Source organism: Lonchura striata, chromosome 1A (genome assembly GCF_050655825.1).
Source record: "Lonchura striata isolate lonStrDom1 chromosome 1A, ASM5065582v1, whole genome shotgun sequence".
Taxonomy (NCBI): domain Eukaryota; kingdom Metazoa; phylum Chordata; class Aves; order Passeriformes; family Estrildidae; genus Lonchura; species Lonchura striata.
In genome coordinates this window covers 20,851,290-21,102,544 of record NC_140741.1, presented here as the reverse complement: position 1 = coordinate 21,102,544, position 251,255 = coordinate 20,851,290, and the positions used below count along the sequence as shown (strand labels likewise).

At 40.3% G+C, this 251,255-nt stretch overlaps 2 protein-coding genes across 30 annotated transcripts; both read left to right on the top strand.

Moving 5' to 3' along the window:
• Window positions 1-20,613: 20,613 nt before the first annotated feature.
• RESF1 (retroelement silencing factor 1) lies at window positions 20,614-50,023 on the top strand. 18 transcript variants are annotated; one of them, XM_085569542.1, is made up of 7 exons: window positions 20,623-20,807; window positions 29,845-30,049; window positions 36,994-37,078; window positions 40,621-40,754; window positions 41,437-46,861; window positions 47,605-47,679; window positions 48,827-50,023. In XM_085569542.1, exons 5-7 carry the CDS (start codon window positions 41,476-41,478, stop codon window positions 48,967-48,969), a joined length of 5,604 nt encoding a protein of 1,867 aa, XP_085425668.1. In that variant the 5' UTR covers window positions 20,623-20,807; window positions 29,845-30,049; window positions 36,994-37,078; window positions 40,621-40,754; window positions 41,437-41,475; the 3' UTR covers window positions 48,970-50,023. The 18 variants fall into 18 exon arrangements, with proteins under 18 accessions (XP_021395673.3, XP_085425672.1, XP_085425668.1 ...); XM_085569536.1 differs by lacking the exon at window positions 40,621-40,754 and adding an exon at window positions 22,893-22,965 and having other exon boundaries at window positions 29,881-30,049; XM_085569534.1 differs by lacking the exon at window positions 40,621-40,754 and adding an exon at window positions 22,893-22,965.
• Window positions 50,024-75,167: 25,144 nt separating this feature from the next.
• On the top strand, window positions 75,168-242,544 carry BICD1 (BICD cargo adaptor 1). 12 transcript variants are annotated; one of them, XM_085568976.1, is made up of 10 exons: window positions 75,168-75,395; window positions 158,935-159,147; window positions 193,223-193,375; window positions 196,529-196,966; window positions 203,204-204,298; window positions 209,891-210,042; window positions 216,014-216,331; window positions 217,309-217,499; window positions 230,968-231,043; window positions 236,773-242,544. In XM_085568976.1, exons 1-10 carry the CDS (start codon window positions 75,183-75,185, stop codon window positions 236,858-236,860), a joined length of 2,937 nt encoding a protein of 978 aa, XP_085425102.1. In that variant the 5' UTR covers window positions 75,168-75,182; the 3' UTR covers window positions 236,861-242,544. The 12 variants fall into 12 exon arrangements, with proteins under 12 accessions (XP_085425102.1, XP_085425101.1, XP_021395680.1 ...); XM_085568975.1 differs by having other exon boundaries at window positions 196,496-196,966; XM_021540005.3 differs by lacking the exon at window positions 217,309-217,499 and having other exon boundaries at window positions 216,014-216,221.
• The last annotated feature ends 8,711 nt before the right edge of the window (window positions 242,545-251,255 follow it).

The window sequence follows — 251,255 nt, the reverse complement described above, 5'->3', positions numbered from 1 at the left end:
CTACTTAATCTATGTTTAAATTCTTGGGCTGCTTCTCCTTTACACCTGATATGACCAAATGGTGTTTGCAGGAGAAAAATGTTCAGCTATTGATCTGTATTATTTTGATAGAAGTGTCTCCCTAAATACATTCAGTGATAATATGTATCCAGGAAAAAAAAGGGATTTTGTCAGTTTGTTCCATGAGATGCAAGTAAATCACAGCTTCTGTGTGTGACCTTGCCTCCCCACCTTGCTTTTCATTTATCCAGGTAGAAGGGTTTACACTATATTTTAAGATATCATTTAAGTATGAATTAGCTTAGTTGTCCTTTAATGAGCTGGTTATATTCTGGCAAAAATATCAGCTATTCACTCCTGAGAGATCACAGCCTGGACGATTGCTGTCTTTAGCACTATAGAAAACAGGAGCTCCATCACAGAGCTGCCTCGGCACAGAGTGGTCCCACCAAATCCTTCGAATTCCTGTCTTTCCCCAGCAGATGATCTTGGACTGAGAGCCATGAGTACATTCAGAGAGTGAAAAAAATAAACAGTTTCAGAAAATTCCTTTAAATCATGCCATACATGTTTGGGATCTCAAAAGTCATTGGCAGCAAGCTTGCAGGTTTAATGTCCAAATTTCCCAGTGAGACACACAAACCACGATGGTCAAAATCAGGGTCTTACTTGACAGAATCAAATACAGGAATATGAATACACAAGAATACTCATTTTGCTGCCAGGCTCCTTAAAAATCATTGCTGGTTTTATGGATTAAGAGTTGCTGCTTGGTGTACATCCAAAATTCTGGTTATCCCAGAAGGTCAAGGTGACCTAAAGAATCAGTAAAGCATTCAAAAACATATCTAGGAGCAATGACTTTAAAAACCACCCTATAGATCTTGGCTTCGAAGCCCAACTTAAATCAAGAATATGAACTACATAATTAACTTCTTTGGTTCAAAACCAATGTCCTTAAAGAGGAAGAAATTCCAATCTGCAGGACCAGCTATTAGGTATTAGATAGGTATTAGATATTAGATAGGGAGAGAAAGGCAGATCCAAAGCATACAGTTATGCATATATTCTTCAGACAGAGGGTGTGCTAGCTTTGTGGAATTACCTCCTGGCTCCCAACCTGAGTCTTCAGTCTTGTAACTGGCACTCCAGCTCCTGTTTGATGGGGACCTGTTTGTCTGCAGCACCCAAGCTGAGAGCCCGGTTGCCACCTGATAAGGGTTTGATGATCAAGCCCATACACCCAGACCACTGATGTGGCTCACCTCACTTCTAGCTCCTCATTTCGTAACAACCGGAGTCAAGGTCCAATGTGTGGGATCCGAGAGACCTGCTCTGCTACCTTCTGCCAAATTATGGAGCCTTTTTAGACTTACTTGCTTTAACAGAAAAGGGCTCTTCATTTGGAAGCAGTGTTTGGGGCAGCATCAGCAGAGAATGCAGGTCCTGGGCTGAGTCAGGAGTAGTGGATGGCTGCTTGTCCTGGGAACAAAAGGGAGAATCATTCCCTTGAAAGGCCACTCAGGGCAGAGGCATCGAGCAGCTAACAGCACATTCAGCAAGCTAAAAGCTCCTTCTAGCTCCAGGTATTTGTGGTACCTCACCTGGAGGAGGAACTGCAGTGTCTAGAAAATTAGAACAAGGGAGAGTGAGCTCAAAATTTACGCTGCTGCTTAAAAAGTAATAGATTTGTGAGAATGAGAGTATTTTCTTGGAAAAGGTAGATTTGCTTTTGATTCAGGAACAGGAGTGTTAAGATCTACCAGAATGACATTAGTATTCCACTCCTGGAATAATGTTAGGGTCCAATAATTAAAAGATGCCTCTGCCTAAATGAAGGTACAAACAAGATCATTTTCCAAAGTCAATGGTGCAAATTTTACCTCACAATAAATATGAGGTAGAGACATAGAAATAGGAAGAGAAGCAGGGGAGAAAGAGAAAGAGAGAGGGACGGAGAAAGATTATAGTCATCTACAAATGAGTTCTTTCATGAAAACTTCTTGCATGGCAAGAGATATAAAATACCTTTCCACACCCTCCACACAAACCTCCACTTGCTCATCTACTCAGAATTTTGTGCCTAAATCTGTTCAAGTTATGTGGTTAAAACACATACTTTGTGGCTAAATTTATCTGCAACAAAACTCATAAGATTAATCAAATTATATAAAAGAACTCATCATAAATGTTCTGTATGATGTAATGTATGTGCACATGGTTCTAAAACACCGCAGAAGGGCAAGGAATTTACAGAAGCAGAAAGCTGGTTGTACTGGTCATAGCAGATAAGAGTTAATCCAACAGTCCTGAAAATCCTCCAAACAAGCACTAAATACCTACAGTCAGGAAAAAAAAGGCCCTAAACAAACCAGCACTAAATACCTATGCTAAAGGTAAAGGAAAGGAAAAAACCCACCAGAAACATCAATGGCCTAAGGCTTAATTAATCAGAAATGCCACAGCTTTAATGAGCCAATGAAGAATAAAGATTAAGTACCACAAAACCCAGGGTCTTCACCATGACTTTTGCATCACCCATGCAGGGTTCCTGCAAACTACAGCTAGGAGAAATAACTATTTGCTTGTCTTTGTTGATGTCATTAACCAACTAGATTGAAACTCTCCCAGAAAAGGGCAGTGTGGAGGTTTATGCCCTTCCATACCTGACAAAATACATGGTTTCCAGAGGAAGCCCTTTCATAAAATCCACTCATGCTTCAGGGAATTAGTTAAACTAATTTGTAAAAAGAGAGGTTATAAATCACATTTCATAGTACTAGAAGATTTTCAAGTTAATGGAGATGCAGAGAAATCAAATCAAACCATTGGAAAAACCTGAAAGGAAACAGTAACTGCAACATTTAAATCACCACAGATTCCAGAGACTGATCCTCTATAAAAGCTGGAGCCAAGCCTAGCCTGTCTGAATCAATGGTTAAATGGCAAAGGTACCCCCTTCAGAGCTGGGGTACTCCAGGCAACCTCAGACTCTTCTCTCAAGAGATCAATTTGCAAATAAACAGGGCTCCAAACTGGCCCTTGAAAGGCAGCATTCTGTTTAGCGTTTAGGTAGAAAGGAAGTGTGTTTAAAGAGTGTTTGTAGTCAGCAAAGGGACAGATCTCTGAATTACCTCTAAATTACCTCTAGCCCTGAACAGGCAAGGCATTACCAGTCTAGCTTTGGGATGAAATATTTCCATCAGACTATATAGTTACTGGGACTCTTGTGAAAATTATGGAAGCTCAAGAGACAAGTGGAATAAATGGTGGCTAGTGTTGTAATAAACCCTATCTCTGCAAGATAACCATCAGAACCCAAGAATCAAGGCCCCACTGCTGAGAAGTGAGAACAAGATAACACCATAAATCTCCTAAACAAGGAGATAACACTGGAACAAACTGTTGATAAGGTCAAAGAAGAATTTTGGTTGAACTTTTGCACTAATCTTTAGTTATTTGCATAGTAAAATAAACATCCATAAGCTGTAGTATTCCCTTACTCAATAAATAAGCCCCTTCCCCACAAAACATGCATGGTAAAATAAATTGTGTCGTGTCTTTACACGAAGGTGGGAAGATGTGCTTACATCTTGAATGAGGATGAAGACCCTTTTGTGTAGGGAAAATGTTTCTCTTGCATAGTCTTGAGGCAAGGGGGTTGGAAATCAAAGGTTATTGATCAAGAATAGCTGTTTAGAGGATGTATATTTGCTGTGCTTGTGAAGACAGGATGCTTTCAAAGTCAGGAGGAGAGAATGCAAGGATATTCTGATAAGAGAGGAACTGCTTGTAAAAGCAGGATAGAAGGAATGCCAGACTTGCAAGGCTATTGAGATAAGAGGGGCTCCTTCGATCCCAAACCTGCCTAAACTAGCTTTGTGGTTTGAACTGTGACCAAGAGACCAGAGAGCATGTGCAAGAAGAAAAGGTGAAAACCTCATCTCTGAAGAAGATGAGGAAAACCCCCGTAAGACCACTGGAGGACCACCAGAGCTCTGTGCAAGCACAGAGGGACTGATAAACTAATTATAATACGAAGTGGGTCTAGGCAGGACTAAGAAATGAATATGCATGGTTGTATTGTGAAACTTGATGAATATGTAACATTCTGGGGAATAAGTAGAGGGTTACATTTTTCTTCGGAAGGCACTCATGCCTTTCTGGAGATATCCCACTGGCGCGGCCAGGTGAAGGGAGCACACACCGATACGATGTAGGTTCCTAAACAAGCTCTGTTTATTAGCTGCTACACACGTTTATTTATACAGTATTTTACTTCCTTACACGCGATCATGCATAATATGATTGGATGGCCCACTTTGTGCACGAGGCATGCATGCGGCTTATCTAACTTATAATTGGTGCATTATTTTGGCAATGCAAAGCGTTCTGCGGGTTTTATACATCCTGTTTTTGTCTTAACATATAGCCAGCTTCCCTTTTTCATGTTCCACATTTCAGGGTCAAGGGTAGATCGTTCTTCATAGTTTATTATAAATTTGTCCCATAGCCCAGGCGCGGCCCCCAACATCCCACAGGCACCCAGTGCTGAATAAACACATACTTACTTTACAACTTTTATGAGTAGTGGAGTTTTTCCCTGTATCAGTCTGAAGCGTATAAAAGCAGGTAGCTGGACTACTGAGTGGGTGCTAGCTTTGGATTTACCATGTTGTACCCATTTCTGAGTAGACATGAAGTAAATATCTTGACCCTGTGAAAACTGGCTCCTTGCATGCTGGATAGAACCCATATTTGGGGCTGCACTGGGACTGTTGTAGCTGGCAGTCATGAGCTTGGTTTTGCTCTTGTTTTGTCACAAAATGCCCTGTAAGGTTTCAAGTTCTCTGCAGTGTTGTGCATGACACACACATACCCTCCAGAGCAGTGAAACAAGAAAACTGTAAGACTGCTTTTAGAGCATTTGGTACTGTTCTTAAGATACTACACAGTCCTGGATTGCTAGGCCTACAAATACTGCATATGCTATAACAATTTTTTAAACAGTGTATTAACCTATACTGAAAACATCCTTACTAAAAAGAACAACTGGAAAGCATAACAGACAATACACCTCAGAAGCAAAAAGCTTTCCTATGGTGACTCCAGCTAGAATTTGTTTGACAACAGAAGAGACAAATACAAATAGCAATTTAATGTATATACATGATATTAGTTTATACACGATTTATGGCTCTGAAATAGAAAGCAACTTGGAACCCTAATCTGCAAATGAACCTCTAACTTTTAGTTGGAACTTATGCAGACATTTGCGTCTTGAATACTCAGGCTGTTCTGGAAGAGAGAGTGGAAATGTGCTTGGGCAAGTGTAAACATGAGAAGAAACAGTAGAACAAGTACTAAAATAATGGCATATATAGTTATCTAAGGTCAGAAGTTCACCTAGATTACAGTACAACCTGTAATTGGTTTCGCTCAATGAGCAGAGAACAAGAAAATGAAACCATGAGATAAAATGACAGGAGGATGAAGGAGCTGGCCTGGAGCCAGAATAGAACTAGAAAAGGAAAACAAAAGCAAAACAATGACCCAGCAGTGTTGTCTGAGACTCATGTACAAGGAAATTAATACTGAGATCACAGTAATTGTTGACTCTCAAGGGCTAACCAAAAACAATTTGTTTTTAGCAATGAAGAGGAACTTAGGAAATGTAGACAGGATTCAGAATTGGCATGTCCTGTCCAACATGTTGTGCACAAACTGTAATGGCCAGATTAACTGGACATACACAAACTGATACTTCTGCTCGTGAAAGTAGGAGTAAAGAGTCAGCTGATTCATGAAACAGAAATCACTTTCTTTATCTGTAGGGTCTTGAACTGAGTTTTTTTTCATTAACTGCCTTATAAGTTGGCAGAGAATCCAAAGTGAGAAGGAAAGAAGAGATCTTTCCATGACTTCATTTTGTAGAAGGAAGTGGTTAGATCCATTCATTGAAAAAAGAAAGAAAAGGTAGGAACTACACACCTTGACTGATAATTTAGAACATTAAAAAATGATTTTTATGTAATCACTGGGTCTATTGATGCAGAAATTTGTGGTAGGAACACTGAGGTGGGCAAATACAAAATGTGTCTGAAAGCTCCAGCAGAAACAAGTAAAATAGCAGGGTTAAAAGAATTGTGACTGTTGGCAGCACAGAGACCAGATTGTTACCAAGACCCCAGAACATCAGTGAACATACTGGGAAAATGAAGGATGGAACTGAAGATGTGGAGAATAGCAGGAAGATGAAGAACTGTATTTGATCCATAAAATCTCCAGAGGGAGATACATGGAGGACTATGTCCGCAATAGTTCAAGAAGATTGGACAGGATAAAAAAAACAATTTTGCAATCACTGCCAACTCCAGAAGTAGCTTGAAGAGTGAAAAGTACATTCAAAAACCACTTGTTCTTCCCCAGTCAGAAAAGACACAATGACCACTCTTCAGCTGATATTCCCTTATCATATCCAAGTCATCTTGGGCAGACCACAGACTCTCTTAGTGATCGGGCCGAGACAAATGAAATATGAAAGACATTCTTAGTCGTTGCATGTTGGATGCTAGAAGACCATGAATGTGAGTTAAGTCAGTATTGTTTAAAACAAAAGCAGCCTCTCATTCTCATTTTGCTATATTAGCAGCAACACAGACTAAGTGGTGAATTACTGAATGAGGAAGATAAAAGCTCTGGGCGTTGGCTGATAATAAATAGGTTTAGAAACAAAAAAGAGAAAATAGAAATTGCGTGGTGGCACACCAACCTGAATATAACTGAAGAACAGGGATTGGTCATTGGACTGATGATGGCATGGCACACTGCACAGACCCTGTCCATGGTGAGGGTGGCCAGCTCTGTGGTCACCTGTGCACTCCTATAGTCAACACCTTGCTCACAATGTCTTCAGTCCCAATAGCAATCAGACTTGGGATGTGGACTTAGCTTTGGAAACTCCCTTGGCAATACATCTTAATATCCTTATTGCATTAATAATCATACAGTTCCTAGGAAGAAAAAAATGCAGCTGGTAATTAAAGACACGTGGTGTTTGCCACAGACAGAAAAATATGCTGCACATGATTAAACACATTGATAAATTACACAATTTTTAAATTACACATGTTAGGCTCATGAAAACCATGTGACCATTGCTAAATCCTAACATGTGCATTTAATGAGTGGGAATGGGTTCCTGTGGGGCTGCATCCTCACCCCTTTTTCTCTGGCCTGCTTGCATCTGGTCTATGATCTCAATAATTGTGGTCTTGGCCTTTGTGTAAGAGCTGAGCAGTGAAATGTCCCTTGATCATACAGGGGACCCTTGCAAGGCTGGAGGCAGCACTGACCCTACCAGGAACTGCTGCTGCCTGGCCAAGGTGGGAGAGGAGAGTGGGAATAATCAATCATCCCCTGTCAGCCCAGAAACACCCCTTATCTGAATTGTAGTCTGAGTGGATTAGAGTTTTGAAAATTTCAGTAATTGCCAGTCTTGGATTGCAGCCAGAAAATTTATTGGTGACTAAAGCAAACCATCTCATGACTCTATAAACTGCATTCCCGAGTAAGACCCTTTCAGCCCTTCTGAACTGCAGTGGGCTGCACCAGCATCTCCCTCTGACTGGGACCTCTCAGAGGTGTGAACTCCCAAGTTTGTGAAACTTGGAGGACCTTTGGCTGGTGATGGGACCTGGTCTAATATCCCAGCTGCTCGAGACTCAGCCTCTGCCATTGAGAAACACCAAAAGGCATTAAATGTGAGTGCTTCACTCATTCTTGAGGGAAATTTTTAATAGTTGTGCCTTTCTACATATACATATCTTTGTGTGTTTGTATTGATTTGAACATTCTACAGCAAATACATGTTATTATCTTGATTCCATAGCTGTCATTGTTGTCATGACTGTAATTGATTATTGGTTAATTTAACATTTAAGGGCTGCTAAATTCTTTAGACTTAAACTATTGACCAAGTCCAAGCCCAAGTTTGTCTCCAGCTGCACCCAGACTGCTCTCTGAGAAGGAGTTTAGGGAGTGTCACTCTTACCCTTTTCTGCTTTACCCCTTTTACGTCCCTGCCCTCCATATAAATTACTCTAAATTGGTTCTATTTTGCTTTTTGTTTATATGTCTTATGCATGTAATAAGTAATAGGGTGAACTTTGCCATCAAACTTTGTTGTGCTTTTACAAATTCATATTGACATCTGTTTTCACCAAATCCTTTGATGGTGATTTTTTAAGCAATTTAAACCACTCATTTTGTGACAGGTCCAAGAGAGGAAGAGGCTGTAAGACAATTGAAATTGGCAGCTTTTCAAGCTGAAAGATGAAACATGCCAGATTCAACCCATTCTTCTTAGCCACCATGCCAACTGCATTGCCAAAGGCAATAGTCTTGACACAAAAAAAAAAAAAAAAAAAAAAAAAAAAAAAAAAAAAAATCAGAAATCAAGCTGATCCCAGCTACAACCCCCAAAAAACCAATCAGCTGCAAATCATGTGATACAGTCCATGTTTGGAAATGTTTAAATAAAACAAATATTCCCAGTATATATGGTTAGAGATGCTGAAATCCCCTTAAGGCATAGCTTATCAGATTGACTGAGAGGAAAAAGTTTACTTGATTTGTATTTCCTGAACAAGGAAATACTCCTGAAAATTAATCTCTTGTCCCAAATGGTTGCATCCATATTACAACAGGTTTCAAGTGAAAGTAATGAGAGACAACACAAACCTCAGAGGTGTACTTGCCCTTACTAAGGTAAAACTGAAATAGACAGCATGATTATGGAATGGCAGTGATTGATTCTGCATACCTGATTCTGAGACAATGGTGCCTGTGCTATCAGTTTTTATTGTTATATTGGAGTTATAATTGTTACCCTGCTTGTGACATGTGGGCTTTGTTGCTGTTGTTCCAGTCTTAGGTGTACATCTAAAGATGGTTCCTGTTCTGATACCAGTCATAAGTTAGAAATGAGACACTTGACTCAGCCAATATATCAGGCAACAATTCAATTTATTAATTAATATGGCTACATATAAGCAAAGACAGCGCTGGATACAGTGGTGGGGGTTTTCCCCTCCAACTGCACACTGATTGTTGGGCTTGCTGGTATTTATTGATCATATTCATGCATATTCATAAGCTTTTCTCAGTGTCTGTGTGAGCTTTTGGCAGTTTCCATTTCTACCTTTTAACATCACAATTCTATACTTTAGGATCATAAATCTATGATGGTGATGTCTGGTTCCTTTCCAATTTCTATACTCTATTGTGTACATCCCAGGATGTGTGTCCAGGTGGTGGGGTCCAGCTTCTATTTTCTGGGATCATTAATCTATGGTAGTGATGTCCAACTTCCCCTTTGAAGTCATTTATCGACAATCTTGATGTCCATCTTCCTTCTCCAGGAGCTTGGGATAGGGTCGCTTCCCTTTCTGTTTAAATCCTTTATACATTCTAAAGCTACAGTTTAAAATCCTTAGTACTAAGCAACATTCTAAGGTTATAATTCAAAAGTTCTTATTGCAAAACAGCTTAAGACTTATAATTGTTATTTGCAAACAAAAGATTGGTTCAAAAGCCTTCTTCCATGCTTTCCTCAGTTGTTTATTAGAACTCATATTTATAACTGTCCCATGGCTGTGTTCCATACATTTCATAACCACAACTACACAGGTTGCCTTTATTTATCTGACACAAAATACAACTTTGTATTTCACACATATCCTCAACAGATCCTACTTGTGCTCGTGTTACAGGTCCCTTGTGCAATGTTTGAATTACAGGGTTGTGGTTTTCTTTGACATTGGGCTGCAACATGAACCATTTTTGTGGACCAAAGAACTATGTTCTGATGGTACAATTTATTGCTTGCGTATCTAGTGTCTTAACAGCAAGGCATTGCTGTCAGTCTGGTGACAATGGTAGCAACATGAATAGTTTAAATAATGTAATTTTTGTAGGAAAAGCCACATTAATTTGCAGTTAAAACAGCTGTATGGAAACTTACAGTAGCTCTATCTGTTCTCTGGTGTTAGAATCACCCTGCCAGTACCCCTCTGGCCCCAAAGGTTGACTGTGAAATAGGAGATTTGTTGGTGTCTCTTGTTCTTTGTTGGGAGAAATTTGATGCTGCTGGTGGAAACTTCCTCTCTTTAGGGTCTGTGCTTGGTTTTTTAAAAATATATTTTGTAACACGCACCACATCTTCCTCTTTCTTCATTGCTTCACAATTTATTATTATAACAAAATTCACTGTCTGTGGTTTATTTTATATTATGTTAGACACTTGCTTTTTGTTTTCTCCCTTTTTTTTTCTTCCCTTAAAACTGGTTTTATCCAGCTCCCAAGGCTACTTTCCTTTAGTGACCAATAACTGAGTGCCAGTAATTTGTTTATGATCCTGGGGTCTCTGGTATCATCATGTGCCTGGACTTTCAAGGCCTCTGCTATCATCCTGCACTCCTACTCTTCTAGGAAATTCTAGGCCACAGACACAGAATAATGACCTATTTTCACTAACCATAGTTTCATTTTAAAAATTCTATAACATTATAGTGTGCAATTGCACAAAGTTAACTAATGTCAAGACCAGTTAGATAATACTATGTGTAATCTGATTTTTAGGCAACTGCTGTTACAGCTAAACAAAAAAATGCAAAGCCCCTTGCAGGCCAAAACAAGCTCAGGCAAAACAACTCTTGGCAAATCTCAGCCTTGAAGCAGTACAACTAAGTACAGCCTCAGCCTCTGTACCAGCAAACACAACACCAATTTACCTGGGCTTCAAGGCTACATCATCAAAATACAGCGTCCTGGGAGCATTTTCATTTGTGTCTCCACGTGTTTTACATCTGCTGAGATACAATGTCTTGGCAGCATGGCTCATGTTTTCTCTGATGTAACTCGATGTACCTTAATATATGATAGCTTGATAGTTTTGTCTGGGTGTAGAGTTTTAATAGTCTTAGCTCACTCAACCTCCAAAATTCACTGTATTTATAAATGGTAATACAATAAAGGCATATAACACCTTTTTTTTTTTTTTTAACTGCTTCTCCTTAATATCTGTCTCATTATGGCATATTACTGGTATGAGTATAAATTCTATTCCATTCAGGTTATGACTCCATGCCTTTAGAAAGGAAAGACCAAAACAAGAATGCAGAACCACTGTGAAAGAATATCATGTGTGTAGAAGGCTTTGGAGCATGAATTTATAATTTCAGCACAAGCGAAATGTGCCTGGCTGTTGGAAGTTCAGTGTCAAGTGCATTGGATGTGCAGCTGTAAACTCCTGGGCAGATAATCCCAGAATGCAGGCTTGACAGTGATTTTAGAGGTCATGAGGTGAAAAAAGGATGAGCGGTTTGAGATTCAGGTTATTAAGTGCAGGGATTATGATTCTGGATATTTGCTTGAGCCAAAATGTGGTGGAGAGATGGGAAATGGGAAGATTATTTCAATAAGGATCCCTGTACAGAGATTGATAAATGGACAAATCAGTCTAGGAACTATTTGTGGATCAGATGTGAAAGCTCATCAGAGAAACAGGATTAGGAAACTGAATGAAAGAATGGTAAATATGTCTGACAGAGAGACTGCCAGCTTGAGATGTGTGATGTGGTCAGTAAAACCAAACATTGGTGCCCAACAGAAACAGGAAGATTAAAAAAACAGGAAACTGGAAATATACCCCACATGTGTGACTCTACAAGTTACTGACTCAGCTGGAGGCCCTGGCCTCAAGGTTTAGTGACCATGACCAGCCTCCAAGGTCTGAGGGTGAAGCAATTGTTGCAAGCATTGACCTTCAGCCATCCTGACTGCATAAGCGGTGTATGAAAACTGTTACTGAGTTGGTACAATGACAGTAGATGAGAGTAGGAAGAGCTGAAATTAGCAGTTATCCCTGATCTTGACAGTTTTAAGAAACTCAGGTTGTTGGCATTGGGGATTTAGTTCTTTGAAACCCTTTTCTGCAATGCAGATGCCATTCATTATGCACTCAACTTCACTAGAAATATCTTCAGAGTGAGATATTTTAACCTGGATAAAATGGTTAGAGATGCAAAATAAAATAGGAAAATTCAAGAATATAAATTATGGAGGTGGAGGTGCCCTTTTGAATATGCATATATGCAGCTTTGTGTTTGAATTTTTTGACAGAACTCAGTTTTCAGGATAAAGGTGAAGGTCCTGCTGTGACTATAAATAGGATGGGTTATCTGTCATATAAAATCAATGAAATGCCATAATGAAAAATGAGTACTTGCACCACAGTTAAAAGGGGTAGACTATTAAAAATATTCTGCTGGTTTATATCTCTTTGATAGCTGTGAAAAATGTGGTTCATTCTCCTGGTTAAATTTAGACGTTTAATAAAGGACAATAGGAGACAAAGATGATAAAGCGAAGTTTAATGGATGGGTGCTTGGCATTCAGCCAAGAACACACCTGCCCTTGAGACATCTTTTACATACCTTTTCTATTGCATCAGCCTATTGCATATTCATTAACAATTATGCATATTTAGACTTTTCACCAAACTAGTTTACATGTTCCAAGAACTGTTTAGCATGGCTCCTCCTCGGTCTGCCATTTTAGAGCATGAGTATTCCTTGGCTGTGGTTTTAGCCCATTCTTGTTATCACCTCCAGCTTGGGCTTTGGTCCATACTTTCTCAGATGGTGGGTGCTGATAGTTGGCATATCAGTAGCAGGGGTCTTCATCATATGTTCACTGGATGTTATCTAACCAGGCAGGCAGTTCAAGCATAATTATATAATTATATCAGCTATTTCACTACTATGTCTAATTTTGGTTAACGGCAGAAATAAAAACTATATCCTTATAACAAAGTTACTTTAACATTATACATATAGCATCCATTTTTTGTGAAAAGCCAATATTATAATGAGTATTTATAACAATAGCCATGTTATTCACTGCAAGGGGAGAACTTGGAAATGTTGGCAGGGAGTCAAGGACAGGGCTTGATGTGCACGACTCGGTCTCAGTTCACAAATGTGAACACCCTGCGCCTGCTGACAACCATCAGTTCACAGTGACCTCAGCTCCTAATTACTGCAACATTGAATTGGTTGATGTGCAGCTGTGTGGGTGTGATCATCTGCTGTCAAAAAGGAAGGAGTGTGTAGCTGGGGGCAGGGACAACACTGAGCTGAACCTCGGATGCCTTGCCCTGCTGTCTGCTTTTGCCATGGCCAGCGGGGCAGGGCTGGCTGCTGGGTTGGGCACAACGTCAAGGTGTCTCAGCAAGGGCCAGGGATGGACCCAAGTAGGGCTGTGATGTAGACAAAGGTAATAAAAAATGAATACTGTTTGACAGCATCTCCATAACTAGCGAAACACTGTTTCTTTCAGTGAAAACAGAATTTCCACCTATTATTAGTGAAGATCATGGAAACAACAAATGTGGGAGTATGTCTGGGAGTGTCATTATTCTGAGAATTATGTGTGCCTTTGCTATTCTGAGAATTACGGAAAGCCAGCGCAATATATCAGTAATGTGTTTTGGGTTTCAAGATACAGAGAATAATACTGTTAATGATGGTGGGTTTTGACTGGAATAAAATTTGTGTGGACTACAAATCATAGTGGCCTGACCAGTTTATTCAGACTCAATCTTGTCAAAAATTATAATGGAGAACAACTATAAATGGAATCTAAGCATGTAGATGAGCTGAAACACACAAATAAGACATGCCATGGACTGCATGTGAACCCAAGACAGAATGGATATTGAAACCAGAACATGTTTAGGCCATAGTACCTCCATTTTAAAATGCCACCATTGATAGTCACTACCAGTCCTAGTGCCAAACAATCCCATCCTTCTTTGGTTTTTACTTCGTATTATATCTAATTATTCATTTGCTCTTTTCACTGTCCCTGCACACACCTGCCTGCCTCTGCCCAAATTCCTCCCAAAAAAACCCAACACTCCCAATAGTAATTCTTTCTAATTTACCTTAATTTTGCTGCTCCTGATGTTCCTTCTCAACCTGGTGTTTCCAGCACTGTTACCTTGGCAATTTGGCCCAATGCAGTGTAATGCATATAATTGCTGGACTTGCATCAACCTTCAAGTAGAGCATCCTGACACCACCTTCCAATCATTAATTCATGGTGGTTATGTGCAAGTCCTGTAGAAACATGACACACCTAAGAGAATTGAGTCTGACAACAGCACCCATTTCAAAAACAGCCTTATCAACAACTAAGCCAGAAAACATAGTATCGAATAAATATATCCTATTCCCTATCATGCTCCAACTGCCAGCAAAGTTAAACAGCGCAACAGACTCCTTAAGACTACCCTAAAAGCACTTAGTAGAAGAACACTCAAAAACTGAAAAATTAACCTGGCAAAAGCAACTTAGATGGTCAACTCCCAAGGGTCCATCAACCAAGCTAGTTCTGCCCAGTCAAAACCCTTGGACACAGTAAATAGAGATAAAGTCCCTGTAGTACATATGAAAGATATTTTAAGAAAAACTGTTTAGATTAATCCTACCTCAGGCAATGACAAACCCATCCATAGGATTGTTTTTGCTCAAAGACCTAGTAACACTTAGTGAGTAATGCAAAAAGATGGGTAAACCCATTGTGTACCACAAGGAAACCTTGTCCTAAATGAGAACTAGGTATAAGATTTCATTTGATGCAGATAGAAATAGAATAATAATGTCCTGGTTTATAAGATAAGCATGTATTCTATTTGCCATCTGTTGGGGGTTGGGCAGTTTTCTTATCTCTTTCAAAAACAATGTCTCCCTCCGGGGAGATATCTTCTGTTAATAAGCCATTAAATGACTCACTGCATGACTAATAAAATTACATCATCCCATTGTGAGATACTCCACCCAGAGGGAGGAGCCAAGCATCTCTACCTACATAAAATCAGCATTTTTGGAGACATCAGAGCAGCCCCTTCCCTAGATTCCCCAAAGAGCAGCTTCTTCTCTACTAAATTCCCAAAAGAGCAGCTTCTTCTCTGCTGGATTCCCAGAGGAGCAGCTTTTTCCCTGCTTGATCCCCAGAGGAAGACCAGGCCCATCAACTCTAACAGCAGACCTTCAGAAAAAGCGACACCATTCCACAAATCACTGCTTCAGTAGCATTTCATCTGCCACTCCAGGAAAAGCAGCCACTATTTAACTGGACTATTACCAACACCCTAACTCCTCAGGGTTCAGATTTCTGACTCTATCAGTAATTTTGTTTGTACTAATTACATTTTTTAAATTTAGTTGTTTTTTCCCCCTAATAAAGAATTGATATTCCAATTCCCATATCTTTGCCTAAAAGCCTTTTAATTTTGAAATTGTAATAATTCAGAGAGAGGGGGCTTATCTTTTCCATTTCACAAAAAGCTCTTACCTTCCTTCACAAACTCCTATCTTTTCAAACCAAGATAATCAACCTTCAAGTAGAGCATCCTGACACCACCTTCCACTAATTAATTCATGGTGGTTATGTGTCATGGACTCCTTTACTTTTGCAGAGTGCTCTCCTGTCCACACTTCAGCCATGGCACACACCAGGGCTCAGTATACCTGATTCCTGTAGAGTACAAAGTGTAGGTTTCCATAAATCAAGCACACAGAGGGACAAAAATTATCTCTTTTACAAGGTAAAATTCACATGAACCCATGCATAATCTTTGCCTATCTAATGCATAATCTTTAGGGGACATGATCTTACACAATGCTTGAGTGATTTGGGTGAATCTTATCAGTTAAAAAAACCAAAGTTCTTCATTAAGCAACTTCCATTGTAAAGTTATCTGACAACATAGTTCCATTTACAAAAGGTGAGAAAATTCAGCATGGGGGGCAGATAACTTGACTCACAGAATGCTGGTCACAACTCAATGTATTCCCGTTCCTGTTTGCACATTCTTTACCAAGGAAAGGCCATGCCTGACAGTGGAGGAAAGGGCAGGGGTGCCACACCAACAGCACTAGGCTGGTAGGTATGCTCTGACACCTTGGAATCTGGAGAATGCAAAGGTCAAGGAAACCCAAAAGATCAGGCACTGGCTGGCAAGGAAACCATAAAGCCTTGGGAAACAAGTAAACCAATACACAATGAACATCCCACGTGCATCTGCTGCAACAGAATCCTGATATCTCTGCCGTGAAGTTGTGAAGTGCCTGTGAGGGTGTGGGTACGTGTGCAAGGGGTAGCATGATATTGAGACTCTTTTAATTCAGAAATACATTTTAATTCCTCATTTGCACGGGCTCTTGAAACCCATTTGGCATGCTGAAAAGGATATTCAACTTCGTGGCAGCTGATTTTCAGATGACAGAGTCATAGTATATCTCAAATTGGAAGGGACTCCTAAGGATCATCTAATTCAACTCTTTGCTCCTCACAGGATTTTCTAAAACCAGACCATATGACAAAGAGTGTTGCTCTTTGTCAGCTGCTCCTTGAATTCAGACAGACTTGTAGCCACAAGCAATTCCTTGGGAAGCTTGTTCATTGACTGGCCACCCTTTCCTATATGCAATTATATGCATTACACTGCATTGGGCCAAATTGCCAAAAGTGAAGAACCTTTTCCTAATGTCCAGTCTGGACTTCCCCTTACACAGCTTTGTTCAATTTCCCATTATTGGTCACCAGAGAGAGATCAGCACCTTCTCCTCCACTGCCCCTTTGGTGGTGCATTCCTCCTCTCCTCAGGCTGCTCTACAATCTCAGCAATTCTCTTTAGGACTAAGCCCTGAGGCATGATTTAGGCAATGAAGCTTCCCTCAGTCTTAACCAGAAACTCATGCATGACTATGGTGGGAAGGCACTGTCCTTAACAGAAAGTTCTGTTGCCTAACAAAGGACAAGAGATAATCAGCTATGCCCTGACAGCCCTGGAACATTACTTGCCTGAATCATCCTGGAGATTGACAGATGACTGAAGCCAAGCATTGTGCAACCCTGTAAGCAGCAGTCTTAAGAGAGTGTGAGAGCTGCCAGCTCTCACACTGACACTTGGAGGACTGTCTCTGAAAGCTGACAAGGGGGCCTGTGTTGATACACCACTCTTCAAGGCTCAGGCTGATGAGAGATGCAAAGGCATTCCACATGAGTATTTCACTGACCTCTTTGTACATGTTGACTTCTGTCTGTGTGTCTGAGCACCTGATTGGCTTTAGATACCCCGGAGCAAATACTGTATGAATAGTGCCAACTTAGATGTATGGTTCAGTTACTTTGCTTATAGCAAACTCTATTGAATAATTTTTTAAGAGTTAAAATAATGATTAAGTGCTCCTAAATCCTTTAGACATAAAATCCTTGAGTAAGCCTGAGGCTAAGTTTGGCAAGGGGATCTATCCTGAATATTGTGACCCAATGGGAATGCCTTCCTTACTCTTTAGCACTCTCATCCTTTTGTAACCCAAAGTCTGTGATAATTATTTTAAATATGTTCTGATCCAGGTTTTCTTTATATGCCTTATTCTACGTGGTAGCAAACTTTGCCACTGAACTTTGTTAAACCACCCTTTCTCAAATATTTATGAAAACCTCTTTTACTAATAACTTTGGTGATGATTCTTTAAGCAGCCAAAATACTCATTCATGACATCTGCCTCAAGGAAGTTGTAGACTGCCATGGGGACACCCCTCAGTCTTCTCCAAACTGAAGAAATCAAGTGGCCTCTGCCACTCTTCATAAGATTACAGCTGAGGCCATTCACCATCTTGGTCACTCTCTAGTAATTTGATGCTACTCTTACATTGAGGTGCCTAAAACTCACATACAACTCTCCCCACAGAGGCGAGGTTGCATCAGTACAGAGTAGAGCAGGACAATCACCTCCCTTAAACAGCTCAAAGTGCTGTGCTTGATATCCACCCCAGGACGTGGTTGGCCCTTTTTGCACCCTGGGCTTCTAGGTGGTGGGGTGATACTCATTCTTTTGGTGGTCCCACCTTTATACAGTCCAAGTTCTGAGTATCAATGAGGCGTGTTCCTAATTTACATGTGAAGTGAGGTCAGGTGTGCCTTCATAACATGCAAAAGTGAGAGAAGGCAAGGTCCTCTTTCTGAGAATGCTTCCTCCAAGGTTTTGAGGGGCTTTTGTTGGTTGCAGGTACCATCTGTCCATAATATGGGGTGATCTTTGTTTGACCAGTGATATGTGTACGAGTAGTCACTTTCTTCCACATACAGCTTGCCACAGCAGAAAATTTTGTCTGGATGCATTGACCAGGATGTGCTAACCAGATAAAGCCTCTACCAGACCTGGAATGGGAGCCTTCCTGTTGCAAATTCCTTCTTTTTGTGTTTATCTTATTGCAAATGCTTCCTTAGCCTTAACAGATAGGCAACTGTGTTTTTTAACTCCTTCAGTCCCCAGTTTGCACATATAAACAGGATTACCCTATCCCAGGTGATGAGTCCAGCACTTGCTCTTGATATATTCATAGAGATGGACAATTGCCAAAGCTTTCCTAATACCTCAGCCAGAGGGGACAGGAACACAGCAACATGCAGTCAGGAGTTTAGGATAAAAGGAGGCTGCACCCTCCAAAACCTTGAGAGACACTTCACTGGGGTATTGCCCAGTGCACTCTCTCCCTTTATTGGAATACATTTTCTGGAGTCCTCTCTCTCCTTTACACACACTGGCTTTTCACAGTGTGGCTTTTCTGCACAATGTCAATAAGCAGATGATTATTTATTTTGGTGCCAGGAGCACAGGGAATTACTCCTCCAAGCATGTCCTACTTAGTAAACAAAATCCATCAATTTGATATACTTTTCTGCTGGGTCATCGTTATGTAAATTCTTTAACATTTTATGTATAATATGCCTGCTCTTAAATTTAACCTTAACCATAACTCGTTTTGCTAGTATTATAAATGTTATAAATGCAAATTGATTCAGACAAATTAAAAGTAAAAATAAAGATTTTTATTTTTGCAATCAAATTCTATCTTAGCCAGCCACAAGGAAAGTACAGTGCCAAGCCCGGGATCGGCGCTGGGTGCGTGACAGGAAGGACGGATCTCGGCAGAGGTTCCCCTAGACACACACACCACCCTCTTGCACCCAGCAGTTCCTATAGGAAATTTTTCCCCCGAGGCTAGGATTTCGGCAATCCGCCTTTTCTTTCCATTCAAAGTCCCACATATTCATAAAGTTCCTTTTCTCCAGGTCGAGGCTGAACAATCCGAGTCCAGGTGCAGACAATTCTCCCTGATGGAATTACAGGAACCTTACGGGAACCGCGGCTTTCAGATGTATCAGCCTGGAGAACTCCAGCGATCCCAATCTCGGGTCGTTACCGGAATGATCAACGCTTAGGGTTCCAGTATCACCTCGCAGAACGAAGGAGGATCTCCGGGCGAGCCACATGTATTAAATTGTAAATGAGGCTTTGTCCAATAAACCGGGTTTTTGGTGTAACAGATATGTGTGTGTGTCGGGGGGTGGGGGTGGGGTGGAGGGGGTGGGGGCAGCTCTCATTGCTGGCGTGTTCTTTGCAATAAAATTATCCATATCAAATTGTAAGAGAAGGGTGACCTTTTTGTTCGATGCAGCTGCAGATGGTAATTTGTTTCAAGGATATAATGTAAGGAAGTTTGTTTTTACAGCGGTAATAGGCAATAGGCTGTGAATTGCTGGTAACACGCATTCCTAAGCTTTTACAGCAGTAGTAGGCAATAGGCTTTGCATTGCTTAACTGATAACACGCATTTCTAAGATAACACGTATTCTTGAGACTGTGAGAATCCCCAGATCAAAGGACACCTGTGAGGAAGACAACCAGCCTTCATCCCACGACCACCAGGAGGCAGAAAACGACCACCTAGCAACAGAATGCGACTGCGCAGAAGAAACGAGTGAACTAAGGAAGAAGATAAAAAGAGCGAACTAGGGCACCAGAAGCGCGGCAGTTTGGTGGAGCGGTAGCTCCCCTCTGTCGCCGCAGCGCTGCTTTGCTCTCATATACTCTATTAAATGAATTAAATAAATTCTGTTAATCGGATCAGATGACCTCTTGTGTTCAATCATAACAATATCATCTTTCCCTAAATCAAATACAACAATATTACATTGGCACAAATTATATCCAACATATCACTAGTTAAATAACTTCATCAATATTCCTACCCTAAGACAATCGGGGCATCTCTACTGATTGGAATCCCTAATATTCCAATCAAGGTAGGAAGGGTAGGAGGCTTCCAAGCAGCATAACTGCTCTGCATGATGGTCTCCAGAGCTTCTTGAACAAAACATAAGACATCCATTAGCTTCTTGGCGAGGTTTCTGCTGCATATTTTAAACACAGCGCTCCTGACATTCCTATACCTTACACTTCACAATTTTCTACTTGTAATCATAATCACCTCTTTTATGTTATTAAATCTATTATTTAATCAGAATATTTAAAACATCTCTTCTAAGTGAAGTCTCAATTGGTCGTCAGTTCGTGGAGGAATGTGAAATGACCGCTCTATTATTCTTAAAAAAATGTGACGCGCTCGAAGCAGGGAGCTGTGGGAGTTCTCCGGCGAGCTGAGAAGGCAGGAAGGGAGGCAGGGAGGAGGGGCTTAGCCTGGAGGGATCTGAGGACCAGGAGGCTCAATCTATCGCCGCTGTCCGCGGGTGAGCGGGCGGGGGCACGGCGCTCGCCTCGGCCGGCGGCCCCGACCCGCGCCGGGCGGGCAGGACGGACGCGCCGCCCCGAGCCGGGGACTCCTTCCGCCTCCCATCGGGGCTGCGGACGAGAGGCTGGCTGCGCTCGGTGAGGACGTGCGGCGGCGAGAAGGAAGGAAGGAAAGGAGGGAGGGAGCGAGCGAGCGGGGCGGGGGGCGGCGGGGGCCGTGCCGTCCTCTCCTCCCTTCCGCTCCGCCGCGGGGCCGGCACCGGCGGCTGCCCGGAGCCGCCGCCCGGAGCTGCCCCCGGAGCTGCCCCCGGAGCCGCTGCCCGGAGCCGCTGCCCGGAGCTGCCCCCGGAGCCGCTGCCCGGAGCTGCCCCCGGAGCCGCTGCCCGGAGCTGCCCCCGGAGCTGCCCCCGGAGCTGCCCCCGGAGCCGCTGCCCGGAGCTGCCCCCGGAGCCGCTGCCCGGAGCCGCTGCCCGGAGCTGCCCCCGGAGCCGCTGCCCGGAGCTGCCCCCGGAGCTGCCCCCGGAGCCGCCCCGCTGCCGAGGGCTCGGGCGGGCGGAGCCTTTCCGCGGCCGGGCCGGGAGCGGGGAGGCCGCGGCGGCGAGCGGGGCCCGGAGCGAGCGAGGCCCGGCAGCCCGTCCGCCGCTCGTCTCGCAGAACCAATTACCATCAATTAGCAAGGGTCCTGCGAGTGCCTGAACAAGGACAATGCGATGCGCAGGCTCCGGAACGCATCCTCCGCCCCGAGCACCTTAAGGACGCAGAGGTTTGCTTGCTGTGTTTCTCCGTAGGGTATGACAATACAGGGAGATGCGGTTACTAAAACACCCAAAGCAACAACAAACGAGGAAATCCCTCTCTCCCCCCACCCCCCCCCAAAACAAAACTGACAAGAGAAAGTAATCACTTGTCAGGTTGAAGACTGGGTGTTTTGAGTGTCCCGTGTTTAAATTTTGCGATGTAAGTCCAGCGTTAGTGATTTTTTTGCTTCAGCCTCTCAGATAGGCACCACAAGATGTGCGGTAAGGAGCCGGTGCTCTGCTTTGTGTAATGTGTAAGAGGGACACCTGCAGTCGTGTGGTGGAACGGATAAAACTGTTTATACTATTAAAGAAAAAAAAACCAAAACATATTTAAAGAGATAGAGGCTTGCTGTTTCTGCTTTGGGTTGTCTGAGTAGTGTAGCTGATAGAATTAACTTATTTATTCCATCTGCAGAGGCAGATGGAAATGTGAGGAAAAAAGTGCAAATACCCATCAATGTGTAACAACTTTCTTCTTGGGCTTTGGAAGATGTGCTTTGATTGTCCGTGGCATCAGTGAAAAATGCAGGCATTAGGTAGAACATGAGTAGATTTTCTGCTGGAGCTCAGGATGCGTTTCAGAAGCCCATAGAAATGTTGGCAGTTGTTTTCCTAGAAGTTTTTAGGAGGCTGACTCAACTCTTTCTAGGAGCTCTGTGGTAACTTTGGGCATTTCTGTGCTCTTAACTAGCCTCCTGGGAGGACTTAAAAATAGAATAAAACAAACCCAGCTTGTGACTCCTGGTAAATATTTTCTCCTGAGAAAATATTCATCGGAGAATGATGGGAGTAAAACTCGTTACAAACATCAAAACTCCTAACTGAGCTCTTATCTCCCTGTTCCCTTGAACTAGCCAAGTGATGTCCCAAAACATTCAAACAGATATTCCTGTCAGAGAAAACAGACTTGTGATAATGATTGCTTTTATATTACTGTCCACAAAATTAAATCCTTTACTCTTGATGCCTGTGCCAGCATAAAAGTTCCCCTGGGTCTCAAGGTGGAAAGTCTTGGAAAATTTACTGCGATGGTTCCCAAGATGCTTACCAGGACCCATTAGTTCAGTGTGTTTGTGTGGCTCACTGCAGTGAGTTGGGAGGCAGAGTTCAAGGATCCAGCTGTCTTTGTAGTTTAAGCTTAAACAGTATTTTTTTGCCAGGAAATAATATACTGTCCGATGTTTTGGCAGAAGACAAAAACCATTACAGCATGCTTTATGTCAAGTCTATGGGGTGTGTTGGTTTCCTTCTAAATAAAAGCTAAGACTCTCCAGCTCATTGGTCTGCTAGACTTTTTAGAAGTTTTATTTTTATTGTTATGATTCTGATTTCTATTTAAAACACAGATGCTTTTTTGCTCTTTCCCCTTTCCACTAATCCTCAGAAAAATAGTTGTAAATCAGTAAAATACTCTGATTTGCAGGAGGCTGTTCCTCAAACACAGACTCTTTAGAAGCCAACAAATTGCTGACTTGGCTTGTTTTCTGCAGTCTAAGGTATGTTGGTAGGAGAATATTTTTATATATTTCTAAAATTTACACAAATCAGCCTTTGCAACTGTTTTATTTGCCTTTTTTTTTGTTTGGTTTTATTTGCTGCAGCCATGAACAACATGGGTTGGGGATGTGAGACTGTCACAGCATTTGTGTCTTGTAATTGCATGGTCTTGTAATAATTAACCTGTTAGTTTGATGTTGAGCCTTTCTTCTTTGTGTTGAAGATTAACAGTTGTCAGATGTAGAGCAGTATTCCCCACCCCATAATTTAAAAGGCAGGGTGAAGACACAGCAAAATGAGTAAAAGAGGGAGCAGAAAGCCAAGAAGGTGCAGTTCAATTCTCTTGATTCCTAGAGGAGCTCGTGCTTTGCTAAGCATGGCCATGAAAACTTGTGAAAAACCTTAGAGCCTACTGGTGATTTGAAAGAAAAAAGAAAAGCACGAAAAAATGGTGAAAATACCTATTATGGTTTTTAGCATTAGGCAATGCTTATCTTTGGCTTTTTAAGCTGTTAAAGTGCACTGCTGAAAGGAGACTGGTGCTGTACAGGAAACTGGAATTCAAAATCTGCCAGGGGATCTTTTGATATATTACTGGTAATCAGGACATAGGAGGCTCTGGTGGTATTGTTGGTATGGGTCATTGCTCCTTTGGTAAAAGGAAAAGGTTAAAGCTCATGGACTGTTGTCCCTTCTAGGAGCCAAGACCAGTGAGGAACTCCTGTTCCTCCAGTGAGCACTCCATATCTGTCTGAAGACACACATGATATTGCTGAAGTGATTTTTTTTTAATGTGAAAATGTGGATGCCATTTTCTTGTCTAGTTTGGTTCATCCTGAAGCATCACAAGTGGCAGCATCAGTGCAACAAAGAGGTAGAAATGGGGAAGAAAATAGGGTTAAGGAAAATACAAACTTACCAACCTATCTTTGTTACTCTAAGCATTTCTAAGCCATTTTCAGTACCGTTACATGCAGTTTTTCAAAGAACTGTAGTGCTTTCCCATTGCTGACAGGGAATGGATTTTTATTTTTTCACATATTTGATTGCTAGACACTACTATCAGGCTTCTGACTATCATTTGTCTTTCTGATAAACACAAGCAATTCAAGTTCTCAGGAGTTTCAAAACTGTATAGGGTAGTAGAAATGTAGGAAATTATACTTGGAGGAATTTCAAGTGAGCTAATTTAATGGAAGGATTTATATTATAACTTATAGCAGGCAGGAAACTTCACCAATCAGAAGATTTTAAAAAAGACTTAAAAAACACTTCTGTAATTTTGAAGGTAGCACTACGCCTTCATGCTGGATATAAATGGTCTCCATAAAATGCAAATATGCCAAAGAGCTCTTCTAGTATGTCCTTATGAAAGATTTCAATGACTGAAATTCAATTAACTTCTAAATTTGCACTTCAGTCAGTATCCTGTACATAGATTGCAACTTGCCTCTAGTGAGTGGTCATTAGGTGTTGGATGATTGGGGAACAATACTTCTAAAAGGGGATATCTACAATTACTGGGGATGTAAGACAGTTCTTTAAATGTGCATTGAAACCTGAAAGGAATTTGGAAATTCCTCAGAGGCTTGAAGCATGTTCATGGTTTCTCTGCATTTCACTTGTTTCTGGGAAATACTGAGGCCTGAACGGCAGGCCCTGAGTTGAACTTGACTGTCAATGAACCTTCCAACCAAACATTGTATGATATTTGTATCCACTTGCTACTGAAAGATGCATGATCATTAGTGAAATGTGTAGTGTGATAACAATGTATTTCTTCCTGTGTTTGGGGGCCAGTCAGGGCCATGAAATCAGATACCTGGCCTTGTTTGGAGGTACATGGTCAAAACCAAACCCCTTGATTCCTCCTTGAGCCTCCAGGCTTCGGGTAGAACCCAGGAGGAGAATGAAACTAGATACTCCTGCATGAGAAGGTATGGAAGCTTGTTTATGCACCAGCATAAAAGCTGGACCCTCTCACAGCAAAGATGGAGACCTCACAAGCTGGTGGATGTACCTGAAGAATTTCCCAGTTACCAGGAGTGGCCCTCCAGTCCGTTGCTGTGGCTGGAGCTCCCCAGCTGAAATGAAGATCTGGAAGACAATAAAATATTAGGTGATTTACCTTTCTTAATTACTGTAGGCAATCTTCTGTAGTAGTGATTACGTGCATTGCTTAGTTTATCCTTCTGTAATTCTTTGCTGTTTTAAATTATAGTGAATTACACTTATTTCTTAAAGTTTGTGTCTTTTGTGCTGACCATGTCCACTGGCAGACCAGTGTGATGGTAAATAGAAATTTGCAGTTGAAGTGTAGGGGTGCAGGTATTTTCTAAAAAAAATGTTGTTCCATCTAAGAAAAGGCAGCTTAGGGGACTCCACCTTATCCTTAGCTGACCTTCTTCCATTGTGGTAATATTCAAAGCTAGAAAAGCATGAGCTATAGATTGATACGCAGTAATAACTCCACAACCAAGTAGGTAGGTATTTTATTCAGTGCTGGACACGGGGAGCAGAACCTTCCCAAATCCTGACTACCCCAGGTTCCTCAATCCCCTATTTATTCACAAAAGCTATGCATAATCTATAGCACCTATATATAATCAGTACCTATCCCTGCCCATTCACCACATGGTATGGGAATTAGCTGCGACTGCGTAGTTTCTTTTATCGAGTCAGTGGTCTCAAAAATGAGGCTGGGGTCTGGGACGAAGCTTCCATAGTCTTCCTCACTATTGAACTTTCAAACTTGGATGTCTTCGCATGCACAGTCGCCTTTTTGCTTCGCATTTTTAGCAAGCTCAGCAATCTTCATCAGGGGCTCCCCTTCTTTTTGCAGGCTCAGCATAATTTTAATGGGTAACAGATTTTCTTCAGAGGGTCCCCCTACGGGTAGAATAACGTACACCATGTGTTCATATATCCATTGCCTAAATCATTCTAAATTCCCTAGTAACCCTTAAATCCCCGGTTTCAAGATAATACTTGTAGCTATGTGTTTCAGTTATATACATGAACTTTTCTGCAGAGGCAAGGATATTCCTGTATAAAGGAGTCTGATGCTACCATTAGAAAAACTTTCATTTGTAGGATTTCAAATGAAATATTTGGTGATGTCAGTTTGTCTGATGAATCCAGTCCCTGTTAATGTATTTTCCCTGCAAATCTTTTATGTTGAAAATTGTTTTCTCAGGTTTACAGCTATTATTTGAAAGTGAACATTTTTTTCCTGTGAGGAGTGTAAGCAATAAATGTTTGGTTGATACAATGAAGCAATCGAATACAATCTTGAAGATTTAATTTTATTCTGGACAATGGCATTGCTTTTGCTGGTGTTGGTGTGTTGCTTGGTACCATGGAGAACTAGAATGTTAAAATTCCTTGTGAAGCATGGCTCCTCCAAATGCCTGGTGTGTCCATAATGCTTGTAGAAGAGTCACTTTTACATTTTAGAATAACCTCTTGGAGCTCAGTTTTGATGTTGCTTATGACAAATTGCAGGTTTTTTTCTGCATTTAGCGCTTCTGGTTGTTGATATGTGGAATGGTGCTTATCTGCATTAGCTCATTCATGGTGAGAAGAATGACTTCTTTATTCTTGACCCATTGACTGTGACCGCAGTTCCCATGACGCTTATGACAGTGTTGCTTGGTGCAGTTAGTAGCTTTAGGACAGTGGATTGGGACCACTGCCAGATGCCATGGCATGCCTTTTCCTTGATTTTCGAACCTGAATAAGTCCTAAAATGGAATGACATAATTGCAATTTCTCAGCTGCAGAATTTCTGGATTCCCACTAAGATTTAAGGCACATTCAGAGACTGATGCTTGTTTTGTTGTTTTTCTAAATTTGTTTTGCTGTGGGCAGCATCAGAGAAGACACAGATACCAACTTGAGGAATAAGGATAATTTAATATAATATGAAACTGCAAAGAATTACAAAAAGATAAGATAGGATAAACATCAGCTGGGGGAAGCCACTGTCACAGTTCCTGGTAACTGGGAAATCGTGCAGGCGTTTCCACCCACAGGAAACAAAGCTTCTGACTTAGCTGTGAGAGAGTCCCATTTTTATTCTGTTCAATGAACAAGTTACCATAACTTCTAGTGTGGGAACATCTGGTTTCTTTCTCATACTGGGCTTCTTCCAAAGCCTGGCCAGGGCTCAAGGATGAACCATGGGAGTTGTCTTTGATCCTGTACTCCCAACCAAGGCGAGATTTGGCCTTGCCTGTGTTCTCAATACTGAAACCATGTTTTGCCAATGAGCAGATACATATAACATTTGGTTGGAAGGTTCATCTAGAGGTCAACCTTGGTCCAAGGTCTGTTGTTCAGACCTTGGTACTTCAACGTTTCCCTGTTGTTATCATGAAATGTGGTAAGTAGAGATCTGCAGCTGTAGTCCTGCATCAAACATCCTTATTGAAACAGAATTTCAAAAAATTTTGACATAAATACTAAAATTGGAAAGTGGGGGTGAAACAGCTTGAACTTCACCCTGCTTGTAGAAATCACCAGTGATGGAGGGAGGGTGGACATGTTGTTTTTGATGTTGAAGAATGTCGAAATCAGCCTGACTGAAACACCTCAAAATTAAACAATATGAGGATGTGAAGAAACTGGTGTTTCCTGAAGGGAAGTGGCACTGACATGGATGTGGGAGACAGATGTTTCCTGATAAAAGGTAGTACTAACCATGTATTTTAAATGAATTATGTTCTGCTGAGCTAGCCTAGCAATGTAGGACTGACAATCAATCACATTATCCTATAAAAGCCCAAACTCTCTTTTTTATGGTAGAGGTTTCTAGCACACCCCTTCTAAGAGAGTGCGTGGAGATTCTTCCTTTAAGTGGGGACGCTTCTTGTGGAAACTCCTTGGGGCTGTGTGAAAGAGATTTGCCCACAGTCATGAGTGTGGTGTCCAAAACCAATCTCTTCTTGACAATTATTAAGCTAGTTTTGAAAATACCAATTTAATAAATAGTGCAATATAATAGCAGTTAGAGCCTTTTATACTGAGGAAGGTCATGGAGCAGATCATCTTAAATGACATCACATGGCACCTATAGGACAACCAGGGAATCAGGCCCAGCCAGCATGAACTTATGAAAGGCAGGTCCTGTTTGACCAACCTTGGTTTAAGACAATTTAGGGGAACACTCTAAAATGAGTTACTTCTCCTTAGTTTTAATCAATCCCTTTCCACCAATAAGGAGAAACAAGTACAGGAGATATAATTGGAAAAATAACAGTTCACTAAAAAAATCCCAAAACAGCAACAGGCAAAACATATCAGTAAGAGCACCAGTTTTTTTGGAAGTTGCTGAAATCTTCCAGACTCCTGGGGAGCAAAGAGAAGCTCAAAATGGTGAAGTGACGCCTGCCATGGGGGAGACAAAGGGAAAATGGTGGCAGCCCCCCTCCTCTCCCTTATCACTCTGGTGGTGGCGACTGGTGGCTGGGACATGGTCAAAGGCTAGAACTTGTGGAGGGACTTTGCCTTCTCCTTGGCAGAAGACAGCAAGGCAAAGCCTGTGGGCTGGTGTGACTTGGAGCCTTCTGGTCTCAGCCAGCACTGCTCGTGGGCTGGGGTCACCATGATGTTACAAATGGAGAGGGGAGTTTGAACCAGGCCCTTGACAGTAGACAGTAATCTAACTGGGGTGGCTAACACCCCAAAACTCACTCTTGTTTAGTAAGTTCTTAAAAATGGCCAATTAGGTCTATTACAAAATGAATTACTTATTGAATAGACCAAGGAAAGCAGACATAAGACTTAACTCTGACTTCTTACCATGCAGGATAAACAAAGTGACACTTCTAGTAGATGGAAATACAGCGTGATTGAGGTATCTCTATTACAGCTAGCAATGAAATAATATAGATTCGGATTCATGGATTTGATGGTTAGATACATTGAATCTTACATCAAATCTTTCCAGTCAATTTCTGGAAAGTATCTACAAAGATGTGTCCAAACTTCATAGGAGAAGCTGCCCTACATATTTCCAGGGAGTGTGTGAGAGGTTTCTACCTCTTTAATAATTTGTGTCACTTTTATAGTTGTAAAGAACAGTGTCTTTTGGTCAATGACATTTACTTTTCTTAGTTTCTTCCCACATCTTCTCTCCAGCCCAAGCTGTTGATTCTTAGTTGGAGATCTCAGCCCTTCTGGCACCAGTGATGAGCTCCTGCCAGGTCTTTGACTTTGCCTGGGTTATCTTTTCCATATGCACCATCCATCTGTTGTAGAGAGGGATGTCTTGCCACACACATGGAGCTGGGCTGCTCTGCTTTTCTGGGCACAGCATTCTGGCTGCAGACAGGTGTTGCAAAATTCACTCTGAAACAGTTTCTGACTGGGAAATGCAGCTTCTTGAGTTGCCACTGTTGACAGTAGAGCCAAAAGGCATGCCAAAGGCAAGAGAAAGCTCTGACTGAGCACCTCAGCTTTTAAAGACTGTGGAAATTAAGTGTATTCACTTAATGGCCAAACAAAAAGCCCCACTAACAAACTGAGAAATAGTTTATTCAGTAATTGGATAACACTGAATAAAATCACATTAAGAGTCCTGGTGTTGGGAGGAGGCAATGCTGAAAACAAAAAGGAATGCTGGGAAGGACAGCCTGATGCAACATAAAGCCTACAGGAATAAACATAACCATCCTATAAACATTTTACTGAAGTCCAAAAAGATTCATGTACTCACTTTCCTAGGTCAGCTAGGTGGGTTACCCTGTTGTAGAAGGAAATCAGGTGTGACAAGCTGACTTTCCCCTCATGAAGCCGTGCTGATTGTGACTGATGATTGTTGTCCACTGAGTGTTTTTCAATACCTTTGAGAAAAATGTTTTCCATGATTTTACCAGACATTGAAGTGACACTGACAGGCCTCTACTTGCCAGCGTCCTCCTTCTTGAAAACTGGGACAACGTTCGCCAGCTTCCAGTCAGCTGGGACTTCTCAAGATTCCCAAGATTCCTCAAAAACCATCAAGAGTGACTTTGCGATTACATCAGCAGCTCTTTAAAGACTATTGGATGAATCCCATCAGGATTTGTCAGAAATTGATAGGTAAAAGGGGGAAATACACTGTTGGAAGTGGTGGAATGGGAATTTGCAAAGAAAAGTGGCTACTAGTCTACTTATGCTTAAATTTACTGTAAGCATTCTGTGATTGATTGGCAATCTGAGATTAACGTAATTTCCAACAAATAATCTCCTATGTAACTGCAAAGAATTTTGGTGCAGGAAAACTCCTGTGTGCTGGTGCTGTTGTGACATCTAAAATGACACATCTGAAAAGTATCTAAAATACAGTTATAAAGAGAGGAAAATGAGAATTATGAATGTTTATGTAGTCCTTTGTGTGTGTTTAGTTCAGGCTGTTTCTCTATAACACCATAAATCAGATGTGCTTAATTAGATTTAAATACTTTAGGTTAAATGAGACATTCTGCTACAAGTCCAGAAGTAGAAACAGGAGAGCAAAGTTTTGCTGGCCTGCAGCTGAACTTTTGTCCTTTCAGTTCGTAGAATCTTCTGTTTGCTGAACTACGTTCTGCAGAGATACAAAATAGCTGTGATCACAGTGGCTGGCATTGAAATATGTATATTTATAGTTTTGGCTCTATTAAAGGGAGCTTTTAGCAGTGAAAAAGAATATTTTGGAGCTATTGTGAATGCCTCAGTTACACTTGTTGCAGAGGAGATTTAGACCACTTAGGAACCACTAGCACAGATGGCTGGAAACATAGTTTTATTGAAGTAAAATGATGTAAAAGTGAGGCTTAAGAAAGTGCCCAGACAAGGTTTAATCTTACTGTACAGATACAGTAACAGTAAGAATTCAAAAGTATTAATACATTATCCTAATGCCCTATGATACAAAGTTATGCACAATATCAATCACCTGAGATCTGCAGCTGGTAAAGGGTCTGTCAGCCTCAAGGAGAAACTTAGAGGTGACCCAGCTCAAGAAGAGTCTACAACCATGCAGCTGGGAGAGATCAAAAAAAAGCTCACCTGGGCTTTCATATTTGTGAATAAAGTGCTTGGCTCACAGTCAAATGCCATGGAAAAGGTAGGCATGAAATTCCTTGCACCCACAACTTCATTTTTTCCTTAGTAATTAGTTCTGGAAGAACTACCTGCTATTGATGTCTTATTCACTTGGCTGGTATTCCCAGCTCTTATGCATCAAAGCTCTTTGTGTCTCCCTGTTCCTATGTGGGTTTTCAAAGAACAGGTTGGAACTAGAAAAGTCCTTGACCTGGTCATGGCCTAGGCCTTTATTTCCTTGTGAGCCTGAGCCAAACTGTCAATAATTTGGTCAAAGAACTGAGCTCATTCCTATGACTACAGTCAATCCACTTTATTGACTCTAAGAGTGGTAGTACAGTTACCTCTTGCTTCTGTCATCAGTATGTGTTATATTGCACATAAGTGCTGAGAGTACAGTTATTTGGTGAGTTGCTTAGCTTAATAATGATAATGCTTATTAGATACCATTGCACAAACAGATATTCATATAATTGAATATTTTTAGGAGAAGGGTTGGAAGTGTTTGTGCCTCATACTCCAGTTCCAGGTGAAATGTGTGCACAGCAAGGAATAGAAAGATTAAGCCCAGCTGACTAAAACCTGGGCCTTTCATGATGAAAGTTTAGAACCTAGAAGACTTGATATTTGCATTTGGAGGAGGGAGTAGATTGGTTAAAGAAAAAAGACTGCAAGACACTTTCAGAAATACCTCTGGTACTGGCATGCAATAAGATTCCTGTAAAAACTACCCAGACACTTCACATTCTGGGCAGGACCCTGGCATTTACCAGTAAGATAAAAAATTCCTGGTGTTCTTTGAGGGTTGAAATTTGGAATCATAGCTTGTGTAAGAGTCCCATCTATATGTGCTAGGAAAGTCAGCAAGATAATGGTAATGAGAGACATCAGGTGTGTGAGAAATTTCAGCTAATACTGCTTGAGCTGCCTTAGCATCAATGGCAGGACTATAGCCATAGCCTGGAGGTAAATGAATAAAGGTATAATTAATGCCATTCCAAGTACAAGCAAAGTGAGCTTGGTAGGCCTAGTGGGTGGGACACTGGAGGAATGTCCAAACTGACTGTGCATAGATAAGAGGAAAGGTAGATGGCACTGATTGTTTTGGCAGCTTTTGTGACTGCAGTATGGGGGGGGGGGGTGGTGGAAATTTATGCCTAGGTAGCTGTCACAGGCAGAATGGAAGCTTCACACAAGGTTTATCACATGTACCCTCCTGTTGAGTCACAGGGTACAGAAAGGATGCCCTTGCTTTCTAAATTCCTCAGAGAGGTGTGGGTGGATCCAGTCCTAGCTCCAGACTTACTCAAAGGTTTATGTCTAAAGAATTCCACAGGTGTAGTTGAACCTTTATACAACTTCATCCCACAGGATAAAGGAAGGCAAACCAATACGAAAAAATTATTTATTTTTGTGGTGTTAATACTGATGATAATATTGATCATAATACTAGTTAGACTAAAGGACCTTAATCAGAATTAATTATTACACAATATAGAGAGTTAACTGTAATTACAGTGACAACAAAGCTGGCAAAATAATCAAGTAGAGATTGATATTGCTCACTCATACCAATGTCTGTGGGCATATCTCTTTAACTCAGCCTTGGGAAATAACCTTGGAGGTGTCCTCACTCAAAGAAAGAATTTCCACACACACTTCCAGAAGGGGGCATGTTAAGAGTGTTGGAAGCACATATAAAACAGTCAACCACAATAAAACAGTGAAGAAAATAGCAAAGTTCTATATGAGATGGGGCCCACACATCCAAGCATCACTGATCAGAGCAGACATGGAAACCTGATAGAGATTTTTGTTGCCATGGCATTGTGTAGGATTATAAAGTGGGAAAAAAGCAGTGCAGTCTCAATACCAGGAAATGTTTTGTACAACTGCTACCAGGTATACCCCTTACCAAGAAATACCATGTATGGCACAACCTCTAAGAACAGAAAATTTGACCACCCACAGCACTTTGCACAATAATGGCTAATAAGGTATAAAAGGACCCTGATTTTGTGTTTAGGTGAGGGATGAGAATTTGACATGAAAATTGTAGGGACATATTTTCCTTGCCCTCTGCAGAAAGGCCACCTTTTGGTAAGACTTGTCTCCTTGTGCTGATTTTTTTGACATGAGAAATTGAGCTTGTGATTGCCATTGTATTGTCAGGGCTATATTTAGCTGCTCTGCAGTTTATGCAGATACTTCTGGCACTTCAAAAGAGCAATGTCTGTTGGATTTAGTAAACCATAGTACTTGTGAACCTGGCTGGTTCTTTTGAATGCAAATAGACTATTGAAGCACCCAGTGTCAGGCCTTTAGTTATGTATTCATAACAAATCTCTGCTGTTAAAAATTGAGACTGGGTTTTTATAGTAATTCACTGTCAGTCAAATGCTTCTGGGCTGCTGTTTCAGCCCAGCACTCTTTAGCTCAGCAGTGTCAGGTAAATTAAAAATACTGTCACTTACTGTTGCTTTATGGTGAACTTTGTTACATTCTCACCTGTGCCAGTTTCTGCCAGGAAATATTGTTCCTCACATCCTCAGAATGTTCAGCTTTGGGATTATTGAACTAGGCTGGTCTCAGCATTGTTCTACACCAAGTGCAGCATGATCCCCTTTCTCCATCCATCACTGACAACTTTTACAATCAGGGTATTGTTCAAGCTGCTTTACCCCCATGGAGGCAGAGTGTCCTGCTCCAGTAGCCCTGGTGAGATGCCAGGACCCACTGGACTTGTGAGCTGAATGGCTGGGGCTGTTAAAAGGGGAAGGGGTGCAAGCAAATACTCACTATTTTTTCAGTGCTCTGAGAAGAGACATGATGAATTTTGGGGCTTGCAGGATCACAGAGTGTTTACCTGTGGTGGGTCACTGGAGGTAGGAAGGTGCTTTTCAGAGTCCCCAAAGTAGGAGGAAGTTTGATTCAGAAGTACCAGGAGATTGTACCTTCCCTGGAGCATCATGGAAGGTCTGATCTATGAGTGGCTCTGTCTGTGGAAGTAAAAAAAGTTAATGCCTCGTAGGCATTTGTAGGCCTTTCTAGTTAGAAATATCTGCAGCATGGCCTCACTAAGAGTGGCCAAATTATTGGAGTGGAATACTTGTAAAAGGATGTACCATCTAGAGCTTATCTGAAGCAATCTGTATGTTACCATTTTTGATGGTAGCTTACTTCATCTTGCTTATCTGACATGTACCTGTGGTCATGTGAAAAACAAGGCATGTAACACAGAGGTATATAAATATAAACTCTGTCACTGCCCCAGGTGGGCAAGGTTCAACTCAGCAGAGGCTGTTACTTGGCTGCTTTTTGTGGCGCATAGCTCTGCAGATACATGCACTGATAAACTGCTGCTGTGCAGACCTGAATAGAATTCTATAGGAGTTACTCCACAGCAGAGGTTAGAACTCTCAAAATCAGATCTTCAGGCTGGCTGGCTCTTAAGGAATTTGCACTTGACTGACCCTGGGAAGGGCTGAAGGGGCTTCTGTAACCTGTGGACTACTGCAGATGGTGAGAGAAGTGGTCCACTCCCTTATGATTAACTGAAGGCAGATTTTGACTGCCATGAGGACACACAGATGATGATGCCATTGATGGTGGCATCTACCTCCAAATGGGAAGTCTCTGTAAGGTGCACCCTCCATGGCACCTGAGAAGGATCATCCGGTTCTGTTTGGGTTGCTAACTGTATGTCTGATAAGTTTGGGTGACCAAGGGCTGGGGGGTTTCCAGCTGATGAAGTGATGGAAGGGGCACTAGGGCCCTTGCTCAAGCCCTGGTGGGAAAAGGTGCAGCATAGGGGTTTGTTGGCAAAAGCTGGTGAAACGAGTGTTGGGGCTCTGTGTGCCTGGGGAATACCTGGGGTAAAGAGGCTTTCAAGATTCCTTGGGTCAGGACCCTTTAGCACAGGCTTAAGGTGGTTTTCAACTACGCTGACACAAAGGGCATGCTGATAGGAGGCAGGATGACAGAACAAGCATAGCAGGAAAGAGTTGGTGTACATATAGGTAAAACCATATAAAAGAAAGGCCTCGTAAAACATGGCTTGGGCCTTGCTATTCTGGCTAAGCTGGCCTGTTGAGTTCTCATGAGAAAAGAATCATAAGAATGACAATCAGTTTGCATAAGAATTATTTTTGTGAGAGAACAGTTTGCACCCGCAAAAATAAGGAGTCTATCCTGTGAGAGTCTGTGAAGAAATAATGTAAACAGACCTAGAAAGAAAAAAATTTGATGGACATGTATGCTAGCCATTACCAAGCAATGAACTGAGTATCAATGATTTGTTGACCCATTAGATTCCAACATGGTGCCTTCTGTTAGAAATGAGAAGCTTGACTCAGCCAATATATCAGGCAGAAATTAAATTTATTAATTTATTAATTAATATGGTAACATATAAGCCAAGACAGCGCTGGATACAGTGGTGGGGGTTTTCCCATCCAACTCCACACCGATTGTTGAACTTGTTGGTATTTATTGATCATATTCATGCATATCCATAAGCTTTTCCCAGTAGTTTCTATTTCCCAGTTTTTACGCGAGCTTTCAGAAGTTTCTATTTCTACCTTTTGACATCACAATTCTATACATTAGGATAGTAAATCTATGATGGTGATGTCTGGTTCCTTTCCAATTTCTATACTCTGTTGTGATCTATTCCAGATTTCAGTATCCTAGGATGTACATCCCAGGATGTGTGTCCAGGTGGTGGGGTCCAGCTTCTATTTTCTGGGATCATTAATCTATGGTAGTGATGTCCAGCTTCACCTTTTGAAATCATTAATCAGCAATCATGATGTCCATCTTCCTTTTCCAGGAGCTTGGGATAGGGTCACTTCCCTTTCTGTTTAAATCCTTTATACATTCTAAAGTTACAGTTTAAAATCCTTAATACTAAGCAACATTCTAAAGTTATAATTTAAAAGTTCTTATTGCAAAACAGCTTAAGACTTATAATTGTTATTTGCAAATAAAAGATTGGTTCAAAAGCTTTCTTGCATGCTTTCCTTGATTGTTTATTAGAACTCATATTTATAACTGTCCCATGGCTATGTTCCAATTTCACAATTACAATTACACAGGTTGCCTTTATTTACCTGACACGAAACACAACTTTTTATTTCACACTCCTGATACCATATAAAATGAGCTGTGTGCAGTGAAGATTCAGCTATTCTGCTCAAAGAAACAAGTGTCTTGTCTGTCTCATTCCTATCTCTAACTCGAGGTCATAGCGACAAGTTGGGACTGTGTGGTGCTGGGCACCATGTTAGTGGGTTCTAAGTGGGCCAGGACTCTTTAACTAGTGGGTGCTGCTGGGCCTCAGATGGAAGACAAACTCACTGGACTTTAGCTGGCACATGGGCTACATCTAAAGAATGATTGATAACCATTCTACTTGTGTTTAATCCCAAATTTGTGGGACCACCCCAGGAAATAGTGAGGTTGAGGCTTGGTCATCTCAAGGCGTTTATCTTTGAGTTTATGTTAGTGTAGTTTATCTCAAAAAAAACAGACGATTCTTGGGGATGGTCCCGTGTGGTTCCTCTAATAGCAATTCCTGTAACACACAACTCAAATCATGGCTTACAAGAATTTCAAGGTATATCCATACCTCCACCCCTGGTCCTTTTGGGACAGGTTATAGGACTTAACACTGCAATGAATCCTTGTCTCCAGCCTGGCTTCAGCAAGGGATTCCTAATTTTTTTTTTTGGTCTTGACAGTGACAATGATTGGATTTTACTCTTAGTGAAGTTGTGTGCTGCATGTAGTCAAAGTTCCTCCTCTAGCAAGGGTTTTACAGTTACTAATGGTTGGTAGCTTAAGTCTTGTTTGCCTCTCTCACAGTTACATTCCCAGAAAATGTAAGTATCTTAAGATTCCTCAGTATTTGTCTAATTCAAGGATGTGATTTTATTTTATCTCCAATCATTTTTCAGGAAATACCCAGTGAAACATTAGCAGCCTGAAAGCTTTACCTTGGGTGCAAAAACCTGTTTTCTTCACTGAGATTCCTGCATTACTGTAAGTATTGCCTGGACACTGATGTTGATGTTTTTTATGGATTTCATATGCCACTTTATTTTCCTGTCTTCTTTTGTTATTGGTATCTTATGAGAGCAGAGAAAGTAAAAGAGTGAAGAAAGATAGAGCTGTCTTTGAATCTTAAAAACAACACCTACAAAATTATAACAGTGGGTCCTTTATTTTTATAGGCTAGATATGAGTGATACTTTTCATTCTCAAATTTGAAATCAGAAGAGTCTTAAAATCTAAAAGAGCCCATGAAGGGAAGTCAGGAGCCTTGTTGATTTGGGAGAAATGGCATGAAACATTTTGTTTAGAGACTGTCTAACACCCTGCACAAGGCAAGGTGTTTGTTCTGTGCTGGGTTTGATACTGAGAAGAGCTTGTCGAGATGCAGATAAACATTCATTCTTGTAGTTTGTCATGGGGGCTTTTGTGCTTTTTGTGCATTTTTGAAGGCTGAAATAGTGTTTGGCTTTGAAAACACAGTCTCTAAAAACTTTACAGAGTTACATGCTCACCCATTTGGGTTTGTTGGCTGTAGCAATGGGGGACAAGCGACATGGACCGCCTTATGGATCCGAATGAGATCAGTTTATTGTAGAAATCGCACCCTTTTTACACCTTTAATCACTACCTGACATAGCCGAAACTAAACCGAGACCTAACAGCACTTAACAGAAAGAAGGCACCCATTGGCTGGCTCAGCTGCAGCGCGTCCTCTCATCCAATCAGCTTCCTGCTCATACGCTGCCCACACATCCTATCATCCAATCAGCTTCCTGCTCATACACCGCCACGCGTTCCCCCAGCCAATCAGAACCTCACCCTGGCTGTCCTGCAGCTCCTGTGGCGCTGGTATCCGCAGGGCTTGGCCGTGCCCTGGGGGAGCTGCCACCCGCTGCTGCGGCCCTGCGCCTCGCAGGTGGTGCCAGTGGCCACAGCTCTGGCGGCTGCTCCGGGCGGATGGACCGTACAAATGTTCTGGTGGCAGCCACCGGGCCGGCTGCGCTGTTGTCACCGTGCCACGCTCCGTGTGTGACGTTGCTGTACCCGATGGGCTGGCAGTCCCTGATGTGCCTGTGGCTGTGCTGCCATGGGGGTAGGGCTGCAGCAGAGGCTTGCTTGAGGGGCTCCTGGAGCTGAGGACCACCTGCAGTGAGCTGAGGACCACCAATGTACCCACCAGGACTGTCCTGACCCCTGCTCACCCCAATCCCTGTCCTGGGGCCGGCCTGCTCGGACCCCTGCGTGCCTGTCTGGAACCCAGAAGTGTGCAGCTAAAGCTGCTGCCAGAGAGTTAATATTATAAGCAGCAGTTCCCACATCTTGGCATGCTCTAACCATATCAGCTATGTCACAAGTATGTGAATTATGAACAGCAAGCAGTGCTTTTCTACAATTCTCATTTGTATTTATGAAAACAAGCTGCTGCAACAGAATAGTTCTGGCCTCATAATTGTTGACTTGTTGGGAGAGCATGGTATGCAGTCTGTCCAGGAGCTGCACGAATGACTGCTGGACCCTGTAAAACCTTAGCAAAAGATTAGGATCGATACCCATCTCTGGAGTTGCTGCAGGGCCTGCAGGGCTGGGCGAGTGATGGTATCATGTACATCACACGGGTAACCTGCCTGTGCTGCAGGGACTGCGACAGCATTCTGTCTGCTCAGCTGTGCAATGGCGATTGGTGCATTTCTGTCCTGCAGCACTTGGGCTGTACACAGCTCTCGGTAATCGGTTAGCCAGACTGCAAACTGCATTGCTGTTGGGATAATATTCATTACACTTTTCCAGTCGTGGGGAGTGAGGATGTATGTGGTACTGATGGATTCTAGGTAACTTAGGGTGTGATGGGAGGATAAGCCACTTTGCTTTACTAGTGTCCCCAGTTCTTTAATTACTTTATAGTCTAGCTCTCGGTATGCTGGGTGCTGGTTTGGCACATATATTACTGGGCAGGCTGTAGTGACTGCCAATTCATCCTCCTTCATGGTGGCTTCCTGGCATTTTTGCCATTGCTAGACTACTGTGTCACCATTTTGGGCAGGGAGCGAGCCCGCTGCCCCCTCGTGATGTGGAAATTCCGCACTGAGGGGGCCAGCCATGCAGGGATTTTTATCAGGGTAAGGCAGTTCTGCAGGGCTTGGGTTAATCTTGGGATAAGGCAATTCTGCGGGGTTTGGGTCAATCCTGGGGTCATGTACAGGTTATGGTGGTGCTGAGGGTTCAGTGGAATCAGCTTCCAAAGCTGCATAGTGGCTGACACTCGTGTGACTTCCTTTAATGGCTGCCATGATTGTCCCCCATGTAGTGAGAAGTCTCTGTCCTACTGCTTGCCAGGTTTCTGATTGAAAGGGTCCATTAAAGGGAAAATCTTTAACGCGGTTAGACACCCAGTCCAGCAGGGTGCTTAGTTTCACATCAGCCATAATAACAGATTGCTGATGTAGGAGCCACTGTACCTGGCCCACACTTCTGCTTTGTTCCAGGGATATTCCACCTCCCATATTTGCTCCCACTGGTCTATTCACCATCCAGGTGAGGTGGGTGCACTTTTATATTCCTGAGTTCCTTCCTGAACTCTTCTCGGATCCTTCCCTGAATCCCTTTCCAGACTCTTCCTGGCTGGTTCCTTGACCTAGTGGGAGTTGCAACTGGGGCAGACTGCACACCCTGCACCACCTTATAGGTCCCAGTTTGGGCCAGCCATTTGTAGCAATGCAGCTGAAGGAGATCAGTTCATTGTAGAAATCACACCCTTTTTATACAATAAAGTGATACAAGCTCCCTTATGCAGCTGAAGGAGATCAGTTCATTGTAGAAATCACACCCTTTTTATACAATAAAGTGATACAGGCTCCCTTATGCAGCTGAAGGAGATCAGTTCATTGCAGAAGTCACACCCTTTTTATACCTTTAATAAAGTGATACAGGCTCCCTTATGCAGCTGAAGGAGATCAGTTCATTGCAGAAATCACACCCTTTTTATACCTTTAATAAAGTGATACAGGCTCCCTTATGCAGCTGAAGGAGATCAGTTCATTGCAGAAATCACACCCTTTTTATACCTTTAATAAAGTGATACAGACTCCCTTATGCAGCTGAAGGAGATCAGTTCATTGCAGAAATCACACCCTTTTTATACCTTTAATAAAGTGATACAGACTCCCTTATGCAGCTGAAGGAGATCAGTTCATTGCAGAAATCGCATCCTTTTTATACCTTTAGTCTCTACCTGCCATAACTGAAACCCAACCGACACCTAACAGAATTTAACAGAAAGAAGGCACCCATTGGCTGGCTCAGCTGCCATGTGCTCTCCATGTGTTCTACCATCCAATCAGCTTCCTGCTCGTATGCTGTCCATGCGTTCCTTCAGCTAATCAGCTTCCTGTTCCTATGCTGGGCACGTGCCCCCCCAGCCAATCAGAGTCTCGCTCCCGACTGCCATTCCCTGCGTCCCTGCTGGCTCCTGATTCCTCTCCCCACTGCCCTGGCTTCCAGCCATCGCTGCTGCAGCTGTGCCTGTCCTGCAGGGCCTGCTGGGGACCACAAGCCTTTACCACTTGGATAATTGCAGCCCCACGTCCTACAGCTGGTAATCCATGTGCATTCTGGAATCTAACACACGAAGACTTAGAGATATGTGAGTTTGTCAGCTCCTGAAGGTGTAAGTACTGCAGTAGTAGAAGTGTTGCTGTCGTCATCATGGTTCATTCCTTCTCCCAGCTAAGTTAATGCTACCAACAGAATTAGGGGCTCTTTGCTTGTAGCTCACTAGAGGCACAGTCATACTTCTCAAAATTAAACTAGTGGGCCACACTATTGTGAGAGATTTTTACTAAACTGAAATTAATTTTTCCATTTATGTTGTTGTATTTAAAGGTGAAATTGAAATTGAGTCTTATTGTCTGAAAACCCTGGCCTATATTTTATTCTGTTGGTGTTTCTTATGTTCAGCCCTTAAGTATTGTTTATTGTGTCATGTTATACACATGCCTTGGGATTTTCTTTCCATTGTTTTTGGATGAAAATGGTAAATAACAGCAATCTATTGTTAAATTAAAAGGCTGATAGAAATAGCAGAATAATGTGAAGGTTTTGTAAGTCATTAGATAGTCAATAAAGTTGTTAGTTGCTTTTTTTTTTTATACTTTAACTGTGTTCTGGGAAACAATTAATGCAACTTGACATTGACAGTATTGATGTCCATGGGTTGTGCTAGTGGGGATGCTCTCCTACCCAGCAATTTACGTTCAACAGTTCTGTTCATGATGCATTCTAAATCACTTCTTAGTAAGTAAAATAGGTCTTGATCAAAAGGTTGTAATTTTTGTAAATTTTTTTTTTAGCATTTTGGTTTTGCCTGAAGAAACAGAAAACAAGAAAAGATGGACTGGAATGTAAGGCCAGTCCAGAATATTGATGCAAATACAAACCTGCAAAGTGAAGGAGCATGTTTCACTCAGTTACCTCCTAATGGACATGCCTTTCCTCAGGCAAATGCCAACCCGTCTAAAAATGCATGCACTCATGCTGAAAATAACCAAATTGTGTATATGCCAACTATCAATGTTGCCTTCCCTGCTGTAAATGCTGAAGGATTCAAAACTTCAGATCAAATCTCACCAGGAGCATCTGTAACTGGTAATAATTTTTTTATGTCAAAATACTCAGTTAAAAGACATCAACAGATGTACATAACATCTCTAAAACCTCCCATTCAGAATTCACCTTTGCGGCCAGAAATGACTCCGACTTCTTGGCCAGTCTCTAATCCCTACAGTTATCCCTGCAGAAATGTACCCCCGCTGTCCTCTCAAATGAACACAGGAAATAATGTAAGGAACGTGCTTGGGGAGCCTCAGTACACCAATACCAATGCTTACGCCATGCAGCCAGAAATGCTGCAGCATAATTCTCTGAGACTTGGAACACTACATCAAGGTGGCATTCATCCCCAGAATAATTCTTTTCCTCTTGGTACTTCTGGGCAACATGTCCAACCCCCAATATTTAATTCCAATAATCAGTGTAAAGTTTTGTATCCAGTGAATCAAAATACTGGGACAAACGTACAGATGCCACAATTTCAGCAGAGTCAGACAGGACCTGCTTTAGGAGCAGAAGTTCTTAGAGGATGTTCTGCACCATCTTTGTTGCCTGCCAACTGTGTTTCAAGACCTGCTCCACAATCTTCAATGGGTGTACCACAGGAAATGCAAAATGTACCTAATGGATACAGCATTAACCAGCAGAGGTGCTCACTGGACCCAAAAAATGCTCCTGGGTTTAACAGTATTCAACAACACTGTCAGAAGCAGCAATCTGTAGAAGTCAGTCAATCTGTCAGGAATGTCTGTAATCCAAGTGGAAGTGTGACAGCAAATCGGTCTTTCAGTGAAAGTTCTGTGTCATCCCCTGGCATTCCCAAAGAGCTGCTTGATGTTGTGAAAGAAATAGAAGCTCTTTCTTCAAAGCCACTGAGTGATCCTGCTTCAGTTCCAGAGAGCCAGACTAGTAGTTTGATGAATGGGCCTGTTAATGCTCAGATTTCTTCAGCGGCAGCAACACATGGAGCAGGAATTACAAAGGAGAGACTAGCTTGGGAGGCTGAAAAGCTGAAATGTCTTAAAAAAAGGGTTGTCCTGCTTGAAACGGTTCATAATTATAAAAAAAAAATCTATAATGAAAAAAATGCTCTTCCTCTTCCTCCTCCTCCTAGTTATCCGTGTTCTCCTTCTAATTGTCTTCCATGTGTGTCCAAACAAAATGTACAACCTTCCCCATCTGAACCAGTGAGGACAGAGAGGCCCACACTCCTGGTTTCACATGAAGAAAGAAATGACAAAAACCTTGCCAGTGCTGATAACAGAAGATTGGAGGTGACTCAAAGTAACCCTCAGGTGAAGCAGGGAAGTCTTTCATCAAGCTTCACTCCTGTTCCCTCTCAGAGCAAAGTCCCAGCTCAATTTAATAATCCTGAGAGCACTGTGGAGCAAAGGGATGTGCATGCCTTGGCCTCTTCTCAAGGAACTGTGACTTCCTCAAGCAATGCTTTGTGTTTTACTCAAGCAGGGAGCTCTGTCAAGACTGCATCAAAGACTCTGCAAATTGGCCCTGAGAACTCATCTTTTCTTCAGTTCGTATTGAGCAGCACAAATGTGCTGAAAGAGAAGACAGCTGGTGCTACTGCTGATAAAATATTGACGGATCTCCTGTGCAGTGAAAAACCACTGCTCGATACATCTGTCTCAGGTGGAAGCTTGCTGAAAGACACTAGTGAGAAGAATGTAGAAAGTTTGAAAGGTGAGCAGGCATCTGTGGCTCACACAAAGTCTCCTGCATCAGAAACAACTGCATCTGGTGATGCTCAATTGCAGACTGAGGTAGCTCAGAAAACAACGCTGTTTACTGAAAATGCATCCTGTAGTCAGAGCAACTCTAGTTACTCTATGGAAGAGCTGGTTGCATGCCTGCGCTTGTGGGGGAAATATCCGCCAGCATCTGTAAGTGTGGAAAATAAACACTCAAATGAAAGCCCCACAGCAAATCAGGTTTTGCCCTCCAATCAAAGCACAAAGAAGGGAGAAAAAAAAGATGCTCTGGCTAGCATGGATGAGGCTGTTTTGCCTGTAACGACTACCTCTGTGGGACAAAAACTTGATACACTGACTTCCAATTTGATAAAAAATTTTGAACCTCAAGTTGCAGTTGTCTCTCCTTTAGTACTTTGTGAACAAAAAACACTAAGTGAGCAGGCAGGCAAGATCTCAACACCTGAAGGTAAAACCTATGCAGTGAGCAACTCAGGGAGCACGTGTAGCTTGCAAGAAGAGGGGGAAAATGGTTTAAGTGTGGCAAATACTGCTAAAGGAACAATAGAAAATACTTGGTCATCACCCAGTGATTGTGTTCTGGAAGAAAAAGTGGACTCAGATTTGCAACAAATCAAAGTAGGTGATGAAAACCAAAGGAAAGTTAGTCAATCTGCACAAGATGTAAGAAAAAATCTGCAGATTGGATTACAAAACAAGGCTTCTCTTCCTGAATCAGGCATAAATTTTTGTAGTCAAATCTCTCAAGAAGGTGAAGACAAGCAAGCTGTGTTAGAGGCAGGAGATACATCCACAGCTGTGCTGGAAAATGACATGTTTTGTATCTCTAGTGTATGCTCTCTTGTTGAAGGTGATAAATTTTATAACCCACAAATAGCAGGCATGTTCAAGTCAATTTATGAAACACAGGCACAGGCATCAGAAGGAAACGAGTCTGATGCAAGGCAAAAGGAACAAAATATGGACTTGAATAAAACTGAGCTGAGCAATAACACTGCCCAAAGAGAGAGCTTGCTGCTAAAGATGTTGGAAGAATCATCAAGTCATTTGGAGAATGAAAGCAGTGGCAAGCCTCTTAAAGCAGTTTCTACCTCTGAACAAAACACCTCATTCAAGGCATCTTTCAAGCATCCTGAAAATTCCTTAAAAAGTCTTGCTAATATAAATCAGAAGTTAGCTCAAAATTCACTGGATTCCTCTAGCAGCATAACTGCTAAAACAAATGCACCTGCTCTTCCAGGAGATCACAGTAAACAAAATTCCATGCCCAGTAAAAATAGCACAGAAAAGGAGGTGAACTTTTTTAGAGCACAACCTAGTAAGTATCTGAAAGATCAGCTGCTCGCTCTAGTGAAAGAGTTTCCATATGGCATTGAAGGTGCTGATATGCTAACAAAGGAAGCAGCACAAAATCGTTCAGTGGCTGAAGGGACAGAGAATCAGTCTCAAAAAGAGGTTAAAATTTGTGACAAGAATTCTCATTTGAAGGACCCAGTAAATCAGACTAAAATTGCAGCATTAAGATCGGATCAGGTTCAAGAATTGTCTCCTGGGCACAACCAGTCTCAAAAAGAGGTTAAAATTTGTGACAAGAATTCTCATTTGAAGGACCCAGTAAATCAGACTAAAATTGCAGCATTAAGATCTGATCAGGTTCAAGAATTGTCTCCTGGGCACAACCAGTGTCCCTCTAGTGACAGCAGGAGAGAAGTGAGTCAACAGTTAGAAAAGGCTTCAGCTGACAAGGATAACCTTGAAGGCAGTGTCCAGCCTAGTCAGGATCTATGTGAGAAGGAAAAAGCCCCACAAGAAACTTCTAACCCCAGTGAAAAAAGTGAAGATCGCTCTTCAGTGGGTGGTGTATCTGTAGCTTGTAAAACACCACATTGTCCCTCTCTATTAGAAACATCTGGTTCAGAGAAAAATGATTGTCAGCTTTCAAAAGCTGAAAATACCAACTCTGCAGAGACAGAAGAAAACAACCATCAATCTGATACCTTGAAAAAGGAAAACTGTGCAGTGGGACACCTGACAATATCTGAAAAAATCCCAGACAGTGTTAGCAAAAATAAAGATATTTGCAAATACACTTCTGAAATGAACAAAAAACCTAAGCTGAAGGTGGATAATGAAAACAAACTGCCTACAACACAGCAGGAAAAAGCTGGACGAGTTAATTCTTTTGAAAACCAGGATGCTGATAAATACATAAGCAGCAGTTCAAAGGAATGTCTGCAAATTGACAAAGGAACCCAAGTGTCAAGTAAAGAAATTAATTTTTTCAAAAAAGAGCGCCAGACAGCCTCCCAAGAGTTACCAGCAAAAACTGATCATACATATGCAGACAACATGGCAAAGTTGTCCATAAAGAAGGAGAGAGTTTTCAAAACTGAGTCCCTTTCAAAAGATACAAACAAACCAGGTTTGACCATGAAATCCAAAACAGACATTCACCAATCTGTGAAGTCAGAAAGAGTTGAAATTAAGCGCTCTGAAGTCAATCAAGGAGAAAAAATTAAAACTTGTGAAGAGAACTCGGCTGAAGAACAAAACTGTAAGGAACAAAAGGAGGTGCTTAAGCAAGACGTAGGAATTACTGTCAAAGAGCAAGTGAAATTACCACCAGAAATAAAACATATAAAATTGAGTAGTTACCAAGCTGATGCTGTAAAATTTTCAGATAGTGGCACTGTAGACTTCAAATCAAGACACATAAAATATTCTCAGCAAAAATCTGTTAAAGTTCATACTTTGCAGGAGCAGCCATTTAAACGGAAGATAAAGGAAAATGTGGCTGGGAAGAGAGAATTTAAGAAAGCAAAGCTGGAAGAGGAAAGACTGAAACAATCCGAAGGAAAGAGTTCTAAGCAGCTTGCACATAATTGCTTGCTAAATGCTGACAAAGCTAAAAAATTGAATGGAGAAAATGGTTGGAAACCAAGGAGTTCCTTAGCAGATTGCTCTGTGCGTAAACTGCAGAGAAAAAGGGCTCGGTCTTCTAGCATTTCTAAAAACTTCTTCTCTAGCAAAGAAAGGCATCTCGATGGTCAAAACAAAGACAAGAGCTCTGAGAAAATGTTTCCTGATAAAAATCTTCTGTACCTAAACCGAAGAAATAACAGACTAAAGCTGCATCTTCAAAAGGAACCCAAGAAACACTACCTGAACAGAGTGGCATTTAAACGTACAGCACAGGAGCGCATCTCTCTGACAAAATTAGAGACATCACCTGTCAGATCTGTCTGGCATAGAACCACCAAAGTGTCACAAAACAGCAACTCAAAAAAAGATGTGTCTGTCTCGACAGTTGAGAAATCATGCAAACAGGAAGTCCTTGAGTTCAAGCTGTGTCCAGAGATACTGTTCAGAAATCCAGCCCCTGGTGAAGAAAGCTTAGCTGCAGAGAATTCTCCAGAAAGAGATAAAGTCGTTGTAGAAGGTATGATGGTCTCTTAAATATTCATTTATAAGTAAAAACTATGTATTCATGTTTAAATTCATGTTGCATAAAACTACATACAGTGAAAACATGGGACTGTAGAGGCTGAAGGCTGAGATCTCTTAACTTGCTCTCTGACAGACCATAGCTGTATCTTCAGCTGAAAAAGAACATGGGAGTTTTCCTTCAATTTTCTGTAATTCTTAGAGAATGAAATTGGAATTCTTTAGAGCATGGCAGTTTCAAGTAACTTTGGGAGAAGGCTTTCTGCAGTACTTGTAGAAGTTAGCTTGGCTTGGTTGTAGAAAGCAGATTCCCTTGGTGTAGTTACCAAAGGTGATCTGATCTGTATTCACTGTTCACCTGGTTGTACATAGTCAGGCTGGGCAGAGGAGGGAGAGATCTTCTGTGGCATTGAGGAGTAGAGTAGGCTTAGGCCAGACATACCCCTGCCCATAGTAACTATAATCTTTGCCATCTTTGCTTTCAGCATCCATTTTTCCTTCTCTTCTTCCCTACCCCATTTTTCAATATATTACATGATGCATTCTGAAGCATATTTATGTCTAATGTTCTATTTTATTTTTCTTAAGCTGTATATATCAACCCTTGGAGTAATTTTCATACCCAAAGGAAATTTCCTTTTGTGTGTGCTAGTATATGTGTTAGAATTTAATGCTGAATAGAGGCCAAAACTTTTGATAAAGGAACCTCAGAAACATTTTTTGAAAATTTATTTTTAGGTGTCAAGAGTAAAAAAGAAGATTGGTTAAAATGTGAACCAGTGAAGCAAAAGAAACTGGAAGAGGTCTCTACAGGTGAAGTGACTTCTGAATGTCCCATTTGAAATGCAAGTTAAATCCTCTTTGCTTGGTTTTAGATGTTCCTTTACAGTAGTAAACCTTAATAAAGTATTTAAAAGTATTATTTACTCATTCTCCTGATTAAATGGATACCACAGAATAGACTTACAAGTCTCAAAGATTTGTGTAGCTTTTTATTGCTTTATGAATATGTTGTTGAAAATGTTGAAATTTTCCTGTGCCATTAACTTGGATGTAGCACTAGTAATAGCATTTAAATACAGTTTTAAATTGTGTATAAAGACTCTTTCATGCTTTAAAATATAGAAAGTGATGTAGCAGAATCTAGTGCAAAAACAGAAAGTGATTTTTAAAATAAATCTGGCTTTCACAGTACATTGCTGCTGTCCACATATAACACCTGTGCTCATAAGTTCCAGGACCTGTGTGTCCCAATAGTCTGGACAAGATAATCTGTATGACACCCAGAGGAAAAGTGGGGCCACTATTACATCTTCCTCATTTCTCTTGAATGGAAAATTGCTTTTTGGATGGTCTTTTATACCCTCTAGGAATCAACTGTCACAACAGTGGCAACTTCCATCTCAGGATCTTGTTTGTTCCATCTTTTGTAAATCTTGGGTGAGGTTACTCCCAGCTGTCCTTGTTTCTTTGCTTTAGGTACCTCTCTAGCTCTAGTTTTGTTCTTCTAGTGGTCTAACAGGAAACAAAATGCATTCTGTAGCCTTGTTGCTATCTGCTTCTTTAGAACAGAGGGCTTGCATGGTGGCACTTGTGTTGTGGTGTTGCAATTAACATAGTTTGCAGCCTTTGCATCTTTTGTTGCTGTTTGCCTGTGTCCTTGGGCTTTGGTCTGCCATCATTTTAGATCTTTATCTTTTGCTTCTTCTCTTCCTTTCACAAATGCATGTTTTCTTTCATACCTTTCTTAATACTCTCCAGAAATCTCTCCTGTGAAGACACCCAAATAGGCATTTTGTGCTTAAAGATGCATTGGAGATTGTTTTAAGTCTGGAGTGCCTGGTGCTTTAGGAAGGAAGTTTGTGGCATCCTTTTTGACACTGGAAGGTCTAAGGTACCACTTGCATAAGGAGTAGAGTCCTTTGAGACTCTTGCTTTAACATGCTTGTCTGTCTTGCAGCTGAGGAGAGTATTCCCCTTGATACAGCTATACAGATCCTGGAAGGAGATGGAGAGACTCTTCACATTCCTCTCAAAGACTCAAAAGAGATGTTTCAGACCTACAGGAAAATGTATCTGGAAAAAAAGATGCAAAAGTCTTGATACCACTCCTGTATCAAAGGTCTTACTATCACTGAGAAAAAAATGCCAACACTAAGATGATTTTTTTTCTGTTTACTTCATGTTGCTGAATAATTGTAAAAGCCCACAGTTTTCTGGTGGGTGTTGAAAATTTCCTTCCCTAATTCCTCATATTTGTGAATAATTGCCATCTTATTCTGTATTTATTGTCCAAATATTCTTTGGTGCTGTAAATGGTGATTTAAACATATTGTTTCTTTTGGCATTTTTGATTCTGGTTTTTTTTTAAGATAGAGTAGCTCATTGAATCTTGACCAAAAAAATAACAAACTCATTTAAACTGTCATAGCCTGTTTTCTTTCCTGATTCTCAAAAACTTCTGATTACTTTCCATTGCCGGCAGTGGAAAAATATTTCTGCTGCAAAGGGACTGCAGTGGATTCCCAAGCATTACACTTCTGTTTCCCACTTACAGCAGCCTGATGGTTTTGCTTCTTAGCAAGGCTTTCTGTTTTTGTAGAAACTTTTTTTTCCTAAACTGGGAATAGAAATAGAAACCCCTCAATGCAAGCGTACAGATCAGGGGCATTTATAAAGTATTTATGCTGCTACCCAGTTTCGTTGCATTTGTTTTTGTGGAGCTTGTATGGACTGAACTCTGAGTTCTTAGTTTGAACACAGTGCTGCAGACTGTTAGTTTACTGAAGACTTCCCGTGCTTTTCTTTCTTTCTTTCTTTGCACTTCTGTTGTTGAAGTGCTGGGAGTTCGAATTCACTCTTGTCTGAATTATGCTGTTGAGTTCAGCTAGACTGTAATTAATTTCATTGTTTTTTTATAAAGTGTTAGATAATGTTTGCTTACACATTCACTGTGACATAACAGTTGTGTTTGTCATTGGTTATCTTTTGTTTAAGTGCCTTTTCACTGTTATTCAAAATTTAAAATCAAATAGTATTTTTACAGAGATTTGGTACTTGATTCTTTCTATCTTATTAAACCTTTATGCTGAACAAAAAACTTGTAGATACGTTACTGAACAATTTTTATACTTGAAATAAACTTTTGAGGACTACACCTTGTCTTTTTTTTTTTTTTCTCCTAAAAATATGAAGTTGTGCTTATTGCAGTTAGTTAAATAGTCATTGATGATATTCCTGTAGAGGAAATGCAGCTTTAAAATAAGTGATGGATCTTCCTTGTTAAAAGGAGATAGTTGCAAGTTTATTAGTTTCTTTCTCTTTCTGCATGCCAAACTCTTAGTCTGTGGGGAATATTGCCACTAGAGGATTTTGTAATAATGTCAACTCTGAAAAGGTTTTTCATTTTCTTGAGAGTTTAGTTATGTGTATTATACTGCCTGCATGAAGGAAGATTTACTGCAGCCTTAAGTGTACCCAGTACAAACAACACAGAATTCCTGTCAGGAATTGATTCTGAGTTTTGTTCTGCACAATGATACATGAAGCTGACATAAATGCTTGAGAGAATTCTTTTCAATAGAAAATTATTCAATAGGAATTATTCATTGACCCATGATGTTTATGTTCTAAATATTTGGAGAGGTCTTCTCACTGATCTTGTGCATCCAATAATCAAGAACGTCAGTTTTGAGTCCCAGTGGATGCAGCTGTGTCTTCTTCCTCCCTTATACCAAGAAGTGCATCTTGATTCTGACAATGTTTACATGGTGATTTGTGCCTACACTGATTTGGTATGGATGGGATCTTTGGGATAGACTTTTTCCTGATATTGGAATCTCTCTGGTAAATTGCTGTGGCTCATAAGTTGGCCCTATCCTTTCAGACAGCTGCTGGAAGGAAAACATCTGTAAGGAGCAGTTTAGGCTGCAAGGAGTACCTACAGAGAAAAGCCTAGAGACCATCTGCTCCACAGAATGAGCACTGTGGATATGAGCATAAATGTCACATGTAAGCAGCAGACCTTGCCGTGGTCATGCTGGCTTGACAGACTGATACAGAGCAGGTACAACTGCCTCTAGCACTGCCTGTTTCACCTGTGGGCATCTCCAGCAACTACAAGATAAATGGGCAGTCACAAGAGCCAACAAGAAAAACTTTCCATAGGGGAGCCTGCTGCTGCATCTCAGCATTTCTGCTCTTCATCTCATGCAGCTAGCTATGGTTGAACATGTTCTGATGTGCAAGTACATCCTATGCAAATTTCATCCCTGAAAAGCCCTTAAACAGCTACAGACAAAATGCATGAGTCCCTAAACCTTAAATTTTAAAATGTTATGATAAAAAATATGCTTTTTATAGAAAGAGTATGGAAAGAGAGCACAGGACAAAATGGACATGTTTATTATTTGGAGGTGACTATTCAATACTCGTTAAGTTCTTAGGGTTTAATGGCTCTGTAAACTTCACTGATTTAGTGGACTTGTACTCATTTAGTACTGTGATGGTAAGTTTCCAATACACAGTGTAAAGAAAGGCTCTCAGGGATTAGAAAGTGCAGTAAGATGAGAAGCCACACTGCTGCCTGTGACAGAGGCAGTCTTCTGGGTTAGTGCAAGGGGCTTTCAGCTGTTCTGTACTCCTGGGAGGCTGTGTGGCAAGGGAGGTAAGAAACTGCAGAGAGCTGTTTGGCAGTGTTTTGACGAGAGCCTCACTCACTCCATTGTTCTGTGTTTTGGGAACAGGAGAAGGGCCAAATGCAGTTAATGAGGACTAGACATGGATGCTTTACCTGCAGATGTTGTTTTCTATATGGAGCTGGTTAGGGGTCTTCCTGGGATTCCAGCAGAAGAAATCCCTGGTGTTTTTTCATAGCCCCTCTCTGCCCATTGCCTCAATGAAAGAACTGAGTGTATTGCACCCTGCAGTGATTGCAAGAGGGGGAGGAGGGGTGTCTGGGGTGATGGAGTGAAGCTGGGCCTGGAATGGAAGAGAAAAAGAGCACCTGTGCATAAATATTTGTTTTTTAAGAAAACCCAAATCACTACTCAGATGTTTTGAATAATTGGAAATTAATTAAGTTAAATTCCCTGAGGCAAGTTTCACTGTATAGCACAATGCTCTGCCTGGTGGGAGTAAAACAATTCAAGCCTATTTGGAGAGCTGTTAGTGGTGAAGGCAGAACAGGGTCTCACGCTGCTTCCCCCCAAAAATCAGCTTAAGCACAAGTACCAAAGTAAGTATATCTACTTGCCTTACTTGGGAGACTTAGTCTGTGTGTCCATGATAAGATACAGAAGGAGAATTCTGTTCTGAAGTTAATGTTCTTCTCTCCTGACTTCTGTTACTCCAGTGGCTCTTTCAACAGGGACAGGTTTCTGTTAAAAGCTTGGTGACAGGGTGGATTAACTGTCATTTCCAAGAGAGTGGCTGCCTGTTAGGAAGGTCTAACAGAGACTTGATTTCTGGCAGTTGTTGTTAGCTCCTAATTCTTTGTCCTTTTTATGTCATGTCCTTCTTCACTTGCTTATCATAATTTGAATCAAAATTCTTGAAAATTATTGCAGAAGAAGCCAATCCAGGTTTCTCTAGAGAAGGTTGACTGATTCCTGCACTCCCAGCTGTTATTTAGGTGTCAGCCATGTATGTGGCAATGGGTTTCTTTCCCTGGTAGATCAATACTGTGGCCTGTGGAAGATACCTCTCCTTTTTTTTTTTTTTTTATTTTTCCATAGAGGCTCATTAAAATGATTATTAAACTGAAATTTTTTATTAAAAATAACTCATCCAATAGGTTTTTGGTAGAGCCTCTGGTATGAGTGCAGAAGCACAGATAAGAGAAAAGAAAAGCTGGTCTGGAGCGGGGTTTGTAAACTGTTAGACTGAAAGTTTAAAATTGCATTTCTCCTTTCTGCTGCATGTCAATAGCCTCATATCCTTTGTTTACAACTTCTGACAAATCCTTTTCCCTTCTCACTGAGTTTTTGTAAGAGAAGCTGCAGGCAGTGGAGGGTCACAGAAGAGGGACCGTTGAGCTGAGATGGGCTGGTGACAAAATTGCAAAGCAGCACAAACATATTTAGCATTTCTTCTGTAGGACTGAGACTGGTCAAATCACAGACTTACTAAAACTGCAAAATGGTGAGAGAATTGCTGACCTGGAGATAATATATTTAGCTAATTGCTGATTTAACATCTGGTGAGGCCATATAGGGTTGATGTTGCAAAATCCCAGTGCTCGAACCAGCTGCAGAGGGAGGGAGAAGGGATCAGTTGTCTCTGGGTGTGCCTGGGGAGCTGAGTCCTCAGGAAGGCAGCTGTGGAATGTGGATGGAGTGGGGGGCTGCCTCTGGGACAGAGCTAACTCCCTGGGAATGAGGAGCAATCTGGCTCCATAAAAGAGCAAGTACAGAAGGTCACAGGTCACTACAACCTAGAAGATGAAGGGGAAAATCAAATACCAAGAGGTAGGCTTTGCAAAATAAGGATCAGCATTAAAAATCCCACTGTCTGGGAATCCACAGCTACAAAGACAAAGACCTCCATGCCACCTTGACACACGGGGACACCTGTCATGAGCATGGGCCCAACAGCTGCATCGTGCAGACCCTCTCGAACTGGGACAACTCAGGATTTTGGGGTGCTTGTTATGCTCCACTTTGCTAATATTTACCATACCTGCATACTGCTAGGTTTATCGTAGTTCCATACTTGTTAGGTTTAGGCAAACATAACTGACATAATTGTGTTTTCCTTGTGTTTGTAGTACTTGAATTTATCTGGCAATTTCTCAGAGCTCGCAAGCTGTGGGGCTGGAGCCTGGAGAGGCAGAGGCACTGTGTGGCTACAGAGAACCAGTGTGTTCAGCCTGTAGAGCTGTCTTTGAAGCCTGGAGGGGTATCAGAGGGCACTTAGATTACTCATAATAAATTTCTTAAGGGCATTTATTCTGCTCTGCACACACAAGAAACATATTTCTACCATAATTTAAGGAAGAGTCTCCTAAAAGAAAGGGAAATACATTCTGCAGTTACTGGCTAGCAGTGGGGAAATAGCCTGCCTGGGAATTACAGTAACCCAAAGAAAAAGGCATTGTTGTATTAAAGGTTTAAAAGTATGAGAATAAAATTATTGTGAAAGAAGAATTCAGAAAGGAGAAATCCCACAAGAACTGGATGAGAAAAGGCAGAAAGTGTACAGAGAAAAAAAAGTTTAAGCTGCAGTTATGTTCAATGAAATTACAGTGTAGTATTAAACTGAGCTGTGGCTATCACCACTAAATCCACTAGATGACAGTGTGGAGACTGCATTCAGCGCTACAGCAGCATCTGTCTGCTCTTTAAGGGCCTGTTGCCACTTTCTCACTGCCAGGAACCCAAAGTTTGCAGTCTGCTGTCGCCCTGATTCTTAAGATTTTCTAAAGCCTTCTGAGTTTACATTCTGTTAGAAAACTTTCCCCCACATTTTCTATAAACAACACATTGTTTTGCATTCCTTCGTAGGGGTGGAGGAAGTTGATGTACTGGTGGTTTGTCCAATGTCTTCGGAGAGGTGGCCCATTCACTCTCCAATCCACTGTCACCTTTGGAAAAGTATAAAAGTTAGAGTCAGAAAATAAACCTTCTTCTTTTCTACCTTGCCATCGCAGTGGCTCGTGTTGTGCTTTCTCGTGTCCTATAGCAACAGTCTGCCTCTGCTCCCACCCAGGGGCTTCACCCCTGTCAGTGGAGAGAAGGTCACCTTGGTCAGCATTATAACACTGGCATGAAAGAATTGATCATCGTTTCTCTGGCACTGGCTGGTTTCTCTAGAGATCCAGGGATTTGGATATGGTAAAGGAAAGTGGTCTGAAGAATGGAGGGGCACCTGCCATCTCTCTGCTGTGCCTTGCAACCAGGCATGGTGGGGGATAGACTTTTTAGCAGAGCCTGTTGTGACAGGGCAAGGGGCAATGGTTTCAAAATAGGAGAGGCTAGATTCAGACAAGATAAAAGGAAAAGATAAGGGTGGTGAGACACTTACATAGGTTGCCCAAAGAGGTGGTGAATGCTCCATCCTTGGAAACATTCAAGGTCAGGTTGGATGGGGCTCTGAGACTCCTGGTCTTTGTGTGGTGGCCTACCCAGAGCAGGAATGTTGTGGGGGGCACACACTGGTTAGAGGGCACTAAACCATCTCATTGCTGGCAGTGAGGCTTAGCTGATCAGCCCTTCCCTTCTACTGGGTCTCTCCCCTCTTAAAAAAGATGCCTTAGTTAGGGAGACATGAAATATTAATCTGTTGTGCCATTTATTCTAGTGCAGTTTACCATGCACTGGAATCCCAAAGTGCCCTGAATTTTGTCTTAGCCTCTTACAGATGCCTTGAAACTGGCATTTGGCAGTTGTCCTGGTGATTTTATAACACCCAGGATTTTAGGATTTTTGATGCATATTCTGCATAAATTTGGCCTTATATAGGATAACATGAAATTCCACGAGTGAGAACAGATGAATTTTCTTTTGCTCTGCTTTTTCTTTCCATCTAAGGGAAGATTTGTCAGTCTAATTTTCCTTACTGCCTTTTCTGTGGCTAGAAAGAGGAAAAGAAATGCCATGAGTGATCTCACTTAATAACAACCAATCTTTCATAGCCTTTGTATCAGGCAGCTCAGTTGAAAAGGATTTAAAAATCAGCATGTCTGTGAATCTTTCTTTCCTTCTAAATTAACCATATATTGCAATTTCATAAACAATTATTTCAGTCTCTTTACTTCTCAAACACAGTGTTATTTATCATTAAAGGCTGCTTTGCACATAAAACTATTAGGATGCCCCTTATTAGAGTGGCTTACTGCAGCTCCCTTTCTAATGAATATTTTGCTTTATGACTTGCTGGCTGAGTTTGAGTTACTTTAAATCACACAATTGATTCAGTGTTCAAAGTCAGTTTATCAGACCGTATCTTCATGAAATTGCCTGCCAGCAGAGCAGCCAAGGCAATGAAAAATTAGGGTGGAAAACAAAGTAACCTTGTTTTTATAAATTGTCAAACGTTTGGGCTTTGCTTCTGCAACCCTTAAACTCAGAAGGGCGGGGAGCTTCTGACGCCGGCCCAATGAAGCCAAAAACAATCCTCTGGAGTGGCACTGCTTCCTTCTGGAAGGGACAATGGACAGCCTGGGACTGGGGCAGCTTCTCTGATGGGTTTGTCACGTGGCTGGCTCCCTTTTCCTAATTTTCCAGGGAGATGTCTGCAAATGCCTATGCTGTAAATTCATTTTGTCAGTGGAGTGCACAGGGAAGGTGTCAGGCCCCAGGAAAGCCATTGCTGATGCTACAAGCAGTGCATGTGAGTCTCCTTACCTGCCATATAAAACTGTGTAGCAGCAAAAGACAATTTACAAGATATCACAGTTGAAGTGATGATGAAAGTAGTCATTGGAGAGGATGAGGTTATGGTGGACACTTCAGGAAAACTGTCTTCTCTCAGCTAGCCTGATCTTAACTCGGTGAAGCAGAAATCAAGGGACACCATGAGGGAGACATTTAAAATTTTGCTGGGCACAGAGCTGGGGGTGGTTTGTACATCAGAGATCTGAAGTCACACAATCACAGCATCATTTAGGTTGGAAAAGACCTTTAAGATCATGGGCTCCAACCATTAACCAGCACTGCCAACCCACCACAAAGCCACGTCCCCAGGTGTCACATCTGCACATCTTTTAAATATCTCCAGGGATGGTGACCCAGGCACTTGCTTGGGTAGCTGGTTCCTAAAGTCATGGGCAAAAGCTCACTTGCCCAGGGATCAGACAAACATCTCATCACCTTGATGATCAAATTTATCTGCTTTCATTTTTCAGTGCATTGGTCACAGCAGCTCGGCTGGGCCAAGCTTGGTATTACACATACTTCAGTGGTTTGTAGGCAGGGACATAATCTGACCCTTTAACAGAAGAAAATTCCATTATGTGAAAACTCTTGGTATTTATGGATTAAGAATTACCATGGTAAGTACTTCCTGAATGTGCAAGTGCTTAATTTGGGTACTCGGACAAAAAAATTCTTGCACTGTGATGCAGTATAAACTTACAAATACTTGAGTGCACAATGCTGCCAAAATAATTAGTAATTGTCCAGCAGAACAAAGAGTTAAATAAGTAACCAGGAAAAATTCTGATTTTGAAAGAAATATCTCATTTGCCATTTCCTTTTCAGATAGCATTATTAATATTAAATATACATCAGATCTTTATACAAGGTTTAGTCACTTTTTAAAATAGAAATATGAAGTGTTTTCCCTTCAGGGTTTTGTTCTGGAAGTGCTAAAAATTTGCATAAAACAAAGTAGCTTGCAATTGAGCAAGGGAAACAGTTTGCTCTAACATCTCATGAAACTACAGTAACACAGACCAAATTTTGATTTTAAATGAGGTAGTGCAGCCCCACTTGGAGTCAATTTGTTATGACTGCTAGTAGAACTTGATTCTATAACCAATGAATGCTGCTCCACTGTGTAATAATCCTATTAATAACTTCATAGGACCAAGTCATATTATCTGAAAAATAGTTTTAATTTTTTAATTTTAAAAATACTTTGGAGTGATTTGTCACATGAAACTTTCCAACATTGTGCATTACATCTTGGATGTTGCTTTTGAATAACCTGATGATCAGTATAAAGCAGAATTTTCTGGTCAGACACATTTTCCATAACACTATCAAAATTCTGTGCTCCCACAATGAAACTTTCATGTTTTTTAAGTGAAGAATATGCTGAATTGTGTCAGGGAAACCAAGACATTAAGAAAGAATGGAGATTGACACTCTAATTTGTATCATGCAATTGGCATTTGCAGTTAATTGTAGAAGTCCTTCAGAATGAAACATTTTGGGTAACTTGGAAGAAGTTGAACTTGAACTTCAGTATATTCTTCATTGAGTACAATGAAAATAATATTTCAATTGTTCAAATTGTAAACAAAGTTTTCTTGGTGGAAAATTTTGATTCTGCAGAAGTTGTTTTTATATTTGGAAAGGAGCCAACTGTTTAATGCCAAAAAGACTTTTAATCAACTGTTCAGTAGAGGGTCCATATGGCAGAAAATAAGACCTGTAGTCTTTGATCTTATTTGGGTTTCATCACAAAGAGGGAAACACATGATCAAGACTACTCTGAACTGTAATTAAACGTTGTTCTCCTGTTGACCCAGTTATCAAAAGCTACTTCTTTATGTGAGCTGGAAAAATCCAAGTCAGATCGGTATGACAGAGTGATGCATCTGCGTTTGGAAACAAAGGATGGGCCAAAAAAAGGGCAGAAATGCATTAATTGGCACTTTGATGGTGCTTGATGAAAAATACATATAGCAAAAGCAGAAGGGGTTGTAATTAATTACTTTTTACTGGAACCTTAGATCTTTGGGTGTTGCTTTAATATTTTCTGTGGAGCAAATAAAGATCTAGTTAAATTAATCTGAATAACTTTGTCTCCACTCTGAGGAGCAGGTAACAAGCCTTGCAATACCTGGCAAGTCATGGAAACCCTCAAGGAAAGCCCTCTGGTAGAAGATGGCAGGGTTTTTAGGTGGAACAAAGCTGAAGCTGCCTGCCCAGAAGTTGAGGACTGGAGTCGTGGAATGTGGAAAAATGCTGAGGAATGGAATTGCTTGCAGTCCTTGCTGTTAGCAAGCCTTAGCTTTGTATAATTTCCTGATCAGTTTTTAGAGTAAATCTGGTGTTTAGATACTCCTCTGAAGGCTCTGTGAGGAACGTGCTCTATCACATCCCCTATGAACAAAAAAACCAGACCCAGCCCTGTGTTCACAGCCTGGGGCACCCTTGGGCTGTGCAGAAGCTGCAGGTAAGATGTGGATGAGCCAGGAGTTGCTTTCTAGGTCAGGCTAATGAAATACATCAAATTGGTGGCTACAGAGCATTTATTTGGCTTAGGAACTGAGAGCACTGGATCTGAAGGGCACAGGACTCATGAACAGACCCCTGTTAGCACAAGATACAAGAAAAAGGAAGTTTGGGCTCAGCGCTGTAACTTTTGCACATGAAGATTATCCAGGGGTTTACCAATTGGATTCAAGTTTCTGGTAAGAAATAGTGGGGTAGATGATAAATGGAGGAAGAGACAGGAAATGGCAAAGAACTATTAAAATCTGTAAATCATTATATGAGTACCTGTTCTGGATTTAAATGTGTTAATATAAATTAATTATGAACTTGCAATCAAAGGGAAGAGTGGATTATTTATGGAAGGGGTATGAAGTAGCATAATCTAAAAATAATGTAGTTTGGGCTGAATAAGAGAAGAAATGGGGCCAAAAAACTTCCAGTCATCTATCTCCAGCTTGCATTTGTTGATGATAATTTGTCTGAGTTTGTTCTCCAGTGCTGCAGAATATTACAAGATCAAAAAGGCTGACCCATATGGAAATTTCTGCTGGAAAATAAAAGCTATTCCTGCTGCTTTTCTGACATGAGTGAGGTCTGACAACAATGCAAATCACAGGAGTATGGAGAAATGCAGCTGAAAAATAAAATTTATAAGAACTTCTTCCTTTTCCAGTGAGTATATACATATACCCTTCTGTCTGGGCACAGACACCAAGATACAGATCTTTGAGAGCAAAAAAATCCCATGAAAAAAAGCTGATGGAATTTATTAATTTTTAAGACTATTCTCACTTAAAAGAAATAAAGGTATACATGACCCATCTCCCCAGAAAAAAAATCTGAAACATTTCAGTTGAAATATGCTGAAAGAAATTCAAATAAAATATTTACCCCTACGTCTAAATTTTAGACTCTGAAACGACTTAAAGATACACAGACATTAAAGGGAAGCAAAACTGTCCTTTATGTCTCTGACCAATTAACTTCATGTTGCATTGTATTGAGATACTACTTAGATCTTCATATCTGGTAATGTGATTTAATTTTCAGTAAGGTGTGTAATACCAAAAATTACAAATAATTGCCACCTTTGAACAACAACATTCTAAAGTTGCAAGACTCAGTGGGGATATAAGAATCTCTAAATGCACCTGAATAATTTGCAATAATTTTTAGGTTGAAATAATTAATCTAGCTGTCCTGTGATTGGAGATGAACATTATCATCTTTCCTGGGCATGTATAATTTGAAGAGTCTTTTCTCAAAATCTGCTAAAGAGGCACTGAGGTAACCAGTGCCTCCATTGCAGTAAAACCAGTTCATTATTATAGCTGAAGAAACAAATTTCTCTTCCAGCAATACTAATTTCATACAGTACCTATCTGCCAAGATGCTTCTAGTAATTATAGTCCCTTATCAAAATGGAAACCAGGTCTCTTGTTGATCAAATTCCTAATCTATCTTTGGCACTGGCTGGGATGTGAGCTGGAAGGAAATTAAATGCTGATGCTTAAGGCAACACTTTGATTTAAGCCTGTCTTAAATTCCTTGGCATCACCTTTAGAAACAATGTGAAGAAAAATGACTGATTGTACATGAGTGCTCCATTCTTTATTCTTCTTATTTCTCTGCATTTCCTAAGTTTATATGATTTGACTACCAAATTCTGAGTTCAGTCAGCTTTTGGAAAAAAAAGTCTCATTTTTCCTCCTACCCCTGATGAGGGAGAAAAATTATAGATATGCAAATGTCATCATTTATCCCTAAGGGCTCCTTGCAAAATCTAATTCTGCACATGAAAACAATGCTGCAAACAATTTCACAATTTCACTGGAGAGCAGATGTCAACCTCACAGGAAGTCTACTTCATTGTGTTCTCCATTTTTTCCTTCACTTGTATAAATTTCTATTGTTCTCATGTCTCCACTCTTCCAACTTTAAAAGTTTGTACTTTACGATTCAAGATACATAGATTTTCTTTAAGGGAGAAGTAGTGTTGTTTTTGTGTGTTTGATATAATTTTCCATTTCTGACTATATGTAACTTTTGTAAATAATCATTCTGATGAAATAGAAGACAAACAGCTGTACTATATACATATACCCCATCTGATGTGTTGTCTTTCTACTACAGCACTGATAGTAAAGAAAAAGTCATAAAACCAATCTTGGATTCATATTTTTTCCAAGATACTTCTCCAATTTCCAGCAAATTTTAGTTTAGAAACTTTCTCATCTGGAAATTGTATCTACGTAATGTTGTCTAACTGTCTCTAACAGACCTTTCCTTCTAGGAAGCCATCTAGTAGCTTTCAGAATTTATTTATACTTTGGGCATGCAAACAAACCAGGATTTTATAAAATAACAGGATGTTATGTCCTGCAATACAATTAGGCACTACATGTGCCTAATCATTCCCTCACTACCTGCTCCACATCAGTTATGTTTTTTTAGACCTCTAGCATGTCCTCAGTTCATCTCTATTTTCAAGATGAGGAAACCAAATATTTTTGATTTTTTTCTATAGCACAGATAAGTCAGAAATAGGAAACAATCTGACTCCCCTTATCTATATCCTTTCTAGTTGTAAAATCTCTTTTTTTGCAGTGGCCAGAGCCTCTCAGAAGATTGGGTACACCACAGCCTGATGGAGTACCAAAAGATAGTTTATATTCCCTTCCTGGTCTTTTTGCTGCTCAGGGGATAGAAAGCTTCATCTTGCAAACTCTGTCTGTGAACGCCTGGTGACAAAAGCTGTTGAGAACATAGAATTAAGGTCACTTCACCATGTGCACTGCTCTTCATTCATCTGTGCTGCTTTTCTCTTGCTGCTTTGTTAACTGGGCAGTCCTGCCAGATCTTTCTGTAACTCTTGGCTAGTGAGTTAAATACTGTCTCTCTGAAGCCTCCCAGATAAAAAACCCAAACTCTAAGTCTGCGTGATAAAAGCTTACATGCCACCTCTCTTTGAAGGTTTTTGTTTTGCTCTCCCTCTGCTTCCAGTTGTTCAGCACCCTAGAGTGAAAGAAAGAAAAATAAACAAAAGAATTATTTTTTTTTCCAACTTACTTTGCCTTCCAGATTTTCAGGCAAACCATTTCATTCAGCTATAAACTGAAGGCAGAGACTACAGGTAGGTTCCCTGACCTCCCTGTGGAGTCTTCATGAGCAAAATTTTCAAGACCAGGCTATAAAGACAGCTGCAAGAAATGTCAGAATAACTGCTGGGAGTGGGAGTTCTGTTTAAGAACTCCTCTGATGCTGCAACCAGAAAAGCCTGAGACATGGGATCAATTTATTCACATGGAGTCCTTGCTGGCTTTGGCACATTTCATTATACAGAGTGAACAATAATTGGTCTCATTGGTATATAGCTCTTTTATATGTGTTTTTAAGGATGGAGATACATCACATGTGTACTTTATCAGTGCTCTGTCAGCACATGGCAGCTGAACCCAGCAGCAATGACAGTATTATTTAGATTAGAGTTTATATATAGATATGCTGTGAATTTTCACTTTATTAGTATCTTTGCCAGACTTCTTGTCTTCTATGCAGCATAAATATGAAATTAAATAATGTAAAGAAGTGTAGCCTTTGTTGTACAACTCCGTAGTATCAGTGGAAGGGTGGCAGGAGAAACCTGAGGAAAGCAGAGAATATAAAGGGTAATGGAGAGAGGACAAAAAGAAGAGGAATATGTAGAACAGAGTGCTACATAGTGTTGAAGGTGGATTTAAAAGAAAAACCTACTCAAAGACCAAAAAATATTTTCTTGACTCCCAGGGAACTAATTGAAGCTTCTCGGGAACTACTGACATGCAAACCTGTGAGGAAGAACAGAGAGCAGAAATGTAAAACATCCATGTCTATGGCAAATAATTCTTACAGTAGGCATGAGCTGCCCCTGTCTGCTGCTCCCTGCTGTTCAGAAGTCTGCAAGTGATGCAGTAGGAAGTGCAGGAACACATCTGGAATGTACCACAGAAACCTGCCCTGGCCATTTGAGAGACCAAACACCCTGGGACACCCTGGGCACTGCACAGTTCTGCTGTCCCTGAACGTCAGTGTGGAGCTGTGTTAGTGGTTAAGGTGATGAAATAGTCTGTGGAGCAGGAAAATGTGATTTTCCACACGTATTGGTACATCTGCAACGTTCAGCATGAAGGATTGTTTAGAGATGTACTCATTTATTCCAGATCTCATTCCTATCTCAAGGAATAAACACCATTAATTCAGAGGCATTCACTGGAAACCCCAGATCTGCGTGACATGCAGAAAATGAAATAAAGGACTGCAGAGACCTTTATCTTTGAAGAGTTTTTTAAAATTCACACTGACAGTCAGTACCTCACGCTCCAAAGATTGCAGCATTTATTCATGTAGAGGTTAACTGCAGTCAGAGGAAGCGGTTTAGCCATGCTCAAACTAATCCAGAATTGGGACAGCCTGTCAGTTTACGTGGCAGGGTGTCTGGGGAGCTGTGCCTCGGGCATTGCCTGATCCCAGTGTCCCAGCAACCCCATCCTCCCAGCTCCCTGAGCCAGCCTGGCAGCTCTGATGTGAGCACTGAACAGGGTCAGGGAAGTAATCCACCAGCAAATTTTGGGCACCTGTAACACATTGTGCTTTTCTCTTAAGCAGATCACTGGTTAGAAGGAAAATCAGGAGTCTCAGAGAGGCTAATGTAACCTCTACCTACATTTATTGTATCCAATCATTACAAACACAGCTTATTAACAACAATAATTGAAAAGAAACTTTGCTTAATAGTGAGGTTTCTTTTCCCCTTAGGCTGCCAAAAGTTTTCCGTATATAATCTCATTTTTCAACATAGTTTCATCTATCAATCAGGCTGGCTATAATAAGTTTTTTACTTCATTTTTTAGTGCTTAATCACCCAAGGAAGTTTTTTTCTGATATTTTTATTCAAGCTCCTCTATCAAGACAGCAGAATCTGGAGCACACACAGAGCCAGACTGAAGAGAGAGCTGCACAGGGGAGCCAGCAGCTGGCTTGTCATCCCTAGCAGGTCCTTTCCTGACATCCATTTCCCATGAGTACAGCAGCAGCAGGGTACTGTTGGCTGTGTTTTCCGAAGGGACAGGAAGGGAGGACCCCTTTCACTCTGTGGTCATATCCCCAGACATTACTGACAAGGATCAGATGGCAGATTGCCATCTCTGAGGACAATTCCCTTCACCCTTGGTTCTGTCCCTGATCCACTGACAATTCTCAGCCAGTCACTGAAGTCTCACACATTTCCCATACACTTTCTGATTTTGTTTTTTTCTTATTGTCATATTGACAAAGAAATCCTTCCATTCCTCATTCTCTTTTTTCACCCCTATATTTCTAGTTCCCACCTACCACAGGTGAAAGAGAAACACCAATGTGATACTGTCAAGCTCAACCTACTTAGTTCCCCAAGCAGGGGACAGGCTGCACGGGAAAAAGCTGCACCTGCGGGGCTCACACATAGGAATTATCTGGGATCTTCACCATGCACAGTGAGCTGGCACAGCCAGTCCTGGAGGAACATGAAATTTCTCTGTCCAGTCTGTCTCTGTGTTGGGCGATGGGCAGCACCTCAGTGCCAACATATGATGGTTCCCCACCTGAAGAAATCTGCTTCCATGAGATGTTGGATGTTTTCAGAACAATGCCTCCCCTTAATCTCTGTTACTCTGTACTGCTCAGGGACTTCTGGCTTGATGTCAACATAGGCCACCAGCAAATTTCTCCATGATACCACCTTCCCAGCAGTTTCAGATACTGTTGTCCAGTGGCTTTTTAATCCATGGCCCATTACAAAGCTCACCTCACTATATTTGTATTATCCTATCAACCACAGCTCACAATGCTCAGTAACTCAGCCCTTGATCAAAGCAAAGTCATGATTCTCCTGTAATATCAGTATTTATAAACAAGTGTATAAATAAATGTGTGTCTGTGGGTGTTTAAATCTTGTTTTATATTTACTTAACACCATATCTCAGCTGATTTTTGTAAAAGACAATGTAAAAGTATTCTGCTTGACCTTCTCTTTGGATAACCCTGAAGTGTATGTGTGTGCATGTCTGTTCCAGCTTGCTGTGGATTGGTGTCCAAGGATGCCAGCTAAGGGCCACAGAAGTCATTCAAGAGATTTGACTACCCTGACCATTCCAATGTTCAAAACAATTCCCTCATCCTGCTAATTCATTTTCAAAACATGTTCCTACTCTGACATGACTCTCTCTTGCAGAGAGAATCTATGACAGACTTACAAATCAAACTTCCCCTCTGCATCTATCAGTAAATTGTCAAATCACTTAAAACGTAGCAGCTGCCATTTTCTCACATTATTAAGGAGAGGGATTGCTCTTAAAGAAAAGTAAGGGGGAGAGGAAGGTTAGTATTTGATTTTCTCCTTTTAGCCAGGAACTTGTGTTGTCTTCTCCATGGTGGTGAGTCTTCTTATGGAATGTGTTTCCTATTTCTTAAGTTACCTGTCAGTGACTGTTGGAACTCAAAATGTCTCTCAGACATTTTTAGAGGTTCCAGGCCTTGGTCAGAGGCATTTTAGATCCTGACAGGCAGCTGGAAACAGCTGTGATTTTGAGTTTGAGCCATGGAATGAGTTAGCAACTTTGGAGGTGGAACAAGCAGTCAAAAAAGGTTGGATAGTATAGTAAAAGTAGTTACAAAACAGAGGGGAAATTTTTTTAGTATTGTACAGGGGGGTTTTAGAACCTGTACAGGGGGGTTTTTACTTTGTACATGGGGGTCAGAAGTTCTAATATGGAGGAAAGTGGGCTGATCCTGTTCTTCCTCCTTCTTCTTCATTGCCTCCATGTTCTTGGTGATGTTGGCATTCACAGATTGGTTTAGAGTAGAAAAGCACTCTGTAATATAGGTAGTAGGTATTGGGGGGAAAACTGTAAACATGTAATACGTAATATATCATATAAAAGATAGCAGCAGCCCTGGGCGGGGGGAGAGAAGAAGAAGACAGCAGACAGAGAGGATGTCAGGGTGTGTGTGTGTCTGCCCGGGCTGCTGACCAAGCAGCCGCAGCCTGCGAACACAATCTTTTAGATAACTCACAATAACTGCCTTGAGACCAAACAACAAGAGCCTGTGGAGTTTTTCTTTGGAAGCACAGGATGGAGGAGAGACTTTACCACCACATGAGACCCCAGACCAAGCCCGGGGTTCTCACAAGTGACAGCTTTGGGTGATCTGCAGCTGACAGCACAGCAGCTGTCAGTCAGGAAGAAGCAGGAAGGCAATCAGGTGCCCACATTTATTTTTCTGTGGTTGTACTGAATGCTCCAGACCACCATCTTTCTTACAGGGAATTTGATGTCTCCGTGTTTGCAGACATTGTTCCATTCATATCCCATAGATAAATGTGATGATGCCTGTGTTCTCAGACAGCCTGAAAAGCAGAAAGATTCATGAACTTATTAATTTTAAAAGGAATAATAAATGATAGTTGTCAGGCATCAATGTTATGTAATATCAAGATACATTACCTCTGCTCATCAAAGCAGGCAAGAGTGAGAGGTGATCAGAGAGGATGTCAGTAGCAGAAGTGAGCTGTTCTGCAGGACTGTGCAGCCTGATACTGTGGCATTCACATTCTCTGAACGGAGAGACCTAATTCCCTCTCTCTCAGGATTTTTCCTGGAGAAGCACAGAGGGAAGGTTCAAAACAATCCTTATCTCATTTACTGTGCCTGTGTTTGTCCCCATGTGGAATGTGTTTGGAGATAGTTTACCCAAGGTGATTGCTTGATTGGATTCTGGTGATGGTTGTTTGGATTCATGGACCACTTGGATCCAACAGCTGTGTTGGGATGCTCAGCAGAGAGTCACAGGTTTTTCTAGTTAGTTATTGTTCTTGTTACTGTAATATAGTGTAATATAATTATAGTATAATATAGTTTAATAAAGGAATTACTTAGCCTTCTGCAATCATTGAAGTTCAGAGCTCATTCTTCCCAGGTACTGGGTCACTTTTGTGATATTCTACAACAGCTACTGCATGAGCTTCGAGTGGACTTCCCTTGCAGCCAGGTTTTCACAAGCTATTCTCACTGGCGTATTCAATGTGGGACACCAGGGAGCAGCTGCTTTGCATGCTGTCCTATATAACTGAGTTGCTTCAACTTTTCACAAGCCTATTTTGGGACTTACCAAGAGCTGAGCAGAAGGACAGCTTTCTTCTTGTAATGTCCCCTTCCACAAGCAGAGCTACTCTCTCTTCCATCTTCTCCCATGCAACCCACACTCACATTTGCCTCTCACAACTTGTTTCTGAAGCTTTTCCACACAGTGTCTCCAGCAGCTCATAAGGGGGAGCAGTAGCAGATGGGTTCCTTGCTATCAAAGGAATTACCATCTGTTACTTCTCTTCTCAATTTTGCACACTGCTGGCAAGAATTTGACTGTTTCTCCCATTCTCCCTTGATCCTCTGCTGCCCAGTTGGGCAAACAAAGGTAGGCAAATAGCAGCATCCCTCTTGCCTTTTCCCCCTGCTTGTACCAGGAACTGCTGTGAGCAAGGGTAGCACCCAGCACCCAAAGGTGGCTATATCCCCACTTCATATTCTCTCCATGCCAAGCTCCATCTGCTGTGCCTTCAAAAACTGCTGATCATTGAGAAGGAATAAAAAAAAGCCTAGCAAGAGAACCTCACAGAAACTTTAGCCCCCTCCCAAATGGTAGCACATATCAGGAAAGGCTCTGACATGATAGGATGGGTTTACTCTCATCTTACACTATATTAATATTTCCCAGCTAGATACATTCAGATAGTTACTGTTAAAATACAACAACAAGCTTCCTACATATCTGCATTGACGAGACTTTCTTTTGAAATAAAAGTGTTTCACCCAAAAAAACCTTACCATGTTCTCCTCCAGGAGACCTCTAGGAATTTAGTCATGTTTTGGGGACTGTAAGGTGAGCGTTGGAAACTGTTCCATGCTCGTGATGTTTTTCTAATTTAGAAAAATTAGAAAATTTTAGTTAGAGTCCATCTTTCCTGGAACTCAAAAGTCATGAGTTAATTCAATAATCTATTGGAGGCGTTTTTGTTTATTTGTTTTTGTTGGTTTTGTTTTGTTTTGTAAGAATAAAGCCCTTGATTGTAAGAAATCTAGGACAAAATACCAGCCAGTCTTGATCTAGCTCAGAAAGCATAAGGCAAATGAAAATAGCTCAAAATATTACAGCAAAACAAACCACACCTTTGAAAGTTTTGTTGGTTTCCATTTTTTTAAAAGGTTAGATTTCACAATACAGAATTCACAATAAATAATTTTATGCAGTATTGGTTTCAGCTATTGCAATCACTGTCTGTAGGTTGAATAATATATTACAAGAAAAAGCATTTATAGTATAAATGCAATTATTGAAAAAAAAGTTCTAGAGAGGATTTTGAAGTAGTTAAGTTTGCAGTACCCTGCTTTGTGGTAGAACAATCATTTAATCCAAGATGCACCAAAAGTGATAGGGAAAATTCCCACGGAAGTCAGTCTCCATTTTAAGATCTTAATCTCCTAATTGGACTTTGACTCCTCTCTTAGCTGAGGAAAATAATTGTAGCTTTGATCCAGATGCCTTCTTTGTAATCCATTGTTTTAGTGCTTTGAATACACACCACCCATTCCGTATTAGGTATTTTGATAAAAACCTAACAAAATCCAAGTTTATAGGATAGTGTCATAAACCTGGCATCTTTCCCAAATGCCACACTCACTTAATAGAAATATACTGTAGTTTTCTTTGTGTTGTGTGCTCTGCATTCATTGTAATGTGTGTTTAGAAGCTGAGTGATGAAATGTTAGCTTAGAGCTCTTGAAAAAAATCACTAAATCGTATGCTTTTTATAGTATCTGAATCAATTTTTCCTCACATTATCAACACAGCGTTACAATTAAATTCCACATAAAAATTTCAGTTTCTCTCTCAGTGATCACTGTCTGTAAATGTTTTGAGTCATTGATGCACAATAAGGAATGTAAGGCAAATGCTAGCTTTAGCTGAAATAAGTGCCTTTTGAAGCTATATTTAATAGGTGCACTGCAGATTCTAGGCTGTCAATATCAAGACAAGTCACATTGTTATACAGAAATTCCTTCTCCCACACTAATGACTTCTGAGGAGAAAAACTAGTCAAAATGGGATCATAATCTGCAGTCTAATTTTTATTTTACAGTCAGATCACATTTCAAATGTGTGATCTACCTATTATTCTGGTTTTGCCAGCTGCTTTTGCCCATGCTGTGGTGACCAGAGGAAGCTGAGGAACTGAGCAGCTCTGCACATCCACTCACTCCAAAGCTGTTGGCAGTGACTTGACATAATAAAAGGAAGAAGGAGATTGGAGGAATAATGTATAACCTCATTTCACTTCCCAGAAACACACTAAAGATGACTGAGAAATTGATTTGTGAGAGAATGGAAAAAACACAACAAACCAGAGGGTTTGAAAAGTGCCAGAATAGAACTGCCAAGAAAAGAAGGCATTGTGCTGTGCCTTTTGGCATTGAGGACAGCAGCTGGCTGGGGGATGTAAGCAGCTATGAGAGGCTTTGGGCATCTCTGCTGGAGCAAAAAGCCTCTGCTCTGTGTGTTAGTGTTCAGGAACTCATAATCACAGGATATGATTATATGCAGGTGCTTTTATTTGAAGAGCTCTGGGAATCAGGGGTACAGACCCAAATCTGACTCCAACATGGTTCCGAGTGGAACATGCCTTACATTCTATTGTTATATAACTACATATTAATTATTAAGCTTATATTGTTCTGTTGTATACATTGATCTCATCCAAGCATGGATTTCTTGTGATGCCCTCTCAAACCCCAGACATATTTTCTCATGATTCTTGTTATGATTAAACAATAATTATATCTAATTACTAAGCAATCATCACATCTAACAATCATACCATTTATCATATTACGATTACACAGGTGCCTTTTCACATGATCTAGTAAAGACAAGGCATAACATTTTCCCAGGGCCTACCAAGCCCAACTTTCCTTCCAACTCCCTGAATTCCCCATGATTTTAGAAACCTTTTACTATCATATGCAGGGACCAGGTGTTCCAGACAGAAAACACCCTTGGTCATCCCCACAGGTGCTGATTTATCTAGGCTAAATTGCTGACAAGTTGTTTGGACAAAGGATTCTTAGTGGGCATGTCTTCCTTGTGTCACAGGAAAGTGCACAGTAGATAAAATAGGCATAATAATCCTTTCTGTGTTCCTTTCAGCCATTTTTATTTGTGTTCTGAGTCTCTGCATAGAGTGGAAGAGCAGTGTCCTGGATCTTGAGCCTGGGGGCAATGCTGTCCATTAAAAGACTCAGCTTACATTTGTGGAGCTGAACCAAGACCCATGTGCAACACTTGCTGAAACAACACCATTTCAAGCTGAAATGATTTATTCAGTATAACAGTTATAATTCACATTCTTTGCTGCAGTCTGTAGGTTTTCTATATGCAAGTGTCAGTCGGCTGTTTAGTTATTGCTGACTGTATTTTCTAATGTTCTTACACTTAATTTTTTGTAGTTTTCTTGTAAAACTCATTTTTTATTCTCTAACCCCTGCTCACTACACAGAAAACATCCTGGCAACTATTTTTGAGAAACCCTTTCCCCTGATTTCCTTGTTGAAGTGTTCTGTTTTACTCCATTTTCCTTTCAGGTTCCATATGTTCTACACAAGTGGTTTTCAACCTCCAGCTTTTATGGAGCCCAAAATTATCCTGGTGAAATTACAGTTTCCTGTTTATCACATTTAAGTCCACCTGATAATAGGCTTAAAAAAATAAAATTATGTACATTTTCAGATCCTTTAAAGACAGTTTACAGAGGACTCATATAAGGACGCAGCTGTTTGAAAGCCTCTCTTCTGAATGCTGACACTCATTCATCAGAGAAAAATCATTACTTTTTATTATATGTATTATTGTTTATTAGTTCCTGTGTTTAGTTTCTCTTAACATTCTCCATAAATGAATTTTCTTAATACCTATTACCATTTCTATTGGACTAGGATCTCATAATATCTTTTTAAATTTCATTTTCTTCCCAGTGTCTCCCTTTTATCTCTAGCTGACCATTCATTACAAAGGTGGTGTTTATATTCAGTGCTGCAGAAAGATAAAGCTTTGGCAGTGTTAACAGCCACTTGTTTATTTCCAAACCAGACCCAGCACAGTTCCCATAGAGACTTCTCTCAGTGCTTTTCCCTTCTTTCCCCCTTCAGGAAATCAATGCCATTTTCACTAACAATGACAGATTGGTCCTCATAACTTTCTTTTTCTTGTTGTTGTTTTTCCCACTTCGGCCACTCTGGTGAGCCTGCCAAACAGTGCTAATTAGCAGTTGCTTAGATCTGGGCTCTGCTCTGGTGCTCTGAGATACTCCATAAAATGGACTCACAGGGATGTGTGTGCATGCTGCAGGTGCAGATTCAGCCTTCTGCCATACAGTACAGGCTGCTTTTACAGCTGCATTGTCACTAAGGCATAGAACCAATCAATCATTCACTTCGTACAGGTCATTAAATGCTTCTTAAATGGTCTGAAATTTAAATAATTCATTGTGTAAGATTTGATTTGTAACATTTTCCCTGTCCTTGAATATCTGAATTGTTAAAAGAATGTGTAATCAGTACTGGAACCTATTATCCTTGGTTTAGGAATCCACTTGTATCACGTGTCAGGAATTCAAAGGAATTCAGTTTCATGCCCATGAAATGGATGCAGTCAGAAGGAAGATTATTTTATGAAGGTATGTGGAATGGCATGTAAACTAAATTACTTGAAACTTGTTTGAAATATTCATGTGAAGGTGGTACACAAGGCAAAAAGAAGGAGATAACAATGCAGGGTGATATGCCAACCTTTAATAAGACCAGGGTATGCTTTTTGAGCTTGGGGAGGCAGAAAACCTAAAAGCATTGCAGCAGGACTTAAACCAATGTGAGGTGATCACACAAGGGCAGTAGAATTATTTAAAATGCCAATATCATTGTTTTAGGGCTATCTATACTGAGGAGTGAGCTCCTAAAGGTACCACAACTGTGACTGAGACCAGAGCTTTGCTGGCACCACTCTACAGAAACTTGAATCCATAGTTTATCATAGGCACTCCAGAAAGCCACAGATCTCCATCAGAGGTGGTCCCACTGCCTCTGTTACGAGATAATCCCTAGGGAATGACTACCTCTGGGTCATGCTGCAGCACCTCCTTCTTTAATGAAGACTTTGACTAAAACTTAGATACTATTTATATAATAAGATCATCCATCTTTTCTCACCTCCATAGAGTCAGGAAAAAGGCAAAACCAGAGCTCCTGGTAACAGGGAAAGGAACCTTGAATATTTTCCAGATCCATCAGTGACCTTAGTAGTCCATTATAAATACAGATGGAGAATTTTGACAACAGAATGTAGGTGCTGTTTTTTAGATCAAAGAAAAGATAGAGAAGTAAAAGGTGGGATTCACTCAATTAAATATATATGTCTGAAGGCATCCATGTGTGTGCTGCCCAGCCCAGGTGTAGTCAGTGCAGAGAAACTAACAACTGACAACAAAAATCCCCTGACATCTGAGAACTTTTCAAATAAGTCTTTTTAAGAAGTAGGTTTTTAAAACAAATACAAATGCCACCAAAGAATCCAGGTTGATATTGTTTACATTTTAGGAGGCAAGAATTGGGATAAGTGGGCACTAGTCACAGCAAATCATAGGCATCTTGGTGTTTTCAATTCAGAGTAGCTTGAGGACTTCACAGTCACTGTGCACTGCTGCACAGGGCACCACACCTGCCCTTTATACTGCATTTTTTTTTTTTTTGGGGGTGTTGCAGAAAAACTGACACACTGTAAAATGCCAGATTTCCCCTCTGGGGTGCAGATGTTGAGGAAAGGTGAGGTTGCCCTTGGCTTATGAGCGAGATTGTCAACCAAATGATGTTAAGTGGCGTCACACCAAGGCTTGATTAGCTGTAGGCATCCTGTTGTTTCAGCCAGTTTCCACACTATCCTTGACCCAAACACTCATTTTTAGCACTGGTCTCAAACATGTTTGTTTTCTGATCCATTCCCATGCTCAATAAACATTTCCATGCACAGTGGCCTAGGTGCAAAGCTGAGAAAGGCAACTAGACTAGAACTTCTAAAAGCTCTTGAGAGAACATTTTGCTTCTCTGAATTTTGAGCTTTTTTTTTTTTTTTCCCTTCTGATTTGTGGAATCTCTCATTGTCTTTGAAGAAAAGGGCATTGAGGTTAGCTATCTCATGGGAATTACAGGTGGGATACTGGTGTTCTCTCTTTTGGCATTCAGTCATCAAATAGAGCCACTCCCTCTTCTCATATATTAATATTCACACTTGTTTTTACAACAGAATTTATTAAAAATGTGCATTTTGGAAGTGGTTTTCAAGCTAAAGAAGGATAGAATGTCCATTACTTTAACTGCTTCTTCCATGAATGCCTTCTAGTCAATGAGAAGTGTTTGTGCAGGCTGCATTACGATGTATTAGTTATGTATGCATGCACATATATTTGTAAAATTTATATATGCCATATACATATATTGTGTAACTAGTGTTAGTGCTTCCATTTGCAGATCTCAAAGAACTTTGCTGAGCAGTCTAATAATTTTTACCTATTTCTTAGTAATGGGGAAGCCATGGTAGAAAGGGGATGTGACTTATTTAAAATCACATTATCAGGTCAATAAGAAAGGGAATCTCTGTCTTTAATTTCCAATACAGTGCTGCATTGGTGGGCAGTGACATCCATCTTCTTACAGGTAACTTCTATTTAAAATACCTCCATTTGGAAATTCTAATTCAGTTGTCAACCTCTAAAAGAGAACATTTAAAAAAAAAAAAAAAAGTCTGTAAAACGTGAAAAACAGGTCCTGCTAGTACTTAGAACAAAACTTGACCAATATCAATTCAAGTCTGTTTGCAGGCCATTAGTTTGAAGAAACAGTAAATTGGAGTCTAAAACTCCGAGTATTAAAAAAAAAAAAGGCTATGACATTGATCCAGGATGAACTCACTCTTCCAGTTCAAATATGTAAAATGCGCCTAATCCGGTGTGTTAACTTTTTGCTGGCAGGCTTTGGAAGAGATCAGCTACTGTCTGTCTGCACCACTCCAATTTCATGCTGGACAAGTAGCATCTGTCTTTCTGAAGTCAGCATAAAGCCAGCATAAAACTGACATAATCTATGCATCAGGTCCTCCGGTTAATTTGACAGAGAAACAATGGTGTGACCGCATCTGAGCTGAATCAGTTTTGTCCTGCTGTCTAATCAGTGGCACTGAGACCTTGTGTTAATGGTGATGGAAGAGCAGCCCTAGCCCAATGCCCCGACCCCGCTGCTATTTCGCATTCAGGTTGCCTTGACCGTACCCAAACGCCCTCATTCACCGGGGGCAGGGAAGAGAGCGGGTAACTCTGCTTTCCCAGTTTCCCGAAACAGCAGGGGGATACTTGCTGCCGCCCCCCCGCTCCCGCAGTTTGCTGGGCTGCATCTCTCCCTCTACTGATACCCGCACCGCCGCCGCTGCGGCCATGGCTGCAGCACGCTGAGCAGAGCCGAGCGGCGGACACGGCGGCGGAGGGGCGGGAGGGACCGGCAGCGAGGGGAGCGGCAGGGAGCAGCCCCGGGCGGGAGGGGAGCAGCCCCGGGCGGGAAGGGAGCAGCCCCGGGCGGGAGGGCAGCAGCCCCGGGCGGGAGGGCAGCAGCCCCGGGCGGGAGGGGAGCAGCCCCGGGCGGGAGGGCAGCAGCCCCGGGCGGGAGGGCAGCAGCCCCGGGCGGGAGGGCAGCAGCCCCGGGCGGGAGGGCAGCAGCCCCGGGCGGGCGGGCAGCAGCCCCGGGCGGGAAGGGAGCAGCCCCGGGCGGGAGGGGAGCAGCCCCGCGGGCGCAGCGCCGACATCCCGGCGCGCCGGGGCCGGCTGTGCACCGCTCCGGCAGCTCCGCCGCTGCCGCCGCGCCGCTTCCCCGCCCGCCCGGCGGCGATGCCAGACCTGAGGACGCTGTCATCTTAAAGAGCGCAGGGGAGGGACCGTGTGAAGGGAGGAGGCGGGGGCCCAGCAGCAGCATCTCCGCGGGAGCCGCCGCACGAAGGCGCGCTCCCGGCCGCCCCGCTCGCCGCCCCGGCCTCCAGCGCGCCGCCGCCTCCCCGGGCAGCGGGGCTCGGCAGCCCAGGCGCCGCCGCGGCGGGGGAGGAGGCGGCCGCGGCCGCGGCGGGGCGGACCGCGCTCGGCGGCGGCTGCCGCAGGCGGCCCCGGCCCCGGCCCCGCGCCCGCCGCCGCCCCCGGGCCGGCCGTGCCGGTGCCGCCCCTCGGCCGCGCCCGCCCCCCGGCTGCCTGCTCGGCGGCGCGGCAGAGCCGCCGGGGCTATGGCTGCGGAGGAGGTGCTGCAGGGCGCAGACCACTACAAGAGCGAGATCGAGCGGCTGACCCGGGAGCTCTCCGAGACGACCCACGAGAAGATCCAGGCGGCGGAGTATGGGCTGGTGGTGCTGGAGGAGAAGCTCACCCTCAAGCAGCAGTATGATGAGCTGGAGGCGGAGTATGACGGCCTCAAGCAGGAGCTGGAGCAGCTGAAGGAGGTGAGCCAGCCGGGGCTTTTGTCTCGCCCCGCCGCCGCCGGGGGCTGCGGGCAGGTGCGGGGCGCCCCACGCGTGTCCCCGCCCGGCCCCGCGCCAGCCGCTGCAGGTGGGCGAGCGGGGACGCGGTGCGGAGGAGGGGCTTCCCGGGGCCGAGGATCAGCCGGGATCCTGGCGCTTAAGGACGGATTACACGAGATCGCAGCCCCTTGCCCTGAGAAATTCCCCCGGCGCTCCGGCTCCTGCCGCCGGCAGCCTCAACTTGTGGGGACGGGCGTTTGCGGCAGGGGAGGGTCCCCCCGGTTCTACCTGCGCCGCATCGCCCAAGGCTTTTTTAGGAAGAGCAAAGGAAACAGTGGGATGAGAGCTGGGCCAGCGCAGTGCATACGGAGTCGGGATCTCTGTAAACAGCTGTCTGCAGTGCGTGAGGAGAGAGACAATTCCTTTTGAAGTTATTTATAGACCCGCTTTAGTCTGCCAGTAAGGGGAACCGCTGCCATTGGGGAGGGGGGCTGTACAACACTCGAGGTCACCCATCAGTGGAAATTAAACTTCTGCGTCATGCTGAAGGGGTGAAGTATTTGACTGGAGGAGTGATTTGGGGTTTTCTTTCAAATGTGTTTTTGTAACACTCAAAGTATGAAGTAGGTGGGTGTTACACCTTGCCTTTCAGCTCTGCTAAACATGACAGACTCCAAAAAATCATCACTGTCCCTATGTTCATCCTTAAGGGAAGCAACTTGAGGCCGCTAACAGTGCACGTAGGAAGGACTGTGTGTGCACACGTATGCAGCACTCACAGCTCTGCACTTCATGCTGTTTTTATACCATCTCAGAATGTAAATGACTAGGTTTTGTAAACAGAAGGTAGAGCATCAAACAGATATTCTCTCAAATTTACAATGTATCTTTTTGCCCTACAAAAAAAATACCCAAACCAAACCAAAAAAACCCTGCTATATAGAATGTGCAGAAATTCTGTTAGAGTTAATGACATTTCTATTAGAAACCATGAACATATTCCATATGGTGAAAATACACTTAAAAAACTTATTTATGTTTATATTCTTTAGAGTACTAACTGATGCCCTTTTAGTAGTGTTTTCAATAAAATAAAGGTTTCATTTTACTTGCAGGTAAATGAGTTATGCTACAGATGGTTCAGTGTCCAGAAGAGTTGAGAACATTTTTTTTTCAATATGAAGAATAAAAGCTGTTTTTCAGAAAAACTTACTGATCTCCTTAAACTTGATCTCTGCCTCCCTGCCCCCCTGAGCCTATGGAGTAGGCTCAGGACTTTTGAAACCAGTAATAACAGAGTGAGGGGTAGAGATACATAACTTGTCACTGGCATGAAGGCAGTGCTGTTTGAAATGACCTGACAGTAACAGAGGAACAGAATTAAAAAGGGAAAGTGCAATGCTGTTTCTAGGGAAAAAAAGAAGAAGAAGAAGATGAAGAAGGAGATAAGCCAGGCTGCAGCTAGCTGTTATTTCACCATAATCATGTACAAGAGAAGACTGGTGAGAAGCCAGGATGACACATGGGTGCACAGATAGAAGAGGTAGTGCAAAGAATTGAGTAATAATCAAAATTATGAAACTAGAGGGATTAATAAACGCAGTTAATTGAAATCAAAGATGGGCACAAACTCTCTTCCCATTTACCTCCCTTTGAAGTTAGTGGGGTTGCATGCTCTGCAGCCCAGAATATCTCCTGTGGGGCCATGCCTTCATGCTGTGCCAGCCACAGCATGGATACTGGGGGGATGTTCACAGAGGGAGGAACAGGAGAAATCCCTGATGCCAAGCAAGAGTGGAGCTTCTTCAGTTTCCAGTCCAGACCCAGGGCTCTCAATTCCAGACCTCTCCTTGGCAGCAGGTAGGGCGTTTCCATCCCTCACCTAGGCTGCAAGCAATTATTTCTTTGCTTTTAACCTTTATAGCAGAAACCACACTGATTCTTACTTCACATGCACTCTGCAGAGGAGAATTTTCTTTTAGCCCTTCCTCTTGCTGTAATCTGTCTTTTACGTCTGTGTTAACACATCCATGATGTCAGTTCCCTCAGCACAAGTCAGACTTGTAATGTTGAGACACAAGCAAATGGTGCCTCTGATACCACCAGTGAGGCAGAGTTCAAGTAGTGCAGGCAAATTGTCCTGTGGAGTGTAGATGTGGGGCTGTAGGGTTCTGTCTGAAAGCTCTTAAGGGGGCAGAGAAGTCCAAAGAAACATTTTTAGTTTAGTAAAGCACCATCCAAAATGTGTGGAGGAGGGTTTTTGTGTCCTTCCTCCAGCAGGTCCTTGCAAGAAGGTGCTGCCCAATGGTAGGAGATAGAATGCCAAGACTGACTGACTAACAGGAATCTCTCCTTTGCTCTTACTTCACTACATTTGCATCCTTTTTGAAGCCATTTTGGGGCATAGAAATCAGGCCTTAGGTTTGGGCTAGAACAAGGAGTTTGTCCATTCCCAAGGAGTAGTAGGTGCAAGAGGGTGGCCGGGATTATTTTAGGACAATTACTTCTTCTGCTGGACCTTTTCTGAACAGATTCAGTTACTGGGCTTGGCTTTTTTTGAGACAAGTCTTAATTTTTTAACAGTTTTATTAGTGATTTTTTGTGTTCTGCTGTTAGGACCTCATTGTATTTATTACTCAGTTGAAGAGATGCCTCTCACTTTACTCAGCCATGGTTTGACAGACTGGGATCTGAAGTCTTCTCCCATTCTCCTTGGCAATCCAAAACTCCAGTGGAGTTTAACAGTCCTTTTCCATGTAAATGGAAATACCTCAGCTATACAATAATTTCCATCATTGGAGAGTGAAATGGGAAACTAAGGCCATTATAGGATGTTGAAATAAAAGCAAATTACAATATATTACATTAAATATTAATACTTGTGTACAGGATATATGCTATCCACCCTGCAATATGAATTGTTTTAGTAACCTCTGATGTTTCTTTTGCTGTGTTCAGAGGTCTCTGCTTTAGCCCAAGATTTTGATGTTTTGGATCATGAGAGAAATTTATGTTGCAAACCTACTATTTTTATTTAATTTTCATAAGGTTTGGGTTGGTTGTTTTTTTTTTTCAGCTTGAAAATGATGTTTCTACAGTCAATTACATCTCAGTCTAATAGAATTTTGTTTTTTTGGTGAAACACTATAGTTTCAGGGCCCCTGTTACGAATGTTACTTTTGCTGATGTGCCTTTACAGTCCATAAAAATTCAGAGACTGGGACTTGTTGCTATTAGCCATGGGATTGAAGGTAGCTTGTTTTCATTGTCTTGCTCAGTTGGGAGTTTAATTACGATCATATTTTATGTAAAACATCTTCCAGTGATTTTATTATATCTGGTCTTACATGTTCGCATTGCATTTTCAGTAAGAATAATATGTGTTGTTAGTTTTATTTCTTTTAATGGAAGTGTAAAATGGCTTCATATTGATCTTCTTGCCTGTTCACTGTAGCTGTCTCCCTGCTTTAGCATGGGGGTCCCTTCCAACCTCAGCCATTCCATGATTCTCTGATCAGCCACTGGACACTGGTGGCTCATAAAGTTTTTAAAGCAGAGAAATATCAGTCACATCTGCTCATGATTAAATAGATATGGAAGGCTTTGGAGTCTACCTCTGCAAGAGTTAGACCTGGGAAATCCTAGCAGACATTTCTCTTTGGGAATCAAATCATGAACATGGCAGCTGTTGCTGCTTTAACTTCCTCTCTGACTGACTCATTTAGACAATATCTCACTTGGCTTCTTGGCTTTTATGTATTTCATTCTATGGAGACAAATTCTTCTGCTGGGTTGCACATAGCACTGGCTATCTGATTTCCAGGCAGTTTGGTGCTTGCTTTACTTAAAAGCAAATTATCCACAGTAAATACCTGGAAACCAGGCTAGTGGTGAGTAGCCCTGTCCTTGGCAGGTGTTTGTTTTCTTTACCTCACAGAAATGTTGTGTCAATGATTATGAAGTGCTTACTCAGTTTACTAATAGGGCTTCCAGAAATAATTCTTGGTCTGTGTCTGAAAGGGTTTTTTGAGGAGTAGAGCTGAGTAGAGCTCTGGCACCTTCTTTTGCACTATTTCAGCACAGGTGACTCAATCTCCATCTCTCCTCTTCTAAAGTGATGCTGCCCCTCCAGCTCCCCCACTGTTCTCCAAAACCTCTCGCCCTCCTGCTCCTTGAATCACCTCTGCCTCTTCCAGTGTACATTTGGTGAGACTTCTCTGGATCCAAAAAGGCTGGAGGAGAGGTAGACTCCTCCCAAAAAGTATCTCAAATACAGCTCTCTTAAATATGGATTCTTATACACACTTGTCTACATCATAGGATGCTTAGAAAAGTGTGAAGTGGCTCATAAATCCCACTGAGATGTTCCAAATTCTCCCCACAGCGGAATGTGTTCCACATATGGAGCTTGGGAGCTGTGAACTGCTGCCATCTCAGTATATCTTTACACCTCCTTCCAGTGACAGCGTCTGTGGGCTTGTGTTGGATGAGGTGAAACATTTTCAGTGCCTCATCCTGATCTCACCACTTTATGATCCTGATCTCACCGCTTGGTGCCTGCTCACATTGTGTCACTCAGAAAGGTTGTGCTGCCCAGCACCCAGCTCAGAGATGAGGAGTAATTCAGGCTGGGGACTGACTGACTGACTGACTGACTGACTGACTGACTGAGGATCAGGTCTGTGGCAAAGGATTTGGGAATCCTTGAGGACAATAAGCTGAATGTTGGACAGCGGTGTGTCCTGACACTGAGAATTCTAATGGCATCCTGGAGATTCAGTAGCAGAAGCAGAGCTGGTAAATTGAGAGAAGTGGTTTTCACTTTCAAAGTGGCAGTTGTTAAACCATATCTAGAAAACAGCATCCAGTTTGGGCTCCCTTAATATGAGAAAGACATGCATAAACTGGACTGCATTCAGCAAAGGACCACCAAGATGGTCAAGAACTGAAGCACTTGCCCTGTGAGGGAGGCTGAGGGGGCTGAGCTTCTTCAGCCTGGAAAAGAGAGGGCTGTGAGGGACCCAGCATCAGCTGTCCATACACACAACGTGCATTGAGATGTCAGAGCCAGGCTTTTTGCAAAGTGCCCTCTACCTCTCGTTGGAAGCCTGTCACTATGGGTGTCCCTCAGGGGTTGGTACTGAGCCCAGTATTGTTTAACTTACTCATTGGCGACTCAGATGAAGGGGCAGATGCCTCCTTATCAAGTTCACTGCTGGCACAAAGCTGGGAGGAGTGGCTGATATCCCAGAGGGCTGTGAGCCCTTCAGAAGGACCTCGATAGAGATGGGAAAGATGAGCACGGAAGAACTGTCGGAAATTCAGAAAAGGCAAGTGAAGGATCATGTACTTAGGGAGGGATAACACCATGCTCCTGGCTGGGTGCTGACATGCTGGGAAGCAGCTCTGTTGGACAACAAGCCATCCATGAGCCAGAAAAGTGTCCTTGTGGCAAAGAGGGCCAGTGGTGTCCTGGGGTGCATTGGGAAAAGCATTGCCAGCAGGTTGAGGGAGGGGATCCTGCCCCACTGCTCAGCCCTGGTGAGGCACATCTGGAGTGCAGTGTCCAGTTCTGGGATCCTCAGGACTAGACAGACAGAGCTCCTGGAGCAGGTCCAGCAGAGGGTGACAAAGATGAAGGGACAGGAGCATCTCTCTTACAAGGATAGGCTGAGGGAGCTGGGTCTGTTCAGCCTTGAGAAGAGACAAATGAGAGGGGACCTTAAGCAATGTCAGTATTATCTAAAGGAAGGGTGTCAAGAGGATGGACCAGGTTCTTCCAGATGGAGCTTGAATCACCTCTGCATCTTCCATATTTGAAGTGTACATTTAGTGAGATTTCTCTGGATCCAAAAAGGCTGGAGGAGGGGATTCCAAGAAGTATCCCAAATACAGCCCTCTTAAATGTGGATTCTTACACACACCTGTCTACAGGTAGTAGAGGCAATGGGCAGAAATTGTTGCACAACAAGTTCTACCTTAATGTGAGGGAGAACTTTACTGTGCAGGTGACCAAGCACTGGAAGAGGTTGCCTAGAATGGTTGTGGAATCTCCTTCCCTGGAGGAAGGGAGTTTAGACTAGCTGACCTCCAGTGGTCCCTTCCAACTGAAGTCGTTCTGTCATTCTGTGAAGAGTGGGAAGACAAGAGATAAATGACACAAATAAAAACTACAGAGGTTCAGACTGAATTTAAAGTAGATCTGTTAAAGTAGATCTGTTTCCCCATGAGCATGGGCAGTCCCACAGATTGCCCAGAGAAGTCATGCAGTCTCTTTCCATGGAACTTTTCAAGCCCCAGCTGGTTACAGCCCTGAGGAACCTGGTCTGAGTGCAGAGCTGGTCCTGCTGTGAGAGGAGTTTGCACTAGGATAGAAAGGGAGCAGACAGCAAGGGGCCTTGAGCAGCGCAAAGTCTCTTAAGGATGTCCACTGTGCACAGTGAAATTCGTGGGACGTGTTGCTGTTACCATACACACAGTCACGTTCTGCCTGGACACAGTGACTGCCAGCAGGCCCACAGCCTCACTTCGTGCTTGAATTTCATTTTCTTTTGCTTGTTACTAAGTCTGCTGTGACCCGGGGTTACTCAGGGCCGAGTTTGGTGTGCTCATCTCTCAGCAAGACAATCCTACATCTCCCTCTGCCATTCCTGCTCCTGTTCTGGCTCTCAGCTGTGCAACTGTTCATGCTGTCACAGCAGGGTAGGAAACCAGCCTCAGTTAAAAATAACTGAGGAAGGGTTGTTGGTCTGTAACCCAGATTGGTTTCCTCAGCTGATTCACAATACCTCCCAGGGAACTGTTTTACCTTTGCCTAAAAGTCAGCACCAGGAGAGGAATGCATGCAGAGGGAAGAGGGGGACGGGATGAGCTGCTAAAGTGGGTACTGATGTCAAGAGAGATGCTCATCAAATTACATTAGGATCACTTCCTCCAAGAGGAAATGAATCCTGTGCATTAGCCTACAGAAAACATAAGCAGCTGGAATCATGTTAGGGGAAATTAGGACTATTGTTGGAGCTTTGGCAGCATGCAAAGAAAAATGTAGTTGAAGCTTTTGGTTTTTTTTCCAGGAACCTGTATTCCCAGTTGCTCTCAGTAATTGTGTTGTATCCTTAGCAGGCAGTACAGAAGAACATGCAATATTAATCCTCCTGTAATAGCCAGGCCTTTAGCAGAGATGGTCAGCTTTCAACACTGGGGGCTCACATATTCACATTTTGTGAATATGTGAGCCCCCAGTTTGGGCACTCCAGTTTGTTTTTTTCCCAATAGTAAAATTATATTTTTAAAATTTTATTCTTTCATCAAATAAATCTCTTTGTAATCTGAGTGATTCTGATTGAATCAGTCCTCTGGGTTGAACTCCTCAGAGATAAATGGAAGTTACAACTAGATTTTATGCCATGGAAAAGTAAATTTTCCATAGATTTTCTAGGAAATACTGGATTAGTACCAACGCTAATATGACTGATTGAGGTGTTAATCCCTTTCAACTACTTCCTGTGTGAAGCTTATGAATGTAAAATTGGGGGTCACAGGAGAGATTTTAATCTGAAGGTCCACATCTGTTTGGAATTAGGCCTTTTTATAGTGGATTAGAAAATAACTAATTTGCTACCATCTTTTGACCTTCCTTTAGTTGAAATATTTTTTGCTTCCCTTCTGTACTGCCTAGTGGATTTTCTTTCTCAGGGTGTGTGTGTGTACAACAGCATTCAGGGCGAACACCTGGCTGTATTGAAAGTGCAAGAGGGGCAAAACAATGGTGGAGAACATGAGATTTGGCATAAAACAGTAATTTGTGAACATTCATCATGGTAAAATGAGGAGCATTTTCAAAGTCAAATAGAGTGAATTTGCACCTGGGCAACTTTTATATACCTTATGCAACTGGCACTTGGAGGAAAGTATATGCAAGATCATTTTCTGGCTGTATTGAGGGTTTCTAGAAGAAGAGCTTTCTTCTTGAGATTGAATGTGGTTTTTCTTCAGTACCTCGTTCTCTCTTATGTTTTTGCATCAGTGTTTTCTCCCTGTGGACAATGAGAGCAAAATCCAAATCAGCCCTTGCTCCTGCTTCCCTTTTGCCTCTGTTACAGATTTCCCTTCCCTCTTTGGCTGATACCTGAGGCGATAATGTTTAATTCAGTACAATTCTATACTGTACTTTTTTTTTTTTTTTTTTTGAGGGATGATTTTAAATTATAGTGGCAGAGGCTGAAAAGCATGCATTCATTTCTGCTGAACTGTCTTACATTCATTCCACGACTTTCATAGCCTTCTTCTTTCCTCATTTCCTTGAGAAATCAAAAATACTCATTTTATGTGGGAGGAGAGAGAGTATTTTCCTAATTTAGAGGAATTGACATAGTGTGTAGAGACATGAATGTGCCCTTTGTCCCTTTATCACTTGCATCTCTCATAGCAGATAATTATGAGGAGAAACCAGCAATTTTTTGTACTGTACTATGAATGTAGTCTGTGAGTACAGAGCAGCTACAGATGGAAATAGCTGGGACTAGTCAGAAGGTGAAAAATGTGCCTGAGCAAGGGCAAGTGCCTGAAGCTGAAGTAGGCAGGTAGAAATTAAGCTGGGTTGCAGATTAGATTTGTTGGTGTCTCTACTTCTCTGCAGAGGGTAGCATTAAAAATAATTTTGAGATTATAATATTTATGCTTCTGAATTTCTTTCACCATCAAAGTTTAATTAATTTGGTAGTTAAAAGAAGGAGCAGTCCACTGTCCTAAATCTATGGTTTTGGGACAGACCTATGAGACACCAAAAGGCTTTCACTAAGACTGAAATGCATCCAGTCCCATTTTCTTCATCTCTCTTGGGGTTCCTCTCTCTCTGTCTGCAGCTTGATTCTCATTCTTGCACAGTGCTTGTCTCCTGCTCATGCTGGCTTATGTACTTTTACATTTTTTTTTCAATCTTTGCCCTATATCTTAGCATTCACTTGCTGCTCTCTAAGGTATGGAACTGAGATTTTTATATTAAAGAGCTTTTTTTGTCATTGTGTGAATGTAAGAAATCTGGCCATTTTTGGCAGATTAGACCTTCCATAATATGCTCAGATATTGTAAGAACATGAGGGGTTCCTAGAAATACTTTGAAATGTTGTTTTAGCATTGACTGAAAATGAAACAACCAAGGATTTGTCCCCTCTGCTTTGTAGCAGCCTCACCATTAAATTCATCCTTGAAAAGATCACTTTTAGGGCAGCTTTCAAATTGGGTTGGCTGTGTGGATGTGAAGGAAGAAAACTCTTTTCCATAAGGCTTTAGGAAACTCAACCCTCTTTAAAAAAAAAACCAAAAAAAAAAACTGTATGGTTTCTGGAATTGTTTAAGCCCAGACAAGACTACTGACGCTCAGTGAGGTTAGATAATACACTCAGACCTTTTGATCAGCACTGGGAATAGGGCCCCATATCCACATGGTGCTGCCATACCTTCTCCACACCCTTGCTGCCCTGAGTCACACCTAAGTTCCCTCTGCATTGTCTTCAACCCATCTACACAGCCAGCAGTCCTCTAGCAGTGATGGAAACACTGTGCTGAGCCAAGAAGCATGAAAGACATCCTCAGTGAGCAGAGTTGGTCACCTTTCACTTCAATCACCTCTGGGGACATTCCAGCTAAATTATATAAACTTCACTTCCCTGTGGTTTGGGGTTTTTTTGGTCTGTGTTTGTTTGGTTTTGATTCTGTGATCTCTCAGAGCTCACAGGTGACACACAGGTAGCAGGGGCAGTGCTGTGCATTTGATTTGTACTCTGGGGAGTCTGTCAGCACCAAACAGGCTTTCCTTGGGTGCCTTAGTCACACTGGATGGATTCTCAGTGTACTGAGAATGAGCTGCACAGCGCTGTTTGTCATCACTAGCTGATGACTAATTCCCAAGGAGGGAAGCTGGAAGATGCTAATAGCTGCAGTTCTAACTTCTGTTTTGGATACTTAGTGGGGGAAGCCCAGCTCCTAGTAGTTGTAAATCTCAGATAGGAAGACAAAAGTAGATTTTTAAGGATAAAGATAGGAATTTGGGTCAGGCAAAGGGAACAGGTGGCTTGGTGAAATAATTAATTTATAAAAGCTTGGCTGTTGGCCAAACATGAACACAGCATGATTTGGATTTTGTCTTCTCAGGAGTGGAGTATTGTCTGCTCACACCCATGAGGCAAGGTGCAGGATGCCAAACTGCACTGAATCCTGGCCCTGCCCAGAAAGGCAGAATTCTCAGCCTTTTGGCATTTGAGTGTTCAGAGGACTGGAGCATTTGGCCTGGAGGCAGATGAAGAGTTCACAATTGGATTAAGGAGTCTGTGTAATCATTGCCTCTGGTTCTCAATTTAATGGCTAAGACAAGATACTTAACAACTGTATTGTCCAACTTGAATCTGTGATTCTTTTTATTAAATATGGGCTCTCAGTAGCTTGTGGTTCCTATAATAAATAGTATTAATAAAGACAAGCTTGTGAGGCTTTTTTTTTTTTTTTTTTTTAGGTGAGTAGGAAAAGTTTTGCTCATACCCTGAATACCTCATAGAGTTTTTACAAAGCATTAAAAGTTTCCTTGATTCTGGATAATTCCAGGTGACTGCACAGCAATGGCAAACATGCAGAGCTCACCTGAGTTAGTTGAAGGGATTGTCCTTTCTTTCTTTGGTAACTGCCTGTAATTCCCACCTACAGACAGTTAGGAAAGGTTGGATCTAAGCATCCCATGTGAATAATGCTATCTCTAACAATATACCCTCTATTCAGGGCTGTGCCTAAGGGTCATTTGTAGCAGGTATGACTCAAAGACCAATGCTGAAGTCCTGCCTCCATGGGTAAGTCAAAGATAATGGGGGCAATGATTTATTGTTGAATCTCTGCCTACCACCCACTGGCAAACAGCACTGTCATCAAGATGCAAGTGATAAATGTGTTACAAACTGAGAATTTAGTTTTCTTCCCATCAAAGTGGGGAAAAACTGGCATAATCATAATTATTGTCTCAAGCATGTGATCTTGTTCTTGCAGTTTAATGAGTTGTCATAACTCTGCTGAGCTTCTGTGACTGCTCATATGAATGAACTTGACCAGCCCCAAATGTAAGAACAAGGTGAAAAAACCCCACAGCCAAACACAGAACACAGCAGAAATCTGAAGGAAAGAGTTTTCAGCTGACATGGATCTTCCATCTGCAGTAAGCTAAAAATGTGCAGTAGATCAATTACTAATCCATAAAATCTAGGTCATAAATCTGGACCCTTGGTAACAAATTTTAAAGTAAATTGTAAGGATATGGTACCAAGGATTTCTCTGTGAAATAAACTGTATGATATACAACATTAGAGAAGAGGAACAGAATTTAGATGGAATATAATTGTCTGTGTATACCAATAAGGGAGATGGAGTCTTGTGGCATTGTTAGGAGTGCATTACTTTGGGCATTAGGTAATTCCATTTCTTGGGCATTAGGTAAGCCTTTCATTTCTCTGTCAGATAAGGGCTGATGGTTGCCACCTGATAATAACAAAACTTTCACTTAAGGTGCTGTAAGCTCAGCTGTGTAAAAATAGTAGCAAATCTGGAACAACACAGTTGAGGGACAACATTTTTTCCAAATATGCTGAATTTAATTTTACAGTTATGCTGTAAATTCTTAGATGCTTTCTATTCACAAAATAAAATCCACATTAAAGTAACAGAACTGAATTATCAACTTTAGATCAGATTTGGAAATTTGTCCCCAAAGTCTGTATTTCATTTGTATTGGAAAACATTGGGGTTGCTTTATTAAGCAGGCTGAACAACTTTGCATTGAAACCTATATGACTTATTTTTGGCCACATACTTTGAAATTACAGATCACATACCTGCGTGATTGATGTAATACACACATAGGCTCCTGGCTTTAAATACTTTTGCTGTAGTTATTTAATACTACATCATGATTTGCAATTTAAAGTGTTTTCTGTCTAATTGCTTGTGCAGAGATATTTATTCAAGAACAGAAAATGTGGTGATACATTGATTATAGTTTTAGCACTTGTGTTTGAAAAGTACTTTACTCACTGTTCAGTGGGCTGATGTTAGGGACCCTTAGAGTCATGCCTATGTTTTTATGGTTGTTGAATTTGCTTTTGTAGCAGATTAGACTGATGGGAAGACACTTAAAATGAACCTTGTTTGGATATAAATAACTATTTCTCTGGGTATAACAGGCAGAGTTGCAGGTGGAGACCATGCTGTGCTCACTTTTTATTCTATAAAGGTCTCTCAGTTGCAAGATGCCTTGAAATGTGGGCCTTGGTTTCTTAACCAGTGAGAGCCTGAGGTAGGTATGCCCAGACGATGCTGGGCTGGGTACTGAGCGTTGCTGCTTTGTTGCCATTACTCAAGGATGTGTTAAATATTCCAGTCTGAAGAAGAAGGTTTGGGGAAGAGGATCCTGAATTCTGCCCCAAAACCCAGCAGCAGAGATTCTTCTCCTGCTATCAGTTATTTTTGTAGCAGAAAGTAATCTACCCCTTGAAAAGGTGTCCAAAATCTGATAAGCAACACTTTCAGGAGCCTGCAGTCCTATCGTTTGTGCTGTCTGTGGCGGAAGGAATTGCATCTTTGCAAGTGACAGTGTAATGAATAGTCAAGCACTTACCAGAGCACTGGCACTGGATGGATGCAGGGAAAAGCCAGAGGGAGTGAGTCAGCATGACCTTGGCTGCTGCCAGAGGGATGAGTATCACATCCAGCCCTCCAGGGACACTGACACTGGTTGGGGTCTTTAGTGGAAAGAGACTCTGGTTATAGTAAAAATGTGATGAACCCTGGATGTGGGAAGAAATGATGATGTCTGCTCCAGATCAGAAGGATGAAGGATCTGCTTTATTAAAACTACACTGTATTTATTACATTCATATACTATTTAAAGAGATACTATACTATTCTACATACTTCTTACTTACCTATCTAATTAACTAACAAACTCGTGGCTCTCTGCTGAGAGTCCGAGGCACAGCCGGACCCAATTGGTCACTGAACCCAAACAACCTTCACCAGAATCCAATCCAGTAATCACTTCAGGTAAACAATCTCCATACCACATTCCACGTGGGGAAAACAAAGTAGAAGAGACAAAGATTGTTTTATTTTCTTCTCTCTGTGCTTCTCCTGAGAGACAGAATTATGTCTCTCTATCCAAAGAATGTGAATGTCACATCTGGTGAAATAAAATCTGCTGCAACAATTAACCACTGTTTGTGTCTGAAAAGCATCACTTGCACACAGAGTAGTGTGCAAAAAAAATCAGCTTAAGCCAGTTGTAGTTATTCAAAGGTAGTTTTGTTAGTAAGCAGGTCTAGTTCTTTATTATCCTGTGACAGCAGGGGCTGCACTCCAGGAAAGCAGAAACAGCCTGAAAATTTGGAGTGCTGTTGGTTCTGTGAGCTGCACACTGAATCCCAGCAGGGTGGGATAAATTGTTATTTATTGCATGACAGTAACACCTGGGGATTCTGCAGTGAGGCACAATGCATGTGTATAAATAGAAGAATAGAGATTTTACTGTGGAAGTAGGACTTTGTCAGGGATTTGGTATTAAGGAATAACAAAGGGAATTTATTGATAAGTAATAGAGGTCCAGAAACTGTGGTGGGATAGGTTGTTCAGCCATAATTTCAAAGGAAATTTGTGACTAAATCACAAGGAAAACATGGATTTTTCTCAGATTCAGTCCAATCATATATCTTCCAAATCCTTCCATTTAAAAAAGCTGGTCAACCAGAAAGCAAAAGCAATCAAGTGTCCTGTGCTCACTGACCAGGGTGTGCACCGACAGTGTCTCCCACTGGTGCCAGGGTGACAAGTAAGGTTATTTAGGAATGGTGTTGGGGTAGTTTTGCTACTTTATCACAATCAAAACTAAAGGAAAAACTAATTAAAAAAACTCAGATAAAACTCTTTGGTTTCCCAGTTCATGATTTGGCAGTGTCTCAGCGGCAAAAGCCCTTGTCCTTAGCAATCACCAGCAACTCATCAGAGCACCCTGTCCCCTCTGGGCTGTACCATTCCTTTGTGGTCCCCCTCCCACACACCCTGCTGATCCAGAGCACGTGTAAAGTACCTGGGGTCCTGGAATCCATCCCCATCTCTCACCCTGAGCTGCCCTTTCTGCTTTGCTCTTTCCCCCTTTGGAAGCTGACTGCTCCTGACTGCCATCCCACATTTTGTTACAGTCTTCCTACTCCTTCCCACTTATCTCTTCCTGAACCACAACTCTTCTCTGCTGGGACTGAGATTTTCACATCAGCATTTACTAATCCCAGCAGCTGGTTGAAACTCTTAATTTTTCCTTTGCTCTTTCCATACACCTAGTTGTTCATTGCTGGTGGGAGAAACCGAGTTCCAGCCACCTCTCCCTGCAAGGATTGCATCTCACCTCTCCTTGCCTGCGGTCTGTGGGTAGCCTCACACCACAAAGTACCCTTGTGCCTATTGCTGCATGGGGAAAAGTTAAGTGACAGGCTTTACTGTAGTGAGATCCAGCATGTGGGATGACCTCTACAATGGGAATACGTGGGAAATCTTAATGTAAATCTGTGAGATGTGGCTTTTGCAGTTCTTTGGGAATTCAGGCTGGCTAAAATCCTCCTGGGGTGTGTTGAGCACTAGATGAGGCTTCTTGCAGAGCTGGCAATGGCTAACGTGGAGCTTGGAGCAGGAGTTTGCAGAGGGTGAGGTCCTTAGGGCAAGGCCTGCCCTTGCCCTCCTGTTTGTACTGAATGAACACAGTGAGCCTCTATTCTTGGCTGGGACATTTAGATTCTATGGCAATATGAGTAATTAATAAAATGGGGCCTCTTCTGTGCATGGGCTGTTAGAAATAATTTCCTTCTGCCAGTTGCTTCTCTAGAATGTGGTTTTGAACTTTGAGATCCTGAAAGAGATAGTGGAAACACAAGCAGCTGTCACAAACCTTTAGCTCTGTTTGTGTAGGCAGTGGTGGAAAATCACAAAACTAAATTGTTGGATGGTTCACTGGTTTGTGCATCTTTTGTTGTAACATCAAGCTCTTATGCAATGGACCCCTGTTTGATTAAAGACTCTTCTCACAAAAAGTGGGTTTCAACTGGCCAGATTTTTAATAAGGTGAAAAGAAGCAAAACGAACAACTGATCTCCAGGTTGCTCTTCACCCAGTTCATGTATGGCACTGTGCTGTGCTGATCCAGCTGCTGCAGCTGCAAGAGGAAGGCTCCTGTTTCCAGGTGTGGTGGATCTGAACCCTGCCTTCACCATCTGGGGCTGAGAGGTGGGGTAAAGCATTTGGTTGCTTTGTCACATCACGGTCCTTCAACAGCTGCTCCTCATCCCTTGGCAGCAGGGGTGGCATCTGGCCATGGAGGTGGGCTTCTGAGTGCAAGGAGCAGTGTGACATGGATCCTCCTCTCCACATGGCTCATCCAGGGCTGAAGGCTCCTCCTGTTCATCTTCCAGATATCAAGGAAGCTGAACTGTAGAGGCCTTTGGAGGCTTCTTTCACAGTTTTCTTTTTATTCTTTGCCAGACCTCTGCCAAAAAAGATGGCAACGACTCTAAAATTTAAACTTAGGTATCCAAGGGTACGTTATTCCCCCAGATTTTTTACTATGACTAAAAGAACCTTCTTCCTCCAAAGCTGACATTTTCAGGAAGCTGACAGCTGGTGCCATGATGGTGAAGATGACTGACTGAGAATCTCACACTGTCAATCGTGATTCAGGGGTTTAGAGTACTGGGGCTTCTGCTAAGCAATGCAAGAATGCATTGTATCCTTGGTAGGTTGTATCTAATGAAGAAGATATTAATCCCTAAATTGTATTTTAAATCAGTGTTCTATTTCTACTCTGGTAACCATAGTAGTTGCACTGGGATTTTGTGTTTTAATATATTCATGCCCAAAATCTGTTCAGGTGGTCAGTGTATTTTTATAAAGATCATGTCATGGCCTGCAGCCGAAGCACTGGTGCTAACACAGATTGTCATTTTTATCTGTTCTCACTAGGTATGCAAAGCCAGTTATATTTTTTCAGATTGTTTTTTCAATAAGAATATTGAACTCTGTGACAGCACTGTGAATTATGATCTGAATTCTCTGCTGCAGCACCTCTCCTGAAATCAACAGAATTATGCTGGCAAAGAACTTGGTTCTTCATAGTGTCAAGTCATACAACTCTGACGGTGACTTCATTATGGCATTCCCAGAACTATAAGGTGTTTTGATGGGAAGATTTGGCAGCAGACTGGAAGCACCAGTGAGTCAGTGCACAGTGCTCTGCCTTCTGAGTCAAAAATGACCTGGTGTCCTGGCAGTGTAGTTTGTAGTTTGGTTTTCTTGTTGTTTTTATGAGATGCAAACCCCTCTGTTTCATGAAATTATTGCATATTACCTTTTGAAAAGGAAAACTAATATTTTTGCTGCTTTTTTTGGATGGGAGGAAATTTAATATCAAGATAGCTACTGTTGGCTATATGTTTTTACAGAGTTGGTAGGAGAGATTAATCATTTTGCAGTCTGTATCCTTTAGTCAAAATAATTTACCATCAAGGTGTTTCAAATCACACCATAGGAACCAGAATAAGATTTGCTCCTTGTTGCACTGGATAATTAGGCCTAAATTTGTGTTTCTGAACTTGGCTCACCTTCCATGCTGAAATGCAGATGACCTCCTGTCGTGGTTTGACATGGAAAAAGAATTTTTCTCGGAAGGAAAAGGTCAATTTGGATGTTGACCAATTGAAGGTGGACACGCCTCTGAGAACACAGAGGGTTAAAAGCAGAATTCCCAGGAGAACTCGCTCTCTTTGGTTCCGATCAGCCGCAGTGCAGCCTCTCCCCTGCCCGGCCGTGGCTGGTGGGGAGGGAAGGCCCATGGCCTGACTGAGGTGGGCAAAGGGTGGAGGGACTGGAACCCCTGCAGATGGAAGGGTGGAGAAATCTGGGATGTCTCCGTTCCCCCCCAGAGTCGAGAGAGAGAGAGAGAGAGAGAGAAAGAGACAGCAGCAGTTTTGTAAGCAGTTCACCACGGGGAAGGAGAAGAGCAGGGGGGCCACAAGGTGCCCAGCTGCCTGTGGGAGCTGGAGCCTGGGCATGGAGCCATCCTGGGAGTTTGGACTTTTAACCTTTCCTTGAGAAATGAAAGCTTTGTGAAGTTTTTTTTCCCCTCCTCGGTTTGAAAGAGAAGAAGAGGGACACCTTGGACCCTGGGATGTTAGAAGGAGGAATTCTAGATGGGAGGGGGACAAGGAGTGGCTTTTGGCTGGACTTTTCCATGTTGGCCACAAACTGAATCAATCTTCTCCTTCAAGAGAGACTGTATTTTAGGAGGATGCCAGTGAGTCAGGAGACCTGCTTCAGCTAAGAAAAGACAGAAGTGGAGTGAACAGAGAAAAGTTAGGGGGTTTGTGGTGGTGCCCCTGTCCTCAAAGAAGGAGAAGAGAAGAAGATCTCTGTTCTTGGACCCTCGGTCCCAGGGGAAAATGGGGGGGGACTGTGGTCCCAAAAAATGAAAAACTGAACTGTTGTTTTCTCCCCTCTTGGCAGGGCATCCTTGAAAGGGAAAATCCTAAAAGCAATCTGTCCATCCATGCATTGGTGGTGAGAGCACTGTGCATGGAAAGGAGAAGGGTCACCATGGCAAACTTTTTCTCTGGGCGGTGCCATGTGTGACATGGAAACACAGGATGTGGAGCTGTGTTTCTTGGGGGGTCTGTGGCACAGGAGAGACTCTGTCTCCCTTGATGGACTGAGTATCGATTGTCTGGAGGGTGGAAACCTGTTTGGGGTCCAGATTGTGTCTCACTGTGGTTTGTTGGGTGGTGGGAGGAGGAATGCTTTGCAAGGTTTTAATTTTGATCTTTGTGTGTTTTTTTTTTTTTCTTTCCTTTCTTTCTTTTATAGTAGTAGCTTAATAAAGTTTTTTTTCTGTTATTAAGCTTGGGCTTGCTTTGCTCTGTTCTTGATTCCATTTCACAGCATTCAGTTGAGAGATTACATTTTCATGGGGGCACTGGCATTGTGCCAGTGTCAAACCATGACACCTCCACAAGTCCTTTCCTCTTCAACTGTGGTGTGAGTCTGAGTAAAGGAGTTCTTAAAAGTGGCTTCAAAACTCACTGTCTACATGTGAAATCTATGGAGGATCTTTGCTTCTCTGTTTGAATTGAAGGTGAATTAAAGGAATGTAGAACAAGAACAGATTTATAAAAAGAGCATCTCATCAGACAAGGCTGCACACTTGATTGTTCCTAGCAAAGTTAACTTTTAATACCTGTGGAAGACCTCCTGAACTAGCTGGAACTGGGATACTGGTGTTAGAGGAATATAGTAAATTAAGTGGTTTTGTTTTTATGAACTCATTGCTAAAGGTTGGTTTAACCATATCTTTGATGGAGAATGCTGGGTGTGTCATTTTTCCTCGTTATGCAGTAAGGAATGTAATCTAAATATGAAGCTTGGACGTATGCAGGCCTCTTATCCTACAGGAACAAACAGCATTCAGAGGGCACATAGATACTCATGGACCAACAGGATCCCTAAAATCTCCATCCTACCCCCTGAGATACACAGGGCTGGATCTGCCGTGGCTGTAATTTGGGTTGTTCTGTGAGGACTGTGAACCACCAGGAGAGAAAATGGACAATGTTGCTTCTCTTTCCTTCAACAAGCAATAAATAAATAAATAAACAGCAACTCCCCTACCCTCTCTGTATCTATGCACACTGATGTATGGAAGTATATAAATGCCAGCAGGAACTGGACTGAGATGGCACCTCAAACAAATGTAAAAATCTTAGTTTGCAGCAATTGCTGTTGTATTTGTGGTCACAATAACTTTGGCTGTAATTTATGAGTTAGGCTTGCATCCATAACTGACTGAAATGAAACAGTTTCAAAATTAAAGCAATTTAAAATAAATTGTGGTTTTGCCTTTCAATTCCAAAGGAAGCCTTTTTTACTTCCCAGGCTGTATCAATTTTGTGTACATATACATGTCATTCAGAGTCAGTGGGTTTCTACCTTCTTTGTAATAGCAGTACAAAATACTTTGAAAAAATAAGGGGTGGGGAAAGGCTGCAGTAGGTATTAATTTTAAATTGAACTATTATTTGTGTCTTCTGCACCAGTTTTTATTTGTTTGTTTGGGTTTTTTTCAACATTTTGGGAATGTAACACATTCCCAAAATATTTCTCCTGTGTTTAAATAGAGAGTTTTGAAGGAAAGTGAACTGCATTGCAAGGCTATTTGCTAGAATAGTCTTCATCAGATGTGCAGGTGAACATGCTCTGTACTGGATGCAACAGAGGACAAGAAAGCAGCAGAAAAACAGCTGTAATTTACAGTTGGTAAATTGTGCTGCCTCTGTCAGCATCAAAAAAAGCTGGTTTGTTTCATATCTGCTAAAGTTCTCATCCATAATAATTAATCAGTTTCAGTCTGTATAATATTGACATTTTAGTGAAGCATTGCTCTGTAAACATCACATTTCTGTGCAATGCTGCATACCTGTAGAAATTACCACGGCTTAAAGAAGTCTGGTTCATAATTTATGAATGACACAGACGTTCCCACAAGTCCTGAGTGATAACATCTTTGATTTCAGCTATACACAGGCACGAAGAGGCTCATTTTGAATTCACAGGGATTCAGTACTGGGTGAGGTGACAGTTTTAGTGCCAAACATGCCATGAGACAGGAGAATTTGTGTACATGGGTTCATGAAATCTGCTGGTGGCTTCTGCTGCATTGCTGGGTGCCTTACTGGAGGTGAAACCATTTGTGTGCTGCTTCTGCATGCAAAAATAACTACAGAGACGTTGAATTTTGACAGCAGTTTTTCCAGGGAGAGCACCTCAGGATAGGAGGCTGGTTTGGAGTGTTTGAAGAAAACCAGGCTGACCCAGTTTTTCTGCACATTTGGTTTTTACAGAAATGAATTTACAGCAATTCAAAGAGACCAGGCAGTCTCACTCTCCCTGAAGTCCCGCCATGAGAACGCAGGAATAATTAAGCCTGCAGTCATACATGTTATTCCTGCTGTTGTTTTGCCAAAATAAGGGATTACTGCCTTTACTTACTCACCCTTACCTATGGAGGTCTTCCTCATTGCCCACTGCTCATTGTTCTTTAATGCAATTCTGGAAATACCATGTGAAAAGGAAAGTCTCCAGTTATTAACTAAAACTTTTCAGTAATATTGTGTGGAAAAGAGATATGTAGGGAATTTTTTTTTTTTTTAATGGCTTGGCAACAGGATCATCTGCAAAACAAAATAGGCTATAAAGGAGAAGAGAAAAGAGGTAGGTCTTGAGGGGCAGAGATGTCCTGTGGTTACAACAGAGAAGTCATGGGGATTCTGATTAAAAAGCTACAGACTGATCCTAAGTAATATTCAAAGAACTATTTCGCTGCCTTAGTTTTCACACCAGAGTTGGTAACTGCTGCTTTGATCTGTCTGTTTCCAGTGCCATGTAAAGCAGAGAGCAGCTGGGTTTGAAAGCTTCAGGCAGTCTGTCTGCTGCAGCTGTGTGTCCCTGAAGGCTGGGCCAGCTCAATGAGGGCCAGCTGACAGCACAAGAGCTGCGATCAGCCTTTGGCTCTGGGTCTGCTATGCTTATTCTGAAGGTTTCTGATGCTTCAGTGAGGTTGAAACAAATAAATAAACAACCCTGTGTTTGCAGTAAAGAAATGAGAGCATCTCCCCAGCTGCCTGCTCCTGCTTGGCCTCTGCCTGGCTGTGCTGGAGCAGTGCTCCTGGCTCCTGCTGCAGGTGGGAGTGGGCTCACTCTAACGAAGGGGGCTGTGATTCTGCTGTCCCGGGCAGAGCTCCTGGGGAGGTTGTGCTGCTTGGCTGTGCCTGTCCTGTGAGGACCCATTTCCCTGCCAGAGAAGAAGGGAGAGCACCAAAGGAGACTTGGCCTGGCTGAGCTTGCAGCTGGGTGAGTGGCAGAGCAGAGGGGTTTGGCTGGGCTGGGATACCTGGGGCGTCTTCTCAGGGCTGATTCCTGCTCACCTGGGGAAGAGATTCTGCATTTTTATCAATGTGTGTTTACCTGGCTTTGCATTCTTTCCTGTGTGCTCAGGAACACTGGCTGTGGGAGCTGCCTGGTTGTGTGTAGCCTTTCTCTTTGCTGTGAGTCTGTCTTGACTGTAAAATGTGCTGCTTCTGCTGGTGCCCCCCGAAAGGCATCAAAATCTTCTCAGCCCTGGATGGGTAAGCAAAGGCTTAAATAATGCTGTTTCTTCTGTCCTACAGCCTTAGTAGCTCAGCAGTGGAGCTGTAACTTGGAGGTGGTAACTGAGCTTCTGGAATCCTTTTTTTCTGAGGCTGTGTAGGAAGGGGCGAACTCTGTGACTTTCTTATCTGTTGGCAAGTGGTTGGGAATGGTATTTAGAGAAGTAATTTTTTTTTTTCTTGTTAGCGTTCCCATTAAATTCTAAGCATAGAATCCTAAAATGTCAAAGTTTTTATCTTCTTTTCTGAGAGAAAAAAAGACAACAGTGGAAGAGAAGACTTGGTAATATCAGCATAAAATTATGCTTTTATTTTGGCTGCAGTCTGAGTTGATCCTCTGGGCTAACCAAGTGTCAGATATGTGATAGAATTGAAATAGAGATTGACTTTCCTGCTTGTTAGCTAACAATTTAGTGATGTTTCTGTGTCAGGGAATGCAGGAATGTGAACATTTGTAGCCTGCTCTGCAGGAGTGAATGTATGAAATTAAGTATTTTGGTGGTGTTTCTTTTCCCTCCTGCATTCTCCTGCCTTAATCTGATGGATGGGGCTTCTGTGTTCTGTAAGGTGCTGGGTGGGTTGGTCAAGAGACTCGAGTTCAGTGTTAAGGGTTTTGTTGTGTACCTCCCCTTGCCTGAAGAAGTTGCTGGATGCAGCCCTCAGTTCATCATGGATGGGCTTCAAAGAGATTTTAACTAATAGTTTAGGGTGCAAAATTTGTTACAGACATAAAGTAGCCTGGTCTTTAGGCCTCAGCCTTTTACAATCTGTGACATTTGTTTCTGCCTACATGTATATATTAAATATGTAGGGTTTGCCTTCAGGATAACACAGGCTGTTAAGTGTATGATTATTTTTGTGAAATTAAACAGGGTTGAATGCTTACAAATATTTAGGGTTATTGCCCAGCAGCAAATCTCTGTGCTAGTGGCTCTGATTAAATGGAAGGTATACTGAAAAGAATGATCTTCTGCAGTCACATTAACACATTTTTTAATTAAAAAATTTCTTGATTAGGCAGGGTGTTCATAGTAGAAATCATACTGCCAGGTTATGGTTTTATTTTATTTTCCATTCATTAGACCTGTGTTTTAGGAGAGTCTATAGGGAAGCTTGAAATTCTAGTCTTGTCCTTACTACTTGCCTGGATAGATCAAACTACTAATAGAAACCTAAAATGCAATTGATGTTCCAAATTATTGTTTAGGTTTAAATGTCAGGGGGCACTATGGAGGCCACTAATACTGGAGGTATGAATTAAATGTAAATTCATACTGGTTTAATTTCTATTGTAGCAGATTTTTCTAAACACCAGCTAGCAGGCAGTTTTTCTCATTTTGGGCGTGACAGTATTTCAGTATTGTTTACTTCATTGTCTGAATTTTTTACTGCCTCTCAAAAGATGCGAGTTTGTATGCTCAGTGTCAGCTTAGCATTTTGTCATTCTTTTCAAGCTACAAATGTATTTTCAAGGACTCTAAGAAATGTGTGGATTTTTGTGGGTGTGAGATAGTCTGTTTTTTTGGTTTTTTTTTTTTTGTTTTGTTTTGTTTTTTTTTTTTCCCTAATTGTAGCTCTATTCCAAAGCTCAGGGACTGGAATTAAAGAGCTTTCCCTGCATGGATGCAGAAATGTGTCCTCAAAACAGGGGACTGTTAATAGAACTGAGCTTAATGGACATCTATAATTTTCATGTTTCAGACCTTGCTTCGTTTCACTTCCTGTGGCCAAAGATACCTCTAGCATGTTCCTTTTCAAACTTGTAATACCCTCCATCTGTCCTTTGAAATGATCTCTAAGGATCATATAAAACATGCTCCTTTCATGGTTTTAAATCACAAATAATTGCTGATACATGTGTGTTATCTGTCCTTTCTTCCTGCTGTTGTGCCACTTTAGTCTCTCTAATTTCCTGTTCTTTAGTGGCTTTATCCTCTTTTCCCAATTACTAGGATTTTCTTTCTCAAGTGTCTGGAGTAAATCTCTGGAAAACTGCATCATGCACAGCTGATTTTGATTTTCCAAAATATGTCTTTGGCTTGTATTAGATACTATTTAAGTGGCAAGTAAATTAATGGGATTTTATAAGAAGAAGAACATTTCTTCACTAGCTATTTTTACATATGTAAAGGGATATTTCAATTTTTGTGTTTGTCTTCCTGAGCTCTGATTGAAATCAGTAACCAATTCATGCTTTTGTCTTTAATAGTGTTACATCCTGCCATGAAAGCTTCTGTTCATCTTGCTCACCACCTTCACCCAAATGTTAAGTGAGGAGCCCTTGGGGCTGCCCCCTTACCTAATGGAAGTAGAGGGAGGGACAGACACTTGGGCTGCAAGAGGTCACTTCTGGAAGTGCTTCTGGCTTGTTTAGGGTGGGCAGCAAACTTTTAGATAAGGTCATGTTGGGGAAGATAAATCCCAGCTGAAGTACTTACAGCTGCACCATTCAGATTTGCTCTTGGCTGGGTGAACAAATTCATGGAGTGCAAGGGTTAAAAAGTGCTTAGGGCTTGTGTAGTCTGACCTGGGGAGTAAGAGCTGGAGTGTAACTCTGCTTTAGCTTTGTGCTGAGCCCTATGGTTTGCATTTGTCTTGTGGGCATGTTGTGAAAAGGCATCCAGTCTGCATGTGAAGAAATCTAAAGGAAGACTTAATTGTTTCCTTGGCAATTAATTTTAGTGTCTTACTCCCTCTGGTTCTGTACCTTATCTCAGATTTCAATGTGTTTGCTTTTAAATTTAAACTATAGCTGAAAATTTTCTTTTTATGTACTTTTCTTGAATAAAAAGCCTCAAGGACACTTAAATTTCTGCCTGAGGTGATTTTCTTCTTTCCTTTTTCTTTTTACTAGATGTTGTAGTCAAACCACCCAGCTATCAGCTTTCCTCTCTGAGACAGAGTGAGCTCCTTACCCTCCATGCTGATTTTTCATATAACCTTGAGACAGAATTGTAATTCTCTGCATCATCTCCTGATTTTTGGTGTCCTTTTTAAGTGAGTTGTTGGAACTCTTGGCTAATCTGACATCCGTGCAGTTGAAAATTTACTAGGGGAGAAGAATTGCATTCTTGCTTCCTAATTCCTTTCTGTACATCCAAGGATTATGTTGGCTCTTTCCTCATAAAGAATCACATAGAGACTTGTGCTGACTTGCTCATCCTCTGCTATGTCTCATTTTTCTCTTCAGACCTTTTGCAGCTGCTGGCATTATTCATAAAAATACTGAATAGCAGCAGATCTGTGCTTTGTTAATTAGGAACAGTCCCTGCAGCCTGTAGTCTTCAATAGGAAATGGTGGTGAAAGTTTAATGAAAAAGCATGTTTGACCCTGTGTTTCATCTCTTGTATATCATCTGCCTGCAGTTATGCAATTTTCCCTGGATAATACCATAAAATTGAGGAAAAATGAAGATTTTTGATAGCTAATTTCCAAGATCTTTTCGTTGTTCTTCAAAAGACTGAATTATTAAGAAAATAACTGCTTCATATCTGAGATATAATGGTATGAATCTTGCAGCAAAATCTTTCAAAGAGCAGCATGAAAAATACTGTTTCATATCTTCATTCTTCCTCATTCCATAGCTGCAGATAATGATTTTTAGATTTTTTTTAATAGTATTATAAAAAGGTTGTATGTTGTAGAGAATTCCAAGGTTGCAGAGTTTCTTTTGTAAAGCTACACAATGAATTAAAAACCACAGAAACCAACTCTGTAACCTCCTCCAAAATAGTGGTGTATTTATCTGCACCAGTATATCACTGACAGTCTATCACACTAAGTTACTTAACTAAGCTGAGAAGAGAAACAGCTTTTTGGGTACTAATGTACTTCTTAACCAAATCCCCTTTAGGATGGGGGTGGTGGTGTGTATCTAAATCTGTATGTTCATATAATGTCTTTGAATGTCAATCTAAAATAATGAACATTATCTGGGCTGTTTGGACAGAAGAATTCCATTTTGGGAATGCTGAAGCTTAAATCAGAACAAATCAGATTTCTGAGCAGTTAAATTTATTTAGCTGGGAGAGAAAATGTCAAATGAGCCAATGCTGTCATAGCTTCATCATTCCCAGGTGATCTGAAAGGTCTGGAGGGTTATACTTCAAAACTAAGCAAAGTGGCATTGCTATCCTCTTTCATTTTCTTTGTTTGTTTGTTGTTTTGTATTGTTTTTGTGGGTTTTTGGGGGTGGGAATTGCCTTTCACTGAGGAAGAGAAAAGATGGGCTGAGGATTGAAAGAAGTTCTGGTAGCTCTAATGAGCAACTTTGTGAAGAGCAGATGTCTCAGTGCTCTTAAGATGCAAAAGTAATTTTTCATTGGCACCGATCTGTTTCAAATCAAACCTGCCAATTAAAAAAATATGGTTATTTAATCACACTTTCTTAAGCAGACATTTTCTGTTTTTCTGAGAAGACATCAACAAGAGGACAAATTGCATTGTAGTTGCACTGAACTCTTTCAGTGCAATCTAACTTTTCAGTTTCCTCTAATTTTATCCCCAGCCAGCTTGAGTACTTCAAATCAATGGTTATGGTAACTCAGATGATTGTCAGGATTCTACCATAGGGTGAGTAGCATCTCACTGATCTAAACCCTGCACAGGCACAGGACTAGGAGATCATTCATGTCCTTGAGATCATAGAATGGTTTGGGTTGGGACTTTAAAGATCACCCAGTTCCAACTCCCTCTGGATCAGGTTGTTTAAAGCCCTTTACAGCCTGAAATATGCTTCCAGGGATGGGGCATTCACAGCTTCTCTGGGCAGGCTGTGCCAGGCCCTCACCACCCTCACAGGAGAGAATTTCTTCCTGACATCTAATCCAAACCTTCCTTCAGTTGAAAGCAGTCAACCCCTTGTCCTGTCACGCCACACCCCTGTAAAAATTCCCTCTCCATGTCTTGTAGCCCTTCAGGCACTGGAAGGTGCTCTAAGATCTCCCCAGAGCCTTCTCTTCTCCAGGCTGAACAACCCCAGCTGTCAGCCTGACTCCATGGCAGAGGTGCTCCAGCCCTCTGAGCATCTTTGTGATCCTCTTCTGGATTTGCTCCAGCAGCTCCATGTCTTTGTTAGGCTGGGGGCCTCAGAGCTGGATGTAGTGTCCCATGTGGGGCCTCACCAGGGTGGCTCTTCAAACTGTGAACCAATGGTGACACCGTTAATGGCTCAGGTTTTTTGTCTGAAAACACTTAAATTTTGTTGAAAGAGTTGGATAAACTGGAAGCTGAGAGGAATCTTACTTAAAGAGAAAAATGTGTTTTCATTTGGAAACAAATTCAAGTATAAATTTGATTTAGCAGCAGAGTAAGTATATTTTTACAGGCAAGCACACAGGTGTTAGGGTTGGAATTCTGTTGAAAAACCCTTTTCAAGCTGGTACTTTAGTTGCAATGTCACTGCTTAACCCTCACCAGCATCACTTTCCCTAGTCATAAGGTTTTCTCCCAAGAAGTGAATGGAGAGCTGCAGAGAATCACTTGTCCTTGCAGGTCATCAGAAATTAGTTTTTGTTTTGTTGTGAGAGGAATTTCATTGAGGCATCTGTCCTGTTTCACGAAAGTTTGTCTGGAGAGGGGCGTGTTAAGTTTGTGCTATCTACTTTGCATAGCACATTTTCTTATTTAAGTTTTTTAAGTATCAAATACAGAAGGAAGAAAGAGAGGGAAAATCTTGTGTAAGTTCAGAAGACAATTTTCCAGGGTAAAAGGCTTGTAGCCATCTTTATTCAAGGTGCAAGTGTACTTGGAGAAGGGGACAACAAGCTCAGTCTTTGTGGAATTCCCATTTGGATATAATGAAGGCATAACAATTCCATTGTGCTTTCTGTCAACGGACAGCACAGCTGGAAAGGAATGACAGGAATTATTTGGCTCAGCTTCTAGGGGAATTTTCCTGTAAGGGGATTGGGATGGAAAAATTAATTGGAAAGTGCCAAGAGCCCTTTGGGAAGATCTTTTCTAAGCGACTGTTTGCACAGGAGCAGTTGCTTCACTGCCTGAGTTGTAGAAGGGGTAGAAGCAGAAATAAATCTGTAGAGTTTATGAACTCCTCATTCTTTACCCATTTGAGTACTGGTTGTTCTGTACTGGGATAGCTCGGGTTTGACAGTGCAACCCAATAAATTTATATGCAGGTGCAATTTAGCCTGTGAGTCTAAAGATAACTACCTGATTTGTTAACACAGTGTGAAAACCCTGGGATGTTTTGAGCTCTGGAGCTAATGAGCTTTGCAATCAGACCATAATTTAAGTCACATAAATATGTTTTCTTGTGGGTATTGTTGTGGGATTTTTTTTGTTTGGTTGTTTTTTTTAAGCCTAGCATTCAAATCTGTCATTAATTTAAGCATAGCATGTTGACTAGAACACTGCTCTGTGTAGCCTGTAAATGGTTATTTGCTAAAACAAGATAAAAATATTGCAGTTATTTTGCTTCAGTAAGGATGTAAACAGTCTAATTGGAAACTAATTAGTTACTTACTAGTTTCTGGTGTGATTTGTTGTTGATCAGTTAGTGATCCAAGTGCTGCTATTTCTCTATAGTTTGGTTGCTTGCTGATGTCCTGGAGATTAATGCAGGTGACCCAGGGTACACCTTTTTGCACCAGTAGAAACAATATGTCCATTGTTTCTAAAATATCTTTTACAGGTGAGTGCTGCATACATACATTAATAAAAAAAATAATGTTGAGTGGAAAAGTACTCTTCGTGTATGTGGGTTTTGGTGAAGAGGTTTGATGTACAACAGATTTTCAAAGGATTTCACTGGCCACACAAAGAGGAGATGTTGATATGTTTGCAACTCCTTTGTTGTGACAAACAAGAGGTACATTAGCTTCTTCAGTTGAGTTTACCTCAAATGGAAGCAGCACACTTGTTGTTTTTGTTTGGTTCAGCTACAGCAAAAGGAGGTTTCACCTTGGCTGGTTTAAAACTTCAGAATATTTTAATTTGCTTTTTATTTTAGGGGATGGAATGGTTTGCCAGTACTAACAGGCTGCTTTCTGTCATACTCTTAAAATAACAGGATTATTTAAATGACTAATAGCATTGCACAGTCTGTTAGAGTGATAACACTGGACCACATGATAATAGTTTATATTTTTATTCTGCAGTTTCAATGTTTTTGTTTGTAATTATTTTTCCTTTCAATTTTCTTTTATGGAGACATATGTTGCTTATTAAGCAATCTGCGATGCAGTTAAGTACAGAACTTGTTTATTTGCCAGATTTTCATCAGCAAGGCTGATGTTACAAATACTTGTTAGGCAAAGCTACTATTCTTGCTACCCTGCTTTAACAAAATGAATTCAGTAGCATTGCGAAAACCTCCACAAAGAGCTGCAAGCTCTTCTGTTGGGACTGTTTATGTGCTTAAAGGTGGGCTTTTATTGAAATTCATGATGGATATACTTGAGGCAGAATATAAGCTGTTATGAAAATAAAGTATTAAAGCAACTGCATGCCAGACTGTATACTGTAAGTTAATACAAAAAGAGTCTGCAGAGCAAATGGAGATTTTGGTACTGTGAAAGGAGAGAATCACAAAAGCAATCACACATAGGTGTAGTGGTGGCAGCACCTAAATAAACAGGTTTGTACATAACTCCAGACCTTCCTTCTTCAGGCTTTAGCCAAACTCAAAGCTCTTAGCCTGTGAGGACCATGCCATCATCATTTAGGTGAGAGTCTTTGTCAGCACCAGGAAAGACTCGGGTCTGTGAGGCTGTTCAGTGACTCTATTTTGAAGGGTGGTGTGAATGAAGCTGAGTGGAAGATAACAAAACTGAGTGAGAAATGCTTTAAAAAGTTCATTTTTTTTTTTTTTTAATCAAGACGGATGATAAAGATGCTCTTTTTTGTGCATGGGTGATATTGTATTATTTCTATGCTGGAAGCTCTCATGCATCCAGGCAGAGGAAATGGGCTCTAATGAGTCCATCTCCAGTCAGACACTGGCTTAATGGCTCATAATGGGAATTGAGTGCTTCAGATTTCTTATGGAAAAGGCAGAATCCGTAACAGCTGTTCTTTGAAATACAGTTTTTCCTTCCAGCAAGATATGAAAGAGATGAAGAAACGAATGGGTGGAATCAATCCCTGCCAGTTCAGTTTCCTCCCTTATTGTAGTTTATTCTGCATTGAACACCTTTCAGTGGATGGTTTATTTCTCCACCATAGCTGCACTCTTGCATTTCCTCCCCAAGACTGCTCCTCTCTGCATCTCCTCTGTGGAAGCATCTCCCCTTTCTATCTGTAGCCATGTAAATGCTACTGGAGGGATCAGTCAGGAGGAATGCCTGAATTGATGGGAGAAAAGTCTGCTTACAACTCCTTTAATCAAACAGCAGATGGTTGTGTGATGCTGGAGCCAGTGGTTCTGTGTGTCTGCATGAGGCTGCGGAAATGGAGGAAGGTAAAGCAGTCATGGCAGCCTACCCTGGCAGTAGGTTTTCTATTTCTGTGTTTCCTACATAATTAACTAGCTCTGCCTGGATCCCTGCTCAGCATCTGAACGGCTGATTTCCTGAAAATGCTTCCAGTTTTGTTCCAGACACCTCCAGCTCTCTTGCTTAGATGTTTCTGGAAAGGAGCCCTACCCCAAGCAAGCACTTTAGAATTAACCAGAGTGGTGGTGGTGGCTTCCTGCTGGCACTGGAGTCCTCAGTGGTGACTCCTTGCTTCCCACACTTTCAGCAAGCCTTTGCCAGACAAAGGGACAGCTCCGTAACGCTGCAAACCAGATCCAAGTTTTAGTCTGGAGCAGAGCAGTTACTCTGGTCTTCAATGCCAGCTGAGCCAGTCACAGGGTTACATGAAGGAAAAAAAGCAGCTTCTGTCTCATGGCAGCAGCTTGTTCCATAAAGCACGTGCCTTCTGCTTTTTTACTGGCTTGTGGAAAGAAGGAGAATTCAGCAATAACTGCCTTGTTTACCAAAAAGTATTAGTGTATCCAGTTGTTTAAGCCATTTAGACTCAATCTGGTGAATGAGTTGCTTGAAGGAGGATGATGAATATATGTAAACCACATGGTCCAGCTGAAACTTGTTTACCACACTGAAATGTCAACATTATTTTCTGCTGCTGTCTTGAATTGTTAGTATTTCTGTCTTCAGACAATGCAGCATTGATGGAATACCAATGAGGAATCAGAGGACTCTGAAGCTTGTAAGTCCTTATATAAATCCATGTGTAAAATTCACTTCATACCTGTCATTTTGGGAAATAATGAGATTTTGGTGCATGTTTATCAAAATGGGATTTTCTCTTCACTATTTCAAGTGTCTTTATCCACATAAGAAAGAGTAAAAAACTTTATGGAACTTGTAATTAGTTCTTAAACAATGGATACTAGGATGTGACTATGACATTTATGTGGGAAAATAGCATGTTTTTTTAAAATAATAGATACTGTCAGAAGTGTTTAGAGTCTTAAGTGATGGTGCTGTATGTAAAACAGATTTTGTGGTGTGGAACAAGCCAATAGTTACACACCGGAGAGAAACATGGATTATTTATCTCAGAGTTGTGCAATCCAAGGTGCTTGGTGGAATTCAGCTATCAAAATGTTTTACTACTTTTACATTTTAGCAAGGAAAGAGCAGTAATTATTAGGAGAGCTATGTAACTTGTAGCCAATGAACACTAATTCATCTCACGTATGGGTTAATGATTCTCTTGCTTCTCGTGCTGATTAGTCCAGGTGCTCAGTCTTTCAGACCTCTTGGGTTGGTGGTCCTGTTCTCCTCCTGCTGGAATTACCTTTTGCCCAGTTGCAGCTAATTTGGGATTGATTTTTTTGGAGCACAGTTGTTCTCTTAGGTTTATCAGTTTCTTCTTTATCTTGAGCATCCTGCCTAAAGTCTTTGTGGCCTATAAATTCAGCATTCTTCATGTCCACTATCAGTGGTCCTCCTTCTTGCCAAGGTTTGTTAACCTACCCCTAGGTCTGAGGTCACTGAAGCATAGCAAGCCTTGAACTTTAGCAAGGCAATTCTTCCAACAGGTAACTTGGTTTTTTTAACACATGGAAGTCACTTAGAGCTTGCTTGTTAGCTGCTGTTTCATGGATTAGATCTCTATTCTTGTTGATTAGGTTACTAAGTGTGTAAAGATCAACAAAGAACATCCTTTCTTAAGAAAATTTTTACATAGTCCCCATTTTGCAACAATGAAGGTTTTTTCATTTATTACTTTTAAATTGAGTCTTTACCCTAGTTTTAGTGACAAAACACAACTTCTTAAGCCTGAGCCTTGAAGACACAGCCAGAATATCTGCAAGTAGTTGTTTGCAGCTGCAGAGTTGGGCACCTGTAAATAACTTAAGGGCTCAGTTATTTAAAGGCCAGCCCCTTTTTGACATGTCAGTGCTTTAAAACTCTGCCAGAAGTGGTTATGCTAGTGAATGTTTGGTCACAAAGGGTGACAGTAAAATCCCAGTATGCACCAGAGCAATTTCTGCTGCTGTAACCAACTTGTCTGTCCTTATGGAGGCAGAGGGAGGCATCATGGAGTGTCTGTTGCAATTTGTTGGCATCCAGATCCCAGAAGGGAGAATTGGGTCTGGGGACAAAGCCCCCATGAGCCTGGAGGAGGGTGGCTGGGAGCAAAGGCTGTGTGTTGGTTCCTAGCCTGGCTCTCTGCACTAAAGCCACCTGAAGAGGCAGAGCTTTTTGCTTTCTGGTTTTTACCAGAAATGCAATGCAAAAAAAGGAATGCCTGTGGCAGGGTGGGTGATGTGTGCACCTGCTGCCTGCGAAAAACACCAATCACTTGTTTTTTAAAATCTTAAAAGTTTATTAGTAATAGAATAGTTATAAAAAATAGTAATAAAATTAGAGTAATAAAAATCTGGACAATGAGGATTAGGACACTATGAGACAATAAAAAGCAAAGAATTACGGACCTCTGGATGTTTTTGGGCACTAAGCTGCCAAAAACATGCCTTGTGAACAAAGGACTAACCCTTAAAAGCCATAGCCTGTTGCATATTCATACATCTCATACATGATGCATAAATTCCTTGCAAATTAAGAATTTTTCTGGTTTTTGTCAACCTCTTCACCTTAATCCTGGTGGTTCTATAAAGACAGAGAGAAGGTAGAAGACTGTCTTTTCTGATAAGGAGGCTGTAACTCTTCAGGTTTCTTGTTGCCATTATCTCTGTGTGAAGAGTTTCTTGTTTATCTTATCCCATTTCTTGAGCTAGTAAAAAAATATCTTGCATCTCAGAGTTTCTATTTTAACATTGTTATAACCTAAATCTATATCTACCACACTACTTAAAAAGGATTAATACAGTATTACAACATAATCCTCCATAATACATAAAGTATTCAATTTAATATTTGTGAAGAGCCAATAATAAAATACACATTTTTCACACTGCTCATTACCAAATAAGAGGCCAAAGGGCAAATGTGCCAAGACTTATTGAGACAGATGCAAAGGGAGTCAGAAGAATGAGTACCTTGAACTGATGGGAAATAACATTTCTGGGGATCCATGCTTTTGGGAGGGCTGAATGCAAAGTACAAGCTAGAGAGGAAGCATCTTAATTAGTTGGGGTTTTCTGTAGATTGTTGTTCAGAAGTTTTGGCTCTTCCACAGCGCTGGATAATTTTCCAACATCAGTCATTTCAATCAGGAATTCTTTACTGTGTGACATTTTAGGAGAATTTTAAGCAATATCAGAAATTAATAGCTCACCCTCACTTCTAATTCATATCCTCTACAAAAGCCTTTTATAATAGATTGTTTAAATTCTAGTCACCCTCTAAGATATTTTATTGTGATCTGGGGGATAGATAATGATGGTTTGTACCCACAGTTGTTATCACCTGTATCTTCCAGGCTGATCTGGAGGTGAAAATCAAAGCTGTTTGCAATTTTCTGATAAGGGTTTTGGAAAAAGGAAACCAGATCTTGGTATCTGAAGGCTGAGCTGAAGATACGAGCCCAATCTTATCCACAGTGTATTTTTAAATCATCTTGGAGCTATTTACAAGAATTGTAATTGTAAATTTACAAGCTCTAGTGCAAATGGCTGTATGAGATTTGGTCCTCTGCCTCCAAGTCCTGTCCTAGGGCTGCATGGTGAATCCTCTGCCTGTAAATAACACTTGTAAAGGGAGAGAACTGTTGGAGAACCTCAGAATCTCACAGACAGCACAGTACCTGTGTTCTCTGGAAAATTCCAGATTTGCATTATGTGATCTCATCCTGAGCTGGGGTTTCCTTGTGTGTGTGGTACCCGAGACGAGCCTGGTGCTGCAGAGGAGGTGCTGGAGTGTGGCTGGAGCTGCAGAGCTCCTCCTGTAGCCCTCTTCAGCTCAGTCTGTTCCATAGCAATCTCAGATGTGCCAAAATAAACCCTGCTGAACCACCTTCAGCTGACCTCAGCAGTTCTAAAGGCTCTGAGGGTCTCTGGTAGTGCTTGTTAGCTCTAAAGAGGATTCTTGATTGCTCAGTGCTTTCACTGCTTTTGTGCTCTTAGCCTGCAAACCTTGCTGAAAGGACAGAGAAGGGGGGAAGATACAGCTCAGTCAGTGAATTAATTTAGAAAATGCATCTGAGAATGCTGGCTGTCAGGGAAACATCTGCCTTTTGGAAAAGTCTCTTGGAAATCTCCAGGAATTGCCACTTCATGGATGTTTCCACTCTAATTGTGTTCTGTCCATAGTTAAAACTCAGCTCTTGCAGAGCAGGTTTGCTCTTAGGTGCTTTCATGGTCATTTTAGGCAAGAATCAGCATGTCTGAAATTTGATATTGTTCTGTGCAGTAAGGAGAATTGTGGGCTTCAGTGGTCAGAAAACATTGTTTGGTTTAAACAGCTAGATTTCATGATTCTTCTTGGATGTAATATTGTTGCTTTGTTTTCTCTGTCAGCCTATATATTTTGATATTTCATAATGAAACATGGGATGCTTTGTAGCTTAGTAGTTTTAAAGAGTATCTAGCATAGCAAGAGCTTTTGTGTTACAGTGATCCAGCTAGGAACAATTAATAAAACTTCCTGAGGTTTTTCACAACTCCTTCTTCCAATTGCCCCAAGACATTGAGCCTTTTAAAAACTCATTTATGGCTCCTTCCTCCATTATTCTTAATATAAAATGCCTTTGCAATGAGTAAATTGTTGTAGTGGCTAGAAAATAAACTGATGAAACCATTTTTGAATTCTTGATCTGCACTTGGCTCTTCTTGGTTGAGTGAGTTTGGTTTTCTGAACTGGAATATGGAATACCTGCCTGTCAGAAAAAAGAAAGGCAGGAACCTTAGGGATGGTGGCACACTGGGATATAGTTTGCTGTCTAAATAGGAATATCTGCAATATTTGGGAGTTTGGATTTGAAAGTTTGATATACACTGACGTTGTAAACTAAAAGACAGAAAATATGATGAGGAACTAAGAGGGAGAATCTAATTAATTCTAAATCTGAAGCATACTGCTGTGACTAATCCATCCAAGTTGTGCATGTTTGGGTTATTGTGAAGTGACCTTTACAGCATTTGAAGGGCAAAAAATGTTTGGAAACAATAAAGCTTTATATTGTGATTTGGCATACCTAATACACTTTTAGTTGTGCATTGACTTTCCCAAATTATCTACTTTCTGTATTACCAGCCAAAAAAACCCCAAAACCCTTCCATGGCAAAATTTTCTCTGCTGCTTATTCCCTGTATTCTTGAAAGTGGTTGGGGTTTTTTGGTTTTGTTTTTGTGTTTTGTTTTGTTTTTTTTTTTCCCAATAAAGATGGAATTGGGTCATTTTGTGTCAGTTACAGAGGGTTTGGCCCAAACTGCCTAAAGGTTTGATGGTTTGCACTCAATGCAGCTGTGTGTGGTTACCCCAAGTGCTTGTTTGGGGGGTGGATGTGTTGCAGGCAGAGTGGAACTTCACAGGCTCATCAGGGAGAGCCTCCCACTGAGTCATGAGGCACAGAAGGACCCTGTTGCTTTCTCAACTCCTCCTCCTCACAGAGCAGTCTGGGTGCAGCTGGATCCAATCCTACCTCCAGACTGAGTCAATGTTTGTATCTGAAGAGTTATGGAGTATAATTGAACCTTTATACAACTTTGTCCTGCAGGATGAAGGATGGCAAATCAAATACATGTATATAAATTATTTCAATTGACTATTATAATGATTAGACTAAAATATGTTAATCAGAATTGCAGAGCATCCTGCTGCAAGTGTTGATACCCAGCAGGTGATGTGATCTGTTTGTGCATCTGTTCAATTATTTATTTAAGAATTGTAATAAGCTGAATGCAGCTTCATAAATTCCTCTGATTTTCAGGAAGTGTGGCAAAGAAATTGCTGCTATGAAGCTAAACTTTATAAGTAGTCTTAAAAAAATAAGTAATTCCACAGTGAGTGATGCTTATGCTTCTGGCATTAGCCATGTGTGCACTCTATATCCTGACCTCAGCAGTATTATTGGATTTGGAAGCTGCAGAAAAGAACTTAGAATTTTTAGTAGGTTTTCAAAGTAACGGTTATGTTGTAAGACTGTAAGAAGTGAGGCGAGGAAGGAAGTGTGATTAATAAGAGCAGAAGAACAAGTGGTCAAAAGTAAAGAAGCTTTTAAAGGCAAGGAAGATACTTGTTTCATCTGGCAATATTTTGTAGTGCTCTGGCAAAATCAGAAGCTGTGCTGAACTCTTTATTGTAGACTGCCTTCATGTGCCTTGAATTTGATGTTAGCTGAAATCCAGGTAATATTCTCTGCATAAGAATAGGTGAATTTATTAAATTGCATTCATTTAATAAAAAATTTAAATAGCCTAATACACCTAGGAAATTTTCAGAATATATTTAGATTTGCTGCACTCTTTATGATGTCCATAGGTGAATTGGATAATGTATGTTAGACATGTAGTTAATTGGGGAACCCTGTGATTAGTCTGAATAGGGAATTTTTAAAATGGGCTTCTGGGATCTAGGAGAAAACATTCTTACTTAAGAGTATTTAATAAAGTCTAGGCAGAGAGCAAAGCATAGTTTGTGTTCTGGGTGTGGGGTTTTTTTTTTAATGTTGTGTTTTATGGGTTTTTTTAGAGATGGAAAGAAGAGATGTCTTAAAATTCCATTAGTTTACATTTTTGCCACAAATATATATAATTTGTGAAATTTCAAATTTGTCACTAGGTCTGTTCCCAGGCTTTCCAAGGGTATTGCAGCAACCTGCAAAAAAAGCCATATACCTCAAGAAATGGCTTTATGTCAACACTGTGAGCACATTACCAAGAGACTTTAACCCAATTATTTGGGTTTTTAAAAAATAATTTTTGGTACTGTGCTTGCACTTCTTTCTGTATGGAGAAGTGATAGATGGAACTGTAGTATCGCTGTCATACAGGTCAGCTTGTGCTTCCACATTCCTTATGTTGAGCAGAAGCCCTTTGGAAAATGAGGTTCAATTATTTTATAGCCTTTGTGTTTAACACATCATGTTAAATGTATTTGTCCCTGTCCTTTTGGCAGTGATAAATGGCTTATTGGATCAGAGGTCTGGGATAAATCAATAGGGAAACTTCTCCTTCAGTATGCATATGTCTGCTGTACCTGAGGGATGTCACTGAGTATCAGAGATGAATTGAAGAACTCTCTAACAACTGGCAATCTGCTGGTTTTATCAGATAAGCACCCAAGAGTCTTGGAGTTTAAAAAATTTAAGCAATTTAGATATAGAGCAGATAAGTAACCACTTCATGTGCCATCTATCCAAGGGTAAGACCTCTTGCATGGCTCTAAAAGCAGAGGTTCAGTGTGGCTAGTGGGGACTGGAAAGCATCTCATCCAAGCAATCACCTGTGTCAGCACCTCTTCCTGCACTCAGGAGCATGAATAATTTAGTTCTTTGTTAATGTCAGTAGGAACTGCATTCAAAGATTCTTTTGCATTCACTTTCTGTTCCTGGTACCTGGGCTTCCCTTCTGCACCCCAATATTGCTTACATCCAGGTGATGCCCTTGTTTCATGATGGCACCATTGCAGAGCCAGTGTTGTGGAGAAAGAAGTACAGTGACAGTGAAGTCCACCCCCATCCCTATTCCTCCAAATTCTGACGCCAGTGGAGAGTTGTGGCTTCTCTCAGAGCATCTTGACCATGCCTATACTTTGCTCCTTAGGGTGATGTGCTGAGGATGTATTGCTGTATATTTTTAGGGTTGTTTAATGTTGTTCACCACGATGGAATGCCACTGTAATTTTTATTAAAGGTTCAGTGTAGGATGTCACTGGGGATTTAGGAGTATCTGCTGCCGGGCAGAAGCAAGGATATTTAATCACTTTCATGTTTGTGCTTCTCAGTTTCCTGCTCTGACTTTGCAAAACATGGTTTATCTTTGCTTCTCAGAGGAGCTCAGGGCTCTGGGAGCCAAAGCTCTCCTAAGCCAAGGGTGGCTGATGTGAAGGAAGCTGGGGAATGGAGGGGCTCGCTGGCATTGCTGTTTCTGGGGTGGGGGCTTGCTTTTGGGTCAGCAGTGCTGGTGTTCCTGAGGCAAGGGGAAAGGAGGCAGAGATGCTTATTTAGGAACATGTCAGGGCTGAGGGATGCCAGCAGCAGGAGGGTGGTAACTTGGTGGTGAAGCAATTGAGTGTTATCATGAGTTCTTCTCCTTGTAACAGGTGCCATTGGACTGAAAATATATACGCAGATTTTTGAGGTAGGAGGAAATATTAAATTAAGGGGAAAATATTAAAGCTAGCTTGTGTTACTCAAGTAAGGACTGCCTGGTGAGGTGCTTGTTGGGCACTGGGGTGGTGGTGGACAGGCTCCTAGGAAGGGAAGAGGAGCACTCAATGGTAAAGGCATCTTGCCTGAATCCATGGTGCAGTGAATCCAGGGATTCTGGAAACAAACCTTAGGCAGTAACTCCTCAGCCTTGCTCTGTGTAGGTCCTGTGTTGTCCCTTATCAGTAACTAGGTAGGAAACAGAAGGGTGGAACCCAATGAAGTGCAACTTGAACATGCACAGAGGGAAACAAAATCAAAATCTTTTTATACATGTGATATATATTTCTGCATTAATCCCAGAAACTGAAGTACTAAAATGCACAACTAATGCTTGTCTTTAAAAGAGGATGCTGACATAAAATGCATCTTAAATGTGGCAAGTGACAAATGCTGGGATGATGCAGTGGTAAAGTACAGAGAGAGCTGGGGTAGGTTGAGCTGGCAGAGGAGCTGTGCTGTATTTTAAAAGTTAAAGTTAAGTCACATCAGCAGCCTGCCATAGGTAACAGAAAAATCCCAGTGAGTTCAGGCATAGAAAAGAAAAAACGTGGTAATAGGATTGTGTTATCACCATCAGTGCTGTGGAGGAAAATGGGGGAGACTGTAAAGGGATGGGGTGCAACAGCTGTGTCATATTGAGATGGGATACTGCAAACAGGCTTTGAACATTGTCAGTGGCAGCTGCAGAGATGAAGTAGGGAGGGGATTTGTAAGGGGAGAGACGGCATCTGGTTCCTGAGCATGCAGAGCAATTTCAAAATGTCACAGTAAAGCTGCCCTGTGGTAGTAGGTAGCTACTGTGTGTGCATAAATTCAGCATCTATGCAGGGGCAACAGAAGTGAGAAGACTGCCCCCCACAAGAAGTTGAAGACAGCTCTGAGAGAGCAGAAAAGGAGGATGTTTGCTGCGGAGGTTGGATTTGGTTAGTGGTGTTTGTTTTTCGGTTGCTTGTTTTGGTTTTTCTAAACAAATACTGAAAGGAGTAGTTAAGGGTCAAATCTTTGTGGTGATTTAAAGACATAGTGCAGGAGATTCCAAGTTTATCTAACAGACACTTTTCTGTGATGTGCATATCTGTTCTTTTTTCAAACATATTCAAAGAAGTTAGCTGCAATAGTAAAATGAAATTATTTTATCACTTTTGCCATCCCAGTTGAGAATGTAGTTGAGTATTAAATACCCTGAAATCTCCCCTACGAGGGAGGCAGGTACCAAAGGATTTGTTTTGGTGTCTGTAGAAGAGGTGACTGGAGGAATAGCATAAATAAAATAGATTATGACATATCATCACTGTAGTGTGGTGTGCCTTGAAGGACAGAAAAAATCACTTGTGATATGTAACTGTTCACTTTAATATGATTCACTTAATACGATTTTACACTTTCAGAGGACTGAAAGGATGGTAAAAGGCAAGAGTGAGGCAGTTTCCAGGGAAGCCCGGAAACCCATTGTCCTTATCTGGCAGATTTGGTTTACTTTTAATAATAGAATTCATAACAGATAGCAGAATAGTCAGTATGGCTTTTGCAACTGCACGGCTTGGCCTATTTATATTTATTGGAGTTCTTTGAAGCACATGGTGGATGTGTGAACCAAGGTGATAGTCACGTGAGGTGATATATTGGGATTTTCCATAGGTAGCTGACAAAATCACCAACCCCACTTCATTAAAAAAAAAACAACTCTGCAATGGACCTGCAAGGTAAATCTTCAAATGAATTAATAATGGATGAAAAATGACAGAATGCAGGTATCAGTGAAATGGGCAAATCTCATGGTGGAAGTCAAGCCACCAGTGAAGGACTGCAGAGGTCTTTGCTGGAGCCTGTGCAGCTCGATATATTGATGGGTAACTTGGAAAAGACAGGGAACAGTGAAGTGAATGAGCTGCTGATGATACTTAAGCATGCAGGGCAGCCAGACTGGGACCTAACTGAGAAATTGAGGCAGGCTTTATGAGGCTGAGCAGCCAGGCAGCAGAAGGTCAAGGGAAAATCAATGTATTGATTTGAACTGCCAGTTTACCTTCAGCAGTAATGCCTTAAGATTATGAGAGACATTCTTATGAAAGCAGCCTCTCAGTAGTGGTCAGAAACCTCACCCCAAACCTGCAATCCAGAGGTGTGGTCATCTCTAAGATGACACAGTCTAACTGGAGGAGATGTGGACAAGAGCAGCAGGGTGATTAAAGCAAAGAATGACTTCTGGCAGTGGCATGATGAGCTGCAATTAGTTCTTCAGGCTGGAGAGGAGCTGCAGTGACAGATATGATGGGGGTGTGTGACTGTCAGGCAGGGGACACCTGGGGAGTGGGTGGTGCTGTGCTCTCTAGCAGAAGAGCTGGCAGCATCCAGGGTAACTGGAAAAAAAACCCAAAAAACAGGGAAAAAACGCTGTTCTGTACAGTGTAGCTAGGCTGTCCAGCTGTCACATGGCCCTCTGCACTGGTTCACAAAGTGTCAGAATTGGTTTCAGGAGCATCTACTGAAGGCTGTTAAATAGGGAAAGGGTATTTCTGGATCAAAACCCCAGCTTCACCAGCTAGAGTGTGCTCTGAGGACAATGGTGCATGTTTTGACTATGAGCAGATTCCCTGGGTCTCTGCTGTTGCTGGCTGTTGGAGAGCAAAATGGGCTCTTGCCTGGCTTGTGCAGCCTTTCATAACTCACTGAATACAGAAAGCAAGTGAATCCATGACAAATACCTGTGAATTACACTGCTATTCTGTAGACTTTGTGGTTTACAGTAGTAATTGCCAACAACTCCTCTTGTCATCCCTTATGTTTCTAGGGCCACTCCTAGAGCTGCTGCCTTGAAAGAAGCAGGTGTGAGCTGTACTTTTTTATGGGTAAAGCAAGTAGGACTCTAGACCAAGCTTATTTGACCTCAGCAAATAGTAGACAGGATCATTGGTGACTGAAAAGGGAATTTAAGGCTTCTTTCTTTTGGGTTTTTTTGAGTTGTGTACTGGGCTGGCTTTTTTGGATCCCTGATCTGGCAGTCAGCACAGTTCCATGCATCCCACTGGTGATGGGGATGTGGAAGGCAGGGGGAAGAGAAAGGAGTAGGAGCAGGGAAGGCTCTTCATGGAAGCAGATTGAGCTTGGCTTATTCTGTTAAGATGAGCACCTTGACTTATACAATCACACAGTCTTTGCTCAAAAATTGAAAACTAAAATAACAAGCAGGGTTTCATAAACCTATTAGAACCTGTTGGCTACTGGCTTAGCTTACATTAGCAATTAATATCTCTAAAACATGGCTTAAAAAAACCCCAAATTTTGATTAATGACAAGAAGTTTTGCAGCAGTTTTACAATAGGAGTTTTACAGTAAGTAATTTTTTGGTCAGGTTGCAAATAGTTGGTGTCTGTATTGCCACAGGGCTCAGAAGGTTCAGGAAAGCTTCTTTAGAAATCTTTCATGCCCTTTCATTGAGAATGTGACCTAGCAACCATTTAAAGAGCTGGACTCTTTAAATGATTTCTATTTTGGGTGTTTGCAGAGCAGAACAGAAGAATAAGGCTGGTACCAGGAAATATAGGAAGAGACATACTTCATATAAAACTGGTCAGTGTTCCCTACTGCCCCGGGGTAACTCTGGGTGCCCAGAATGTCAGCTGCAGAGAGGATGGGGGTGTGAAATGTGCATCTCCCTCTTGGCCCAAGGGCTGAAGTGGCTGGGAAGCAGAGAAGCTCATCTGAGGATGGGTACTGGTAATGGAAGTTCAGTGGTGAGCTTAAAGAAAAGTTGAGATGGACAGAAAAGACGCACTGAGAAATGTATCAATGGTTTTTTTTATTGCTGCCTGTTCTCCTTTTTTATACATTCCTAAACTGAGTGTATTTCTTGACAAAATTTGCAATTAAATCATTGGTCACAATAAAAATCTCATCATGTTCGTTGGTGCAAAGCAATCTGCATGAACATACCTGGCAATCATTTACAAAAATCCTGAAGGCATGTGTTAGTTTTGTTTCTCTAACTGCAGATATCCCTTGCTTATCTCTGTTCTTTTGGTTCCCATGTGAATGACCTTGTCTTCTTCCTTTCAGGGGCAAACATGAATTTTTATCTACCTCTTCTTCTGGTAATTTGGCTCGCAGACCAGCTGTCAGCCCCCCCCCCCCCCCCCCCCCAAAGTTGCATGACTTGCTGAATTTCACAGTGCTTAGCAGTGAAGCAGCTTTAAATAATGCAAATATTGCCAGCAGCTAATTAGGAATGGTGATCTATGAAATCATGTTTTTTGTAGCAGAGTGTTTTCCAGTACAGCATTGAAAAGCATGTGATCCCTCAAACATGTGATAGAAGTCTGTTCCTGTTCATGTGGCACTTGGGAATTTAGGGCGCTGGAAACTGACCTGTTACATGGCATGTATGTGCAAAATGGACAAGTTAAAAATCCTATTTTTGAACTAACCTAATCACCATAATTTGTTTCTTTAAAAGAAAACAATTCAAAATAATATGTAGCTCTTCAAAAGCAGAACTTTCAAAGTAATTCATAAATGCAATAGCATTTACTTAAAGGTAGTGCTAATAATGGAGACCTACAGAAGAAAAATATTAATTGTCCAGATTTAAAATAATCACTATAGTAATTCATGATATTAATGTTCTTACTAGGTAATGCTTGACATATAATCAGCTTTGTAGTGGTTTTTCACTAATTCTCCTAACCTAATTCTGTGTATATTTAATTGAGCTAGTATGGCTAATTCAATTTTTTATCAACTCTACCCATGGCAAAGGTCTGTTAAGCTCTTTACATTGAGGGAGACCTTTCCCTTTCCATAACCTCATGGGTTCCTTTACTACTGCAAGGTGCCCTAAAATCCATTACTTGTGCTGCAAGGTACATCTTGATTGAATTACACTGCTGACATTTCTGCTTATCTGAGTTCTCTGGCTCCTTTTTTGTTGTCCTGTGAAACTACTAGAAATGTTTTCAGGTTTTGCTGTTTCCTTCCCCTTGAAACTGCTGTTAAAAAAAAATATTCATCTGATTCCATGTAAAATGGGGGAAAAAAAAAATCTAAGTACTGTGTGGTAAGAACTACCTGATCTTTTGAACAGTTGGAAGCAATGGAAGCTCTGTGGAATTAAATAGCAGGAGTGAAGACTGGTACTGCAGTAGATGGATTATTTTTTTTTTTTTTTTAATTTTGAAGTTACCCTTAAATTTCCTTTACTATAAAAACACTGTGACTCATTTTCATAAATCATGAAGGATTGAATTTGTTTATATAATCTTCTTGAATAAAGGTTCTTGTTGTATGAGTGACTTAATTTTGCTCTAGGTGTGCTGATCTGTCATCACCCAGACAATCCTTAGTACAAAATATTCTGGTTATTTTTCTGTGCTCATTTCAGTGAAAAGGAAATGGACTCTTTGAAACACTTGAGCTGTGATACAAAGGAGGACCAAATCTGACTGGTCTAACTAAGATGGGGAGGTGGAGGGCATATGAGGACTCACTGGTGCTATCTCCTGCACAGCTGTGGCAAAACCCAGCCCAAATCAAAGCACTAAACCATTTTCAGGTCACCACAGATCCTGGAAGCAGAGATGGTACTTTGTGAATATTAGGATGTTTTTGAGACTCTTAATTTTCCTTCTGAGAGGAAAAAAAGACTAAAATGGTTCAATACAATCACTTTTTCTGGACATCACAGAGGATTTGTGGTTGCAGGCCTTATGCTTGCAGCATAAACTTTTTTCAGATGCATCTTTTCTACAGTATCTTCAGTGATAAAGTAACTATTTGGGTAGCATTTAAACAGCAAAGCAGCTATTTTATTCAAGTGTTTCCTACAGTGTACTTTATCAATATTAATACTTTTACAGCAGGAATTCCTGGGAGCAGTGAGACTTTGATGTTCATAAGGCTTTCTTTGCTTTAGAGCATTTGCCACCTTTAAAAACAAGCAAAAAACCCTACCAAAACTTCCCTGAGGTTAGCCAAAAATCCATGTCCTGTGTGAGAGCATGCTAACCTGATCTTTATTCTGTAAAATTATTTGCCTGCATGCATTTCTGAGGAAAACAGGACATCTTATGAATGCCATAGTTTTTTTAAAAGTACACAGAAGTAGTAGTAGAAGAACATTAAGACAGTTAATTTCCCTCAGAGGTGAAATGTGTCTAACCCACTGCATCCTTCATTTTGGCCATCTGGCAGAGGTCCCTCTACTGATGGCTAATAATGACTTTTACCCCCCAGGCTTTTACCCATTTGCAGCCAGGTAAAGCATAAAGAAAACCAAGTAATCTGAATTTGTAGTGAGGCATCATCCAAAAATAGTCTTCTGCGCTGTAAAGCAAGGCAGGTTACAATTTTAGAAGAGATTTGGCAGGAAAGGAAAGTTGTATGATTTCTAAAAGAAGTTTCCTGGCTTTTTGACTTTGACAGATGGGGGTGTCATTTTTCAGCATTGAGTCATCTTGTCTATTCTAACTCTAGTTATAACACTTTCCTGAGAGGGATTTCATAATTTATTCACTGACAGGAGTTATCACAGCTGTCTGCCAGATGAAGATTTTTCTCAGCACTTAAAGAAATAGTTGCCCCTGTTTAAGTGGGATCCTGCTCTGGGGCCACCTCTGGATTTCAGAAAAAGAAGCTGGTGACCATGGGTGCATTGTTATAGCTCCAAGCCTGCTGTGGTCTCTGCTGCTTGCTGAGAAGGTCAATGAGAATGTTCAAATGTGGAGAAGGAAGTAGGGAACAGCCCCAAATACATCATAATGAGATGGGTGGGATTAAGCAGAAAACTGGTGAATAGCAAACTCATTTGCCTGCACTTGCAGCATAAAAGGCAAAGATGATGAATAACCACAAATGCTGCTATCTTTAAGACCTAGACAATACACAGTTCTTTAGGCACTTGATAGGGTTGCATCCAAAAAAAACATATTTTCCTTATTAGAAAACATTCTGTTTATTAATAATGATACAAAGTGGCTGAGAGCTGGCTGTGATTTGAGGGAGGGAAAGGAATTGTACTAAAGTTTGTCATTGTCCTACATGGGATTGAGAAGAAAAGGTTTTGAGTTTTGACAGAGTTTAGTAGCAAAACCTGTTGTCACCAGAATTTGCTGGATCTCTGCAGTTAGTTCTGAGCTTCCTGTGTCTGCAGTGTGGTGACAAAAGTAACTCACCTCTCCCCAAATCACTGGAAAATGGTGACTGTTCAGCATATTTAAATTGGGCAATCTTAACATGTTAGATTAGCCATTTGATGGAAAAAATAGTATTTAACTTGCATAGTGAGAAGAGATGGAAAAAACCCCAAATATTCTGACCACAAGAGCCCTGGAAGTGAGACCTGAAATGTTGATTTAGTGTTGCAGCACCTTGTTCTATAGCTCCTGCAGCTCTGCCAGCCTTCCTTGCCCTTTATCTTATGACATGCCTGCCATGTGGAGGTGTCTTTTCCTTCAATGATGGAAGACCAAATGACTGGAATTAGGCATGACCAGCTTTTCTCTTGGTGCTAGTAATGTGACTGCCTTTGAATGCAGTATTTTGAATATCTTTACTTCTTAAAAAAAAAAGGCAATAACAAAATTTAAAAAACCCCAGCAACAAAACAAAAACCTTCATAATGATATTGGCTGTTGTCCTGCATGACCCTGAGTGTAGTTTAGTATATAACAAAGAAGTATTTTGCTTCCAGATGGCAGCATGGAGGAACATTAGCGAAATCAATATTGCATTAAAGATTCAGGCTGCATTAGGTTGGTAGAGCAGATTATTTTCTCTGGCTGCTGACATCATATTTTGTTATGTCCGTTCCTGGATCTCCATGAGGTGGTGTTGGAGCTGACTCAGCCCTCCTGAGAAGTTCAGTCTCTCAGGATGTCCTGCCACGGTGCTGTACCCACCAGTGCTGTTTCCTGGTTCTCTCTGCAGCCATGGGGGTGTCCTGGCACTGCTGCCTGCCCTGGCCATGGTGCTGCCTGGGGTGCTCCTGGCAGGCATTGCCAGATGGCTGGCTTAGCCAAAAAGGGGAAGGTAGGTGGGAAGAGATGTGTAGAAGCCAGCAGAGGAAGGGTGATGCTGGGGAGACCAGCAGGACAGGGCATTTCCCAGTTGTTGCCTCTGTTATTTGCATGCCAAGGTGTGGTGCAATAGCAGGGTACTGGAGTGGGGTTGGAGAGCCTCAGCTTTGCTCTTTAGTTACATCTCAGACTCTCTGTGGCCTTGAGCAATTTGCACCCAACTCTCCCCATAGGTAAATCAAGAAAATAATGCTTATTTATCCTTTTATGCTACTTTGAGGTGACCAACAGAATGGTGGTGGATATTGTTATTCATAGACTTGCATATTTTTCCAACTTCTTGTATTAACTTTTGCTCCTTAGAATTAAATATTTACATCTCCCGGTCTGGGAAGATTAATTTCCCACTTAAAGGTGATGTTTCATGCTTGCCAAATTATTGCTTTAATGATAATTATTCCAACATGCGTTAAAGGAAAATGCCGACATGGTTTGGGATCCAAAGGCACAGTGTTTTTACTGTATTATGTACAATGGCTGGTAGGAAGGGACTTCCCAGCTATGTTAATAGGAAACTGTTGGTCTCAATCAACAAAGTTCCTTCAAAGCCCAGGGGTTAAAACTTGCAGTGTTGTTTATGCAATTAAAGAGTTTTCATAATTACATTAGCACGTCTTGAAAAACTTGGTCAAATAGGGGAGGTAAGGTGAGAGTTTGTAAAGCAGCTCTATAACTCTTTAGTCTTCAGATCAATGATTTAAGTTTCTGATTTAGATTGTTTATTCTCTTAGTATTTAATTTTGGATGCACCATTATGAAACTTGACTACGAAATGTGATTTTAAAATGCCTAATCAGCTATTCTTCCTTCAATTTGATTCTCCATCAATGCAGAATTACATCTTTCCCTCACTAAATGAAGTAAATAAATCAATACAAATGATTTGCAGTCATAAAGTCTGCTGAGTTATAAGCTTATGCAGCACCACCAAGTCCATAAATGCACCATTTTAGTGCCTCATCCTTGGCTTATAAAGCAGCAAGTTGTAAAGGGAGGTAATAAGGCTGGTGGAAAAGTTATTTAGGCAAAATTTCTGTTCTGGAACAATCAATTTTGGACTCTTTGCTGCTGTTCTGTTTGGAACATTCTCTGTGGGCTTCCCAGTCACTGCTGTCGTCCTCCACAGGCAGTGTGGGCTGGGGCTCCCAGGTCCAGTGGTGGTTTCCACTCAGAATTCCCAGCCCTCAGTGCCTTGGGCCTCTGCTCCTGCTGCTTCTGCCCTCCTGCTGGCAAGTCTGCTTCTTTGTCTTCTCAGCTTTTGGACTTTCCTGTCACTTTCTGCTTTTGGCACCACCCTCAGTGGTTTTTCCTTTGGAAAAAGGAATTGCTTCTCTACAGGGAAATGGATTTAACAGTCTGGAGGAAGCAGGTGACCAGTCACCTTTATATATGCTAGAATACATATGAAGCATATGTATATTTATGTGAATGTTATAAGTTCTAATATGCAATATGTATGAAATTGTAGACAATATGTGTCAAATGTGTATGGGGTGTGTATATATACACAAGTATTTATAGAGACATATATATATAGTTATGCAAATATGTATATACATATGCTGTATGTGAATAAATAGAAGGTTTTTATCCTGTGCAGAAGAGATTTAAAAAACTGCTCAGATGAAGACTTGTTATGACTGTGATGCAAATTATTATTTTACTGTTAATAATGCATTTATTTTTTGTTAGATCCTGCAATGTCTGCAAATTTATGGTGCTGTATAAAATAGATAGTAATCTCTTCAAGACAGAAATGGAATAAACAAGGTGAATTAAAGGCTGAGGAAAAGTAGACATGGAGGACCTGGAATCTGCTGTTCTTTGCTTACAACTACTTGTTTTTGTAGGTAAAAGCATTAGCTTCCCAAAATCAGGATAAAACATAATAGGTTTCTGTGAGGTAACAATTGTTTACCAATATTTTTCTCTTGTAGTAAAAGGGATGTTTTTTCTTTTTTTTTTAATTGCCTGTCAGTAAAAAAAGCCCTGATGTTGTGGTTTTGGAGAGCAGTATGTATTATTCTGTTATTTCTGGCTTTAAAGACTAAATCAATGGGAATTATGTTGTGCTCTGGGGATCTGATAGCTGGTGGCAGCCAAGCAGAGACCTAAAGCTTGCCCAAGCAGTTTCACACCTGCATAAGGAGGTGGAGCAGTGCTGGAGGTGGAAGCCAGCAGTGAGGCTGTGGCAGTGCACACTCACTCTGCTAATTGGCCGTGGTCTGCTGGATTTCAGTTTGTCTAGAGCAGATCAGAGGCAGAGCTGGGAAGGAAACTGAATTTTCAGTCTCATTCACTTGGGAATCTTCAGCTTGCTGAGGACTAGGAATAGTTGGGAGCTCGGTTTGACTAATGTTCTGATGGAGTCAATTGGTTGATAGCCATGTCTGAAGGCCAGTTCTCATAGGGTTAGCATGATGTGTGTCAGGAGAGCCTGGGCTGTGACTGCTGAACTGCAGCAGCCCTACTCACTCTGTCTGCAGATGAGCTGCTGGCTCCTCTAATTGAAATTACAGATTTTGTTTCCTGAAATGGATGCTCCCCAACTTCCTAGGGCACAGTTTTAGGAGTTGTTGAGAGATGCTCCTGTTTGACTGCCCTTTGAGTTTCTTCTGTTCCGTGACCTCTGGTACACTGCCACAAGAATTAACCAGACAACAAATTGAAAAGGAATGCTGATTTACTGAATTCTGATTAGGAAGAGAAAATAAACCTGGGATGCCCAGGAGATTTCCTCACTACCTCCCACCATCAGACTGATAAGTGATGGCTACCTGAGGCAGACTGTCCCCAGTTCAATCCCAGTTTGGTGTTCTGGGGTCTGGGCTACTCTTTGGGTGCTTGGAGTCAGCTGTTCCAGCTGTATTCCCTCCAAGCTTCTTGCTACTCCACTCACTGAGGGGGAAATTAAGGAAAAAAAGGTGACCTTGGTGCTCTACAAGCACAGCTCAGCATTTGCCAAAACACTGGTGAATTACCAGCAGTGCACAGATATAAAACCCAGCAGCATTTGGGCTGCTGTGAAGGAAGTTAACTCCACCCCAGTATACCACAATACTTTGAAGATACATTTTGTATTGGCATCTCAAAGTTAATATTTAATTAAGGGCAATTTTTAATGTTAATGAACTTTCATTTGACTTACTACATGTAACTGTGGGTAGCAGGTAAAATGAAAATATTTGGTTTTTGTTTTATTGCTCTTCGAGATGCAAAATTGAAGCAGATGAAATGTAAGTGTTAGAAAGAAAAAATGTTTCCTTTTAATAAATGCAAGCTTCATACTTTTCTTTTGTCAAGCCTGCAATTTTATTTGCTGGAATATTTTTTCATTCTTCTTTCTTTAGGTACAGATGACATTCAGATGGTTTTGTAAATTAATTTTGTGTAGAAAGGTTCAGATGCAGGACACCTATAACACCTTCTTTAACACCATATTAATTCACTAGGATGGAAGTTTATCATGTCATATAAAATTAAACTCTCTCAATGTACACTCCATTCATGGTAACACCTAATATATTGTGCTTCAGTGACAGCTTTAGTGGGAGTCTGTTTCCACTCTTCAGTTCTCAGATGATTGTGGGTGTTACAGCTCCCTGCATGCATTCACTAAGAAGCTCAGATGCTGTGGTCTGGCTCTGCTTCCTTGGTTAGACATGGAGTAAAAGTTAAATTGGAGTTCACTGATGCAGAGGATGTAATGCTGTGTTCAGCAGCTGGATAAACTTGTACTTGGAATATTGAAAATAATGTTTTCTGCTACCAGTATGCTTTTCTCCCTTTTATTTATTTTTTTTTTTTTTTTGCTTCTACTGCAGTAAAAAAAGGGAATTTGCATAAGACTTCAAAAACATCATGATAACTCAGAATTTGTGTGACTTTGGAGGGTGAAGCTGAGGGCTTTTGCATGTGTTTCCTTGCTCTTTGATCTGTGTTTCTAAAGATGATCTTAAATGCAGCAAGTGCCATGTCAAAGGAAGCATAACCTGTTGTCTGCTTCTCCTTGTTGCACTCTTTTAATTCTCTTTAGCCACATCTTTTTAGGCCTCTGGGATGTGAATGGGTGATTTTGAGAAAGAGATAGGTGTGTATTTTGTTTAAGGTCTGTAAGAGAAAGCTGCTTCTTGAGAAAACAAGAGGAGGTTGTGGAAAAGGAGGAGGTGTATTTAAATTCCCCCCAGCCTAATTAGGGCTACAGGGCAGGCTGGTGCCCTGTGTGTGCAAGAACCTGTTTCCCTACATCTGTCCCTGCCCTGTTGTTCATTGTGTTACTTCTCTTGTGTGAAGTGCTCTCCAGGCTCTGGGGTTCTTCATCTCTTCTTGGGAGGACATCATGTGTGTCATGGGCACTGCAGCCTGCGAGAACAGTTCCATGGAGAGGGCGATTTTTGGTATGAATTTGAGGATAACACTGTCTTAATAGCCAGTCCCACAGATTACTCAGCTACCCATATCTTGCCTCAGTCAATCTCCCATTTAATAGATTGTCTAGCACTTCCTCTGTTGACATAGTACAGAAGAGAAATTATGTAGGAAATACAATGTTGATCTAATAATTCTATTATTGATCTTCTAACAGCAAAGAAATGACATGCTGCAAGATGAGGAAAAACAGATGCAGAACTTCTGGAGATCTGGGTTTAGCATTCCAATAGGTCTTGGGAACATGCACTTTGAAGTTTTGCATGCTTCTACATGGTTTTGCAAATCATTTAAGAAAAATTCATCAACTTATTTTCAGTACTGTATGTCTGTAACTGGTTCACTGTAATGATGCAAGAGATTCCTGGAAATAAGGGCTGGTTCTGCATCCACTAAAGCAAATGGAGAATTAATTTCATAAGCAGAAAACTTCTGTGTTTGTACCTTCTTGACTTTTTGCATCTTCTTGACTTTTATTGATAATTGATTTTTGGCAGGCATATTCAAGAAGCAAGTCATGAAGACCTCAACTCAGGATCTATTTTGATACATTTCTTAAAGTAGTGCTTTGAGTCCTGTGGAAAGATGGGGGGATATAGCAATGCAATTAATGGGAGAGGTAGAATGAGAAATTTAGCCTGTTTAAGGATCTGTGTAAGTGTTGCTGGTAAGGTGCAGCTCCTTGGTTCTCTGCCATCTATGATATAGTCACTGTGTTTTACCATGTGGTTGGAGGAAGTCTGCTTGTTGTTTCAACTTCATGAGGATGTTCTACTGCTACTTCAAACCTTGTATCCTCAGTTAAACATGAGAATTTGTTCTTTTTGCAATCATAAGATTTAAAATGTTAATCTTCTATGGTTTTCTTCTTTTTTCCTCTGTAGTCAAGTTCCTTAGCATAATTCTTGGCAATTAACTGTTTTATTAGTAAGCTTATGAATGCCCTTAATTCCCTTTTAAGCAGAAACAGAATGTCCTGGTTTGGGTTAGGACAGAGTTTTTTTTCTTCAGAATAGCTGCTTTGGGGCTGTTTGGGTTTGTGACCAGAACACTGGTGATAACTCAGGGATGTTTTAGTTACTGCTGAGGAGGGCTAACACACAGTCAAAGCCTTTTTTGCCTCTTGCCCACCCTCACTGGTGAGTGGGCTGGGCTGCACAAGTTGTTGGGAATGGCCACAGCTGGGACAGCTGATCCCAGCTGACCCAGGGGTATTATGGCATCATGCTCAGTGTATAAACCAGGGGGGAGAAGCAGCAATGTGAGGGGGAGGATGTTCAGAGTGGTGACATTTGTCTTCCCAGTTGTGTGTGATGGAGCCCTGCTGTCCTGAGCATGGCTGAGCACCTGCCACCAATGGGATGTGGTGAATGAATTCCTTGTTCTGCTTTGCTTGTGTGTATGGATATTGCTTTAGTTGGTAAACCATCTTTTAACTCAACCCATGAGGTTTTTTTTTCTCTTTTTACCCTTCAAATTCTCTCCCCTATCCCACTGGAGGGCAGTGAGAAGGCAGCAGTTTGGGATTTTGTTGCTGTCTGGGGTTAAACCACGACACAGTCCTAGATTTAAAACTCTAATGGCAAATAATAAAATTAATGGGAATGAATTCCTTCTGTCAAGGGTGGAATAATTTATCTTTTGGGATAGTCAATAATAATGCTATCCCATGCCTTCAGGTAAGTTTGAGGTGGTTAAGTAGGGAAACAAAAGTCCTGCCTCCCTTCCTCTCTATCTGTGGGAGTGCTTAGCTGAACTTCATCCAGCCACCACTCTCATTGGCTCTGCCTCTGAGGACAGCTTCAGGTGATGGGACTGAGGTAAAGACTGCCTTTCAGGATTTACTGGTTTGATAGTTATTTTGAGCTTAAAATACAAATTTGACTTTCTGACTTTGTCTTGTGTGTGTCACAATGTTCTCATGCTGAAAAGATGCAATCAAACTAGTCTTTGGTCTCAGACATTGTTAAAGCAGATGGAAATTATTCTTTTAGGGGAAGCTGGGAGTTACAGGAGACTAATTGTAGGTGAATTTACATTTTGCATGTGTGTGTTCTTTAAACATAATAAATTCAAATTTTTTTGTATATTCTGAATAGATGTTTTTATCTGTCATTGGATATTTAGATCTCCCCAATTCATCTGTTCAGCTCACCTGCTGGCCAGAGCCAGCAAATGAGGATATTTGCAAGGACAGCACTGAGGCCTGAGTTAAGATTCTCCAAAGTAAATCAGGGGGTTCCTGCTGGCATCCACAATCTCTTAATCAGGGTATATGCAAGCAGTGCTCTAGATTTAGGTGAAATCAGTGGTTTCAGTGACATTTTGGAGTGTACCTTATTCTGTATGGCTGAAATTCCGTTTTTTTGCCCGTTTGTGTACATGTCTGCAGACACTGTTCCATGTCTCAATACTGTTTATACTGAAGAATCTGGGTCCAGTTAAAAATGCTTTTAAATTGATCAGATGAGTTCCATAGTTCAGCCTTTATTTTAAATTTTAGTAGTGTTTTTCAAATGGTTAAAAGAAAGAAAACATTTTCATTGCAATGGCCTGAAAAGGAAAAAGTAATCTCTTGATCTAAAGAGAAGCAAACAGATTATCATCAAAATCCAGTAATGAGTGAGTACAAAGAGCTGATTTTCATCTCTCCTGCCTTTTTAAATCGGAATTATTTTTGTCTGAGTTCAGTCAGACATTTTTACAACAGGAAGGACAGAAGGGTCAGGCTGAGAACAAAGGACTGAGAGTGGCATGGGGAGCAATCCCTGGAGCAGCAGAAGCACTTGAGGTGCTCTTGTGACAAGAGAGGTCCTGAGGACTGGTAAACGTGGAGGGCAGGGTTCAGATTCAGGCAGGAGCTAAATACAGATTGGCAAACAGGGCAAGCAAGAGATACTGGAAGCTCCAGGAAGGGTCAGGGCAGGGGAAGGCATGAGCAGTGCAGGACTGGAAGGACCCAAGGGATCCTTGAGACTTTCTGCCTGGGGTTCCTTGGAGCAGCAGAGCTAACATCACCAGGGCTGCCTGCTCAGATCTGAGGTTCTGAGGTCATGCCCTGCCTGGATTACTTTGTCCCAAGCCATCACTGCAGAGACTCAGGAGCTGAAATTGGATTGGCATTTCGTCTTTAGAGAGATTGCAGGGTTGCAGTCCTTATGATTGTGAAGGTGGCTGGGACTCAGGATGTGGAGGATGTGCAGGAGAAAATAAAAATACTTCCTAAAGAACAAAATGGCTGGATTTTAGGTTGGACTTCAAAATGGTTTCCCATGATGGTGTTTGTAACTAATTATCGTTTTTAGCTGAGGGATCAGTGAAGAGCCAGGTGGAAGCCTGCCCATATCATTGAACAGTCCTTGGCAGGGCATTTTATCTTTCCTTAGTCTGATTTCTATATGCTGTAGAGGAAAAGTTTTCCAGTAGAACAAGAACAAGAGGAACTTTTGAAAAAAAGCCCTCTGAGTGCCAAATCTATCATCTGCTTTATTAGTATGTCATTTGCTGTGTTTACTGAGAGCTCCAGTCATGCTGGGAGTTATCCATCCGATATGATCCATGTGCTGTGGCTCTTTCTCTGACTAAATGTGATTTTTATCAGCTCTGTTTGTAAGATAGAAAAATCATGCAACTTCTGCTGAAGTCTTTACTTTGAGTGTCTCAGTCAAGGTACTGGAAATACCAGTTCTGAGAGGATCTTCAGTACAAAAAGGAGATATTAATTTTGTCTTTAGGATGAGATAAAAACAGAGCTGACAGAGCTGCAGATAATATAGTTTATGCATTTTTTTTCAGAAATATTAACATACTGTTATGGGAGAGGGCTCCATCTTCAATAGACTGAAAACATGTCTGTATTGTGATGGAAAGAATCATTTTGAGAAAACAACAGGCTTTGAGAGTAACTTCAGCTATATTCCATTGTCATGACCCCCTGAAGCATGTAGAAGAGGGAAGAATAAAATACCCAGCTCCTCATCCATGAACTAACTGCAGTAAGAGTAACTTGGGGGATTTTTGTGCAAGAAAGTAATAGCTTGTTTTATTTTTTCATCTATGTTACTCGAAGCTTAAGTATTCAAAGTCTGTCTTTCAACTTCAAGACAGATTGGGCTGCAACCCCCTTAAGGCAGGAGTTTATGCAAGACAGTGTGTGTGAGATGAACCCATCAGTGCTGTTCTCATAGATGTGAATCCCAATTATAGAAGGGAATATTGATCAGCCACTCCACCAGCTGTGGCAGATCTGTCCCCTGGACAAAGACTGCAAGGCTTTTCCCTTGTGTGCTCAGTTTTGTGCTAGCTCAGGCTAACCCAAGGATTTCATCTGGGCTGTAAGACCCTCAATGCACTGCTTCCTCCTGTTTGCTATCTGTGGGTTTGGACACTTAAATTTCTTAAATAGCTGACAGGGCAATAACCTTATCTCACAAAAAACTTTGGCAACAGAAAACCTCATTATTCAGTGTATTATCTTCTTTTTCTTCCAGACAGAAGCACTGCCTAGGAGTTTCTTGTTTAATGTCTCTGTACGTGCCGTTATGACTTCTTAAATCTTGCACTTCTGATTAAATCAAGGTTTATGTGTACAGCTGGTACAGGGCTCTGGGTGCTGTAATCAAATCCTTTTTCTTCACAAGAATGAATTATATTTCCATCCTTATTTTTGTCCTTAGACTTGTCATAGAAAGGAGCTGACAGGCAGAGGGCACTTTGCTGCTGTGTTTTTCTGTCTGTAATTGAATTATGTCCTTATGAAGTAACTGATGGAAAAGAATCTCTGGTCCTTGTAGTCAACAGGTGTCATACTGAGTGTGTCTCATGGATGGTATCTCACAAACAGATTGTAGGCACTGCGGGGGACGGGGTGTTTTGTGGTGCTTTTATATAATTTCATGTTACTAGCATCTTCCTCCAGAGATTAGCTGTATATAATTTTCTTTTTCTTCTTAAATTGGCTATTAATACAGATGTGTATCACTTTGAAGTACAGAATATTTTAGTTCTATATAAATATGTAATATGCTTGAGTTAATAAAAAGCTTGTGTTCTTGACTTTGAAATTAACTCTACCCGCTAAAACCCCCAAACTTCTGTTTACTACCAAATATTACGATCTGAGTTGCTCACACGTCTCAACAATGTCATCCTACAACTGTTGTCTGTGGCCAGACTTGGGGGCAAGCCAGTGCCTTTGCTGGAGTTGGCTGGCTGTAACCTTAGGTCAGAATTCAAAGATGGGTTAAGAATAACAGTATAGACTTTCATTTCCTTCCATGATCCATAGCAGTAATACAATGAATATTAGTTATTGTAATAAAGGCATAAAATGTTTTCAATCAGATTAACCTGATTCTTGTGGTGAAGTATGCAAGAGTATTTGAAATGTAATAGATGCTTTTGGAGTATATATGTGACTTCCAAATGAGAGAAATAGGTACGTAGGCACTCTCCTGTTACTTGCTCTACACTCTTGAATTAAAGACGCAAATTATTCTGCTTTTGCATCCTTTGAAATATTGAGGGATGGTGATTCATTAAATGTTTTCTGAAGAGAAAGCTTTTCAGATTAGGCAACTGTCAAACATATTGCATCTCTCCTGATGGAAGCTGCAAAAAAATTTGCTTTCACTTGTATATTTTGCTGCATTTTTAATCAAGGAGGGAGAAGGGGAATTGTAGACATGTACCAATAGTATACAAGTGGAGTGAAACATCTTGCCGGCTGACTGGAGGCTTTCTCTGATCCTGCTGGATGTGTAGTAGTAAAATCAATGCAAATATATTTCTCATGCAATTCTCTTGTAGCCTCAGTTTCTGTGATTTAGCTGCTGTAACACCAGAGCAATTACAAAAGAACAAACTGGCCCAGGGAAAAGTTCTCATCACAGGTAGGTGTTACTTAAATGAGAGGTGCATCAGGAAGAATCCTTGGACCACGATCTCCAGGCAGTGGCTGTCCTTTATTGATTCACAGAGCTACTACATTTTCCACATTGCTCACTTTAAATCTGCTGTAGCTTGGCCTGTAGGAGGAGTAAATAGATGAATGTACAAAAATAAGGAACTTGATGTATTTTATTTTTATCTTATTACAGGAGAAGTGATTCCAGGTTGTGCACAGAAAACAGGAAGTTCACTGAGATAAACAAGCATGGATTACATTAGAAATATAAAATATTCATTGGCTATGTTGATGTAGCTTTATTCTAGGGGGTTATTCTGGATCCCCTCAGTAAATACATAATATTCACATTAAGATAATTTCTTGATAAGATAATGTTTGGAATTGTTTTTGTTACACACAGTGCTTCAGAATACTTTATTTTGTTTGTTTGTTTTCACTGGAAGAAGCCATAGAGGATCTCTTATGCTACTCTCTCCTCATTTGAGAGCAAAGTACAGAGGTGTTAACCTTTTGTGCATTTGAAGAGAAGTTGGTTTAGATTAAATCCAACAGCAAAAAGCTGTCAGATGAACATTCCTAATAACAATTTGGAGCCAAGATGGGACGTAGCAGGAATTTATTTGCCATGTTCAAAGAAACAACAATTTACAAGTATTATATACACTGTAACATCCAAGATTTTTTACTAGACGCTCCCAGAAGTCCAGGCAGTTTTTTCCCCATGGTGTAGGTGCTTCTTCTAGTTGCTACCAGAATATCTGTCTTTGTTTAATAGATAACCTAAGTTTTATCCAGCTGAACAGTGCTTTATTAAATTTTCTGTCCTGGTTAGACAATTGCTACTGATTAAGTTTTCTGGGGTGTGCAAGCCTATGAAATGGCTCCTTTGCTGTACCTGTAGTGAGTGTATTAATCAAATTTTCAGGGGTGCATATGCCTGTGACTTTAACTCTCTCCAGATATCTCTCTTGTTCTATGATATCTACTTCATCTCTAATTGCATGACAACCATTAAACTGTTGTTTATTGAATTTTGTTCTTTGGCTATTAAGTTCTCTAAGGGATATGGGTCCATGGAGTTCCTTTCTGCAGGTGCAGTGAGGCAATTTCTCAGGGTTTTCTACTGACAATCAGCAAATACAAATCTAAATCAGAACCAGATCTAACCAAAATGAAATGTTCCTTAACTAATTAAACATATTTCATTATAAAGTTTTTAAAGAAAGTCTGTTTCACTTTTATTTCCATATCTGCTCCTGGGTAGTGTTTTAGGAGAGAACTGCATGAGGGAAATTTGGAGCTGGTTGGCAGAGTGAGGACCCTGAAATAGTGCTTGGCTTTGGCTGTGATGGCACAGTAGGACAGAGTGGGTTGAAGATTGAGTGCATGTTTTGCTCAGGATTATACATTTCTTAAATTTGTTGCTGCTGCTGGAGGAAAACAAATTAGTTTGTTTTGAATTTTTAGGTTTACACAGCTTCAGCTCTTTCTTTCATTGGAGCTGTGCTAAGTTATGCTTTTGATACTGCTGCAGATGGCAAATAAAACTCCGTTAGTCAAAAAAGAAACCATAATCTTTTGAGATGGTTCCCTAATTTGCTAATGGCATGGAGTTTTGTTACAAAGCAGGTGTGCATTTGTCTCTTTGTATTACACTGAACCCTAAGCTTCACTGGGGGAAAGAGACCAAGAACCCTTTTCTTCTGTGAAATGTTCATTACTGCCTATTACTATCTCTAAAGCATAGCTGGAAGATTGGCTGTTTTGAAATTAGTTACCCATTATCTGATTCTCCCAAAATACTGCTAGGGTAGATTAAATATAATAGAAGTACTCAGAATTGTGTTACATCACCTGGTTTTAAAGGCCTCAGAAAGATTGTTTATAGATGACACTGTATTACTGGTATATATAGAGGTCATGTGAGTTTCCCTGGAAACTTAGTTATCACCTGTAATAACTAAGAAACTTTCGGTTTTAGAATTATGAAAAGCACCCAGAATAATATATTGGTTTGTGTATCTGACTGATCTTTTTTTCAGGTAATAGTGAATCTGTCTGTGAATAACCCAGACTGTATTCAGCCTGAAATATTTACTTGAGTAACTGCAAGGAGAAAATAAGGAGTTCTGTCCCAATGCAATGAAACATCTTCTTTGTTATTGGTTCCATGGAAATCTGGAGACTTATTTACATGCTAAGGCTATCATGTGCTTTCCTGGATTGGAAATTCTTTTGAGTCTTTATTGAAAATCCACTTAAAAAACAACTGGATCAATCTCGTTGCCATTTTGGCTCCTAAAACAGGTTTTGCAGTGCTGCTGCTTTTGCTCCACTAATGTTGTATCTTTTTTGCACTGCTTTTATTGTTCTTTGTGACTTGAAGTGAACCTGATGCCTATTTTTTTCAACCCTTCTAGGGTGACATGCTTTGCTTACACTTAAAGAACAATAATATTGCTGACAATGTCAGTGCAGGGAACCTTTTGGATGTTTACATTCATCTTACATGCTGAATAATATCACTACCACTCCATATGGCCATTAAGTCTGTATATTTCATCAGGTAGGAGAGTAAATCTACATCTCAAAACATCAGCTGTCTGAGCTTCCATTTGAATTTGATAGGGCTGAAATATCTAAAATCCACTTTAGTCCTGAGATTCTTCAGGATAGTTGTCATTCTCTAGGTCCAGGTTAGATAAAAATCATGTTTGACAGGAACATTTGTTGTATTTGGGGCAGAGGAAAATGGGGGATGGATGAAAGGATGTTTAAATTTTCTGATGTGCTTCTTAAGTACAATATTTTACAAGATTAATGTGTATATTCTTATCCTTACATCTTGAGCTGCCAGGGAGTTGAGCAGCTGTTTCACTGTGCAAACTCAAAGCATAAGTAGAGTTCCTAGTCAAGATTTCTGAAGGGTATATGTGCCCTCACCTGTGATTAATGCTGGGCCTGAGGCAGTGGGATGAATCCAGCTCCATCTAAAGACTTTGATCAATGTGTTTAAGTGAATGTAGTAATTGCTGTATCTTGCTTGCTTTAGGAATGAGGTTCTTGTATCACAAAAAATGTATCTGTAAATCATATCTATAGAATAGGGGCTGTTAGCAGTTTCTGTAATGCAGAAAGAACATCTTTAATGGAAAGTTGTATGATGGGGAGGTGTGTTTGTTTGTGGTTGGGGATTTTTTGGAAGGGCTGAGTTAAAGGTGATCCTTCCCTGCTGGGAGACCCTGCCTCTGGAACAGAATTAATCATTCTTTAAGTTGTGTTACCTGACCTTAGCAATTATTCACAGTCAAACTTTGTTTCATGGCCTAAAGGAAAGCAGCATGATAAAATCTGTGGATCCCAGTAACAACTCTTAAAAATTTGTGTAACAATATTTCATATAATCCAGCTGTCTAAATGAGAGCTTGTGAGTGGCTCTGATTGCATGATGTAGGGATGCCTCACCACTCTGAAATTATTTCTCTTAAGGGCTGAGTGAGTAACTAACCTAAATATAATCTTGATGTCAACTGGCTTAAATTCATTCTGCAGCAATGTTCTTACAGGTACCTGGAAGAGGAGAAATGCAGGAAATTGCTTATCTAAATTGATTCTCTGGAATCTCAGAAACCCTATGGGTCAATTTCTATTCCAAGATAGCAGTATGTGAGGGATGGTAAAAATAGTCTTGAATAAGCAATGAAGACATAAGATGGGCAGATATTCTAGTTTCTTGTGTTGGATAAAGTTCATATGACTATGAAATCCATTTTTTTGGCAGGGATACTTTCTCATGTAGGAACAACAGTTGCCTAGCTTAATTCTCACCTCCTGTCTTGGCTTTCTGGAATGAGTTAAAAAAGCTTTGTTAGAGATATCATTAGAAATTATCTTGTTCTTTCCTTGCCATTACCTTCAGCTGCTCTGTAGCATCAATGACTTCAGATGAATTTCCTTTTCTAAGGTTAGGCATCTCAAAATCCATGTATTTCTTACCCTGAGCTCTGTAAATGCAAGTAGGTATGAAAATCTGTAGGATTTATCTTTTACTTGAAACCTACTTTACCCAAGAACCTGGAAACATCTGAGAGTTGGAGAGGGAACAGTACACCAAGCAAAGCTCAGTTTGGTGCCTGAGTGTCTTGGTTTGGAAAGACAGGTGTCTGTTAAGGAAGGCAGGAGTGTCCCCTGAAATGGAAAAAATGTAGAGACACCCCCTCCCCCCTCCCCCCCGAATTGTTATAACTTTGAAATTAATGGGGGCTCTCAGGCAAAGGTATGGGAGCAGGAATAACAGTCCTTTATTAGGGAAGAAAATAAAATTAAAATAAACTAAACAATGTAGTAATACAAAACAACACTGACAGAGTCAAAATACAACCTAACACCATGTGGGTCAGGGTGTTGGTTGCAGACTGATTAAATGGTGGCTGCAATCCTCCTGGAGTACCAGGTGTGGTTCTGTTGAAGCAGTGAGCCTGTAGTAGGGTGTAGATTTCCTCTCAAGATCCAGTGGCAGTGTAGATGGGCCTGCTCTTCCTCTGGGAATCCAGTGGAAGAGCCTGCTTGTGGTTTTCCAGATCTCAGATTATATCCAGGTAGGAACGCTTGTCTCCTTCCTCTGGGCTGAGCATCTCACAATGGCATCCTGTAATTTTTATCAGCCAGGCAGTGACACTCAATGGCCCATTAACAACAGATGTCTCCCTGGAGGATTGGTTGTGGAAGAGATAAAGAAAACTGCCCAATTAACAGAAGATAACTGCCCCATCAGATAGGAATAGAATACACCCCCCATTTCCAACCTAATAAACTGAACTGGCTTATTCCCAGCTAACTGGGTGCATCTAAAACACTGGGCAGTGTTTGATATCTCACTTTGCTGTGTGCTATCAGTGATTCTCATGGACCTCATCCTGTAGATGCTGATACAAGGACAGCCTGTCTCTTTGAGCTGTAAGAAGGGATTTTGTGTTATTCACAAGAAAGCTTTTATCTTTTTATCTCTGAGATAATGTAAAAAAAAAAATCTTAGAACCAACAGTAAATGAAACACCCAACCCAAAGCAGAAAAAGGCAAATGTTTTTTTGCCCACACTCTTTTCTTTTAGCTAAGAAACTGTACTTTGAGCATATTGATGTTGTGTCAGATTTTTATCTGTGGGTGGCACTTCATGCTCACTCTTCCCTTGGAGCCTGGGGAATGTTCTTGGAGGCTGCAGCTCTTGCCATTGCAGTAGGTCAGTCTGCTCCTTGGCCCATGGGTGTCCCTGTGCCTGCCTGAGGAGGCACCTCTCTGAGCTGCTTTAGGTTCAGCCACTTGTTCTTCCTAGAAGCACTTCTTGTTGGGGATGTCAGCAGTGGAGCCAGTACCCCTCCTCTAGCTGTGTGCTTCTTAGTCCACCCATGGCCAAGGCAAAAGCTGAGAAGCTGGGGACTGACAAATATCACAGGCCTTCCTCCCTGGCAGAGGAGAGGCTGTGCCTTCTCTTCCTTTAGCACTAAGATATGTACAGCAGCTACTTGTAGCATTTTGGATTCAGAACAATTGGTATGATTTCCTAAGTCATACAGAGCTCATTTTCATTAAACTGCCTAATTCACTGAAGTATCAAATTGTTTTTGTCATCGTCTTTCTTTAGTATCTATCAGTAAACAAAATCATTTCCTTTGTCTTACCTTCCTTTCTGCAATTTAACAGAAAGGTCATTCAGTCAGGTTTGGTGTTGATGGCAGCCACAATTCACAACTGCATTTTTTTTTCCCCTCCTACTTGTGTCTCTAGAGCTGGTCTGTAGCTGAACAGAAGGCTGGTAATTCCCTACAGAATTTCCAGCACTGCTGAATGAATAAATTGTTTAGGGGAGTGAGTGGGAGGGAAAACACTACTTCTTTGTTGTGGCCCTTTTTTTTTTTTTTTTTTAATGAAAAATGTATTCTTTAAAATAGCCAAGCAAATAACTATGGAACTGAACAGCACCAACTATAACATGGGCTTGAAATGTGTAGGATATAATGTCAAAGTATGGTTATTCTGTAGATCAGTCATATGAATTATTTTCTTTTCCAAAAAAAATGCTAAAAGCAATTAGTGCTTAATATATGCATGGAAAATAATCTTTAGTATTTCATTAGACTATATTACAGGCTGTCAACTTGGATGAAATCCAAGCAGGGAGGGGAGTTCTTAAAAGCAGCCCTTCCCCTGCCTCTCTCCCCCATTTCAGTGAAGTACAAGATTCAACTACTTTAAATGTGCTTGCATGCTCACTGCAGTAAATATCCCTATTTATAATTGGTACATGTGCATATGTATCCATGCACAACCTTTTCTATGAATATTGAAAGGTATTCCCTACCACTGTCATAAAGCAAATATGGCTTTTCAGCTTGGTTTTTTTGGGGGGTTTTTTTTTGGTGCTGCTGATGTATACAGGGAAACCAAAAAATACTCCCTAAACCTTGAAGAATCTGATACTGTCAATTTGATGGTCAGAAAATACAGGCTGTGCATGTATGAAACCTCCATGGAACAATAGGAAAGACATATTTTGAAATAATAGGTAGAAAGGGATAGATGATTCAAACCAGCTGGTTTAGTCAGGGAAGATAAATTCAGTCCCAGATCATTATAAAAGATATTGTGAATAAACCCAGAGGGTACCTGGAAAAGGAAAGGAGATGTTTTCTGGCTGATAGAGTAAGCAGAGTGATTAGGTGTGATAGTAGACATATCACAAAGCAGCTTGAAAATATAATTGATGGGTCTCTAACTGGCTCCTAGCAAGGAAAGAAGGGACAGTAAATGGAAAGCAAAATACCTGATTGTTTTTCGTCAAAGATTTTCAGTGTGAAAATGACAGGCTCACTTGCCCAATATGCTGACACTGTGGGCATATGTTATATGTGATAATTTTCCTCCTGACCCTGATATCAGGTGCAGTTTTAATGTAGGGGAATGATCATCTTTGTAGTAGCTTTTAATTTTCCTTAGTGTGCTGTGAGATTCCAGACTTAAATTCCAGCTTCATACAAGGTCCTTGGCATGCAGGAGTTTAGTGGCATTTCATCAGAAAAAGCAGAAAATTGGTCTGCAATTGTTAGAAATGTGCTTAGAATTACTAAGTGTTTTTCTCCTTATTTTTTTTCCTTCTGGTGTTTTCAGAAATGTGGTTCTGCAGTGCTTTTCAATAGGCTAAAATCAAAGTTGAAACCTAACCAGCCTTGAAACTGAATTTCCTTTAGCTGCCTTTGTCAGTACCTTGTGTGCTTATAAGAAGCTGCCTAGCTCCCCATCTCTCTGAAGTGTTTAGATGCTTTTGTAGATGAAGAAATGTGACTTTAAATGTAAAAAACCATAAGTAACATTTGCTAAAGAGGGATCAGGCATAAAGAAGCAGTTCAGGATATTTCCTTCAGATGCAGTTTTAGAAAGGGCAGCAGCTTTGTTCAATAACATTGATCAGGCTGTTAGGATGCACAAATATGTTGCTGTCTCTGCCATGTCAGGAGATTAATTGCTATTGCCATGGAAGAGCCTGTGCATCTTGAACAAACAGTTTGCTCTTCTTACAAAATGGGTGTTAGATATGCTATTAGTGAGAAAATGGGGAAAGCAAATATCTGGCCTCTGTCAATTCAGTGAAGCTTTCTTTTGAAATCAAAGCTCATTTGGGTTTCTACAGCACAATGTATCTTGGGACTCCAAAATTAGGATTAGACTTGCTCAGAGCAGATATCACAGGAGTGAAAAGTTAAGGAACTGAAAGGATCTGTCTTGCAGCACTGAGGTTCATTTCTTCTCTTCCCTCCCATCTCAAATAGCTTTCCCTCTGATTTGTCTGTTATTCCTGCTGCCTTACGACTGATAGAGATAATTTCTCATGGGACCAGGAGATCTGGGTTCTCCTGCCATGGTCACATGTGCTGGGAAGAAATTTGGGCCAATGCTATTGATCCTTGCCCACACATAGATAGAAACTAACAGTCAAAATGTATATATTCAGCCAAGCACTCTATTTAAAAAAAATATATATATTATTTGCAATCCTAATGAAGAAAGTGAGGTATGTCTATAGCTGGCACCTCTGCAACTCTGTTCTGTTAATAGGCTTCTGGCATTAACGTATTTTTTGCCTTCTAGAAATATATTTACATGGGGGTATGTGTATATAAATACAACATTGTAGGAGCATTATCTAGTATTTAAACTAATGCTAGTTTTTTAGGGTCTAGTTTTGTGACTACTGAAGACATGGCAAAGACATGCTAAAATATTTAAGTATGAAATATAATTTATTTTTTTCCCCATTCCCTTTTCCTCATGGCTATTACCTATGGCCTTCTTGGAGAACTACTTGGAATGAAAATAAAGCAATCTAATGCAAGAGGAATTTAGTGAAAAAGAGACTGTGCTATTTTATAGAATAATGTCCAAAGATCAGAGATGGAAACTAATTTCTGCTTATTCTACCTAGTTTTTGGGGAGCTTTGTAATTTCAGTGCTGTCTTTCACCATAAACTGAGTTAATGTCACAGATTTGGCTTTTAACAGACGCTGTCACCTCTGATCTTTCAGGGACCTTTGTAAAGCACTTTGAGATTGCTCTAATGGGACCTCCTTATTACAGGTAGTGTCTTATCTCAAAATACTTGTAGCAATGTACTGCTATTAACATAAGGGTTTCTTTCTGGTTCAGCAGAAATAATAGGACTAGCACCCTGCCCATCACTCACTGTCAGTGTTTTAACAGCTTAAAATCTAATTAGCTTATCTCAGAACTGCTTTTTGTAGTAAGGGTTTGCCCATTTGAGTTCTGTGTACAGAAATGCACTAACCCTTATGGTTTGAGTAATAGTCACAGATGACAGGCACAGTACTTTGGGGGAAAATCAGGGCTATTTTCTGCAAATTGTGAGGTTATTTCAGCAGCATTAAAATTGGCTGTATAATTTTACTGTTGTGGTTTTGGGGTTTTTTTTTTTGCCTACTGGGACCACAGCTATTTCAGCAGAGAATCACAATAGCATTTCTGTCTTTATATTTTATTTACCCTCAAAGATCTGTGGATTTTTCTGAAGCATTTTGAAAGTCAGTAAAAATACACAATTACAGCACCAGCTGATGACATACACACATAAAATACTTACAAAGTAACATTTTTTTGTAATTAGAGGGAACATAGTTTCTGGCTTATTTTCTGTTTAAGCAAAATGATTTTGCTATCTCGTTTAAAAAGAGCATATAACTATTCCTTTAGTGTGTAAACAGTTGTAATTTGCTGTCACTGCCATTAATAATCTTTACAGCATGTGTCTTGTTAAAAACAGGATAAAAACTTCTGTTTTGGGATGCCCTTAACAGAAGTTCCACATCAAATTAAGCAACCAGGTTGAAAACATTAATCCTGCCATATCCTATTTGATAATTTGAATAACAAAATCCAAGTATATTATATGGTATCACCTCTTTTGAGAACTAAGGAAATGTTTACATAGTCACAGATTGTCCAAATGAGTGTGGAGAAAGGATGTGGATTTTTTCCCTTTATCAGATCCCAGACTCTTCAGAGTGAAAGGTTAATGCATTTTTTCCACATTTAAAAGAAAAAAGTGTCCTAGATAGAGAAGGGTTTCTGATCCATTTTTTGAGGGGAAATATTAACTAGCATTAACCTTTCCAGGAAGCTTCCAAAATAACAGCACCAATGAATTACTTATGAATGCCCAGTTTGAAACCAGGTTCCAGGGGACTTGATATTTAGAAGGCATTGAGTGCCTGGCTTTTAAAATTCAAAGGCCTTTGAGGCACGAATTATATACTTGCTACTTTTTGGAAAATGTTGAGTATTGCCTTCACTTTGGTATTGAAAACCATTATCCAAATGATGTGGTGATGTATAAAGCCATGATTGCTGTGGTACCTACTTAGTGTATAAATCAGGCATTGGTCAATCTCCACCATCCTCCTGACCCTATGAACACCACATTCCTGTCAATAGGTTATAATTTATTCATACTGAAGTGGTATCTCTAAGTCTCAGCTATCTGAGGAGGAAGAAGAATTTTTGTTAGTTAATTAATAATTAACTTAGTTGAGTAGTGGAGAGGACTGATGCCCACAGAGGTGATGCAAAGTGAGTGTGGTTACAGAGGAAGTTTTCCTGCATTTACAATATAGTTTCTTGTTTCTTTTTTGCTTAACTTGTAACTCTCTCCTGTGAAACTCATGGATAACTGATTTCTACATGGAAAGCATTCTTTGCTGTTGAATTATCTTAATATCTCAGCTAAATGATAGGTTTTTGAGGATAGAGACAGTATCAGAATAATTGTGATATTAAACTGTTAACTGTTAAACAGTTAACTGGAATCAACTCAGTAGTTACCAGTGTAGGTTCTTCAGTGTTAAATTTATAAAATGAGAAAGGTTAATGAGCTTTATACAAGTATGTTTTTAAAAGGCCAAGTCTGCTCAGAGATGAAGCTCTCTGTAGGCTGGAAGATACTGTTGTATCAATTTTCTCAATTTGCTATTAAATACAGGCAATAAAATTTCATAGTATTTTTTTCCTGTTGAATTTAAAAGCTTATGTCTGACTAATGTGATCAAAGTGATTTAGCTGCAAGTCAAACTGTTTGTGAAGTGGAAAGGTTTAGGGCTTTTTCTATTGGATTTGGGACCATTCTGTGTGTTTAGGATTCAATCTCCTGCCTGCTGCAGCACTGACCAGACTGCAGAGCTGTGAGTGATGCAGACCTGCTGCCTGAGCTGCTTTCTGTAATTAATTGCAGTTCCTCCAGCTCTGTTAGTTACCTGTAGTGGCACTGTAGAGGGGCTTGACCAGTGACAAGTATATTTCCACTTGGACACACCCACCTTTCTGTTTCTTTTGGGTTGGACACTATTATTGCCCAGTTTAGGTATTCACAGAATCTATTGTATCTATTGTATCTGAATGGGCTCTTGTTCATCCTTTTGAAAAAAAAAATACAAAAATTCATCTCAGTCTTCCTGTACAATGTTTCAATCTTTCAGGAAATTATCTGCAAGTTCACCCAAGAAAGCTCCTTTTATCTGCTGGGGTAATGGTCACCTTTAAAAGGTGACTTCATCCTTCTTACACTGTTACTTTGAAGCTGTCTTAATTTTAATCATGCTTCCTTTTGTTTTTGAGCACAAATACAGCTGCAGTTCCCAGCAGTCACTTTTTTGTGAAGAGCAGTAAGAAAATGTGAGATCTGAGGGATGTACAGCATTAAAGCAATCTTGATATTGTAGCCAAGCCTTTAAAACACTGCAGGACTAATCAAGTCCATCTTATTAGCTCATTTTTAGTTATTAGATTAGCTTGTATTTCTGAATTGAGCCCAACCGTCTCATCCATTTTTCTGGTTCTTTGAGCAATTTGATTTTGATCTGTATTTTACCCTTCCATTGCAAATCACTCATGTCTCCTGTTTAAACACTTAACGAAATTTAGTACAGTTTTAACTAGATTGGCATCTAATTTTATTTCAGTAATAACTTGCTTATTTCTGCTTTGCTCATGATTCATGGCTCTCTGTATTTAATAATATGCTCTGTCACAAAGTTTTTGCATTTGCGTTATTTGTACCAGTGGTGTGTGGGGAGAGCATGTGAAGTCCTGCAAGGTGTGATGCACTTTAGGTGTTGCTGTTCTAGCTCTCTGAATTTCCTTCAACTTCTGTGGCTGTGCTCCTAACGGAGGATTTATTTTGCCCTTTTTCTGAGACAACAAGAGGAAGGATGGGGACCTTTCAGTCTGTGTTTTCAGGGTATTACTGGTCAGGTTACCATCCCCTGGGTAATTTCGTAGTGCTCAATCATGTAGATTACTTGAATGTTTCCAATTACCTTGCAGCGAAACAGTGAAAGCAGAAGTTTTTAATTAGTTACTTCTATCAAAACAGAAATGAAAAATGGGGTTTTCTTTATTTGTTTCTGTTTTTTATTTATTTTTTTTTTTATCCCCTCTTTCATGTGGTAGTCATGATACAGTTGAAAAGTTTGGATTTCTTTCAGAGGTGTGATGGACAAAGAAGGTGGCCAGTCACAGGACCCGGGTGACCTCTTCAGTCCATTTTGGGGACTTGGCCAGGTCCCTCCTGAAACAGGCTGGTGATTCATGTGCAGTGCTGCTGTTTCTTAGAGAGATTGAGTAACGTGTTCCCAGGTATTTAACTCACCTTCTTCCACAGCAAGGAATTAGTGTTGCTAGACAGGCTTGCTGTCATTGCTGAACTTTCTAAAAGAAAGCTAATAAATTACTTTTTCATTAGAGATACACTTCTGTGCCACCATTTGAAATCTTTCATGTAGGAAATGCTTCTAGAAATATAGGTTACAACTAAGAATCATTGAGCTTTTAATAGTTGCTACAAAAGTTTGATCTAATCTTCTGCATAGCATGGGGCATATAAAACCTTGCTTTATGTTGAGCACATAATCTTAGTCTGAATAGAAGCAAATTTTATCCAGATATCACAAGATGAAATCTTGCCACTTGTGTGATTTTCAGTGTTTTCTGTTATGAGAAGCCCAGCCCAACAGAGCATTCAACAAATAGCATTGCAGTGTTTCTACATAAAATATGTTGTCTTCTTACTCTGATCTTGACAAAACCCCAGACCTTCCTCTCTTACATTTCACTGAAGTTAAAAGCTCAAATCCCTGTTTTTCTCTAGATATACCTGTTCTTTGTCAGTGAGGGTTGCTGTGTGCTGTCATTCTAATATTTGTATTGTGTGCTGCATTGCCAGGGTCAGCAATGAAACATTAATATCTTGGGATCAAATGAAATAGTTTCCTGCCTCCTGTAATTCTCACAGTGGCTCAGATATTTAACCTTTTCACCCCTTGGGACTAGCCTCATAATAAATATGCTGCTATGACAGCAGAGCTGTCTCGATTGTTTGCTGTATTTCCAAGAACACAGATATTTTAAACACTTGAACATTTTTCTCTTCTTTTAATCCCCCCACATGATGAGGTGTTTTTTTTTTTTTAGCACAGCCTAATAAACCTAGTATGAAAGCAGTTTGAGTCTTGCTATCTACATGAGTTTTAGAGTCATAAATTGCAGCATGCCAGGTATTGTCTGGAAGAATTTTTAAATTCAGGAATTAAAATATCTTCTGTTATACTACATGATTGGGGGTTTTTTTGTGGTTGGTGTTTTTTTGGGGGTTTTTTTGGCTCATTTTCTATTTTTTTTTTTTTTTTTTTTTTGTTATCTTTCTGTCATTAGAATATGTGGTGGGTTTTACCTTAGATATGGCTGTGATGAGGTTCTGGATCCTTGATTTCTCTACCCTTTGTGAGTGTTTCTGTGATGTCTCTGGGCACGTTTTCTTCATGTGCCTGTGTTTCTCAGCTGTGAGATGGCAGTGCTGGCCCAGCTGAGCTGGTAACATGCTGCTACCAAATAGATCTGCATGAATTTACATGGAGCATGTTAGTAAAAATGGATTGAGTCTTCTAAATAAAACAAAATATTTACCAAAAATTGGTAAAAAGAACTCCTTAACACTAATGTAGCATTTAGAAGCAGGGATTCTTTATTCAGTGCTGGATGCATGAGGGGATATTTCCTCTGTAATACTGTGCATACTGAGGCCAGAAAAGGCTCCTCTTCCTGTACTGTTTTTACATACATATTCATAGGTTTTCCCAGAAGAAACATTCCTATGATAACCATTTCCCCATTGGCACATGTGTTCCCTTTTTCCAGGGATCCCTCCAGTGGTTCCTTGTGGCTGGTGACCCTGAATTTATGAACTCAGTGCTGCTTTCCTAGTTAGGATAAAAGTTGGCATAACTGGTGTAGTTCATTAATTTGTGGGTCCTTAGATCAATGAAATGTGGTTTTACTCCTTTCCTTGGTCAATGTTTACCATAGTTTTACTTGTATGGTTCCACAGGGTAATGATTTTGCAAAATTATTGGTACATTAACCCACCAGCTGCTAACAATTCTTCATCTGGCAATAAATCAATCTCCATCTTGGAGATCTCCATCTTCTGAAATCACCAACACTGCTGTGCAATTAGGTGTATGTGCTGGTAATTACACAGCCCAGTGTCTTTGTGCTATTTCTCTCTTAAGCAGCAGAGTCATGATGTGTTAAGTTCTTTTTTTCCCTTGGAATTCTGTCCTAATTGATTTCTTTTCAGAGATCTAGCACTGTAAGTCTGAGTTCTCCATATTGTCAGCCTTTTAAATTAGCATTAGGGCAGAAATATATGGTAACCTTATAGTAGAAATTTATGAAGAATAGTTCATTCCGTTCTTCTTTCCCTGATTTTTCCTTCTAAGCTATGCTGAATGTAGTTTGACTGAGATACCATCTACACAGATTTTGTATGAAGTTAACACTGGTTTTAGAAGTCTAGTTTATGGATTCCCAACACTAAAGGTTGTTGCAACTATATTTTGACTCAAGGGAGTATCTGTAAGTGCATTGCAAAAGAAATATGTGGTTTGATGGCACTGTATTTTCACTTAGTGCTGCTTTTTCTAATGATGTGTGTTCCCTACAAATTAACTCATAGATGAGTTCCAGTTCAGAGGTTCAAGTTTAAGACAAACAGAAAAGAAACCATCAAATCTCTCAGGAGTTGTCTCAAAGTGGGAGTCAATAGGGAGCTCTTTGTCCCTCTCAGATCTAAAAAACTTCAATTAACTGGCATATTTTTCCAATGTGGATTTGTCTGACATTCTCAAAAAGCTCTTTGTAAAGCACTGAATTGAAAATGAGCATTCCTATAGCAAGCTGCATCCCTGTCAGGTGTCATGCTGTCATAGTATATTTTCATCTAAAGAATCATCGAATGTAATACAGTATAAATTGAAAATGTAGATTAGAAATGCTTTTTCAGTAATGGAAGTGTTTTATAACTGTTGCCTTTAGATGAGAAGGCAAGGTGACCTGGTTTCAAGGAACAGCACGGCAGCCCGGGCCAGTCGGGCCACAGACATACACAGACACCAACGTGGTGGATGGTCAAATGGCATTTATTACCTTATCTCCTGAAGTTAAATAGTCAAGGAAGAAGGTAGGGTCTCTAGGGTGAGTAAGGAGTGGAAAACTACTGAGTTAGGAGAGGTTACATGTCTCAGGGGTGATGGATTATATACCACAGGATGAGGGGGGAAGGGTCTTGCTTTGTTACATCTCGAAATCTTCCGTTCGCCTGTCCCTATCTACCACAATAACACAGAGTATGAGAGGCTAACAATAAATGAAAATTGCTTACAGTTTTGCACTGAGGTAACCCTGGTTCTTTTGGGATCCAGGTAAGAAATATAAACAGCCATTGGGTATCTTAAGTTATCCAATGACAGATGGGAATTATAGTGAGTGATAAGAATCTTGTATCCCTCCTGATGCTGGGACCCTGCCTGCTGTGGTGTTGGGTGAGTTAGGATGGCACAGGGTATCCTGTGTCCCTTCTATCCATGGTGAGTGTCACCAGCCTTTCTGCTCACCTGGAATTCTTAGGGGGTTTTGATCATAACACATGTTCATCAATCACTGATTGTGGTCAAGTTTGGAAGATGGGCTTTGCTTTGAAAAGTCTCTTGGATGATTAGCTCCACCGTCTTCTATCAGTAAAAATGATAGCTCTTGTACAGGTGTATCAAATATTTCAAGGACATGACAATGCATGTACATAGACTTGCAATAGGGTGTATATTGTACATATTTGTGTTCTCTAGTTATAATATTGTGTAGAGCAGCCACGCAGTATCTGAGGCATGCACAGGAGCAGCAGTGGTGGTTGGTCTGCCATGGCAGGGTGATGTGATATACCACAGGGACCACACACATGTGAAAAAGAAAAGTTGCATGTCACTGGCTCAGATTTCAGATTGCAGTTTTCCAGCTTCACCACTCACTACGTCAATGGAGAATGCATTAAAACTTGTGAATTGTGAGGTGTGCTTTCGACAAAGTATTCACTGTGTTACCTGCCAGTGTAGTTCTGGTAATATGAAGAGGTCTTGCAGTGGGTCTTTATGGTTAGAGAGATAGACTTTTTTAAATTTTAAAAAAACACCATATCCCAAGTGAGGATTTTTTCTTCTGGAGACCTTATGGAGTGTGCAGGTGTTGCAAATTTTACAGAATGAATCAGATATCTGACTTCTACCTACCTGCACTCCTGTTTTTACAGATTTCATTCTTTCAGACTCTTATGCATTCTTACTCTCAAGAACTAAGACGTGTATGTGCACAGGTGGTCACATCAGGAGCATTTGCATGATATGGGACAGGGGACATCAGGTCCTTAGCACATGTCTTACTGACAGCTTATGACAAACTAGTTTTGTGCATCAAATGATGAGTTTGATATTGTGCATCATATTTCATTTCATTTCATTCCTCCAGAAGAGTGAATTTCAGTTGTCTTTATCTGGATATTTTATGGTTCCACTCCTGCTCTTCATTATCTTAACACCTTATCTTTGGTTCAGCTTATTCTTCCTTTTCTTTTACACAAAATCACATCTATGATACTGCAGCAAATAACTGCTAACTTTCCTTTTAACCCGTTCTGCTGTTTTCTTTGGTGTGTGTGTGAGTACATGTGCAGAGATGTATAAATGTCTTTTTGTACTTAATTGGCACTATTATTAATTGTTTTGCTTTAAATCTATTTAGAAAAGCAGGAAACCATCCACCTCCATTTGTAGGAAGCGTTGTTATTTGCATTCTGCTGTTGCAATTGTACAAATGGCCATCAACCCGTGCTGTGATGCATTCTGTGACAGTTTGCTAAGTATCAAGTTCAGAGATGTGTGAAAGCTTCCTTTCTGGAAAAGAAAGGGACAGCTCCCCATCTGGCATCGGGGCAGATTTAGGCAGCCAGCTAAGCACTCCCTGGCTGGCTGCTGAAGGAGATGTTCTCCTGTCTGTGCTGCTGATCCTCTACTCTGCAGGCCACCAGCCACACTCCCGTGGATGGCTGTCGAGGGAGGAAAGAAGACTTCCTATTTAATGAAAGCTGCTGCTGTGAAAAGCAAGATTGTAGAGGGAAAATCATGGTGATGCTGAAGCGGTTTGAAAGCCTCTGTGAAAACAAGATGGTTACTGAAAGAGCTCAGAGTAGCAGGTTTTGCTGATTTTTCAAAAGTTTGTTGTTGAAATGGTTTGTAATTTGCTGGCAACTTCCATGTGAGCAAGTACAGTGAACCAGGCACTGGAATACAGTGTCAGAAACAAATACAGAATCCAGAAATAAATACCCACGGGGAAAATCTGGGCTTCTCTGAAGCCATTGAAATCTCTGGTTACTCTTTCAGTAGAACTAGGTAATTCATGGAAGCTCAGTTTGCATAGGCTTCTGCAGTTATCTTACAGCTGGGAAGATAAGTCACCCTGAGACGAAGCAAACTCATATTATCCTCTTAAATTTGTTATCCTTTGCAAATTGCTCACTGGGAGACAATATGTTTCACAGATGGGAGTTTTCCTGGTCAGGCAGTATTATGTGTTAGATGCTGTCAGGGAACAAGGCTGCTAACTAAAGGTTTTGGTTGACCTACAAGAGGTCCATCCTCTAAACAAGCCTGCAACCCTGCATGTTGCCTCTGATTCCTGGTGTCATTGTTTTGTGTGTGGTTTTCAAATCCCATCCTCTCTGCAGCTGCCTTCCTCTGTGTCAGAGGAAGGAAAAGGCAAGTAGTGGAGGGAGAGCCGAGCCCTTGAGCAAAAGCACTGGGGAAGCTGTGGCTGGACACATGGCTTGGGTTGCAGATTTCTTGCTTGTAAAGCCAAATCTTTGTTGGATGACTGCGTTTTACTTCTGCTGGGGTGACAAATGGGATCAGTCTGAAGCCCTGCTGCAGCTGGACATGTAGGTTTACAAATGCACAGCATGGGACATGTTCTGTCTTCTTCAATTTCTCATTGGTTTAGCTTGAGACAGACGTGTGTGGATGCAGCAGTGCTTGGAGGAGTGCCAGGCATTCCACCTTCTCACTAAGCCTCTTGTGTCAGACATGCTCCTCTCTCCTCCTGGCCAGCAATGTACACTGAGTTCCTTTGTCCTTTATCCTTTATCTGTCTCTGTTTTGGTCAGATAAATGGATAGGGTTTTTTTTTTAATTGGGTATTTTGTGTTTGTTTGGTGTTTTTTCTTCTTAGTCTATGTAAAATGAATTAAAACTCTCTGAGGATTACAGTAGAACCATTTATGGCAATCCCATTCTTTAAGTCTCACTTTTTTGAGGGTGTTAAGCAGTCAAGCTATTGTTGCTGTAACACAATTATCAGTACCACCATATACCTTAAAATCTCACTTGCTCTGGAGGCATGAGATTATCCAGCATTTGCAGTGAGCACCCAGCTGCAAGAGCATCCTGTGAAACAGCTGTGTGCACTGCATTGATCAATGCCAATGGAAGCATAAGGTTCCCCATGGTAATTCTGTGGCTGGCAGCACTCTAATTAAACTTTCCTTTGAAAATAAGTGAGAAGTTTGTAATTTTGGCCTCTTGTTCTGAATGGCATGCTTTTATTTAGAGATTTTTCCAACTTAACTTTTTAGGAGTTTCTGTAAATGCCTGAAGCAGCAGAAATCTCTGGATAATCCTTCTCCTTTCAAACATTTGATTTCAAAAATTATTGTTCTACAAGTTAATGTGTGCCTCCTTACAGCTTATACTCTATCTCCAGGAACTGGAATATGGAGCTCTTGCCATGCATTCTATTGTACAAGGTACTTGGTAAGCACAACTCTGGTTTCCACATGCTGACATTAAGCGAGTCATGTGTGATCACAAGGAGAGAGTTAATTCTTACTAGTTGCCTATGGGGTAATCAGAACTGTTGTGCTGGAAATTCACATGAAGAACTGCTATTCTCACATGAGAATAGGAGTGTAAGTATAGCCAGGCAAATTAAGGCTTTAAATTTAATGAATATGATTACTTTAGTAGGATATACAGAAAACACGTATTCTGTAAGTATAGTTGTTAATGAAATTCTTATTTTGGAAGACTTTTTTCTGCTCTGACTCACCTTACCTTGTTACTATGAATTTGGCTTAGACTGAGCCTTACTCTCAGGGTCTGATTTGTATGACTGCTGCAATAAAACTGGTTGAGAGTGCTGGTAGCACAAAGAGGTAAAACTCCAGGTCCCTTTCTGCTTTTGGCATTAAAGCCTCATGTCTGTGTATGCTCCATTTAAATAATCAGATTTGTTTATTATGGTAAAATCACATTGGTCTTGCTTTTGGTCACCTTCAATTTGAGGCTAATGTTGAAGATACCCAAGGAAATGGCCAGCCATGAGTTATGGCTCTTTCAGCTGCATGGTCCATGAGAAGTGTAGTGTCTACCAGTCCCTCCAGCACAGAAAGTTGTTCCCTGAATCAGAGTGGAATTTACTTTGCAAGAGGTTCCTGAAGATGATCTTGTCCATCACCTGACTGAGGTTCAAAGTTAAGTGTTGTTCAGGGTCTTGTCCTGGACCCTGAGTTTGGAAAGTCTCCAAGGTTGGAGGGTATACAACCACTCTGGGCACTTATTTTGCTGCCATGCCACTCTCAGGGTGGATTTTTCCTTTGTTTTGTGTGTATTTCCTTGGTTTCAGATTGTGACCTTGAATCTTACAGTTTTCTTGTGTACTGCTGGGAAGGGTCTGACTCTCCCCCTTAATGTGCTTCACTAAGCAGCTGGGTTGTTTTTATTATTCACTACCAGCTTGACTTTGCTTAGACCATTCCTAAAATGTTCTGTAAATGTTCTCTGACTATGGAATGTGAGTTTACATATGAGGAGCTAATGTGAAATAACAAGAATGTCCCAGCAGGCTGGCAGCTCTTAAAGAGCTGAAATTTGGCATTAATTCTTTGCTGCTTTATTCAAGCAAGCGCAGGAGAGAGAGCAACAATTATTTCAGCCATTTTATAGTTAGAAAAAGAGAAGAAAATCTGTTAGAAAAGAAACAAAGTTTTTGTAAAAATGGGGTTTTGGTGCTCATGGGAGGCTGGTTTTATCTCTGCCTTCAGGCACGTTTTGTTTAAAAAAAAATTAAAAATCTATTGACAGTCTTATGTGCTTGTTCTGGTAGTGCTTCTATTAGTTTTATTTGAAATTTTGTAATAGCTGGATGTTAGTCTGATAGTAATTTGTGCAAAATTGTAAGCCACCTTATGTTTCATTAACAAGATATGAATTATTTTGTTTATAGAAATAATTTAATTATTGGACATAGGAATTTTGAACAGAGCTGCTTTAGAATTGCCAGCATGAAACTAATTTGTTGTGTTGTAGATAAGTGGTGCTCTTTGTTACAAGCTTCCCCCTTCTGGTGTTTTCTGTGCCTGGAGGGAATGCTTAAGGCTGGGGAATTGAAATCCCCATATAGAGTGCAGTTAAAGGCAATTAAATGGAAGTTCTTATTCACTCCCCCTTTTGCTGGATTGCAGATGAACAATGGACGTTGGCATTGGATGCTCATTTTCATGACACTGCTTTCTTCTTGTCTATAAATATTTCCTAACCATCACATTTAGGAGTGGTTTTGTTCCTTATTAATAAAAAGGCAGAGTGGTTGCCTGAGGCCTCACATATTGATGTAAATCAGCACACCATGTACTGGGACTGCAGAAGCATGGCTGTGTCTGTAGCTGAGCTGAATATAAATTTCTCTGTGTTTTCTGAAGGCTTTGATTAGCATCTGATATAAGAATTTCAAGAGGACTGTAGATACTGAAGGGATCCACTGAGAACAGACAGAAGCATCTGTGTTGCTGTTCTTTTACCCAAATTGTCCTTGGGGAAAAGCCTATGAATTGTTGACATTTGTCCTACTGCTCTACATCAGTAAATAGACTCAGGATTAGTTATGTTTTCCATGTATCTGATCTCCTTAGCATTTCTGGCATGGGTAAAATCTCCATCACCTTGGCTTGCAAGTCCCTTTTGCAAGTGAAATCCCTTATGCAGGTATTGACTTATGTGATTTTACCATTGCAACAGCATTTGCATTTTTAGTGGAGATAGTTCAATTAATAAGCTGGTATTTGAAGATAAAGCTAGATGCTTTTTGCCTTTAGGTGCTTGCTTCTTCAATTATCCTTTATAGATTTCTTAGTTGCCTGTACCATGCTCATAGAGTCATTAAGGTTGGAGATCTCTAAGGTAAAATCCATACTTTGACCAAACACCACGATATCAACTAAACCAAAGTAGTGAGTGCCATGTCCAGGAATTTTTTTAAACACTTCCAGGGATGGTGATTCCACAACCCCCCTGGGCAGCCTGTTCCAATGCCTGATCATCCTTTCAGAGAAGAAGTTCTTGATGTTCAATCTGAACCTTCCCTGGCACAGCTTGGGGAAATTTCTTCTTGTCCTGTCACAACTATAGTACCTTTTATTTCAGATCATTAATGGGTCTATTCTAACATCCTTTTCACTCAGCAGCAGATACTCTTCTCTACATTTTTCAAATGGGAACTTGAGCTTCCTCAATTATCTGTAGCAAAGCATGAACTGAAAAAAACCTGTCCTTTGAAGTTTAATTTTCACCATTTTTCAAATGCAGACTGCTTGCATGAGAACAAGTAAGAAACCCCCAGTTTGTTAGCTTGCTTAATATTGACTGCAAAACATTTAACCTTTTTTTTCTGCAAGGTGGGGTCTGTGAAGTAAAAGGTATGTTGTTACATTAAGAAAATAAAACTCAAACACAGAAAAATAATATTAATCTTTTGTTCCATAGAGCATAAAAGTGATCATCTTGAGTCTGGAGTTTTGAAACTACTAGTGTTTAGCCAGGTGCTTGATATAATGAATTTTTGATTAATTGTCTCATTCCTTTTGACTGGGGAGCAGGTTAAGTCTGGGAACCTTGTTTCATGTTCTGAGCTGAAAGCTAAATTAGTGATGAGATGAATGCTCAGTCTTCTGCCTCTGCAGAAGAGTTCAGTATTCTGCTTGCTGAACACAGGAGGAATCAGACAATCAGCTGTTTTCAGCTAGCCTGCCAACCCAGAAGTTCATGATCTAGTTTTCTTGCCTATAAGCCCATGCTGATTCAGGCTGTGATCTCAATCTGGTTTTGAGTTTTCCATCTGCTTCCCTGCATGTGCTGTCCATCTCACATGCACTATCCACACAATGACTGTTAATTTTTTTATTCTGTCATCATTAAGCATGCATCTGCCTGTGTTTTGATTGCAATATGCCAAGTGTTTGCATTTGAGAGCTTTAATAACTTCAGTATTGGCTTCCAAAAGGAAACTATTGACCTGTCTCAGCCATCTTAAATGAACGTGATAAAGTCGTGTCAGCTGCACAAAGATTTAGTCTACATTATAACAAAATTTAGAGGTCTAAAACTTGGGAAAGTTTTAAAAAGCAGATATAATATGACTACAAACCATCAGTCACCTCTGCAAGAGTGTTTTTTGCTGCTGTACTGCTAAGAAACATGTTGGATTTATGGTGCTACATCACAAGTTGTGAAGGAAGCAGCTTTGTAACAATTGGGTTTGAAGGAAGGAGCAGATCCTGCTCAGATGCTGCTCCTCTGTTCAGCCTTCCCTAGAGGGGATTTTCTCACCAACCTCTGTCTGCCACAGATTGGTCCTTAGCAAAAAATTTCAAAGAACCCTGAGCTTTTTGTCAATTAATTTTGAAAAAAAAAAAAAGAAGAAGAAAAAAAATCCCATATATAGCAAATTAAAAAAAAAAAAAAAGTCTTATCTGAGGGACACAGAATTGCAAGTGACTAATGGAATATTCGGTGATAAATGGGCATTCAAGTTGTGCATCAAAATAAGGCCTGTTCCTGGAATTAACCAATAGCATCCTGAGCAAAGATTTCCATCTGTGACGCCATACTGACATTTGATGAGGAAATATGCTACCCTCTTGGATAATCCAGGCTGTTTTTTCCCTGCTTGTGTGTTATGGAAGTGGTGGTAACTTAATACATAATACATTCTGCTTTGCAGCAAGTTAGCAGCTCAAATAGGTAATCATTTGAACAATTTCAGAGCATTGTGCATTAAAAAAAACTACAGTCAGTGTCAAAGTCATAAAGGTAGGCTGCCTGCTTGTCCTGATAGCAGTCAGGTTGTATTTACTGCTTATTAATCATTCCAGAGTAGAAGAAGGAATTTCTGTGAAGCATTTCAGAATTCCAGCCCCAGGAGGTCATTAGTAAAAATAAAAGTGAAATTCAGAAATAGCAGCCTTTTTTATCTGCTTAAGTTTTAAACTAACCTTTTGCATGTGTGCTGCTTTCTACACCTAAATTAGAAATCCAGCCTCTCTTTTTCCTTTCTTTCTTGAAGTGATAAATATAATTTGTTTTAGACATCTTTTTATGTCACTGCACATTAACTTTCTACTGCTGTTTATATTTATCATATAAATATTACATGTCTGGAGCAGTCGTTTTTCCTTTGTTCCTTTGTATATCTGTGCCCATTTTGTTCACAGCATTATTTCTGTCATACTTGTTTGCTTCTGACTGGAATTCCCATCTGGGGTTACTTATAGTTCAACAGTAAGTGGTGTTTTTCCTCCAATGTTACTCCTTTCTTCATTATCAAATTTGACCTCTTCCTTGTGGGCATTCAGTTTTACTATCCTTTAGTGATTACTATTTTATTGTTCTCAAAGTTCAAATTTTAAGATGCCTTTTAAAAATCATTGTAGTGTTATGCAGTTCTGAGGTTTCAGGAGATAGATGTCTATACATAGTTTAATGGTGTCTTATTAATTGGCTTTTACAACCAATTTATAAAAAAAAGCATATTCTAACTCAATCAAGAGCATCCTTTCAAACAAAATCTTGATGGGACCGGTGTAAGGTGAAAATCTGACTGCTCTCTGTTAGGACAGTCTTTGTTGAAGCAGTAAACTTGCTTTAGCTGATTTGAGCTGTTGTGCCTACTCTGGGAGGGGGTTTCTCAAGGAAACAGCAGCCCTGAAGGACTACACAGCCCCTTCTGGTCCAAACTTAAATCTGGAAGATGTCAGGAAATCCCCATGCTGTGATTACTGAACCCAAAAGCCAACAAGGGACCAATAGTGATTTCTAAGTGGTTTTAATGAGGAGTCCCACCAAGCAGCACCATGGAGAGAGGAGCAGTGGTGATTAACTGATACATCTGCACAGCATGTACAGCACCTCCTCAGCATACTTGAGAGCATTCTATGAAATTACCAAGGTCTTATTCAATGGTGAATACAGGGAACGTCTGCTTTGCTTTTGCTTTGTTTTATGTCTCCCTCGGTGTCATTTCACAGGAAAGCTGTTTCTCCACTCAGGCTTCCATGGCAGGCTGGTATTCCCACATATATCATAAGATCTATTCAGCAAGCCTGTTGGTATCCAGCACATGACCCAATTGCAAGTGAACTTCCTTTAACTTGCAGTGCAGGTCATCACCTTCTCATGTGAGCACAGTTACTTGAAATATTTCACATCATAGGTTGTAAGGTCTTACAGATAAGTAAATATATTAAGCAACTTATTAAAACATAAAATAGAACAAATATTTGACTACCCAGCTGAAAAGTATTGATATGTGATCTAATTTAAAATTGATCAATCTTGTGGAAGACTTTAAGTGGACATGTCTGGAACATTTAAGAAGCTTTTTTGTGTTCTGTACAGGCTATGAAATAGAAAAGCAGAACTTTTTGCTTGCTTATAATTAGAAAGTATTTAATGTTCGTCTCCTTGTTGCATTAATCTGCATAATGGCCATCAATATCAAAAGTGAATTATGCTTGCTTGCTTTCCTTCCCCTGATTTTAACAACCTTATGGCAGTTTAAGAAAGAAATTAAATATTCCGATATTGATGAGTTGGGACAGGCTTGGCCATCAAAGAAATGAGGAAGAAATTCTACTGTACATGTGACTTAGCACTGGGACGATTGCCCAGAGTTCATGGAGTCTCTCTGGAGCTATTCAAGGACTGTCAGGATGCAATCCTGTGCCATGTGCTCAGGGATGACCCTGCTTGAGCAGGGGGGTTGGACCACATGACCCACTGTGGTCCCTCCCAAGGTGACCCATTCTGTGGTACAGTAGCATTCAAACTGGTTTTATAGGAACAAGAAAGTTTATGTATTTTCTGTAGTCATACATACAAGGAAATGTGGAGTACACAGTGATTTTCCACTATCCTATGTACCCCCCTGCCAAATCTATATTCATAGCTCTTCTCAGACATCACACATGCTAAAAGTGCACCTTCAAAGTACACTAAGGAAAATCTGATATGCATCTGGAAGGCTGTCATCACTGTATACTGGTGTTGAAATCTGGTTCCCTGGTAGAGAGAGGGCCCCAGGTAACATTTGCTCATGAGATTCTCCACCCCTGCAAGTCCTACCTGCTCTTCTGCTGTGTTTTGATTTTACCCCTGGATAAGTGGCCTTTACATTTGTCTTGCAGGGTCTTTATTTGACTGGTGCTCACTAGGAAAAGTGAGCCATAAGTATGTAGAGGAAGAAAATTTATTAGCAGTGTTCCCAAAACAGTTGTCTTAGATTCACAGGTATCAGTGTTTAAGTTTCATTAAACTGAATTTCTTGTTATTTGGAAAATCCTATTTAGCAAGTTGCTGATGCTTGCTATTTCAGTAACTTACAGCTTTTTGAGATGACAGCCGGGTTAATACATTATTGAATATTTTTAGAATCCTTTAATGCTGAGTTCACAGGATTCTCCAAGTGAAGTAGACTTAAAAGTTGAGAAGTTTTTGAAGAGAGTTTTACTTTGAAGTTTTTAAGGGTTGCTTCAGTTCTAGTGCCAGTAAAGCTTAGAACATGTTCTGAAAGTCTACAAATAGCAGCAGTAAAACAAGGGATTTAATTTGGCAAGGCTTACCGATGGGGAGACAAAGGAGGCCACAGCTTACAGTGGGTACAAATGTGGGTACAGAACTGGGTAGATATAAGGCTTTTAGGGATAATTTTTCACTGAAATAGCATGTTACCATGACTCAAATTTCTCTCATGTATTAGGAGAAAAAAAAAATTGTGATCTTTCAGATGTGTTCACTTGTATTTAAGATGCATGAGAGAACTTCTGCCTGTGTTAGGCTAAATATTCTTCACATTAGAAGCCCTCTTTTGTCTTTCTCCAGAGTCAGGTCATGTCATTTTCAACTAAGTGTCTTTTTCTAAAAGATAATACACTCAAATCAGATTTTGCTTTTATTTTATATTTTATTGCTATTTTTATTTTTTGTGTCTATTATTTTATTACATTTTTTTTTCTTATTATATTATTGCTGGGTTTTCCCCCATTTTTTGTAGTTAAATGCTATCTCCATCATGTCTACTATCATGGCTTGATTGCTTTCTTCAAGGTTGCTCCAGAGTTGTCCAAAATAACATCAGAAGCTGTCACTGAGAAATACTGCCTTATTAAATTGGTCAGTGTAAGCCAGTAACAAGAAGACAAGCACTGAAATTATCTCTCTATTTAAACACTTCTCAGTTAAATTTCCAACAGAAGCAAAAACCACCGAGTATAAATGAAATGAAATGAAGGGGCTGACACACTGTGTTTAGCATCCCAGATGGCCACTGCTTGGTTCTCAGCTCATTTCTTTTTCTTCCAGGTTATAGGAACATTTTTCCATACCAGGAGATGAGCTCCTATAGGAAAAGGTTGTTGGAAATGGAAAGCAATTCAGTGAGATTTGTCAGCTATTGATGCTCTTTAAGCCAAAACAAACCACGTGTTTATTTTGCGGAACCAGAGAGGAAAGCAGTTGATGAATTATGGGTTGGCCTCGTGCAGGAGGATTAAACATTTGCACTAATTAGTGGCCAGTTAGCAGAACACCATCTTGGTCTCAGTGGAGGTCAACTGGATGGGGGCTATAAATCCAGACTGCAAACAGGAGCAGCCTCAAGACGCTTCATTCCAGCTAAGTGGGGCCCTCAGCTGCTGGGACAGTGTTTAATAGGTCAGAGTTTGGGATTTGCAGATCTATCCTATTCCTGCTGGCTGTGCAGCTGCTCAGTACTGTTGGTAATTGTTCTAGGGCTTCAGTAGGTTTTTACTGTGCTCTGTTTTCCCCTTGCAGGCTTTTGGCCAGTCCTTCTCTGTTCACCGCAAAGTGGCCGAAGATGGCGAAACGCGGGAAGAGACTCTTCTCCAGGAGTCTGCATCAAAGGAAGCCTATTACCTGGGCAAGATTTTGGAGATGCAGAACGAGCTCAAGCAGAGCAGGGCTGTGGTCACCAACGTTCAGGCAGAGAATGAGAGGCTCACTGCTATTGTCCAAGACTTGAAAGAGGTAAATGGGGCTGAATTTCTTTAGGGTAACATGGATAACATGGCTCTGAGTAAACAAAATAGTACAGGAAATGAAAATGCTCACCTTCCAGTCTGTGATATTCCCAGAAACCACATTGCCTGAGAAAGCTACAATTTAGAAAGGAGAAAATACCACTTTTGTTGGTTTTAAACACCACCACCACCTTAAAAATATAATAAAACCAATTAAAGAAGTTGTAATTTCCTAAGCACCCTTAGCATTTTGCATTGTATTTTATAGTACTGAATTTTACATCAACACATTTTCTGCACATTTCTGATATTTATGCAACTTTTCTTTCTCAGGATTTACATAATTTCTCAGGTATACTGGACTGCCTAGAATTAAATGAAGCTTTTGCTGGTTTTCTTCTACTGTGAAGCAAAATTAAAATGCATGCTCATGTTCAGAAAATGGGTAACAGTAAGGAAGTCAGATGTAGTTATTGACTATATGAGACATTGAATAATTTTGATGGAGAATTAAGTAATATTTAATAACTTGCCTTTTTTTCCCATTGGAATCTGGAAATTATGGAGTGTAGCAGATCAACTACATGCAGGGGAAGGCAGCGCTCTGAAATGAACCCACATCTTGCCTGCATTCCCTGGGCATGCTTAGACATAGGGATTCTCCCCACTGTCCAGCTGCTGGAGGAGTTATTTCCCATGTGATTCTGGAAAGTGATTACTTAATGCATTAATTTGTTAATATTAATGGTTGCCATGTTTTCTGTAGCTGAATGGAATAGCATCCTTTTAGCCTACAGAAAGCCCTGGAACAGGGCTTTACTCCCATTGAACATTTTTATTGTACTGCACTTGCCTGTAATACAGATCAGGTTTCAGGAAGAAGTACACACATGCCAGTTCATATATTCCAGTTAAAATATGTGATTTCAATTGCTATTGCAGGGGTTAACAAAAGAAAATCAAATATATTTTTAATTATTTTTTATCTACTTGTCCTAAAATCCTACCTTAAAATCTTTGTGGTGGCAGACAGTCAGTTGCTGACAGCCCTACCTGCTTGGTTTAGCTTACAGGTCCTGACGACTTGGGGTTCAGACACAAATGAATAACCAAGTTAGAAAAAAATGCACATTTGTCTTTGTACTCTATTCTTTTCCTTTGGGATTCCTTCAAATGCAAATCTCCCTTCCATTTTCTAAGATAATTATTGATCTGCAGTTTGTTCATGAGGTAGTTTCAGTACCTGTCCTCCCTGGAATATTGATTGTCCTCATTTCCTTGGTGATAATAGTAACCCCTAGTGTGAAGCCAGCTGCAATTATTTCCTGCTCTAATGCTAAATCAAGCTACATCTAGCTAAGGCTAGAATCAAGCCACAGTAGTTAAAGTGCAATAAAGGAATTTACTTGAATAAAAATAAGGCTGATAAACTGATTGTTATTATTAAGATGATGTTGTACCCCAAGTATCAAGTCCTTGACCACCTGGAACTTTTATTTTGTGCTACTACAATCAATGTAGGAAGCATAAATGGAATTAGTGCAGTCAGTTCATTACACCACTATTATGATTAATTAATTACTTGAATAATAATAAGAAATAGAGGAGAGATTGGCACCTATTTCAGGCTCTTTGTGATTTTTTTCACACTAAATTACGCTGGTATTTCACCTTGTGCTCAAAGGAGTCTTACTCTTGTGCCCAGCCTAGTATCCCTTGGTCCTATGGCTGTCATGTCCAAGTGCCTGCTGAAAGGATATGACCTTCTCCTGTAAGTGTTTTTGAATTTGTCTGCTTGGTTCTGCCTCCTGCAAGCTGGAAAAAGGAGATTAAACTTACTCCAAATCTTGACAGCTACAAAGGTGAAGAAAAAAAGTATGAATTTTCTGGTATGTTTTGGGATAAAGCCAGAATTAGGTGCTGCCATGGGTGGATTGCTACAATGAGGAAGCAATTTGTCTCTTAAGGCAGTAAATCTGGAAATCTAATTAGAGAAAAAAATGAAAGAAAAAATGTTGTTTTTATGTGGGCCTCTGTACTGAGTGATGCAAAGGTAGATGGGTAGATTCTGGACATGAGTTACCTGATTGTATCCTGTCCTTCCCCCTCCCTGCCTCTTTCCCTCAAGAAAAACATGCTTTATGGCTGTTTTTTTTGACCTTAAGATATTTTATAAACTAAACAAACAAGAAAAAAAAAAAATTCCTTTCACCTTCAGTCTTAATATAAAGGTTTGAATAACTTCTGTGTGGTTCTGGGAATAGTGTTTTTGCATGGATGACACAAATATATGTTAGTTTCTCCATGCACTCATCCACTTAGGATACTGATGACTGATAGGTGGATTTTCAAAAAATGACCCCTGTTATTGGTATCACATTCCTAAATAATACACTCAGTGCTTCTCCACTCTGCAGCTTGTCATGAGAGTTATCTGGTGAATTCATTGTGCTCTTTGAATTTGCACAGAAATCCATAGTCATATGAATGTGTATGAGCATTTTCTGAACCATCAGAATGCACTCCCATGAATGCTGATGGCTTTTAGCAATCCTGGGAATTCCTTAGTCCTGGAGTTTAAAAATTCATACCTTTTAGCAAGTATCTGCCTTACAGTCACAGCTGATGTCTGCAGGGCAGCTTGACCTGCATCTCCCTTCCTATAAAAGGGAATGTATCAGGCTCAGGACTCTGGAGAATTATGCACCTCAGACTGCAAAAGCAAACAAACTGATTTCAGTCCTACATCTTGAAAAAGATGCTTTTCTGAGAACTTAATCATGTGCTTCACCCTGATGGGCATTAATGAAACCAGGAATCTCTGAACATAGATAGCTTTCTACTTCATGTTAAAATGATTAAAGGAGTAAAACACCACCAGCCTTATTTTTGATGTAATAAAAATCCCTAGAGTGTTGGATAGGAATCCTATTAACTATTGCCTAACTAAATAAAATACACATTTTGAAAAGCTCCCACCAAGACCTCAGATAGGGAATGTAGGCTGTTTAATTTGAACCAAAACTATACAGGTTTTAAAACTGAGACCAGAGTCACTGTGTTTAGCAGTGAGAGACTAGATTTACAAAATCTGTATGTTAGGCATCACAGTTTATGATGGTGGCCTCTCTGTATAGTGAGATCATTATGGTTATTAGATCATGTAACCTCCTCTAACAGTGTATAAATTGCCCTCATTTATTATAAATGTTTAAAAAATACTTTACTTTGAAAAAAAACATTTTTAAAAGACAATCTTTTATCCTTTTCTAATTTTATGGAATCTGTTTTTCTACCTATTTAAAAGCACTGTTCACTTATAGCTGGGAGATGAGTAACTTTTTTCTCATTTGTGCCAGTGAGAAAATCTCTTCTCATTGGTGTATAGAGATGAAATCGCTACCTTGAGAAGCTGATAACTGGCAGAGGTGGTTATGAAAGCCCACATGACCCAGCTCAGAAGCTGGATAAAGTTTTCCATGCTCACAGACAGGAAATCCCCATATAGAGGTGATGTCTGTATATACTCCTCCATCATGGGAAGGCTGAACACCATGGAGCTGGGCATCTGAGTCAAAACAAGTGGCAACTGGAGGGGAAAGAGAATGAGGCAAAGACTGAAGCAGGTGACAGTGTAGAAGATGGAGATGAGTGATGGCACAGTTCAAGATTTTTAGATGTTATGAGATTAGGCTGACAAGTTGTTTGGGGTGGGTGGGTGAATCTCTTGGTGTCTGAAGGGGCTGGCAGGTATGGATCAGCTCTTTCTTCCCATTAAAAGTAGTGAAAAGGAGAAAGCCAGGAAGAAAAGGGTTAAAACTCATAGGCTCTCTACAAAAAGCCACTGCAACAGCTGCCTGGATTGCAGAAAGAAATGGGCACCTGGGTGCCTGCAGCCCACGAGATAGCAGATGAACAGGGGGCTTTATGTGATGACAATATTAATGGGCTGTGGAAACAGCACACACCTGGGTTTCTGGAGGCCAAACACAGGAAAGAGGGCAGTGGAAGAGTGGGTGGAGAGAAAAATAGAAATGTGTGATGTATTATGTGCCCAAAGCAGATGTAAAAATGTCTAAGGTGAAGTTGTGCTGCCCTGCTGCCCTTGAAATCAATAGCTAAACATTGATTCACTTCAGCAGTACAAAAATCTTGCATTTCATGCTAATCAGAAAATGTGTGGGCATGGTAGCCTGGATTTTTTTGAGGGGAACTAATGTTTGAAAACAGAAAAAAATTTACAATCATTGTCTTCAAACTGGCTTTCATCTAAAAAAGTTATATATTAAGAACTGGACTTGCTGTATTAAACATGGCTTAAATCAAAATTTGCTGTTTGGTATTTAGAAATTATATTTTTTCAATCTGAAAAATTAGGGGGTTTTATCTTTTACAATTTTAAGTAAAACCTGATACTTTTAAATGTGAACACTTGTAGTCAATATGCTGTCATGGTACAACCAGAGCAAACACACCAGTTTCAGATTCTTGTTTTTCTGCTTTGGGTTTAGATTTGGGTACATAGTGCATCTTGTGTAATGTAGGATGCCCTTAGATCCTTTGTACATTCAATTGCCATCTACTGCTGGAAGCTTCTGCAGATGTTATGTGCTTCAATTTCTAGCTTTTGTAAAATTTTCTGTCCATCTAAAGGTATGGCTTGGCCTGAGGTCTGTCACTACCCTGTTGAGTACTGCTGTAGGAGCTGCTGGGGTCTTCTAAGGAGAGTTTTCCCAGCTGGCCACCTCACCCAGAGATGTCCTTCCACTCTGGTTCTGTGATTTTGGTGAGGTTTGGGGCTCCAGTTTGCTCTCTGTCCTGGGATTTGTGAATCTACTTTGTTCTCTGAAGAAAGAGCCCTAGCAGTTGGTTGGCAGGCTGTTTGTTCCTGCAGATGAAGCTGTTCCACATGGTTGGGAGGTAGTGCTTTGTGGGACTGAGCAAGCTGATGAGAATGACTGTAGCCTAAAGGCTAAACCACTCAGATGGGAATAGGGAACAAGTTCTAGTCCCTATTTCAATTAATGTTGGATAAGAAATACTTAAATATTAATTGGGTCAGAGAGCCGAACCCCAGCCTCTCCTCTGTGAGGTGGCAGCCCTCAGGAAAGGCTGTCTCCATCCCTTAGAGTGTGGTCTGCAGCCTGGCTCTCCCACAGCAAGGGCTTAACTGCTGAGCTCTTGGAGAGAGGCAATTCTGGGTAACCAAGTGAGGTGACTTTTACCGACTCTGCATGGAAAAAAGACAGAAAAGCTAAGTCTGGGAGAGGAATCACTGCTAGGAATTATGTGCTGCAGGAATACCTTTTAGCTTGGCTATAGTGACAAAGCTAGTGAACTCTCTTCACTTTTGTTAGCTTGCTTTTCTTGTAGTTGTCTAATTTCCTTTGTGCCTAGAACAGGGAGCCTGTGGTTGTGCTCTGGTGTTTACCCCAGACAGTGAAGTGATTTAAGTGACTGCAGTGTTGACTCTGACCATGCAGCATCCTTACATGATCTCATCTGCTCCCTTGCGGTGTTGTCCTGTGCTTTCAGTGTCTGCATCCACAGCCTTATCCCACTCAATCTATGTGGAGTGGAAGTTTGCTTTGGCATCTATGCCAGTCAAAGAAAACTTGCATTATAAATATTTATCTCCTTGCTGATATTAGGGTGGCACTTATAGCAAGAGCCTTGTATCATGACCTGGACAAGAGGATCAAGTGCTCCCTTGGCCATTTTGTGGACAACACGAAATTGGGCAGAAATGTTGCTCTGTCGGAGTGGAGAAAGGCTCTGCAGAATGATCTGGACAGGCTGGATTGATGGGCTGAGGACAAATAGAATGAGGTTCAACAAGGCAAAGTCCTGCACTTGGGCCACAACAGCCTCATGAGTCACTACAGGCTTGGAAGACAGTGGCTGGAAAGGTGCCTGGTGGAAAAGGCCCTGGGGGTGCTGGCTGGCCGCAGCTGAACAAGAGCCAGCTGTGTCCAGGTGGGCAAGAAGCCAATGGCACCTGGCCTGTACCAGCAACAGAGTGGCCAGCAGCAGCAGGGCAGGGATTATTCCCCCAGTATTCAGCACTGGTGAGGCCACACCTCAATTCCTGTGTCCAGTTTTGTGGCATGAAAAACATGACAAGAAGGACATTGAGGTGCTGGAGCAAGTCCAGAAAAGGGCAGTGGATCTGATAAAGGGTCTGGAACACAAGTCCTAGGAGAAGCAGCTGAGGGAGCTGGGGTTATTTAGTATGGAGAAAAGGAGGCTCAGAAGAGCCTTTTATCACTGTTTGCAACTTCCTGAAAGGAATTGTACTGAGGCAGGGATTGGTTTCTTCTCCGGAGTAACAAGTAGTAGGACAAGAGGAAATGGCCTGCAGTTGATGCCAGAAGAGTTTGGATTGAAACTAAGAAAATATTTCTTCACCACAAGAGTGCTCAAGCATTGGAACAGGTTCCCCAGAGAGGTGATGGAGTCACCAGCACTGGTGGCATTTAAAAGAAACATAGATGTGTAATTTGTGGATGTGGTTTAATGGTGCACTGGCCATGCTGGGTTAATGGTTGGACTTGATGATCTTAGAGGTGTTTTCTAATCTGAATGATTCCATGATTTTTAGAAGGAGATAATAAAGAAAATATGCTGGAGTATTCAACATGGACATTGTTAATGGTGTTTTGATCCTAATGGACTGCTTTTTGAAAAGAAGCTGTAGGAGTGAGATGGAGTGAGCTCTAGTGCTGCTACAGCAGCCCATGGACATGACTGAGGGGCGGGTGTCAGGTGTCTGAGAAACAAAGTGGAGCTGGGTGTGATAGAGAAAGGGCAGAACTGTTCCTCCTGGCAGGAGAGTGCTCACATCTCAGTTTAGGGCATTTTCAGCATAATCAGTAGAGCTGACAATATTTATATTCCTTTGTTGTGAAAGTTACTGTCATCTGGTTAGAACCAGCTCTAAATTAGGCTTATATTATGTGTTATTATGCCCACCGAGAGATGTTTTTATTTTCTCTCACCTGTGTTTAGAAAAGCCTGCCATAGGGAGATTCTGCCATGCCATCCTCATAAATGTTTCTTTCTTCTTTGCTGATAATGTTAATGGGTGATGTTTTCGCCTTAAGAGGCTGCAAAAATTGCTAAAAGTATACTGTTTCCATCTACTTTCAGCAAAAATTTCAGATGGAGTTTAGTCTGAAAGCTTGTTACATGGTTTTCTCTGCTCTGTACATGTACTTTCCCTGTTCACAGGACTTCTGAAAAGAAACTAAATCATTTTCTTTGTCTAGGAGACAAAAAGTTACAGCAAGCTGTGGCCTGTAATCCTACCAAATCTCTCTTCATGCTGTGAAATTAATGGGTATACTAATAGACTGATGTGGTCTCTCTGTGAGAGAAAGAGCTTTGAGTATAGGCTGCAAGACCACTGTCAACTGCTCTGAGTGTTCCTATTAACAAACAAAGATTTAATTACAGATCTGTCATTCAGCTCCATCTTCTGACTCAGTTACCATCAGATGCTTTCTTTGGGTTCTTGCTTCACAATTTGGCTAACAAACCACTCAGGCAAAACCAAAGGTGGCTATGGAAAGATTCACCTTTTTTGTTTCCTGAAATGTGGTTTATGATCCTAAATTGCTATAGTCACTCATAAAATGGTTGTTTCGAAGTTCATGCTCCTCATAAGCAGCAGCTGTAATAGAATAGGAAGCTCAGGAGTTTGGGGTAAATACATTTTGCTGTGGCACTGTTTTCTTAGAGTAACCAGCTCATTGTTTTGCTATTCTTACCCTCAAATACACTTGCAAGCTACCAAAAGCATATTTGAGTGGTTGCGTTTCCAGTTAATGAGCCCAAACAAGGATTTTGGATACAAATTTGGGACTTGACACATTCATGACACTGTTTTCTTTGGCAAGGTTCAGGCATTTAGCTCCGCTGGGAATAGCAGAGTCAAACAATGGACACTAGGGAGGTCAAAAAAAGGCCAAGTGGGATAATGGAGCATAACCTAGGGACTCTTGCATAAATACAGAGTCCCTTGTTAAAAATACTCAAATTCCCAGCTCCTTCTTTCAGAAAAGGGGCCTCAAATAGAGAATGAAAGAGGGGTGCACTTTCATTGCCCTTGGTAAAATTTGGGCAGTAATTAATCAAATCGGGATCTGGCAGTGCTGGGTCTTACATAAGTTCTTTGAAAGAATGACCCCTTATTTGTGCCATGGTGGTGTTTCCAAGCCCTTTGTGTCCCCCTTTGTGCAGGGAATTGAGTGACCACGTGCTGAGAGGACAGTTCTGGAAGCCAGAGGCATTACCTGGGTTTAAAGAAGAGTGAGGCACATTTCATGGGGCATTGGGCCATCAGTACTGCTGCCACCTGAAGATCCAGTCCCAGTGCCCAGGACTGGTAGGGGATGCCAGGGAAAGCATCTTGATATAATATCCTTGTTTCCCAGTATCCTACTGGTATCACACACCAGTGGCTGCTTCAATATTGGACTAGCTGCTCTCTGAACTTGTCAAGACATTATTTTGCTTTTTCTTGTGGCCTCTACATTTTTAAAATGTGTAACTTTTCTGCCTTGCTTTTGTTTCTGGATGAGGAAGCCCTCTTAAGAACTTTTTGTGCTGACTAATTCTTTTCAGTACTAATTTGCTGGTTAAAAATAACTTGGGCTTTTGTCTATTCAAGTGTGTGGATTAAGATGTTTTTTGGCATTGCTGGGATTAGCTGCATTGCCAGTTTTTACAGAATCCTTGCAATGTGATCTCTCAGGAGCAAGAGCTCAGGAGCTGTGTTCACCTGTACCTTGTGACTTCATTCATTAGCCTGGGATTAAGTGAGAAAGGAAAAATACCCTGGGTGCCAGACTTTGAGTCTAAAAGCTTAAGTAGCCTTTCAGATAAAGTAAAGGCATAAGGAAAAGGATAAATTTTTGCTGGAAGTTCTCACTGCCTGAGTGCATAAGCAAATAGGGCATAAATTGTGGTGACATGTGTCACTGATAAAGAATATTAAACAACAAATGAAGGTAAGTTTGTTGCCCCTGTTTTAATAAGTTTCCTTTGATTTTTTTATTAATATCCTGAGCAGTTTTCAGTTAATAAAAAAAAAAGATAGTTAATACTTCCCTGAGAGACTTCTTCCCAGTCACTCAGTGTTAGAATGTGCCTGGCAATTGTTGAGTGCTTTATGCCTTCAGTACTCATTGGGATCTCATTGGGATTACAGAACAGCAATCTAGTTGTATTCCCAGCCATCAGTACACAAGGCTCACGCTTCTCTCCTGGGAATACACACATGCACTGTAGCCCTACATAATTGTACCTTCTGTTGTTGATTTGCTCCTGTTTCCTGCATATGGATGTGTCACTGCCTGTTTTCCTTCCTCCTAAACTATTTTTCTCATTTTTAAACAGTACAGAGTGGATGGCACTGACTGGTCAGAGATGAGATCCACCAATCAAAACTGAAAAACCCAGTGATCTCAGATGGAGCTGTGATTAGTTACTTGGACCTTAGGGAAACTCATGGGTGCTAATCATATGTGGAAAATAATTATCAGCTAAGGTGCTTCAGCTTCAACATCTGCTCTTATTTGTTCAAGACCCACATTTATTTTCAGTGTATTTTTTTTCCTTGTCTTTTAATTGATACTAATTTATTTGTAAGGGTTTCTCCTGGGATTTACTGGGTAATTTTGGGAAATGGGAATTACCTTTTCCTGGTGGTGTGTCTTGGCTGACAGGACATGGAGCATTGCCTGTGACCTGACCCCAGAAGTGCATGATTTTTGAGGTGCAATCAGAGCAAGATGGAGCAAAACACATCTAAATTATGCCTTTGGATTGTAAGCAACTACTAAAGAGGTTTTTGGCAAAAATCCCCCACCCCCAACTAAATGAAAGAAACCGGATAGAAACAAAACCTCTGAAACCCTGAAAATTATGAGGAAAGTTGGCATCTTTGGGGTTTATATTTTTGTGCACTTTATGCTAGTATTTCCCCATTTAGATTCATTCAGACTACATCTTACAAAACTGAAGTCTGTTCTGTCTGGCAACCTTGAGGCTATCCTTAAATGTGGTCCTCTGTGGGGCAGGTTCTTCTCTTCAGTTCCCCACTTCTGCCTCAAAACCTCAAACTCATTACCATTTTGTCATTGGTATGAAATCATTAATAAGTTTTTGGCTCCCATCATCTGTACTAATTGTGCTTTCTACAACAAGGGGAAAATTTATAAGAGGAAGGTGACAGAAGGGTGAACAGCAAGAGCCTCAAATATGCCATCTCTTTTTCTCCCTTTGCCCTTATTACAATATATGACACAAGCTCGTTATTTTTAGTTATTCTCAGCAGTCAGTGCCAGTCAGCATCCGGGAGGTGGGCAGCAAGTCAGGCAGAGGTCAGACAGTGTTATCACCCTTTCATTGTGATGGTCAAATCCACCCTTAAGCTTCAGGATTGAGGGAAATGCACTTTTGCTGGCAAATGTTTTAGATGTGTACATGCAGATGCTCATACATAATCAGAGCTTGTCTGCTTCTATGATGTTATTGTTAAAATAACCCACATCAAATAGGTAGGACTAGATATGAATGCAATTTTTGCCTTTGCTGCTCATTCATTGTGCCTGTGTAGCCTTTCCTCTCCTCCTGAAGCACAGTGTGTTGGCTCTGTCAGCTAAATGTGCCTTGAAGGCATCATCGTAGAGCTGGGATTTTTCACTTCAGTGAGATGGTCGGGCTGTCTGCTCTGATACTGGCTGTGAACTCTGCCTGAAGAGTGGCTGTGGCATCACAGTGTCAGCTCAGAGTGAGCTGGGTTAAAAATGGGTCATTTTCCACCAGTCCTGCACACCTAGTCACGAAAAGGGCATCCGGAGGCAATGCTCTTCGCTAGTGCAGCACTGTGAGGTTTGGCTCATGACACAGGGGTTTTTCCACTTGTTTCTTGGGGTCCCTTGTGTCTTGTTATCCCGAGGGAAGTTGCAACACAACAGCAGTGAGAAGATAAAGGATTCTGCTTATTTGCTTAGTAGCTGGATATGATTAAAGTGTCAGGGGCAAAATTCTGGGTCAGTGTGGAGGAAGGAAAGTGTTTCTTTCAGAATCAGCTTCTCTTGCATGTCTGCTCTTCTCTGACTCTCTGCCCTTCCCAGATAAGGGACACACAGAGACGTATGAGAAAAGCAGGGAAGAAAGTAGAAAATTCAAGAAATAGGTATGGATGGGGGTTGGTTGTCGAATAAATGGGAATATATTAAAGGAAAAACTTGATAGTTTGCTCTGTATCAAGTCACTCTGCTGGGTATGCTCACTCTGTTGATGTGCTCCACAAATGTGAGAGGAAAACAATGTTCTTGGTTTGTTATCCAAGGCAGAAATGCAGTGAGGAAGAAGCCTGGAATCTACAGACCCCTCTGCAAGATGCTCATAGGCACATTGTAGAGCTCGAGCTCACGTTATTTTGGCAGCAATTCCCATTGCCATTTTACTGCACAATAAGTTGCTAAGCAGATAAGACATAGCTGGAGATGGAGATTTATATGATTGATGTGTTCTTGATACTAATTTTATTGAGGATCTTTAAGCCATTATTGTGAAAAATGCATATTATATGATTGGCTCTTCACAAATATTAAAATGAGTACTATATGTGTTATGTTGGAAAGTTATGCTGTATTAATCTCTTTTAAGCAGTGCTGTGGTATGGTAACTCAGCACTTCACTTTGCAACATGCAACTAGTGGGTATGAAAAGGAAATATGATTCCTCAAAGTATATGGCAAAAGAATGATTAATTTACATAAATGTTGCTGAAGCTGAGCTGGTGGTTGATTTGCCTTGCTTTTCTGGGTAACAGCTTCTCACTGCAGCACTGAATTCCTAAAAATTGGTCCTTAGATCACCCAGGCAATCCAGAGCCTGAACTCAGCACAGGGCAGGTGGTGCAGCTGCCCTGTGCTGGAGCTGATCACAAAATCAGAGTTCATTATTCTTGATAACATGCTAAAAGGTGGAGGTTTTCTGAAACAGAAACACCACCAAGGCTGTGCACTTCCCATTTTAAGTTTAAAGACCCACCTAGTTTTGGTTTTCCTTCCCGATACTCTAAAATTTTCACTTTTTGAACTTCAAAACATGCACTGTCATTACATTCCCTTGAAAATGTTAATATCATTTCAGGTGGACTAGCAATACAGAAGTGTTTTTAAATTCTAGTAGCAATTTAAGATTAAATTTCACTTATAGTCAATAAAGTGATTTATTTTAAAACAGAGTTACGACAGTTATGACTCTGGCATAAATCTCCATCTCTGGGCAGATTTGTTTGGAAGAAATTAGGTAAGAGGAAGAAGAAAGAAGAAACTATGTTAAGAGGAAAAAAGAGTAATAAATTCTAGAGGGCAAGAAAAATGGCAGTGCAAAACTCACAATTGGCTTTTTAAAAGTACTTATGATAGATAAAAACATAAAAAAAGCAAAAAGAATATGTGAAAGCTGTCAAGGGGCTGACTTCAAATCAGCACTGACATTTACAGAGCACTGGCAAATCAAGTTGCATAAAAAACAGTCGCATATCCTGGCCTCCAAAACTCAAATATTTGGATGATGATTGTGAAAAATGCCATTCACTTTTGTTAAAATTTTAGAAGTTTAATAGTAATGAAAATAGTAATGAAAAGTAGGATAAGAGACAATAAAAAGCAAAGAATTACAGATGTCTGGGTGCCTGGCACTCCACCAACAAGCACACCTTGCTAACAAAGGATTACCCCTTAAAAGCAATAGCCTATTGCATATTCATATATCTCATACATGATTCAAACATTCCTTTCAAACTAGGGTGTTTCTGCTTAATTTTAGCTTCCCCCCTCCCAGTCTGGTAAATCAACCTTCTTGTTTCCTCGAAGTCTGAGCTTTCCCAATGAGGAGACAATAATTCTTCTCTTGGAATCTTGGTGGCTGTTGCTGTTATCTCTTACCCAGATAGGATAATGTGAAGAATTTCTTTATTATCTTTTTCATTCCTTGAGCTAGTTACTAAACGATCTTATATCACATTGTTTCTATTTTAATATTATGCTATAGCCTAAAAACTATATTTACCTCACTACTTAACAGAGATTACTATATTTTTGTTCTTAGCTCCATTCAGAAATATCAAAAATACTGATTCTTTGCACAGTCAGAACAACTGCTACAGCCTCTGTAACTCTGTGCCTTGAGGCAGAAAGAGCCACGATCAGCTATTTAGAGACAGGAGAGTTAGCAAAAAGTGTTGGGTTTTGACTGCAACTGGAAAGCTCCTTGCTATCCAGTTGCAAGGTTGCAAATATATTTGAGATTATTTTCATTTGTTGTCATTTCAGTAAAAATCTTGGCAATAACTCAGAGTGAGCTAGAGAGGTAATCTTTCTTTACATCAAGAAGCAAATGCAAAATCTGGTTTATCATTCTGTTTTTCATATCATATTGCACTGACCTCTTCCTCAGGGGTTGTAAGCAATTCCAGGACATTAAAACAAAAATAGGCTGTTTTTTTCTTTATTACATACCCCTGCTTAAGGAAATCTAGCCATGACTCTTTCTTTTCAGCCTAACACTGCAGCAAAATTTATAAGCTACATCATCTTGCAATGCTTGTCTTATTGCAAGAAACCTAAAACCACAGCCAGTTTTTGTTACATGTGTTTAAGCATTTTTCTTCAAATTTTTTTTTCTTTAAAGGTTTTTTTTTTTTTTAATGCTGAGTTTTAGAAGGGAATCACTTCTCTTAGTTATGCCTTGTAATAGTGGAGGCAGTTCCAAGCATCATTCCCACCTGAGGGCTGGAAGGTCAAGTTATTTTTAAATCTAGTGCTGCAGCTGAAAAACAGTTTAGGCACTGTAAAGGTGTAATTCAATGGGATGGTAAAATGGGTTGTGAAAACAGCAGTAAAGTAAAATACACACATGTCACTTCCTCCACTGAAGCACATAATTCAGGGTGTGTTGGGGTGAGGAGCCATGTGCCTTTTCCTCTTCTGGCTTTCTCTTTCCATGTCCTGTCTGTAATCCATTAGAGACTTCCATTATTTCAGCATGATTGGGGTTAACTTCTAAACGTGATGTATTGCTGCCTTCCCTCATGAATACAGAGATGGCACTTGTTTTTTCAGCTAGGATATTCTCCAGCTAGACTGAGTTTTTTTTTTTCTTGCTGTAATTTTCAATTTATCGTGTGCGGTTTTATTGCACAGCCTTGATAGCCTATTATTGTTCCATCAAGGGTAAGAAAAATTAATTTGGTTTGAGAGAGGTTGTATATGAAGTAGACATTTTGATTTTGGCTTTAGGAAGCACTTTCTCTTGTTCTCCAGATGATAGACTTAAAAAATTCAGCATTTTCATAGAGGGTTAACTACTTTTCATTTAGAAAATACCAATAAAGCACTGAAAAAGTAATTTGACCCATCAGCAAAATGCACCTGTAATATGAAATGTCTCTCACCCTCACCTTTCCTCCTGCTGATGTGTGTGGTGTTCATGCATTTGGGCAGCTAAACAGCGTGTCCACTGCAGTACCAGTATCCAGAACTTGCACATACCTTGGAGAGAGAAGCTTTGCTGAAAGAGAAAAATGTAATTTCTTTTAATAACTTCTGCAGCTAGATAAAGAATAAGCAAATTCTTTTAATAGCAGGGATAGTTTTCCCGAGGTGAACATTTTCTCTGTACTTGCCTACTTAATTTTTCTCAAAAGAGGCCTCAAACTGCCTTTAAAGCAAATTGTTCATCACTTATCATTGCCACACAGTCCAAGTCATGTCTCACCCCTTAAATCCAGCCAGATTTTCAGATGTAGCTGTCCTGGGAGGTTTACCTGTGATGATGGAGATGTGGCTGGGTGTGCTGAGCTCGCTTGTGCATGGCTAGCTTTCAGAGGGCATTGATTGTCAGAAACATGGTGCTAGCAGAGGTTTCCTGAGCTGTTGAGTGGCTGGCAGTGTGTGGGGCTTGTTTGAAGAGTATTTTTCTCCCAGAGGAGATGGATGAGTTTCCTATGGCTTCAGAGTGGCTTTTTTGGGAGCAGATAAAGCAGAACAGCCGTCGAGTTATGAGGGGACATGAGTATGAAAGAAAACCAGAAACACTAGTAGAGAATCTTTCCTGATGAAGGTAATGAACATGAAGATGTTGTCAAGATTGCTGCTGTGTAAGGGTAAGTAGAATTGGAGTTTTAAGAGGAGCTAGTGGGAAAAACAAAAAAACAAAACCCAAACATTTAAAGCTGATTCCAGGTCTTTTTTTCAGCCAGGAAATGACTTTTGCAGATGTCACTTGCTATTGTTTCCGAGTAAAGGGAGAACTATAGATATGTCTTCTCTTGTGGACTGAAGCATTTTTTCTGTGCATCCCCTCCCAGGAGAACTGTCTTCCACTCTTTACCTGTGTTTATTGACTTTCAGTGTATTTTACAGCCTTATACTTTTAATAATTTCATGCCTTACTCAGGCCAGATAAGTGCATTTCAACTATTTTCAGTGTAAAAATCGCCTGAAGGCAAACTTGGGCATGTACTGCATTTTCAACGTCCTTATTCAGGGAATGCAGTGGTTATGCTCTCCAGCACCATGCCATTATAGAAAAATCACCATCCCCCAGCTTTGTGCACTTCCCCTGCTTCAAGGGTGTTAAACCTCACAGTTACTGTTGAAAAATGAATGCAAGAGTTGCACTGGCCTAAAGTTCTGCAGTACAGAAAATATTTCCAACCTCCTTGTACTGTGAGAGTTACCCCAGAAGTATTTTCTTTCCTTTAAGGTACAGCCAGCTGGCTGCCAGAAGCATCTTGGTGCCAGACCAGACTTGAGAAGCTCTGCTCGAGTCTTATTTGACTTCTACTTTTCTAATGTTTATGTGAGGGATAAGTTTTTGAGACTTTAGTGCTTGTGCTTTTCCCCCCACCCCCTTCCTCTTTGGCATCAGTTGAACCATATCTAGCATATATTTGCCTCATTGTTTAAAATTGCTACTGAAAATTGTTCTGTGTTGTTGCTGTTTAACCATTTGCATGATGTTATGCTAAGTCAAAGGAAAAAACAAGTGCACAAACCTTCTGTGCTTCCTTCCCATTCTGTAAAATTGAATGGATTTTTTGTCATCAGTGTGCAACACTTCACTTAGAGCTCACAAATAGACTATTTAGCTGTTAATGATAATAGTGATAAAACCAATTCTTTTTATTTTTTCTGAAAAGGCTCTGCAGTGCTTTGTAGGTAGGGAAGTGCTTCAGTAACTGTTGTAATTAAAGCCTTTCTCCTTTGGAACATATGGCAGGATGGGATAAACAGGCAGCAAGAAGAAAGCTTTGTATGAAACACATAATGGGAAAAAGTGCTTTGGTCAGAGAGAGAAGCAATTTTATAAATTCAAAAAGTGCCCAAACCAGCCACGATTTGCCTTCTATGAATGCTGTCACACATGTGGCTGGGCAGCTAAGCATGCTCTAAACTTGTCTTTTTGATAGGTAAGATGGATGTGCAGTTCAAGATAATCTTCTCCAAAAGAACACCGTGCCTACAAAGAAACCAAACCTAAGGTCAGCACCAGCAGACAAATTAGGAGAAATGGGCTGTCTCTGTATGGGATTTCCTTTTAGAACCACTAACATGGTCATGGTGGACAGTCCATAATCTTTGATTCCACGGGAAACAAAAAAAATATTTCTGCCTCACCCTCAAAATGTTGCATTTATTTCATAGGAGAGTAATTTTCTAATCTTATGGAATGATAAAGATCATCTCTATAAGTGAGGTCTAGTGATGCCTGGTGCTGCCATCTGTTCAGCTCCCTGCCTACTTGGTGAGATAATTATACCAGTCTGTTCCTGTAGTACACACTTATCTTATTCATATGAGGGCTAAAATACTGTGGAAATAAATTCTATTTGCAATAATACTAATTTTTTTTTTTTAACCAGGACATGTTTTGCCAATTTCCCACCTCTTTATATAAATGCTCGCATTGTTTTGACTGCTAACAGAAAATATGCACTGTTTTAAATGTGCTCTAATTTAAGGTGTATAATTTGTACAGACTTGTTATAATGAAGTGATTTTTTACCTGTAGATTTTTTACCTGTTGAGGCACTGAGGCTCAGATCTTCATTTTTAGTAACTGGCTGCCCTCTTGCTTTTTTTTTTTTTTTTTGGTCTCTTTGACACTTGGTGATCTATGTGAGATGAGGGAGGAAGTTTGGATGAAGAGGATGCTGGTTTCATCCTAAAACTCAGAAATTCCTGGATTCTTGAGCCCCTAACACTAACTGCAGTGTAGTGCTTACCCTACCCAAAGTTCAAAAATTGTAATCTTCTTTGCAGTGTTCCTAATACTGAAGAGCTTTTGACAGAGCTAGTATCAGTTTGTTTCTTCTTTATGTATTGCAAAAGAGAACCCAGACTCTGTCATGTAGCAGCTCTTTCACATGTATTTTGTGTGCCTAAACATGGAAATTACTAGCAACACTCAGCACTTTCCCTGATGGAGTATTTTAAAAACCTCCCATCCTTTTTTGGTTTGTTATTCAATTACAGGGTATTACAACTGTTTTTCTCTTTAAAGAAAGATTTTTTTCACTTTAAGAAATTCCTTCTATATAAACTCTTCTGTTCAATTTCCCATTTACTTCCAAAGCTGTGTACCAATGCTAAATCCACGTTTCTAATTGAGATTCTAGGCAGCAGAAGTTGCATCATTGGCTTTTGTTCTCCTGTGAAAGCTCATACTAATGGAAACTGCCTTGTATAAAGCAGTCCCCTTTCACCTTGGGAAACAAAGAGGAGTTCCTGTCTGAAACAAGTCCTGTGGCATTTCAGTGTGCTGAAAGAGCTGTGCTGAGCTTTGTCCGGAGCCTTGAGTGTCCTTATCAGCGCTGGTGTTGTGGTGATGAAATAAATGGCACTGCCACGCTGGGGCCATCTCTGAGCCACTGGCCAGGCTGGGAGCAGCCCCTGGGCTCTGTGCAGAGCCTGGCAGGGAGCTGGTGCTTGACCTCTGGGCAGTGCAGGAAAACAGCTGCGCCCAGGCTGCCCTTCCCTTCCAGTCCTGCACTTAGCAGAAACGCAAGATCATCTTCAAAGCTCACCCAATTGACGGTGTGTGAAAGCTTCCTATTTGAATTCCTCCCCGATTGTCCTGGATTTGGGTCAGACTTGGGATTTCTGTGTGGAAGAAAGGGATGATGCTGGAGCTTGTGGCACAGGGTATCTCTTACTACAGCCAGTTACACCTGTTTAGCTGGAGTTCTATAAGAAGGGAAAAATAAAATTTGTTTGTGATTAGTCAAGTTCTGACTAGTTTTGGTTTATTACTCTTCATCTGAAACAAACAGTCGGGGCCTTGCAAAAAAACCCCAACCCTATTATAATATATCTATAGCAGGATATCTATCATATGTGATATAGATGATATGACTGTTTCCATAGTATGCTTTTAATGTGGGTTGATTAACACACACTGGCTGGTATATGTTAAAAATATGTATTCTCACTCATGATCTTAAAATGAAGGGAGAAATTGGGAGAAAATTTTACAAAAAAAAAAAAAAAAAAAAAAAAGGCATTCGATTGCCACAAGATATCCTGAGGCTCACAAAGATTATTAGAGACTGGTTTGTTTCTCTGCCCATGGGACAGACAACAGTGACAGAGACTGCTGCTATTGGTCTGTTTCTGGTTTTTGTTACTGGGGCATGATATTTTCTTCTATTTTACCAAATGAATAAACAGCCTAAAACATTTGTCAAGACTGAGATATGAATGTATTTTATTGATGAGGTTTGGGGAAAGATCAGCCTGCAAGATTAGCAAATTTTAATTCCTTGCAACTTTGAATTTGGCTATTAAACATTATTTGTATGTTTTTAATTAAACCCCTGTTTAACCCAAATTTCTGATATTGGGGAGAAATAAGCATTTGATTCAAGTTCAGCAAAATGATGCCTCTGCTGAATACAAAGTGAAGGTTGGAGGGGCAAAAGAACAAAACATTTTGACAGTCTTTAGTGGGAAGAAAAAGGACCAGAAATGGCAGTGAGAGCAAAAATGGAATTGGTGGTGATGTTAGGGTGGTTTTATTACTGAGTTTAGAACAAATCAGGGTAAGAAAAGCTTACAGTACAATGTTTAGGTTTTAGAAAATATTTACTGGAACTTCTCTGGGTCACCCAAACACTTCCCTGAGAGAATGAGAAAAAAGAAAATGAAAGTCAGAACAGCAGCTCCAATCCCTTAATGGGATAGACTGAGGAAAATATTTAGGTTTTGTGCTGCATTTCTTTACAATAATGGTCCTGGTAGAAGGGGTTGTGATAACACTGTGTGCTGGGCCAATTAACAAGAGCACATCTGCATTCTGTCTAGATGCTCCTTAATCTCAGCTGATCTCTGAGGGACTCAAGAGTGTAGGGGGAAATAATTTAGGATTCAAAGGCTCATATCTTATCCTTTTGTTGCTATGTGGGAGCTTTCTTAAAAAGCTTCCCATTTAGTGATGATGGCTGGGAAGCTCCACAGGGAAAGTGATGGTTCCCACTTTCTGAGGACTGAGGCCAGAAATGGGTTTTTAGCTTAAACCTGAAGCTTTGGACTGTACACAGAAAGAATTCCTTACTTTATGGAAATGCAGAGATTTTGACTTGGTACCTCTTAAGGTGCATAATCAATGTCACCAATTTGTAATGGAGATTTTATTTTCCTAGAGCAGCTCAGCTTTCTTCCCTGTGCTTTCTGCAGCTACAGCACTCCTATAGCAGACACCAAACTGCTGCAAAGCAATGGCCACCCTACTTTGGAACAATAAAATGGGGGTAGCACTTTGTTTTCATGTACTGGGGCAGTTTGGCCACTTGCTCTTAAGGAGCCTCCATTAACTAAGGGATGATGAAGAAAAAGAACAGACAGATGTGGCTGCAGGGTTAATTTCTTCTTGTTGTTTCTGTCTTTCACAAGAGGTACTGTACAGGCTGCAGAAAAAATATCTATGTTATGGAAGTTCTGATGTGAACAAAGGCAGAGACTATTAAACAAGGGGTAGTGCACTGCCACAAGCTGTGATTACACTGAAAGTTCTGTTTGGGCAATTTTTCCCATTCTGCCTGTGTATCTGGCAGTGTCCTACATTGCCCTGCCCAGAGAGCATGGTGCAGGTGTGCTGTGTATACCGTGATCCATACATACATTTATTTGCAGGGAGGCACACAGGGTCAGGAAGATGCTAACCCAGTTCTCTGATTGATATGCTGTATAATAATTAAGAGCCCAAGGAATTGTTGCAGCCTGGATTGTTTTCTCTATAGACACTGGTAGCAGTATTTCAATGATGAAAAACCTGACAATAGTCCACAACTGTGTAGGTATGATATAGAATATTGATCAGTTAACGAATGGGAGTTCATAAATTTCATCTTATTCCTGTTGCTTATGTGAATTCTGACCTGCTTCAAGGGTGATGTTTTTTTTCTCCCTGAGGTTGGCTGTCATTTTATTAGATTGATTATTCTGCTGCACTTTTTTTAGTGTATAACTGAGTTCAGTTGTGCTGTATCAAGCCATTGAGTGTATGACAGAATCAGAACTAAAAAACTTGCATTTTAATAGTTATTTGCTGAAACTGGTACTGAATTTCATTAGTAATGATGGCATGTTGAGGCCATAGTTGAGAGCTTTAAGAACTCAGAGAAAAATTAAGAACACTGATGAATCTGGAGCCATCCTCTAATGTTTTGTTCTGTTTTATATTAAGTTAGAAAAAACCAAAGGGAACTTAAGCTGTCAATCAGCAGTGGTCTAATGGGAGGGTAGGAAGCAGAGGGAGCCATTAAGACTTTGACTGCAGTCCTTCACTGCCGAGGAAGTTTCTGAGCAGTACCTGGAGATTTACGGTCCAGCACTCCCTGTTATCCATGGGTGCCCTTGCACCTCGGGGCACAGCTGAGGGCTGGATGGGCAAGCTGTCACCCTGTCACACTGCCCTCATCTCCCCAGGCCACTGAGCTGTGGGAACTCAAAATGTCTCTCAGACATTTTTAGAGGTTCCAGGCCTTGGTCAGAGGCATTCTAGACCCCGTCAGGCAGCTGAGTTTGAACCATGGAATGAGTTACCAACTTTGAAGGTGTAACAAGCAGCCACAAAGGGTTAGATAGTATAGTAAATGTAGTTACAAAACAGAGGGGAATTTTTTTAGTATTGCACGGGGGGGGGGGGTTTAACACTTATACAGGGGGGTTTTTACTTTGTACATGGGGGTCAGAAGTTCTAAGATGGAGGAAAGTGGGCTGATCCTGTTCTTCCTCTTTCTTCTTCCTTACCTCCATGTTCTTAGTGATGTTGGCACTCACAGATTGGTTTAGAGTAGAAAAGCACTTATTAATATAGGTAGTAGTTATTGGGGGAAAACTATAAACATCTAATACATAATATATCATATAAAAGACAGCAGCAGCCCTGGGCGGGGAGAGAGAAGAAGAAGACACCAGGCAGTCAGGGGGTGTGTGTGTGTGTGCCTCTGCCTGGGTTGCTGACCAAGCAGCCGCAGCCCGAGAAGACAATCTTTAAAGAACTAGCAATAAACTGCCTTGAGACCAAACAACAAGAGGCTATGAAGTTTTTCTTTGGGAGCACGGGTTGGAGGAGAGACTTTACCACCACTCGAGACCCCAGACCAAGCCCGGGGTTGTCACCCTGAGTCTGCCGGGGCCACCAGCGGGGCCGGTCTGGCACCCCCGTTTCACCCAGCTGTCACTGGCAGGCTTGAAGGCTTGAGAGAGGGCTCAGCTCTGAGTTTGGAAACACCAATATTGACATAGATGAGGCTTAGGGGAACATGTCTTTGAAATTCAGTGTTTTCCCCTCCACTTTTCACATGGATATGTTTTTCTAGATTTCCATAAATCTGGAAAGAAAGTAGTTATTCATTTATCAAGATCCTTGAGCACAGCTTCAGCAAGGACAAGAAAACTCCTTCCTTTTCTTGCTGCTGCTGAGTCCCTTTGCTCACATGTGCTGTAATGATCATAACGATTATTTGATATTTGCCACTGTCCTCCTCATGCCACAAGGTGTTTATAGAAAATTATCAGTTCTTTAGGTGGATTTATCTTTAGATTTCTGAAGGGATGCTTGCAGGGTTTTTTTGTGTGTGCTCCCAGTTAGTTTTTATCTGTATCTTATTAATGTATCATTGATCTGTTTTAGCAGAAGGCTTCAGCTGTCAGACTAACACCCATTGTGAGCTGGGTGAAAGTCCAGTAGAAACAAATGGTGGGTGACAGGAAAACCAGTGGTTTTAAGGGGGGGCACAAGAGAGTAGAAAAATATAGATTTAAACATAATTTTTATACCCATAGCTAAACAATCCTTTAACTTGCTTGATATTTTTCTCCCCAAGCAAATACAGAATTTATGTTTTTTTTTTTTTTCCATTTTGATGTATTGCAGGCAGTTAATGAAGGAAATTTGATTTTAAGGCTGTGCAGCCAAGGCAACATGCTTCAATAATGTGTGTGGAAACTGCAGCATTAATAGTCAGTCCTTGCACTGTATTCTTATGGCATGTATTACATTTTTCCTGCATGCTGAGCAGCAAGAATCTTATTTGTGCAGCCTTTAAAGGAAAAGATAGAAAACTGTCAGCATGAAAATTTTTACTGTTCACTGTAAGATGTATATAAATATACATATGTATACAATTAGTCTGTGAAATTTATGGTCTGTATTAGAATTAAAAAAAAGGGCAGATTATAAAAGCCAAGATCAGTTTTCAAACCAATTTATATTGAACATTGAAGAGTACTACAGTATTACAGCCACACTTCCTGAGTACAGGTATTTTTACTGACCATAAATAAATTCAAGTAACCTTCAGTGCAATTTACTTGACCAAATCTTTTATGTGGGAATTTGTATTCGTGAATCACCATGTGTGCTATAATGAGTAAAAATGGTGTGTAAAATTTGGTCCTAAAAGTTGTGGTTTACAGACAGATGAGGTACTTACCTTTGACTTTATTTGCTACCTAGGTCATTCAAATCTATGCTCTAAAATAAAACCCCTAAGCCTCTGATGAACAAAAAAGCCATTAGTCATCAAGCCATGTTCATCTGTTTAATATTAATCAGCTGCTGTTTCTGAATTGATGTTTCTGTTCATGCCACAGAAGAATTACTGGGAGTGGTGGGTGGGTGCTCTGCACACAAGGTCAAATAGGCTGCAGAATGCTGTGCTGCTTTTTGCAGCAGATGGGTAATGTTACATGGATTTTAATTACTGCAATTGCTCCTGACTTTGAGGAAGTACTCTCCCTTAATAATGACAGCTTTGGCCATGTAATTGTATTTAAATTCTGTGGCTCAGATGTGTTTGTTTAAAGATGCCATGCCTCTGCCCATCTGGAGAAGAATAATTACTGAAGCTTAACTTTCTTGTTGTTCCTTTTCTAGTAGCAACCCTTTATACTGTATTGATATTTTTCAAGGGGAACTTGAAAGAGCCTGTTTTCATTGGGAGGGTGGTGGGTGTTGATTCACAGAGCTTTTAAAACACCTCTGCAGCTGACGGTCTGCAGGAATAATTTTGTTGAGGGATGCTCTGCTATGAGCATGGGCTTACAGAGCTCCTTTGATGTTGAGTTCTCACAGCTGTTCTGCAGCACAATAGAGAATGTGCCAGCAGATGACCCCTTGAAATAGATTTGTACCTGTGAAGAGGTTTTTTTAATCTCCTTTACCCACTTTTCCACTCCACTTTCTAGAAAGTACTAAAGAGCTCTTATTTCTTTCAATGTATTTCTCCTCCAGCGTGAGGAACAGTGAAGGAATACTGCTATTTGGGGTCTCCTTTTCTTTTTCCCCCTCCAATATCTACTTTTTGGTATAGTTTATTGCCCATCTCCCTGCATGTCATGCAAGGGTATATAAAGAGTTTGCTCTTTGGTGGGAACTATCTGGAATCCTCATTTCTTAACTAGTTTTCTGGATGTAGAGGCTGAGAGATGGCTGAAGATGGATAGAGTGGACAAATGGAAGGCAGAGAGGAACAGATGCATTTATTTCTTTCTTTCTGTGGGTAGGGGAAGAAATACTGTTTTTGTCTTTCAGTGTGGAAGACTGCTTTATATTTGACATTCAAATGGCAAAAGCCAGGAAGCAAGTGTCTGGGAAAGGTGATGGGATTGTTGGAAGTCTTTAACAAGATATTAGATGGATATCAGGAATGGCATTGATGTAGTTGTTCTTATCCTGGGAAAGATAAATGGACTACTTGATACTGCCCAGGGGCCCCTTTGTGATCCATTTTTTATTACTTTTATGTTCTTTGGTAAGCTAAGGATCAGGACTAGTTACATGACTGATTAATTTTAACTCGGCCCTCTACTAGTTTAATGCACTGACCCAGGGACAAGATTTATTGGTACTGCTGGCCAGCCCTGGGTCTGCATGTCAACTCCCTCAGCTTTCTGTGCTCTCACCCAGTCCTGCAGCACAGCCTGCCCACAGCAGGGGAGAGCAGAGGCACTTGCTCACAGACGTAGATATTGCAATGTCTTGCTGGTGTTTCCAAGGCCAAAGATTGGCTTGGAAATTGGAAAAAGCAGAGCTTAGGTAGTACTTCGAGGCAGGGCAGGTTGGGGAGGCTGAGCTGAGAGCCACGACCTGGCACGTGCATCCCTCAGCAGCACGGCTTGGTTACTGGTGTGAGCAATAGAGAGAGGGAAGGTAGAACTGAGCTAGCAGCCAGCAGCAACTAAAATAGCTCCAAGTTCTGAGGAGGAGCATAAAAATGTGGCAGCCATGGATGGGAAGAAATGATGTCTGGCTCCAGAGCAGAAGGCTGCAGGATCTGCTTTATTAAAACTATACTGTATTACATTCATATACAATTTAATGAGATACTATACTATTCTACATACTTACTTCATATCTATCTAATTAACTAACAAACTCGTGACTCTCTGCTGAGAGTTCGAGGCACAGCTGGATCCAATTGGTCACTGAACCCAAACAACCTTCACCAGAATCCAATCCAGCAATCACTTCAGGTAAACAATCTCCATACCACATTCCACATGGGGAAAACAAAGGAGTAGAGATAAAGATTGTTTTCTCTTCTTCTCTCTGTGCTTCTCCTGAGAGACAGAATTATGTCTCTCTGTCCAGAGAATGTGAATGTCACAGAAAGCTTACAAGCAGCAAAGCTCTGTGCCTGAAATGGGGGATGGTGGAGCCACTGTCCAGCATGCCTGTTATGAATAACGATGCAGTTGTTGGCTTTCACTGTCATGTATTGGCTCTTGCAAATTATTATTAATCACAATAGTTTTGATATAGTACAGTTGGTAACCACTTTTAGCTGCTTTAATATAGTATAATTAGTCAGCTTTTGTGGCCAATATATTAGTGTGATAAAGATATAGTTTAGGCTTTCACAAAATACTAGAATAGATACAATGTGTTGTGCATTGTAATGTTAATTTTTGAGGAAGTAGCTAATGCTTTTTTTGTGTAACTAACTGACAATGGTAAGAGTAAATTAGATAATATTGATTTAATGTACTTGAGGAGTATCTCATCTGTATGATAACATTGAAAAGAACCAAGAAAATAAACATTGAAAGAAAGAATGCAAGGAGGAATTTACCACTTTCCCTCTGGTTATCAAGAACTGTCAAACCACAGAACAGGACCTCATGAAGAAATAAAATATATAAATTTCATCTACAGTATGACATGTTCTTTAAGAAGACAAGTCAAAGGTTGAACCAAGCAAAAGAATTCCCAGAACATATAAACGCAAAAGAATGTTTGAATATGTATAATCTGCATGAATATGTATTAAACCAATACAATGAAAAAATGTATAAGAAAATTGTTTTAAGCTAAATCATGTACCTCTGGCAGTTGCTAAGCATTCAGTGTGCTGTTTATTGTCTCTTTTATCCCTTATTAAGCTTTTAAAAATTTTAAAGAGTGAGCCTTGTTTCTCACACTTGGAGACAGATTATCACAGGAGCTTTGACAACATCCTGACAGCAAAAGTTAGGGAAGGACAGAAGAAAGCAATGTGAAAGAAAGGAGCCAATGAACAGGGATGTATTTTTCTATACCAGCCAAGCATAATGAATCCTAAAATAGTAGACCTCACCCCTCTTATTTGGGTGTTTTGGTGTTTTTTCTCTTTCTTCCTTTTCACCTTCATTCATTCACTTTACTGGCTCCTCAATGTTTCAGTGCATACAGTGAGATCTTTGTCCTGCTGAAGGTTATATTTAATTTTATAATTTATATCAATAGGGCTGGGTTTCCACCTCTGGAACTTGGAACAGGTCATACAGTTGTTGCTGAGCAGCAAGCATACCCAAATTAGAAATGACGGGTTTTCCTATTCCCTATCTCCTGCTAGCACCAGTGCCAGTGTATCCAGCCTGTCAGGAAAATCAGGGAGTATATGCACCATTAAAACTATCTATATTTGTTTTCTGGAGTGGCTTGCTGCCCTTGATCTGGCTGGTGATGTGGAAGATATTGTTAGGAAAATAAGGCCACTGGCCCAAGGGAGGGTCAGGACCTGAGAACAGAAGCTGTGGGACTGATGAGCTTAAACTGATCACAGCCCCACACCCTGTTAGCGCAACTTCTGTTGCTTAGCCAGTGCCCCTTTTGGGTCAGGAAGGAAGTTTGGCATTTTGGACCTGACAGATGGCCTCTCAGAGATAGATGTAACTGGCAGATGCTTCTCCTAAGTGATCAGTTACGCTTTAACACTAGCTCTTGGCCTCTTGATGAGCTTGAAAAGGCCTGTGCAGCTTCTGCATCAAAAACTCTGCCTTGAGGCATTGTCATGTAGAATCACTGCAGTTGGCTTCTTAAATTGTATATAGAGCATAATAGGAAAGGTTATAACTGGGGGAAAAATATCCATTCAGTCCAAAATGCCCCAGTTCCACCCCTTCTTTTTTTTTCTTTAACAAATCTGTCAAGAGCAATTTAGGTTTGGTATTTTTATACTACTACTCATCCTGCTGTAAGGTGATGTGGAGTGGGCAACAACCCCTGCTTCAGAGAGTGCAGACCTGAAGAAAAGGAGGCTCAGGGGAGACCTCATTGCTCTCCAGAACTACCTGAAAGGAGGTTGTAGCCAGGTGAGGGTCAGGCTCATCCCCAACTAAAGATTGATAGGATAAGAAGAAATGGCCTCAAGTTGCACCAGTTTAGATTAGATATTAGGAAAAAATTTCTTCATCAAAAGGGTTGTCAAGCACTGGAACATGCTGCTTAGGGAAGGGGTTGAGTCACAAATGCTGGAGGTAATGAAAAGATCTATGAACGTTGCACTTATGGGCGTGGTTTAGCAGTGGCCTTGGCAGTGCTTGATTTGATGGTGGTAGAACATGATCTTGTCAGACCTTTGGTCTTTATGTGCATCCTCCCTCCTCCAGCACCCTCTCTCCCTTGCCATTTGTGACAGGCAATGTGGTTTATCCTAAGACAAGTACATCAGGTGGGAATTGCAGGAGGGCCTGTCTGGGTGCTCACATAGCATCCACAATGTCCTCCGCATGGCAAAATTTGTTGCAGCCAATTGATATTTTGTTATTTGCAATGACCATGTGTTCATGCATGAAGCCATTCCACAGATATGTAGAAAAATCATATTAACTGGACAGTGCTATAACCCTGGAGTCTGAATTTTCTCTCACACTTTTTAAATAAAGTTTAATTTGGTAAAGTTTCTCATTCTTTGAAGGAATGAAGAATATTATAGCAGTGTTTGTTACAGAGTGCTGATATTAATTACAAATAAGTATAATTAATACAGTAAGAAATAATTTATGTGTAATTAATACAGTAAGAGATAATTTATGTAGAATTAATGCACTAATAGTTAATTGCTATAAATGCAGTCAAATCAAACCATTATTTTTCAGATAATATGTATGATTAGAGATTTGTGGTTCATACAGTCTTATAAAGAAGTCATCATAATATTATGTGGCCATGATACTGAGCAGGGAAATTTAATACCCGAACCACCAGAGCATTGCTTAGTTCTTTATTTTCTATATAATTATACATGAAAGTCAATAAAATAGCTACTTTGTAGGGATTTATATGGGGCAGGATTTACAATGTTAAATATGATGGGTTTCAAACCCTGTGATAAGTATATAAATGGGCCATTTAATTGTCCTTGATACAAATTCACCCTACTTCTTTAGATTTAGCTATTCCAATTAAATGCACTGAGCATTTCAGATTATTAAATTATTAGGTGTTTTGTAAATGCTTTATTTGAGATCTGTTGTTGGTGAAGGAACTTGAAAAATACGTTTATCATGATCTGCCTTCTAATCTGTATGCTATAGCCAACAAATATATGGCTTTTTTCATCCTTCCCTTTGATAGTGCTGTCATTTTGTAAGAATATGTGCAGAAGGGAAAGATTCTAGGTACTTATGCTATGCTACAGATATGTTTTCAAAAATATCTTGTGCACAATAGCATTTTTTGTTTCCTGGTTTTCAGACAGTGAGTGATATATCTAAAGCCAAGGTATGTCAGAATTGTACATAATTTCAAAAGTTAGTGATTTCTGGGTTTGGACAATGGGAGATGAATTTGTGTTCTGCTTAGAGCAGAAACAGTATCATGAAGTCTAACAAAGCCACCTGAGTGAAGCTTTTTGAAGGATGAGACTGGAAAATTTCAGGTTAAAAAGGAGGTTGCAGACCTCTGACAGCTGTGAAGATGTCTTTGAAATGATTTATTTTGGAATGTAAAGATATCCACGTATTGAAATAGCAAAGTTAGTTCTGTAAGAGATGGTCCAGCCCTGTTTAGCTGGACATCTGCATGTATGAATTGGGGTGCAAATTCTGCAAAAGGATCAGATAAGATCACTTTAAGTCATCCACAAAATCCCTTAATGTTTTTAAATATACCTGGAAGCATGGAAAATGCCATTCTTTCAGTTCAAATTGAGTATTCCTGTATATGAGGGAAGGAAACTTCAAGGCTAGTGTTGAGGACTCTGGGGACTTAAAACACTTGACAAAAAAAGAGAATGTTTTTACTCTTCAATTGCCACTTTCATTCTCTCTTCTCTCAACCCTAGTTAAATTGAATTTTCTATCAATATTACTGGTCTTCATAAAAAATACATCTTTTATTTTCCTCTGCAGAGTAAAGTAAACATGGCACACAAATTTACAGTGAGACTTGTCAACAGACACATAAGATGATGGATATTAGGCTGAGCATCAACTTTCTCTTATATTTAATTTACTACTAGTGCAATAAAACTGTCATCAGATTGAATGGGGTTTTATCCTGCATCAGCTAGAAAACACTGCTATTAAATTGGAAGTGTACAATTTTGGTGTATACCATATACCATTGTTCTCTTGCTCTCTCGTGAGTTATGAAAATTAAAAAGTTACGTACAGTATCATGCTGTGGCTTGCATGTTCCAACATCTAAGTAGGGATTTAGTCTGGGTAGTTCAGGGCATAAAATTAATTGATGATTGATAAGGCTGCTTTTTCAGTGTGAAAAATAATATGTTTTACTGCAGTAAGGACCTGAAATCTCTTAATGAACATTTGTTTGAACAGAGTGGATGGAAAGAGCCCAAACATTAGTTCCACAATTTCTGGGGGGATGTCAAAAACAGTAGACAAAAGAAGTCTTTTATGTGCTCCAGCTTAGGGGGTGACGAAATATTTAATAGGAATGCGTTCATTTAAAAAAAAGGCTTCAAAAAACAAAAGAAAAAAAAAAAGGCTGCCCTATCCCAAGAAATTCAGTCTATTTTTTCACAGTTCAGGAAACCAGAATCCATTGGAATTCACTTTCTTGGAGATGAGAGTATTCAGCTTTAGGGGTCCCTTCCTTGCCAGTTTGGTTTTTTAGGTGGATTGATAGGCCACAGGAGCACAACAAGTGGCTTCCTAGGGCAGCACCTGGGAGTGCTCTGACATGAAAATGGGTATTTTTTTCATGGTATTCAATGTTAGCCATTTGCATTCCTTTGTTTTAAAGTAGCTTCTCACTTGCAATTATTTGATATTACACAAGGTATCGCAATGTATCTACACATGATTAATACAACGTGCTCTGTATGTGGCATATGAAATAAAACATTTTGAAAATCTAGGCTGAATCAAAAATGAACAACATATGCATTTATAGTACATTTAATTTACTAAGAATGACAAACTTCTGTTATTTAATATTCTCTGAGCATATATTATGTTTAATTTGCTAAGAAGTACAAACTTTTATTTAATACTCCACTGATACTCGGAGACCTGTTAGGATTGATGGCTGGTAGTATACGGATGTGGTCCTTGCCTCTGCAAAACCTAGAGGTGTCTTTCACTTTTTATTTATTGCAGTACTGAAAATATATCTAAGTACCAGTAAATAGGTGACTTGAACAGACTGAGCCTCTTGTTTTTCATTGCCATGGTCTGCTCTGTGATGTGTATGTTCATTAGAGATGGTGTGGGGCTGACATCTTCCACAATTAGTGCTCACGTATAATGAGATGCATTGCTGACAAGGACTCTCTTGTTTTCTATAGTTTCACTGAGAGGCCTTTTCCTTCTTCTTTGGCACCAATCCATTAAAGCCGTTGCACTGTGTTCAGCTGGTGACTGGGATTGAAAATAATTTTCAGCCATTGAAATTTTGCTTGTGTGTCATCAGCTCCACCTCTTGGATTAATTTGGTTTTTGCAGACCCAGCACATAGTTCATAAGGGGATTCTCTCTGGGAATGTAAAAAGTCCTGAGGCAGTGCCCTAGTAAAAGCATCTGGCTCAATTGCTTTGTCCTGCAAGTTCAGTGCTTGATAAGTAGCAAAGTTTAATTATTAATTACTTGGCTAATAATTTGGGTTACATTGTCCTCTAGTGGCTCGTCTAGATAACGCCCTGCTGGCAAAATCCTTTTGCCTTGTGTTTTTAAATCCTCTGATATTCTTTTCATCCATGTCCACCAAATAAAAAATTTACTTCTCCTTGTATCAGTACAGCAGATCTCTTCTCTTGCAAAACATCTCCTGCAGATGTTTTGCTTAATAAATGTGTATTTTGAGTTGTTCAAAATAATAGTGGGATTGTGAGAAGCTAATACATTTAATCAAAGCATTTGTTGAAAATGTATATATCCTTCGTATCAACAGTAAAAGAGAACAAACTCAAAATGTTTTTTTAAAATAGATTCAGGACTAGTTTATTTCTAGAAAATACACAGAGGTCTTACATAAAGGAGATCAGAATGGCCCTCTACATGTCCTGTGGCTACTCACTCGTAAACCTCAGAAACGCTGGGTTTTGGACCTGTGGAGAGGAATCACTGCCTTTCCTGGCAAGCATAGAGAGCACTGGAGTGCTTTGCAGCTGGGTGTTTGCCAGCATAATGCAGATGTTTGCAAGTAGGAAGGGAGAGCTGAAGCATGGAGAATTACCCCTGGGTGTTTCCAGTGACAAAAAACGCCTTTTATATTGCTTTGCAAAGGTGATGCCCTGTTCTGTAATGTGCTGAGTTGGTTTTTCCCCTGTGTCAGAGCAGAGGGACTGCTTCCAGTAGAGGCCTTGGCCCTGGCCATGGGAAGTGTGGCAGGTAGTGTTTGGGCAGAACATGGCACATGTGATGCTCCAAAAGGCAAGTCTTCCTTTTTCCTGCTGTTTCTTCCGTGATGAAATGCCATGGACAAATAGACTCTGCACTGCAGAAAGAGTTTCTCTGTGTATAAGAGGAGAATGATAGATGGTTCTGTTTATATCTCCAAGATTATTTAGGAAGTAGCAGTTATAAATGGTGAAGAAATGTGGTATCTCTTTTAAAGAAATAGTGGTGCACTCCAGCAGGGTAATAGCTCATGTTTTCTGTTGCAGTTTGCAAGGGCAGGAGAGACAAAGGAGTACTTGTATCTTACAGAATTAATTTTCAAGGCTTTTTCAAGCTACCCTGCCTTGCAGTCTATCAGGGAAGTACTATATTGGGATTCTGTAAAAATTCCTTGTTCATGTCCTCCATTTCTGGCTATGTTTTATTCTTCCCTTTTAGAATCACAGAGTCAGAAAGTGGATTGTGTTAAAAAGGACCTTAAAGATTGCATAGTTCCAACCCCCCCACCATGAACAAAGACACCTGCTAGAGCAGGGTGCTCAAGGCCCCATCCAGCCTGGCTTTTTGGGGAGACCCTTCTTTCCCCCAGCAATGCTGATGGCAGAGGCAGTTTGGATCATGAGCAGATATGTCCTGGCTGCTGCTGGTGGTCTCACCCCAGTGAGGGGCAGGCAGCGCCGCTGGGAATGGCTCACTGAGCTCTTCTGGGGTCCTGTTGGGATGCTCCCTCTCCAGGGTTCCTGGCAGTGTGGGATGGATGCCAGCCAGCTCATTCCCTGGGCTGGGATCATCCTCAAACACTGGAAGAGTAGCAGAGCAGCTTAATTTACCCTTGACACGGTGGAGTTGAGCATTTGGTGGTGTCCCCATACTGGCTCAGGGTGGCACACACCCCCACACCTGCCATAGCTGGGAATGGGACTGTGCTGGCAGAAAGAAAAGGTATAAAGGCAGCCTGGGGGTATAAAATGCTTTCACTTTTTGAAATCATGTGGTGTTGCTCTTACAATTTGTTCAGAGGTTTATTAGGCAGTGATGGATGCAGGAATATTTACATTTTTCTAGGGAATCTTTTCAGTTGTTTTCAGTTCAGAAATCAGGTAGTTTCTTTACTTCTTAATCAGCTGCTAGGAGGAGGGTGATGGTTTTTAGTTTTGTCTAACAAAACTTTTCCTTTTTAAAAGCTCTTTTGTCAAGTCTTGCATCAAAATTTTTTGTTTCATGCTTTGTGAAGTTTTTTTTCCAGGGGTTTGTATCTATTTAACCAAGATTCTAATTCAGAATGTGGGGTTTTATCCTTCATGTACCACAGAGTAAGTGGTGCAGATTGATTGATTGGAGCCCCCTGACTACAATATCTGCTTAAACATTTTGACTTTTTCTTCAGGTATCTATCAGGCCAGTGGTTGCCCCCACTCTACACAGGAATCTTTTACAGAAAATCATTATTGCTTCCCAGTTGTGCTGTTTTTGGCATCCCTGTAGTGAAAGGGTTCTGCCCCATCAGTAAGGTCTTTCCACCAGCCGCTGTGGCAATGCTCAGGATCCTCCTGCAGGAAAGGAGATGTGATTGACCATGCCCATTTCTCTTAATCAGAAAAATGCAGGCTTTTCTTCAAAGTAGGGCAGGAGGTTCTTCCTTCCAAACAGCTGTATTGCTCTCTGTTCTCTTCCAGCTGTGCGTTAACTCCACCTTCCTGTAGTGCCTTTTACATCGTGGTTATGCCAGCAGAGTCTTTCCAGAACAACCTCACCCTTAATGTCAAACTCAGTCAGAGCTGGAATCTGATGGAATCCATTTTTGGTGAAACTGATCCCTCATGCTCTCTCTCACAAGGCTGTCTGGGCACTGTATGTGCTAATGGGAAAAATAAAATGGTAACCTTGTGTGTTCCCGGAGTGCTGGGAGTGATCCTGCTCCGCACAGCCAGGCGTTTGTCAGGCTTTTAACAAGTGCTTCCCACCCTGTGGGCCTCTCTAGTGCCTGCAGATGCAAATGTGAGTGCACCTTGCTCCCTAGCAGATGTCTCTGGAGAACAGATGTCAGTGCTCACTGCTTTTCTGTATCAATGTAAAATAAAATGCATCCTGCAGTGGAAAACAGGTGGTAATTTTATTTAAATCCTGCTCTTTTGTAGAGCAATGAAACTCGTGAGATATGGTACAGCTTTTCCAGGGTTTCCATTTCAATAAGCCTCTAGTCTTGAAGCTGTTTTAATCAGTCTTCTCTATCAGATATTCTCATTTCTGCATTGCCAGAACCCACCTGAAATGATTGCTTGCCCTCAAATTAACAGTGATGGTGTTTTGATGGTGTACATTTCTATTTCAGGATTAATTTCTGTTTGGCTTTTTCTGAAGGCAGTGTTCAGCACTGAAGTGGCTGTGTGTGAATTGTAATGTACTTGTGTTATCTCCTGTCAGAATAACGAAATGGTGGAACTGCAGAGGATACGAATGAAAGATGAGATTCGAGAGTACAAGTTTCGAGAGGCGAGACTGCTGCAGGACTACACTGAGCTGGAAGAGGAAAACATCACTTTACAGAAACTGGTGTCCACACTGAAGCAGAATCAAGTAAGCCTCAAAAGATTCAAGGCACTGAACTGTAAATTGTCACTATTTTCTCCAATTTCCATAATGTGATCCTGCAGGGCAGTTTGATAGACGTTTCTTTGTACGTTTGGAGGGCTTTTTTCCCCCAGTTGGGTTTCTGCTGATCACTTATTCTAAAATAGTGTTGCTGGCCATTTTTGAAATATGGGAAGGCTCTTACCTGAGTTTTGAAAAATTGTGGTGGAATATTTCATTGCAGAACTATGGAATCACAGAGGAATTATTTTAAAAGAGTTGCATATTTCTGCTTCATGCTTTTCCCATTTCTCAGGTATTCGATGACCAGCAGCCAGCTGTCCTTTAAAGTGAACAAAAGAGGTTTGGTTTCCTGTCAGAAGAGTTAATTTGTAGTGGTGAAAATTTAAATATCCAGGTTGGATGTTGTAACACTTCCTGCCTTTTAGATGCTGTCTAGACCATCATAATATTCATAACACTCTCTCCTCACCTGCCCTCAGAGGGTCACAGCTCTGCACTGCAACCCCTGGTTGTGTCCTGACCTATTGCCTGATGCTCTTGGGGCTTCTGTGGAAGAGCCAGCCCTGTCACAGTTTCTGGTGGCAGCCTGGGAACAAAGCTGCCTTATTCCTGCAGGAATAAGCAGTGCTATTTCAGCTCTCTTTTACTGCTTTTTTAACTGCTGCAGCACCAATGCGATTGAAACGCTTAAAACAACAGAGTTGTGCTGCAGGGAATACACAGGTAATAAAAATGGGTGCATAACTTCCTTATTTATGAAGAGGCCTAGTCTTTCACACTCCTGAAATGGAATTTATAGCAGATCATCTTTTTGCCAGACTTATTTACTCAGACAGCAAATTCCTCCTTTGAGGCATGGATTTTTTTCTCATCAACCTCATAGGAGACATTTTCACATTTTCAGTAAATGACCCCTTTATGGACTGTCCTAGTTTTCCTTTAAAATGAAATCTATTTGCAAGTGTTTATATTTGTCATAATATTTCATTCTAACTGAAACTGAATGCCAATAGTCTGTGGAAAAAAAAGCATTGCAACATTTTGAAGGGCTTTAAAAATCAGTCATTTTGCATCACAGATCCATGCACTTGTGATTCCTAAAATTACTTTAATCTCCAAGATAAAATTTTAAGAGCATTTTATACTTTAATGGTTGAATTTACAAAAACACGTGTTATAAATATTGGTGCTAAAATGTCATTATCTACATGTTGGGGTTTTTTGTAGCTTTTTAAAGTAAGAGTCTATGAGAAGGTAACCATAGAAATACAGACCTCTAGCTTTTATATGTATGTAAAATTTAAAAAGTATTGGTTGTTTTGTTGGATTTGGCTTTTTTTCATGTCCTTAAGTTATAAACATAGCTACTTGCTTGCATTTTACAATTTTTCCAGATGGACCTGTGCCTCCAGTAAGGAAAGATATTGAATTGCCAAATCTAGATTTGAAACTCTCATGGATTTTCCTTTTTTATTGAAGGTGTCCCCTATGTGTCCCCATATGTCCCAATATAACTTTGGGACTTTCTTTGTTGTTTGATATCTTTCCAGTTTCTGGGTTTGAAGATTAGTGCTTTGGTTTTTAAGTTTGCCTTTCCAAAGGTTTATGATTGAAGACTTTTGACAGGTTGATAAATATTCTACTTCAATAGGAATGGTGGATATCTTTATTTTTGCGAGAACCTTATTTTAGTTTGATTAAAAATCGATATATGTCAAATATAAAAAAAAAATCTATACAATGCATTAAGATTGCAGATATTAATGTGTTTGAATTATAAAAGCATCAACTGTAAAAAATCGTGGCTTTTTAAGAAAACATGAAAATTCAGTATTTTTTTCCCTCTTTCACCAAGCTATTAAATTCTTTCACCTAATAATGAGACTTTCTTTTTTTTTTCATTTTGAAGTTAAGATGCACATGACTAACATGATTAGAATTAAATTTTAAAAAAAACCAAATTGCCATGATTTTTACCAGGAGTGCTAGTCAAGTGTAGACATTGACCTTGACAAACAAAGCTCTTCATTGCTGTGGGGTTTTCCAGCAGTGAAAAGGAAGATGATGCAGGACAGCAAAGGGGAAGCATTCTGCAGTGGGGATCTCCTGCACTGTCTAGGTATTGTTGATCAACTGGGTTTGAGCTAGGCTTGGTTTTTCCAGGCTTTGTTTCTTGTGGGGTGAAATGGAGAGGACTGAACAAGAGAGCTGCCTCTAAAGGACAGAGAAGCAGCTGCTGTTTAGCTCGGCTCACAATGCCCATAAACACCTTGATAAAACATCACACTTGGTGTGGGACAGGGAACTACATTCTGAGGACAGAGCAGTGAGCCCTTCCAGTGCTGCCAAGGGTGTCACTGGGACACATTCCAGGCACTGTGGTTGGAGCAACAGGCTCCTGTGTGCTCCAGAGGGACAGCCCTACGCACAGTCCAGGGGCTCTGGGGGGGCTGAATGAGCTCTTTGCTTCATTCTTCTGGTAGTTTAAAAATCTCTAGCCATTTTGGAGCATCTTGGAGTTTAAGCTGGCTATACAAATAGATGCATGTTTAATTTTTTAAATTAAATGCCTCTGGGGTAATGGAGAGCCTTGTAAAGTACAGAGAAGAGAGCTGAGGCTCTTCTACTGGTTTTGTACCTTCCATCCATATTTTTGGGAACTACCAAGATAGTTGAGAGTATCTCTGCCCATGTGATTTTACATTCAGTAGGAATTGAGATATGAGGTCACCTTCAGAATATTTGCAAATCATATATCAGCCTATGTTAACCTAAGATCTATGAATACCATGATATAGCAACATTGCTTATGGCGATTTATAGTAAATCTGCTATTACCAAGAAATCTGCTAATAAACAGCCTTCTTCCCATGAAATTTCATTGTTTATCATAAGTTATTCAGAAGAAGTTTTCTATTTCTTGGGTCTCACATGCTGAAAAAGCCAGCACTGGAGTATTTAACAGAGAGAGCTGCACTTGCACTTTTTGATCAGTCAGTTCTTTGCAGCAGCAGGCAATGTCTGGTGTCCTAAACCACAGTTTCTCTAACACCTATCTCAACAGGGCTGATAAATGGCAGGTTTCCACAACTCAAGTTTTAGTATTATGAATGTTCTTTGTCTTGTCTAATTCAGGTTGAATACGAAGGCTTAAAGCATGAGATTAAACGATTTGAGGAGGAGACAGTGTTGCTTAATAGCCAGCTAGAAGATGCCATCCGGCTGAAGGAGATTGCAGAGCATCAGCTGGAGGAAGCTCTGGAAACTTTAAAAAATGAAAGAGAGCAAAAGAACAATCTGAGAAAGGAACTGTCCCAGTATATCAACCTCAATGATAGTATGTATAATAACCATATTAATATATCAGTAGATGGGTTGAAGTTTTCAGAGGATGGGGGTGAGCCCAACAATGACGACAAAATGAATGGACACATCCACGGGCCTCTTGTGAAACTCAACGGTGACTACAGAACCCCCACGAGTAGGAAAGGAGAATCTCTGCACCCTGTCTCTGACCTCTTCAGTGAGCTCAACATATCAGAGATACAGAAACTGAAGCAGCAGCTCATGCAGGTAAGGGCTGAATTTAATGTCCTGGAGTGTTCAGACACATCCTATGAACTCTTGTGCCAGTTTTGCCAGTGATCATTCCTGGTGGTGTCCTTGACCATTTTCCAGACTTCTGCTTTGGTGTTTTTTCATATCCAGGTTTTTCCAGAAATATCCCTAATAAACAGAGTACATGCCTGCACAAAAGTCAGTGTGACCTGAGCAGATATTTAGTGCAAAGGGGAGAAAGGGATGTGGGTGCTGGGGTTACAGAAGGTTAGATTCCTTTTTTCCTGCTTTCATAGTGGTAAATGTCCCTGAGATTGCAAATGAAATAAGGTATTCTTCAATATGACTAAAGCTATCTGGAAAAAAAAAACAACCTCATTAAAATACCTGCGTCTACAGATTTGATCATGGTCCCTTGCAAGTCAGAGGGAGTTTCTGGTGTTAAATTCAGCTGGAGCAAGGTTTGGCAGGCGCTCAGGAGAGAACAAAAGGAGGGCAGCGCTCCTCTCAGCAGTGTGCACTGGGAGCATGTGGCGTGTGGGCTGTCACAGAGCGCCCTTGTCCTGCCAGCAGCCCCGGCGGGTGCGCGGCTGCAGGGGCGCCTCGGGCCGGACAGCCAGCGCTTGTTCCCTGCTCATCCGTGCCCAGCCAGAACAGGAGCCCGGGATGCCAGCCAGAGGAAGGCTCTAGCTGCCAGCCCCAGTGTTGCCATGGGCTCAGAAGTGGAGCGGTGCTACGCAGAGAAAGGGTTTGGCTGCCCAAGCTGTTGAGCATCTTGTCTGCCACAGCAGCTTGATAGGTTTTGGCACCATCAAGGAAACACCCAGCATCTTCCAGCTTCAGACTTCTGAAATGCACCTTTGTAGAAAATAGCAGGCTCCAGCACGGTGTAGATGAATGGAGGCAGAGATCTCTGAAGTTTGCTCTTGAGGAAAGAGGTTTATTGGGGGTGCAGGAGGGTCCTGCCTCGTGCTCCCAGACGCAGCATGTGGCTGGGCCTGAGAGGGTGAGGGAGAGACAAAAGGATACTCAAGGAGAGGGGAAGCTCCAAGAGAAGGGGAGGAGTTCCAAGAGAGGAGGAAGTTCCAAGAGACCGCGTGGCCCCTCAAAGCCTCCTTATAAAGGGGCTTCGAGGTGGGTTGGAATCAGGCATGGCCAATGGGGTTGCATGCACTGATGTTTTAGGGGAGGAATAGAGGTGCGAGGTGAACCATACATTTTTTGGGGGTGGGATGGAACAATCCATTTGACCCCAGGACCCATCCAAAGGCAGGGGTATCATCCAGCTAGCTGGGAGAACTGTTTTCATCCTGGTGTATTATTTATGAACAATCATATTTATCTATCATCCGCAATACACCTCTTCTAAAGAGAGGAAATGTGAGCCCTTTACTGCTTGAAATGTGAAAGTTGTTTTGGAGTGAAGTAGAGCAAAATCAGCTTTCAGTGCTTGCTAGAGTCCGTCCTGTTTGCTGAAGAGTTAATTATTTTATTGCCAAATTCACTGTGGGATATTTTGATCTGAGCTGTGACATGGTGAACATGAATGACATCTAGTGCTGTGCACCAATAACTTTGACACAAAGTATACATCATTTAAGTAAAATACAGAATTTTATTTGTATGTTAAGCTTTTCCAATTTTAAAGAATACACAGAGTGTATATTGTTAATATATGCACCTGGAAGAACATATACAACATATACATGTGTATATATTATATGTGAACATATATATTATATGCAGCTTCTAATTTGATTGAGAAATAAAATGTTACAATTTTAAAAACAGTTTCAAAATAAATGCTTTGAAATGTTCACATTTCAAAATACACTGTGCTTTAAACCATAATTTAAAATGAAATATATAAATTTTGAGTGAAAGTTGCTTAGAAATGCAAAAAGAAAGGGTTGCTTTGAGTATGCTTTTTCTTGATTTTATTAAATTAAATACTGAGCACAATGAGTTAGCAAACTTCTACTTGAACGATATTATAATTAAATTTATCTTCTCTGAGTTAAAAATTTATATTCCCTTAAACAAAGAAGCAGCCTTCTCACAGTCACTAGGAACACACTTAGGACCTTAAAAAAGAAATTATAACTATTTTTGGTCATAGCATTTGGTCATTGGCACATCTGTGCCAATGGTGGCCACCATTGTTTGGCATTTACAACCTGTTAAAAGATTCATGGTTTAAAAAGACAGACTAGACCTCATTGAAAGCCTGATTCCTTTACATACTGTATAGAGTCACTGCAAAATGCTGATGTTTTACAAAGTGATCTCCTTCTCTGTTGAGTTACATCAGTTCATGTCACACAGATTAAATTTGGATCATAAAATTAAATGTGAAAAATTCCACCAGAAGTTTTCTTTTGTGTGGTAGATGTGAGACTTAATCAAGTTTAAAAGCTGACAAAAGGTAAATCATCAGCAAAATTGGATTTCTTTTTTCATCTACAGTGTCTTTGCCATATAGTGTCAATTCAGCTGTATCTGAATATTTGGTACGAGTTCCTCCTATTTTCTGTGAAGAGGCTGCACTAGGACAGAGTTTCTGAAGGAACTGATCATTTATTGAGAACTATTTTTATGAATATAGGACATCAGGTTCCTTTTTAGGATAAAAGTAAACTTCAGATTTTCCATTTTGTAAGGGTGGCTGGCAAATTGTTTTTGCTCCTCAATTTCATAAAGAAGACTTCACTGAAACAGTATGACAAATATAATTCCTTCCAGCTTTTGGATGCTGCTGCTTCATGGGCTGTGCTGGTCCCTAGGAGACATTTAATTGCACCTGTTCCCTTTCCATATATATATATATATATCTGCTGTGTAACAAATGTCCTGCTGAAAATTTTCATATTCTGAGATTTTTCTTAGGAAAGCTCAGGGCTTTGCATTCTTCCTTCCTATTTGTTGTCCAGTGAAATAATTCTTTATCTCATCCTTGAAGTGTAGGACTCCTTTTCTTCCCATTGTTATGCTTTCCCTTTTTCTGAGGCAAATATCACATTTGGAAAACTTAGATAAAATTCTCTTAAAAAGGCAGAAAAATAAAAAGTCCCTGCAGCTCAGTTTCTGACACTCTTCTTCAGCTGCCTTGTACTCTTGTGGCAAATATGCTATAGCTGAGATTCAGGGTTCTTGAGATGAGTTCTCCTGTTAATTTGTTGCAGTCTCCCCCAGGAACTGTTCACTGAAATTCTGATGTTGTTGAAAAAAAAAGAAAAGAAAAAGGTGAAGACGTAAATGGCTGTGGTTAAATTGCTTTCCATAATTGCAAACTATAGATGCAAATTGGGAAGGAAATCTCCTCAAGCTGGAATCTCTGAAGGGAGGGATGAATCACAAAATAGATACGGCTAGTTTTGAATTGCTTTTATTTTCATTTTAAGATTATAAGAATCCTTACTGCAGCTACCAATTTCAGTGTCCAAAAAATGCACCAACTGGGCTGAAAAATAACCCAGAATTGCCTTAAGTTTACTGTGGTGGAAATAAGAGTACACTGTTGTCTAGAAAGGAAATATTATTAGCATATTTGGGAACAGGAGCATCATTAATATGCAAAAGGTGTGCTCAGGACTGAGCTGGAGCTTTGGGGTTTTTCCCTTGGCAGTAGGAGCATGTATTTATGGTTTTAAACCGAAGGGGATTAACTTAATCCATTATTGCTGGTCCAGAATGAATAAAATTGAGTAGGTCTGTGTATTTCCTTTTGCTTGCTGTGCAAATTGATATATGGGTTTTAAAAGTTTAAAATGTTTTCTCTGGAAAGAATCCTTTCTGTTTGAAATTAGTGTTTCCAGAGCAAATTTATGTTCAGAAGAGAAATTATCGTCAAGATCCAAATTAACTCTGCTACATGTTTTCTTCATGATAGGGTATAATGGTTCAGATCAGTAGTCCTGCAGGATCAATTCTGTCTGATTAATTTAAGCAGGCACTGAAGCAGTGTGCTGCTTTAGCACACAGTTGTTTCCTCAAAGGAAAGGCTTTATTGAAATAAATATTATTTAAAATAAATATTTATATTTACATGGGTGCAATCTACAATGAATTGGCTTCTTTGGTGTGAACATGCCCACAGTGGACCCATACACTTTAATAAGCCAACTGCCTTTGGTGTGTAATATGTGGTTCTTTATTATCACTACAATTGCTCACTAGAAGGTGAAATCCTTTAATTAGCCAAAAACAGATTTTTTGTGCATATGCATAGCTCACCTTAGCAGCCTGAGGGAATAAATACCTTCATCTGCTGAGGGCAGTGTTGCTAACACTGAAACCTGCTATACCAAGTGGTAACAACTGGAGTTCAACTGGAGCTTTCTAGGGAAAGCAGACCTGGGGCAGGGAGCTTGACGAAATAAAAGAGGAAAGCTGGTGAAGAGACTCCAGCTGGGTTGATCTCTGAGGGTCCCCAGTGTGGGCCTGACCAGGAGATCTGTAGAAAGTGGTCACTTTTAAGAAGATGCACTTGGCAAAAGGGAAGATTACCTTATTTTGGATTTTCTCAGGAAGGGTGGGCTGACATGGGGACTGAACAACAATTAGAGTGGCAGATATACTGGGATAGCAATAGGCAAATGAAAAATGGAGGATACCAAAATACTTGTGGTTCCTGGCTGTCTTCTTCTGCACTGACAAAACGTGGAACACTTCATATCTAAAGAGAGAGACTCTTCCTGGATCATAAAATAATGATGAGGTTTAGCCCTGTTTTTTTTAATTCTTAAGGCATCAGTCCTCTGTATACAAGAAAAGTAGGCTGATTTTTTTAGATGTTTATCACAGTGTCTATTTTTATTTGTACATTTCTGCCTGCAATTGATGGCAGGTGGAGGCCATGTTTTGAGAGATTGTCTATGAAACCAAGGGATCACTGTGTGCTCCAATGTCTTAGTACTTCTGAGCAGCAGCCATGGCTCAAAAGCCTGGTTAAGAGGAAACAAGAGTTTGAAGCACTGCTTGGAACATTATGTGAGATGGTATTAATACCTTCTCAGTTTCTCAAAGGCTTTTCTTTTCCTTTACTAAGATTTGTGGTGGCTGATTTGATTCTCTTCCACATACTACTGATAGGGAAGGAAAGCTTGGGTTTGCGGCTTTTTTTTTTTTTTTTTTAAGTTTTCTTAAAAACTGAAAACTTTAAATTCTCAGAATTAATAATTCCAGCACTTACCAAGGGAAGTGCCATTTTCACTGCATGTGCTGAGATACTGCAGCAGGGGGAAAGGAGATCAGTAAACCTGGTAGGTTCAGGGTCTTAGTGTGAATGTCATGAAAGGAAGAAGAATCTTATCTTTGTAAGCATTCCTCTGCTTCCCAATTCACACCTCAGAACAGGACAAAGGGATAGGAAAAAGTTGGAGCATTACACTTAAAACTTGAAAGTCTTTCAGGTGTGTTATGATGAGTAGCAAATACCTGAGAAGATCAAACTTGTAAGCTTGTTTTGTTCACTTGCTTTAAAATTGCTGTGCATTAAAACTTCTAGAGGTGTCCATCCTGATGCCTTCTGTTGCTCATCATCCACTTTTCTATGTGGATATTTGGAAAGAAACTTATTAGGTCACTACCTGTGGGTTGTTAGTTACAATACAAATCCTACTTTTTCTGGCTTGAATTTAAACAGACAGATTTTGCTTGCAGATAAATGCTGGGGATGGGCAGTCCTGGGAGTTGCATGTGCTCAGTGTCCTGATCTCTGCTACATTTCCACATGGTAGGTTATTCAATCTGTGGAAATGTACCCAGCTAGTTTTTTTACTGCATTTGCCTTAATGAAAGTGTGCAGCAGTTCAAATATATAAATGAATATTGTGAAAGATTGGTAGAACTGTTAAAGGGAAATATAAATTCAAATTCTATTGAGAAATAGTTTACAGCTGACAGTGATGCAGTTTCTGTGTTCAGGGAACATACATACTAATAAATCCTGTATCAAAACTCTAACTGATGAGACAGTGCTTGGGCACTTGGTAATTCTTCAGTGAGCAACATATAAAATTGTGATCTAGTGATATTGGAAGTTGTAACAGATGCTGGGATTTTTTAAACCTCTGAGAGTTACACGGTGCTCTATAAATTGATTTTATGGTTTAGGTGTATGTGGCTAAAATCTCTTGGAAGCCCTCAAGCTGCAGGCAGTGGTGGGGTGGAAGAGATGACTGTGGCTGCAGAGTTTGGTGCTCAGAATGGGCAGGGTGAGATCCTGGGTTTTTCACTCTGACTCTGTTGCAGGTGGAGCGGGAGAAGGCCATTCTCCTGGCCAACCTCCAGGAGTCCCAGACGCAGCTGGAGCACACCAAGGGAGCCCTGACAGAGCAGCACGAGCGCGTGCACAGGCTCACGGAGCACGTCAACGCCATGAGGGGCCTGCAGAGCAACAAGGAGCTGAAAGTAGAGCTTGACTGTGAGAAGGGCCGAGATTCCAGCGAGGAGGCACACGACTATGAAGTGGACATCAATGGCTTGGAGATCCTGGAATGTAAATACAAAGTAGCTGTTACTGAGGTGATAGACCTTAAAGCAGAAATCAAAGCCTTAAAGGAGAAATATAATAACTATGTGGAAAACTACACTGAAGAGAAGGCCAAGTATGAGAGCAGAATCCAGACCTATGATGAGCAGGTGACAAGCCTGGAGAAGTTGACCAAGGAAAGCCAGGAAAAAATGGTCCACATGGAGAAGGAGTTACAAAGGATGACAAGCATAGCAAATGAAAACCACAATACCCTTAACACTGCCCAGGACGAGCTGGTGACGTTCAGTGAGGAGCTGGCTCAGCTCTACCACCACGTCTGCCTGTGCAACAACGAGACGCCCAACAGGGTCATGTTGGACTATTACAGGCAGAGCAGAGTGACCCGCAGTGGGAGCCTGAAGGGGCCGGATGACCCTCGAGGTCTCCTGTCCCCACGACTTGCCAGGCGGGGGGTGGCATCGCCCGTAGAAGCCAGGACCCCGACCGAGCAGGTGACGAAAGAGGCCGCAGAGCCCGGCAAGGAGCAGAGCCCAACGAAAACACCTTCCATTTCTCCTGTCATCACAGCCCCTCCTTCCTCCCCCGTCTCCGACACCAGTGACATCCGCAAAGAGCCTATGAACATCTACAACCTCAACGCCATAATACGGGACCAAATCAAGCACTTGCAGAAGGCTGTGGATCGGTCGCTGCAGCTGTCGCGCCAGCGGGCTGCCGCCCGCGAGCTGGCACCCATGATCGACAAGGACAAGGAGGCCTTAATGGAGGAGATCCTGAAGCTCAAGTCGCTCCTGAGTACAAAGCGAGAGCAGATCGCGACCTTGAGGGCCGTGCTGAAAGCCAACAAGCAGGTAAGGCGCTCCTAAAGCACTCAGGAAAGTCTGGTGTTTGTACAGGTCGCTTCCAAGCTTTCCCAGGGGTATTTTGGAGGAGAGTTTTTACTCACAGGTTATTTAGACTCTCACTCACTCAAACAAGGACACACCTTCGTTCCCTCCCCTCCCAGCCTCCTCCCTAAGCACTTCAGTTCTGCTTTGCTCAGCACCCTCCATTCACTCAGAAGAGGTGTAGCCAGGAGCCAGCTACCACCCAGGCATGTTTAAGATTACCAAGATTGGAAAACAAAATAGAATACCTCTGGAGAGGCTCTCAGTGGTATACTCTTCTATTTAGGAAAATAAGAATCTTCAAGGAATTATTTCAAGTTTTTTTCAAATCTTAAGAGAAATTCATTCAACCACTTTATTTTTTGATGTTTCACCAATAAAAAGAAGCCAAAATTATAGTACTTGATATCAAATGCCAAAAGAAATCCATCTTAATGCAATATTTTTCAAGAGTACTGTCAATTTTCTTTGCATAGTATATCTACCAAGCCCTTGGCATCCATTAGATTCCAGGTTAGAAAACACTGTAACACTGTAAAAAAATCTAAGTTTAAACATGCAAATAGTTCTATTTACTTTGATGCATCTCCTTTTGCTCAGAATTAAATCTGAATGCAAAAGGCTGCAGTGGCAGTGGTTTCACTCTAGGTTGCCTGGCACTTTCCTCACCTGAAAACTGTGCAGTGATCACCACATGGGGGCTTGAATCCTGGTAAACAGCTTGGCACTCTTTTAGCTGTTGACAGCAATGGGATTTCGGTGTTAAAATCCCCAATAGTCATCTATTCTGAAGTTACAGTTTCAAGTTTAATTGATTGGTGTATCTGTAACTGCATAGGGTACTGGGAATTTTTAAATTGCAGCAATATTTCAACATATATTGAGTCTTTTATAGCATTCCCCTCCTCCCTGATACAACACATGTTAAATATTAACTCAAGCAATTAAATACCATCTCTAGCTAAGCAATAATAGCTCTGAGCAATTATATGTAGATTTTCCATGTAATTAAAATGTAATTTAGATGGAATTAATGTATGTGGGTATACTATTCCATGATTCCAAATTAAAGATTTTTCCCATTAGCATAGAGGTATCATTTATTTTTTTGCTGCTACCAGAAGATCTATCTTAGTCTCACTTTTTTATTGCTGTCAGAAATAATGTATTATCTAAGGCATGCTCACTGAAATGGAAAAGATAGATTTGCTGACTAAGGACCTGCGATTAACTAATCTTTTATTTATTAGATAGCAGCATAGACATTGGTAACTGTACAACTGAGTACAGAAACTTGCAGTACTCGTTCATGCATATCTGATACCAGCTTCCTCAAACTTTCAAGCTAAAAGACATACTAATGTAAAGGGAAGGAGAAATTTAATGTTGGACAGGGGAAGAATCATTTATTATGTGCCAGCCTCAAGTGGTGGGTGTATCCCAGAACCCAAATTCATGTTTTGGCTAATGTTCAAAAAAACAGGAGTGAAAATTTACTCTCTTGAGGTTTTCTCCTTCAAAAGAGTAAGTTTCTAAGCAGCAAAAGGCTGGGGATGTTCTTCCCATGTGGACCCTTCCTTGGGACTGGTATTTTGGGTTTGGAATTTTGTACTTTAGTGAAAAAATACCTTTAACTGGGGACGCGCAGTTGGTATGTAGTGTTGGTCAGTAGTATTTACAAATAAGTATTTTTATTTTATAAATAAATATTATTTATAAATATTGTTTTATTTTCACAAAGCTCTAGCACGAAAAAGAGAGCAACATTTGGTGCAAGATACATGAAAAATGGATTGTTAAATCAATTGCCCAAGAAAGCAAGGCACATTGATCTTTCTGGCTTGCTTGCTTACCTTGTCCTGATTTATGTATCCATTTGTTCATAGCCCAAATTACTGTGTCTGCACCTGACTGGTGGAATAAACATTAACAAGTAGCATAAATGAAAAAGTAAAATCAATTAGTGATGCAGTAACTTTTAGGACTGGTTCAATAATGGATTTGATTTTGATTTCTAATAGCAACCAGAAAGCAAAACTGCCTATGAGGGGAATTTAATACCCTGAAGTTCTGATGGAAAGCTGATCAGTTGTTTTCATAGGCAAATAGTTCAATGAGAAAGAATTGAGTCAGCAAGACCTTCACATCTGCATTAGCAGTAACTATGGTGTCTTCAGCTCCCATAACTGCAATACTCATAAAAGTCTTCAGAAAAAATACCTTGATAACCCCAGACATACAGAATTTTATCTATAAATTAACGCCTGATATTATATGGACAGAACACAGTAGAATTTCTGCTGTGAAAGAGAGGGTTGATGAAAAGACAAAATACATCGTACAACTCTCTGCTCTAAAAATACAGGCTAGTTTTCTGCTTTTGTGTGTGAAATAAAAATCCTTAACAATTATTTTAGCTGGTCTGCTTCTCACATTGCTGATATAAAGTAAATGGGATACAAAGCTGTCTTAGAAAATGAGATTTGTTCACAGATTTCAGGATGAAGATGAAGATGGCAACCTTTGGGCTGAGTTTGGGCAAACATCTCTTCTGTAAGGATACAGAAGAGGATAGGATGGAAAGGATCCTGTTAGTTCTGGCAGTGCTTGAGGTCCTGGGCTCAGATGTGTGCTCGCCTCAGCCTGTTCACCTCCAGGGCTGGGCTTTGGGGATGGGGAGGGAGCTGAGCTCTGTGTGCTCCCCAGCTCTCTTTTCCTCGCTGGTATTTCACACCCTGCTGGAGTCCAGGCCTTGGAGCTCTCTGCTCCCTCCTGGTGCTGCTGTCAGTTCCAGGTGACTTCTTCTACACAGTAAATGCACAGTGAGCTATCAATCCCATGTCTGCAGGTGGCTGGCTGAGAGCCTGGGTACTTCATTTGCCAGTTCCTTGGCATGACTGGTCTGACAAGAGAGTGTCATTAGCACCTCTGCTGTCTTATTGGATTATTTACTTTACTGAAGAGTATTCATGCTTTTTTTTTTTCAGTGTTTTCATCTTTTTTTCTTGTGCTCCCCATCTACTTGTGTGTTGTGAGATTGCATTTTTATGTGGAAAAAAGTTCTCTGATTTTTCTGATTGAATTTTTTTCTTTAACCACAGTTTTAAAAAAATGCCAGGTCCTGACATCTGCTTCCTTGTGCCACCCACTACTTGGAGATTAAGGCTTTTATTTATCCCATCCTTCCTTTCAGAGAATGCCCTGCATACACTATTCTAGATTACCTAAATCTAGATTGTCCTATGAACTGGCATCAGGCATAACCAGGTTTAATTGGTACAATTTTGGAGATTGGCTGAGATGGGGAACAAATAGAAATAATTTCAACCAGAATTGGCACTGGAGGAGGTGTAACACAAAGCTGTGTCTTCAGTTTGTTTTGTCCCTGTTAGTTTGGCACAGTGTGACAGTCCAGCTGAGGTGACCAGACACTCTGTAAGTGTCTCTGATAGATGGAAGCTGAATTCCTCTTCCATCCCATCTCACTCTCCATTACACATTCAGGCTTCAGGGTGTTCTCAGGATTCAGGCCAGTTCCCTGTCTCTTCAGGCTTCCCAAATTTCCAAGAGAAGCTTCCTCAGCTTGTGCTCACCATCTTTCTTTTTCTACTAAACCCACCTTTTTTGTTAATTTTATTTGCTTCTCTAGTAGAGCACTTGTGCCCATTTGTTCTTCACTTCCAGGAGGGAGATCCTCAGCAGCTTGGCTGGTGCATGGAGAAACATGAAGTATTTCCCATAGGATTTGAAACTTATGCTTTGTTTTCTCTATGTTGTTTTATAGGAAACTTTAATAGGAAGAAAAAAATGTTAGAAGATTTGACACAGTCCTTCCTCAGTTACTTTTATTCACCAAATAAACTATGTTTTCATCCTCATGTCCATTAACTTACCCTGACATCCAAACTAAAACATGGAGATTGTGATCTGTCTGATCATTGTGCAGAGTTTCAGTGATGTGTAAATTACTGTAATTTATGAGTGCACATTTTTGGTCACAGCTGAGGACAGACAAAAAGCTGATTATTTCTGCTTTATCCTGCCAAGACATAGGCTGGTGTCCACCATCCTGCACTGCACCAAAGCATGTATCAGCAAGGCTGAAAAAAGCAGAATTGATTTAACTAGATCACTAAGTGATTGATAATTTTAATATGTATTGGTAATGATTTCAAATCTGGATTGGAAAAATGCATCTATTTAAAATGATAGGTGCTTACTACTGCCCTTTAAAAATATGTTCTCTTAATGTAAATTGGTGTGAAAGTAAGAATATATTATTGGTGAGTATGCAATTTTAAAAATTAGTTATTTTAATGTTTTTATTTAACAAGACACAAATGAATCCAGTTGTAGTTTAGTAGGAGATTCTATTGTGCCTTTTTGTTAAGAGACATTGGTAGTGGGAAATGTATTCAGTTTTGGAAAACTGAGTTTGAAATCAGTTTCCAACTGTTTGGTCATTACCATCTTTGTCCTGTTCCCTTGCTAGTTGCTTCAACCTAATGTTCTTCTAAACTTCTCTCCCCTGGTGGTGGCTCAAGAGCCCATAAGATCAACAGAGGAAATTGATTTCCTGTGTGAATTGCTGCAACTTATTATGCACTAAATGAAGTGCAAAAAACAACCATAACACCCTCTGAATAAATGTAAAAGGAAGCAAATTTTTCTTCATTTCATTCAAGAGCAATATTTTTAAATGTCTCAAGCAGCAGTAGGTATAAAGCCTCTATAAAACTATGTATTTTGAACAGCTACAAAATGATACTAAATTCATAGGTAAAGCAGAATGTTCAAGTCTTGCAGAGGTAGGAGAAATGTAACTATTAAAAACAGTACAGTAGTAAATTAAAGAAATTTAATGGATGAAATTGAAAACAGAAAGAAGGGAGCAGTAAAAAATTAGGAATGGGACTAATACAAAGCTTTGCTTTCTTGTTAAATGATAACTGTAATTTACACATTTTTAGTCTCTCTTTTTTTTTTTTTTTTTTAGTGGTTAAGACTGCTAAAATTATGCTGGCTTGCACAGCAGTGATCATTGGAAGTTCTCAGGCATAAATCAAGCTGCGAGGTCCTGGCCTTCCCTGTGCCCAAGGAAAGCCTCAGCCAGCAGGAGGCTTGAGGCCAAACGCGGTGATTCAGAGCTTGGCTGCAGAGGCTGAGCCTCGTGTGCTCTGTGTCCTGTTTGCAAAGTGGCCAGGGAACACACTTGGTTGTTTAGTGCAGCTCGAACAATGTGGTTGCAGCTCCTGTAGTAACTTTACTCACTTGCCTGAGCCCTCCAGATACAGCTGCACAGTTCTGCAGACACTTGAGGTGCTGAGTTGTTGCCAGTTGCTGTTGAAATGGCTTTGTCCTTTCAGCTGCTTTCTCCTTCTCCTGGTTTCGTGGAGTACAACTTAAAAGAAGAAGTTGAAGTGTGAAGTCCAGTGAAGATCAGGTTTAATTTCTTTAATGTGTGAATGAAAGACATCAAAACCAAAATCAGGCATGGGATTTTCACTGTTCTCAGACCTGTGTCTCATAAACACATGTCCTTGCTTGTATTTTTAGACAGCTGAAGTGGCACTGGCCAATTTGAAGAACAAATATGAAAATGAAAAAGCAATGGTGACTGAGACCATGACCAAGCTACGGAATGAACTAAAGGCTCTGAAGGAAGATGCAGCAACCTTCTCATCCTTGAGAGCAATGTTTGCAACCAGGTAAGGGAAATTTTGTCACCATCTGGCTCAGCACTGTAATCGTGTGTGTACTAAGTGAGAACACACTTAGCTGTGTATGTGGGGTGCCTAGGAGGATAGAGAAGATATTTTCTGCATGGTCAGGGTTTTGCTGGATGAAGGTGAATGAGTCCTAGAATGCAAACTGTGCAAAACTTGCAAGCTTTCAAGTGCTGTTGAGATGTGTGTCTTGGAAAATAAAGCTGAAGAATAGCAATGTCAATACAACCTTGAACAAAGTGTTATAAATGGCAGTATATGCCTATGGAATATTTGCATTTATAGGGTTTTTTAAAGTGGAAATCAAATAGTAGATTTATGCGGCTGATTTTCCCATTCAGAAGTACGCAGTGATTCTGTCATGTAAAGCTATCATATGGTTAATGATGATTTTCAGAACTCTACATTTTCATTACAGTGAGATTACTTACCAGTAGTAAAATCTATTTAATCAACCAGCCTATGCTGTAATCCAGTCCTAATAATTGCAACGCTGCTGTAATTTCCCACTCCACCATAAATTCTTATTTTCTTCCACTGTGATGTTCAATTTATTATCTTCTCCTTCACAGGATAAAAGCTTCACTTATCTTCTGTAACATAGTTCCTGCTGGCAGGACAGTAATTAATCAGCTTTCTTATTTCCGTCTTCCATGTCTTCTTCAGAAAATCTTTTGGTTTTACATGGAATCACAGAATCAACTAGGTTGGAAAATACTTCTGAGATTGAGTCAACATCACCTTCCAGACCATGGCACTGAGTCAAGTCCAGGCTTTTCTTAAACACCCCCAGGATGTGACTCCACCACCTCCCTGGGCGGTTCACTCCAATGTCTAATAGCCCTTTCTGGGAAGAAATTCTTCCTGACCACCTAGACCTTCCCTGGCACAGCTTATGGTTGTGTCTTCTCATCTTAGCTGCTTTTCAAAAGGCTACCTAAAAGTCTTTCTTTTTTTTTTTAAGCTCGAGCATTTTCACCAATAAATTCTTACTGTGGAAATACACAAGAAAGACTTTTTTTCCTCCTCCTGTGGTCAAACACAGTACAGATTTCTTGTTTGTGCTTTAATCCATAAAGGATGAGACATCTTTGTGCCTTCTGCCAACATCTCTTCAGTGCTGCTGGCAGTGCCATCTCACAACTTTCAGCCTTCTAAGGTGCTTTTGTGCTTAGGGACAGTGGCAGCAGCAGTTGGGAGAAAGGGGAAGGAGAAAAGGGACATTTGTATGTCATGACATTGTTGCTGTGTACAAATTCATCATAGGTCCATCGTCAGAAGAGCGCGTGTAGCGACATAATGGAAACGGAGAGCCAGCTCAGCAGGCAGTGTGAACCAAGGTAGCCTGATTGATTTCATTGGCATCTAAAGGCTTTCTTCCAGAAAGGAGAGTTGTGTGCCTGTGTGTTGGACCATGTGTTGACCTTTCCGTGCAAGCTCCTTACACTAGGAGACACAGGGATGTTCTAACTCTGCAGGAGCTCGTGGAAGGCAGGTGGGAGCAGAGGAGTGGCAGCGTGAGCATAAAGCAAACAAGAGCCTTGTATGGGCCATAAATCATCAACATCTGAGGTAAAAGTAGTTTGCAAAGCTTTAGAAGTTAATTAAAGGGAATGTTAGATTGTTGGTGTGCTGAATGCTCCTTACCTAATCTGGGCATCCTGAGTGCAGGCTTCTGTTGGGTTCAAGGCATATCCTGGAGCTGATGGGAGGCATCAGCATCCCTTCCATGAGAATTAGGCTTCAGTGATGCCACTCATCCAGGTATCTTTTCTAGATGTCTTGTGTGTAGGATGTAAAGAAACTTCTCTACCTCTCTATGAGCTATGAAAGGAGTCTGTGTGACCTGCTGAGTTACATATTTTTAATTAAAAAATTTCTAATGTTAGTAGCAATAAATCCCATCCAAAGAATTTACTACTGTTGGTAAACTCCATGTAGTAGTGATTAAATGCTCAATGTATGGCCTATGGGACATATCCCTGCTCTTGACATCCTACGTTTTCCCCAGTATACTCTGAGCACAGCTGTAAAAAATTATTCACTACAAGGTCTTCCACATCATTATAGTCCTATAGATTTTTCTGTTGTAAAATATTCATTTTTCTTCCCTAGCATGGAGTTTAATGGCCTTTATAATTAAATCAATCTTCCTAAATGGTCAAATCATTGACTCATTCTATTTGGAATAGTCCATTTGGAAGAGCATTTGTTTAAATGACAGAGAGTGGATATACTCTGCAAGTCTCTTGAAGAGGAGAAATCTGTTTGAAAATACAAGGCTGTAAGATTTTTGTGCAGTAACATTAGATGCAGTAGTGACCTTCAGCATAAAAAAGCAATTGTTTGGTCTTTAGTTGAATAAAACAGTGGTTTCCATGGTTATAGTGTATCACATGGTACTTACTCCTGAATTTGTACCACAGGGACTGATAGCAGAATCATATTAGATTTGCAAAGTTGCTTATACTTTTTGATAGAAGAATATCCTTTCTCTTTCCATAAAACATCATTTTGGTCCCCAAAAGATGGATGTTCATCCGGTGCTGAACTGTGTTTCCTTCCTCAAATACACTGGATAATGGTCATAGCACACATTGTAAAGAGAGCCCAGCATCTGTTTCTGGTCTGAACAGCCAAGTTGACACTTTCCTCCAAAGCTCCCCTGTGCAGAGAGCAGGAGCTTTCCTTTTTCTGTGTTTTTTCTGACACTTGTTCATCCTTCACTCCTTAAGTTCTTTTTTCAGTTCTTTGTCTCAAAATTCTTTCTGTCCTGCTTATCCCTCTACTTTTGCCCTTTTCACTTCTGGAGCAGTTCATTTGAACCAAAAATCTCTGAGATTCTGATCTCTACAGCTTCCTCCTTCTCTTTTCGTTAGCCTTGTGACCCCTTTCTGGGATTTATGTGCTTTGGACCTGTCAAGAATATTTCACCTCTCTTAGAAGAAGAAATATATATACAGCATATAAAACCTCTTTTGTGTGAGTCAAGGGGTTGGCAAAGCAGAGCTGAAGTTTCTGTTAGATGCCAGTGCCATGTGCAGCCTTTAACCTGCTTATTTTGTCATGGGCTGCTCCTGGTATTCCCAGAGAAAATGAGGAATTCCCAGAGAAGCCTTTCCTGCCCCTCCTGTTGTTTCCCCTCCCTCTGAGTTGCTGACCCAGCATAAGAGCGGTGTGCGTTTGTGAAGCAGCGAGCAGCACTCATCCAGAGGGACAATAAGTAATTATTGAGAACATTAGTTTTCCAGTCTAGAGTAGGTATTGCCCTATGAGAGGAAGTCTTGTACTGAAGGAGAGAAGGAACTACTTTTAAACAGGATCTTTAAGCTGTTCAGGAAGCAAACTTCACTGAGTCCTTACACTGCTTGCTTTCCCAGCCTAAATAGAGATATGTAATAGGAGAGAGCAGGAAATATTGCTGGTCTGACACTACATGCATGGATTTTATTCTTCATCCATCAAAATATTTTCTTATGATAATTTTAAAAGAAAAATGTGTGCTGAAGAGACTGAGTAGGAAGACTGAACAGATCCCAGAGCTGAGAAAACATTTTTGAACAGAAGAGAATTATGATTATCTGGTTAGAGCAGGGACCTGTCACTGTCAGTGTCACTGGGTTTTAGCTCAAGCTCTGCTATGATTTATGTTACCTAAATTACACATAAGCCTGATCTGGTATTTGGTTTATGTTCCTAGACGAGAGGGATAGATGGAACCAGAAATCCCTTAAAATCCTCTATAAGCTGCTTGGATCAGTTCATAAAAAATAAGTGGGCTTATGTGTCTGTCTGCTTCCTTTCTGAGATGAGAGAAATTAAAAATAGGTGAAACACTGACTTTTGCTCTTAAGGAATAGCAGACGGCAAGAACACAGTGGTGTTTATTTAATTGTTACTAGCAGCTTACAACCTGTCCTGAGGCAAGAGGGAAATTGGGGAAGAATTCTGACTCAGGATGACATAACCTAACTTTTGCTATCACTATTTGAACCCTCCTGAAAGACCCATTCAGAACCCTGGAGTATCCTGGAGCCCTGCAATGGTCTCTGCCATGACAGAAGTCATCTTTCCTAGGAGCTCTTTACCTTTTTCTCTTAGGAGATCCTTAACATTTTTCTTCCTTGTGTGAGACTTGATGAATGTTTGTGAAGTGTGAGCGAAAGGCAATATAGATGTGTGAAATGCTTTTTTCTTTTTTAATTAGAAACACTTCTTCTTTTATCCCACACTTGCACATAACTGGGAATATTTCAGTGAAGAAGAGGAAAGCAGGAGAGAATAAAGGACATGGACACAAGATGCATCTGGTTACAAGAATGAGGCTTTTAAACTCTGATAACACAGACATTAAAGTAAATTAATTTGAAATCGGAATTACTATAATATTCAGAATGCTGACTTCATGTCTCTGTCAAGGAAACTGACTTAAGCATCAACAGATATCTCACAGCTTGGAGCAGAAATAGGTGTGCAAGCTGGTGTTAAGCCAACTGGCATTTCATAATTATCTCTTTTCCTCAAGGCTTGAGTAGCAACAATCATGCTTATTAAGGTCCTGTAGAAGAAAGATAATACTGAAACTGTAGATGAAGCTGTATCTGACTTAGTAATTTTGCCTGCAGAGCCTGAATTGTTCAAAAGGGGTGTGCGATATATGTATAAGTATTTTTGAGTGAAGAATAACTAACTCCACATTTTCAAGGGTACTGTGTTTCTGTTTCCCAAAGGGAAGATTAAAATTTCAGAGAAATTACTTTCATCCTTCAGTTCACAATAATTCAAAGGTTTATTGCATCACACATTTTGATGAGGAAGACTAAAATAGTTTTCTATTGCTTGCTTTTTGTAAGTGATACTTATAAAATTACATCCTCATCCATTATATTGCAGTTGCACAGGAAAGCTGCTTAGATTCACCCAGATCTTGTGGGAAGGAAATATGGTGAAGCTGCATCATTCAACATGAAAAATCCTTGGGTGTTTCCACAAATGTCTGATGGTCAGGCAGTACTGCTGTCTGTGAAGCATCTTACTGCTGGGATACATTTTTTTTCATTGCTCTTGGTTCTTACTGATTAGATGGTCTATTGCTATCAAACGGAAGCTATTTCACTTCAAAAAGTGTTTTAAGATAATTTTGAAATGCCTTGCTTTTCCTGTTAACTTTGGGAAGTATTGCTAAAAGCAGAGATAAATTGAATTTGGTTTTAAATAGAATAAAATAATAAGAAAGGTGGTTTTAGTTCTCAGAGATCTAAAGCAAATTAAAAGATATTTTTTCATGTGGGTAAAAAAGGCTGAGGATTAAAAAGGAGTAGGTGACCATAGTAATGAGCACACCTCTAAGAGATTCAACAGTAAATGTGAAATATCTTCCAGGTGTGGAGTTTCCTGATTAGTATCCTTTTAATCAATGGGAACTAATAGTAATCATGGTAACAAGTGGTTAACAAGAGTAAATAATGGAAGGTTTTTCATTTCACAAAATCTGATACATAAGTGTTCAAACTACTCACAGTCTTCTTTTGTAATACTTTCTTGAAGTGGATATTACTGCCTGTGGGAAATAGCATTTTCTGATTGGTAGACATTATTATCCATGGTTACTAACTGGAAGAAGCAGCACCCAGAATTACTATTTGTGGTCTGAACTGGAAATAATCCCATACCTCCCCTCCAATTGCTTTTTATCTGCGTCAGAAACATGTCACATTGTCATAGATTACGTTAATATAGGCACAGGTTGTCTTGCTGAATGGGACATGTTGACATTTACATCCAAGTCCAAATTTATTCCAAGTGGGAACAGAAGAATTCGGGCTGCCTGCTGCCAGGATTAGGGTCAGCAAAAGCTGACATCTGAGTCAAGCTCTGTAACCCAGGGATGTGCTCCCTGGTAGAGTCGGTTCTTGGGCCGTTTCCCCAGATTTCTGCCCTGTTTTTGCTGCAGGTGTGATGAGTACGTCACACAGCTGGATGAAATGCAGAGGCAGCTGGCGGCTGCAGAGGATGAGAAGAAGACCCTGAACTCTCTGCTGCGCATGGCTATCCAGCAAAAACTTGCCCTGACCCAGCGACTGGAGGATTTAGAGTTCGACCACGAGCAATCCCGACGCAGCAAAGGCAAGCTGGGAAAGAGCAAGATCGGCAGCCCTAAAGTAAGTGAGGAGGCATCAGCCACCGTGCCAAGCATAGACACTTTCCTCCTGCATAGTCAGGGCCCACAGCAACCAAACTTACTGGTCAGCAGTGGCACTCAGAGGAAAAGGTATGCATGCAGTGATCTTTACAGTACAGTGCAGTAGCCAGACTTGCATTAAAGTCATTCACTGAATTATAAACATAATGATTCCTTTTTTTACTTTTATTTTTTTCTTTCCATCCTTTGGGGAGAAGGAGGCGGGGAGGATATGAGTATGAAATTCAAAGCCTGGCAACATGTTGTTCTGATCCACCTACTCAGTGTTATTTCCTCCTTCTGAATGCAGTGTTTTGAACTATATTCTGTCAGTGTCTCAATGCATCTTGTTGCATCTTGTATGTTTTTAATATTAAGTGTGAATGTATTTCCTTTAACAAGTTTTCTTTTAATTTTTTCCTATGGTTTTCCATAATGAGCATCTGAAATAAAAAAAGGATTGTGCTCTATGAGCATTTTAGTGCTTAACATGAAAGAAGCTGCATTTCTTTGTTAAGCTCTGGTGCTCACTTGTTCTTTATCAGTGTGAAAAGAATATGGATGTGTTCACTCAGATTAATTTTTCTACATGGAGCAAGAAACCTTTTGAAGGGGATGGCTGCTGTTCATAATCTAATGCAAAAGTTTTGCTGTTCAAGCTGTGAGCTCATGTCTTGTGCCTGCCCCTGCCAAAACTCTCTAGATGTGGGCAAATCCATGATTTTGAAGATGAAGAGGACTCTGTTAGAGAAGTCACAGATAATCATCCCCTTTTCTTGTATGCTGTAATCACAATGCAAAACCAAGAGAACAATCAGGGAACCTTGTACAAGCTGACTTGAGGATGCTGAGATATAAACCAACCTCATCTCCTCCTTCCCTAAGGTGAAGGAGGATTTCCAATGCAGACAAGGTGTCCTGCTCTGGAAGCAACATGAGGTGTCAACAATAGTTGATTTTTACCTGTTAAGCAAGTTAAGATTATATTGTCATTCATGACGCTTTGAAAGGTAATTAAAGTAAAACTCTTTTGTTTCCATATGTATTTTTCTTGGATCTCCTGCAAGACTATTCTCACCTTCCCTTTGTGATCAGAGCCATCCCAGGACTTCAGGGACCTACCTCCAGAAATTATTAAGAGCCCCCCCTCATCCTGCCTCCACAGAATCATATCTTCTGAGGGGCCCCCCTTCCATGAGTGAATTCATCCATGGGCACCGTCTCAGCAAGGAAAAAAGGTTAACCGTGGCCATACCAGGTAAACATTTTTTCCTTGGGTGCATGTGGTGCTGAGTGGTTAGCTTAGCAGGGACCCTCCCAGCACTGCAGATGCAATTTAATTTGGGCAACTTCTTGAAAAGCAAAATGCCTTCTCCTGTGTCATGGGTGGCAGGAGATGACATTCTACTGGCAGCGGCCCAAACTGGTTTCAGATGCAGTGTGGAAAGCCCTGCTGTGGTACATGTGGGTGCAGTCCCACTGGCATCCACAGAGGCTGCACCCCTGTGCCTGGGGGGGGGGCTTAGCCTGGTGGTGGCATTGCTAGTCCCCCTGGAAGACACAAATCCCATGGGATAGAGGAGTCAGATGTGTGAGGAGCAGCGAGGGAGCAGCTGGCAGTGTGCAGGAGCCTCCGCAGCACCCCTCTTCTCACCCTGGAGCATTCAGTCAGGTTTTTCCAAGGGGTGGTGTTCAACTCACAGGAGGCTTAGTTTATACAAATTGAGTCATGAAGTTAATCTGTGCAGGAAGGTTTTGCTCTTAATTTCCTGCCAAAATGTAGTGTCTGCTTTGAATGAGGCGTAGAAAGGAAATGCAAACTGGGGTGACATTTCAAAGGTGTGATAGCTTTCTTCTGCTGAGAGAACAGCTAATAATTTCTTATCTTCTGTACCTGAGCAGGACCTTTAACTGGGCACAGTCTTGTCTGGTGGTAATTTTGTTAATTCTTTGTTTTGGAATATGTTGTACATAAAAAGCTTAAGTAGAAAATATGAAAGCTAAAACCCATAAAAGTAGTTTCTGCTCGAGTAAATGTTTATTCTGGGAAGCTGAGCAGTACCCTGTAGTAGGTTATATTTCTCACCTAGTGCCATCAGTGTCACAGCTGCCTTTGAGTAGTGCCATGCAAGTAACGCCCACTCAGAGGATAAATGTAAAACTGCAGAGAGTCTAAACAAGACATTCTCCTAGGGTGTGTTGCAGTAAATAAATCAAAGTGCTGTCTCCTGAGGAGAAAAATGTGGGAGTAGGGAGAAAGAAGCATCTGATATCTCATGGAACATCACGGATATGTGGACCACAGATTGAGAAATGCTGACACAGTCTTTTTGTCCACCAACAGAGATCAAAGGATGAAGCAGCCTGAATAGTAAAATTGTCCAGAAAATTATGTCTTACCTGTCACTTTAGGTACATCTCTACATATTTGAAGTATAAGGGTCTTGAGACAGGGTCACTGATTTATATTACAGTTGTCCTTATAAATTTGCAACAATCTCAGCTTTCTGAATGCATTTGTCAGAATTTTATAACATCACATGGCTTTAGTCTCAGCCTGTGAGACTGACAGGTCCAAACCCAAGATTTTTCTGAGCATTCAGATTCCAGTGTTGGCAGGACCAGGTTAGAACCAAGTTTAGGATTAAGCAGGGAATTATTCATCATTGTTTTTACCAGTTTCTGGAAGATTTCTTACTGTTGTTAACAGATTAAAAGAATGATGCACCAAGTAGGATTTTTTCACCATCTGTCTAATTATCTGTTTCCTGAAAGTAAGGAACAGCAAAGAATGTTATTCTGCTGCTTTTATTCAGAATATTTAAAAGCCTTGTCTCACAGAGCTTCTGTTCTCAGATGATTTTTGCAGTCAAGCAAGGCAGCAAAAAGTGTAGGAACCCACACCTGCTTCTTCCTCAGAGAAAAAGTAGCATCCAAACTCAAACACAGTGGAGCAAAGTGTAGCTTGGTTTGAGACTGAGTTCCCAGGAGCAGAGTAAGAATGAATCAAACCTACATTGAAGGGAAACACATTTTGGTTTTGTTCTTTTAAATTTGTGAACTGTTTCCTTCACAAGAATTTTTCACCTGTGTGATGTGAGGCTTCCCTGTCCTTTCATGAACTCCCAGGGATGTGGGGACTGGGAGGCTGTAACTGGCAATGTGTTTGGTTGGAGATGGAGACCAAGAGCCAAAATAGCTGAAGTTAGTGGTGGGACAAAAAGGACAGGTTCCTCTGCCCCATGAGCCCCGTGCAGAAGCAAACTGTGCCTGTGTTTCTCTTGCTCCTTCTTCTGGACTTGGTGCTTGGCAGAAGAGGCTATCTTTGCATTGAGTGCTGCTGAGTACCTGGAGAGGGAAAGATGGACTGCTTCTAGCAGCCTTCTTCAGAGCAAGACCAGCTGAATTGAAGACCTCTTAAGCAAGAGATTGTCACGTCCTGCTGCATTTCCACTTAACTGCCTTCAGTTTTAGATGAGCATGCAGGTACCTCTGACACAAAGTTGTGACAGCAGGACTTGATCTGGGCTTTCTAAATGAAGTAATGGCTCTTAACTGTCCGCAGGGGCTAAAAATACCACTCAGTGCTTTTCCAAAGTATCATGTTCCATTTCTCCTAGGTAATTGCACGCATTTAGCTTTATGGTTTGTTTCTTCTTTGCTTCTGTTCTGCTGACATGTATTTTTACTCTTTAAAGTCTTTATTCTTCTGTTAACAGCCAGTATGTGCCCAGCACAATTCCAGCCCACCTTTGGATGTATTTATTTTCCGAACTACGTGAAAAATTCAGGGCATATAAAAGGCCTAGTGCTGGGTTTGGCAGTGTGTTACACTGAAAAATGACCTTTCCTGTGCAGTTGTGCTCAAACTCCTTGAATATGAAGTCACTAGATGCCTCTTAATATACCACAGTCCCAAATGTGGTTCTCTCAACCTCTTCAAGGAAAGAACAAGACTAAAAAGGTCTCCCTGTAACATCTGCCTCAACAGCACTCTTTTCTCTGTCAGATACTTTAGCATGGCAACTCCAAAAGTTGAATATAAAGTTCCACTGTTTTAGCTTAAAATTAAATCAAGATCCTTATGTAGAAGATGTACCTGAAGTAAAAGAATTCCTGACAGGTTATGAGGAGGACACTTACCAATGGCTGCAGTTCTCTCTCAGGGTCAACAACAAACCACCTGAGAAGCTCCTTTGTTGGAACGCTCTCCAAACAAAATGTGATGCTTCTTTCCCCTATTGTTTATGCTTAGTATTTAAAATCCCACACAGGAAAACACCGTAAAAAATAAGGTATTTCATATTTTGAAGGAATACGGTTCCTGAGATCATAATTAGCAATCCTTTTAGAGAAATCTGTATGGTCATATCTATTTTATTTTATCACAATAGAAAAAGGAAGGTAGCAGCCTTAAATGAAATGACACATTTCCCTCAAATTCCAAGCCCAGCTGAGGTCAGATATTTGGTTGACCCAAGCCAGGATAGACCTGTGGATTTCAGCAGAACTCTACTAGTTTGCTGTGATCCAAAGTTTGTATTTTTGTAGTGTTTAGATTATTCTTCATTGTCATTTCATAAAATGGCTTTTCTAAACACCTCTAAAAAACCAAACAAACCAACAAGTCTGCAAAATTAAAAGGTTTTGTAGAGTTGCTCATTTCTGAAAGCATGCTAAACCTGAAAGAATGCTTGCTTTTCAGCTGTCTTTCAAAAGTGATTTACAGCCTGGCATTTAATTCCCACAAGAAGAGACTAATGTGGAAGAGAAAGACAGCACAAAGAATGCCACATAATAGTATAGCAACTGCTCAGGCACCACCTACCATACAAAATAAGAGTATATAATAGTTACTCTTACTGAAAAAATAATCCAAGATTGATTTATGATGTAGCTCTATACTTACAACAAATCAAATACGAATCATAATATGATACAAATAATTAACTCTTGTTTGTTGGTTTGCATTCTTACCATAAAATTTAACTTCATTTGTAAAAACTCTGTCCCAAAGGCAATTCCTACAGTGTGACCAAGAACTAACTTAGAGCATCTGTAGGTAGAAAGTATTTTTTAAAGCTAAAAAGGAAAATGTTAGCTTTAATAAAAAAATCTCAATGACTCAGATGTCGAGGTCCTAGGAAGTCTTATAATTAAATCTTTAAGCTGGAGCTCAAGGGAAAATTGTTTAAGAGTTGTTTTTGCTACTTGCCTTTACACCTAGAATGGTTTAAAATGTGAAGAATAGGTAAGGAACCTGGGAATGCATTGATCTATTAGATGTAGCACAAACACAGTTTAACACAACAAGGAGCAGAAGGTCTTCTGAGTGGAGTGGTTCTTAGTATTATAATTAAGGGAATTAAGGGCTTTTGATAGGCTATGTGAGGTGTTGAGTAAACTCTCTTGGATCAAGGGATGAAGAATACATTTTCATGCTATGTTAGAATATTTGTGCTTTCTGGGTTTTGAGCTTTTTTAAAGTGCAGTGTTTTAGATGTGACTTTCCAAAATATTCTATAAAAGATTATTCTTTGTGTAATCAGAAGCTAATGTTCCTTCTGTATTTTTCTTTAAATAACCTTAAAGTGGAACTTAGCATTTGGGGCAAGATTGTCAGTTTTGCTCCTCCTTCTTGCTTCATCTTAAGTAGTGTGAAGATATGGGAAATCCTCTTCAAAATGTGTATTGTGAGTAGAAGCTGTCTTTCTGTCCCCTTTTGGATGCAGGGGTTGGGAAAATGAGCAGAGATTTTCAGGCTGACACCTCTCTGCACAGGGAGGCTCTCTGGAGAAGTGTGCCTGTATAAAGGTCAGGAAAATACATTTTTGATAGCAGGTATGTGTCTACTTTAATGAAAAGAGTTTATGTTCAAGGTCTTTAGCTGAGCACATTTTTGTTTGTTTAGGAATATTTTGCCAAAAACATTCAGGTTTGCTTTTGAGCTGAAGCACCAATGTTAGAAAGTGCCTCACAAATTTCTAAGCCTTGCTGCTGTAGGCATTACTTCAATATCTCAACTTTGGTTTTTTATGCATGTCTCAATTTTGAAACAGCAGGACTGTCAGAAATCTGATCACAGAAAGCACAAGCTTCTTTTATAAATGTTTGTGGAGGAAGCCCTTTGAGGAACACGAGTCAGAAATTAATTTTGCCAGGGGGGTGCTTTGTAGATCTTTCTGATTGCTCAGGTCACACAGGAATTTTAAATATTTCTTACTTCTATTTTGGAAATGAATTTTATAGATTGATGAAGAAGAAAACCAACATGATTAGGATCTAGATACTCCTTTCTGCGCTGATTTTAAGTCAGATAACTTTATACTGAGCTCTTAGCAATGTAGATTTATCTCTACTTTTAGTAAAAGAGTTTATTCTTGAAAAGCAGGGTGAGTGGTTAACCAAGCCACCACTATTATATAAGATATGCAGCCACTTAATATTTAACTAGTCAGTCTGGTCTGTTCTGAATTGTACTCTTAGGAAAGTTTGATTTGCTTCATCCAAGCAATCCAAAGCATGGAAGTTCTTCAGAACCATTATTTAAAAAAAACCCCACAACTTTATTCTGGTAACACAAATTTAGTCTGAGTACAAATTGCCCTTTGCTTCATTAGAGATCCATGGATGATTCCTCTAAGAAAGCACATTGTATTTTTATCTCCTGAGAATATACTTGTGTTGATGATGATCCTGTACCTGCAAGATGTCTCTGAGCTTGGGCAATCAGACAGGCCACTGGCTGTTGTGAGACTTCATGTTATATTAGTTTAATCTGTCTTTGCTCTTAATGAAAAATGGATTTTATATGTTTTTAGTAGGTTTTTAAAAAAGTCATGTGTTAGTTTTTTTTTTTTAACCTGAATATGATGCTTTTCACAAAAGGGACAATTCAGTCATTATTTACTTATTATCTGTGTTCTCTTTTTTTCCCTGCATTGTCCTATTTTCTGTGGGTTCTGTAAACATGCCATTTTTGTGTCTGTGTGTTCATTGTTTGATGAGCAGTGTCAGTGCATATATACAGATCCATGTATATATCTTCCTGCTCTCAGGGCCATGTCCTGCATCTGATATGCTCATTTAGCTCAGTTTAATGAGCATTGCATATTTATGCCACTTCAAGCATGGTGTCTTGTCCCTGTGGAGGCTGTTTTGAATTTGAGGAACCGTGTCCTTGCCAAGGACATTGGTTGGCTCTAACTGATGAAGAATTCAGCTGGCTAAATGTACTTTTACCTCTTGGTGCCACTGTGAACAGGACCTTTTCACTCTGTGCTTTTCCTCTCTTGCATTTAGCTTTCCAGTTGCCACTGATGAGACCAAAGTCATGCATTTCATGCTGATCAATATAATTTAGCTACTTCAATATGATTTAGCTATTATGGCATGAATTCACTGCAGTTCTACAAGTTTAGTTTATTTTCTATTTATGTTTTTTTACTGTATAAAGAAAGCAATCCTGAAATAAAATCTGTTTTTCATAGAAGCCCTAATTTGCTTGATAAGACATTAAAAATTATTTTTAAAAAAGACTGCAGTGAGTCCATGCCTTACTGCTGTATATTTCCATTAAAACGTTATTGACAGTTCTCTCTCTCTATCTAAGCTATGACATCATTGCTGGATGGAATGGTTTACATTAGCATCATTTGCTGAAGTTCTTCAGTGAAATCTTATTTAGACTTCTGGGTTTTTTTCCTAGCTAAACAGGTATACAGGTGACACATCAAATCTTTAAGGCATTTTACCAGATATTTGTTACTTTCTCTGAAAATTTTGGGCTTTGGAGTCCAGTGCTATCAATTAACTAAAACAGAATGAAATATCCTTACAATGTTGGTGACAAAAGTCATATATCTCTATATTATTTTATGACAAGATTTCAAGTGGTTTAATGACTTGCTGATGATTTTTGCCATCAAATACACAGGAATATTCAATATTGTGCTTTTTGCCTCATAGATTAGGCAAAAAGGAAGTGAGTCTCTGTTTAAATTAGACATGCTGACATTTTAGCTCTCTAATAGAGCAGTTCCTTGGAATGTTGTGGTGTTTGGAGGAAGCTCACAGCAATTCTTTAAACAAGACTAGTGTCCTTGATTGTAAGTATCTCCCTGTCTGCATTTTTTAGGGGCATAAGAACTTTATAATGGTAAATTGTGTTGTTTTTTCCAAAGCCTACTAAAGTTACTGTTCCCACTGACTTCAAACTTTTGGTCAGGCCATTCTTTATCCATATAATAGTGCAAGTATTTTTGCTCTGGGTGATTTTCTGACCTGAAATGTATCCTTATGTTTCCATTGTGAACAACAAGATTGAAATGTGATGATTTATGTAATTTTAAGACCTTTCTTTTCCTCTTTTGAAATGTTTGAAATGTGTGTGTCTTTTAGCAAGTGTTCATGAATCATCAGACCTTTCTAAATGTGCTTTTTATGAACTGTATATGAAAGAAAGGAACTGAAGATGTATTTTTCAGCTTGTGCCATTTCCATTTCTGCTGTTTTACTAACCCATTATTTAGCTTCTCAGTAGATTTAATGAGGAATTATTTAAAGCATTCACAGAAACCATTTGAGAAATAACATAAGTACATTGTGATATATAAAGTGTGAAAAAGGCTACAGAGCTTACAAGAAACATCTTAATGTTCTGAGCCTGTGACTGGAGAAAAATGCATTTCAGTGATTTTGTTAACAGCAAGCTATAATTTCTTTTAAAAAAGCTATTCTTAATGTGAGCTACAGGAAAAGGCAAGGCTGGGATACGGCTTTATAATTTGAGCTAGCAGGCACATTACCACTGAAACAAGTGGACTGATGGGGGAACAGCTCTCTAGATTTGGGATAATTCAGGTCTAAAAAGAAAATACAGGTGAAGTCATGCAGAATAAGGAAATTAAGAGTAAAAGCACTCCATATAGCATAGCTGCTGTATAGATGAAAGAACTCACTAGGACATAGCCAAGAAAGCCCCTGAGTCAGTGACCTACTAAACCACGGCTGTCTGTGCTGTGTGCCAGGCAGTGCATGAAGTGCTTAGTGACAGTCCATGAGCCTGTCTGTGAAAATCACCAAGACAGACAGCATTTCCCTAAATGCCAGAATAAAATAGCAGTTAAACTCCCTACCTGCTCTTACTCTTGAGAAGCATGTCACAGCAAGCACTTTGTTAGGTTAACTCTGCCTGGCTTTGTCCTAAAGTGCTCAGAAGAGGAGGAGAGAAGGAGGGCCTGTGTCAGGACCTTGTGATTGTAGAAACAGTGGGATATTCCTGCACCTGCTTTGCAAGAAAAAGGAGATGGGCATGGGGAGATGACAGGAGATGAGGATTTTAGATGCATCCTATAGGCTGCCTCTTAGGGCAATATATAGATATTGGCAGTTAATGGGAGTTCAGCAGCATGCTTGCATCTCTTTTCTACAAATAGTTTTTAAGAAGACTAAGAAATAAGTAGTGGAAGAATTAATTGTTGTTGTAACTTCTCCAATTAAACGTAATCTAAGATATTTCCAGACTAGCAAGCTTAAGATGTGAGTTACCTGTGTACTTGCACTCTCAACACGGCAACTTCATAGTAGATTATCTTTACCATGAAGAAAGCTGAAAATTATACTTGGTTGACACATTTCTTTATCTCAAATCAATGACCCATTATTCAGTTTAATGGAACTGAGGTAGAATTCAGACAGTGGGAAACCACAGATAATGTGGGTGCTGAAAAATGTGCAGGATCTCAGCAGCACCTGGTGAGCTTTATTTGGCTGCCAGGAGGGGGCTGGCCCTCATGGAGTGGTAGAATGGCTCTGCACAAGGGCCAGTCCCCCTGCTCCTTTTGCTCACAGGCCAGGACAAGCTGAGTTAATCCTGCTCTGAGCAAGCTGGGGTTAGTTAGGCCAGGCAGGCTCCAGATGGAGCCCCAGTGGCTGCTCCACCAGAGCCTTCTCCTTCCAGGGCAGTGTGCAGAAACATTGAGCTGTGTCCAGTTTTCAGCTGACAGACTGATCTGCTGGGGCTGTGTGTAGGGCAGAGGTAACTGTGTTATTTACAGACTCAAACTGACCCTGCAATCAGGAGAAGGGAGAGACTCTTCTGATCTTTGACCTGTGCCATTGTTTGTGGCTTTTTCTGAAGATAAGTCACAGCTGTCCTCTAACCAGCTGTTCTTTGTGGCAACTATTGTCTCTCTAAATTCCTCTTGGCCTTGAGGAAGGTCAAAGTTTTCTTGGCATTCATTAGAAAAAAATGAAGATAAATTTTAAGTGAAAACAGCTGTAAAATAATTGTATAAACTTATGTCCTTGTCACCTCTGTATATAAACAGTTTGAGGACTGTCAGACTGCAGCTTGAAAGCATCTCTGCAAATCTCATCAAGGAGGGCAAGCATCTTAGTGCCCTCTGCCCCATTCTTCTTGACATCTCACATTTGTCTTTTGGTTTGGAAATTTTCCTTGTTTCTCACCTTTGAGCAGAGAGGATTGATTTATTGTCTTTGTAGGTCTTGCTCTGTGATGAGACACATTTTTACATCTGCACAGCTAGAAGGCTAGTGATCTGTTCTTTGCACAGTACTTTCAAATCATGCTATTACTCCTTCATTCCTTCCCATTAAATTGACATTTCAGGGATGAAAACAATTTGTGACCATATTAATGGAGACAGCTTCTCTTTTCAATAACAGCTTCACAGACATGTTATCAAATTCCTCAGACTTGGTGGAGCAAGTTCAATTGACATTGGGTAGAGTAACACAAAGTCAGCCTGAAAAATTTTACCTAGGAAAGAAGGAGTTTCTGTTGGCCTGAAGGGATCAATGAGATGCTAGGGGTTTGTTTTAACAGACTGAAAAAGCCTCCATCTCACATTTGGTCATAAACATTTATTGACAGTTTTTCATTTATCAATAACAAATTTTCCCAATGTTTTCTTATCAGAAATGCAAAATATTATTGTTTTACTGTTTGGCTCTCAATTTTACCCTTTAAGATAAAAGAGGGGGAAAAAAATCATTGATTAACTGAACTAAATGCAGCTAAAAGTCTTTCATGCTTATCTTGGGATTCTGAGTAGTCTTGCTGCTTGAAAGCACTGTGTAGAAATTAGGAATTTACTGAGAGTCAAAATGTGCTGAAATGTTCATTGCAGTGTGCTAGGTCCTGAGCAGGTGGGACTGGAAATGCTTGCATGTAGATTTTTCACTGAGGACATTGCTGATGTCAACAGAAGGCAAACCCATCTCAGACACAAATAACACAGTAAAGCAGACCTGTGCTGGTTAGAGTCACCCAGTTCACAGACTGGAGGGCAGAGCCCATCTTGTGACACCAGGGAAATGTGTTGTTTTTGTGGCCGAGCCAAAGGGAAGTACAGGAAAATTCTCTCTTTCTGGTGAGATTTGCTCTCAGCAGATAATTTATAGCAGCACATTCAGTGCTCATGTGAGCAGATGTAGTTTCTCTGAGTCTTTTTTTTGAATGCTCTTACATCAGGAGCCAGTTGGCCCAATTAAGACTAGGCATTAGGTTTCAAAGGAAAACCAGCAGTGGGTAATCTGTGAGAGAGGAAATCTTTGAGCCCTTTACATCATCATTGTGCAAGTGGCTAAAATGTCAGGCACTGAAAAATTGAAACAGGACTAACATATAGCCCAAGTCAAACCTCACATTTCCAATAGAGCCAATGGACTATCCAATAGTGGTGTTGTTGGATAGTGTCACAACACTCTGCAGGCACAAGTCCTGCTGAATTCAGTAAAACTGAAAACTGGCATGTGAATTTCTGTGTACAATAGCTCCTCTTTGGCATCTCTGGTTGAAATGAGTACTAAAATTAATTTATTTGTTATAGGTTCATGGAATTGTAAAAGGACTTGAGATCAGCCAACTCATCCCCTGCCAAGTAGTTTATTTCCTAACAGCAAGTGAAGAAGAAGAAAGATAGGAGAAATAAGATAGACTGTATTTAATAACTTTATTGATGATTTTCTTGTTGGTAGTGTCAGAAGACACAGCAAAAAGTGTAATCTGTGTCTGTACCCCAAGTACCTTCTACATAAATGACAGACTGTCCTTTCACTCTGTAGGTTGACTGACAGGCTGTGATATTTGAAAAGTACAAGTAACGATTCTTTCTATGTGATTTTAAAACTTATTTTTGCTTTTTTCAGTAGAAGAGAACATATCTTTCTTACCTTGTCTCTATGGCATGTGACATTAGAATTAGTAAAGACTTTTTTGAGGCTTTTAACCTTCAGCAGAGTATTTCAGAAAAAAAACAAACATATGCTTAATATAGGCAGGAATTCCTTAGTAGAAAACTCATTTTATGATTGTCATGACATTAGAGAAGGGTGTTATAAATCCTCCAAAATACTTAAAAGGATTAAATATAGAAGGAATAAAGTTAGCTCTCGCACAGCTACTTGGACATAAGTAGATAAGAAGCTCCTTTGAATTTGAAATGTGTCTGTGTAAGCCATATGCATTCTGCTTAGCTCTTTCCTAGCATAATCCTCAGAAACTTCACTCCTGGAGGATGTGGGAGGACGATTCAGTCATCTTAAGACATGTGGATCACTAGATCTGGCCCTGATGTGAACGTGAGCCAGATTGCAAGAGCTTTGCTGATGCCAGCTAGAACAGTGTTTCACACAAAGTCAAGGGAATATGCTCACTGAAATAGTTATTACCAGTTTGCATAATCCTCCCAGAACCTGGCTCACTATTCAGCTATTCTGCCAAATGTAGCAGATCAAGATGCATCATGAAATATTTCCACCACCATGCCTGAGATCTTAGAACAGGATATAAATGAGGCATTTGTGTTGTTTGGAAAAGCCTGTCAGAACAATTTCTTCTGTATTAGTGAAACCTTTCTGCACCTTTTCATCACTTTCTTCTGTATTAGTGAAATCTTTCTTCACCTTTTCTGCTGTATTTCTTTCATCACTGGTGACCTTGTATATCCTGTCAAGCATGACTTTACTCTGGACTTCTGCAAATGATTTTGTTTAGAATAAAGCATTAATTTTTTTTTTTTTTGCCATAATTTTCTGTCTGCAGTTAGCCTGATCTGTCTGTTCCTCAGACAGTTCTTGTTTTAGTTGAGCTTTGTGCTGAAATGACACGCCCTTCCATTCATGACTCAAATACGTTGCCAACTCTTGCACTCCTCTGCTGAAAGATGCAGTGAGGACTATAGTGACAACCCTGGTAAATGAAAGTGGCATAGTATTCTTTCTTATTCTTATTAATTTCTGCTGCTGGACACAAAGGTGTTGGCACAAAGTCTTCATGTATTTTTCTAGAAAATAGGTCCAAACACTTCTTCTCTTTGCTGAAGCAGGAAGAAACCAGTGATTTGGGTACACTTGCTTCTTACCCACTGGAGGTCAGCACAGATTTTCACAGGAACTAAGGAGAGGCCCTGCGGGCTGGTGTGGAAGGGAAATGTATGCTCAGTGTGCTGTGAAGATGTGTTGCTCTGAAGTACCCGATGTCATCCCAACACTCTTGACAGCAAATTACTTGCATGTTCTTTCATTGATTGAGACAAAGAATAGAAGGGGGTTTTGAATCTATATTATAAAGAGAAATTATTATTGGAATTGAGTTTTAAGTAGCAACCAGTTGAAAGAAATAAAAATCAAATTCTTTCCATGTCCATGGAGTTCCCTTGTCTCATTTTTAAGGTTTAGGGGAAAATAACCCTATTCCATCAAACAGGTTGAGAATCAGGTTGAAGCAGTCAGGAAGGATGATAGGTCTGCAAGTCCTACTGGAGACAGGAAGTAATCTCCAGCAGTTTTTTGTAGGGTCAGAATTTCACCCATAGATTCTAATGTTTGAAAAGATCCTGATGACTCTGTTGTGTGACAATCTGAATCACATAGACAGTGGAATTAAAGGCCTGAATACAGCAGGGAAAAAGAACAAATATTGTGATCTGGAATTCTCAGTAAACACTACTGACTTAGAAAGTAAGGTTGCCTTGTTCAACTACTTCCATGAAGCCCCACGAGTATTATCCAATCTAAAGCTGTCTTCATATTTTGAATGTCACAGGAAAACATAGCAATGAAGGATTATTTGGCTTTTCTGTTATTTAATAAATTAAGAGCCATAATACAGCTTTGCCAGTGATTAATATGGAAACTTCTTTGACAGGGAATTGAAAAAATAATTGAGACAAAACAGTCAAACTGAGTCTATGAAGTTCTTCCTTTTTCCTACAAAAAACCCCAATCCCACAAGCATTGTTCAAAAATTGAAAAGACTTTCTTACAGCTCTTTCTTGTATGTTGTAATGAGATGACATAATTGTTTTTATATGGATATAAGTTTTTTGGGTAAATTTTGAGTAGTTTTATTGACACTTTTCATATTAGATGTGAGCAGAACAAGATGATGAACAGAAGAATGAGAAGTACAAGGTGTAAACCCAGATCCTGAATACAACCCATTATTGCTGTCTGTTTAAATAAAAATTTGTCAGTGCTAAGGGAAAACAAACATATTTCCAATGCTTCTTCTGAAAAGGAGAAAAAGGCAACAGCCAACGTCACTGCTATCAGAAAAAAGGTGTTTCTGTCAGATAAGGCACCAAGAGCACATTCCTCACTAAATCTCTCCCTGAGATGCCTAGCCTGTGTAGTGCTGTTACTAACCCCTTGCTCTGTAATCTCTCTGTATATATGTCTAATTTATCAGTTTCTTGTAGATTGTCAGCAGCCTGCTGCCTCCATACCGCCACACGGCTCACAACTAGCCAGGGGGCCAGATTGCCAGACTGTCAGGTAAACTCCACTAACTCTCCTCTCTTTGCACAGAGCTGCATGCACACCTGCCACCCTCTCCTCCTCCTCCTCAGACAAAAGCTCTTCACTTTTTCTCTAACAGCAAACCTTTAACAGCTCGAGGAACAGTGGTAATTTCTGCAGTGACAGTACCAACATGAGTCACAGCATTCATGCACTTGCTTCCTTGTAAAAATATGGAAAAAATGCCAAGTTGGATCTTGCAGCCCTCATTTGATATTTTGATGCAGTTTGTCGATAATGCCAAAGTAGCAATGAATTTATTTTGTTGCTAGAAAGATTTACTTAAATTGAGGACTTTTAATTTCACGGGTAGGTGTAGGCTTCCCTTTTGTAAGGTGGCATTTTAGAGGCATTTGTGAGATTTTAGCAGACGCTTCTAAGTTTTCCCTGACTTGGAAACTCAGACCCAAGGCAATCAGTTATTAATCTTGTTTTTAAAAGTAAACTCCTGGTGTCCTTGCTCATAGGTGGTGCAAAGGCCACATTGTGCTTCTGGGATGGCTGAGTTTAACAAGGCACAACCCCAAACCTAAGCAAAGCAAAAGGACATTACAATAATTTTATCTGTTCATGGTACAATCAGTGCAAATATTCACTTATGTCCATGCTTTCATTTGAAATAATTCACTTTTTTTTTTAGGCCTTTGCCTGAACTGTAGCGACCAAGTTAGTGCCTCTCATTTATTGCCTACAAAATGGAAGTACTCTTATCTTCTTTACTATGTAAAAGCAATATGAACGTTTTACTGAGAAGTTGCTGTAAACTCATTGCAACTGGAAAGTATCAATTACTGATTTACAGTTTGGAGTTCTACAGCTCACTGAAAAAAATAAAAGTGACATTTAAAATCTTCAATATGCCAGTAAAGTGACGCTGCTGTATTTTAGATGTTAGAGCAATTTGAGATTAGCAATAGGTGCTTTGGAAACATGGAGGTTAACGTCAATAAGTCTTATTTTAACCCTATTTAATTTAATTAAGGGCTATTCTGTTCCTTCCAGAGCTACTCTTCTAGTGGAGAATATGCCCAAATACCATCCCTCTCTAAATGCTAACCAACAATTGTTTCTGTAATTTCAAAATATCTTCTCAGAAATCTGTAAGCATTAACTTGTTCTGATAATTTAAAATATGGTTAACATTTAAAAAACTTCAGGTCAGTCATCCTACAAACAACACACACACACACAGCTGGAAAATTGACTTTCAGGTGGCTATTATTTTTTACCACTAGATTTGTACTCATCTGGTGATGTCAAAACAACACTGATTTTGGTATATTCACACTGCTGCTTTGCTTGCCTGATCAGCCACATTACCTGCCCAGCTCTGTAAAGCAGTGAAGCATAACAATAGATTTGATGCAAGTCAGCATGATGACATGAATTGCTGAGTTGTTTAAATAAAGTAATTGGAATCTGGAGTAAAATTTGAGGGCATTTAAGGACCAATTAGACTTACTGAGGTTTGGATTTTCTAAATGCAGCAGAGAATGAAGCCAGGAGCTTGTCCCACCATTTCTTGTCCTCTGACTGTCCCTGAATTCAGCCATTTAAAGAGAGAGCCGTGCTTGTTTTTTCAAGTCTCCAACACAATTCTTGCAGTAATGTGACCTCTCAGTGGCATTTCATCCAGGGCTAAACAAGAGCTGTTTAAGGCTTGTGCTTCACACAGATGTTTTCCACATCCTGTGATGTCTAATCATGTTCAAACCAGTTAATACACCTGACCATAGCACAGGTAGATTCACTGAGAGCTTTCCCTCATTGATTAGCTGTACTGTGGTTTTTAAGTGGGACTTGTATAACTGTGGCATTTTCAATAATTGTGATTCCAGTGGATAGGCTTTGGTAAATCTCACTAGATAAGCAATGCAGTTTCAAGCCAAACGAGACTCCAGGGCATATCTAGTCAATTCATTTTTGCTTTACATTGGTCTTTTTGCTTGAATCTGCATGTTTCAACTGAAACTTGATTGGAAGATCTGTGAGAACTTTCCTTAAGAGATTTTTTTTTAATTAAACTGAGGAACAAGTGCACAAGTCTCACTCTGCCTTCCACACATCACCTCAGTTTCTAGGTCTAGGGATGTGGGGCAAGCAACCAAATCCAGGCCTGCCCTGACAATTACTGGATGCTGTTCCCCCTTCCTAGCGCCTGTAGCTACCTGTCTGGTGGACTATATTGGACAACACTAAAATATTGCCATTATCCAATATTAAAAAAGCTTGTCCATGTTTGGATTGTATTCTGGTTTCTGTTGAATGCAGAGAAAACCTCATTTTCATTATTAGAGGCCCAAACTCTAAGCCCAAACTATCTATTAATAACAAAACAAATCACAACTCCCCAGTACCTCCGTTTAAATTAATATTGCCTTTTAATATTAAATAATGCTTTTATTTATATAAAGTGGGAAATAATTTTTTTTAAATTATAAAATATGCAACTTAACACATGCAAAATTTCTGCATTCTGAAAATATGAGTCTGTTTATATTTTCCTTTTCTGATTTGTTACAGTTACAATCAATGCCAGACAATGTTGCATGTGAATAACATCTCTAAGCCAGAACAGAGTACTTAGAAACACTGAAGGCCTTTGCACACCATTTTCCAGTTAATTTTAGAAATATGTGATTAGTATTTTGAGTGCCAGGGAAAAAAAAATAAAAGAGCTGCATAAAGCCAGACAATAATACTAAGACAAAAAAACTGCACAGACTTTATTCATCAATTGAATGAATACATCCCCAAATGATACTGGCATTTAAAGAGATGCTCACAAGTCCATAAAAACCAAATGTTTTAAAATCTACACATATCCCATTGGGTGAATGTAAAAATGTTCTTCCTTATTCTCTGTTTATAGTCAAAACCTCAACTTCTTCCATGTCTCTGTCTTGCTTTGTGTTATTAATCTGCCCTGCCACCCTCTGCTGTCTGTGACTGCCCATGTGTCAGATAGCTCAGCTCCAGGACCTACTGCCATAAAAAGCACATTGAATGCCATGTGTCACTTGCTGATTCTGGTGTATTTTTAGTTTACGTAATTTGCATTAATGAACTGGATGAATTGTGTTTCTGAAGAGAAGAAGGTGTAACAGCAGAGCTTTAGAAAAATATTTAAATCTATTGGAGCTTCAGGTGATGTGTTTATATATGCTGCTATAAAGGTGCCTGATAGCCTTGACATTTTTTTTTCTTGCTAGTGCCCTTAATAATTATTATTGGATGAAAAGGAAATAGTGAGACAAATTTTTCTGTTTCTTCTGTGTACAAAATGTGCTTGTATTTCAAAGTAAGAAGCAATGCAGAATTACCAGGAAAAGAAAATTAATATAACTCTAACCACAGTGCTTAGAATTGCTAATCTGAGCATAGCCTAGGATAGTCTGTAGTACAGTTTTTACAGTCATGGCTGGCTCTGTAATGAAGGTCATGCCATAAAGTTATTATGGTTGTTTATATTTGCGTAAAGGAGAATCTTATGTGTCTCGAGGAGGTTCTTTAGGCCACTGATGCTGTACATAACTAGCTGCAACTACAGCCATTTCCTCACCCATCCTCTCCCTTGGAGCATGAGCATCTTTTGTTGCTCATTTTTAAAGTTAGGAAGGAAGCCCCAAAAGACAAACACATCTCTGCTAATGAGCAAGGAATGTGTGTGCTGAGTTTCTGTTCCTCTCTGGCAATTATAAGAGTCCTGTTTAAAAAGAAACAAGGCAGCAAGGGAGAAGAGTGATCCAGTCTTGCAGGGTTGTGTAATCACCTCCTTGTTTGTTTTCTTCAAATGGGATGTGAAGATTCTAATTCAGTTTTCTGTCTCTGAAGGAATTAAGGCTAGTGCTTCTCCTAAGCCTATCTTGAAAACTTAGGAGGCACTGAAGCCAGGAGCTGGCTCCTGATCAGTGGATAAGTTTGAGAGTAAATACAGAGCTTTTGGGTTAATCAGCAGTCACTCCTGACATAGTCATTGGTGTGGAGCAGGTAAAGATCTCATTAACATCTCTGCGGATGCTGTATCTGCATCTGCATGTGGCAGAATATGACAGAAGGAAAGGATGTATAATAGCCATGGAAAGAATTACTTCTTCTGAGGAGTCATAGTTCATAACACTACACATTTTGGGACTGAACTATTAGACAGCTGGGCATAAAGAAAAGCTTTTGGCATCCTGAGCTTCTATGACCACCTGTCATCACCCAGTGTACAGTCAGGAAACTCATCTTCAGGAGCATTAATGAGAAACAGAATCTAACTTAAGACATGCAATTCTATGATTTTCAAATAAACCCAGAGCTCCTGTAGAATTGTAATATCTGTGTATTTGTGGTCAAAGCCTAACAGATTTCTCTGATTTGATACTGTGGACATTGCCATCAAGTTACTTAATGGTGGTGGTGCACACTTCTTTCTTTCTTTAGTCAAACACAATATCATCTCTCTGCTTCCTTAAGTAAATGCTGTATGTGGAAACTAAAGACATTTTCAGTACCACTGGCATTTCCAGTAATGTTTTACCAAACACCTCTGGCATTTCAAATTGATTCATTTCCAACAATAGGCTAATTGCATTCCTTCAGCCAGAATTCCAATAGTCTGTGCTGCAGAGATAATATGTAAAAACGCAGTTTCTAAAGAAGGAAAATAGAAAATGAAAGTTCTCTTGAAGATGGAGACATAAATGATTGTGCTTTATCATACATCACACTGTTGAGCTTGCAATAACTTCAACACTGTAGAACATTTGAAGCATTAGGGAAAAAAGCTCTTCCCAGACACATTAAAGAAGTGGGGGTTTTGGTATTTTTCTCCTTTTTTTTTTTTTTTTTTTTTTTCCTTTTCCTTCTCTTTATAAATGAAATTTTCTTGCATTTTGTTTTGGTACCTTGTTTTACTACAGCTCTGCACCAATAAGTGGGATGTGTTTGTGTTAGCTGCCCCTTTTCTTTGCTGCTACTCCAGCCCCTGTAAGCTGGTTCAGACCCCTCCGCACTATGTGCCAGTGAATGCTACAAATGCACTCTAGACAGGTGAATTAACAGGTGAATGCTGTTATCAGACAAATTGTTCACAAAAATTAATCAAATGACAGAATTAAAAGGATTCAAACAGCACAAAACCCTGAAGAAAACAAAATATAATAAGTCCCCAGACTTTGGCAGTGTAAATTGCAAAATATTTAATGGTTAAGGGGCCTGATGAGGAAGGCTATGCTGTGTTTGTAGAAATGAACTAGTAAATAGGTAAAATTCAGTAAGATATCATATTTTCACAGAGCTATGAAACCTGATTTCTAGCCTGGCACTGTCCTTCATTTCAAACTCTGAATCAGCTGCATATAGAAAATCTTTAATATTCACATAAAGATGGCACCTGCATCTTGTCCTTCAAATTTTCTCTCCCATTTCACAGATACATTTTTTCTCCACACAATCTTTGTCATCCCAGCCATGCAAACAGCAATTGTGTACAGGAATTGTGAAGTCAGTTCAGCCACCTCACAAATGCATCCAACATGTCACTGACTTGCTGTGCACTGAGAGCTTTCTGTATGTACACTGTGTGTCTGAGGATGCAGGTTTAGAGATGAGGCTTCACCCCCTTTTAAAGTTAATTCCCAGCCCTGTACTATCGACATGCTTGTAAAAAGTTTGCCTTGTATTTTAAGCACTTTTTCTCTTTTCTTTTTAATTTTCAGTCCTAATGCTCTCCCAGAAGAGCAGCCACATTCCAGCTCTCAGTGTGCCCCTCTCAACTGTCTCTCTAAGCCTCCTCCTTACCCCTAATCTTCATATGCAACGTAAGAGAAAATGCAAACAGAGTGGAGCTCATGCAACAAAGGTTGGGGTTGTTCCCAGCAAGCGGGTAGACAATCCTGCCTTGTTGCTGCATTGGCAAGTCTGGATTCATATCCCCTGCTCTGGCAACTGAGGGAAGGTTGAGAAGAAGAACACAAAGCACAGAGCCCAACCTATCAAGAAGACTTTTTATGGTTCCTCTGATTGTACTCAAAATGAGCTGTCACAACTGAAGTGTAGTGAAATTTAACATCTCGACAAAAAATGTTCCTCCCAGCTGCTTGGCTTTACCTCTGAAATGGTAAAGAGAGACTTAAGCCAATGTTAAAAAAATATGTTACAAAAATCCTACCCTCACATCCTCTAAGTTCAGCCATAGGAACCAGTTCAAATTCCTTTTTGTCTTCAAGGGTGTGATATTTATTTCTTACTTTATTTGCACCAGAATTTTGTGTTTATAAAATATGGTCTTTTTTTCTTTTTTGTGAGAGTTGTATTTAACTAATTTTATTTTTAAAATCCAAGCAGAAATAGCTTCAGTGAAGAATGACTGTGTTAATATTAAAAAAAGGCTTGTTGCATTGGCCAGCATATGGCCAATTTTTATTGCACAAAAATGTTGAAAATAGGTTGAATTGGAATGTCAACAAGGACTGTATATTTTGCTGCTGCACTGATATTGTTTATGCACTTGTTTTTTTAATTCCTATTACACTAGCTTCTGGTTTTGTTCTAGCTCTTCATTGAAAGATAATTATTAAGCCTAAGAAGGAGATGAAAAGATAATGTACTGATTTGTTTTCAGTTGTTTGCTTGCATTGTAATTATACTTCTCACATCATGAATTGGTGCTGTTTTTTGGGATTACTTTCTATCTGGTATCTGAGAAAGAAAAACTAAAATAAGTAAAATGCTGTGTGCTAATTGAAAACATTCTTTCCTCCCACTCCCATCTTCAGGATCCTAGCTCGAGGCCTTACCAGGAAAGGCTAGTTTGAGTGGGGAAGACGTGTGCATTTTGTGTGAAGTATTCTGTGGAGAAAGAACTCATGCAGGTAGGGTTGATGGTGTGGATCAAAGTCAGCAGGACTTTACTGTAGTGCATTTTTTCCTTGCCAAAAATCAACAGACACAGAACCTTAGCTCATGTCAGTTTATGACAAATACTCAGGTGATCAACACTACGCAGACTCTATCGCAACAGTGCACAGTGTTCCTAGTTAAAGATTTTTTCCTGTAAAAGCTGAATAAGCCTGGTTTTTTTCTTAAAAGCAGTGAGTTTCAGAACAAAATCATGGATAGAGGAATTTATTTTGCACAGTACCTGGCAGAAAGGGAAGTGGCCAGCAGAGGGTTGTGGTTCAGCATCTGTGGGTTTCCCGTCCTGTCATGAGCTGAAGAAACAAGTCTGCAGTGCTGCCTATTTGTTGGTAACTAGCAGGCTCCTTGTTTTGTTAGGTGGCCTTAAATTATTTACAGAAGAGAGGCTTTGGTATTTCTGCATGTCTTTATTCCTTCTCTGCAGCTCATGTGTGACCGACAAGTGGGAAACGCAGTACAACCTAAAAATTGCTGCAGGCATGGCTGGAACAATTCTTTCAAATTCTGCCTGAATCTGAGAGAATGAAGTCAGTTTTTTAGTAACAGTGCTTACCAAATGTTACAATACAGAAAACATCAGCAGAGGAAAGAATCGGTGACCACTCAGTGTGCCTAACAAATCATTATTACCATAGTACCAAGAACAAAGGTGCTGTAAATAGAAATATTTTATGTCATCAACAATGTCTGTCGTGTAACCTTGGCAAAGCAGCTGAGCTATAGTAACAAAACACTCAGAGATAGAGAAATAGGAACAAACTGATACCCAGTCCTGATCAGATCAAACAGATAACACTCGGTAGTGTTTTGACTTTGGTTTCCATGGGGTTCACGTGATACTTCTCATATACCTTTGCATCACTATTCAGTATCATAATTAAACTGCCTGTTGTCTTGTCATAGAAAGGTCATGTGAAAGCTTGTTCAGCTCCATCATGATGTCTGACACTGAGTTCAGCTGCTATTTTGATTTTTTTAAAAAATCCCCACAGTATTTTGTCTGAGGCAAATTTAGCTTTCAAAAAGCATCTCCAGATTCCTGACCTTGTCTGACTGGTGTAAGAATATCTGCATCCAACAAAGACAGCTACTGTATATTGTTAATAAGAGAAGGAGCTTGCATAGCACTTTGAATGCAGTTACCACTGACTGCACTTGGAATAATTTTTCCTATTTTCATATCCAAATCAAAGGCATTTTCCTAAACTTCAGTTAAGCAGTAGTACAGTGAAATACATTTCCTTTCTATATAGATACAAATTTATTGGGGAAAAAAAAAGGTATCAAGACAGTTTAGAAACATATGCATGCTCATATGGATCAAGAGTTATGAAAGAACATCCAATGGTATAGAAGTTGTGTCTCTGTTTTATAGAAATAAATGTTTTTATTCTCTTAAGTTTTAAATTTTTAATTCCTAAGTTTTCAATTTACATTTTTTATATGTAATAAAATGTAATTGTTGGAAATGTGAGAGAACTAGAAACAAACCAACTTCGATGTATAAATGGTTGTAGTTATTGCATTGTAAGTTACAAAACTCTGTAGGTCCCTGGGACAACTTTTGTCAGTTAACCAGTATAAAATAAAATGAAATAAAATAAAATAAAATACATACCTTGAACTTAAGATGAAAACCTCTTCTTTGTTATATATTGATTGATAGTATAAAACTTTGTGAGAGATTTTATAGGAAATATTTACATGCAGACAAAATCAGAAACAAAAGCTTGGGTTTTTTTAAGGGTTGCAAAATATTACATTTTGCCCATTTAAAATTAGTTTATGTTGTGTTGATATCTATTCTGATTTTTAAGGATTAAGAAAAAATTATATTTGTAATGGTTGAGTATACTTAGGAACACCACTATGTTTTCTACCCAGTAAGGAAGCAATTCAAATCCTGCTGTGACTTTTGTGTCTGAAACTCAGCTTTTGTTCTCTATGATGGCCTTGAAATGTCTTTGGATTTGAAATAGCCTATTGAAATAGAGTAATTTAGATCAAAACAGGAGCATTTTGGTTTGGGTTTTAGTTTCTGATGTAGTGAAAAATTATTCCTAGTTCAGTAAAATGATCTACTTGTGGAAATCCAGTTTATAGGAAATGTGTGAGGAAAAAGAAGAAAAGAAAAGAAATAGGAAAAAAACCCCAAATATAAAGGAAGAAAAAGATGAAAAATAAATTGTAATATGTAATAGTATGGAAAAAATATATTTTCTATTAGTCAGAACATATATGGAGGTTTTAAAGAAAGAGGACATAATTGTTTTTCATGCTAATTGTATAGAATTTTCTGCCTTCTTAAATGGAGGCAGTAGTGATATTCTTTCTGATTGATCTGATATACAGGTTGGCATCTCTGTGCTTTCTCTATCCACATTTTTCACAGTAAATTAATGTAGTCATAGTTATACAGCAGAGTTTGTAGAATGAAACTATAATTTAACGCTGCAAGTTTTAATGCCAAATGGATTTTCAGTTTGTTTTTTATTTTAAAAACAATGACGAAGTTGTTTAAGCCATTTACCATATTAATGTATGTACATAAAGGAGATTATGTTATGAAATATAACCTCACTTATGAAATATGACCTCACCTATAAAGGTTGCTCACCATAATTATGTTGGAAATACTTAAGTAAGCTATTAGTAAAATCTGACCCAGTCTTATCCCACTGGGAATGACACCCAGAGTCTGGGCCCTAGTTTTGGTACCAACCTTATTGTTCATCCTGCAATGCCAAAGTCAGTAGCTGTGTTCCCAGCTCCACTTACAGCTGGACTGATCATCATCATCACAAGGTATAGATCACATCAGCCTTTATGAGGTCTGTTCCTTTCTTTGGCAGAAGATGCATATCCACTGAGGTTACAGTAAATGTCTTTCTTTTGTTCCTCGGAAATCTTCAGTTGAGAATGGCAGGGACTGATGTTTTACCTTTGAAGTATGATAATTGCTATACTTACCTCTTTAAAAATTCCAGTCATCACTTCTTCTTCAGTTTTTCTTTGCTGTGTGTGCAGTGAGTCTGAAAGGGATAGATACTATTCAGACGTTTCTTAACCATGAAGGGTTTTTTTTAGTGTAATTAAGCATCTCGTGGAAAAGAAATAAAAAAGCAATTGCCTTTTGCCTTCAGGCACAAATACATCAAAATATGCAATGGAAAATGTGTGCATGACATTGTTAACATTGTGTAGTTTCTCTGTATCCATAACTAAGCTAGAAAATTCTTATTTCGTGTGATATGCATATTCCTCTTGCTAGGAGGGCAAGAGAACTATCACAGAGAGTCTGTATCTTTCATTTGGAGGTGCACAGCCTAAATCCTTATTGGTTTTTAATCTGTTTCCCATGGAGTTTGTGAAAATCCCCTTTGTGAAATGTAATGGCAACCAAGTGACAAAGTGACAAAAGGTGAAGGAAAAATCCAGTATTTCATTACTGGAGTTAATGTGTGGGCAGACTCTGGGTGATAGAGCCTTGTATTTAAAAAAATGTATTTCTACAAAGCTATTTGTTTTGATTATCATTATTTGCTGTAAAAGAGTGGATAAGAGTGTATATTTTTTATCAGTGTTAGTAATCTGAGTTTTTATTGAGTACGTGGTTGCTTGATTTCAAAAAATTTTGGAAAATCAATAAAGAGAAGCCTTTGATAAAAGTTTCAAGTAGCCTGGCTTGCTAGCTAGTTGGTATTTTATCTGCTATGAACAAGAAATAAGAGTTATCTAGCTTATTTTATTATTATTTCTCCTGTTCACAGATATGACTATGTGTGCTATGCCAGTGGTTAAATTAAGTCCATTTTATTACTTATTACTTTTATTACTTTATTACTTTATTGCCCTATTGATTTTCAGCCCTGTGGTTTGACTGTTAAAGGGTTAATTAACTTGATCCTTTGTAAACAATTAAAAAAAGAAAACTGATGTTTTGTGACTTTTGTAATCTATTGAATGTTTCCATTTGCATGATGTTCTGTATTTAATGAACCATACAGATTGCTGTGTTCCTTTCAAAAGAGTTTTAGCATTGGTGGAGTTTGTGACAGACACAAATTTGTATACTGTATGTTTACTGCTGTAATAACTCAGCTACTCCTATGTTGAATTGACATTATGTTGTCCTGCCTTCTTGGGGTTAAATGATGAAGTGTTTCTAGGTGGTGAAGAATACAAAAGTATATATGTTCATTTACTAAAGACTATTGGAAACTCTTCTTGTTGCTACTTTATGCTAAAAGCAAAAAAGTTAAATAATTCTTGTTTCCAAAAATGTATCATTTATTTTTAAAATTGAAGTAATTCTCATGTTAACTTTTCCTTGTCCTTTTAGACAATCCTAGATTAATACCTTGTGAGGGATTCATAAAGTCTGTGCTTGTACATGTGTAATATGATCATGCAGTCAAATGGTTGGGAAAAACACTCTAGTGCTGAAGAAAATAATTAAAATAAGCTGATATACCAATTCTTACATCTTTATGTTCCAATTAAAATTACAGTGTAATTAATGCATAACTGTTCCAGTGAATAAACTGGCCATTTTTGTTCATTTAACACCATTCTGTCTGTTCTGCTTCTATTTACAGCAGTTTGCAGTGCTTAGACTTAGACTTTCACAATCATTTCATTCTTAGAGATCAATGATTGTAAGTTTAAAAGGTATCAAAGAGGAAATTAAGACGGGAAATCAACATTAAAGGAAAAGGGAATCGGAATTAAAGCCGAGATGCTTCCTCTGTTTTCCGAGTTTGAGGCAGATACTAAAATATGGTTTCCCCATATAGTGTTTCCAGCGGATTTGAGTGATCCCTGAAATGCTGCAACATCTGCATAAACTTTCAGCACAAGAACGCTCTGTAAGATGCCGATCTCCATCCTCAGGGGATGTGGAAGCAAAAGAGCTGAAGACAACAAAAATTTGGTTTGGGAATGCTATACCATACCTGCTTCTTTACAGTAAGGAACATCCTTTTCCCTTGCAGAAGAGCCATGCTCTAAAAGCAAAGAGGTGAAGATCAGCCCATACTGATCCAGGAGCTCAGCCCTGGCTGGAACGTGGCTGCTGCAGCTCCTCCAGTGAACCTTGCTGTTCACAGGGTCCCTGAGGGATAGAAAATGTCCAGCTTTTAGAAGTGGGTCAGGAAGATTGTGGAGGAAGGATTGCATCTCCAAGCTTGCTGTAGTGTTTGACTCAACAGGAACTGATGGACAGCTGGGTTGCTTTTTGCCTGGCTGGGGATGTGGTTTGGATAGTAACACAAATTGTGCATAGTGGTAGAAATGGAGCCTGAGGGCTGCTATTTGTCTAGGTTCTTCCCACTTGTATATTTTCTTCCTTTTCTCACCTAGCAGGGATTCTCCCACGTTATCTTTGCTCATTGCAGAAATGAGCCTTGGAAATGCAGTGTTCCAGGATCATTTAGCAGAAGTGTGACTGCTAGAATTTTTTTGCACTGGGTGCTCCTCTTTTTCAATGTTGAATTAAGAGTTTCTGTGAGTTGAAAAAAGAAAGGGGAAAGCAGACTTATCTTCTTCAATGTGTTTTGAAAGAAGTTTCACAGAGGACTATCCCTTGTGGGAAAGTTCTGATTTCAGAGATGGTTTGACAAAATTCTAATCCATATTGCTCCTTTCCCTTCTTCTGTGTCATCCCTTCAGCTGGTCCTCTGCAGGGCTCTGAGAGGCAATGATATTTATTGAGTAAGGTCACTGAAATAAACAGGGGAAAAAACCCAACAAACTAAAATAAAAACCTCAAAAAATATAACTTCTGTTTCCAATGAAAATGTCTGTAATTTCTGCCTTGGGAAGAAGCATTACTCCATATTCTGGAGCAGGAGGTAACCTCTGACGACTGAACTGTTGGTTTTCTGCTATATATACACCAGATTTTAATGGACAGGATCCTGAAGCTAAAGTTTACAGTGACTGTTACAGCAAGTCTTAGTTTCAAGGATACTTCTCTTAATAAATCCTGAAGTTATGCATGAAGAAATGCAGAGCACTTCCAGTTGTACCTAAAGGCAGCAGGAGCTGTGGTTTGACTCTCCTAACACTATAAAACACTGACAGGGCACTGGCAAGTGAGCTATGCAGGAAAAAAAATTACAGCATAATTTTGAACCATGTTGAAACCTAGGTTTCATTTGACCAATCATAATAACAGAGATACTAATTATGGAGAGGACCTGACAGCCACATCTTCTAGCAGCCTAGGAATGACAAACATGGAAGATTTTATATATAGAACAAGATGGAGGGGGAAAATGAAGCTAAAATAGGTAGTCATAATTACATGCATCCTGGGAAAAATTATTTGGAATAAAGCCAGTTCTCATCTATTTGTTTATGGTAAAGGCACAGGCACAACTGCTTTCTTTTCAGCAGAAGGTTTGAGTGATTGCCTGGATGAAAGAAGAAAGTCTTAACTTTGCACAAAAATAAAGCTCAGTGCTATAGTTGTCAACTCAGCAGAAGCTTAATAAACCAGTAAAAAATATTGACCTTTGCAAGACAGATTTTCTTTCCTTCTTGACTAGAGTGGTATATTAGAAAATACATATTTCCTTCATTATTATTTATATATTGTCTTGTATCACAGTGGAAGCATCCAACTTCAGGAATATGATTTCTTGGCTGGTTTTAGAGAAAAAAAGATTACCTTGCTGTAATAACAATTTATGACTGAGAAAATGTTATTTGTGAGAAAGCTGTATATGAGGGGGGGAAAGAAGGACTTTCATATCCCTTAACTGAGTTATCAGGGAACTTTGGAAATAAATAATGAGACAGTTGTATCCATTTACATTAATTCATAGGATTTCTTACCTGTGAAGGGGTTTAATATTTTTAAGCATTGACTATGTCTCTCAAGGAAATTGATTTTTGCTATTCAGTGCTGTCATATTGGTTGAAGTATTAAAACTGAAGCTATTTACCCAGATTGGAAACGTGTTATGGGAAGTGACATTGACTGCAGAGCTTCCTTGAAGAGCAAATTCTGAATGTAGAGGACGTGAGCCCCATATTTGGTGACCAGTTTGTGATTCAACTTCAGCCTTGCAAACCATAACATTAGAATTTACATAAATGCACTCAATAAAAATACCAGTATTCTCAAATTCCTACACTGCTGAAAAATAAAATGCCTCTGTGAAGGCACTATGGCTTTCAAAGGTTTTTGTTATCTTAGACAAATGCAGGGTAACTCTTTTTATCTTCAGAGCACTCTATGTATATTAATTCTTTCCCAAAACATCTCTGCAAATTGGTTGCTGTTATCTCTCACCTACAGATAGGCAAATTGTGTGTGTGATGGGAAAACAGCAACACTCAATGAAGTGATTACATGTAATCCTTCACCTCTCCACATACCTCACCATGCGCACAATAAATACCAAAGTGGTTTTAGATATGGGCGGAAGGTGAGTTACTTACTCCATGTGGTACATACACTGCCCCAGAACCTGCATTGCTCAAGTGCTGGAGTTGGTTCAGAGCTTTTTTTCCTATTTCTGCAGTGCTTAGTATTGATAGAGACTCATTATAAATGGCTGGAGTTTAACGTCCTCTTGCTGCTTTTAATTTCTGTAGACCTATGCCCTCCTTCTGACTGTCTTCCAGGCTTGTAAACCAAAATGGCATTTTGACTCACCAGACCCAAGACAAAAATAATGCCTGAGCATGGGAAAACTTTTCTTTCCCTAACAATGACAGCTCAGTAAAATATATATACTCTTATTCTGGTAAATAATATGAATTTCCTTTTAAGTGACTACAGCCTATTAAAAGGATGTTCAAAACCATGAATATAAATCTGTGACAAAGCACGAATGGAGATTCTGGAGGTTCTGGAGTTTCAGACCCCTCATCTCTGCAATTAGGCTTAGTTTATCACTGTTGGAATATAAACACGTGGCACATTTCAGTATGGAAAGGTACAGCCATTTGCAGTGCATAAAGCTTTGCACAGATATACACTGTAAAGATTGTTTGAAGTACTAAGTTCCAAAATTAGACAGTGTTAGATCTCTGGGGTAAAAAGAAGTTTTAAAGGGTTTATAAGAATTATAAGAATGAATAGAATGTTATTTTTTTAGATTCAGGATAAAACAGCAAGTTGAAGTGGAATACGAGCAGCATTTATATCCTTTTCACAGTCATATAATAATAACATTTTATCCCAGAAACATCCAAAGGAGTCTGTGGAATGCAGAACAGAATGGAGGAAAACAAGGGAGGAAAACTTAAGATGAGTCTGCAAATGCAGCAACAGCTTTGAAGTCTTTCTGTTTTAAGTCACCATAAATTATTAAAAAGTATGCTGAAATTCCTGTGCATGTACCATATGCCTTTTTAGAAATAATCTTAAATACCTGACAGCTTGGTTTTTACAACATGGAAAAAAAACAAAGGGCAGTATTGCAATATTGAGAGTGGTATATTTTCTTCCAGAGCTGGAAGTTATAATTAGGCCTTTATTTTCACAACATGTTTTATCAGCCATATGCTCTACCTGTGTTGATTTGTTAAGCAGAGAACCAAAACATTTTGCCCTACTGTTTAGGTAAGCATTCACAGAGGGGCAGTGGTTAATATTTAATGTATCCAGCACCTTAGCAGTACATGACTCTTCAAACAAACCACCTCTCCTATGGAGACAGACGGAGGGAGTTGGGGTTGTTCAGCCTGGAGAAGAGAAGGCTCCAAGGAAATCTTAGAGCATCTTCCCACTAAACCCCACTTAAAGTGAAGTGTCTCAAATGACCAGGTCTTTTTAACTTTTTTTTTTTTTACCTGGCTGTTGATTGTCACTACAGAATAAAAGATGAAATAAAAAAGTAGAACATTTTATGAAGCATAGCTTTCTCTCCTTTCTGCTGACATGACCTTATGGAAGTTTGTTTTCACCTGAAGTTAATGCAAATCAAAGCTAAAGCACTGTTGCTAATGGTATCTAAATGTATGACATCAACTGGATAGCGAGACGCATTTCATTAATCAATGGTGATGATAATGAAGAATATTCCAACTTCTAAAAGGAATCAGTGTCTGTTAAATAAATAAGTACTGTTCTGCAAGAGTTACCTAACAAAACTGTTAGAGGGAGCAATTACTCCCTCTAAGCATCAATCCTTCAGTAAAACTAAGGAATGTGTTTGATACCTTTATCTCAACCTGTTTTCAGTAAATTCCAAGAATTTGCTTGCAATATACCAAATGCTTCTGTGCTGCTAAAAAAGGGTGAGACAAAATTACCAACAAAGCAATATGTAGCAGGGATGTTTCCTCCTTTAATTATCATACTACTGTTCTTGCAAAACTACATTTAGCACCCATCTGTGTGATGGAGGGAGAAACCTTGGCTCTAGGAGGATATAAATAGGATTCTTTATTACAGTAGCTGGAAGTGGACAAAACCTACTTCTAGATAGTCCCCATCATTATCTTCAATGGGGTCCAAAATGACAACAGGGAGAAAGAGATTAAACACAATATTGTTCCCTCTTACATAGTCAAGCAAGGCAGAACAGAGATTCGTATTGTATTATGCTATATATTATATTATATTATATTATATTATATTATATTATATTATATTATATTATATTATATTATATTTATATTATAATTATTATTATATTATATTATATTATATTATATTATATTATATTATATTATATTATATTATATTTATATTATAATTATAATTATAATTATAATTATATTATAATTATATTATATTTTTATAGTAGAAGCATGGTTTGGATGAAAGAAGCATGCCATGGATTTTCTACTGAGGGCTGTCTACCCTTCCAGTTTTGTTCCAGCAGTTAATACTTGGGACTGGTCTGACCCCTCTTAGATTGCTTGTTGTGGGTTACTTCTGATGTATGACCCCAGTTCCCGCTGCTGACTCTGCAGCTCCTTCCTAAGATATGGCAGTAAGTCACAAAATAATCCAAGTGCATTTTTTGCTGGAAACCAGCATAATGGCACACATTGAGGCTCCCCACACTGCTCTGACACACACACTGGGTGCTGTGCAGGGAACAAGCACAGGTTTCAGTCCCTCTCCTCTCTGTAAGCCACACCCCAGGCTAAGAAGCAGAGCCTGCAGCTTCAGGCTGAAAGTCACATTGTGCCTCTGAGTGCTGGATGCTGTGTTTGCCTGCATCACAATTTGGGGGCGGTCGAGTATCTGCCTGATTCGCTTGCTTAGCCTGTGTATCAGTGTCACACACTGCAGTGGCTTTGTGCATTGTAGCTGCTGCTGCTATTGGAAGAGACTTTTCATCTGGAATGTGCATGAGGGTCTGAGTTGAGTGAAATTCTTCTCTAATTACTGTCCTACTCAGTCTTCTGCTCTACCAGTTTTTGTTCTTCATTATACTTCCCTGCTGGCAGAACTGGTTTGTGGCTTAAATGCAGTTCACAGAAGATTCAAACTGTCTGATGAATTAAACAATAACTTAGGCAGGACTTGGCTTGGTTACCTATGTATTTACTATGCATTTTCTATATTATAGCCTATATTCTAATTCAGTTTTTATTTGGAGTTTCATACCTAAAATAAAGGCAGCTTTCCCTCGGAATTACAAGAAGGTTCTGTCTAAATCAGTTAGAAATAAACTATAAACAAGTTTTTAATGTTTAGAAAGTTTTAGAAATGTTCTTGTGTTAGGTGCTGATTTAATGAATCTTCTCTCTCAGGGTCCTGTGGATTAATGCTCTAAAAATATGTTACTACACAGATTTTCTGTGGGGTACAGCACAAGATAGTACTCAGAGAAATCAAAGCTAGATGCCTTGAACTGAATCATGGAACAAATTTATAGTGCAACTATGGAGACAGTAAAGTTAAATTCCAGCAGAAATAAAGAATCTTGACCAATGGCAAAAGCAGACATGGCCTCACTTGAAAAGTTAGTAAAAATCAAATCTTCTGAAGGTTGCTTCCATTAGTAAAAGATTAATCCAAAGAGGTTTACATAGAAAGGGATGTTTTGTTTTCTGACAAACTGAATGAAGAGTGCCTATAAAATCCTGTTTCCCTGAATGCTTTGGGTCTCCAGCAGCATGAGATGAATACTTCCAAGATTTTCACACACCAGAAGTGCTCTTTCAACTTTTTCTTGAGGCTGTCTTGCCAGCTATCCTTGCTCTCCTTCTCCACCTCTGTGTGCTTCTGCAGGGCTCCTGTTCTTGCTCCCACAAGCAAGTAAGGTACAGTTAAATCAAGTCTGCAGCACTGCATTTCTCACCACTCCCAAAAAGCCTTGGAGCTGGATGGCCCAGCTATTGCCCTTGCTGGGTTGGCTGTGGCTTGCTGGTGACCAGGCACCAGAGGGATGTGCAAGTCCTCCTGCACTTTTCCTGAGGTGGGAGGTGTCTGCAAGGCTCTTAGCCAAGCAGTGGCGTTTTCTAACCTTGATATATTTTAAATAGCATTGACAGTACTGTCTACATGTAAGCTTATTTTTTCTGTTCTCAGACCCTTTCTCCAGTTATTACACTAATCTTTCAATCATTTAGGGTGATGTTTTCCAAGATAATACTTATCTCTGATTGACCTTTTACACTTTAAATGTTTTTCCTTTTGCTGGCGTTGCCAAAGGACTCTCTGTCTATGCCCGGAGATGGAGAACAAGAGGTATTGAGAGTGTACAGAAAAGGAGGAAGGTTGTGCCAAAAGGGGAGGAAGTTTTTTACCCTGTCAAAGCAGGCAGAACAGAGCAGTTGCTGGTGTACAGCAGCTCAGAGCCAGCTTGAACCAGCTGCTCCAGGTCTGTGTGTAACTAGCTGAAAAGAAGAGAGACAGTAAGCTGCTCTGGGAACCCTGGCGCACACTGCACCGTACAAATGCTTTGCAGTTACTGTGAATTTACTGTCTGCCTGGATTTCTTCTATCACAGGCTGTCACCTCGCTGCTTTAAATATGTCAGTGTGCTTCAGGGGGATTTTCTCAAGAAAAGGAGCTTTTGTGAGCAATTTTCCGATTCCATGCAGTTGGCATGAGTCTCTTTTCTGAGGTGACCTTTATTTTCCAGAGTGACACTGTAATAAGCTACCACTCACTGATAACATCACAGAAAACAAAATTAGTGCAGTTCCTGGTTAAGATTTGTAGGGTGTGTTTGGCCTTGCTTCCTTGGCTGCTTTCCTTCCAGCACTGTGTTTAAAGAGGTAAGTACAAAGTTCAGTAATAAGTGATACATGCATGTCCATATGCCCAGCCCTAGTCAGGTGACTGAAGTCAGGACATAAATCAGTATTTTATCTCTGAGTCACTGCTTGTTTTTTTTTGTGGTTTTTTTTTTTTTTTTGTATGTTTATACAAAAGTAAAACCTTATGTTTGCAATTGCAAGCAGACAAAAAGGATCCAGGAGGTGATCTGGCTGCTTCTCTTTTATCAGGAACCTAAGGGGGTGGCTGTAATATATCAAGCTTCTTTTGTCAGAGAATCATTACAGAGATCAAAAGAGTGAGATCATTGGCACATGGTGGCAGATGTCCCACCTGCACCATTTCTTCCCCCCTGCTCACTGCTGACACGGAAAGCAGAAGATCCACTCATTTGGCTTCCACCTCATGATCCTTCACTACTGCATGTGTGGTATGGGAAAACCACCATGTCCTCTCTCTCCTGCTGTGCCTCCCAGGGGTCACAATCTGCTGGTGATTCACACAGGGGGTCCCCCTGACATCAGCAGGTGGTGTGTTACTGTCCTGCATGCCAAGAAAGCTTCCTGGAAAAGACTCAGCAGGATCCTCAGCCTTCAGCACAGGACTTTGGAGGAAGCTGATGCCCCATCTCGTGGTTCCCCCCTGCAGATGTGGCTGGGCTGTATGCATGGCTCTGTGGGTGCTGACAAGAGGTATCCTTGTCCCTTGGAAGTCAAGGAAGTTGTGAAGTCAGCAGCTTGCTTGAGCAGTCCATAAAATCTCATTTGGGAATATGTAAAAGCTTAAGAGTGGCTGTGTGTGTCAAATGAAAGGTCTTGCCTGCCCACTTCCCATCTCTGATAGTGGTCAAAAAGAGATGTAAGAGCAGGGTAAGTACAGAGGGGTATTTCTCCAAAATATTCTCTCAAGGCCCTGAAATTCATGGTTTCCTGGCAACTAAAGGCTGTGTTGGACTGCTGCCAAAGAGATACCATCCCTGGAGTGTAGCTGACTGCAGCTGTCTTTTGTGAGGAAATCCTCCAGCTACAGCTGATGGCAAATGAGGCAGCATGCTCCAAAACAGGAGGCCACCTTTAGGGAAGC

Bases quoted from the DNA above. Each gene is read 5' to 3' on its own strand.
- RESF1 (XM_021539998.3), top strand. From the start codon at position 41,476: ATGGACTGGAATGTAAGGCCAGTCCAGAATATTGATGCAAATACAAAC. The intron at 46,862-47,604 runs GTATGATGGTCT...ATTTATTTTTAG, and splicing joins AGATAAAGTCGTTGTAGAAG to GTGTCAAGAGTAAAAAAGAA. The intron at 47,680-48,826 runs GTGAAGTGACTT...TCTGTCTTGCAG, and splicing joins ACTGGAAGAGGTCTCTACAG to CTGAGGAGAGTATTCCCCTT.
- BICD1 (XM_085568974.1), top strand. From the start codon at position 75,183: ATGGCTGCGGAGGAGGTGCTGCAGGGCGCAGACCACTACAAGAGCGAG. The intron at 75,396-158,934 runs GTGAGCCAGCCG...TTCCCCTTGCAG, and splicing joins AGCTGGAGCAGCTGAAGGAG to GCTTTTGGCCAGTCCTTCTC. The intron at 216,332-217,308 runs GTATGCATGCAG...ATCTCCTGCAAG, and splicing joins AGTGGCACTCAGAGGAAAAG to ACTATTCTCACCTTCCCTTT.